Source organism: Ascidia mentula, chromosome 7 (genome assembly GCF_947561715.1).
Source record: "Ascidia mentula chromosome 7, kaAscMent1.1, whole genome shotgun sequence".
Lineage (NCBI taxonomy): Eukaryota > Metazoa > Chordata > Ascidiacea > Phlebobranchia > Ascidiidae > Ascidia > Ascidia mentula.
The window spans coordinates 1-211,608 of NC_138572.1; the positions used below are offsets into that span (position 1 = coordinate 1).

The 211,608-nt window shown below is 38.7% G+C and overlaps 37 protein-coding genes, 2 long non-coding RNA genes and 1 pseudogene across 46 annotated transcripts; 16 read left to right on the forward strand and 24 right to left on the reverse strand.

The window, feature by feature from the left end:
• Positions 1-5,244: 5,244 nt before the first annotated feature.
• Positions 5,245-6,439, reverse strand: LOC145908706 (molybdopterin synthase catalytic subunit-like). Its single transcript, XM_082996029.1, has 3 exons — positions 6,205-6,439; positions 5,883-6,036; positions 5,245-5,765 (listed from the first exon to the last, which is right to left on the reverse strand). The coding sequence occupies exons 1-3, from the start codon at positions 6,305-6,307 to the stop codon at positions 5,567-5,569; spliced, it is 456 nt and encodes a 151-aa protein (XP_082852155.1). The 5' UTR covers positions 6,308-6,439; the 3' UTR covers positions 5,245-5,566.
• An 863-nt stretch (positions 6,440-7,302) lies between these two features.
• On the reverse strand, positions 7,303-8,788 carry LOC145908702 (ribosome assembly protein METTL17, mitochondrial-like). The gene has a single exon (XM_082996026.1). It carries the CDS (start codon positions 8,767-8,769, stop codon positions 7,432-7,434), a length of 1,338 nt encoding a protein of 445 aa, XP_082852152.1. The 5' UTR covers positions 8,770-8,788; the 3' UTR covers positions 7,303-7,431.
• Positions 8,789-8,792: 4 nt separating this feature from the next.
• LOC145908704 (ubiquitin carboxyl-terminal hydrolase 30-like) lies at positions 8,793-10,611 on the reverse strand. Its single transcript, XM_082996027.1, has one exon. The coding sequence runs from the start codon at positions 10,376-10,378 to the stop codon at positions 9,125-9,127; it is 1,254 nt and encodes a 417-aa protein (XP_082852153.1). The 5' UTR covers positions 10,379-10,611; the 3' UTR covers positions 8,793-9,124.
• Positions 10,612-12,426: 1,815 nt separating this feature from the next.
• LOC145908707 (cortexin-3-like) lies at positions 12,427-13,094 on the forward strand. The gene is made up of 3 exons (XM_082996030.1): positions 12,427-12,611; positions 12,732-12,906; positions 13,001-13,094. The coding sequence occupies exons 2-3, from the start codon at positions 12,800-12,802 to the stop codon at positions 13,092-13,094; spliced, it is 201 nt and encodes a 66-aa protein (XP_082852156.1). The 5' UTR covers positions 12,427-12,611; positions 12,732-12,799.
• Positions 13,095-13,143: 49 nt separating this feature from the next.
• Positions 13,144-16,112, reverse strand: LOC145908700 (transmembrane 9 superfamily member 1-like). Its single transcript, XM_082996024.1, has 10 exons — positions 15,603-16,112; positions 15,380-15,528; positions 14,756-14,887; positions 14,546-14,685; positions 14,285-14,470; positions 14,115-14,224; positions 13,875-14,038; positions 13,657-13,818; positions 13,551-13,604; positions 13,144-13,499 (listed from the first exon to the last, which is right to left on the reverse strand). The coding sequence occupies exons 1-10, from the start codon at positions 16,077-16,079 to the stop codon at positions 13,322-13,324; spliced, it is 1,752 nt and encodes a 583-aa protein (XP_082852150.1). The 5' UTR covers positions 16,080-16,112; the 3' UTR covers positions 13,144-13,321.
• Positions 16,113-16,680: 568 nt separating this feature from the next.
• On the forward strand, positions 16,681-18,653 carry LOC145908701 (3-phosphoinositide-dependent protein kinase 1-like). The gene is made up of 5 exons (XM_082996025.1): positions 16,681-16,929; positions 16,981-17,125; positions 17,183-17,874; positions 17,927-18,080; positions 18,159-18,653. The coding sequence occupies exons 1-5, from the start codon at positions 16,720-16,722 to the stop codon at positions 18,425-18,427; spliced, it is 1,470 nt and encodes a 489-aa protein (XP_082852151.1). The 5' UTR covers positions 16,681-16,719; the 3' UTR covers positions 18,428-18,653.
• Positions 18,645-19,683, reverse strand: LOC145908705 (uncharacterized). The gene is made up of 3 exons (XM_082996028.1): positions 19,421-19,683; positions 19,218-19,362; positions 18,645-19,162 (listed from the first exon to the last, which is right to left on the reverse strand). The coding sequence occupies exons 1-3, from the start codon at positions 19,602-19,604 to the stop codon at positions 18,697-18,699; spliced, it is 795 nt and encodes a 264-aa protein (XP_082852154.1). The 5' UTR covers positions 19,605-19,683; the 3' UTR covers positions 18,645-18,696.
• Positions 19,684-21,376: 1,693 nt separating this feature from the next.
• On the reverse strand, positions 21,377-23,027 carry LOC145908578 (transmembrane protein 106B-like). 2 transcript variants are annotated; one of them, XM_082995881.1, is made up of 8 exons: positions 22,836-23,014; positions 22,695-22,781; positions 22,508-22,571; positions 22,292-22,451; positions 22,158-22,235; positions 21,957-22,081; positions 21,807-21,860; positions 21,377-21,754 (listed from the first exon to the last, which is right to left on the reverse strand). In XM_082995881.1, the coding sequence occupies exons 1-8, from the start codon at positions 22,933-22,935 to the stop codon at positions 21,661-21,663; spliced, it is 762 nt and encodes a 253-aa protein (XP_082852007.1). In that variant the 5' UTR covers positions 22,936-23,014; the 3' UTR covers positions 21,377-21,660. The 2 variants fall into 2 exon arrangements, with proteins under 2 accessions (XP_082852007.1, XP_082852005.1); XM_082995879.1 differs by having other exon boundaries at positions 22,695-23,027.
• Positions 23,028-28,130: 5,103 nt separating this feature from the next.
• On the reverse strand, positions 28,131-32,179 carry LOC145908717 (cullin-4B-like). 3 transcript variants are annotated; one of them, XM_082996042.1, is made up of 18 exons: positions 32,091-32,179; positions 31,720-31,894; positions 31,452-31,527; positions 31,304-31,394; positions 31,087-31,206; positions 30,956-31,029; positions 30,738-30,900; positions 30,488-30,660; positions 30,241-30,427; positions 29,890-30,082; positions 29,732-29,836; positions 29,474-29,670; positions 29,251-29,367; positions 29,079-29,189; positions 28,829-28,999; positions 28,661-28,768; positions 28,454-28,606; positions 28,131-28,403 (listed from the first exon to the last, which is right to left on the reverse strand). In XM_082996042.1, the coding sequence occupies exons 2-18, from the start codon at positions 31,859-31,861 to the stop codon at positions 28,308-28,310; spliced, it is 2,277 nt and encodes a 758-aa protein (XP_082852168.1). In that variant the 5' UTR covers positions 31,862-31,894; positions 32,091-32,179; the 3' UTR covers positions 28,131-28,307. The 3 variants fall into 3 exon arrangements, with proteins under 3 accessions (XP_082852168.1, XP_082852169.1, XP_082852166.1); XM_082996043.1 differs by having other exon boundaries at positions 31,720-31,761; positions 31,828-32,164; XM_082996040.1 differs by having other exon boundaries at positions 31,720-32,164.
• Positions 32,180-33,577: 1,398 nt separating this feature from the next.
• On the forward strand, positions 33,578-35,572 carry LOC145908378 (transmembrane protein 8B-like). Its single transcript, XM_082995641.1, has one exon. It carries the CDS (start codon positions 33,593-33,595, stop codon positions 35,411-35,413), a length of 1,821 nt encoding a protein of 606 aa, XP_082851767.1. The 5' UTR covers positions 33,578-33,592; the 3' UTR covers positions 35,414-35,572.
• Positions 35,573-35,639: 67 nt separating this feature from the next.
• LOC145909245 (endothelin-converting enzyme 2-like) lies at positions 35,640-43,958 on the reverse strand. The gene is made up of 21 exons (XM_082996578.1): positions 42,448-43,958; positions 41,286-41,399; positions 40,999-41,170; positions 40,490-40,685; positions 40,147-40,205; positions 39,821-39,945; positions 39,619-39,768; positions 39,384-39,452; positions 39,052-39,240; positions 38,804-38,955; positions 38,638-38,752; positions 37,496-37,606; positions 37,324-37,422; positions 37,196-37,273; positions 37,031-37,137; positions 36,908-36,966; positions 36,737-36,856; positions 36,563-36,687; positions 36,436-36,501; positions 36,134-36,241; positions 35,640-36,079 (listed from the first exon to the last, which is right to left on the reverse strand). Exons 1-21 carry the CDS (start codon positions 42,490-42,492, stop codon positions 35,903-35,905), a joined length of 2,436 nt encoding a protein of 811 aa, XP_082852704.1. The 5' UTR covers positions 42,493-43,958; the 3' UTR covers positions 35,640-35,902.
• Positions 43,959-45,693: 1,735 nt separating this feature from the next.
• LOC145907956 (fatty acid synthase-like) lies at positions 45,694-55,325 on the forward strand. The gene is made up of 33 exons (XM_082995103.1): positions 45,694-46,964; positions 47,027-47,179; positions 47,232-47,405; positions 47,460-47,667; positions 47,727-47,860; positions 47,915-48,012; positions 48,069-48,276; positions 48,336-48,539; positions 48,591-48,770; positions 48,826-49,209; positions 49,269-49,498; positions 49,550-49,768; positions 49,819-50,098; positions 50,153-50,344; positions 50,395-50,631; positions 50,684-50,858; positions 50,919-51,241; positions 51,292-51,666; positions 51,724-51,896; positions 51,949-52,116; positions 52,169-52,281; positions 52,338-52,482; positions 52,560-52,731; positions 52,785-52,935; positions 52,991-53,289; positions 53,384-53,506; positions 53,562-53,718; positions 53,775-53,873; positions 53,924-54,045; positions 54,094-54,334; positions 54,395-54,656; positions 54,776-54,907; positions 54,973-55,325. The coding sequence occupies exons 1-33, from the start codon at positions 46,838-46,840 to the stop codon at positions 55,210-55,212; spliced, it is 6,498 nt and encodes a 2,165-aa protein (XP_082851229.1). The 5' UTR covers positions 45,694-46,837; the 3' UTR covers positions 55,213-55,325.
• On the reverse strand, positions 55,244-57,769 carry LOC145907957 (cytochrome P450 4F6-like). Its single transcript, XM_082995104.1, has 12 exons — positions 57,609-57,769; positions 57,458-57,545; positions 57,249-57,405; positions 57,144-57,197; positions 56,865-56,992; positions 56,654-56,781; positions 56,496-56,603; positions 56,291-56,429; positions 56,044-56,234; positions 55,863-55,993; positions 55,666-55,813; positions 55,244-55,486 (listed from the first exon to the last, which is right to left on the reverse strand). The coding sequence occupies exons 1-12, from the start codon at positions 57,731-57,733 to the stop codon at positions 55,312-55,314; spliced, it is 1,572 nt and encodes a 523-aa protein (XP_082851230.1). The 5' UTR covers positions 57,734-57,769; the 3' UTR covers positions 55,244-55,311.
• Positions 57,770-59,262: 1,493 nt separating this feature from the next.
• On the reverse strand, positions 59,263-65,187 carry LOC145908255 (uncharacterized). The gene is given in 17 exon segments (XM_082995496.1): positions 59,263-59,579; positions 59,650-59,790; positions 59,843-59,975; positions 60,950-61,032; positions 61,133-61,270; positions 61,321-61,454; positions 61,510-62,312; positions 62,376-62,453; positions 62,888-63,028; positions 63,190-63,365; positions 63,426-63,555; positions 63,641-63,770; positions 63,926-64,092; positions 64,220-64,306; positions 64,369-64,497; positions 64,624-64,766; positions 65,173-65,187. Coding segments are annotated over 16 exon segments (2,736 nt in total). The 5' UTR covers positions 64,697-64,766; positions 65,173-65,187; the 3' UTR covers positions 59,263-59,386.
• Positions 65,188-69,921: 4,734 nt separating this feature from the next.
• On the reverse strand, positions 69,922-71,052 carry LOC145908814 (uncharacterized; annotated as a pseudogene).
• A 2,696-nt stretch (positions 71,053-73,748) lies between these two features.
• Positions 73,749-74,814, reverse strand: LOC145908815 (uncharacterized). The gene is made up of 5 exons (XM_082996140.1): positions 74,763-74,814; positions 74,327-74,572; positions 74,121-74,253; positions 73,928-74,068; positions 73,749-73,857 (listed from the first exon to the last, which is right to left on the reverse strand). Exons 1-5 carry the CDS (start codon positions 74,812-74,814, stop codon positions 73,749-73,751), a joined length of 681 nt encoding a protein of 226 aa, XP_082852266.1.
• Positions 74,815-76,726: 1,912 nt separating this feature from the next.
• LOC145909274 (large subunit GTPase 1 homolog) lies at positions 76,727-78,743 on the forward strand. Its single transcript, XM_082996632.1, has 4 exons — positions 76,727-77,029; positions 77,185-77,351; positions 77,442-77,575; positions 77,652-78,743. Exons 1-4 carry the CDS (start codon positions 76,783-76,785, stop codon positions 78,718-78,720), a joined length of 1,617 nt encoding a protein of 538 aa, XP_082852758.1. The 5' UTR covers positions 76,727-76,782; the 3' UTR covers positions 78,721-78,743.
• Positions 78,744-78,864: 121 nt separating this feature from the next.
• LOC145909275 (charged multivesicular body protein 4b-like) lies at positions 78,865-81,449 on the reverse strand. The gene is made up of 6 exons (XM_082996633.1): positions 81,358-81,449; positions 80,572-80,777; positions 79,934-80,111; positions 79,664-79,778; positions 79,350-79,467; positions 78,865-79,245 (listed from the first exon to the last, which is right to left on the reverse strand). The coding sequence occupies exons 2-6, from the start codon at positions 80,747-80,749 to the stop codon at positions 79,187-79,189; spliced, it is 648 nt and encodes a 215-aa protein (XP_082852759.1). The 5' UTR covers positions 80,750-80,777; positions 81,358-81,449; the 3' UTR covers positions 78,865-79,186.
• Positions 81,450-82,001: 552 nt separating this feature from the next.
• On the reverse strand, positions 82,002-85,011 carry LOC145908470 (uncharacterized). The gene is made up of 9 exons (XM_082995761.1): positions 84,552-85,011; positions 84,456-84,474; positions 84,311-84,357; positions 84,084-84,209; positions 83,914-84,020; positions 83,126-83,645; positions 82,745-82,847; positions 82,517-82,642; positions 82,002-82,428 (listed from the first exon to the last, which is right to left on the reverse strand). The coding sequence occupies exons 1-9, from the start codon at positions 84,629-84,631 to the stop codon at positions 82,357-82,359; spliced, it is 1,200 nt and encodes a 399-aa protein (XP_082851887.1). The 5' UTR covers positions 84,632-85,011; the 3' UTR covers positions 82,002-82,356.
• Positions 85,012-85,339: 328 nt separating this feature from the next.
• LOC145909151 (ATP-binding cassette sub-family A member 2-like) lies at positions 85,340-103,783 on the reverse strand. 2 transcript variants are annotated; one of them, XM_082996471.1, is made up of 43 exons: positions 103,626-103,783; positions 99,650-99,743; positions 99,377-99,491; positions 98,872-99,020; positions 98,603-98,724; positions 98,413-98,541; positions 98,262-98,348; positions 98,044-98,124; positions 97,616-97,792; positions 97,320-97,470; positions 96,994-97,162; positions 96,733-96,877; positions 96,495-96,623; positions 95,750-95,911; positions 95,481-95,589; positions 95,219-95,370; positions 94,951-95,075; positions 94,763-94,877; positions 94,404-94,594; positions 94,144-94,294; positions 93,846-93,977; positions 93,664-93,780; positions 93,433-93,612; positions 93,045-93,168; positions 92,730-92,890; positions 92,205-92,334; positions 91,966-92,121; positions 91,798-91,904; positions 91,533-91,594; positions 91,248-91,460; positions 90,439-91,135; positions 89,553-90,371; positions 89,205-89,337; positions 88,556-88,823; positions 88,028-88,340; positions 87,683-87,970; positions 87,507-87,618; positions 87,129-87,294; positions 86,803-86,987; positions 86,479-86,684; positions 86,114-86,410; positions 85,779-85,949; positions 85,340-85,722 (listed from the first exon to the last, which is right to left on the reverse strand). In XM_082996471.1, the coding sequence occupies exons 1-43, from the start codon at positions 103,689-103,691 to the stop codon at positions 85,693-85,695; spliced, it is 7,686 nt and encodes a 2,561-aa protein (XP_082852597.1). In that variant the 5' UTR covers positions 103,692-103,783; the 3' UTR covers positions 85,340-85,692. The 2 variants fall into 2 exon arrangements, with proteins under 2 accessions (XP_082852597.1, XP_082852596.1); XM_082996470.1 differs by lacking the exon at positions 103,626-103,783 and adding an exon at positions 100,217-100,381.
• A 1,461-nt stretch (positions 103,784-105,244) lies between these two features.
• On the reverse strand, positions 105,245-111,728 carry LOC145907905 (H(+)/Cl(-) exchange transporter 6-like). Its single transcript, XM_082995010.1, has 21 exons — positions 111,460-111,728; positions 111,279-111,341; positions 111,105-111,185; positions 110,871-110,937; positions 110,705-110,814; positions 109,831-109,957; positions 109,646-109,772; positions 109,344-109,476; positions 109,076-109,189; positions 108,842-109,008; positions 108,659-108,743; positions 108,306-108,441; positions 107,985-108,138; positions 107,660-107,819; positions 107,336-107,442; positions 106,842-107,040; positions 106,566-106,696; positions 106,309-106,432; positions 106,087-106,194; positions 105,720-105,845; positions 105,245-105,664 (listed from the first exon to the last, which is right to left on the reverse strand). The coding sequence occupies exons 1-21, from the start codon at positions 111,571-111,573 to the stop codon at positions 105,572-105,574; spliced, it is 2,526 nt and encodes an 841-aa protein (XP_082851136.1). The 5' UTR covers positions 111,574-111,728; the 3' UTR covers positions 105,245-105,571.
• A 1,322-nt stretch (positions 111,729-113,050) lies between these two features.
• On the reverse strand, positions 113,051-114,220 carry LOC145908273 (uncharacterized). The gene is made up of 3 exons (XR_014402976.1): positions 114,081-114,220; positions 113,934-114,006; positions 113,051-113,719 (listed from the first exon to the last, which is right to left on the reverse strand). It is a non-coding gene; the product is annotated as an uncharacterized LOC145908273 (long non-coding RNA).
• LOC145908272 (protein NLRC5-like) lies at positions 114,116-118,966 on the forward strand. Its single transcript, XM_082995516.1, has 10 exons — positions 114,116-114,256; positions 114,315-114,359; positions 114,919-115,652; positions 115,717-115,965; positions 116,117-116,450; positions 116,845-116,940; positions 117,081-117,182; positions 117,321-117,577; positions 117,820-118,008; positions 118,118-118,966. The coding sequence occupies exons 1-10, from the start codon at positions 114,208-114,210 to the stop codon at positions 118,169-118,171; spliced, it is 2,109 nt and encodes a 702-aa protein (XP_082851642.1). The 5' UTR covers positions 114,116-114,207; the 3' UTR covers positions 118,172-118,966.
• Positions 118,967-119,529: 563 nt separating this feature from the next.
• On the forward strand, positions 119,530-121,842 carry LOC145909124 (metalloendopeptidase OMA1, mitochondrial-like). The gene is made up of 4 exons (XM_082996438.1): positions 119,530-120,371; positions 120,538-120,801; positions 120,973-121,181; positions 121,344-121,842. The coding sequence occupies exons 1-4, from the start codon at positions 119,613-119,615 to the stop codon at positions 121,672-121,674; spliced, it is 1,563 nt and encodes a 520-aa protein (XP_082852564.1). The 5' UTR covers positions 119,530-119,612; the 3' UTR covers positions 121,675-121,842.
• Positions 121,801-123,255, forward strand: LOC145909126 (sperm-associated antigen 7 homolog). Its single transcript, XM_082996439.1, has 6 exons — positions 121,801-121,989; positions 122,054-122,210; positions 122,373-122,435; positions 122,484-122,595; positions 122,736-122,883; positions 123,025-123,255. The coding sequence occupies exons 1-6, from the start codon at positions 121,908-121,910 to the stop codon at positions 123,123-123,125; spliced, it is 663 nt and encodes a 220-aa protein (XP_082852565.1). The 5' UTR covers positions 121,801-121,907; the 3' UTR covers positions 123,126-123,255.
• Positions 123,256-123,309: 54 nt separating this feature from the next.
• LOC145909123 (ATPase family AAA domain-containing protein 3A-like) lies at positions 123,310-127,223 on the reverse strand. The gene is made up of 14 exons (XM_082996437.1): positions 127,004-127,223; positions 126,823-126,899; positions 126,589-126,690; positions 126,266-126,395; positions 125,876-126,041; positions 125,691-125,760; positions 125,398-125,610; positions 124,969-125,094; positions 124,685-124,809; positions 124,396-124,447; positions 124,230-124,300; positions 123,976-124,143; positions 123,755-123,863; positions 123,310-123,625 (listed from the first exon to the last, which is right to left on the reverse strand). The coding sequence occupies exons 1-14, from the start codon at positions 127,209-127,211 to the stop codon at positions 123,425-123,427; spliced, it is 1,818 nt and encodes a 605-aa protein (XP_082852563.1). The 5' UTR covers positions 127,212-127,223; the 3' UTR covers positions 123,310-123,424.
• A 779-nt stretch (positions 127,224-128,002) lies between these two features.
• Positions 128,003-129,899, reverse strand: LOC145909015 (uncharacterized). The gene is made up of 3 exons (XM_082996336.1): positions 129,324-129,899; positions 128,797-128,936; positions 128,003-128,620 (listed from the first exon to the last, which is right to left on the reverse strand). The coding sequence occupies exons 1-3, from the start codon at positions 129,381-129,383 to the stop codon at positions 128,260-128,262; spliced, it is 561 nt and encodes a 186-aa protein (XP_082852462.1). The 5' UTR covers positions 129,384-129,899; the 3' UTR covers positions 128,003-128,259.
• A 4,604-nt stretch (positions 129,900-134,503) lies between these two features.
• LOC145908422 (collagen alpha-1(XIV) chain-like) lies at positions 134,504-141,575 on the reverse strand. The gene is made up of 15 exons (XM_082995702.1): positions 141,460-141,575; positions 140,662-140,718; positions 140,295-140,418; positions 140,008-140,183; positions 138,326-138,505; positions 138,114-138,214; positions 137,726-137,974; positions 137,196-137,491; positions 136,770-137,011; positions 136,409-136,609; positions 136,088-136,199; positions 135,731-135,889; positions 135,351-135,611; positions 135,019-135,197; positions 134,504-134,963 (listed from the first exon to the last, which is right to left on the reverse strand). The coding sequence occupies exons 1-15, from the start codon at positions 141,512-141,514 to the stop codon at positions 134,746-134,748; spliced, it is 2,610 nt and encodes an 869-aa protein (XP_082851828.1). The 5' UTR covers positions 141,515-141,575; the 3' UTR covers positions 134,504-134,745.
• A 5,739-nt stretch (positions 141,576-147,314) lies between these two features.
• Positions 147,315-158,964, forward strand: LOC145908305 (uncharacterized). Its single transcript, XM_082995556.1, has 25 exons — positions 147,315-147,444; positions 147,943-148,107; positions 148,788-148,904; positions 149,051-149,200; positions 150,409-150,540; positions 151,001-151,108; positions 151,335-151,448; positions 151,755-151,871; positions 152,126-152,239; positions 152,963-153,076; positions 153,244-153,369; positions 153,657-153,746; positions 154,006-154,124; positions 154,258-154,437; positions 154,569-154,660; positions 154,811-154,916; positions 155,237-155,452; positions 155,510-155,629; positions 155,771-155,905; positions 156,120-156,229; positions 156,441-156,648; positions 156,753-156,882; positions 156,955-157,115; positions 157,259-157,429; positions 157,859-158,964. The coding sequence occupies exons 1-25, from the start codon at positions 147,369-147,371 to the stop codon at positions 158,030-158,032; spliced, it is 3,345 nt and encodes a 1,114-aa protein (XP_082851682.1). The 5' UTR covers positions 147,315-147,368; the 3' UTR covers positions 158,033-158,964.
• A 1,476-nt stretch (positions 158,965-160,440) lies between these two features.
• On the forward strand, positions 160,441-164,492 carry LOC145907884 (somatostatin receptor type 4-like). The gene is made up of 13 exons (XM_082994983.1): positions 160,441-160,738; positions 160,804-160,942; positions 161,055-161,217; positions 162,134-162,232; positions 162,323-162,467; positions 162,685-162,704; positions 162,771-162,792; positions 163,092-163,126; positions 163,188-163,327; positions 163,495-163,663; positions 163,727-163,898; positions 163,964-164,115; positions 164,177-164,492. The coding sequence occupies exons 1-13, from the start codon at positions 160,543-160,545 to the stop codon at positions 164,339-164,341; spliced, it is 1,617 nt and encodes a 538-aa protein (XP_082851109.1). The 5' UTR covers positions 160,441-160,542; the 3' UTR covers positions 164,342-164,492.
• Positions 164,493-164,823: 331 nt separating this feature from the next.
• Positions 164,824-171,009, forward strand: LOC145907885 (somatostatin receptor type 4-like). Of its 3 annotated transcripts, none has more exons than XM_082994986.1 (14): positions 164,824-164,961; positions 165,042-165,126; positions 167,882-168,062; positions 168,258-168,420; positions 168,642-168,740; positions 168,897-169,038; positions 169,210-169,256; positions 169,479-169,509; positions 169,576-169,595; positions 169,715-169,854; positions 169,956-170,106; positions 170,165-170,336; positions 170,402-170,538; positions 170,705-171,009. In XM_082994986.1, the coding sequence occupies exons 3-14, from the start codon at positions 167,935-167,937 to the stop codon at positions 170,846-170,848; spliced, it is 1,374 nt and encodes a 457-aa protein (XP_082851112.1). In that variant the 5' UTR covers positions 164,824-164,961; positions 165,042-165,126; positions 167,882-167,934; the 3' UTR covers positions 170,849-171,009. The 3 variants fall into 3 exon arrangements, with proteins under 3 accessions (XP_082851112.1, XP_082851111.1, XP_082851110.1); XM_082994985.1 differs by having other exon boundaries at positions 165,042-165,122; XM_082994984.1 differs by lacking the exons at positions 164,824-164,961; positions 165,042-165,126 and adding an exon at positions 166,004-166,925.
• Positions 171,010-172,404: 1,395 nt separating this feature from the next.
• LOC145908816 (toll-like receptor 2) lies at positions 172,405-177,507 on the forward strand. The gene is made up of 11 exons (XM_082996141.1): positions 172,405-173,255; positions 173,480-173,727; positions 173,786-174,014; positions 174,120-174,360; positions 174,779-174,932; positions 174,995-175,148; positions 175,217-175,364; positions 175,428-175,592; positions 176,364-176,546; positions 176,718-176,948; positions 177,346-177,507. The coding sequence occupies exons 1-11, from the start codon at positions 172,405-172,407 to the stop codon at positions 177,505-177,507; spliced, it is 2,766 nt and encodes a 921-aa protein (XP_082852267.1).
• A 272-nt stretch (positions 177,508-177,779) lies between these two features.
• Positions 177,780-183,444, reverse strand: LOC145909301 (sodium/potassium-transporting ATPase subunit beta-1-like). Of its 2 annotated transcripts, none has more exons than XM_082996691.1 (7): positions 183,159-183,444; positions 179,900-180,028; positions 179,602-179,721; positions 179,252-179,445; positions 178,953-179,099; positions 178,542-178,712; positions 177,780-178,435 (listed from the first exon to the last, which is right to left on the reverse strand). In XM_082996691.1, exons 1-7 carry the CDS (start codon positions 183,310-183,312, stop codon positions 178,331-178,333), a joined length of 1,020 nt encoding a protein of 339 aa, XP_082852817.1. In that variant the 5' UTR covers positions 183,313-183,444; the 3' UTR covers positions 177,780-178,330. The 2 variants fall into 2 exon arrangements, with proteins under 2 accessions (XP_082852817.1, XP_082852818.1); XM_082996692.1 differs by lacking the exon at positions 183,159-183,444 and adding an exon at positions 180,182-180,364.
• On the forward strand, positions 180,502-183,302 carry LOC145909303 (uncharacterized). Its single transcript, XR_014403132.1, has 5 exons — positions 180,502-181,688; positions 182,039-182,321; positions 182,439-182,557; positions 182,760-182,859; positions 183,164-183,302. It is a non-coding gene; the product is annotated as an uncharacterized LOC145909303 (long non-coding RNA).
• Positions 183,445-184,308: 864 nt separating the features above from the next.
• On the reverse strand, positions 184,309-185,736 carry LOC145909302 (uncharacterized). Its single transcript, XM_082996693.1, has 2 exons — positions 185,491-185,736; positions 184,309-184,975 (listed from the first exon to the last, which is right to left on the reverse strand). Exons 1-2 carry the CDS (start codon positions 185,578-185,580, stop codon positions 184,712-184,714), a joined length of 354 nt encoding a protein of 117 aa, XP_082852819.1. The 5' UTR covers positions 185,581-185,736; the 3' UTR covers positions 184,309-184,711.
• A 143-nt stretch (positions 185,737-185,879) lies between these two features.
• Positions 185,880-191,066, reverse strand: LOC145909299 (dual oxidase maturation factor 1-like). The gene is made up of 9 exons (XM_082996690.1): positions 190,868-191,066; positions 189,256-189,313; positions 188,811-188,945; positions 188,053-188,172; positions 187,571-187,724; positions 187,071-187,285; positions 186,550-186,702; positions 186,387-186,445; positions 185,880-186,180 (listed from the first exon to the last, which is right to left on the reverse strand). The coding sequence occupies exons 1-9, from the start codon at positions 191,024-191,026 to the stop codon at positions 185,965-185,967; spliced, it is 1,269 nt and encodes a 422-aa protein (XP_082852816.1). The 5' UTR covers positions 191,027-191,066; the 3' UTR covers positions 185,880-185,964.
• Positions 191,067-194,138: 3,072 nt separating this feature from the next.
• LOC145908817 (peptidyl-prolyl cis-trans isomerase 6-like) lies at positions 194,139-195,928 on the forward strand. Its single transcript, XM_082996142.1, has 4 exons — positions 194,139-194,627; positions 194,838-195,011; positions 195,436-195,658; positions 195,828-195,928. The coding sequence occupies exons 1-4, from the start codon at positions 194,139-194,141 to the stop codon at positions 195,926-195,928; spliced, it is 987 nt and encodes a 328-aa protein (XP_082852268.1).
• A 2,527-nt stretch (positions 195,929-198,455) lies between these two features.
• Positions 198,456-201,145, forward strand: LOC145908631 (very long chain fatty acid elongase 6-like). The gene is made up of 7 exons (XM_082995949.1): positions 198,456-198,777; positions 199,199-199,352; positions 199,661-199,866; positions 200,084-200,194; positions 200,317-200,438; positions 200,496-200,657; positions 200,846-201,145. The coding sequence occupies exons 1-7, from the start codon at positions 198,753-198,755 to the stop codon at positions 200,972-200,974; spliced, it is 909 nt and encodes a 302-aa protein (XP_082852075.1). The 5' UTR covers positions 198,456-198,752; the 3' UTR covers positions 200,975-201,145.
• A 1,481-nt stretch (positions 201,146-202,626) lies between these two features.
• On the forward strand, positions 202,627-205,370 carry LOC145908985 (aquaporin-like). The gene is made up of 6 exons (XM_082996301.1): positions 202,627-202,830; positions 203,212-203,325; positions 203,527-203,653; positions 203,967-204,160; positions 204,527-204,667; positions 204,944-205,370. Exons 1-6 carry the CDS (start codon positions 202,697-202,699, stop codon positions 205,068-205,070), a joined length of 837 nt encoding a protein of 278 aa, XP_082852427.1. The 5' UTR covers positions 202,627-202,696; the 3' UTR covers positions 205,071-205,370.
• A 325-nt stretch (positions 205,371-205,695) lies between these two features.
• LOC145908400 (uncharacterized) lies at positions 205,696-210,736 on the reverse strand. The gene is made up of 9 exons (XM_082995674.1): positions 210,262-210,736; positions 209,473-209,595; positions 209,312-209,412; positions 209,026-209,188; positions 208,533-208,683; positions 207,848-207,929; positions 207,097-207,264; positions 206,401-206,565; positions 205,696-206,333 (listed from the first exon to the last, which is right to left on the reverse strand). The coding sequence occupies exons 1-9, from the start codon at positions 210,667-210,669 to the stop codon at positions 206,300-206,302; spliced, it is 1,395 nt and encodes a 464-aa protein (XP_082851800.1). The 5' UTR covers positions 210,670-210,736; the 3' UTR covers positions 205,696-206,299.
• Between the last annotated feature and the right edge of the window lie 872 nt (positions 210,737-211,608).

A 211,608-nucleotide genomic window follows, 5' to 3' on the forward strand; every position in this document is an offset into this window, starting at 1 on the left:
CTAACCCTTAACCCTAACCCTAACCCTAACCCTAACCCTAACCCTAACCCTAACCCTAACCCTAACCCTAACCCCTAACCCCTAACCCTAACCCTAACCCTAACCCTAACCCTAACCCTAACCCTAACCCTAACCCTAACCCTAACCCTAACCTCTAACCCTAACCCTAACCCTAACCCTAACCCTAACCCTAACCCTAACCCTAACCCTAACCCTAACCCTAACCCTAACCCTAACCCTAACCCTAACCCTAACCCTAACCCTAACCCTAACCCTAACCCTAACCCTAACCCTAACCCTAACCCTAACCCTAACCCTAACCCTAACCCTAACCCTAACCCTAACCCTAACCCTAACCCTAACCCTAACCCTAACCCTAACCCTAACCCTAACCCTAACCCTAACCCTAACCCTAACCCTAACCCTAACCCTAACCCTAACCCTAACCCTAACCCTAACCCTAACCCTAACCCTAACCCTAACCCTAACCCTAACCCTAACCCTAACCCTAACCCTAACCCTAACCCTAACCCTAACCCTAACCCTAACCCTAACCCTAACCCTAACCCTAACCCTAACCCTAACCCTAACCCTAACCCTAACCCTAACCCTAACCCTAACCCTAACCCTAACCCTAACCCTAACCCTAACCCTAACCCTAACCCTAACCCTAACCCTAACCCTAACCCTAACCCTAACCCTAACCCTAACCCTAACCCTAACCCTAACCCTAACCCTAACCCTAACCCTAACCCTAACCCTAACCCTAACCCTAACCCTAACCCTAACCCTAACCCTAACCCTAACCCTAACCCTAACCCTAACCCTAACCCTAACCCTAACCCTAACCCTAACCCTAACCCTAACCCTAACCCTAACCCTAACCCTAACCCTAACCCTAACCCTAACCCTAACCCTAACCCTAACCCTAACCCTAACCCTAACCCTAACCCTAACCCTAACCCTAACCCTAACCCTAACCCTAACCCTAACCCTAACCCTAACCCTAACCCTAACCCTAACCCTAACCCTAACCCTAACCCTAACCCTAACCCTAACCCTAACCCTAACCCTAACCCTAACCCTAACCCTAACCCTAACCCTAACCCTAACCCTAACCCTAACCCTAACCCTAACCCTAACCCTAACCCTAACCCTAACCCTAACCCTAACCCTAACCCTAACCCTAACCCTAACCCTAACCCTAACCCTAACCCTAACCCTAACCCTAACCCTAACCCTAACCCTAACCCTAACCCTAACCCTAACCCTAACCCTAACCCTAACCCTAACCCTAACCCTAACCCTAACCCTAACCCTAACCCTAACCCTAACCCTAACCCTAACCCTAACCCTAACCCTAACCCTAACCCTAACCCTAACCCTAACCCTAACCCTAACCCTAACCCTAACCCTAACCCTAACCCTAACCCTAACCCTAACCCTAACCCTAACCCTAACCCTAACCCTAACCCTAACCCTAACCCTCTAACCCTCTAACCCTCTAACCCTCTAACCCTCTAACCCTCTAACCCTCTAACCCTCTAACCCTCTAACCCTCTAACCCTCTAACCCTCTAACCCTCTAACCCTCTAACCCTCTAACCCTCTAACCCTCTAACCCTCTAACCCTCTAACCCTCTAACCCTCTAACCCTCTAACCCTCTAACCCTCTAACCCTCTAACCCTCTAACCCTCTAACCCTCTAACCCTCTAACCCTCTAACCCTCTAACCCTCTAACCCTCTAACCCTCTAACCCTCTAACCCTCTAACCCTCTAACCCTCTAACCCTCTAACCCTCTAACCCTCTAACCCTCTAACCCTCTAACCCTCTAACCCTCTAACCCTCTAACCCTCTAACCCTCTAACCCTCTAACCCTCTAACCCTCTAACCCTCTAACCCTCTAACCCTCTAACCCTCTAACCCTCTAACCCTCTAACCCTCTAACCCTCTAACCCTCTAACCCTCTAACCCTCTAACCCTCTAACCCTCTAACCCTCTAACCCTCTAACCCTCTAACCCTCTAACCCTCTAACCCTCTAACCCTCTAACCCTCTAACCCTCTAACCCTCTAACCCTCTAACCCTCTAACCCTCTAACCCTCTAACCCTCTAACCCTCTAACCCTCTAACCCTCTAACCCTCTAACCCTCTAACCCTCTAACCCTCTAACCCTCTAACCCTCTAACCCTCTAACCCTCTAACCCTCTAACCCTCTAACCCTCTAACCCTCTAACCCTCTAACCCTCTAACCCTCTAACCCTCTAACCCTCTAACCCTCTAACCCTCTAACCCTCTAACCCTCTAACCCTCTAACCCTCTAACCCTCTAACCCTCTAACCCTCTAACCCTCTAACCCTCTAACCCTCTAACCCTCTAACCCTCTAACCCTCTAACCCTCTAACCCTCTAACCCTCTAACCCTCTAACCCTCTAACCCTCTAACCCTCTAACCCTCTAACCCTCTAACCCTCTAACCCTCTAACCCTCTAACCCTCTAACCCTCTAACCCTCTAACCCTCTAACCCTCTAACCCTCTAACCCTCTAACCCTCTAACCCTCTAACCCTCTAACCCTCTAACCCTCTAACCCTCTAACCCTCTAACCCTCTAACCCTCTAACCCTCTAACCCTCTAACCCTCTAACCCTCTAACCCTCTAACCCTCTAACCCTCTAACCCTCTAACCCTCTAACCCTCTAACCCTCTAACCCTCTAACCCTCTAACCCTCTAACCCTCTAACCCTCTAACCCTCTAACCCTCTAACCCTCTAACCCTCTAACCCTCTAACCCTCTAACCCTCTAACCCTCTAACCCTCTAACCCTCTAACCCTCTAACCCTCTAACCCTCTAACCCTCTAACCCTCTAACCCTCTAACCCTCTAACCCTCTAACCCTCTAACCCTCTAACCCTCTAACCCTCTAACCCTCTAACCCTCTAACCCTCTAACCCTCTAACCCTCTAACCCTCTAACCCTCTAACCCTCTAACCCTCTAACCCTCTAACCCTCTAACCCTCTAACCCTCTAACCCTCTAACCCTCTAACCCTCTAACCCTCTAACCCTCTAACCCTCTAACCCTCTAACCCTCTAACCCTCTAACCCTCTAACCCTCTAACCCTCTAACCCTCTAACCCTCTAACCCTCTAACCCTCTAACCCTCTAACCCTCTAACCCTCTAACCCTCTAACCCTCTAACCCTCTAACCCTCTAACCCTCTAACCCTCTAACCCTCTAACCCTCTAACCCTCTAACCCTCTAACCCTCTAACCCTCTAACCCTCTAACCCTCTAACCCTCTAACCCTCTAACCCTCTAACCCTCTAACCCTCTAACCCTCTAACCCTCTAACCCTCTAACCCTCTAACCCTCTAACCCTCTAACCCTCTAACCCTCTAACCCTCTAACCCTCTAACCCTCTAACCCTCTAACCCTCTAACCCTCTAACCCTCTAACCCTCTAACCCTCTAACCCTCTAACCCTCTAACCCTCTAACCCTCTAACCCTCTAACCCTCTAACCCTCTAACCCTCTAACCCTCTAACCCTCTAACCCTCTAACCCTCTAACCCTCTAACCCTCTAACCCTCTAACCCTCTAACCCTCTAACCCTCTAACCCTCTAACCCTCTAACCCTCTAACCCTCTAACCCTCTAACCCTCTAACCCTCTAACCCTCTAACCCTCTAACCCTCTAACCCTCTAACCCTCTAACCCTCTAACCCTCTAACCCTCTAACCCTCTAACCCTCTAACCCTCTAACCCTCTAACCCTCTAACCCTCTAACCCTCTAACCCTCTAACCCTCTAACCCTCTAACCCTCTAACCCTCTAACCCTCTAACCCTCTAACCCTCTAACCCTCTAACCCTCTAACCCTCTAACCCTCTAACCCTCTAACCCTCTAACCCTCTAACCCTCTAACCCTCTAACCCTCTAACCCTCTAACCCTCTAACCCTCTAACCCTCTAACCCTCTAACCCTCTAACCCTCTAACCCTCTAACCCTCTAACCCTCTAACCCTCTAACCCTCTAACCCTCTAACCCTCTAACCCTCTAACCCTCTAACCCTCTAACCCTCTAACCCTCTAACCCTCTAACCCTCTAACCCTCTAACCCTCTAACCCTCTAACCCTCTAACCCTCTAACCCTCTAACCCTCTAACCCTCTAACCCTCTAACCCTCTAACCCTCTAACCCTCTAACCCTCTAACCCTCTAACCCTCTAACCCTCTAACCCTCTAACCCTCTAACCCTCTAACCCTCTAACCCTCTAACCCTCTAACCCTCTAACCCTCTAACCCTCTAACCCTCTAACCCTCTAACCCTCTAACCCTCTAACCCTCTAACCCTCTAACCCTCTAACCCTCTAACCCTCTAACCCGCTGGAGCCAGGGTTCCAACCAATAAATGTCGTTCATGGTTTTCCCTTTTTTGCCACTACACTGAAACATCCCCCTTACTAGTGAACCTTTTCCAGTGCTTGCAAATTGTTGTTCTGAATTACTGGTATTGCATCCTAAAAGACATTACACTAAGAGCAAACTAACCTCAAATTGCAGTCACTAAACTTCAGCAGTAACAATTATCACTGAAATTTCAAAAATCAAAGTTCACCTCTCAAAACATTGCAATATTTCTCAAAATAAGTTATCAATTCAAAAACTTTGACCTGGCAGAAAAAGAACATGTTGTAGTTTTAGTTTACAAAATATTTCAGTCTGTACGATCATATGTACCAAATCTGGAAATAATACTTTTCATGAAAAACTTATTTCTTGGGCGCAAGACCTAAAAGATATGATTGTTCAACTAATCATACATTATCTGTTTTTGATAAATCAACAAATAAACAAGGAAAGACGCATTTTACAATCCAAAAAAAGTAAAACCTTTTGTTGTTTGGATAGAAGCAACGTATGTTTCTTTATCTGGAATGACGCGGCTCATTGAAGATGAAGCACACAAAAGGTTATGACGAATATTATAAGGTTTGTTGCAACAATTTCTTTTGCAACCAATCTACAGCGACCATGGTAAACTGCCAAAATCAACTAGCTCTAAATACTAGGGATTGCCGGATTTATTCGGCCGAAATTAAGGTTTTCATAATTATTCTTTTTTATTCTTGAAACTTTTTTACTGCATGCAACGCTAATACACAAAGTTTAGTGTAGGTCATTTTTCAAACTGGGTGTTTTATTTGTTTATTGTCACCGAAATGATTAAAATCAACATTAATGCAGCAGTCGAGTGTTTAAAGTGATGCACCGAAACAACATTATTTTTGCCGAATATTCGGTTTCAACGGAATAAAAAAAATGCTTTTTCGGTGCATGGCTACTAAATACCTTCTGGTATTAAACCTTTCAAGAAATCCCTAACAGTTACCACAAAGCAACATTGTAAAGAACAACATTTAATGGATTATGGACACGCAAGACAAGATTTTCATTTGATAAGAAAATGCAAAATCAACATTTGTTTAGCACCATTGCAAATTAAAAGTGGACAACATGTATGGTGACACAAACGCACAAGTCATGTACACAATGCTAAAGGAGGCAACAATACATTAGGTTTCATTTGTCTTTTTCCATGTACATTCCTTGTTCTCCATCCATTCACTTGATCCATCGCCATAAACTTCCTTCTTCCAAATAGGAACAGTTGCTTTCAAAGTGTCGATACAATACTGAGAAGCAGCCAGCGCATCAACTCTGTGCGGGGATGATATTGCGATAACAATGCTTGCCTCTTTCACCGGAACAGTTCTGTTCAATATAAAAATTTACACATTTTTAGTCAACTGCACAAATCTGTGACAAAAATCATAAAAAAAACAAAAAAACATTTGAGTGCAGAGAAGAACCCAGGTTGAAATATTTTACCCCAATCTGTGGTGAATGACGATCCCTTTCACTTCACACCACTTCTCACGAATCTGGGAGCAGATTTTTTTTACTTCTTTTTCTGCCATTTCTTTGTAACATTCATAATCAAGTTGAACAACTTCCCTTCCATTCATTGTATTTCTTGTGGTGCCTGAGAAACAAGTAATATGAAAATGATAAGTGAGCAATAAAAAAAGTCAACAATAATTTATTTTCAAACAAAATTAATTTGATGACAAATACAATTTTAATTACAACTATAATTACAATCATTTCAAAAAATATTAAGATAGTCAGACCTATTTTAACATTTTCTTACCAACAAAAACAGAAATAGCCCCACAAGATTCATCAGTTGCTATGTCAACACAGGATTGTACATTGATATTATCGGATGTAAATAAAATATCTGTAACCTCCATTGTATCTTATCCACCACTTAAAGGGGGAATGACAGCAATTTCTGTGTTGCTTTGAAAGGTAACTGGAAAGTTTGCGGTGTGGTCGATATATTCCTCATTCACTGACAGCGTGAAACAACCTCCCAGTTCTGTGAGTCTGGAAACATGATATAATGCTCGTATGAAAAGTCTGTGTGCATTATACAACGCTCATATGATAAGTCTGGATGCATGAAACAAAGCTCATATGGTACGTCTGGATGCATGATACAACGCTCATGTGATAAGTCTGGATGCATGATACAAAGCTCATATGATAATTGTGGATGCATGATACAACGCTCATATGATAAGTGTGGATGCATGATACAATGGTTATAGATATGTGGAAACAAATATCTTAAAAAGACTTACTCAGCAATCGGTAAAAGTGGTTAAAATCGGTGTGTATACAGGCAGGATATTTTGTTTTACTAATGATTTTGTTGAAAGTTTGTTCAAACAAGGGATCGAAAATTTTGCATGTCATAGTGACAAATATTTTTGGGGGAGTCAACAATCAGATATCTATTTGTAAAATAACTTAAGGTTTTTGCATCCAACAAATACCAGTTGTTACATCATAATTATGTCACTGATAATCTCATGCACTTGTTATGTAATAAACATTATCAAACTTCTCTAGGTCAGGCTAACCTTGGAAAATCCTTGTACAAAAGTTGCAGAAGTTTTTGTGTTGTAACTTCTGTGGGAATTTCAATAGTTGACTGACTTTTTCCAACAAGCTCTCGACTTTTTGCAAAGAAATAAATCGTTACCTGGAATAAAATGCCCTGTTTTCAATTTTTTTTACACAAATTAGAGACATATAGTAATTGGTCAGCAGTCATAGTAGCAACGTTCAAGTCCCAATATTCTTTCTGTTAAACTTATCGTACATAAATTTCATTTACACGTTGTGAATTTTATTTTATTGTAAAATTTGTATATTTACCTTGATTAAATTGTTTTCCATTCTTAAGGGAAAATTAAACTTTTAAAAAGCATTTTATCATGGTTAACTGCATTGCTGAAAAACAGAAAAAATACAACAAGCGTTAACCAAACAATTTCAGGTTAGAATTGCAAATCAACGAAGTCTGCAATTAATCGAAGTTCAAATATTCATCAGAAATTGGAAAACAGTCACCGGGCTTTAAAACTTTCGCCATGTTTCTTAAATTCTTTCCATGCTTTTCCTTTGTAATACCAAAATGTTTAATTTTTCCCTGTGAAGTGCAGAGATGACAATGGAAACATTTGTTTTGTTTTCTTGTTTCCTGGACAACTCTTGGCCATCTAAACATGTCTCCACTCATTTTATCAAACACAACATAGGAAAATTTCTCATTGTTATTACTAATGTTTCTGTATTTCCTTGCATAGTTTGGCAGAATATAAGATTGTGAGAAATTACAGCCTTTTGCTTCCTCCCACTTTGGGCAGATTTCTTCATGTGGGCACGGAGAAAACACTTGAGTTCCACTTTTAAAATTTTTCCAAGTCCTTGACTTTTTTGGATCAACCCCTTCTAGACCATTAAGAAATAAGTTGCGAGCCTCTTGAATGATGTAGTAGCCATAAAAATTTCCATGCTCCACTATCACCAAGAACCTGTTGGTTTTTGTCCACAAAAGTTTAAGGATATTAATTCTGTCTTTCTCTGAAGGCAGTTCACTAAGGGCATAAGAGGATATGACAACATCATAGCTGGTTTGAAATGATATAGGTAAATATTGTCGAATAAATATGCTTGGAAGGTGTTGGTTGGGGTTTCCACCAGTGAAAATAAATAATGCCAACTTGTTCATGTAAGTGGATTGATCAACACAGACATATTGCTTGATATGTTCAGCCCACAATTTATTTGCTGCCCAAACTGATGTCCCTGAACCAGATCCAAAGTCAAGCATAGATTGAGGAACAAAATCTTCATTTCTTCTGCTAATTTCTGTTAATATCCTTAGAATTGCAGCATAAACAGCTGGGGTCCTTCCTATAAGATGAGCTGCCGTATTGTATTCATCATAAACCATTTGCTTCCAAACATAAGACGCACTCTTAACTTTCTTCTCCTGGCTTGAAGCAAACTCTTCACCTAGAAACTTTTTCACCTGGGATTTTTCAAACCAACTTTGGGAAGGGACTTTTGCAAATTTGTCATTAGAGACACAAACGCGACGAGACAGTAAAAAATCTGAGAGTTTTTCATGAACAGTTTTCAATATAACTTTATCCTTATCTTGTAGAAACAACTTAGCTGATTCATCAAATCGACCCGGCAGTTCCACTGAGGGTAAATTGCATTTCCCCAATTTGTAATTCCACATATCCTGTTCTGGTGGATTATCCAACGAATCATTGTCCAAGGTATTCACTGGGTAACTACTATGAAAACATACTCTGTTTCTACTTTGTTTAAATAAACTTGTTAAACACAACATAGGTAAGCAGAAATATATGAAACCTGCAAAACATTACATTGAAATTCACAATCAGTTATGCCAGGAAATTTGATGAATGATAAGAATGGAGAAAATTCTACCTTCGAAGAAAAGACAATTCTTTTGTGAGATAAAGCTTCCCGGAAGATGCTTTAATAATAAACATTAGATTCTGAAACAGCATTCTCAGATAGGCATACACTTATTTTTCAGAAAACATTCTTTTCAATTTAAGCATGAACAAAGTAATTCAAACTGCATAAATTATCAACAGAAAAGTAAATATTTCCAAAAACTATTCCCATTGTTTGTCAACAATACATCATTGAGGTCAGAACAAAACACAACTTTTAAATCAATTTGTTTTAATCCTTTCATAAAATAACATATAAGCAGAGCAGGAAAGGACTTCTTTTAAATTTACTCTTTTAACAAATGTATCTGAAGTGTAAAACCATTTGTAAATTAAATCACCAGTCTGATTTTTACAAGGGAATCTTTTGTATGCAATGTAATGTCCATTAAAACCCCATGAACCAATATGAACAATTACGCCAGTAAGCAAATACGAACAATTGCTTGAAGCACTTCTTTTATTTCGTTGGTGTTTTTTTGCGTACTTGCATAGATCAAGGATGGAAGGAAATTCAACGAACTGATTCTGTTTTATTGGCATTCCATGTTTCCAAACCAACCTTTGCAAATGAATGCAAAGAGATTGGGGGAGTTTTGTAATAAAGCTTTCCCTCCTGAAGGAGCATTTAACATTTAGGTTTGTTTTGTTTTCTTCTTCTCTTGCAAATCTTATCTTTGTATGAAGTTTTGGAAAGTTAAAATTTAAATCTTGGATAAAATTTTCTGTCATCAATATTGTCTGCATGTTTGAAGAAGTGTGATTGTTGTAACATTCATTAAAAAGTTTGTTAGAACAGCTTGGGCAATTCACATTAGAGACTTGCTCTTCTCCAATCAACATCCCCAAACAATCATGTAGTGTCACATTGTTAAATTGCCATGGTAACAAAGAGGGAATTGGGACACTTAGACAATCAAAACCTTCGTGTGTCAAAGGGTTTGAATGTCCACAAGATGTGCATTGCAGTTTGACTGTCATCCAACCACGGTATGAAACCCTCTTAGGTTGCTTCCTGCAACAATACGATTCCAGCACAAAATTAAATAGAGTGGATTCATATTGAAATTTAAGTTCTTCGTCTAAGGTGGTTAGTAATGCATTAAAGAACTCATGGGCATCATGCTCTTCATTTGGAATATGCCAACCTCTGGCAACTAGTTCAAGTAGGAGATCTGATGGATCGTAATATTCATCATCACTTGGAGTACACAACTTCATCAGCAGTTCGCGCAAGGAAACAACAAGCATGTTATCATCATTTGCCTCAATAGATTTCAAGCATTGTCTAAATGTTGTTTGGCTTGCAAGACATTGTAACACAGAATTCATAAAGCAAGTATTGCCCGCATTTAGCAGGCCTGGAACACACTGAGGTGTCTTGACAAAAAATCCTTTTAACCATTTCCGCAAAATAAATCCTACGGCAGTCACAGATACTGATGCTACCAATACTACCCTAACACTACATCTCATTGCGAAACGTGGGCATTAATCTGATCAAGACGCACACAACATCAACAATTTATCTCCAGTAAATATTATTAAAGTAAGCAATTGTTGAGTCACAATCAGTCATTTTAAGAGTACAAATCAGGTTTTTTTGCGGCAATGATGATTCAACCATCCGGAGGACGATACTTAACCACAATAACAACAGTAAAATTTGTTCGAAATAGTTTTCATAAAATGACAAAAATAAACTTTCGAGCCCAAACCATGACAGACAGAAGTTGGAATTGCAAAATCCAACGCTGCAAGGTAACTGTTCACGCTTCAGTAAGTTTTACCACTGAAATTTGGACGTTTTCTATTGAAAAAAAAAATCAGTAGTCGGGCAAAGTCTGACAATACGGCATCAAAAAGACTGTGGTAACCCTGTCGATTCACAAGAAATGTTGGTCAAGGGCAGCGGTGCACAACCTGCGACCGTGCGGCCGAGCACATTAATATCAAAATATATGCATTGGCGGCCGTCGTTGCTTCTGAAACTTGTTTTTAAAGCGGTCTCAAGAGTTAAGCTTTTATTTAAGCCCATTTCCATTTCCGCGTTATACACATTCGTTCTCTATAGCGAGTTGTAACTGCGGTGCAGCTACCGCAACCGAGACAAAGCGCAACAATACGGATGATGACGTCATAAAACATTGATAGCATATCGGTGAATTGCCATGTACGCATGTACAGTTGTCAAAAAGCTAAACAGTGGAATCACTCAGTCATGTCGCTGAAACGCAAAAGGTTGTTACAACAAGAGAAAGGAGCGTTTAATCCCAAATGGGAAGTGGACTATTTTATGATGGAGACGTGAACCTATAGTGTGCAAGAACAAGGCAGCCATTGAATAATTCGACATTTCATTACATTGTAATACACGTAATTTGGCAAATTTAAATAATAAATAGTGCACATTTTTCAGGTATGGAATCATTTCCATTCCTTTCCAATAATGCTCACGTCAACTTGTCAGAATTATCAGGAGTATATCGTTGGAAAAGCAGTATATTCAGTGGCGACCGTTAGCACACAGTGGTGTGTGTGTTGCGGCCGGCAATAGTAAAAATAAGGTTGTGCACCCCTGGTCAAGGGCTACCTTGGACACGATAGCACATTCGCAAAAGTTTCATGTCTCCACCACCCGACAAAGCGTAAATTAAATCATGTCAGCTGAGAAAATTATAATCCAAAGAATCAATTTATCAGTGGAACCACGTTTTTTAATTTGTGTATGTAGGGTTATACATCAGGTAGGCTACAGTTAATCAAAATACAGAAGTCGTTGGTTGATTGGATTTACAACTACGTATTCTTGAAAAGGCCAATAATTATTTTGCCCAACGTTTGGCAAACACGGACAAATTTTTGTAATGTTTATGCCATCAGGTGGTTGGGGGGGCAATATTGTCTTGTGGCAACAGGAGGCTGCTAGACAAAATAATCAATTTTTGGCGAAAAAAATCCCGAAAGTTAAAAAATGATTTGTTTAATTCCTGTGGAAGGATCCAAGCAGCTATAGTGGCCACGCCCCGATTCAAGAAAGCTTGAATGCGTTAATCCCCCAAACTGTTCAAAAAACAAGCTTCAATTCCATCAATTTGTTAGTGTACAATTGCCCTTTCGTATATTTGACTTATTAACGCGGGTTTTAAATCTTAACTACAATGTTAATACGGAGTGTATCTTGGCCACAATATACCCAGTGACACCACTGAACTCCTGTAGATCAGTTGATAAAGCGTTTTTAGGCCTGGTTAGCCCACAGGGTCGAGAGCTCACCGGAAGCTTGATTTCTCAGATCTCGCTCCGCCTTGTCGGGAAAAGTGGTTGATCCAGCTTGGCTGCGAATAAAGCCTGTGAACCTACAATGTTAATACCGTATATTCCGTAGCACATAACAGAAAGCACTAATTGGTATTTATATCCCATTGGCGAAATTTTATAAACAACGCATTGTTGCGCCGGAACACTAACAGACTTGCAACAAATAGAGCACATAACTGTATAGTTAAGGGCTAGAGGGAATGCAGTAATCAAATTAATAGTCGGGTTCGTAATTCTCTAAGGTAATACTGCATCTGTGGGGGGACTGCCTCGATCGGCCGCTGTTTGCATTTAGTTGAAGGAACACAGATCCCTTAGTCAGCTAATTTACGGTTAGTTGTAAAGTTAATTGGACACAGTTTATTTGGTCTGGCAAACACTCACACAGGTATGTTGTCTATCTAACGAGTATTTTGTTGAAACAATATCAGCAACGATTGTGAATCCCAGCAATGCGATTGAACTTTTAAATCAAATTTGAATCGAGCTAAAGTTTTGAACTTTTCAGATTCGCTGGTTCTACACAAGCGTTTCAGTTAAATAGAATGTTGCCTAGTGGGAGATCAGAGCTAAATTATGGAACAACTTTACGACAATTTGTACATCAGTAAGACAGTGGAGCAACCATTAATACTGATACTTCTGTGCTGTTTGATCATTTTCCTGTTCTGTCAAATTTCAAAGTAAGTCTACATATTAATGCTTGTTCGTTGAACGCACATGGTTTTTATTTTCTACGGATAGATGCCTACTGTGTGGTTGTAATGACATTCGCAGGTGCGTTCAAGTTATCCTCGATCCATACGAAACGATGGATCGCGAAACTTGGACTGACAACTTGGAAAAAGGAAACCTTCACAGTTTTATGTAACTTCGTCGACGCCAACAAACTTTTTATCATATATTTTGCGTAATACCACCCCGAAAGTTTATTTAATCGTACGTTACTTACAATCTTGATTATGCAGCTGTAAAAATTTTCGAATAAAAGCATTTGTGTAAGTTTCATACAACAGTGTGCGACTAAAACTCTTCGGCACTATTGTGACGTCACAATCACTTTACAAGCATGTGATTTGCATACCATAACGTTCTACTTCAGTCCATTTTTAGGTTAATGTAGATGTAGCGGATGAACTTAAGCGAGGCAAAAAAGGAAACAGTTCCTAGGGATAGGAAAAAGGCATAGCAGGTTAGGATAGAATATCCAAAAAACTCCATAGACTGAACAATTCCTGACATATTTGACCTCCTTATGTAGAAGAAAATGGAATATCTGGAAAACGTTACATTATCACATTGTGATTTACCTCTTTGCCACACTTACATAAACACGAAAATTCCGGTTGAACCAGCACTGAACACAGACCTCCACCACCATCTATGAGAAGCCCACGATAAAGTTTGCAAAAGATTAAAGTATGAATATTTACCTGTAATCCTCACTGCTCAACTGGAAGTAAGTTAGAGCTACAGATACACAGGAAGAAACCAAGATCTCAATTGCAAATACAAGCATTAGAACTCCGTACAATGTGTAAACCTCCCTACCCCAAACTGTAGCAAATATGTAATACAGCTCCACTGAAACCGCACTAAACAAACAAGTTTTCTAGGTGAATATACAATTTGTTTTTTTGATGAAGATTACCTGAATGGCAAAAAGCCACCAAAGATCATGTGACAAAGTGTACTTCTGTACCAAGGCTGTTGCGGGATTTCACGGGCGATGTTTTTTGTACGACATGGGGCATCAAAATCACCCGTTGTATTTTTACCCATAATGCCTCCAACAACTGTCAGTGGCAGACCAACCTAATAGAACATTTTGGTTTACAACATTTCCCAAAATACATTAATCTAAAATCATAGATTCAATAAACTTTTCTACCATAGCCCAAATGAACATAAGCAGCAATACTGTTGTAAACGGCAGTGCTTGTGTTGAGCCATTCCACCAATGTACAGAGTTAACCACACTCCACACAATACAGCATGGACCTGCATAAATAAGAGGGCGTTAAAGGGTTGAACAGCCTTTTAATAATCTCAGACATCTACCTGTAAATAGTGATGAAGTAAGCATAATATTTGCTACCCAATTGTAACCCTGAAACTTTCTATAATATGAACTTGATACATAACCAGCAATACATGATGTAAGCGCATATAGCAGGATAGCAGCAGTGTTAATTGAACCATGTCTGTGGGTCTTAAACATTCCCATCAATGCCATTAGTATTATTCCTAGAAAATATAAGGCATTAGAAGTCTATAGTTTTTTGGTTGCTGTTACTCAAATACGAGCCTGTTCTAACCAACCTGTTCCAATAGAAAGAAGTTGTGTCCCAACTCCTATAACTGAACAAAACAAAGATTTCAGCTTTGGAAACCGGAAAACATCTGCATGAATTATTTTCCAGCCATTATCTTCGTCCCCAAAATCTTCTTCATCATCTGGTCTGACAAACAACGCATTGTGATTACTTACTGCCACTGCTGTTCAGAAACAAAATAAAAAACAGAGCTTACTTATTGTATCGCGAAAAGTCACTCCTTAATATTCTTGTCAGGATAACAACAACAAATGCCATGAGAAGTGACACAAGTATGACTGAGTTGATGATGGACAACCAATGAATTTCCAAAGATTTTGGGAAAAAGCTTTAAAAAAATCACTTTTTTTCTCATATGAACATACTGAAATTGGACACTAATAAATCAGCTGACTTCAATTTGAAACTTCTGAAAGTTTCACATTATTAACTACTGACAGGAACTTTAGTTTTGCTAAATGGCAAAGTAGTTGTGGAAAAAAGAGTAGTTTTGGATAAAAGAGTATATAAACCCTGAAGAAAAGCGTTGGGTCCAAGATCAGTGTTTGCAGCATCTTTTGTTCTGATGAAAGTCGATTATATAACAGCCAAAACGTCAATCAAATAAATAGTTTTTTTTTTGCCAGAAGGGCTTGTGAGTTTATTAAACATTATGCTAGCAGCATCACCAACAAATTATTTGAAAATACATGATTAGTGCTTGCAGTATCTTGGAATTAATGCAGTGCCCAACAATCATTGCATACAATATATATGTCATGTAAACATAAAGCCAAAATATTACAAGTACTCTTCTAAATTGATTTTAGTAACTACCCACCTGTAATCCTTCAGCAGCTGATTTCTTTTATTGGGATCGGCAGGGGTTGCTTCCCACTTCACATCATACATGAAAGTTACCTCCAGTGGAGGATCCACGTCCAGGGAAATTGGATCATAGGCAGTTGTTGAAACATTTGCTGACACAATCTACAAAGATACTTGCAATTATTATTTCGATATTTTTTTTAATTGAATAAACACCAGGAAGCTGACCCTCTTACCTTATTCCCATTGTATTTGAATTGAAATGTTATATGATTATAAAGGTAAAGTTTGTGGACATGAGGAACTGTCAAAAAACTGCTTTCCTCAAATTGTCCAACAAAACTTCTCATTTGCAATTCATCGGCCACCATTTCAAAGTAGTATAATTCCTCAACAGCTTCACGCATCTTATCCAGTTCGTCTTTAGCCAAACTAACTGTGCAAAGCTTATTGTTCTGCTCATTTACTTGAAACTTAATCTTATAGAGGGAATAGGCCATCCGATCCCCATCAAGAACTTCTCCCAGTGTCAATGACTTGTGCTCAATTTTTTCAGGCCGGCAAACAGGCAAAGAATAATAATGGTAAGTCTCATGAGGGTTAAAATAAGGTCCAACTTTATTGACAAATACTTCAACTTTATCCCCAACCTTGTAGGATTGCATGGCAGCACATGCAATAATGCACAATGAAAGGACTAAACCTTCCTTCATTTTTCCTATCAACTAGGCTATTTGACATAAACAGGTCAACAACGTAGTGCAACAAAGTGTAAAGACTTAAAATCCTAAATTAACCAAAAGCTGCAAACGCAATTATCGTGGAAACAATTACACACAAAAAAAATGTTCGTCACTTATTGTTACAAAACATTTGAAGCGGAACGATCCACGTAAAACAACCTTACGTTAATTTCTTTACGGGAAGTATTCCTAAAGGAACTTATTACCGAATAAATTTCTGAAAGTATTCAACTTCAATTATTTATTTATTTAAAATCAGATTTACTTCAGGAGCACGATTTGCAACATGATACCGACGCAAATAAATTGTTTTGTTTCTATGGTGGCAAGGAAATAAAAAGTTGTTTTGAAGGGAATTTCTTGAGAAAACAAGATGCACGTTACTGGTCTTATTTTATATATTATGAAATAAAGATAATTTGGAAGTTGTTTAGAGCTGGGCCAAATTATCACGAAATGGGAGTAGTCTTGTAGCCCCAAAAATATATTTGGGAAAAGGACCGTTGCAGAATTTCATGCTTTTTGTAATATATATATAGGCCTAATATATATATTGGTGTTAAATAGGTTTAGGTTAAGAGTTGAAATTTGCTGTTCATGGTTTTATGAAATGTCTGAAAATGGGGAAGAAGCTGGTCAAAGTCCTGAAAAAAGATCACAATCAAAAAAGAAACGCAGGGAAGACTTTAGATTTGGTCCAACTTTAGGTGAGGGTTCTTACTCAACTGTTGTTCTTGCTTGTGAAATTGCTACTGGGAGGGAGTTTGCCATTAAGATACTTCAGAAGAGGCACATTATAAAAGAGAAAAAAATACCACAGGTAATAAGTACGTGTTTAAAAAAAAGTAAAAAAATTAACCAATGTTTTTAGGTTGAAAGGGAGAAGAAGGTGTTAAGTCGTCTGGATCATCCTTTCTTTGTCCAACTATATTTTACATTTCAAGATACAGAAAGACTTTACTTTGGTTTAAGTGTTGCACGCAAAGGAGAGCTTAGAGAGAAGATTAAACAACTTGGTTCGATTTCAAATTCAAGTTTTTGTTTTCAAAATTTTACTGGAATTTATTTTGCAGGAAAATTCAATTTAGAATGCGCACAATTTTACTCTGCCCAAATTGTGGATGCTCTTTGCTACCTTCACTCACTTAATATCGTGCACAGGGATTTAAAACCAGAGAATATTCTTTTCAATGACAAACTGCAAATACAAATTACTGATTTTGGAACTGCCAAAGAAATACCTGCTGATGAATCAGCTGACGTTCCTAGAACTTCATCATTTGTTGGGACAGCCCAGTATGTTTCTCCAGAATTGTTAAATGACAAGCAAATTTGTTCTTCATCAGACTTGTGGGCCTTGGGTTGCATAATTTATCAAATGTTAGTTGGGAATTACCCTTTTCAAGCTCCAAATGAGTATTTAACATTTCAACAAATAATAGCCTGCAAGTATAATTTTCCTGATAGTTTTGATGTGGATGCAAAAGACTTGATTGCACGCCTTCTTCAACTGGACCCAATGCAAAGGCTGGGATGTGCTGCTTGTGGGGGGTATGATGCATTAAAAACACACAAATATTTCACTGGGACCAAGTGGGAGAAGCTGGCTGTGATGGACCCACCAACACAAATGCTGTCATTCTCCCAGGACAGTTCCGATGATGATGCTGAGGATATCTCGGGAGTTATTGATGACTTCGAGCAATCATCATTCATTGATGATTTTAAAAGACAAATTTCCGAAAGTGAAACAAAGCAAAAAGGGGTAAGAATATTTAATGCAAGAAAAATTTATAAAATAAAAAAAAAACTTTTAGTCACTTGAAGAACTCCCACAAAGCGACCCTGAGGACATCGGTGGGTTTGGATTGCCGATTAATTTGCCCAACCCAGATAGAGAAAAATGGCTGAAGAAACAACAAATATCAGAATGGGATTACTTTGCAAAAGGAAAACTTATTCTAAAAAGAGGTTGACAAAATGTTTGTTAGTTATGGAACTTGTTGTTGAACATAATCAGTTGTAGGTTCAACTATACTGCTTTCACAGGGCAATTAGAAAAGAAACGTGGGTTTTCTATCAAACTTCGTGAATTCCTTCTGACTGAAGGCCCAAAGCTTATTTACATTGACCCACACACAATGGAAGTGAAAGGGGAAATACCTTGGTCACATGACATGCGAACTGAGCCTAAGTCTTTTCGCGTTTTCCTCATCCGCACTCCAAACAGAACATATCACCTCATCGACAAGAGCAACAACGCAATTAAGTGGTGCAAAAAAATTGAAGAAATTAAGAAGCATTACTTCAAAAGTTGAACAAGTTTGTTTTGCATGTGTAGGTAATTAATTTATCATAAGAGACAAAGTGGCTCCCATGTTGCTACATGGAACAATTTTGTGTATTTATTACAATCAGATGGTGCTTTCAAGCAGATTTCTGATTCTTTAATAATTTATTATTGCTATGATTGTGTGTGTCATCACTTTACTGTGTGTGTCATATGTGCGACTGTTGGTAAATTACAAAATGAGGCAAATCGCGTGTTCGTGTTCATGTTCATGTTGGTCATGGAAAAACGCTAAAATTACTCATCAAGCCATGTACTAAACCACCGTCTACATTTCTCTTTCGCTTCTCTGCTGCAACGCGGTTGCATTGTGACGTCATAATAGTTTGGAGAATGCCGCTCATCAACATTAGTATTTTGTCCTTTCGACCGTCTGTTCGCCCTTAGCTGGGGCCACGTGGTCTCACGTTGTCGAGATGCTTCCAAAATTTGTTTGTGACGTAACTTAAGGGCAAGGTGACCCGAGGCAAGTCCACTGGGCCGTTGCTGACCACGTGGATATCGCGTGGGAATGTCATACCCGGAAGTGGTCTCTGCACTGCGGGAGATCCTCGGGAACACGCAAGGTGGCGCTGTTATTAACTTGTGAGCTTGTCGTGACGTGCTTGTGTCACGTGATAGAGCGAGGCTTGTTGTTTTCAAGCTGTGATCCCAAAAGTGGCGAACAGCCACGTGGTGGTGCCAACGAGCTTCATTTATGTTTCTGAACCGGACGAAAACGTTGAAATTTGTTTATTTTATTGTATGTTGACATTTACCGTTTATCCGAAGATTCCATTGCTTGGGAACATTTAAAAACTGTCCTCTCATCCGGTTCGTTGCAAATATTTCCATAGCGATATTTTGGATCGGAATAGTTTTGAATTCCGCGATTACAGCTGGTCGATACCGATGAACGGCATTCTTTTCAACAAAGAAAATAACAAATAACCAATTATAGAAGAACGAACAAGGTTGTTACCTGGTAACCCGGTTTCTTCTCGTTTGCTCAGCAGTTTCTTTCTTTTCGACCAAACTGTATTACTGCGCCACCTAACCGAATATCTTGACGACAAATCATTTCGCAAGGTGGCGTTATTTTGGTTTCTTGGTTCCACAAGTGGATGGTGTGAATTCGGCGCTGTTCTCATTGAAACGAACGACATGATTATTGCATAAAAACAAATATATTGTGTACTTGTAGAGGTAAGGTTAAAGTATATGATTGATTCGATCCACCTGGAACATGAAAATTTAAAAATAGATTAAGCCACAAATACTAATGTGATGACCAACTCCCCATAGAAACCACTAACAAATAACCTATTCTTGCGTGGTAAGACCGGTAAACTACAAACGATTGCGACAGCGCAGCCACAATGGAGCCCATTGTAAAAACACTACTGTACATGGAATAGTCGGTTTGTTGTTGTATGTGCGGTTAATATTGGGCATGTTGCCATAGACTCGCAGTCACCGAATTCCCAGATAGTTGCGGGGCAGATATTTCCAACAATTATTTTATCTGTATTTTTACGATAATTAGGCTATGCAAAACAATGGAGTAAGCTTCTAAAAAAGGTAAAACTATTTTCCTGACATTCACGAAGAATAATATAAACGAAATAATATATTCTTATTAACGTAACATAAAAAGCTTCAAGTAATATAGATACAATATCTTTTAATGTCACCACATCATATACGACCACGCTACACATGGAAACAAAAATATACTGCGTACTTTTTTTGTTTTTTATACTGTTACGTCACAAGCAAAACAAAGAATAAACGACAGATCTGCTCGCTTGTCAAAGTCTGTATGTAGCATGTACATCTGATCAACGCTTGTGTAACTATACGATTAAAGCACTTAAATCAACATTAAGTGTCATTGTTCTGTGGTAAATATTGCATCAAATATATATGATAGCACTTCAACACTTTGCTATGACGATAAGTTGTCTAAACAACAATAAAGAGCTTCGTAACCGCATCTAAAATCGTTCCTGAATTACACCCTTTATTGTCCAGCACATTTTGTTATTGTTTTGTTGTTTATGAAATGCTTTGCAATTATACAATGACCAAAATTTTGACAATTTTTGTTTCTAACACAAAGCAAGAGTTGCCAGATTCAACCACACAACTAAATCTGTCGTTTAAAATTTACCTCAACTTATTTATCCTGTCCTTGTTAAAAAAACTTGTCCCTTTCAGCACTGGTTTTTAGGAGGTAATTTATGAGGAACGCTTTTCCACAGGGGAGGCTTTTCAATGACCTATTGTTACAGGTAAGCAAACAAAATACCGTCCGTCGTATGACTAAAGGCTCAATATATTGTCCCCGTCACTTTTCTGTTTGCTATCCAGACATCAAATGGCAACTTTCTGTTCACGAAAAATATGTGACCAACCAAATTTGTAATCCTTCTGTTAAACCGGCAGCTTTACCAAAACCCCACAAACGTTATTAGCATTCATTCAGTCGAACGCAGGATATAATGATAGTTTTAGGGCCAATTTAACGAACTTGCGATGCGGAACACCAAGAACCATTGTCACGTCACAAAACTGTAAAAGGTTAAAACAAGTTCAATGATTTCTCAGTTTTACATGCACAAAGCCAACAGGCAATAAAAGTGAAAAAGGTATTTTACTATCTTTATTCAAACAAGCTCCAAACCAGCACAGGTAACTACAAAAGCTTCATCGGCCCTCACTCTGGCAGAGCAGCGACGCAGCAACAAATAGACAGGCTGATAATATGCCTCGTTCGAACGCAAAATCGCCCCTACCTCTGCAGCTATATCCTATTGCGCACTCGCACAATTGAAGGGCTTCGTCGAGTGGACGGCTTCCACCTTCAGCCACTTATAACAGGCAGCTGTAATTCTGCCCTCAAACTTACTTTACCTTGAAAATACAACAAAATATATTGATAATCAATCAAGGTATCATTGACCAATTTGCAAACACCATTGGAAAAAAGAAGAGTTCCTTAAAAAGTGGAATAGTTTAAAGAATCAAGTAATTTTTTTTTCTTCAGGATAATTTTTTTTATTTGATTGCAGTGGAGACCCATTGTATTTTGCACAAGTAAGAGGCAACTTTTACAGTGAAATACACATGTATTTTGTGATAACAGTAATATACAAAACTACGAAACATTGCACAGAGAAAAACAATAACACTGGCATTCGATGGAACGAAGAAAATCAACTAGAGTTTGTTGTTTAATCCGCAGTCAATATATTTGTAAGTCTGCAATGAATCCTGCTCTGAATGTTGTAAGTACGAAGTGGTTTGTGTTGCTCTACAAAATAGTATTGAGAAACAAGTTTACTAAATAGAATGGTGATGCTTACGACAGTCGAATGATGATATCATGAACTTTCCTCTTCGGGTTTGTACAGAGATCCCTAAAACACATGGCATGCATTCAGATACACCCATTGTGATGCAACAAAGGGTCACATGACAGGTATTTACTCAGCAAATAAGTCATAAAAACTTACACAATAAAATCAAGTTGATTTTCTTTGTTAAATTTCAGAACCACTTCAATATCAACTGGAGATTGGACTTGCCTAGCAGATAATGTAAGTGGGGATGACTTAAGATGACCGGTACCAACTGATACCTATGCAAAGTTTGCATAATTTATTCTATGTTGGTCAAAACATAAATAGGTAAAAAACATTCTTTACCACACTTACTCGATCAAAAAAAGCCTCCACATCAATATGGGAAATTTGTACATCAAAAAAATTGGTGTTGGAAACATTAAAACGATTCTGAAAGTGCAAAATTTGTTAATGATTGTTGCAACTTTCCACATAAAAAAGCATACTGTGAGGACAATAATTGCAGATGAAATATTTTTCTGCAAGGAAACATTGTAATCCACAATTTTGTCCTCTGTTATTGTAACTGCACGGGGGAGAAGAAAAAACAAAACAAGTCCACAGAGAAGGAGGCAAATCACAATCGCCAGCAGAACATAAAACTTCCTACAAAAATTTGATTATTATTGCATCCATTTTCTCATGCATTTTTAAAAAATTACGTTCTGGATGGTTTCAATCTTCGGTCATTGTACGGAATTAGTGCCACCAATTCATCCTCTTGTTCTGTTAATAATAATTGTTATATAACAGAGTAAAAAACAACCAAAATGATGCAACTGAGCAATCTTTTGGATCAGGTTTGTAGACAAAAGAAAATTAAAAATAATATGAAAACTTTTTTTAAACCTTTGGCAATTCTTCCCGTCCCATTACAGGTTGGGCAAGTCCTGCCATCTTTTCCACTAAACTCAACATAACTGAAATCTTCAACATCTAAACAAGAAAACTTTACATTTGATTGAAAATGGCGTAAATGCCACCACCAACTTGTTTCATTTGCTTCAGAAATAGTTCCATAATTTCTGTTAGCCCCATTTAGGTCTGCTGTACCATCATTCACCGGCGCTGCTATTTTCTTTTTAAACATGTCAAACTCTTAACAGCAATCCCTACCACAGATAATTTAAGTACCACTTAAAAAATTGCTGCAAAAATTAGTTCTTACATCACAAAAAGTTGAAAAACACAGGCAAGGTCAAGGTTCTACCCTCCACATGTTATAAACTGAAATACTTGGCACTCTCACAACACATGTTTTGTGCAAAGTTTACTTCTAGTATTCCGTGATTAACTATTAAGTGGTCATAAAACGATATCGGTGCCTTGGCTATCAGTAATCCCTAACAAATAGAGAAAAACAATAAAAAAACGACATCCTGAAGCCCAGACTGAGCCTCTGCACTATCCGAAGCAGTCAGGATTTTATGGAATAAGGAATCTAAGGAAATCGACACAAATTTACGGTGCTTCGGAGTGTCCAATTGTAAACAAGGAAGACCATGCATTGGGAAATCTGCTTCGCTCGCAGCTACTGAAAGATCCAAACGTTATTTTTGCTGGAAGAACGGTTAAAAGTTGCTGTACGGGAAAGGAACAAGGCATAGAATGAATGTTGTTTGAAGATGGTGAATTTTGTTTCACAAACATGTCACAAGAGCTACACTCACGTTTTCAAGCAACCTTTTTCGACATGCCTGTGCCCACAATTAATTTATCTTGCATCCACGCAAAGTCATACACAGCGACCACACCTCTACAGCAAATCATTGAGGTCATTAATCCTTTAATTTGAGTCGCAGATATAAACAATTAACGAATACAAAGATTATTTCAGCAGTAAATTTTGTTATAACGCTGATTTAGTTATATAGCGTATCGTCTTGATCGTTAACAGTTGCTTGTAGTAACTGCATTTTGTTTAAAAAAATTTTTTGTTTTTAAAACTGGTAAGAAACAGTGAATAATTTCGTACATATTTTTGCTGCGCCTTTTTTTGGAGTCGGACTGTTTTTATATGAAGAAACGAGTTTTGTCGCTTTACTATATAGCAGTGCTTTTCAACCTGTGGGACCATCCGCACTGGTGCGGATGAGAAAATATATTGTGCGGATGGGTAACATGGTGCGGATGACAATCGTCTAATCAATGTGCTTTTTGGTCTAAGAATTTTCGTATTGGGTTACGTACACTCAGGGTGTCGATTTATGCCTTTTTCACCATTCTAACTGTTCGACACGCGACGCCACTGTTCGACACGGGCGGCGTGAATAAATGTTAAGTTACCGATATACAGTACCACTAACAGACCAACGCTATTATTGTTATCAACCAAAGTCCATCAATTGAATTACTATAATAACTTAATTAAGCCTAACGTATCGGTCACGCCAATCTTGCAACATTCACATCGATCTCACTAGTATTCTTTTATCGAAGATTGGACGCCAACAATTCTCCTATTAATAGTGGTTCAAAGACGTTGGTGCCAGTATAAGTCGTTTAATTTCAAAACGCAAACAGTTATTTGGTGAAAAATGTGTATTTCGGGTCACAATTAAACAACAGCATTTCACTAAACGGTTACGTAGTGTTGAAAACTTAATGGCATCATCGTTTATTAGGAACCCCACCCAAAATAAATTTGTCTCTTCAGATGGCTAAATAAACGCAACCGCAATAAATATTTGGACAAAATCCACACAAAAAACAGCCAACACTTGCTTTAACGTTCAGCGAATTAGCGCTTTAAACTATAACCATTGTTTTAAAACATGGAGCATTGTTATCGAAAACGTGGCATTGTACCAAATATGTTGCATTGTTACGAAACAAGTACCATTTTTCGTTCAATCGGATTTAACGAGACATAGCAGCTCACAACAGGCAAGATTTTTAATGGTGATGTCTTGAAACGTTCAAGAAAGGGCAGTTTATCATGCCGCCTGGTTAGTATAAGTTATGTACATCCTGTTCGCATACATTTTATGCGTTTGTGCGGATGAAACTTTCGTGCCACAGAAAAGTGCGGATAGAATTTAAAAAGGTTGAAAAGCACTGCTATATAGTATTGGAGTTACTCTCCATAGCGCATTAATAATATTAAGGCAATTAATCGACTTTCTGACGCCATCGCTGGTTATCTCACTTGCGTTACGTCTTTCAACTTGCACTACTTCTTCTTAGTCCCCTTTGTCGCGTAATCGCAGCAATTATCTCTTTGTTTCTGCCTCGTCTTTGATGTATCCCTATATATTTTCCCGACTCTTTCCACAAATAAACAGATCATGGTTTTCGATATCACAGATCATAGTTTTCGGTCTAACGGATCATGGCTTTCGGTCTAACGGATCCCAATGTGATCTCTCAGATCATGGCTTTTGGTCTCATTCTGTTCTGACAGGACCTGCAGGCAGCATGCTGTCTCACCGGGACTTTCTGGACAGGTTTGATGTTGGGTTCGCGGTGATGCAATTCCTTCAAAATCTTTCGACAATTCATGTGCGACCCTTCATTTCTGGTGCTGCCCTCTGTGATCTCGAACACAACGCCTTCTGATGCTGGAGTCGGATCAAGTCAAGCGCTATGCTTTCTGATGCCGGAGTCAATGAAATTCAAGTGCAACGCCAAACTGCTGTGATGTTTGTTTTGTAATGTTAAACTACTATATTTTCCTTCTTTTCGTCACAAAATTTCTTAACTTCACCACTTTCCCCTTCCAGGTAATTTTAAGGTATAGGTTTGTTAACGCATGTCGCCGAAATGGTAGTTTTTGATATTTTTTACTGCGTGTTATATTTCCTCACATAATTATATGCCAGGTAAGTCTACATGCCTTAACCAAGCGGACCAAAGTGCCGCGATGGGTATGCTTTTGTAACATACGTCACAGAAATCAGTGCTTATATTTCGCAATGTTTCGTGTACAGCAATGCACAAGTTTTGCAAAATCCCATACTGCGACCCATATGATAAACTCATCGAATGCTCTCGAGTAAAGCGAGTCATTCAATATCTTGTTTACCACATAAAATGTTATCACAAGATACAAACTCTTATATTACACAAACCATTTCAATGCGTCCTAGATAATACAAGCAGGAACAATTTCTTCCGATAGTGAGCACCAGAACGTGTGAACCAGTGATTCCCCAGCACGCTTGAATCATTTATATCCGCTCTCAGAGAAAATTTCGATGTGTACTGTATTTTATGCTCTTGTATTATATTGCTTCTACCGTTTGGTGATATCACGTGACATTATTGACCAATCAGCTGTAATAATGGAGAGCTTGAAAAAGCCCAGTTTTTCCTGTAAATTCAGTCTCAGTCTATTCTATTCGCTTGGATTCTATCGACATTCTATTGAAACGTTGTAATGTACCGTCGTAATGAAGCTGATAACAGATATGAATACAATTATTCGGGAAGATATCCTAGTTCTGATTGCTTAATAGAACGGAGCAGAAGCAGGTTTAACAATCGAAGAGGCTCAATTCGCGCTCAAGCCATCGAGGCTCTGTTAAATATCTCTGAAACTCTTTAGAGTTATTTACACTTTAGAAAGCCTTCCGAACGCGAGAACTGAAACAAAACTCTTCCGGAAAACACTTTGGTGGAAGGGAAGTTCTGCATCTATCACATCATATTTGAGAATAATTCCCAGTATCATAGTACTATTGTTAACAAGCAATTGCTTTGTCCCTACAACAACCGGTTACAATTCATTATTTATGCGGACTGACAAGCGCCTCGTCTACGTCATCAAGACGTTCGACAACAATCTTGTCATCACCTTTAACACCAACGTCATACGTCAACACCAAGTCATTTCTTTCTTTTACCTGAGCTCTCTCTGGCTATATATATTAGGTGCATATTCATCATGGAACCAGAGATGAACGAGAGAACCAGAGAGATAGGGGGGAAGCCAAGCCTAACCAAGCCAAGACTGAACTAAGAGACGATGAGACCATAAGTCAAAAAGTAGATCAAAAATCAATTGTGTTGATTGTCGCCAAGCTATACGAGTTTTATTGTTTTAGAACCGATTGATGCGTGGTTTGTAAGTTGTCGATGGTTTTTGTTTGAGTTTTAACGAATTAAATTGAAGGATCAAGGTCTACAGTCTTTGTTTAAACAGTAACCAGGAGTCAGATATACGGCAGTGTTATATTTTGTGCTACGTTACGCGAACGGTCAGTGCAGCACGACACTAGAGGCATGTCGTTACACGGTGATTGCGGCAAGGCCACCTCTTCACTGCCTGCATTTTTTTTTGCCTCATAGGGATCAAAGTCCTTTTGCTACATTTTTAGTTAGGGGTTGACCAGTTGGCACAGCCAAGGTCAACGGGCTGTAGACGGAAAAAGTTATGCTAAGATATATGTTGAGAAATACGTAGAGATATACATGTTGAAACAGATATATTCAAACATATTCTGTAGACTATTTACTGTACGAATAAACCATCACGGATTTTTATGTTAATTGGTGAGACGCATTGTTTGCTGTGAGAAAGGTTAGACGGTAAATACATTGTCAGGAGAACTACACATATTTAAACTGGTAAGAAACAGAGAATAATTTCGTACATATTTTGTTGCGCTTTATTTGGAGTCAGACTGTTAGTACATGAAGATTCGTTTTTTGTCGCTTTACTGGCATTGGATTTCTTTTCAGTCAGATAGCGCATTAATAATATTAAGGCAAGTAATACAAGGCTTCAAACTATTGTAAAGCAAAGCCACGCCATTGCGCACCACCTGGCAGAGGGCTTTCAAAAAACCTGCTATTGCGTGAAACATGTCAAATGTTTACTGCCCGTTCCCAACAATTCCAGTTCGCGCAACCACTCCATCTGCCAACTTGAACAAAGTCGTAATTTTCCACTGAAGTAAGAAATGAAGTCCGGTTCAATAAGTTCGGCAAACCAGTTCTTGTTACTGAATTGGATCAGCGACATGCGTTCGACGCAACATTCTTATATTAAGTCCAATTCCAGCAGTATTATGTGCTTTCTGGACGGACACCTGCATCCATGCCAATATGAGCAAATCTAGGTCGTCTGAAGCAATCTTTCAGTTAGGAGACGTGGTCACGTGGTACATCAACAAACATGCTTTATAATGGCGGCAAAAGTTAACACGACCCTTAATTACTTCATTTGGCGTCAATACGGCCTTAAAAGTTCATTTCAGTAATTATGTAAATTTAATTCTGCACAAGTTGACTGATCATATGTGTCATAAGTTTGAAAATACGGTTGCAAATCTGGAAAGCAAATTTGGTTCATGTATAATGTTTATTTTTAAACATTTGCGCGTGGTCGAAGCAGAATATTAAAGAAAGCATGCGAATATTGCCGGCGGCCGTAAAGATATTTACACAACCGTTGCAATATCTTGGCACAAAACTTCACCTTCGATTATTCATTAAAACGAACAGAATAAATACAAGGTTTTAAGCGACATAATGGTACTGGTTGGTATTGTCCTTATCCCTCTGCATGTAATCGCGCTCAATTAAACTTTCAATCCGCTTTTTGATGTCCGTTGGCTAAAACATAAAAATTTAAAATCGACCAAAGCGAAAACAAAACATTTTACCTTAATGGGAAATTTGAGTTGTTCATAAAGTTCAGACACAAGGAGTTGATGAGAAAGAGTTTTCCGCATTTTCATCGTCCTGACAACAGCGGCATCGATCTGATATTGACGATCTTGGAAAACCCGTTCATTTGTGTCCGTATTTTCTTCAACCTAATTAATATTCCCATTAAGCAGATACATAAACAGTGATATTTAACTAAATACCGTTTCTTTCATTTGAATTTGGTTTATTTTTATCCTTATTAGTTTATGTTTGAAATCAGAATTAAATTCAAAGTTGTCCCCCTCATTCACGTCTTTTCCTTTGGGAATCTAAAACACATGGAAATAATTAAGCTACAGATTGTTGGAATAAAAATGTTGGCATCCGACCTTTGTTAGAACCCGGGCTTTACCACATGCCAGAGATTGTAAAGTTCTTTTCAATTCAACTTCCTCGATTAACGTTTCATCCTTTATGTGGCCGAATGAAAAAACATTCCCATCATTGAAAAGTAGAAGGATTAAAGTTTGGAAAAGTGAAACCTGCAATTCCTTGTTTCCCTGAACACAAGTTATTGTGACAAAACAAATTTAAAAATGTTTAACACACTAGGTTGAACATAAAAGTTTATTGTCCTACATTCTTAAACTTGCTTTTCAGAACACAATGTCCCAAAGTTGATTGGAACGTTAATTTCCTTCCAGAATGTTTCATGAGATAAAATAATCTAAAGCACTCCTGCAGTTTGCCCTAAAACACAAAGATGTAATGGTTGAAAATATTTTGTCACACACGGATATTGACAACTTACCATTTCAACGGGTAGCCTGACTTCCATAGCTGTGTATGTCGGCCAATATCCCATTGTTAGAATGTTTACGTTAGTATCAATATTAATATCCCTTACATCAGGTTTCGTCGATTGATACTAAAAACGAAATTAAGTCAATTGCATGTCAGGCAACGTAAGTTTGCCATGTGGACATTTGCTTTGCATGACTGATGATGGCAAAGTAGTTCATTGTTGGTTATACCTGTCTGTACTGGCTCATTAGTTCTTTTGAATGGAACATATCTTTAAACATCCCCTCCAACTTGCTGGTAAAGGCACCTCCACATTCTTGTTTAAGCTTCGACAACATTGCTTTTTCTGCATCGACTGATGCACTTTTCCCCACCAGGAGGCGCTTTGCAAGATCTTTTTTGTAAAATGCTTCAAATACGTCCTTTCCTGCCAAAGAAATATTATGTTTGCATAATTGATTAACACACAACTGCCATGGCAATCATACCATGAATGAAACGAAATAAAAGCATGATTTTGTCAAGAGTTCGATCGAGCTCAGATTCACTTGATTCTTTGTTTCCAGAACGCATCCTCTGGTCAACGTACTTTGCTAAAACAATTACTCTTTGATTTTACTTGGACAAGAAAACATAAAGTACAAACCGATCAGTTCTGCTGGCTTGTTTTGTCGTTTGTTTACAGAACTTTCAAAGGCTCTTTGGACACCGTTAACAAACTTTGTGTCTTTGCCAAAACAACACTGAACTATATTGTCCAATTTTTCCTTCAAGTTTAGAAGATCTTGCACCATTGTTTGATCATTATTCATATCCATTACAATGGCACTGGCAACACCCTAGAATAATTGTTTTTATTTTTCAAAAACATATAAAAATACTTGTTTGGTACAATTTACAATTTGATTAAGGCAAAATTGAAATTTACAAGTATTTTGCAAATACTTAAGTTTTTTGAAAAAAGTAAAAAAGGAAAATATTTTTCATGAGTGATTACTTTGACATGATCCGTGAAACATTCACATAATGATTGAGTTCCGTTGTCAATTGTTGATAAGAGGGAGTAGAATCTTAGTAGATCGCTTAAACGATTCTCATTGATTAAATGGCTGAGACCCTTGTTCAAAAGGAAGTGAGTGTGCCGCGCTATAAGTTGACTTTCAACACAACATATCAGAGGTTTTCTGCAATATGTAAAAAATACTAGAATATGGACATTCACTTGGCTCCAATCCCATACATACAATGTTGAATTATCCATGCAAGTTATGCAGATATTTCTTTCTTCAGAAATCCTATTCTCTGTGTGGATCAAATACTCGTAAACTTCTAGTTCACTTTTCTTCTCATCCCCCTCTCTAAGATAATATTCCTCAGTTTCTTTGAGAAAATTTTTCTCAAACAATGAGTGGTAAATCTAAAAACAAAACAACCAAGTTTACTGACAGAATAATCATTCAGTTAAAAGCTTGTCAAAAAGGAAAGGTCACACACCTGAAGGTCGTTCAACATAGAAAGCAAATTCCGCAGCAGGCTTCTGTTTATTGTGTCACCGTTCCTTTCACGTTTCACCAACTCCAACAATCCACGTAAACACCTTTCACGAACATGATCACGTGATAAAACATTTTCACGGAACAAATCCAGCCCGAGGTCCCTATGAAATAATAATAAAGGGACAATTAAAAAATAAGTAAGATCTTGGAACTTACCAGAGGGATGGGAGCATTGAGTTTTGCAAGACATATGTTCGATCCAAAACAAGGAAAATACAACGGATCATTATCTGTAATAATCACATGAAAAATTAAAACAAACATTTAAATAAATAAACACTTCCCACAGTTTGCTGGCAATGATCCTTCCATTCTTGTTCAAGTCTCCTCAGAAAAATTTCACCGTCAATATTTTCATCAAAAACATGGACTTTTTTGCAAATGTGTCGTTCACAAACATCTTTCAGCTTAAAAAGTTGACAATAAAATTTAGCAAAACATTGCTTTATTTCTATTTTAAAGAAAGTTTTTTTTATCAATACCAATGGTAAATTAGTTGCTTACTTGGGAATAAAGATTCTTAGCTATTTTATGCGAACATAAATTTTCTACGGCCTTGTACAATTCTTCAAGGCTAAAGCAAATAAAAGAAGATCTGTAAGAAAAAGAAAATAATGTTAAAAATACACAGTTGTTTAGATATTCAGCGTACCTGTGGATTGCTGACACAGCTTCTTCCAGCTTTTTCCATGTGTCTGCTTCGTAGTTCTCTGGGAGCACTGGCTTTGCTACAAGTACAAAAACACTGAAGGCAGCAGTCTGTGTTGAATGTTTGGGTCAGGTATATATTATTACATCCAATTGATAAAAATAAAAACAGTGTCTTAATAATAAACAATCACAAACAATATAAGGGGCGTAAGAGTTTGCTTGTGATTTCAAAAGAGTGAAGACGGTTAAGAGTAAATGTATTTTCAAACCTTTGAAATTTTTTATTGTAAGCTTTTTCGCATTGCTGTTTTTTGAACCAATCATCATTGAGGAGTTTTTCATATGACGCGAAACCCCATTTTTTGATTGGTTCAAACTTGAAGATGAACTTTGCAATGAATCACCTGACATCAGGAACCTTTATATCACCCGGACAAGTTAGTTCTGCAAATTAAAAGTAAAGCACTGGCCAATATAATGGTATGCCCGAAAACATAAAATGTATTTCATTAGTTTATATTGGTTCAATAATTAGGCTACACTTCTTAACCGACCAAAAATACCATTTTCCACAGAACAATTACTGTTTTGAAAACGTTACAAAGGACAATAGATTTTGTAAAAGAAACTACAACCAAACCTCCACATTCACAAATATTACCACCGCAAAGTTTTTCAACAGGAACAACTTTTATTCAGACTTCACTGTTTTCACAAAACCCTAGAATTAAAAATAACACGAAAATGCTTAATCCGTGACTACAGGGTGCAATTATTAATAAAAATTACTTTGAATTGGACGCTTGAATTAAAGAAATAAAAACATTTGCTGATGTTTTATGAAATTGTTTCAACAGAATCATTGCATAGTATCATGCACCTGTGCATTGTGATAAATTATCAATTTTGTTTGCTTAAAAGCGTCTGAATGTTTTTTGCGCTTATCACTTTTGCAGCAAACTTGTAACCGCTACTTACTTTTTTATATATTCATATATTTGTCAACTTTCACACGTTCAAAAATAAAAGAAAAACGAATTTAATTAATATTTCGCGACCTGAAAATATTTTAGTGGTTGGCATTCGAGCGTGTCGTCAGCAAATACGAATCACGTGAAAGCCCTTATTCTGGCAAAATATTAACTTGTATTGACCATATATTTTAAGGTACCAGGAACATTTATTAACAACACACAAGTTGTGATGTCCAGCTTTAACTTGTCTTTTTGCTGCCCGGATGCCTTAATTAAGCCAACCTTATTCCGTTGGTAAAGGTTTTCGTCTCCGATTATTATTTAAAATCTAAACATTTCAAATATTTCCTTAAATCCAGGATTTATAGTGTGGAGAGATTTTATGTGATTAAATTTATTTGTTTTGAAAGCAGCCAAAAAAATCGTCATTTTGCTGTTCATCTTCCAGAAAAAATGAAATAAAAAAGTTCACAGCGGATGCGGCTCGTTCTGAGCATGCTTACTCTAAACAGTTATGTAGCGACCAAGCCTATCTTTTTCGACATATTGGTGACTTGTTTTTTTTTCTCTGCTGCTGGCGATATTACGTGTCTGTCTCCATAAACTGACAATTCTTGTGTCTGCGCAGTAAAGTCAAATAATATTTACTTATTGCCAGCAATCCAGGTTGTATTTCTGTGAATCTGATAGTAAACCTTAATTGGCTTATGGGGCAAACGATAAATGTTGGAATCGGCTTAGTCCACAGACTGTATAGTGTGGTGGGTGGCACCGTTGGCTTGCGGTCCAATGGACCACGTTAGTGGACACTTTCACTAATGACGCCCACCTTTGGACTGCAGAAAATATTGAAGCCTGGACCCAAAGACAGGTCGGCACATTCGATCCACATATAATGCTGTGTAACATAGAAATCTGTGCGTAACTGCAAATAACAAGTGGTGGCTTTGTAAATATACTTGTTGGCAAATGTTTGCTGTACTTCAAACTTATGGTAAAAACACAAGTTATTATTCTATCAGCAATCAGCATTACATAAGTCACTTGGCAATCTTAATTACAGAAATAATATGTGTTTTTAATATGTCAGATTATAGTTTTGTAAATTTGAAACTTTGTAAGCAAAGTATATTTTAAATTTATTCACAGCTAATTTATAATCTTCCATATGAGTGACCAACAACTTTTTAGCTTCTGTATTACTGTGTGTTTGGTTGGCGGGGTACTTGCTTCCAATAACAGCCAGTTACTTCTGGAGTTTGGTTCCAAGCAATTGTCAAGATTTGAGAACTTTGGTGATCAAGAGGTATTCCATTGGGTGAATCCCCACACACCCAAATATATGTTACAATTTAAAGGAAGTATCGTTCAAACTGGAGGTGGAATTTCTGTTCACTGCGCTGATAGCAAGGTTCATTTGTTAGTGAGAAGAGGTGCTTTGCCTATTCCAAATCCATTACAAACTTATGTTCCAGCGAACACGTTCATACAATCAATTGGATTGGTCGCCAACAACACTTTTATAATATCCCAATCAAAAGAATTAACCTACGAGATTGAAATCAACTCCCAGCAAAATGCTGGACACTATTTTGCTTCGGTATTCCTCCCGGACCAAGAAAATAAGATCGGTGTTTCTGGTTTAACCCAGCAGTGCAAATATTATGGAATTATTTCCCTGTATACATTCCCATGTGACAACAGCAGCTACAACCCAAACCAATCCACAACTATTCAATCAAATGTTACCAAACTAATCCGAAAAGAGAATTCTCTTTTTAATGTTAAATTTGTTGACTTAAGTAATTCCACATCAAACCTTTCATCAGACAATAACAGAATCTTTGAATGGGAAATTCTCCCTGGGAAAGATTCTGGTGGAATACTGAAAATATCAATTCAATCAAAAAGTTCACAACATCTGGTTGAAGCCTGTGTTTATTCACAGACATTCAGTGATGACAATTGCACCAGTGGTGAACTGCTTCAACTAAATGGAACATCGGGATACACTTGGCACTTTCCCTACCCAGTTTCTGGGCGTTGGTACTTGGCCACATTACTTACATGTGTTAACACGAGTACTTGTCTTTCTGAGGTTACAGTCAGTGTGGAACTTGCTTCCTGTATTGATAATTGCCACAGCAGAGATGGTCAAGGTTCGTGCGGCTTTTATCGAAGTGATGACATTTTGTTTGTTTCATGTCGATGTAGGGTAGGGTGGAGAGGCATTGCCTGCACTGACGGTCGTGAAGCTTTAAGTTATGCAGAGCAGTTATTAAGAACCCTTCTTCTGACCTTAAGCAACTTAATGTTTCTTGTTTGTGTAGTTCTTGCAATATACAGAAAATTTTTCACGGAGGCACTTGTTTATTTCTTTGTAGCGTTCATGAGCAGCTTTTATCATGCATGTGACCAACCTGGTGCTGCTGTTTATTGCATCATGAATTATGAAACTCTTCAATTTTCCGACTTCCTATCCTCTGTCACTGCGATATGGTTTACTTTAGTGGCGATTGCTAAACCCCCCCACAGACTGGAGTCATTCCTCCATGTTGTCGGCTGTCTCAGTTTTGCCGTTGGTGTTTCTTATGATCGATTCAGTGCCTGGGTTGTCCTCGTACCAGGAATAATTGGTGTTATCATGGTGATAACAGCTTGGGGTTTAAAATGCCGCTCAAGGCGTGTTTGTTATCCGGGAAAAAGAAAAACTTTGCTTGCGTACATACCCGGCATAATAAGTGCGGGGACAGGACTGGTTCTGTATGCATTTGTTGAAACTGAGGACAACTATTATATTGTCCACAGCTTGTGGCATATTCTTATGGCCACTGCTGTAATATTCTTGCTCCCTCTTGGCCCAAAATGCAAAGCAAATCAATCCTGTGCCACCAACAAAGCAGATAGGCAAGACCAACCTTTAGCATTAGAGCAGTCATCTAATGATTTCACTTATCATTCCTATAACAATGCTGATCTTGAAGCATAAATTCACAACCAGTGTTGTGTTCGATGAAATTCATTTGCAGTTTTTGTTAGTATTTTAATATGTGCACTGTATTTTGGCATACAGGTGCCTGACTCATTAACCTTCGTGTTTTTTATGTGTGTTGTAACTTTGTGTGAATAAATAAATGAACTGATTTTCAATAAAGTATTCTTGCTTCAATAAAGAAGGTTACTAGTTGATCATTAGCAGGCACCAGTAGTTGCATTGCAAGCATTTCACAATTTATATTGAAACCAAGAAATTATGTTCACACGATGAAAGAATGAACCAGATACTGCAAGGTTAACAAGTGCACAATCCAGAATACATGAAAAAATGTAAAACAAAAGGTAATATCATATTTGTGTGTTGTGCATTCATGTGCAACTTGCTTAGTGAATTTGAAATACTCAAGTGTGTAGATATTATTTACAACAACAAACTACACTCACAACATTATATGTTACCATGGACAAAAGCAACAAGATATCACCAGACATTACATTTGGTGGCAGGATTCATTGGGCTTCCAACGGGACAATGGAAAGCTTGTGCAAACTGAGGGGAGTTTGAAATAGTTCCAATCACGCGAAACTTACCAGGGCTGTGGACGTTGGTTAAAATCATTTGTTGTTTGAATTGTGGGGTACTGACTGTGCACCAAAGCTGCAAGTTTCAAAAACCCATCATAAGCAAATCTTAAAAACCTATAGGTTATACCTGAGCAAAAGCAATAAAGAACAGTTGTTCTCTGGTGTAGTTCAGGGCTGGAAGGAGAGGATCTAACTCAGCAACCGAATCATTACTTTCTTTCCATGTTGTGTAAGCCTGCCAAAAAACATTGGGTAAATGTAAAATAATTGCTGAAATCTTCCAACTAAAACATATTTGTCAGGCAAAGTCGTCTGATAGTCACACCAGATGCAGTAATGAGACATTTTAGGTCGAAACAGTGTCCATCTGTCTGCAGCTTACATAAAACATATTTTGTTTTAAATTCACTTTTTTTTATAAATTCTCACATCAAATGCAAGTTTCAATCCTCCATTGTCAGCAATATTTTCCCCAATTGTTAAGTTTCCATTCAACTGAAAGACACAAGTTAACAAACCTAAGAATTTCCACCTCAAATATTAAAACATTGTATACCTTCATCCCAGCTATGTCGAACTGTGAATATTGCTCAACCATGCATGACGCCTTATCTTTAAATCGGGTCAAAGTTTCGTTTTTCCACCAATTTCTTAAATTTCCATTCAAATCATACTGACGTCCTAAAAATCATTTTTTTACATTTAAATTTTTTAAACAACGCAAGCTTACCTTGGTCGTCGAAACCATGAGTTAATTCATGTCCAACCACAATACCAACACCTCCAAAGTTGATTGACAATGGATAGTTTCTGTTGTAAAACGGAGGCTGCAGAATTCCCGCAGGAAACACTAAAAAAGCTTTGGTGAATCACTGCGTTGATAATGCAGATTTTAATTTACCGATGACGTTCTTTGTTGGTGAATAATAGGCATTCACAGTTGGTGGGGTCATCGACCATCTGCACAAACCAAGATTAAATTTTAAAAGTGATCACTTTTTGTTGCAATAAAATTGCATTGTACTCATTTCTCTCCACTGGGTGGCGCAATTCCTTTATTTGCTTTATCGTCAAATATTTGATAAAGCTTTTGCGTTGCTCAAAGTAGGTTTGGTTGGATGTAATGTTTAGCTAAACGTAAACAATATTAGTTGTGTGCATTTGTGCCACGGTAATACAAATTGATTACATCTTCATATTCCATGTTAATATAAGTTTCATTCAATATTTTGTCTGGAAACCCTATCATGTCTTCCACTGCATCAGCCTGAAATGAAAAATCGTCATTTACAAGTTTCAACAATAAAAAAACTTTACTTTTTCCGCAGCTTTTCTTTTGGTGGTTTTGTCCATCCATGGAATATCATTCAACCTTCTATTGAAGGCAGCCTTTATAGCACGAACCATATCTTCTGCCTGACACCATTTCAATTAAAAAAAAAAATTCATATTTTAAAAAATCATTTGAAAATCTTTAATTAATTCTTACAGATTTTTTACTGGTTTCATCAAAGTTTTGTTGAATAAACATTTTGCTTAACGCCAACCCCACAGAAAAATCAACGGCCCCAACACAATCAATCCATCTTTCAAAGCAAGTCTGCACAAAATACATCTGTATTCACAATGTGTACATTATTGTTGTATTCACATAATGTACATTATTGTTGTATTCACAATGTGTATAATATTGTTGTATTCACAATGTGTACATTATTGTTGTATTCACAATGTGTACATTATTGTTGTATTCACAATGTGTACATTATTTTTGTATTCACAATGTGTACATTATTGTTGTATTCACAATGTGTACATTTTTGCTGTGTTCACAATGTGTACATTTTTGCTGTGTTCACAATGTGTACATTTTTGCTGTGTTCACATAATGTACATTATTGCTGTGTTCACAATGTGTACATTTTGTTGTATTCACAATGTGTACATTATTGTTGTATTCACAATGTGTACATTATTGTTGTATTCACAATGTGTATAATATTGTTGTATTCACAATGTGTACATTATTGTTGTATTCACAATGTGTACATTATTGTTGTAATGACCAAGTTGTCACATTTTGTTGTATTCACAATGTGTATAATATTGTTGTATTCACAATGTGTACATTATTGTTGTATTCACAATGTGTACATTATTGTTGTATTCACAATGTGTACATTATTGTTGTATTCACATAATGTACATTATTGTTGTATTCACAATGTGTACATTATTGTTGTATTCACAATGTGTACATTATTGTTGTATTCACAATGTGTACATTATTGTTGTATTCACATAATGTACATTATTGTTGTATTCACAATGTGTACATTATTGTTGTATTCACAATGTGTACATTATTGTTGTATTCACATAATGTACATTATTGTTGTATTCACAATGTGTACATTATTGTTGTATTCACAATGTGTACATTATTGTTGTATTCACAATGTGTACATTATTGTTGTATTCACATAATGTACATTATTGTTGTATTCACAATGTGTACATTATTGTTGTATTCACAATGTGTACATTATTGTTGTATTCACAATGTGTACATTATTGTTGTATTCACAATGCGTACATTTTTTTTTATAATGAAACAATAACTTTCCTCACCAAATCTGATCCAAACTTTGCTTTGTGAAGCTTATTCCAAGCATCGATGAACTTTTGATCCAACGCATTCACAAATAACTGGATGAACTTCCACATTGCATAGCTGCTCAAAACTCTGTGTAAACAAAATTTTAAACATCTGTAGGTTTGTCCACTCAACCCAAACCTTTTTGGTGTCTTGAAAATTATATCAGAAAACTTTGTCATGTAGTTTATGGAGTTTGTAATGATCGGTTCACTTGGGGATATTGTGACATTTGCTTGATCAAGAAATAATTTCTTTAATAAAAGTCCCCAGTTGATGGAAGGGGCTATTTCCTGCACATAAGAAAATTTTGTAGAATCTTTAATAACAAAGTTGTTATAATTTGTAATTTATGTCAAGGAATTTCATGTTTTAGGAGAATTATTTACTTGGAGTTGTTGTAAATTGAGTCTGTTGTAATTTTGTTCCTCGTTTCTTGCCTGTTCCAGTGGAAGACTTATGTCGGCAATTTCTGACTCCAATTCTATCACATTCATCATTAGCTCCCTCGTGTGGTTTTTTTCTCCTCCCAAAAGCATCCCGATTTCCGTCATATATTCAAAGTAGGCTCCCATTATCTAAACCACAAATCACGCGTTATTTAACATCCAGGACGCAGTTTCAAGATATAATTTGTTAAGCCCATAGTGCAATACAAACACTAAAAACGCCACCTGGCATTTGCGCAACAAATTTGACATATGCCCTTTCTTTCACTTACCTTGTTATTTTCCACTGTCTTGTTGATGTAGAAATCTCTTGCGCCTAATCCCAACTCAGATTCACCTATCTGCAAACATACAACTTTCTTTCCTAAAAACCATTAAGTTGAATAGAGCAAAGTATTCCCAGGTGGAATTTTACATCAAAACAACATCCATAAAAGTGGAAGTTTATGAAACAATTTTTTATTTGTTATTCAACTACGACTTTCTACCACGAAATTGCAAACTTACAATAATTATGTTTGAATTTGAATGTTTTGAGTCCGTTCCCACACCGATACTGAAGAAAGGGAAATCGGAGAATGGGGCAAGAAGTAAGAGGGATTGATTAAAATCAAAAGTTGATTCATTCCACGTATCCCACAATGGCCATCCCCCCATCTGTGGGTGATAATAAGTTCAAAATTTGGTCTACATCATACATTCTTCGAACCTGTTCCATCAACTGGACAAGTGGAGCAGATCCAAGCTTGTCTATTTCACCCATGTTTAAACAGGACTTGTAAAATAACTTGGCTTTTCTTTCAGCCAATGAAGTTGACTCAGAATTGTTGCTTTCTACAAAAAACATTTTTTACCAAGGAGCATATCTTTTTTATGTGTGTTCAACAAAAAACATTAAACATTTAAAAAATCTGGATTTTTCTGTTGTCAACAGGGCAAACGATTTGCTGCCATGTGTGAAAATCTTTGCATTCCTCAGTTTAAACTGATCAATAACAATTTATAACGGTTTATGTGAATAATTCATAACCTCACCTAGAACAGATTTGAGAACTGCTTGGTTTCTTTGCCACAATTCATTAAATGTCCCCCACCTAACACAAAACAAATTTATTGTATTCAAAAAATCTATAACATTCAATGAAAGTCAGGTCAGTTGTGGGGGGGTTGCAATGGATAACGATTGTCGGTTGGTGCACGGGAATTACACCTGACACCTACTCAGGGGGGTGATCGATCATTTTAGAAATGTTTACAATTATGCAAAATGTTGAACAAATTAACAATGCACAGCAGATAGCAATAATCTCATGAATGAATGATAGATTTGACCTTGAATGAATGATAGATTTGACCTTAAATGAATGATAGATTTCACCTTGAATGTCCGGGGGGGAGGGGGTTCGTGCTCTCCCACCCTCCACATGAAAACTGGTAAAAATCATGACATGGGTCAACACTTTCATCCAATGAGAGGGATATTCTACTTGAAACTTCGATGCAGGACCGTGTCATGCATGGTTGGTCACCAACCATTTGGCTTAAAACCTGACCATTGCATTGTGGGTCATTTCCTGCAAGAAATACACGATTACCGATTAAAGAAAGTTACTGTTTTGTACCACAGGCATCTCATGTACAAAGGACGTCTGTGGTGTGCGAAGCATCTTCAAATATTCCTCTGTGCAAGGTTTTATGGCAAAACACGTTAATAACCAATTTTGGCATCAGGAAAACTTGTGATTGTTGCATAATTGTGTGCCATTTCTTGTTTTCCCAGTAAGGTTAATATGTTAGCAATATGCTGGATACATTTCACCAAAAACCATATTTCCTATCATGTATTTGTTGAAACTCAGTGAGGCCTTTAAAAACAAAATAACTTGCCTGGAGGTTTAGACTTTTCGTATGCAAACAATACGATGAGGATAGCAGACAAAAAAGCGATCAATAAACACAGAAATTTTTCCCGCTTAGTGAAAGAACGCGCAAACCTTCTGCAGTGAATGCGCTGTGAGTGGCAGCAGTAAGCGGACCGCTTGTAGTTGTGAAAATGAAGCTGAAAACAACATTTTACTCAATTCACATGCACTTTATCGACAAACGAAGTTATTTATTTTGGTTTCAGAGGAGAAACAGCATTCTCATGGTAACTGCTGTAAATAAACAATTACTTCATCATTTTCGATGTCTAGCACGGGTGAATCTTGATCAATATCAGGAATGTCTTCTCCAGTGCTGACTTTAAGATTCCTTCCCCCATGACCACCCTCATGACTTGAAGTTACCTAAAATATTTGAAACACAAAACTTTAAAATTTATTTATTTTTTGACAAACCTTATAGAACTTTAAAAACCAAAACTTTATATATTGATGAACGCAAAAATATTTTTATTCACGAACACAAGGTATGGATCATGCCAATTAACATTTACTACAAAACAACAACAAAAAACTAAACAATAGAAAAAGTACTGAAATGAATTTTGTAATGCAAATTCAACACCAACACAAAATTTGTGAATCTGGATCGACAACAAATACATAAATATCTCACCAGCTGCAATGAACTGTAAGCAGTTTTTTTATCAGAATCCATAGTTAAAAATTTTGACAAAAACCTGCTAGCAAACTTTTTATAAAAAGCAAACAAAATTTATCCAGTCTTAAATGTACCTTTTTAGTTTGCACCCATTTACATAAGATTTTAGTTGTTTAGCAGAAAACAAATCAACAATACTTGTGAGCAACACTGGGGACTGATTGCTTGATGCGCTCACCAACCATTCCAGCTCGACCACAGACTGTGCTAATTAAATCAATTTATTTTTTCTGCAAACACTGTCTATTTATCCATCGTTCTCAAACTATTCCAACAGTTTACCACAGGCACAAATCATGCAGAAAATTATTAAACAACCAAGAATCTAGTCATAAACATATCTGTACGTTCAACTTTAATTAATACTTTGAATAAGTTTCAAGGTCTGTGCAACTGACATGGTTGCATTGCAAGGCTTATAGGCAGGCAACAACAAACACAGTGGGAGTTGGAAATGTGAAGAAGGTTCGCGCATGTTTACATAAATGCTGCAGAGCAAACTTCTTATCTCAAAACTAATCCATCAAAATTAGTGTTTTGCTCAAAACAAATTTACCATGCTCTACACACAAGGCCTCACTGTAAAGCAATACCAGTTTAAAATATTTCTGTTCCCTGTATGGGTTTATTGAGCTTTAGGCTCAAAAATATTTCTATAAAATACACATCCAAATGCACAATTATTAATATTGATTTATGAAATATTATTTCCAACCTTAAGTAAAAACTTACCTCAAACTGTGGAACTTGGGCATATTTCACTGATTGGTTCTTCATTAAAAAAAAAAAAACTGCTGTGCTTAATGGAGGGACATCATTTCCTCAAAACTATTTTCTGCCAACAAATAAATAACTATGTGAACAGGTTCAAAACCTACATTCAACGCACTCCATGATTTGTTCATATACATTGAAATCCTTTGTGCATTTACACCTTAATTCTACCTAACCAACATAAAATTTAAACAAAATTTTGACTGGAGTTGTTAAATTGCATGTGAGATGGAAGTATATTAGTTATGCATGTGAGGAAACACCTGCACCACTTGATGAAGGTGAACCTGCCGTCAAATAAGTCATCAACCAAAAAAAAATAATGTTCACACTTAAATGGTGAAATTTACTGCTTTAAACCAGGGGTCTCCAAAACTTCTTGTTTTGGGGGTGAAGCCAGATAATCTGTAGTTTGTTCTGTGCATGTCATTCTTTCCAGTCACTTCCCTCTTAACTGTTTTACAGTCACATCCCTGCTATAAGTTGTTTTACATAAACCTACAGGTTTAGATAGTTTCTTGCAAATCTAAGATGGATTTGGTTTTCCAACTGTATGTCGCAATGTTTTGGCGTATCAATTTAAATTTCCATGGCATAACAATTTTGTTTGAGAATTGTAAACATTGGAACAATCCATACTTGTAATTTATCATTGGTGCGTCATGAGTATAAAAAACCTTTTCAAAGTGTGTCGTACACAAAAAAGTTCCACTGATTTAATTGGTCTTTGCATGTTAGTTAAGCGAGAGCAAGTTGGAACAGAAAGTACTTGTATTTATCACCATAACACATGCTTGTACAGAATATAAAGTGTGCAACACACTCTAGTATCGACTCAATGTAAAACCATTCAGCGATAATCAAACAACATAATTGTTACTCCAGGCCTGACGCTAAACATTGCTTCAATCACTACAAAATAGGAGGTAAAAATTATCAAACAATTTATCAGTTATAATTTAGAAAGTTTGTTCTTTATGGTTCTGACTTCACGCCATTAATGGGTCTGAAGTCACAATGCTGCAACTGCGGGTAAAGATTGGTGGGAAATACATTGATTTGGATACGGGTTATTCAATAAAAACAAATGTAAACGTGCAGTAAATTAACTTGTGCAAATCTTTTTTGTTTAGGCAAATCAATAATTGTCTAAGAAAATAAAACAAAAATTGACATTTGGCGAAGAAAAGTCTGGAATTAACGGCAACTAGTGTGTCTAGCAGATATATTCTATTAATGTGCACGTTTAGTGTCTCGTTAGTTGGCAAAATCACAACATATGAAACAAAAGACTCTAAATCAGATTATAAACGTGTTCTCCCAATTCTCTAGGTCACTTAAGAACATTTTGCAAAAGATTTTAAAATTTACGAAAATTCCTAACTTAGTTATACGCACTAGCAAAGAAATATAACAAATACGCTTTAGTGTTCGTCTGCTGTCAGTTTCCATGCGATGAAGACTTATTCGCAGCAGTGCAGCAGTAAAAACGCACACAACAGACAAAGTTGCTGCCCGTTACCGGTACCTTTTAACAGGGTTGCCAGAATATATTTTTTGTTTAGAGCCAAACAGCACGCAAAAAACGCCAAAACTAGTTTTAAAGGAACCAGAAAAGAGCCAATCGTTTAAATAATGAATCGTTTAATTTTCTGCTTCCCCTAACATATGTTAAACTATATTTACAGGCAAATTACATTCATGTGGTAGAGCAACATATAATATATTCTTTGTTTATTTATTTTCTTGGATTATTTCCGTCTTTCTGTGTGCAGAGCAGATAGCAGTGCCAGTGCTACGCAAACATTTAACAAACAGTCTTTCAAAACTCAAATTATGACGTCACTATAGAAGTAGTCAAGTTTACGCTACCCAGGCATTGAGTTTGCAACGCTTCTGTACTAGCTTGGGCTGTGATGCGTGACGTTTTTACCGAAAAGAAGCAAGCCGCGAACCTGCTTCGTCACGAACGAGCCCTGGCGGGCATGCATCATGCACGACGCACACGACGGTCACGATGCACATTATGTTCTTTCTTACCGTTAATGCACGAAATTCCTTTAAACAGGGCATGAAATCGAGACAACAATATGGATTGCATGGACATCAGCAATTACTGATACATAAAATTTAACAAACTGTAATATCCCAAAAACTTTTTAATTCTTTCTCCGAAACTGATGTCTGACACGTGTCAGTGAAAATTCGGACGTATGTCAAACATAAATTTCGCCAAAATGTTAAAAAGGCGACAGACCGTCGGTAAAAATATCGTACGTTGGCGTGAAAAACGTACATTGCGTTGATTTCCGGTGATGATTCTAAATATATTTCGACCTGCAGATATTTTCAATAAATTAGAGTGATTGTAACTGACGCAATTCACGTATTTGCGGCGAACATAAAAAATATCCACCCTACTTCAAATTATTCCGTGACATTTATGAATACATTTTCACAACAACAACAGAGATATTTTTAGTGGCCTATTTAACCGTCCGGATGCACGCTTATGACGTGCTGCAATGATGACCTCATTAGAAAGTACTATAAAACTCCGTGCCACCAAGCAACAAAAGTTTGAACTTCTGTAGCAATGTCAACCGATTTTTCGCAGTGGAAAATCCAAGACACACAGTTTCAGCAAATCAGTATAAATGCTGACCGCAATAAGTTGGCAACAGATTGAAATGCATAGAATTTGTTCTCAAGACATGGATCCAGAATAGATATCTTCCAGCAGTCTTGATATTGTTCTTAAAATATGCAAAGATAATTTGTATGGGGGGGGGGGGGGGGGCAATGAAGTTTTGTCCAAAGGTTTACGATAATGGCTGATGGAAAACAATTTAGTTTCAGAAAACGGTGGGTAATGCTCCATTGTCACGCCATAAGCGGAACTATAAACGATTGTCCAAACACAATGAACGTTCCTTGGGAATTTCGGGCATTGTTTCAGTTTAAGGAGGCAATTCATTCACTTGAGATCAACCAGGAAGTCTTGATAAGCGCATTAGTCACACGAAACTGAAAAGCAGAAGTTAAAGGAATATGCCATCGAGTGTTCAAGTTTATTTGTATTCGGGCATCTGTGTAAGAACGGCAAACGTGCAGTTTGTGCATTACCCGAACTATTACCTGTCAAAAATTTATAACGCCGGGCCAGAAACAATAAACTCCTGTATTAGCAGCTTGGGCTTCTGGCAGAATCTTTAATCGTTTCCGTGTCTGCATTCGTGTTGGTACGAAGTAAGTGAAGAATGAACCACCAGAAGCACAGATTGCGAGCAGAAGGCAAGCGCTTGAGTGGGCTTCAAAGAATGTTAAGAGTTTAAAGCATAGGAAGATACGAATACGCACAGACTAATACACGACTGTTTATGAAGTGAGCCGCGGCTCATAAAGTTGTTAAACCTAGTGCGCCTTTAATATCGAGTACATTATTTAACGTCAAGCCGGTATTTTGTCTGCGCTCTGTGTTTTAAGGAAATTCACTTTTACCAATATGTTTTATGGTTGCCAGCGTATCTGACAATTTTAACCGACAGATTTGTTAACAATTATTGCTTTAGGGAAACTAAGTTTGCCTTTAACATTAACGTGCGGCTTACAATCGAGTAAATACGGTAGTTGGAATAGAAATCACCGGACCATTTTTAATAAACCAACTGCCGGATGAAGGGCGAACATAAGAAATATTTGTTGAAATTTTTTTGGGACCTTGCAACGTCGTCCATTGGGAAGTGGAGTCGTTAGTGTACCTAAGTTTTGTTTAATAACAATTTGCAATCTATGTGCAAAAAAGCCATAATAATATTGGTAAGCTGCAATACCAATTTTCAATCTTTCAAATAACCTCTGAAAAACCTCTCGCATTTTGGTAGTGATTGAAACGCTGCAAATTTCGGTAGCGGCGAGCGCACTTGCCAGGAAATGCCTGGTTTAGTTTTGAAGTCGTCCGGAACACCGAAGCCGGAAAAGAAATGCAGACGCGCTACGGTTGACTGCTCAACAAGAGTTTAGGTTTATGCTGACGGACGAGGATAGGTGCTGAAGCGAAACGACAATATTGTAATCATCGCACTGAAGTTAAACAATGTTAACCGGGTCATCCAGACAGCACAATAACGTAACGACAGTTAAACATCAAAATATAACTTATCTGGATAAGTAGGTTAAACCATCAGCAAGCTTTGGTAAATTCTAAAAATCTTTGCACAGCTAAGGGAAATACTGCAAGCGCAGGGCGTTGGTTGAGGCGGTTGTGTGACGTCAGTGCAAATATTAGCATACACAGCAAGGTTTTACCTCCAATGTCTCAAATCTGTTCCACGGTTAGTGATAAAAAATGTCGGAAGTTGTAATTAGTGGCATTTCCGGGAGATTTCCTGAATCAGGTGACGTCACCCAGTTGTGGGAAAATCTCGTAGAAGGCGTCGACATGGTAACCAATGACGAGCGAAGATGGCGTTCAGGTAATGTGACGTCACACAATGTTGTGTTTGTTTGATCCATTGTTACGTCGCTCGCTTTTAAGGGTTGATGGGGTTGCCGCTTCGTAACGGGAAGTTGCTGGAGTTGGACAAATTCGACGCCTCTTTCTTTGAAGTTCATCATAAACAAGCGAACAGCATGGATCCAATGATACGAATCTTACTGGAAGTTACAAACGAGGCAATCATTAACGCAGGTACATAGAGTCAATACAACGAACATTCCAAGTACTAAACTGTGTGTTGAAGGTTTGAATCCGTCCAAACTTGCCGGAACCAGAACAGGGGTATGGATCGGCGCCAGTGGTTCCGAAACCAACGAGGCTATGACATCAGACCCACAAAACATGGAGGGATACGTCATAACCGGATGCTCACTTTCAATGTTCGCGAATAGAATAAGTTTCTTCTACGATTTCAAAGGTGGGAAAATTACGATTGAAATATCCTGTTGGTTGCAACCAATTTATCCCGCAGGCCCGAGCATGACCATCGATACCGCGTGCTCATCCAGTTTAATGGCCCTTCATCTTGCACAACAATCAATAAAAAATGGTGATTGTGACGCAGCAATCGTGGGGGGGGCGCAGCTGGTTTTGAAACCTCAAACCTCGTTACAGTTCAATAAACTTCACATGTTGTCACCAGATGGCGCATGTAAGGCCTTTGACGAAAGTGCCAACGGGTGAGACGGTGAATTGAATCCATGACCTCCGGTCTTTGTACAAGTCAATGAATTTTTAGATATGTCCGATCCGAAGCAGTTGCAGCAATTTACATCTGTAAAAAAGAAGACGCACGACGAGTTTATTGTGACGTCATACATTCCAAAACCTCTTCCGATGGAAAAAAGGATGAGGGTATTACATACCCTGCAGGTAATTGGGGTTTTAATGTAATATTCGCACACGCCTTGTGACATCATAATTCAGGAGCACAACAAAAGAAACTTCTAGAAGAAACTTACAATGAGTGTGGGATAAATCCCTGTGACGTTTTATACGTCGAAGCTCACGGAACAGGAACAGCGGTATTGTGACGTCACTGCTATTGTTTGTTCGCGCTACACAAAAGTCATTCTATTAGGCAGGAGATCCCGAAGAAGTTGGTGCTTTGGATGACGTCATGTGCAAGGAGAGAAGGAAACCACTTTTGATAGGTTCAATTAAATCGAATATGGGACACAGTGAACCTGCAAGTGGTCTTTGTGGCGTCATAAAGTGTTGTTTGGCCGCCACTAAAAGACAAATCCCCGCTAATTTGCATATACGCAATTTAAAGAAGAGTATAAATGGTACGATTGTGACGCATGATTTAATGTCATGACGAAACAATGAAATCATTATTTCTCAGCATTGAAGGAAGGTCGCATTCAACCGGTTGTGAAACTGATGCGTTTGCCGAATGAAAGTTTCATAATGGGAGTGAATTCATTCGGGTTTGGAGGTTCGAACGTTCACGTGATACTGCGAGCCAATCACGAGTTACCTATTCAACCACGTGACGACAATCAAACCATCTGTCTTTTGACTTCAAGGACCGAGTCAGGAATTAAAGGTTACCTGAGGTCACGCTTAAACGACGATTTCCTTATCAATATTTTTGCAGATGAAGTTAAGGACCCTCCGACGTACGCGGCTGCCTTTCTCAACGGCATGAGTGACGTCCCCATATTACGTCATCCATACCGAGGTTACGTCATCGATATGGGCAATGATGGCGCGATGACTGATGAACAGGATTGGAAAAAGGTTAAAATACGCAGAGAAGTGTGGTTCGTTTGCTCAGGTCAGAGTCAAACTTTGTTAATCCCTCACCCCCCTTTAATCCTACTTTCTTGTAGGAATGGGATCACAGTGGATCGGGATGGGGGTGGATTTACTCAAAATCCCGACCTTCTCAAACTCGATCACAAACTGCACGAAAGCTCTACGTGACTACGCTGCTGGTATCGATGTGGCGGAAATGTTAATTCAAGCTGATGAAGAAGCTTACAAGGACATCATCAACGCATTCGTTGCTTTGGTGGCGGTTCAGATTGGCTTGATAGACATTCTGTCGTCACTTGAGGTTCATTGTGACGGAATAATTGGTCATTCCGTGGGTGAGCTGGCCTGTTCTTACGCCGATGGAAGTTTAAACTTGGAGCAAACAATCCAAGCCGCTTACTTAAGGGGAAAATGTGTCAAACAAGCCGATCTACCTCGCGGCAAGATGGCCGCTGTAGGTATGTGTTACGTCATCAAATCCCGTGATGTCATATAGCATGACGTATGGTGTTGGTAGGTCTCACTTGGGAAGAATGCGAGGACCAATGTCCTCCTAATGTTACTCCGGCGTGTCATAATGCTCATGATTCCGTCACAATCACCGGCGATGAAAATGAAGTTGTGGCCTTTGTTGCGTCACTGAAGGAAAGAGAGATATTCGCGCGGGAAGTTGACACGGGGGGGATCGCGTTCCATTCCAAACATATGGAGGGTATTTACCCACAATTCCGCGCTGAACTAGAAAAGGTCAGAGTTTTTACTGAAAACACGAACGTCACTTACATTATTTCGTCACAGATAATTCCAGAACCAAAGCAGCGATCGAACAAATGGCGGTCGACGTCATCACAGCGAAGCATGTTCAAAGCATGCGATGACACATCCAGCTTGATTCTAGAATCATCCGCTGAATATCACGCGAACAATCTTCGAAGCCCCGTTTACTTCTATGACGAAATAAAGGAAGTCAAGGAGGACGCGATCGTCATAGAAATCGCCCCGCACTGCTTGATGGCGGTAAGATGTTTGTTGTTCCGGTTACCATAACAACATGTGCGATTGTTCAGCCCGTTCTTAAACGTTCCTTCAAGTCGGGCGTTGTGATTGGTTTGTGCGAGAAACAGAAGGACGGGTTGAGGACATTGCTGAGCGCGATCGGAAATCTTCATTGTAACGGAGCAAACTTGAAAGTAAACAACCTGTTCGGTCACGCATCGCCACCACTACAGTCATGTGACAAGTTCTTAAGTCACGTGGACTGGGATCATGACCAATCATGGTTCGTCCCGTCGCCATATCAATTCTCAAGTTCTGGCGGGAAACCCACAGACGCTCTTTTCAAAATTGGTGAGAGTTAATTTGTAACAGAGGGGTCCGAATCAATGTGAGAATTACTTCTAGACACGTCACCAAACTCAGATGATCGCTACTTGTGTGATCACGTGATAGACGGCCGTCCGATCCTGCCTGCAACAGTTCTCTTGCGCCTCGCGTGGCAGACTTTTGCCAACTACCTAGAAATTCCACTTGACGATATTTCTCTACAGTTCGATGACGTCACCATACACGACGCAACATTTCTCAGTCAAAAAGGTAATGACATCACAATAAACGTCATCCGTATGTAATATTGTCTCCGACAGAGCTACAGCTGCACGTCCAGTTCAATCCCAGTATCCAAGCTTTCACAGTCGCCCACGAGGAAAGACTTCTGGCCAGCGGAAGAGTAAAGCAAATGGAAGGGGAGATACCCCAAGTAGATAACACCACATGTAAACCTGGAAGGAAACTGAGCAGAAAAGAGATTTACCGGAAGTTGAGATTGTGCGGTTATCAATACGGACCAGAATTCAAACTCCTTTGGGATGCTGGGCAGGATGGTGCGGGTGTTTGTGGCAAATTGTGGTCTAAATTTATTTTTAAGTTATTTAGGCAAGTTTGGTCGCATAAAGTTTAACGGGAACTACACCACGTTTATGGATGCCGTCCTTCAATTCACCTTGATTAAGTCACGTGACAACCAGATTCGTCTCCCGACCCGAATTCGACAAATCAGGTTTCGACCTTTTCAACCTGATCAAGTTGACTTGCCTGTCGACGTCACAAGGTGATAAAACGGCATTTCCGGTTATTTGTAGAATATTTTAATTTACTTTAAACTCGACAGGGAGGGAACCCGGACTTTGGCCGGAGGTCACATGGAGGTCACAGAGTTGCACGTGACACTAACGACCCAACGTAACCTCAGTATTCGACCCAATGTAAAAGTCAAAAAGTTCTTTCCATACTTCTGTCAAATCAATGATAGTGACGTCACTAATTATGCTGACGTCATCTTTTCCTGCGTTAAATCTCATCCGGAGTTTTCCAAGATATCCTCTCTTTCTGTGCCAGAACACTATGTCGTCGGTAATTCCAACAACAAAGAGTCCTCGTTAAAACACAGGACACCAAATCTTATCCAAGTCTTGAATGACGTCACCTCCAATGGTAATATCAGATGACGTATTTTAAAAGTTTTGCAAATTTTTGTTTTGTAGATTCCAAATTTTCTCAACATATCGGAGAAAATTTGTTTACTGAATGGCCGAGTAATTACTGTTTGTGGAACGAAGAGATTATGACGTCGACAATAGGAATTGCTGTTTCAGAACTCATGTTTGACGTAAAACTTGGCGCATATTTTGAAAAACAATCGAACAACGAACGAAGTAAGAAAGAAAATTATGAACAACGAAAGTTTCAAATTCCATTCACAGATTTTATGGAAACTGCCGAAAAATATCTTGGATCTATTCCAAACTGTAAGTATGAATACCAAAATATTTCCCCAACTAAAAAAATAAGTTGGGGTGGGGCGCTACCTAGTGACGGCGACTGCAACCTCATCATTGCAAACGACATTTTTGCCGCAGGTATTTATTGGTTTTCTCGTCAAAGATTTCTTGAATGAAAACAAACTTGTCCACTAGGGGTCGTAAGAGGGCGCTATATTGTTCAAAAGTTTGTGGAAAATCTTTGCGGGGGGGGATCGTTCGTCATGCTACATCACACATGTAAAGGAAATGTTATTCAAGATGTCTGTGACGAAATAATGAAAACATGCGACTCGAATTACGTCACAAGCAGTCTTACTGTTGAACAGGTTATTCCCAAAACGGTAAATACCCGCATTTGTTACCAATCTACAAAAACAGGTGACGTCAGAGTTGAAAAGGAAGAACTTTCGGCTTGTTTCACACAAACAACAAAAAGATTGCGGAAGCAATTTACTTTTGTTTCGTCTTGATCGTGATTATGACGTCACAAAGAGTGTAACAGTTGAAGTGTCATTAGAGAAGTTGGACTGGGTTGATCAACTGAAGGTTTGTGTTGAGTTCTATCGGGCGCCACAATTACAACACTCTTTATGTCTAGGATGCTCTGTTAACAACAGATTATGACGTAATTCTAATTGGGCGGGAAAATTTGAACGGAGTTGATGAATTTGCGTCAAGTTTACGGCGGGAAATCGGTTCCAACAGGGTCAGGTAAAACCACGTGGCTATCTCACTATATGTGACGTCACAATTGACTGTTGTCGCAGATCGGTAAGCAATTGTAGCCTCGACGCAGCCTGCGCCCTTCCCGACGCCTTAAACGAGGTGTTAGAGCGACACCTTGTGGCTAACGTGTACCAGAATGGAAAATGGGGAAGTTTTCAACACGTGACCAGCACGAAGCCAGAACAAGTATTAAGTCCATGAAACTTAAAATTACGTAACAACAACTTTGACCTCTAACAATCACTCGACCTTGAACTTTCTAGGTCGCATCCGATCGAAGTTTCCTGCTTCCCGTAACCATAGGCGACCTGACGTCACTCACCTGGTTTAGCCTCCCACCATCAAGCAAACAAGAATACAAAACCGTCTTTGCCGCTCTTAACTTTCGTGACGTCATGCTTGCGTCAGGACAGCTCCCCCCTCAAGCCATACCAGGTGCGTGACGTCATTATCGTGTGCGATGTTAAGATAATTGGTTGTTGTTAAAGCTCAAGCGGAAAAATACCGAACTCTTCTTGGATTGGAATTCAGTGGATTTGATCACGTGGGAAGAAAAATAATGGGGATCGTTCCGGGTGAGGGATTTTCAACTCACGTGATCCAGGATGTACAATTCACGTGGCAAGTTCCTGACCAATGGTAAGCGAGCTTATCACGTGTAATTATCTGCACAGTTGATAACACTTTCACTCAGGACTTTAGCGGAGGCAGCTACGGTTCCAGTGGTTTACAGCACGGCCTACTACGCCCTGGTTGTCCGAGGTCGACTGAGACCCGGGGAATCCATACTTGTACATTGTGGGGCTGGGGGGGTTGGACAGGCTGCGATCACCCTGGCGCTGGCGAGGGGATGCACCGTTTACACAACTGTTTCCAGTGACGAAAAAAAACAATTTCTTAAACGAAGATTTCCTCAACTCGACGATGAAAGTTTTGCCCAATCACGAGACGCCACGTTTGAGCGGGATATTTTGAACAGGACCAATGGAAAAGGTCAATTTACGCTGAAATACAATTATTTTGCCGTTGGCTTGAATGTAAATTAGTTAAATGCATCGAGTAAGATCTTTATGGCAGTCTGTTCCAGGTGTGGATCTGGTCCTCAACAGTTTATCCGGGGAAAAGCTTTTATCGAGTGTGCGTTGCCTTGCCAACCATGGAAGATTCCTTGAAATCGGAAAGTTCGACTTGGTTAAAAATAACAAGCTTGGTAAATGAACCGCCTCGTCGATAAAACCGCATGATCTAAAACCCAATCATTGCAGGTTTGTCCATTTTCCTTAAAAATATTTCATTTCACGGAATTCTGCTTGATTCATTACTTGGTGACGTCACCGAGCAGTGGCTGCAAGTGAGAGAACTGGTTCAGAAGGGAATAGAAAAAGGGGAAGTCAAACCTCTGTCGCATCGGATATTTCAAAAGTTCGTTAAGTTTAACCGAATAAATGAAGAATACACTTTAAAATTACGTAACATAGAAATGACGTGGAATCAGCATTCCGACTCATGACGCAAGGAATTCACATTGGAAAAGTAATTGTTGACGTCACAAGCAAGGCAGATCACGTGACCAACAGGTTGGTGTTAAGCTTGAATTTGTTCGAATAAATTGCGTGAACTCCCACAGAATATCCTTTGAACCTGACCTGTGTTACGTCATAACCGGAGGTCTCGGCGGTTTTGGAATGGAGCTTTGTGATTGGATTGTAAGAAGAGGCGCGAAAAAAATCATTATTACGTCACGTTCAGGTAAATGCCTTCTGTCTAAACTTTTTGGATTAAAAAGTTGTGTGTTAGGATTGAGAACGGGTTACCAAGAGCATTACGTCACCGGGTGGGAGGGAAAAGGAGTGTCTGTATCCATTAGCAACAGTGACGTCAGCACACCGGAGGGCGCGTCAGCTTTGCTAGATGAGAGGACGGGAGGAGTTTTTCATCTTGCAATGGTCATGGAAGACAGAATGTTCGAAAAGCAGACAAAGGAATCTTTCGAGAAGGTTTTCCGGCCTAAGTGTGACGGAATAATCAACCTCGACAAGTTAACCCAGCAACAATTTTCACTGTGACGTTTTATTAATTTTGTTGTTTTTTTCTTCAGATATTCCAGAATAAAATCCCCCAATCTGAAATATTTTGTTGCGTTTTCGAGTGTGGCAAGCTTCAATGGAACGAAAGGACAATCCAACTACATTTTGGCCAATTCTGTGATGGAACAGTTATGTCGCCGACGTCACAATGACCAACTTCCAGCTGTCGCGATCGAGTGGGGTGCGGTCGGTGACGTAGGTATCGCAGCGGAGAGATTCGGTGATTCCCCCGTTGCGGGAACACTTCCTCAGCCGATATCATCTTGTCTCAAGGTGAGAGGTGGTTGGTTGTCATGACGACCCCCGGTGTTAGCCCCACGTCACTGAATTGTTACACGTATATTATTATTTCGGCTTTAGTTAAGCGGGGTAACTATTAGAAAAATATTTAGAGTCTGGACGAACTCTTGTCATTGGGCCAACCTGTGGTTGCTTGTTACGTCATACATAAAAAAACAACGAAACGCGAACTTCAGAAAAATTCTTCTCCCGTTCCGGCTGTTGCGAGGATCCTGGGAATCCCCGTAAGTTGAATCGAAGCAGAATGTCACAAAACTCTTTTCCGTTTAAAACGAGTTGATGACGACAGGACTTAACGAAAGTGGATGGTGACGTGAAGCTGGGGAGACTCGGCGCGGATTCACTGATGACGTCAGAAGTTAAACAACTACTGGCGCGTGACTACGGAATTGTCAAAGAAACGTACCAAATACGTGACGTCACGTTTGCCGAACTGAAAACCTATAAACTGACGTCACAACAAAAATTCCCTGATGGCAGAAAGTTCCAGCGCTTGCGTTCGTCATCATCGATGGAAGCAAAGAAGTGAATGGGTGTGAATATTTCAACATATTAATCAGTTTCGCTTGATTTGTGTTTAATTATTTTAACAACAAGAATGAACATGAATACTCAGAGACAAAATACATTAAACATAATCTCTTCGTTGTATGTTAAGATATAATCCTCCACGGGCCCTGTAAATTATCTCATGACAATGCACAATCTCTCTGCTGCCATCTGGTGTGAGTTTAAACTTCCTCAAGATTTGAGCAAGAATTATTTTTACTTCATTCATGGCGAAGTGTTGCCCGATGCAATTTCTGCAATGTAAACGAAATGTTTTCCAATCATAGAACTTGGGTACATTTGGACATTTAGATCATTCTATTTCTTTAGTTTAGGAAATCAAAATGTCGAAAATTCCATTTTAATTTTGACAGTTAAAAAATGTAGTTGTATAAATATGACTGGAGATTCTGCAACAACACAAGGTGGATACCTTGGTCCAGATGAAAATGGTATGAAAGCGTGGTGGTTTTGATTTGCTGCTCGTTCAACCGTGAACCTGTCAGGGTTAAATTTCTGAGGATCTTTCCAAAACTGTGGATTTCTATGGAGTCCGATAATTGAAATTTGAACAGTTGTCCCTGTTAAGTAGTTTTTAAATAATGATCAACATGGTGGTGATGTCGCCACCTTTTAATATTTTTCTTCCTTTAAATCTAATATCCTTGTTAAGTTTTCGTAGGATGAGAGGTACGGGTGGAAACAATCTTAAACTTTCTTTAATACATCGAGTCAGATACGGGAAACGAGAAAGATCTGACCTGTGACAAAATGTTGGCCATTCATAATTTTCTTCACATATTTTTTTTACCATCTGATATTTTCGATCTCTCCCAAAACTACGTTGATTTCATTGTAACAAAATTCCTGGTGTTTTGGGTTTTTTGCAAGACAGTAAAGTGTCCATGTGATGGCACTAGCAGTGGTGTCATGACCTTCAAATAGGAAAGTGTCAACCTCAGCCCTAATCTCTTCGCTGGTCAAACCCTTGCCATCAGAATCCTGAGAACAGGTTTATTCACTTCAAAATGAATAAGATTAAAAACTCTCAAATCAACCTTAGCCTGCAACAGGATGTCAAGGAAATCAAGATATTCTTTACTGCCACCCGAAGGACATTGTTTGCGATTAAAAATCATTCCTTCTGAAATTTCATGAACAATGTCACAAGCTTGTTTGAAAGCTTTTCCATCTTTTCTGAAAAATAATTCTGCAGCTTCAATTTTTTCATTTAATTATTTAGGTGTTGTACACGTTGCATACGTGGAGTAATAATAAAACGGAAATCTCATCAACAAGTTTCTGCTTCGTCCACGTGATGTTAACAGCTCAGACAGCTTGTAGATTGAGGATATGTATCTGTCTTCATTTCTAAGCAACAAACTTTATGCAAAACATGCACTTCAACATAGAAACCTTACCCATCCTGGCAATCGGATTTGTAACTCATCAAACACATCAGAATCGTGTCGAGCGTCAGCAAACTTGATTGTTTGAATATTTCTGCATTGTAAACTTTGCCATTTCTTGTCTGTTCCATTAATTTCATCTAACAAAAACATTACTAGACATAGGAAAGAATATTTGAAATATTAAACGTCATCCATAAATATTGGGTTTTTATAATCTCACCACCAAAGTCTTTGAACACTTGTTCATGATCTTAACATAAGGTTTCAATATTTCAAAGTGAAATGCAGACGTCAGTAGTTTTCGATGACGGTACCACTCCCAGTCATTGAGAACCAATAAACCTCTACCTGAAAACAGAGGATTTTTTCAAACCGTTTGTTATGTTTATAAGATAGAGGGCGGTATCTCAAGCCAGTAAATAAAATATACTTCGGAACATTTTGAATAAATATTTAAGGATTGACTTTACTTCAAAACAGAGTTGAAATGATCACCCACCAAGCCAAGGGATAAGAGATTTGTATGAAGATCCAGCTTTTGGTGTCTCCCAAGCTATGAACACAGAAGATTAAATATTACAAAACACAAAACAATGATTTTTACCTGTCGCAGTGAGTACTTGTTTGACGATTGTCGGATCGTAGAGCATAAGAATTGCCCGAAATGGACCAGGGTATATTGTAAAACCACCATCAAACTTTTTCTCTTGTTCAGTAAAATATGATATAAATCTCTTGGGCTCCTTATTTCCTTTGGTGACCTGAATAAGAAACAGTTCACATTTATAAGCAAGGTATATACAAGCAACTGACCATGCCCAGATGACCCCAGAACCAATGACAATCTGGACCCTTCCATTCATCACGAAGATTTTTTCTGATCTTGAAAAACTTTGAAAGTCTGTTTATGAAAAAAAACATGTTATAAGTGAAGAGATTCTCAGGAGCAACAACAATATCAAACCTTCTTAAAACTTTAAGACCAAAGTAAAGCAGAAATACGACGAAAACCGTCCACAAACTAATTGAACAGTAATACACTACACCATCCAACGGACTCTCTTCAGTGATCTTCAATTTTTCATCCATTGTTAACAAACTTTGTAACAAACTGTTTGACCTACAGCAACAGCACAAAAGGCAGTTTCATTGTAAATTGCATGACTCAGCGTTATACTTGACCCAATCATCCAAAATACGGTTATTGTATTTACACCAATTGTTTTTGCTCAACAAATTATGAATTTAAAACAGCCTTCATGTCCAAATTAATCGTTCACTTGTAAGTTTAGAAAATAGTTTTGCCGAATGCTGTAGTCGCCACAGTTTTTTTTGAGCAACACAGGGATTTGAACCCACGATATCCTGGCCACGAATCCCGATCAGGTTTTTTTCTTGGTTTACGGGTCGGGCGCTTGGGTCGTTAATAACGTTGTTCGGAGGTTAAATAAAAATTTACAGGAACAATTGAATTTACACAAAATATAAACCAGTGTGTTTTCGTATACTTGGCGCAGACCGTTTCCTTTTCCACACAATAAACTGGTTAATTTTCTGTTAGTTTTTGGCAGCTTTGTATCTATGTTGAAACATATGTGGGGAATTTTTCCAGAACAAAATACCAAGCAGCCTGTCACGTTTACGTAACTTTGGACATTTACACATATCATGAACATTGGTCACAAATAGCCAAATTACGTCATTAAAGTTCGGGACCTCTCAAATTCGGATTGTACTGCGGTAAATAGGGATGCGCATTTGTTGGTGACCTCATCTCTTAATTTATGGTAGAATTATGTATTTTCCACATCTCTCAAGCCATTCGCACGCAATGTTCGTTGTTTTGTTTGATGGACATGTGGTCATTAACCGACCAGTCTTTGTGCTCGCACGCAATCTCTACGCGAACTGTTCAGTCAATGTTTGCAGAAGTTTCGCTTCTCACGTAATTGTTGTAATGCATCACTTGTTCTGGTTTGGTTTTCAAGTAATTGTTTTGTGAAGAGAATGGGCTGCTGTCCATCAGATAACATAATATAGCTTTTGTCACGGTAATTTTGAACCGACTTTTATCGTAGTATATATATATGTGCATGCTTCCTCGACTAGTTAGTCACAGTCTCTGACTCAGTCCAACTCGGTCTACGTCTAATCAACTATGCTGTGCTTGTAATCAGTTTACTAACCAATATAATCGCGTATCCTTGATCTAAAAAATGTCAAAGTAACTTTATATCAGGTTTGCAATTGAAATCAGGTCAGGAATCACAAAAGGTAGAACTCACGTGTGGCCTTATGTCGAATAGGATTTCTTTTTCTATGGTTAACTAATAGTGTTAATACCCAGCGTTAAGTTAACAGCATTTGGCATACAAGTCACAGTTCCTTAGTAATGTTTCAGTGCAAAATAAATTTTTGGTGGCCACAATAAACTAGAGATGAAAACCAGCAATTGGGGGGTCTCCGACTGGTGCAACAACCCCCTCTAGTGACCCCGGTGCCCTCTCCCTCTTCTCATGTCGTATCACAGAGGTTAGCAGATTAAATCGCAGCCGTGACCAAATGCGATGGAGTTTAATTGTCGATAATTTACGTGAATAAACCAAAACACACAGGGTTGACTAAAAACCACCGCTCTAAAATTAAAATCGTAAAAAAAACAATCCTGTATTTTCAGAAAACCTCCAATAGAATCAACCGCCAAAAACAACTGAAAACTAAGCAACGCAACATTTTCTTATTTCACAAGAAGTTTCCGAGTTGTAAATGTAGAGTTTGTCTTCCTCTGTCCCGGTGCCAACACAAGATGTCGCTCTTCCCATCACCGTTTGCGTCAAAAACAATCATTTGGTCGTTGAGTCCCAGGCAGAAATTGGATGTAAAGTCGTAACCTGAATGATATTGTCCGCTCCTTTGTAGCTTCACACCGATCTTACTGCAACATACGATCATGTTCTGATATGATTGTAATCAATGAACGTCACAATGAAGCATTGTTGCGTCACCTTCCATCTTCGCACAAAACGTCCTCGTAACCATCACCATCAAAATCTGCAGAAACTTTCCTGGACTTTCCGCAATCTTGAGTCGAGGCTTCAAACTCAGAACCAAGAGTTAATCCTTGGTAGGAATTAAATGCAACATTCCTAAAGAAATTTTAAATTGAGAAAATTGGTTCGACGCCGAATTACAACGTACAAGTTTCCACCGTCAGCGGATCCACACATAACGTCAGTAACTGAGTCACCATTGAAATCTCCGAATAGGAAATTGTTTTTTTGTGAAGTTGGACAGATTTCCGGGGCAACCACTTTCGTTTCACTGAAGAAAGCTGAAAACAGGCAGAATTATATCAGAATCTACAAACAATCAGAATTATATCAGAATCTACAAACAAGCAGAATTATATCAGAATCTACAAACAAACAGAATTATATCAGAATCTACAAACAAGCAGAATTATATCAGAATCTACAAACAAGCAGAATTATATCAGAATCTACAAACAAGCAGAATTATATCAGAATCTACAAACAAGCAGAATTATATTAGAATCTACAAACAAGCAGAATTATATCAGAATCTACAAACAAACAGAATTATATCAGAATCTACAAACAAACAGAATTACATCAGAATCTACGAACAAACAGAATTATATCAGAATCTACAAACAAACAGAATTATATTAGAATCTACGAACAAACAGAATTATATTAGAATCTACAAACAAACAGAATTATATCAGAATCTACCAACAAACAGAATTACATCAGAATCTACAAACAAGCAGAATTATATTAGAATCTACAAACAAGCAGAATTACATCAGAATCTACAAACAATCAGAATTATATCAGAATCTACAAACAAGCAGAATTATATCAGAATCTACAAACAAACAGAATTATATCAGAATCTACAAACAATCAGAATTATATCAGAATCTACAAACAAGCAGAATTACATCAGAATCTACAAACAAACAGAATTATATCAGAATCTACAAACAAACAGAATTATATCAGAATCTACAAACAAACAGAATTATATCAGAATCTACAAACAAGCAGAATTATATCAGAATCTACAAACAAGCAGAATTATATCAGAATCTACAAACAAACAGAATTATATCAGAATCTACAAACAAACAGAATTATATCAGAATCTACCCAGGACGCGAATATCTTGACGACCTAAGGAGTAGCCACATGGTGGCGTAACTCCACTAAATTGCGGTCGAGTATATCAAGAAATGTAAAAAGATAGGTGTGACGTAACACAAATATGCAATAAACTAACCCGGGGACTCTGTGACGTCATCAAATGATGCGTCATTTCCGTAACAGTAAGTACATCTCCGAGTATAACGGCTCGAATAAGAACTTCCTTCAAAAAAATCATATTTAACAACACTGCTTCACATTCAAACATCAAAACCTTGCAATAAAAAGCTCAAAATTCAATTCATAATAGAAAAAAAACATTTTGGTAGTTTAGAAAAAAGAAAATTAATTGAAGGAAGAATAAAATCCATCACCTGGGCATGAATTTGATCCACAAACAACAGTTGTGTAAGTTTTTCCTCTTCCACATCGACCATATGATAAACATGTCCGGATTCTTCGTGAAACATTCAGTAAATATTAAATAAAAACACATTGAAGCCGTACTTGAACTGATATCCTCCCCCACAAGTTCGAGAACACCTTCCATGGATAGTCCACTGAGACCAGGATGTTGATGAGGTTGGACAAGGTCTTACTGAAGGACAAGTCTGAGTCTGGGTAGACTGGCCTGGGCAACTCTACACAAAATCACTTTGCTACAGCTCTACACTAACAACTGTTAGCTTCACTAACCCTTCCACCACATGTTCTGTATCTTCTTTTTGTTCCAGCAGAAGATCCACAAGTTTTCCAACATGAACTCCACTGACCCCATGAACCCCAAGTACCAGTTGAAGTATACCGTGACCCCAAGTAGCCTGTAGATCCTGTGTAACCTGTGGTTCCCTTATATCTATAACTGTATGAACCAGTTGACCCTGTGTAACCTGTTGACCCCGTGTAACCTGTTGACCCTGTGTAACCAGTTGACCCTGTGTAACCTGTTGACCCCGTGTAACCAGTTGACCCTGTGTAACCTGTTGACCCTGTGTAACCTGTTGACCCTGTGTAACCAGTTGACCCTGTGTAACCTGTTGACCCAGTGTAACCAGTTGACCCAGTGTAACCAGTTGACCCTGTGTAACCTGTAGTCCCTTTATATCTATAATTGTATGAACCAGTTGACCCAGTGTAACCTGTGGTTCCTTTATTGTATGACCCAGTGTAACCTGTTGTCCCTTTATATCTATAATTGTATGAACCAGTTGACCCAGTGTAACCAGTCGACCCTGTGTAACCTGTGGTTCCTTTATTGTATGACCCAGTGTAACCTGTTGTCCCTTTATTTCTGTAACTGTATGATCCAGTGTAACCTGTTGTCCCTTTATTTCTGTAACTGTATGACCCTGTGGAACCAGTTGACCCCCCTGTGGAACCAGTTAAGCCCCATGTGGAACCAGTTGACCCCCCTGTAGACCCAGTTGACCCCCCTGTAGACCCAGTTGACCCCCCTGTTGACCCAGTAGACCCCCCTGTTGATCCACCACCCCCAGCACCTGCAAAGATATTTGATATCAGATATCAAATGTGTTTAATGTCCATCAATATTTTAATCGCACCTGAACATTTGTACAATTTGTTAAGCTTGGCCAAATCAGAATCTTTAAATCCTTGTCGCTGGGCCCGTGTTGGTTTGTCTGAATGAATATTACCATTAAGTGCAACTGAATTTTCGCAAACAAAAAGAAAATACAATTCATTTTAAGCTGTTTATAACAATATCTGAAAAAGAAATGTAACAAAGAAGAACATAATATTTCTATATGATTTTGTGAAGTTTTAATATCCACATGTAACTTCACAGACTTTAATGAAAGTCAATTGATGGCAAAGTCATACAAGTCCGAAAGATCAAATTATTTTGTATCCTTAAAAGCTATTTTGAACAGTGGTGTAATTAAATAAGAGCAAGTGTTAAGTTCAAATTATAATTTAGATTGAGTAGTAAACACTAATTGTCAATATTTAACTCTTGAAATTATCAATGTTTATGTAGAACATATTTGTATTGCTAGTTTTGCAACATACAATATACCGAGCACAAACTGCATAAGTTTGTCGAACTACGTACTTGTAATCTTATCGCTGATAGTTGGTTGGCGATTTGATGAAAATGAATAACCTCCATAGTGTAGCACAGACTGCATATTGTATTGAACACCAAGATCAACAGCTTTTCCCTGGCCTATCTTTTTGAAATTGTGCTCTTTGCCTACAAAACTTGATTGCTTTAAACATATTCTAATATCAGAATACTTAATACTGTCTGAGGAAACAATTTATTTTGTTCCTTAAAAAATAAAAAAAAAGTTTTGTTGCAAAATAATATCATTGGCGGTATCAACAAGTAAACAGTAACAAACAGGTAAATACCTTTTTTAACATTTTGAAAGTTAATGGTCACATAGTCATCTCTATTTGGGCTGGTATGTTCATGTTTAAACCCTGACAAATGGAGGAACTCATGAATAACGACACCTTTATTTTTGCACAAAGGGCTTAGCCAGACTGATTGAGGTGTTTCAAAATCGGCGAATCCAACGAATGATCTGACAACAATACAATATGATGTTAACAGTCCTTTCATAGCAAAATTGCCTTAAACTTACGCGCAGCCTCGTGTACGATCAATTTTGATATAATGACCACTTCCCCCTCCAGTACGCTCAACAAAATCAAAACAAGATTTTGAAGCAAAATCTGCTGCTGCTTGTTTAATAGCAGATTTTATTTCAGAACCTGAAAATAGGTGTAAACCAAATGAATAAATTAATCCAAAAAAGTTTTCCTAGAACAAAAATGTCACTACATATACAATACTTACTTGCAGTCGATGGGTCATATTCAATTTTAACTCTTCCATTTGATCCCTTGGGCCACAGCTGCGTCCCCTGTGCAGTGTTGCTTGAAAACAGTGAAAACTGGTTGTCTGGTTCATCTACCAATTCATACTCCTTAATACAAAGTGTTTATGTTCAACTTCATGTTTAAACTGTAACTGTCATTGAATTTAAATCCCAAAAGTTGTCTAGAAAGATAAATAAAGGACATGTAGCACGGTTCAGCATTAAATAATAATTATATTGAAGGGGCAACTAGTTGGACATACTACTAGCATCAAAGGTATAGAATCCTCGCTAAATTGAACATCTCCCTCGAATTGACCATTCTGTGCACAATCACAACTTTGTGGGCAGAAACCATCATCGCCAGTGCTGTATCCAAATGGACATGGGAGTGGACACAGACCAATGTCAAAAGTGCATTCGAACTTCTCTGAATCAACAATGAACTCAACATTATTAAAGTCAATCATTACTAGTACATGATGTTATGACAAAAACACACCAGTGTTTCATGTAAGGGATAACAAAGACTACGCAAACCAAAAAAGACTTTTTACCTCGACAAAAATTGGCCTCAAATGATGTTAAATTGTCGTAATTTCCTTTGGAATACTCTTCGCATTCATCAAACCCTTCAACATCACCTAAAATAAAAAATTTTTGGTTATTATTTTGTTCTACACAAACAAAACCACACACAACCAACCTGTGCTCCCGGTAGAAACCAGTAGAAATACAGCAGTGGCTCCTCCAGCAACTAAACATATTCCAACAATTGCTGCAACTATTTTTGGAAGATTCGAACGTTTCTTGGGAGGTTTTCGCCGGTTATGGTCTAACAAACAAGTATAAGACCAATAATTCAAAGCTAAATAGCCTAATAAATTTGCAAATCCTAGTTACACCAGGAATTGCAACACTGATAATTTGTTTTTAAGTAAATTTATAATTTAAACCTTACGTGGTGATGTTCCACGACCAGACAAATCCTTTTTTCTTTGGTGCTGCTTTTGTCTTTGAACTCGTTTATCCATTTCAATTTAATCCAAATATTCGCCTCAAACCACAGATTAATCCACAGGCAAGCAATCGACGTCTTTGGCACTAAAAATTTTTTTCTCCAACAGCAAAAAACTTTTGGCAGGACGACATTTTCGCGCCAAATCATCACCCGATGTAAAATAAAAACTTCATTTAATCAGGGCCAGCATTTATACATTCATTGCAGATGCATTAAAAAACAACCAAAACCGGTTTATTGTCAAAGACGTTGCAAATGTCTAACAATAACGAGTGTAGTGAACACAGCGAATATTAATATGAAATAGGCTATGTAACATTGGAATTGTTTATATTCGTAACCTATTTCCTACGTACATAAGGACAACACACGATTATATTCGTAAAAGCACTTGTCAAAATAGCATTAAGATGTTAGATTTTCTTTTACCGAATAAAATTTACGAAATAACGATGTTAGCGACCTTTGAGATTTCCTTAGATTTCCTACCTTCCCAAACTTCGCCGAAATCATCCATGGTTTAGGGTTTTTTTAGCAAAAATAAAAAAAGAATATATTTATTGTTTTATTTTCAACACAAAATAAACTTTTGCAACGTATATTTATTTCACAAGAAGTTTCCGAGTTGTAAATGTAGAGTTTGTCTTCCCCTGTCCCGATGCCAACACAAGATGTCGCTCTTCCCGTCACCGTTTGCGTCAAAACAAACATTTGGTCGTTCCCATGTCATTATAGGCGGAGATTTTAACTTAGTATTGAACGACAATCTCGACAACTCGGGTACCGATAACATGCTAACCGGAATGCGAAGAAAAAGTTAGAGCAATATACAACTCTAGGATACTTCCAAGATATATTTCGACAAAAAAATCCGAATCTACAGAAATACTCGAGATTTCAGAAAAATCCATACGCCGCCTCACGATTTCTTTTTGTTAAACAAACAACTCACTTCAAATGTTACAAATGCCGATATCGACCCGGGAATATTGTCAGACCATTGTATATGATAACGCTACAATTTAATACCAACCCTCCGTCCCGCGGAAGAGGATACTGGAAGCTTAATGTATCCCTGCTCGATGATACCAACTATAGAGAGAAAATAGTTCAAGTAGTCACCAACTTCGAAAGCGAAAATCCACCAAATGATACAAATCCACATACAAGGTGGGACACACTAAAAGCCGTGATTAGGGGGGAAACAATTCGTCACGCCTCAAACGCTAAAAGAAACAGATTAGCAACCCTACATGAATTCGAAAACCGGATTAAAAGAACGCAAGATACTTTGGCTGAAAAGGGGGAAGACGAACGTTTACTAACCGAGTTAGCGCAACTTTAAGACAAATTAAACGAATTTCTTGTTCGCCAAACTAAAAGCGCAATCGTCAGAAGCAGAGCACGTTGGGCCGAAGACGGGGAAAAAATACTAAACTTAGAGAAACGGCACAACCAAAAGAAAACCATCGATAAATTAAGGTCGGACAATGGGATCATAACAGACCAGAAGCTTATCTTGTCTGATCTTGTTAATTTTTACGAAGAGCTGTACAAGCAAAACGCGAACAATCTGGATATTAATGCCACCGCTCGTAAATTAGCAAACCTTCATCTACCAAAATTAACAAATGAACAAGCCATCGAATTAGATGCAGAAATTACGGAAAAAAAAAGTTTTACACGGAGCTTATGCAAATGGCAAAAAATAAATCTCCCGGATTAGATGGTTTTCCTGCAGAATTTTATTTAACCTTGTCGCGTCTGACCCTAGACTGTTTTTCTTGGGCGACGCTGTCGGGTTAGTTTAATTGGCGTGTTTTGAAACTGGCTTTACTGCTGCAGAATAAGCTGTTGACAGTCTGCTCACTTTTTTAATAATGATGATTCCGTTACCACTGTACAGTATCTCACACATCACAATCAACTATGACGTCACAATACAACGTAACTTGATGTGTAACCACGTAATTTGTGACATCACCCCCTATTTAAGAGAAAACATCGTTTTTCGAGAACCAACACAAAACAAATTACGAAACACAAAGAAACACCACACAGCGATTTATGTACAGAAGCCGTACAACTTTTACCAACGTTGTTGTTACGACCTACTAAGAAAATCGGCACCAACATTCTCCGAACCCTTAATATACTCAAAGCGAATGCGATAACTCTGCAAATACATCGTCCAGCGCATCACACGGTCATTGTCATATTTTGCTGAGGATAAATACTTCAGGGAATGGTGATCCGTTTGCAACACGAACTCGCACCCGTAAAGGTAAATCCTGTACCTTTTAACTGCCCATATGATTGCAAGGCACTCCTTCTCAATAGTCGAATATGCCGCCTCCGCGGGAGACAACTTCCTACTTGCGTAGCTCACGGGGTAAAGTCTTCCGTCATGTTGTTGCAGTAGAACACATCCTATTCCGGTTTGGGACGCATTCGCAGAACAAACTCTCTGTGAACATCAGGCAAGCGCAATATCGGCTGACTTGTCAACATGCACTTTAAGGTTCCAAACGCACGTTCCTGTGCATCACCCCAAACAACTTCGTTCGGCTGTCCTTTCTTCGTTAAGTCCGTTAACGGTGACGCAATAGCCGCGTAGTTGGGGATAAAATCTCTGTAGTAACCTGTAAGACCAATAAATGAGCGAACTTCCTTCTTCGTCCCCGGCCGTTTTGCTCCTTTGATTTTCTCAACATTTCGGTCGTTTAATCCAAGACTGCCATCACACACACTGTGCCCCAAGAACTCGACAGTATGAGTCCCCACTACACACTTTGACGGCTTAATGGTGACACCTTTTTGTTTTAAGCGGCCGAACAGTGCTTTTAGCGAGACAAGGTGATCCTCCCACGTTTCCGTGTGTAGCAGTATATCATCGATGTAACAATCAACGTAGTCAAGGCCCCGAAGCAACATCCGCATTGCTCTCATGAACGTTGCCCCCGAGTTTACCATACCGAACGGCATTTTAAGAAACTCGTACGTACCTCCGCTGGTGACAAACGCCGTTTTGGGGACGTCTTCGGCTGCTACTGGCACCTGCCAGTATCCTTTGGAAAGGTCAATCTTCGTAAAATATTTACTTCTAGAAAGCTTCTGAAAAATCTCTTCCGCCGTGGGCATCGGCTGTGGATCGAATATCGACAGCTTGCTTAACTTGCGATAATCGATACAAATTCTGTTGGTCCCATCCCTTTTCTTCACGATGACCACCGGCGAAGCATAAGCGGAACGCGAACAGTCGCATCATTTCCTCAATGTCCTTTTCGAGCTCCTGTCGCATGTGGTAAGGCACGGGATAAGCCTTAGAGCGCACAGGATGGTCGTCAGTCAACTCAATTCGATGCTCAATGAACTCCACACTTCCTGGATCGTCGCTAAACACAGATCCGTTCTGTCGGACGAGTTGTTCCGCTTGCTTGCATTGCGCCTCGTCAAGTTGTTCTCCATAGGTCACCTGGTCCGAACCACTTGCAACGAGAGCGGTCGCACATGAATGGGAATCCTGTCCGCACCTTTCTTCCTCAGCTGGGCCTTCCTTACCCGAGACATGTCTCTGTACTGTTTTAACAAATTTATGTGGAACTTCTTTGTCTTTCCATTAATGTCAAGCACGTAGTCGTTGGTACCAAATCTTTCGAGAACGGTAAATGGACCTTTCCAGTGCATTAACAGTTTGTTGTGGTCGGTTGGGAGCAATAGAAGAACTTTATCGCCTTCTTTAAATCTCCGCGGTTTGGTTTTCCTGTCAAAGTACTGTTTGTACCGACTGTGTGATTTTGACAGTTCTTCTTTGGCTAACTGCAAGGTGTTTGCGATCCGATTCCTTAAGTCGACCACGTACTGATAGCTCGACTTAATATCGGACGGCGTGTCGGGGTTTGTCCATATCTCCCTCATGATTGCCATTGGACCCCGAACCGTTCTTCCATAGAGTAACTCGAATGGGGAAAACCCCGTCGCCTCCTGTGGTACTTCGCGGTAGGCGAAAAGCAGTGGATTAATGTAACGGTTCCACTGTTTTGGCTGATCGCAACAAAGCCTTTTCAACATCCGTTTCAAGGTACCATTGAATTTTTCAACCAGACCATTACACATTGGGTGGTATGGGGTCGTAGCCAAGTGTTTGACCATGAGGAGTCGTTCTACCTCTTTCATGCTCTCAGATACAAACTGTGTACCGAGGTCGCTAAGAACCTCATCAGGTATGCCAAGACGACTATACATGTCTACAAGTGCTTCGGCGACGGACTCCGTTGTAATTGATTTCAACGCTACGGCTTCGGGATATCTGGTCGCATAATCCACTAACGTGAGTATGTATCGATGTCCATCGTCGCTTACTGGGTGAATTGGACCAATAATATCCACCGCGACTCTCCTGAAGGGCGTGTCTATCAATGGCGTCGCTTGCAGGGGTGCTTTCATGGCACTCCCCTTGTTCACAGTTCTCTGACAAATGTCACATGACTTACAATACCTCCTTACGTCACCGGCAATTCCAGGCCAATAAAAGTTAGTAGTGATCTTATTATACGCATCCATGAACCCGAGCTGGGGGCTCGTCCGGGATCACTTATTTTTTTGGCGTTAGTTTATCGAACTGAAGTCTTTGTGCAAATGCGAAATGGACAGGCTGGCGGAGTTGGGAAAGCAAATGGGGCTTATTGCCGGTGACGTAAGGAGGTATTGTAAGTCATGTGACATTTGTCAGAGAACTGTAAACAAGGGGAGTGACACACAGTTTCCACCTGCTTCTTGCAAAAAACGCACATGTTGCTATCTATTTTCCCAAAAGAATGTAATAGCTTGTTGGTTGTAACGGCATTGAGATTTAATTTAATTTGGAAGCTTCTTAATTTGGTTTCTATGGTTGATTTGTAGACATGCTTATAAACAAGGGGCCATGGGGTATCTTCCCCTAACCTTTTGTCCCAGATATCTTGTGCTTTTGGTTTATGAGAGGCTTTATGTTTCAGAAGGGAATATATGTCTTTTGTTTAGTTCCGGGCATGCAACGTCTGAATTATGGTATTGACATGGGAATTGTGCGGTGGGACACACTCCATATCCCACTCTGGGGGAAATTTCAAGACATGCTTAATAAATTCCACGAAATCCTGATTATTTGGCGTTAAGCCGTAATTTTTTGCAATCGTATTATATGCAAGATTCTCTCCATTTGTGTTAAGTATGTCTATTTGAAATAAAATTCCCGCTTTAATACATGCATCCATGAACCCTGGTTTTGCGTGGTGCAAGCGTAACAGATCCTTGCCTTTCGACGATATCCTTGGGGTCGACAAACCTTTTATTTACCAGCACACCGGTGCATCCAGTGTCACGCAAAACCATAACAGGGTGCTTTCCCACAAAATCTTTTGTGATTGGCAGAGACGCTGCTTTCGCCTCCATAGCCAAAGACCCTAAAACATTTGTTGGCCGCGAAGTACAGTTCTTAGCAAAGTGACCTGTCTTGTCACATATGAAACACCGTCTAGGCGTTCTGCTATCAACTTGCTTACGCGGACAGTCCTTTACCGTGTGACCTTGGCGTTTGCAATGCGTGCAGAAATCACGCATGTCTCGATCGCCCTCTCGCATAAAGTTTTTGTCATCATTGGACATTTCTTTTCCGTGTGCAGACAAAAAGTGCTCCGCTAAGGCCGTTAAATCATCCAGGGACTTGGGCGCCTGCTCTTTAAGATAAGTCGCTGTTTCCTTGGAACAAGCTTTAAGAAACTGTTCTTTGACAAACAACTGCCTGGCACTTTCCCATTCAGTTGTATGGTTTTAACTTTTCACCCACTTGTCAAGGTAGCCTCCAAGACGAACGACAAACTGTACAGGGCTTTCTCCAGACTCTGGTTTTGACTCGCGAAACTTGACCCGATAACCCTCCTCGGTTAGATCGTAACGAAGCAAAAGTGCCCGTTTAAGTTGATCGTAATCCACGGCGTCTTGATCGGACAATCTCGAGTATACCTCCAGCGCCCTTCCGGTTAGCAACGCACTCAGCGAGGTCGCCCACTCTGATTTGTCCCACTTGCTGTTAGCCGCAAACCGTTCAAAGCGCAATAAATAACTATCGAGCTCGTCTTTTCCATCAACAAACAAAGGCAACTTTGGTGTTTTCGTCCGACTTGCAGCAACGTCCAGACCACCGTTTCTGGTTTGGGCAAGTTGCAATTCAAGTCGTTTTAATTCCAGTTCAGCCTCTATTCGACGTTGTTCTTCTTCACGCGCCAGACGTCGTTCTTCACGCTCAAGCGCTTGCTGTTCGTTGATAAACTTGATTAACGTCTCTCCAGTAAGCCCCATTTGCTTTCCCAACTCCGCCAGCCTGTCCATTTTGCATTTGCACAAAGACTTCAGTTCGATAAACTAACGCCAAAAAAATAAGTGATCCCGGACGAGCCCCCAGATGTCGCGTCTGACCCTAGACTGTTTTTCTTGGGCGACGCTGTCGGGTTAGTTTAATTGGCGTGTTTTTGAAACTGGCTTTACTGCTGCAGAATAAGCTGTTGACAGTCTGCTCACTTTTTTAATAATGATTCCGTTACCACTGTACAGTATCTCACACATCACAATCAACTATGACGTCACAATACAACGTAACTTGATGTGTAACCACGTAATTTGTGACAAACCTTTTGGAGTAACTTAAAAAACATGTTTATGGCAGCTTGGAAATATACAACGGCAACTGGAGCGCTCTCTAACACGCAAGCGCAGGGGGTGGTAACATTAATACCAAAACCTGGAAAAGACTCTCTCCTACCGGCAAGTTACAGGCCGATAACACTACTGAACGTAGATTATAAAATTGCCTCCAAAGTCACAAACACGCGATTAAAATCGGTTTTGAACCAACTAATTTCTCCCTGTCAAAACGGTTTTATACCCGGTAGAAATATAGGTACGTACATTCGCCTTTTGTTCAACGTAATCGATTTCGCAGATTTTCGTAATATCCCTGGTGCGATACGGTCCTTGGACATATACAAGGCATTTGATGCCATAAGCTGGGACTTCATCTACGAAGTGCTTAAAATATTTGGGTTTGGCAATAAAATTTTATCCTGGATCAAATGCCTTCACAGGAAACCGACCGGTATTTTAGTAAACAACAACCACTTGTCGCCGGAGTTCGCAATTAAACGTGGAGTAGGAGATTCACTTTCTCTTTTTGTTTTATGCATAGAATGTCTTGCGAGCGCACTTAAAAACGCCAACTTTCAAGGCATTCCAATTAATCAACACGAATTTAAAGTCTCAATGTTTGCAGATGATACGATCGTTTTTTTAAAGGGAGATGAGGACGACTTTCATAAGGTATTTAAAGTAATAGAAGAGTTTGGAGAATTGTCAGGGTGCAAATTAAACATGAATAAGTCCGTCGCCTTTTTCATAGGTTCAAAAAGAAATGAACGTTTTTAAACCTATGGCAAATGAAGGTTTGTCATGACCCGATCGAGAATGCAATAAAATATCTTGGGGTAGAAATACCAATCAAAACAAATGACAACAATGTTATGGTAAACAGGAACTTTAATCCCACTCTTAAACAAATCCAAGTGGTTTTAAATCTCTGGTCGTCAAGAGGCTTGGACACTACTCGGAAAGACAATAATTATTAAATCTCTGGTAATTCCAATTTTAACGAATAAATTCAGCGTATTACCGATAATCTTAACCAACGACCTTATTTCAAAAATCAAGCGACCAATATTTAAATTTGTTTGGGGGTCGAAGTGGGAAAGAGTTAAAAGAGAGACAATATGTTTGGATGTAACGAAGGCGGACTCAGCGTGATTGTTATTGAAAACTACCTCCTTGCGCTAAACTGAAAATGGTTTAGAAAACTCCACGATGACAAGGTTAATGAAACTTGGAAGGTGATAGAAAAGCCGTTTTGCAACGAAAATTGGTTGGAGGTAATTTTAAATGGAAATGCAAAAGTTGAGTCTTCACGGTTAAAGCGAATTTTACCCTTACGATCCCTACGAGCCACCGTAGGAGCTTGCAAAAACCTTTTTAAAATGCTAGGCTTACAATCGAACAATCGTCCATTATGGTTCAATGCCCAAGTAAAATACCATGCAAAACCAGGGTTCATGGATGCATGTATTAAAGCGGGAATTTTATTTCAAATAGACATACTTAACACAAATGGAGAGTATCTTGCATATGATACGATTGCAAAAAATTACGGCTTAACGCCCAATAATCAGGATTTCGTGCAATTTATTAAGCTTGTCTCGAAATTCCCCCCGAGTGGGATATGGAGTGTGTCCCACCGCACAATTCCCATGTCAAAACTTTAATTCAGACGTTGCATGCCTTGAACAAAACAAAAGTCATATATTCCCTTCTGAAACATAAAGCCTCTCATAAACCAAAAGCACAAGATATCTGGGACAAAAGGTTAGGGGAAGATACCCCATGGCCCCTTGTTTATAAGCATGTCTACAAATCGACCATAGAAACCAAATTAAAAAATTAAATGAAATCTCAATGCCGTTACAACCAACAAGCTATTACATTCTTTTGGGAAAATAGATAGTAACATGTGCGTTTTTTGCAAGAAGCAGGTGGAAACTGTGTGTCATCTTTTTTGTTCGTGCCCCATTGTCATTGTATACTGGGAAGATGTTATTTTATGTTTAAGCGCTAGAATACGACAAAATCTAAATTTAACAGATGCGGAAAAACTTTTTGGAATGCATTCTGATTTGCCAAGTAAACTTTTTTTAAATTGTGCGTTGTTATGTGCCAGATATGTGATTTACAGTGGCAAATACGCGGAAACGAACCCGACCTTAACGAAATTTGTGCTTTTCTTGAACAATCTACGTGACTGTGAATTTTACGTAGCAAAAAAAAGAAATACTTTATATTTGCATAAAATTAAATGGTCGCATACTGTCTGAAGTACTCAACGTAATTTGTCATGTTTTTTTTTAACTTTTCGCTCTGCTCCCTTTCGCTCTACTTCTTATGTGTGAATTGTGGTAGCGTATTTGTGTAAAATAAAAGAAATGTTATTAAAAAAAAACAAAAAACATTTGGTCGTTGAGTCCCAGGCAGAAATTGGATGTAAAGTCGTAACCTGAATGATATTGTCCGCTCCTTTGTAGCTTCACACCCATCTTACTGCAACATACGATCATGTTCTGATATGTTTGTAATCAATGAACGTCACAATGAAGCATTGTTGCGTCACCTTCCATCTTCGCACAAAACGTCCTCGTAACCATCACCATCAAAATCTGCAGAAACTTTCCTGGACTTTCCGCAATCTTGAGTCGAGGCTTCAAACTCAGAACCAAGAGTTAATCCTTGGTAGGAATTAAAGGCAACATTTCTGGAGAAATTTTAAATTGAGAAAATTGATTTGACGCCGAATTACAACGTACAAGTTTCCACCGTCAGCGGATCCACACATAACGTCAGTAACTGAGTCACCATTGAAATCTCCGAATAGGAAATCGTTTTTTTGTGAAGTTGGACAGATTTCCGGGGCAACCAGTTTCGTTTCACTAAAGAAAGCTGAAAATCAATTAGTTAAAAAACACCATCAAGATATAAACAAATTCTTCTATTGTGACGTCATATCTCTTACATATAGGTCGAGGATGTGTGACGTCAGTGGCAGAGGGTTCCGGGTCGGATGTAAAGCAAAAAATACTTTCATAACCATATGTGTGGAACACATAACCTCGTTCCACACATAACCTCGTTCCACACATAACCTCGTTCCACACATAACCTCGTTCCACACATAACCTCGTTCCACACATAACCTCGATCCACACATAACCTCGATCCACACATAACCTCGTTTCCGTACACTGGATAAGTTCGAATCCTGCTCACAAAACAACAACGTGAGACCGTCTGATAAGTGAAAGAAACGCTGTGGGTGAGAAAGGAGTGACGTCACAGCGATGGGAAGGTAACAACGCAACACACTGGTTTTGCTTGAAGGGGACCGGGTGGATTGGTTCTTCGGGTTGGTCTAAGTGTGTAAAGCCACTGCACTGCGTCAAGGTGCCAACCCACCCTGCAATGGATTTCATCTAATCCAGTAGAGAAACCCGTGCCCCCCATGCAGGGCAGGGAAAACAGGCTGTTCCCTTTCACTCTTACGTCACACGATAAATCGTCCTATTACTGACACGTAAACGAGGTAATAACGTATGTAAGTATTCGTCATTATAATTTCGTTTAACAACTTATCGTGTCAGGGGTCCATGTTGGTTGCGAGTGAGGCGGGTGTTCCAATGTCACGTCATAATCGGCATTTAACAATAATTCGTAATAGAATAATTACAACATAAAATCACGAGTCCACCATTTTGTTTTGGTTATTGGTTTAACTCCAGCTGGATTTAACGCTTGCAACCCTTTGCCTTCACGCCGCCCCTCAACATAAAAAGTTAAAATTTGTAAACTCAGACCATGAAACATTTTGTAAACGACAATTACGTAAAAGAGCAAAAACCACTTTTCCTGTTTCCCCTTTCGGTCGCGTCTTCTTCTGCATGACTTTTAAACATGAATAATTAAACGTGAGATATGATAAACGACAATTTTGATTAAAACAACCTTAATTCCTAGGTGACGTATGGTTGTCGATAACTCCTGGAGGTCAATTTCATCGAATTTCCGGATTTCTGTAACATTGTTGCCAACAACCATGTAAAAAAATACCACTTTATTCTTTTCCTGTTTTTCCTATTTGCGAATACAGCGTAATAACGAGATCCGATGTTGAGTTTTTGCCGACCCGAACATACATACGTTACACAACCCACCAGCTTTTGTTCCTGGTATGTTTATTTTAATCGTCAGTGATTGGTCGCTTGAAATATTTGTAAAGCAAAATATTTGGGTTCCATGATTCACTGCAGATAAAAAGAAACAACCCCCACATTTTTATCCATCCACGCTGCGAACGTCACAACTACGTCATTTCTCCACCAATTCATATCTCGTCACGCTCCAGTGAAACTAAACTTCATTTTGACGGAACCGACAACAAATTTTCGAAACCGCGCTAAACAAAAAAACGCAAAGTAAACAAAGGCCCTTCAACATAAAAATGCCGGAAAACAAAAGAGAGCAAGAAACAAAATGTCAGGGAAAATAATCCTGACTAAATTGAAGAAAAAAAACCTGCTCGACAACAAATGTTGCCATTCTTCCTTCGCCCAAACTACTTATACCAAAACTTGTTCACTGACAGTGGGACGTTTGTGTGACGTATAGTTGTGTTGCAGTCAATAATCGTGATAGTAGAAAGATAACATACAGTTTCCTCGTCAATCCAATATCCTATGGAAATAAAGAACAAATAAAATTCACGCACACACAATAAAAGCCAGTGCAACAATGCTGGTCGCACCTCCACGCCAGTCCAGACATCAATTTTCAATTTAAACTTGACCGATTCGTAATATGAGAAATCTTCCTTAATGACCTGCCTTTGCCCTTGAATTTTTCCATTCCAGCTTGTATATAAGGTCGCCAAAAACGCGCCCCTAATCAACAACACAGAAACAATAAAATTATTTTTAGGTTTTTGTTATCAGCGGGAGAAAAAAATGCATTTGATTCAAACATACCTTATTGTTACGTATACGTAAACATGGACAATGGACATTTACGCATATCATGAACATAGGTCGCAACACAACAGGACCAAAAGGAAAATAGTTTAGTTTTTTTCCACCTTATAATTGCAATTATTATTATATCAGAAAAAAAAACGAATACGAACTTCAAAACTTTTTGCCAGAGGTGGAGTTTTTAGTCCTTCAACCTGATTTGTATTTGAGCAATTTTCAATTAGTTTTTTGAAAACGAGTTATACCAGCGTTCGACAAAAAATGAAAATTATCCTTTATTCAATGATTTTAAAAGTTTAAATTAAAAACGATTTCGTCGCTCCTTAGAAAAATCAAATTTCCTTGATTTAATTTTTTTCTGCACACCGTCATGCATCAGTGCATACGCCTTCATCACCTGGTGGAAACATGTTTTTCCTCTGAAAAGTTTGTTTCGAAATAAAATAAAATGCCTAGAAAAAAACACCAAGCTCCAGGTTTGGGCAAAGCTATAATCAAAGACAGGTTTGGGAAAAAATCAACGACGAATCACTTGCACGTTGCTGAGTTGGCGGCTGAAAATGCTGAGGTTGATAATTTACAATCTGTCACAGAACTTAATTCACTGGACGACTTTTTGGCAACCGCCCAACTTGCTGGAACGGAATTCACTGCAGAACGTTTGAATGTCCGCTTTGTCGATTCTAATCAGAAAGGTTTGCAAAAAATTTATATACCACTTTGATCTTTTCCTGAATATAAAATTCATTGACTGTAAAACCAGAGGTAATATTGCACCAAGATGAAATTCGACAAGTGACAAACAACGTCAATGTTGTGCGTTTGTAAAAAAATCTCATCTGGTCTTCAGGAATTTTAAGCAAAGCTGAAGAAAATAAAATCCAGGCATCCCAGGATGAATTTAAACATCTTCTCCAAATTCCACGAAGGCCAGAATGGAATCAACAAATGACCAAAGATGAACTGGACAAAAATGAACGTGAATCTTTCCTCACTTGGAGAAGGAAATTGGCTGGGGTTTGTGTGATTTTAAATCTACTTTCATATATAAAGTTTGGAACCTACCATTTTTATGCTTTTTTTTAAATGGAGTTAATCTGTTTTTAGCTTCAAGAGGGTGAAGATCTTTTAATTACGCCGTATGAGAAAAATCTGGACTTCTGGCGTCAACTTTGGCGAGTGATCGAACGCAGTGATGTGGTCGCGCAAATTGTCGATGCAAGGGACCCTCTCCTATTCAGGTTAACATCTTCAGAGAATATTTTGTCGATCAAATTATGCTTGGTGAAAGCAAAATAATCTGCCTGTATTGTTTAGATGTACAGATCTTGAAACTTACGTGAAAGAAGTTGATCCGAAAAAGCAAAATGTGATTCTTGTCAACAAGGCTGACCTCTTATCACCACGACAACGACAAGCTTGGAAGGAGTATTTTGAAAATTTAAAAGTTACTGCAGTTTTCTGGTCAGCTGTATTGGAGAATGAAAAGCTTGATAATAACGATCAAGAACCGATGGAGGTTGGAGACGACGAACACTTGCTAACAAGGGGACAACTCATTGACTACTTTAAGGGTTTAGTTTCAAAGGAGAAAAAAGTGATTGGAATGGTCGGATACCCAAATGTTGGTAAAAGTTCATCAGTTAATACATTGATGGGAACAAAGCGTACAGCAGTATCAGCCACTCCAGGAAGAACCAAACACTTCCAGACCCTGCATATTGATGAGGAGCTTTGTCTCTGTGATTGTCCTGGTCTTGTTTTTCCAAGTTTTGTGTCAAGCAAGGAGGAAATGGTTCTGAGTGGGATTCTACCCATCGACCAAATGAGGGATCATATCTCACCCATGAATTTGCTGAGTTGTAGAATTCCCCGCAAAGTAATCGAGGTCACTTACGGTGTAAATATACAAAAACCACGTGAGGGGGAAAACCCAAACAGACCTCCAACTTCAGCTGAGATTCTTAATGCACATGCATTGTTACGAGGCTTCATGACATCACATGGACAGCCAGACAATGCCCGTTCATCCAGGATTATTCTCAAAGATTATGTCAATGGAAAGTTACTGTGTAGTAAGGCGCCACCCGGTGTTGATGAGAACATGTATAGAGATTGGACCGTGTCTAAAGTTGACATTGTGTTAAAGAAACTTGCTGACGACGTCTCGGTGTCTAATGAAATGGAGTCGGTTGTAGCAAGAATCAACAGACTCAATAAACACGTTGAGAAAGAAGTGAAAGGAATTGAGGCAGAATTCTTCAAACCAGAACAAGTAAAAACTTTTTCAAAAGGCAGAGATAAAGAGGAAAATACAAAAAGTAGCAAAAAACATTTCAACAAGAAGAAAGAAAAAATGCGAAGGGTTAGGAGTGTCCAATATTAAATCATGTAAAAAAATTAATCTTGTCAATAAAAGGTGATACTGGGAATTTGTATGCGTTGAGGCAGACAAAAGGAAATTTAAAATAATGTTATAACTTACTAACATCCGTCTTAAGTATTTGCAACTGACATACAGGCAGCCATGTTTGATGTAAAGAATTTACTGGAATCGCTCTATGTACATAAAAAGTGCATTTTACAATGCTTATGGTACGCTTGGACAAAACACACAGAGTACCAAAAGTGACACAAATGTCAACATTGGTCGACGAAAAAAAACAGTTTGTAAAGAATAAAAACTCCATGCTATGATTTCTACCATGCATTATTTAAAGTGTTCAGAAATTAATTCCGAAATCATGTGTTTTTGTCGTTTTGAAATATTCAACAAATTTCCAAATATTGTTTAGTGAAATGTGGAGCTAAATGTTCAGTGAACAAGTGGTAAATAGTGGATTTTAGTGGTATTATGAAGCCCACATTTGTAGTTCCGCAAGTTCATCATCTTCCTCTTGTTGTTTTTTGGCTGCAAAGAAAACAAAAACATTTATATCTCAGGCAAAATATTAAGTGGGAAAACATAAATTCAGACCAGGATGGATATAAAAAAGTTTTTTGAATGCAGTTTACCTGGTTTAGAAGGTAGTGCAGTGGTTGGTACATCTGGTAATTCATCGGTTGGTATTTTAAGAATGTCTTCATCGAATTCCTCTTGCTCCAACTCTTCAAGCTCAGCCATCAGCTCATCCTGAACACATTTTGACTCAACATTATGTTTTACTTTCAAACATTTTGGTTCAATATTTTAATGGGGTACTTATTAAATACTAGTGTAGACCATATCATGTCATTGGGATGACTGATATTACAAAGTCTTTACTAACACAGTTTTTTCATCTCGTATACGAATGCCAGAGAATACAATTAGTATCCAGATGAATTACCTCATCAATGTCCTCATTCTGTCCGAGTCCAGTTGCAAGTGCGTTTGTGATTTCATCCGAAACTTCTTGTTGATCCTGAATATCGTCCATCAGATCATGGACATCATCAGGAGATCTTAACAAAAAGATTTCATCATAAAGGTTTAGAATTAGGCAGAAAACTTGCCAAAATTTACTGACACCATATATTAAGAGCATCATGGATTTATGAACTATTTTGGAATTAAAACTAATCTATTCTAAGCAATAAAAATGAAAACTACTGCTTACAGATTTCCATGAGCTTTCTTCAAAGCTTGTGCTCCAGTCTTCATTGTATCAAGGACTTGTTTGTTGGATTGTGCGTTTTGTAAAGCTTCAAGTTGAAACTCGACAGTTGATAAAGTTCCGTCAATATTTTGGAGTTGTTTCTCGTATCGCTTCTTCCTCTTGAGGGCGCTGATCGCCACTAAATATACATTTTGTTGAATATTTTGTGTTGAGTTACATAAATTATCATTAGCATGTGAAATTATCTGTGGACTTGAAATTAAACCAATCAATAATTTGAATGCGGCATTACACGCCACGAAAGGTCAGTTAATCTATGTTAAAATCCCTGAGAAGTTTTCCTTGCACCCAGATTAAAGCTAACACATCCAGTGTTGCTTTAATCTGGGTGCAGTCCAGTGTAGAAGCAACTAACATATGGTGCACAAAATACCTTCACTAATCTCCCTTGTACACAATGCAAGTTAAAAGCTTGTTGCACTAATCCTTTATAGGAGTGGTAACAGTTGTGACCATGGGGCCCATGAGTATAAAGAGAGAGGCTAAGTATTCCAGAATTTCCCAAAATATCAAGAAAACATGTATTTTTTTTAAACCTAGGTGCACATTACATTGTCACATAACAATTCTTTTCTCACTTCTTTTGTTTTTTGTTCCATAATTTTTTGCTGCTTTTACTTCGTTCTCAATTTTCTTTTCTAAAAAATCCGATTTCTTTTGCAACATTTCTGTTGTCTCGCGAAGTTTCTGAATTGCTTCCTGAGAATTTGGGGCTTTTTCTTTTGTGCCACCAAACAATTTCATGAAACCAGACATTTTGCTGCTTTGAGTTTAAAGTTCTATGCTGTCAAATAAAAGATGTCAAAAACAAAAATACAATTGAAAATAACTATGATTTATAAATAAGATTTATGTTTTTTGGTTAGTTCCCAAATAATTGTGATTCTTAACCTTTTCTCTGTCTATGTCCCTACAAATGACCACAAACTACTTTAGGCACCCCTTTCTGATATAGATGTAATGAATTATTTAAATATTCAAACCAAATGTTCACATTCCTTAGGGTAAAACCTAAGTGTCAACACAGCTCCTTACATGAAATGTTAAATGTTTTTTTTTGCAGTAACTTATTGAGATTAACCTAAAATCCTATAAAATAATATAAAATGAACTTTTCAGTTTTAAACAATTATTTTGTATGTTTGTCAGTTTTACTCTGTACAGCTAAGACGTGTTTAGTAGTTTTAATCCAAACTATTAGCTACAAAAAAACGATTTTTTTGTAAATTTAATAAAACGTTTGATAACGCTTTGTTTAAATAAAATTTATGCGAACTTAACAACAACGTAGTGTTTATAATTTATATATCTCAAAGAAATCAAATAACGATTTAGATTCAAATAAATTTAATGAAACAAAATACCTGAAAATTGCCGATTCAGGAGCTACTCCTAACAAACTTGTGTAAATGCCAAACCCTCCCTTCCAACAGAACAACTTCTTCACAAATGGAAGGGAAACATTTACCATGACGTCACGCATGAAACGGAGTGAAAAAAAAACTATAGCAGTAAAAACAAGTAATTCAAGAGTAAATTTCTTGTTGAACAAAAATGTTAAAAGTTTATGATAGACTAAAAAGTTAGTTTAAGACGATTTCGGTCTTCAAATAAATTTTATAAAAACCATAATAAAATAACGGGGCTTTCCCTTGTAAATGTTTCGCATGTGACTCATGACGCATCAACACGAGATCGCGTGCATTATGACGTATGAAAGTTCCATTGTCTGCTATTAATAGCAAAGTTCTTTAGATTCATCAGTTGATTTTATGTTGGTTTAAAATCAACTATAAGAATTCACGTTGATAACCAACGTGTGAAGTTTGCAGGTTAAGGGTTCGATTCCCAGTTCAAGCGCGCCATGCAAACTCAACGATTTCTAATTCTGATTAATATCAGGTTATTTATAGCTGGAACCGGGCTTTCTGAGAGTGTAGTAGTATGGGAAAAGACCAGAGACTGACACGACGCATTGAAGAAATTAAATTATGTTTGACTTTTTTATGAAATTGTACAAAATATATTTCTTTATTACTTAGGTTTAGGAACAATGAAAAATAGGAGACAAAATTAGAGATCGCAAATATATACGATGGCACAACAGAGTTGAATAAAACAAATAATTTCATGAAAAATAATTTCATTTTTATGAATTCTTTGTTCACGAAATAGTGGCACAGAATGTGAAGCAGAAACTTGTCTTGATAATTGTTGTGTAAATAATATTACTACATAGATTGTTATTTTGGATTGATGCCCATGCAGCATAGAAATAGTAAACAATCAGAAAGTATCATAGAATAGAGCAGCTATTTCCTGCATTAAAACCTTATTAAATATAATTGTATATTCAGATAATTTCAGCCTGTCTCGAGAATGTCAACAATTATTCTTTCCAAGCTGGTCTTTTCATGTTGTCGGGTTTCTTCCATCTAAAAAATCAACAATTAAAACCACACGATTTGAGTGCACATAATGGAATCTATCACATCACAAAATCCACAAAAAAGTCCCACAAACCTGGTTATCTTCAAATGAATAGTTGAGGCGTTCCTGTATGGCATCCTGGATTATCATCAAACTTTCTGTGTCCAACTCAGAAACAAGAGATAATGTGGCAGAAAGCAAATTATTCCTTGTCGATTCCTGCAATATATGTTGGTTTATACCCAGTTGGATAAACTCCCCGTTTCAAAGTCACTTTGCCAGAGTTAAGTTTATCTATGTATGACAAAAGCCATTCTAAACCTTTATCCTTCTGGATTTTTTCGCAACAATTTTCTTCGGAGAAGTGGAAGTCTCGTATTTTGCAACAGAAAGTGGTTTCAAGCCAAGTTGGATTCGAAGTTTACTGAAAAATTAAATATTTGAACAGATGCAAACTTTATGTTAAAAAGGATTGAAGTTGAAAACTTCGTAGTTGGTAAAAGATCTAAAAATAAATTTGAAATTCCTGTTGCTGCCAGGCATAGTGCGATTAAAAATGTACTGATCTTCTGGCATAAACATACTGTATTCTTACGACGTTTCGTCTGCCATGCGGCCAGACTTGATGAAGTTTTTTTTTTTTATTTTTTTTTAATAATTAAAAATAAATTATCAATAAAAGTTTTTCTGAAAATAACCTACTTGGTTTCATCCAATGACATTTGGATTGCTGAGTTGTATGTTTTGTCTTTAGTCATTTTCATGAGATCGTCTTCACTCTGCGATGATGTTAGTTGAGTGAAACTTGATGATTCTTGTAGAGTTTTATCAGAAGCTGAACTTGATGATGGCGGATCATCGGGGATTGAACATTGGGGGGGGGGGTTGCTTTCTTCATTTATTTCTGATGTTTCAGATTCACATGGGACCTTTTCACTGTTTGAAGGATTTAGCAAGGAATGTTTTTCATCATTGTTTAACTCTATATTGTCTTCGGCAACTCCAGTGGTTTCAACTATGTTTGTGGGCTCTTCAACACCATCTTGTGGTGTACTGACTTGTTTGTTATCTGGTTTGTTGCCTTCTCCTACATTCTGTTCAACCTCACAATTATCATCAGTATTATTTTCATCTTCAAGAGGAGCAACTTCTCCATCTCCACCACCTCCTCTTTCCTCAATCGTTATCTCCAAAGCTTTCAAAAGTTCATCTTCTGTAACAACTACACCAAACATTTACCTTATATGGTCAGTGATTATTATTAGAAACTAGTGGAATTGTGCAGACGCATGTTTGACAAAATGTGCAGACGCATGTTTGACAAAATGTGCAGACGCATGTTTGACAAAATGTGCAGAGCGCCGTTAGCATAAAATCACAACTGTTTACCAAATGTATTATTGAAAGGTTTAAAATACTCAAAAAATGTTAATATTATTTCTGTGTAATGCATATTACATAACTTGACACATAAATACAGGAATCCTTACGTTTGTCATCTAGTTTCTGTAGATTTGGAAGAAGCTTTAAAACTGAAAGCCTGTAGATTTCATCTGGAATGTTTTCACAGAAAGGATTTCCAGCCAACCAGAGCAACCTGGAGGAGAGCAGAAAAATAACTTCCTTACTTCTTATACATTGCATCAAAAGTGAGACATACTTTAAATTTTTAAGTTCTTTTAAATGAATCACTTCTTCGACAGATTGGAGTTTGTTTCTTCTTAGGTACAGCTCCCTCAAGTGGACACAACATGAAAACGGAGATAAATTTTCGATTGAATTCGCACTGAAAAAGTACAATGAACACATAAGCTGACATCATATAAAGTTGCACAAAAAAGATGCATTTAACTTTGCTCCTGAAAGAATTTGGAAAAAAGTGTTTACCTGAAATTGATCACTTCAACATTTGGAATCTTTTCGAGAACATTAATCTGCAAAACACACAATTATAATCCACTGCAATTTAGCATTTAAAAATTACATTTAAATTTATTTTTGATAAATACATAGAAACAATTATAACACCAACCTCTGATACGTTAGCTCCCCTGAAAAACAAATATTGGAAATCAGTATTGAGACGTTTTGGTAAAACACTACACAACCGCCCAACGCAATAACTTACCAACAATTAAGGTTTTTTACTCCGGATAAATCCTTGGCTCTAGATTTGGCCAACACTAACTTTTCACTTAAAATCACCATCACACAAATATTACTTCCTAATTCAAAGAAAAGTTTTGGTCGAATTCGACTTGAAAACAACGTTCGTGTCACCCGGGTTGTCTACGTAAGTGTGTTAAACGAAAACAATCAGTCGCCATTTTTGCTGGATGAGAGAAAAGATTTGCCTATCGAATTTAGCCACTAATTAACAACTAACTTTACTAAACAAACTTAAGTAAAACAGGTTTTTCTCCTTATCTTTTTACTGATTAATTTGTTTGTTGTGTATTATTTATATGTAACTTTTCGTTTTTGTACATGTAGAGCTCATCTTAGATAAAGATGTAGATTGTGTTACCTTTAAATGAAGCGGTTTCCACTATCAGTCGCGAAACTTAAAAATTTTTTTTTGAGTAATTCGACTTTGTTTTGTGCAATCATGTTAATTTACAAACCACAAATAATTAACCAAATTTGGCAAACCAGATAACGGTTTAAAGGCAACTTCGATGGGATTCGAACCCTTGACCTTCGCTTCTTTGCCCATAAAAGTCTTTTGGCCAGTTGAAAATTGTAACATGGATATGTATTACTGTTATTACACTTAATCAGTGTTACGCCTTGCAAACAGCTTGTCTGACTTACAACTATATAAACGCATTCATTTTACTTATCCACTAATCTCCTACAATACTGAAATTGAATAAAAATAGTCGAAACTTGGAGCAAGCATCCCCACAGAGCAAGGCCTTTCGGCGGTCCGTTTATTTGCACAGGAACAACAGTGAACACAATATTGCAGACGAATATAATTTTGCTTACTTTGTAAAAGCAAGTAGCACACACATAAGTAAAATCACTTGCAACGAAGTAAAAATATTTGCATGGGTTCTTGATTGTTGTTTAAAAGTTCTATAAAGTGTGTATTATAAGAGTAGTGATGTTTATAACCTACAAAAATGTGCAAAATGATTGTGACGTCACCATTGTGTTTGCATTATTGGACACACAATGTTTTTGGCAACATTAGATACTAGCACGGCTTGGGACATAGAAAAGCAAACAAGCAACTCTTGAGCAAGTAAATGCGGGAAATCCCCTCAACAAGTTGAATCAATAAAGGAAAGTGACTGAAAATTAAAATCCGATGTTGAATTTAGAAGAACTGACATCTGTAGAAACTTACCATCGTTTGGTCGAACGAATAAAGCGGTTGGGCGTCTTCCACCTCATCAACATTGTCCTCTAGTAACCTTGAACTTTCAGGGGAGCCACGCAAATAGAGGTTACTTTGTGTCGATGAACTTCTTTGACCTTCTGGAACTGGTTGCGCAATTTTTGATGACATTCTTTTCCTCTGTGACGTAATTAAACATGAATTGTAAATGTTACTAAAACAACTTTGTGTCCATGCTTCTAGTTTTAGAATACATGTTTCGCTTTTTATTAAAGCATCTTCAGTTCTTATTCAAATAGAATTTATTCAATTTTCTGTCGCTTTTAATCTCCTCAATATCTTACCACGTAATCAATCAAGCGTGTCCAAGCCGATCTCGGGGAATCCCCTTCAACGTTCCTCTGTTTTTTCGCAAAATTCACGAATACGTCATCGAGTGTTGTCTGACTCACGGAGTAATCTTCGATGTTCAGCGAACTTCCATTCTCATCCAAGAATCTGAACACTTGCGCCAGCGAGTGGCCATCCTCATTGCACTGGAGCTGTAGCGCCACCTTGTGGTAGTGGTGTTCTTTCACTACCGCTTTAGGGAAAGTCCCCACGAACCGTTCAATGACTTTCTTGGGTTGATTCGATCGAAGCTGGGGAAGTCCCCAATTGGGTAAAAATTATTAAATTGTACTCGAAAGTAGTACGTTTTAACCCCTACCGTCAGCATATATCCGTCCCCGAATTTATTCTTGAGGTGTTGAGTTGATCCCATGCACTCAAACCTCCCGTTAACCATTATTGCCAACTTCGTACAAAGCGCTTCACACTCTTCCATGCTGTGTGACGTCAGAACCACAGCTCGACCAGATTTGGTGACGTCAAGGATGAGGTCCCATAGAAATCTACGAGCTGCAGGATCCATTCCTGTCATGTGCAGTTGTGGATAAGAGGAAGGATTATTCACTCATTACGTACGAAAATGGATGAGAGGAAGTTAGAATGGATGAGACTATCTACAATTTCTCAATTACCCACAATTCACCTGTTGTCGGTTCATCGAGAAGGACAAGGGATGGATTCCCGACCAACGCGATTGCGACAGACAACTTCCTCTTATTTCCCCCACTTAAATCACATGCTGGCTTGTCACGATGACGTTCCAAGTCAAGTTTACGAATAGCCCAATCAGCAACCGCCACCTCATCACACCGGGGAATACCTCGCAACCTGAAAACATTGTTAGTTTGATCTTTAGAATCTTCAGAATTTCCTCCCACGAAGTTTGGAATAAAGCACTTCCAGGTGTAGTTAAAGCATTACAAATCAGCTTAATTAAACCTGGGAGTTCCCCCGTCCCCCCGTGCTTACCTCGCATAAAGCAGCAAATGCTCCATCGGTGTTAGTTCGTTGAAGAGTGCGTCGAACTGTGGGCAGTAACCGGTCGTTTGTTGCGCTAGGAGGCGCTCTTGAGCGTTCCCTGCTGACACCAAGTGGCCGTTTATCTTGATCTCTCCGCAACTAACTTCCGTGTCCCCTGAATATCGTGTCAAGGTCAACAGAGAAACCCACTAACGTCATTACCACAAACTTTTAACCGAAACCGACGCAAAATCCGATAAACTTTGAATATTTACAAGGGTGGCAATCGCGCTTACGGGGAAAACCCCGCCTGGGGGGCCTTCCTTTAAATCGTCGGAATTCTCGAAATAAATTCAGGAAATATTTTGTTATTCAAAGAATAAAAACCTGTTATCATGGAAAATGTTGTGGTTTTTCCAGCTCCGTTGACCCCCAATAACCCGAAACATTCACCGCGACCAACCCCGAATGAAAGTTGCTCAGCAGCCAAGACTTGACCCTGCAAATATGCAAATTATCTAGTTTGCATTTAATAAATAAAAAGTATGCAGATGTGAACTTGCCTGCTTCTTGTTGTAAACTTTTGAAACTTTCTTCACGGAAATCAAATCATCGTGATATTCCTCCGCCACTCGATGGCGCTCGTTAGCAACATCCACATCCTCGGGGGATGCAGGGGTTCTCCTTGGGACACAACTGATGTCCGTGATCCCTTTCCTCTTCAGGAAGAAGTTGACTTGGAAGAGGACGGTGATGATGATCCCGGCAACCCCTTCGATCGCCATGGCAACCAGTTGCCTAGTGATAAGATCCCATTCGAACGGAGAGCGGACCTTATCGGTTTCGCCGATCTGTTGACAACAATAATAATGATGACCACCGACCGACACACACGACCTTGAACTGACCTTGTTGTAATAATCGTTCATGAATTCGTTGTAAGTCAACGTCATTAACCCACGGCCCAAGTTAAAGTTGGGAAAAATAATAAAAATAGATTCCAATTTCCTCCCTAGCGCCATCATGTGGTCGTCGTTACGGAACAGTGACATCATAAAGGTGGTGACGACGGTCGTTATGCCAACGAAGAGGTTTAGAACGATCATGCACACGTAAGCAGTGGAAGGGACTTCGAAGTAGAACGATGCTGGGTACATGATGGGTGTCATTGACCAACCGTACAACAGAAATAATGCAACAACTGCTGCCGCGTTCGGTCCCCTGGTGACGTAATAAACATACGATTATGACGATTACAATCATACGCGTCCCAACTTACAATATTTTATTAGTTTAAAGTGGCAATGTTGATAGCTTATCTGGCGACAAGTTATTGTAATTTATGTGGCAACTTTTAACACAAAATATTATCGCCCCGGGTGGGGTTTGAACCCACGACCTCTGACACAACTAGAAATCACCGATAAGATTCTCACCTTGTGTAAGCGGGAAGGTCGAATATTTGTAGGATTGAGATACAAACGAGTGCTGGGAATAAGTAGTTGAGCATATCCCACATATAGTTGGACAACCAGTAAGTTACTGGACCAGTTCCACTGATAAACTGAAGGTGTTTAGCTCTGGAGGATTTCTCGGCAACCAGAAATACAAGGAAACTCGCTGGAACGAATGACATCGCGACGATGATGAATATAGCGATGATGACGTCAGTACCAGAGAACAGAAAGTCCAATGAAAAAGCACCTGAGAATCAACCGAACATTAAAATCCTGCGTAAAAGGAAATGTCACTAATAGAAATCATGGTGGGCTTGAACAGAAATGTGCTTTTATTTGTGATTTAAAAATTATTTAAAAGGTTCCTGATAAAGTCTTGCTGTGTGACAGACGAAACTTCATAAAAATAAAGTTGGTTAATTTATTCCAGGAGAGCAGACCTATGGGACTTCAAATGTATTAAAACTGTAAGCATTCCTGGCAGAAAACGTAGAATAATATTTTATTTGCAAGTTGAATAGTTACCGTCATAACATAAACAGATTTAACAACAATATTTCCAATCAACCCAATTTAAATTTAATTGTGAAATATTTAGGGTTTCACCGAAAATAAAGATGTGACAAACCGGCAGTTTTGTTCATGGGGTGGTTGATGGCGGTGATTCCGTAAGCCGCCGGGTTTCCCATCTCTTTGGGAAGGTTTGCCCGGAAGATGGCGTTGTTGAGCACGTTTAGATATATTGGCATGGAGTGGTAACCCTGCGTTTAACAGTGATAACCCTGCGTTTAACAGTGATAACCCTGCGTTTAACAGTGATAACCCTGCGTTTAACGTCGTCAAGATAAAAAGTGAAATATTCCAATAAAGAAGGTCATTGACAAATTTGGAATGTAAGACAAGTTTGTCTTGGAATATGATGTTATAGCGACACCCACTCAGTATGAACTGCACATATATACGTTACACAAGCCACCTTATGGTTGTAGAAGATCTGAGCAGAATCTCTGACTGCAAGTTTCCTCAATGGGGAAGGCCAGCCGGGAAATGATTGGTTGACATTTGAACGGAATTCACCCAATGAGATTGCTCCGTACCGGTGGAGTCGGTAACCCATTGTCGTGTACATCAGGTATCTCAGGATGGGGTATTTACCCGTGACGTCAAGGAGCCAGTCACCCGTGACGACTTTGTGACCGGGTTTGACGTCAATATTTTCGCGACAAATGTAAGTTTTTCCGTCCTTGGAGCACGAACAAATCTCTCCAGGCTTCGTCGGGTCCGATTGTGACGTCACGTTGGTGTAGGGGTTGAAACTCGGGTTGGGGGGGAGGAACTGGGACATGGGGATTCCCCAGGTGAAGGATGATTGGCAGTAGGGGTCGAAATATTTCGAAATGAGTTTCAGGTTCTCGTCTGCATTCGTCGTCTGGTTGATGACGTCAAGCTCCAGGTTGAATGACGAATTAAACGGGTGTTTGAGTACGCAAGTGGCCCCGACCCCCGATGCGAGGTTAAAGGTCAACTTAATATCGGAGGGGGGCGCGTCCTTCCGGTCAGATTTCGTCACTGGGTACAAAAATCTCTGATCCGTGACGGGGATGAAGTTTCCCTTGGGTTCGGTGACGTTGTGATATTGTGAGGGGGAAAGGATAAGGGGGGGAGGGTCGCGGGCGGTCGGCATCGACAACGCAACTGTCATCGCTATTATGACGAACAATGCAGGGAGCATAATTTGGTAAAAAACAGCTTTTCTGTTTCGTTTCGCGTAATGGAAACGTTTCGTCAGCAAACCCTAAACAAAAGGTTTTACATCATCACATGGTGACGTCATGTTACATCAAATGACGTCATATTGTTACCTGGATAATCCTGATGTTTCTAACACAAGGTGTCAGTTGGTAGCTCCCCCCACCTTCGTTATATTCACTGAGGTTCAGTAACTCTACGTCATCATCTTCAACAGTGATGGGATTTGTTTCCTCACCCACGGTGGCGAATGAGGAATTCCCGAAAACAACATCCAGCAACTGATCCTCATCCTCAACACGATGTGACGTAACATCGACACTAGCGGCGCTGTTCAGCCACACCAGAGCTTCCTCGGTTTCTGATGTTCCGAGGCCAGAAGGTTGTGGGTTCAAATCCCGACCGGGGTGAGTTGTTTGTGGGTTTGGAAAAGGTTTAAAGTTTTCATGATATGATGAAGTCGAGGGTTTTTGTGAATGATCTATCACAGATTCATCATGAACAATATCATCATTCCTCACGGAATGAGGTTCATGATTTCTTCCTTCATGTGAAATAGTGATCATGTTTCTTTCGTTTGTACCGTGAATTTTGGGATCATGTGAAAGGTTAATCATGGCAACATCATCATGACCATGATACATATGATCGTGATCAGGTGACAAATCAATCATCGGTTCATCATCCTCATCTATCACGTGACTCGACGGACCAATGAAAGGCGAGCTTGTATTGGATGAGGGACCAGATCGGTCATCCGACCTTAGTTTTTTTGGGCGATAATTTTCAGAACTTCCTTCACTTTCCCACCTAATCACGTGATATTACGTCAGTGGCAAAATAATGACGTTATCGCCGTCAGTAAATCACAAGTTAAAATAAACATCCGGGTTATTGTAAAACGAAAATACTTAATCCGGACCTGGACAGGTCGTCTATTTTAAGGAAAACTTCCTCCAATGTTGTGTCACTCAATCCATATCCCATGACATCTAGGTCGCTCATCCGATCTGGGAGTTTCTCAAACAATCTTTGAAAACTTCCTTTCTTCGCAGATTCGAACGGAAAGTTGAAAGATATTTGCGAAGTTGATTGTGACGTAACAATGGCGGATGGAATTTGTTCTTTCACAAACCTGAAAGTTTTAATTGTCAGCAGATTATTTCCACAAATAAATCGATTTCAAGAAGTATTTGAGTGATTTTACTTCGTAACTCTGTTCTCTTCTTCTTGTGATGACGTCACCTCCGTGCAGCTCTGTGGAAATTTCTGTAAAAAAAACATTCAGGTTTGTTTAAATACAAAACATTAGCAAAGTGAGTCGAAATAGAACAAGGTCCCGCTGAGATTTGAACCCACGACCCTCGTTATTTCGAACCCATGTTTTGCAAGGGGTTGGGGGATCAAGTTTAAAACTTCGTTTTTAAAGTTTAATTTGAAACGTTTTGACTTCACGCATGAATAAGTCTGACCTTCTTTATCAGTGTGAGGAGATACCCGTCGCCATAGTTACTTTTAAGAAATAATGAACTTCCGATACATCGAAGCTTTCCGTTGGAAAGTATCGCGATCCGATCACCTGAACAACAAAACCAGGTTTCAATAAATATCGCTCAACTAAGTAAAATTGAAATATGGACCAAGTAGATCGGCTTCATCCATGTGATGAGTTGAGAGCAAGATTGTTCTTCCCCGCTTGTACTTGATGATCAAATCCCAGATGGCCCGACGAGCGTAAGGATCAACTCCCGCCGTCGGCTCATCCAGTATAACTGTACGCGACCCCCCCACAAACGCTGGAAATAAAATTTCAGTTACCATGACGACCAAGGCGTTGCAAATACTTCTTTATTCGAACTCAAACGTCAGAATTGGTTACCAATAGCAACGGACAATTTCCTCTTCATTCCCCCAGAGAGAGTTTGAACTTTGCATGACCTTTTGACCTCTAACCCGATATCTTTAAGAAATTGATCCATTTCATCAGCAATCATGTTGGCTGGAACTCCCTGGGGGAAAAATAATTAAACACCTTCAAGTTTGCAACAAATCCGGACCCACTGGGTGTAGAAAATGACTTTGTTGCCCTTGATTTATACACATGTGCAGATGGATTCTTATTATTACGTCACAAGCTTGAACACAGCCGCTTTGTCTGACGTAGCGCATTACCACCGTGGAGGGGAACCACCTTCTATGAGACGATCCGAATCTCAACTTCCGGCGTAAATTTTTCATTCAAATCTCGGTCACAAAAGTTCAACGAACTCTTGACAGTGTTTTGGCGATGACCAGACAAACTACCTCATTACAAGGTCACAGTAGAGGTCAAACCCGAGCACATATTCATGCTTGTTATTTCAATTTTGTGTTAAATTTCAAACTATCGATAGAGGGGAAGTACCTTGAGACGGGCATAGAACCACAGATGTTCTTCAACAGTTAAGACGTCGAACAGGACGTTATGCTGGGGGCACATTCCCAAGCTTTTGCGAATATCCAACATTTCAGATCGGATATCGTGTCCATATATGAGGGCTGTGCCAGAGGTTGGTGGAATCAAACCTAAAAAAAAAATTTATTTTTTGCATGTTTTGAAAACAAATAAAAGCAATGAAATGACTCTGGATTTGAAAATCTTTCTGGCTTTTCAGCAGACAAAGCAATATTTTTGGAGCAAAAAGAAACAGCAATTTTTCAAAATGTTTACAAACTTAACCAGTCAACATGGACATTGTTGTTGTTTTTCCTGCTCCATTATGACCGAGGAATGAAGTTATTTGATTCTCGTACAAACTCAGAGATAATTTATCGACCGCTTTCCTCTTTCCTCTCTTGTATTTCTAATGTCAATAAAATATTTTGATTTTTCTTATATTTAGTTGGTAACAATACGTATTTGAGATGGGTTTTGTGCCAATAACAGGGGTTTTCAACCACTAGTTGATCAAGATTGACCAAGAAGGGTCAGGAATATTCGACACATGATATCCTTAACAAATTTTTTTGTATGAACCAGATTCTTTGACACCAAAGTAACTAAAATCCTTTCAACCAACAAACTTACAACAATTGGTTGAAATTATTTTATTCAACAAACTTCAAACCTTGGTAAGTTTTTGGATTTTTACTCCAACTCTTAAGTTGTCGGGAGGAACCTCAACGAGAGACTCATCGTCAGAGTCCAGAGGAACATAATCATCAACGTTGCCATGACGATTCAACCACCATCGCCATGGTTTCCAACAACAATCACTGTCTGTAGCACCATGTCCGAGCCAGTATGACTACGATACAACTTCAAGTTAAAATTCAACAATTCCCACCCACAAGTTTACCTCGGTAAAGGGGAAGTACCACGGTCGAGGTAAGCCGTATTGTCCAGGGAACACAGCATCGATGTACCACGTCAAAATAACATACACAAATATATCAGCCAGTAACATGTACATTGCCTGTTACATATAGAAAACAAACAGGTGACAAGAGAACAATTTGTTTTGTAATATGAAATTCTTACTTGAAACAAACTAAACGTGTCCCCTTCAACTGGGGTCAGAGCAAGATTGTTCCATTGAATTCCATAACCAGATAATTCGTACATCGCAAAATATTTTGCTCCAAGCCCAAAAGCTGTTGTTGATAAAAGTGACTGAAACAAATGAGACGATAACAGAATAAATCAAAATATTATGATCTGGAATTTAAAGAATAACATTTATGCCAAATTGAGGAAAAACACAAGGTTTATAAAATTATCAGGTTTAAGTTTTTGATATCTTAATAATTCCACTTAATACAGGAGAGTTAAAACCCACTCCACATATCTTGGCTGACACAGGGATCGTCTCGTGAAGTAGGAATTCTTGTATTGTCATGTAAGCAAATGGGAGGTATGTCATGAAGTAGATAATCCCGCTACACGCTGACGCTACTTTTGCTTTCGAGAAGAAAACGCTCAGGAGGAAACTGAAAAAATTTAATCACAAACTTTCAAGGTTTTATGAAGTCTTTAATATTTTTACATTTTGAAAAATTGATCAAATAAATTTTTTCAATATCATGAAATGGAACTTACCAGAACATGATTGTGGCAGCGGCGTAAAGTGAAAAAAACAACCAAATTATGAAAAGATTACTGTTCCCCAGCACATTCCCATACTTCAGTGTGAGAGCTATAACTGTTACAGAAACTTGAAGTTGTAGAAATGATGAAATGAACCAAGCTAGAAGATGGACTCCATTTGATAAACCCATTATTTTCATCACCTTGGATTAAAACAATGTATGTGAATTTTGTGGAAGGTAAAAATGTCGTACTTTGTGATTTATAGGAAGACGCATGCTGGTGGAATGTAACAAAGAGATAAAAAATAGTTCAAAGTCAGTAACTTAATCAGATCAACTCTTTGTTGTAATGAAATACAAGTAAATCACCTCCTTCAGCCTTCTTTCCTTCTCATAAACGATATGTTGGACCAACATGGCGACGGTATAAACCCATGATAATATCATCGCTAGAGGCATAATGTGTTCCAAGTCCATAGAAAACCTTCAACAACAAATCATTGAAATCATGAAGGACTGTTCAAGTTTGCAAGTTGAAATTTAAATAATTGACATACACATCAAATATATAACATGGATATGGCATCTCGTGGACGTATGCTCCTGGACTGACGACATCGTGTCCGATGAACTCCCACATAATTGAACGTTCCACGATATCTTGCAGCCAAACAAATCCAAACTGTAAAAACAAACTTTTTAAAACTGCTTTTTTTGATAAATGTCATCATGTCTTGTAAAAACAATAGGTGTCAGATATAATAACCAAACTTGTAGTTACAAGCAAATATGTTGGGAGTAAATAAATAATGACAACATATTTACGTCGTAATATTTAAAATCCCAGTTATAAGGATCCGGCCGCCAGTAGGAAAGTCGTATCTGTGAAGTATCTTGGGTAAAACTTGCGTTCTGTCGGATCTTGTAAACCACGTGGGGTTTCAGTTTCCCTCTGGTGTCGACGTCAAACACAAGTGCTTCAAAATAAAACAAAATTTCAAAAATTCTTTTCCAAGTGAAACTGAACAATTCTGAACAACAATTTACCCAATTGAGGTTTGAGGAAATTTTCAGACTAAAATCTTACTTGCAAACACTGAAGCGTTATCGTGATACGCTTGAGTAGTCGCATACTCCACAGCTTCGTCCTCTGTTCGAAATCCTTTAAACCAATCGATGCTGATCCCAGAAACAAACTAAAATATTTGATTTTTACACAAACAAGTTTGTGTAAAACATTGAGTTGACAAATTAGTTGAGGATCAAATTTAAATAATTGTCTTTAGTCTTAACAAAAACTGTTTCTTTAAAAAATCACAAAATTAACAAATCTTAAACACATATGATTTTAACTACCTTCCTCCAACTGCATGCTGCATCGTCGATATTATCAAGTTGGTTTATTATGTGGGTTTTGTTTGGTAAAGTCTGATTGCTTTCAAAGTATTTCTGTAGTTGTGGATATCCAGTAGTTAGGTTTGATACAAGTTCAGGATTTGTTGAATAAGACTCCTTTGTCTGGAATAATGACAATAATCATAAGTTATAAAAAAAATTTAAATAAAATTCCAAATACACAAAATAAAATAACCAGTGGCGGATCTAGAAAAAATATGAGGGGGGGGTTTGGTTCCGGTATCTGATTAATAATACCGTTGGATGCGGTTTAAATATTTCGGACATTTACTGCATGCAAATTTAGCCTTAAAATTAAGTGAGGCATTACAGTAATTCACGTGAAAGACTTTTTAGTTGTCATTGTACATGTGCGCAAAAACAAACCCTATACTGCGAAACAATGCGATTGTATCTGTATCTTAGTATTGCAGTGGGATAGTTTTTGAACTTTGATGATATGAAAACAAATCAGCAGTAGTCAAGGACGTGGTCTTGCACCACTAAATAAACATGGATGTTTCAGCGGCAGGAGATAAATATTATTGAAATATATTAAAAACAGACGATAATCAAATTACTCGTTAAGCAATATATATTTTGGTAGAATCTTGTCAAACAAATATCACTCTTACAGTGTGCAGCCTCTGTATAGAAATTGTAGCAGGAATGAATAAACTAACTTATAATATCCTGTTTTACTTACTTTTCGTAACCAATTCAACGTTTCTCCAACACTTGGATCATTCAGAGTTTTACGGATTTGTTTTGAGACATTTTTCCACTGGAGGGCAGCATCAGTAATGTTTCCAATTATGGCAAAACTTGTGTTTGCCTAAAAATAAATTAAATTCTTTTTAACAAATCAATAAATCCAATGGAGTCAATTTTGGCAAACAGAAAAATTTACACCAATTTTCCCGAAGCAGAAATTCATGACAAACCTTCATGATGACATCATCAACTTGGGTATTGTTTGGGGCGTATAAAATTTTAGGGTTGCTAGTTAGAACATGAATCAGAACGCCAAGGTTGTACTTCTGTGTGTTAGTAAGATGAAAGTTGGTCAAGTTGTGATGCAAAGACGGCCTGAAAAATTCATTTTATTTCTATTATTAATTTGGTTTTGAAGTAACAGCTTTAAATTTGTATCATGAACATTTTACACAAATGTGTACAAAGATATTGAAGAACCCAAATCATACTTTTTGTCACCGCACAATATAGGTTGCATGGCGGCCCACAATGCAATGTAACTCTCCTTCTTAATTTGTTGGGGGGATTTTATTTGTGGTTTCACTGTTGTTGTTTTTGGAATCGGTGGAAGTGTTGTGTTGAATATTGGGGGGAGGGCAGTTGAATCATTCCATGAAACTAAAATATTTTATCAGACAAGTTCTGAATAAACCTGTTTGGAATTTGCAATGCAGGATAATAAAAATCTACTTGATAGATATTTTGGTTTAAGTTTTAAAATCCACAGAAAATTTGAAACAGAAAATGTGGCAAACATCAAAGTGTGGTTTCTTACACATGAAATATTGGTTGGTATTGTTGTTTGAAAAAGAGGGGATGGGTTGATCCATAATCGGTTGATCCTCTACACATTCTGATATTGGGAGGATTTGGACGATCATGGACAGGGAGTGGATGTAAGATGAAATCAGTTGTAATTCATCAAGCTACCAAATACAAAAAAATTAAATATTCAATACCAAACTTGGTTTGGCCGCAACAACCATTACAAATTATGAAAATATAAAAGTGTTTAAGTTGAAACCACATTCATTCCAGTAAAGTCGTTTAAACTTGTTGTGGTTTTCTTACTTCACGAAGCACGACATCAAGATTTTCTCGGAAATCTGACGATGTCTCTTGTTTTTGAGTTCCCATGGAAACATCTTGTAACAATGCAGACATGTTAAGTTGATGTTTCAGCTCGGTGGAGAGCGAATCGAATTTTGTCGAGTTTTTGTTGTTGCAAATTTCCTTAACTCTAGAGTTCTGGAAATGATACAAAAAAACTTTTATACAAACCAGATTGACTGGATGCAAAATATTTGGAGCAAATTACTTTAAAAGATTATTTGCAAACCCAAGATATTTCTGGCCAGCATTATAATTAAGCACATGTTTCAAACATAGCTGTGTTCATTATTAGTGTGAAAATAGATAGACAATCTCTCATTAAATACAGTTTGGAATCTTTACAAAGCTTGATGGAATTTTGAAGTCAAAGCTTGTGAGAAACTTACAGTGGAACTTGTGTTGGGATTTTGGAAGAAAGAAGTTCCACAAACGAGGTTATGTAAGTTGGACGGAGAAAGCAAGATAGTCTGAAAATATTTGCAATGTTTTACAAAATTGTTTTCAAACAACAATCAACAATTGTTATGTCATAAAGTTGAAGTTTTTGGATGAAGTTAAAAGAAACAAATTTAACATAATGGCATTTTACAAATTGAGGCGATACCTTTAATGCTTCAGTTCTTTTGTCAGATGAAAGATTTGCGGATATGAATTGTTGCATCACAATCGGTCGGAACAAGTTGAATACTTCCTGAAAATTACAGAACAAAAACATTTAATTTTAACATAAATGTTTCGGTGTAAATGTTGCTTACAAGAGAATTGCCAGAAGAAAAATGATTTTTTCCCACAAACGTGTGAAAATATTTCCACGGGAATCCTGCTTTGCTTTCAATGCTTCGTTTATTTCGATGGAAGTTTTTAATTTGGTTTGTCAACAACATCTGAGTAAAACAAACGATTGTTACATCACAACAGATTTACAGACCAGGTTTAAACACAAACCTTGCCGATGTCAACATGGGATTCAACAATTTCATTTGATTCTTCTTCACTCAAAGAAAAATTACGAATGAGAAAATCTTTAAATTCTGTCGTGTTCTTTAATAAAGTCTTTATTTGGACGCCTGTAATAAAAAGTTCAAAATTCTGCTCAATTTAATGAATAAAAAGTTGTTTGTGCCAAATATTAGTCAAAACAAATGGATCAACTAATAAATTAGGCAACCAAATAACAAAATCTTCGCTGTGCTTTTAGTTGATTTCAGACTTGCCTTTTCCACTTTTTGCATGCGTTTGGAGGTTATTGTATTCTTGAAAACTTTTGTTGAAGTTTTGGAATGATGACGAAATGTTGTGACCACGACTCAAAACGCTTTGATTGGCCCAAACATGATGCATGTGATCAAGAAACGGACCAATCCTGAAGTGAATAGATATGGTTTGTTTACATAAGTGAGATTGATGGTAGATCTCTAAATATAGAATGTGCTGAAGGCCCGGGGCATAGAAAAGTGGCGCAACTCTATCTCTAGTATAATATAATGGAACTACATTTCACGCTACCAACGACATGATATTTACGGGGTTTCTTTGTTTCCTGACAATTTTTAAGAGAAAATATTTAAAGCCAATTTTTCTATTGATTCTACATTATAGTTTGTCAACTTTTTACTGGTTCTTTTATCAAAAGTTTGGACGAAGTTTAGGTCTTAAATGCAGTTATATACACACAGTCTTTTAATCATGTTTATGCAACTTCCAGAAGGTAAACATTACATTGCTTTCTTGTGCAAGGGATAACCGTAAACATCATGACCATCAGTGGAGGGACAGAATTCCTGCAGCACGGCAACCATTCCTGCACTGGGAAGCGGTCGGGGTTCGAAGTAAGCTGTGGAGGAAGTCGTCTTTACTCAAGTTGTTAGTTGCAAAATTTACACAAGCGACACGTGATATTTACAATCAACAACCTTTCAAGCTCTTGTTTTCACATTTGTTACCAAGTGAATGAACGCAACAGTTTGGCAACTGAATGATTTCAAAACTTACTTGCGCCAGATTTGCTCACAGGTTCACGAATACGGAGACCAACAAGAAGAAAGAACAAAACCAGTGGAGTCGCAAGTTCGAAAGCCGTCACCCACTGAAATATAAAACAACATATTTTTTTATAAACTAGTTTTTTTCTGTCAAAATGCGTTGATGAAATCATCGTTGCAAGCAATGTGATTATTGTGACGTCACAACAACAATCGAACCCGTATTATTGCGTAAATCGTCGCTTGAAACTAATGGGCCGATACTTAATATTGTTGAAATTTGGTGACAGTTTAAATCACGCCGCTATTTTTAATTCATTGTGACGTCACAACACAACAATCGAACACGTGTTTTTGGTTCGATTTGTTTTCTTTTGTGTTCGCGCCATATTTGGTGAAACAATTATAAATTAAAACAGTGAAGTTTTAAATAGAATTGCGCGTGAATCAGTTCAGTTTGGAAAAGTGGTTTTCTTTCAAACATAGTTTCGATCCAGCCCTGCGACCACTTATCCCCATGGATCAGACGTAAGGTAGAGGCACCGTCACCAGTCGACGTCATCACGTTGTCACTTACCGGCGAGTTTCGTTTCAGGAGAAAGTTCTTCCACAGAAGTGCGACCAGGGGGTGTCCCCATATTTTTGACCTCAAACTCGCCATGCAAATGTTGGTGGGAAAAAAGTTAATTACACTCATAAAGTGAGCATGATGCTGTGAAACAAACGAGTAATTGTGTCACAAATGCAGAATTAGAACAGACAAATCATTATTTGGCTGTTTATCCATGACGTCACAAACAACCGACTTTGTTCAGATATTCTGCACCGTCATTCGATAAATATGGTGGCAAGTTTCAACAAAAGTAATAAGTTCGTCACGGTTGGGCACGTTTGATTGGACCATTATAACGCAGAAAGCAGCGGTTGACTTGTTAAGTATTTATTATGCTTTACACAGGAAAATCCCTGTATCTAAATGTTGTATCATGGAAAAGTTCTACGCATTCCTGGCAATATATTTCATATCAACCTCAACTCACTGATCGCCTCAATTGGACCTCTGTTAAAATTATCCGCAATCGTTGTCGCCACTTTAATGACGTCACGAAACGCGAAGAGCAAAAAAAAATCATCCCCAATAACAGATGTTTGAATATTCGATTATCACAATCACTTCTACTTTATTCTTTACACAAATTTCAGGATCGAGAAAAAAAACACAATATTCACACAAACACAATAAAATTATTCAGTTCACCTATTTTGATTGTTTTAGGCAATTATGACTAAACTGTCGACAGAAAGTTCTATTATTATAGAAAGAATAAATATTAGTTTGATTGTTTTTATCGATTTTGCGTAATTATTGCGCAGTATTAAATTACAACGGCGGCATGAATATTTTCGCTATGGTGTGTCCACTTTCCCATCGGGAAAGTGATAGACAAGTTTCTGGGGTGGTGGAAGTTTTATCGGATGTGGATGTCTGAGTTAAGCCAGATAAAGTCTGGGTTCCATTTGAATAAACAAGAATCGAACAAAAGCTGGTTTCAAATAGCTCACGAGAGACCTGGTTGAAACAACAGCGGGTTTTAACAAAAGCTGCGAATTATTCTTCCTGTTTTAATTGAAACGTCACAAAAGGAAGACTTTACAGAATTCCCACCAACACAAAGTTCAGAAAGTAATGACAAATTTGGTAATATTTAAAACAGAACATTTCTACGTCAAAAAAATTACTTGTTCCTTAATCTTGTAGAACTAATTACTCACTGCTAGACAAAGGTTTTATGACATCACTAATGAGTAGTTCATTTGTCACAGTAGAATTAAGGTAACAAAAATCACAAGGCGGTGACCTATTACCACGATCACAATGAAATGACCAGAGAATGTTTTCGAGACACACCGGAAGCACATGGCGATATCTCACTAACAAATCTGCATGTAAACCTTCCAACTGCACAACTGCTTTTCTGGCTAAGTGTTGAATGCAGAATTACAGATAGAGTGTTGCATGCATGTCTTGCAACAACGCACGGTTTGCACAAATAAACTGTTGCTTTTAATTAAATATCCCAGCTTTCTAGTAAACGCTTTTCGTGAAACTGTCCCTTGAAACCGTGCCCCATACGAAAAGGAAACGATGAAATATCCGGTTAGGATGTAAGCAGCATTACAATAAAAGCATTGGAGGTAAGCTTGTATATTCTGCTGGACGAAAACCAAAACTTACATCATGCAATATCGAAACTGAGCTGGTGTACCACATGAATACCACGAAAATACAAGTGTTGCATTCATAAAGTTCATGTTACACGACTTCAACCCTCCAACTTGTACGTAACCTTTCCTTCACCGCAAGCTCGTTTACATTAAACCGACGGCTTGTTTGTTAATTGCACGAGTGGCAGATGGCAGATGGCAGATGGATTAACGAAGACCACTTTCCAAACTTTCGAGCTGCTTAAACGATTAGCAGGAAATATCTGCGGTGTCTCACAAATAACTTAATTCAAAACTGTTGCACTGCAAACTATGCTCTCTTCACCAATAGTTCGAAAACTTTATTGTGAACTTTGCTGATGTTCTTAACATGTCAACATTACAGCTTTCATCACTTTGTCCGGGGGACAAATAACTCAGAAATAACGGTCAATACTTCACGAATGAAGAACTGTGTTAATGACACAAGCACAATAGTTGACTTCCAACTGCCTTCAACACCAACCTATCAGCGGGAATTCGGAATCTGACCACCAGTCGTAGGTGAATACGAGGAATAACGCCGACCAAGCAATCTCTAACACAAAGAAAGCGTGCAAGTCACAACAAAGAACTCCCCAGATGGCAAAACAACGCACGACCGACCGGTACACGCGTCAAGCTCCACTAAGCCTGTATAGAAGATAACCGAGATCTTCTTTGCATTGAAACTTCTTCTACAGATCAGCTGATGGCCCGAGGTTACTTAGCCAACGGACAACCTGTGCAAACCTCAACTGAAATAAGTTGTTTCTGGAGCTTCACAATTTTGTCACGGTGTTGAAAGACTCAGTCCTATGTTTGAATTTGTTGTAAGTTCAATTAATTAGTCTGAAAATTAATTTTATGAAACAATTTAGGCCATAGGCCGTATTTTGGCAACGAAAACAGGTTTTAATTTACTGAGGTTTTAAAATCTACCATCTGTAACAACTTTTATGACATATTTTTGTTGAACTTATTCGAAATTTTGACGGTGGTCAAATTTTTGAAAAACATTAAAGGTGGTTGCCAATGGAAGAAAAGTTGGTTTTGCTGAATAATTAAATATTTCACAAACTTTAAACAACAAAAACCAATGTGTTGCAGACAGGTATACAAACTGTATCAACCTATCAAGCCTACATAGCTTGCAAATATAATAATTACATTGTGAGAAGTTGACAAATGCCATGGTTTGTGAATAATCACCACATACATATTTTTATGCAATGTTTTCCTGGGGGTGACGCTAAAAAATTTAATATTTTTGTACACACTTGACTGAAATATAAACCTTGTTGTCATAATGCTGACTACACATAATATAGTGGCTCGTTCAATTGCAATTTACTTCTGTGCTATAACGAAGCAAATATATTAACAATAAATAATGATGATGAGATATTTCCTTTAATAACTGCAAACTTATTGGCAAGATTTTCCACTAACTGTTTGTTGTTTGACCGTAAGTATCAACTTATTCAACTAGCTTGCGTCAGTGACTGTTTTAACATTTTGGCCGACTGTGAGTGAATAATAAAATCTTTTTATGGCTTCATTTGAAAGCCTATAGATAAGACACATAAAACAGTATAATGAGTTAAAATAACATATATATAGTACATAAATAAAAACAATTTCTGCTAGATTCTGCAAACTCATCGCAATTGTTGAAAATGTGATCAAATAAGTTAAACGAAACAACCACTATATTATCAAACGAGTAGAAATGAACTTACTGGATGTCTCAGCTTCAACTTCCAATTCTTCCAAAGCAAAACTCCAAGTTGCAGAAAGAACCCCATTTCCTTCAAACTACCATCAGACAAACATCACAATATTTCATATTTCCATCGTTTCCACCCAACAGTTTTCTGTCAACACAACTTTGCATTATTACAAGTTATACTTAGCAATGGCGTCATTTGTTTTCCGTCACCGGCAATTCTATTGTTGTCAATGCTTTACAACAGCGCCCACTTGTTGTTGTAAAATTATCACCAAAAATCACATAGTGGCGCTGTTTAATATAGTGTGAAAAGTGACCGCTGTTCATTCTTTTACCACTCGTGCACTGGGTTCGAATGCAATAATTCCAATGTCAACAAAAAACAACATACACCGGGAATCAAACCCACACCCTTTCGGGCAAAGATTCTTTTTAAACAGAACGACCAAGCCAGATGTTATTACAGCGGGAATCGAACCCACGCCCTTTCGCTTGGCGGGTGAGGATTCTTTGAAAACAGAACGACCAATGCAGATTGCAGATGTTCCTACAGCGGGAATCGAACCCACGCTCTTTCGCTTGGCAGGCGAGTATTTTTTGAAAACAGAACAAACAATGCAGATGTTCCTCCAGCGGGAATCAAACCCACACCCTTTCGCTTGGCAGGCGAGTATTTTTTGAAAACAGAACGACCAATGCAGATGTTCCTACAGTGGGAATCGAACCCATGCCCTTTTGCTTGGCAGGCGAGGATTCTTTGAAAACAGAACAAACAATGCAGATGTTCCTCCAGCGGGAATCAAACCCACACCCTTTCGCTTGGCAGGCGAGTATTTTTTGAAAACAGAACGACCAATGCAGATGTTCCTACAGCGGGAATCGAACCCACGCCCTTTCGCTTGGCAGGCAAGTATTCTTTGAAAACAGAACGACCAATGCAGATGTTCCTACAGCGGGAATCGAACCCTCGCCCTCCGCTTGGCAGGCGAGGATTCTTTGATAACAGAACGACCCAATGCAGATGTTCCTACAGCGGGAATCGAACCCACGCCCTTTCGCTTGGCAGGCGAGGATTCTTTAAAAACAGACCGACCAATGCAGATGTTCCTACAGCGGGAATCAAACCCACGCCCTTTCGCTTGGCAGGCGAGGATTCTTTAAAAACAGACCGACCAATGCAGATGTTCCTCCAGCGGGAATCGAACCCACGCCCTCCGCTTGGCAGGCGAGGATTCTTTGAAAACAGAACGATCAATGCAGATGTTCCTACAGCGGGAATCGAACCCACGCCCTCCGCTTGGCAGGCGAGTATTCTTTGAAAACAGAACGACCAATGCAGATGTTCCTGCAGCAGGAATCGAACCCACGCCCTTTCGCTTGGCAGGCGAGGATTCTTTAAAAACAGACCGACCAATGCAAATGTTCCTCCAGCGGGAATCCAACCCACGCCCTCCGCTTGGCAGGCGAGGATTCTTTGAAAACAGGCCGACCAATGCAGATGTTCCTACAGCGGGAATCCAACCCACGCCCTTCCGCTTGGCAGACAACTACAACCAATGCGGCCTTCGAAAAGAAAAATAATTCCGCACAATTCATGTAAAATTAATGAAATTATTTTTTATTGCACTTGGACCAAACACGACAGAAGCTACAGAAAAAAATCAAAAAAGGTAAATTGCAGTCAATGATTGAAAAATATTTCAAGTGGGTATTCAAGTATATTACAGCAAAATGTAAGCAAATATACAATGCATTTACAGGTTGTCGAATACAGGAAAAATCATCATTGACTTATTTGAAGCAAAACATAAAAGTTGCAAAACTCCAGTGGTATGAAAATACTTTGTGAGTTTGAAACAGAAAGACAATTGCAAGCATCCATTAGTTTGGCATCCCAGAACAATATGGTGAGATATAAAGTGTGGATGACGCGAGGTTTGGATTGAGTTTTTCACTTTATGAAACCGTTCTTCTTCCTATTTTGATTTTCTTGTTAATTTCTTCGATGTAATGATGAGTGAGATTATGACGAGTTATCAATCCGAGCACCTGGGGGTCAACAAACAAGTTTGTGAACATAAAAACAACACTAACCAAGCCATACCTCTCCTGTTGTATTCACCACCGGTAGATGGCGCAATCCCATCGTGCGAAACAAGTTGAACACTTGAGGCACTGGAGAGTTAGGATGTACGGTGTATGGACAAGGATGCATGTACGGAGTCACATCCTGAACAACGTCACAAAAAAAGTTAACAATTTGTAGTTTAACTATGTGGAGTTTGTAAATGTCGACCACTCCACACGACCCACAAAACATTCAGACCTAACCCCAAACCAGAGGGTTACGACCTTGAGTTTACCATGACCCTAGATGAGAAACGTGCACAGCATGACATTCACAACACTACTAACAACTACTGCTACTATGCAACTTCCAACCGTTATGTTTGGATTCAAAGGAAACTGACCATGATATGATCTTGATCTGTTCCTTCCCAATCCAAGTCGTGCACATTTGAAAATCGTGGGTAGTCCTTGTTCATGAAGTTGTAACTCAGTTTATGCTGGATTTGAGCCTGTGGAAAGTGTGTTCAAAGCTTAATATTGTGGATTTACCTGAAATTCATTTTATGTGTGAATTGCATCTTCGCAGTTACACAAAACTTCATTTCTATTTTAATACAACTCACTCCATCATGTTGGTTGTAATCCACGTGGTTTTTCAGTAAAGTTGTCAGTTGTGTTCGGAGAATCATTCCATGAAAGGTTAAAGAATGTAAATTGTCATGCATTGTTGACCACATCTCTCCAGAACTGACAAACAAATACTTCTGTACAAATTCTCACTTTACCCAAAATAAATTTTAAACAATTATTTTGAACAGATTTTTTACTTTTAGAAAATATTCCTGCTCGATTATTTGTTTCAAAAAAACTTGTTGTCTACCTTGTTAAACTGGCTCCATTGGTTGAGTCATCATTTATTGATTGTTCAACAGATACAAGTTCTGTGGCATTGTGACTCAGCGTTCTTGCTCGGTTCCGTTCAACTTGGAGGCGGGTGAGAACGCTGGACGACTACGACAACAAATTCTTCATAAGCACTCAACCGGAACCATTTGTTTAGGTCTTAATTTTACTGCTTTCTCTTCTTCAACCGATTAAAACTTTTAAACCAATTGTTTCAACTATTAAAAGTTTTGACAACAAAACTTTCCCCTACCCGATATCTTTGGTTGGCATGACGAGGTGATGAACTTGTACTCGACGAAACATTCATCAATTCAGCTTGCTTGGGTGCTATGGTAACCACGGGAAAAGAGTTGTGTGCAGTGGTGCGTAGCAGGTTGATTATAGAGCGCACTCGAGTGTGGGGAAACACAAACTTTAATCGAGTGTTCATGATGTCGGATGCATTCAAACTAAAACGATAAAATATTAAATTTACTGAATGGTTTTTATTCCAGTAGGTTGCAGCCTATCTGGATCAGCCACGTCTTCCTGGTTTTAATTCATTGAAGCATATGACTTAATTCACTTAAAAAACACGTAGGAAAATTCTTGATTATTTTATCACAAGTTGCACAATTCAAGGCCAAGAGTTTCTGGAAGAAAACAGTTGGGAATTCTAATTCACAAATTTTCCTGGGAAATTGCCTTTAAAGCATGACCATAACACATAGGGGAAAGTCCCTGCTTATCTCTTCAGTTTCTTACTCTGCAGCGTTGCTAGGTGATTCCCATTCCAACAATGGAACAGATTTAAGATGAATGTGTATGTCATAAAGTCCCTCGTTGACGATATCCCCAGCCCACTTCGCCACCTATTAACAGTTGGAGTTTAAATACTTCAAATGGGAAAGACAAAAACAACATCTCTTGCTGCAAGCCAAGAAAAATTACAAAGTTAATCAATTTCCAGAGAAAATTCAATTAAAATAAATTGCAAAAGTGATACAAAATCTTTTACCAAAGAATTTTATTCGTTATTGTATGGGAATAAATTATAAATGTTAAAAGTTGATATTTTTCCTCTCGCACCATCAGAGTGACCATGATTGGAAGGGAAAGCGTGATTTCGTTCGTGCATTCGATCAGGATTACGGTCAAACTAATCGTCATTCGAACGACTCCACCAAGGAAAGCAGCAGCTCCAATTAACGAAAACGTTCCCAAGTAAATGTGATCCATCCCAAAGTAACTGAAATATCAGTTGATCACAATTTATTGGTGAATGTTTAAACATCCAAGCTTTGCATAGCATGAAGTTTGGGGCCCAGAAAAACATTAAACTGAGATTTTAGTGAAGAACAAGAAATCAACATAGAAATAACTGAGGTTACAACCGGCATTGGGAGATTTTTACCTTGACAACAAAGTTGCCACAAATCTTCCGTAGGCGGCCCCGCACAGAATACACGGAACAAACAATCCACTGGGGACGCTACACCCGTACGTCCAACACGATAAGATGAAGAACAATACGAAGAATATCCCCAGCGTTAAGAGGGAAAATTCACCTGAAAGTAAATATAACACATCTGTCATCCACTGACGGTTCTGTCATCCAGTAATGATACCTAATCCATCATCGAAAAAGCAACCAAATTTTGAAAATCAAAGACCTGTAACTTATATTGAACAAACTTATAATGATAAAACCTATAACATACAAAAACATACGAACCAGTTTCGTGAAACAATTGCTTGATCGCCATTTCCTGTGGATTATAAAACAGCGTGGCCATGTCGTTATATGAGGTATTGGAACATAGAAATCTCTGAACTTCCTCGACAGTGGAAGAATTTGAGGAACCTGGAGACTGAAGAAAATTAAATGTGAGAATCAGGATTAAGTTTTTTAGTTTAATATTTGTGAAATGTTTAATAATTTTTCAACCAAATCTTAAAGCAGCAAATTTGAAATTCTGAAATATCACATTTGTTAATATTGACTAAACATAAATAAAGAAATGGAACCAATAAAATTTATGGGACAATATACAAATAATATACAATAAAAGAATTAAAATTTCTCACGATTTTTTTGCAAGTTCCAACGAAAAGAGGAATCAAGTAAGCAACCAAGGTCGTTGCCATGCCAACTAAAAGAGCTTCAAACAATCTAAAATATACAAAATAAAATTTAATTATTTTATATTTTAGACAAATCAGGTTTGTGGGATATCCGGCCACTTGATGTTTACGAGTTCGAAAGCTTACCTGACAATTTTATGTTTCTTTGCGAGGTAGTGAAGACGAAATATTGTAATTTTTTTGTTGATGGAATTAAATATGAGGCCGAAGATCCCTCCCCCAAAACCCATGACGATAAAAAGCAAAAGATCTTTCGCGGTCCAGAGATGACATTTCGTGTTGTCCGATGGACACTGAAATAAAGTGATGTTACTGTAGAAATTCACAAAAACATTTAAATTTGTTTTAACCCCAACAAACCTGGAAAACCCCAAAGGTGAGGAGTCCATTTTGATAAAAGGAACCCCATGCATTGTACTGAGTCCCAGATAAGAAGAAGTTCAAAGTAAATGTTGACGTCATCGTGCAGAATAACTGAAATAAAATGTTGTCTAATAATAAATATATCAATGCAGTTAGGTGCATAATACTTATTTAGCGTATAATTAATAAATATTCATAAAAAATTGATATTTTTGGAGACTTATTACATATTTTTACAAGTTATCAGGAAACATCTTAAACTTACAGTTTTCCAGGTAAGACTTTGATTCCAGAAAGAACTTCCCTCCTCCAGACTGAAGAGCACACCCCCGATGGGAGCACCAAAAGCTGCAGCAACACCAGCAGCTGCCCCCGCACTCACAAAATCCCGTTTGTCCCTGGAAGGTTTGGAAAAATGTAGAAATGCTAAACATGAAATTCTTAAAATTTTTTACTAAATTAATCATGACCAAAAAAATTGAATTATGAGAACAAAAGTAAAGGGATTGATAAAAAATTCTGATATTTAAAATTCTCCCTCAGGATTTTGTGAAAATCATCCGTTACCTGTCCGATCTGAAGAAAGGAATCTTCAGCCTCAAACCCCTGAACGCGAAACTTTCAAACTGGGGAATCCCCGCTCCTATTACTCCTCCACTATGAATCATTGGCCCTTCTTTTCCAACGAGCAAACCTTAAATGTAATTGTGACAAACTCCCTCTAGTGAGGAAAATATAATGTTTCAACCTACCACCAGAGACACTAAAGAGCACGCCGACTGCTTTGCAAACAAGGGTTCGGAATCTTGTAACATTTCTAACTTTAACTCCATTCAAGTAACATTTAATTTCCGGGATCCCAGACCCAGCTGCCAGTGGCTGTGAAAAGAAAAAAATCAACTCATAATCCCGTGTAAGGCTTTAGCAACAAATTTAGCAGTTTAACGTGACAATTTGGACCCAAAATATTTAAAAATAAACCTCTTTCAGCAAAACATGAAAAACTAATTTTTATCAGGTTCGAATTTGTTCACAACCATGCATTTTTAGACACTGACCATAAATGTACGGCTTTATTGAAATTCAAAGATACAACAACTAAAGTTACTTTGAAGCAAATTCTTACTGTAACAGCGAAAAGTTGCCCCCTAACATTTATTTAATATTTTTTGCCAATAGAAATCTTGCACGTGTTAGCACGACATTTAAACGATCCGTTTGGCCCCTCGTATGTGTCAAACTAGTAACAATTTGTATCTGTTTCAAGTAGCAACAATTCTTATTATTTTCTATTTGAATTAAAGGAATTAGGAGTTAAATTAACCGAACAATTTATAACACGCGGTGAAGTTTCTTAAAGTCACAAGTATTCGGTGAGTGTTTGCAATGACGTCTCATTACTTCAGTGTGTTTTTGTTATAAACTCTTTTTCTGTTTCTTACAGAAAACGCATGTACGCATTTGCATGTACACATGTATCTGTGCTCTCAAGTCGATCAATATATCCTTGATGATAGTACATGTTGTTTGAGATACTTATAGTTGATTAGTTTTCGCCGCCAAGACAGTGAATATACTGTTAAACACAGTGACTGTTTTAGACAAAAATACGGCAGTCACACTTACCTCTCCGTAAACGACAAGAAATGCAGCGATCGCAACAAATAAAAGATTGATAGCGAGAAGAACGAATAGAGCTGATGGGACACATGACCAGTCAGGGCAGTGAACCATGACTAAAACACAAAAATGTTTATTAATAAACTCACAAGTGATGAATGAGTCGACTTACATTTATTCACTGTCGACAATTTAAGATGGGTCAAAATTTTTATGATGCTGTCGATAAAAAAAGCAACCTGAAATTGAAAAACACATGTTTCTTATTGATTTTATACTAAACTAGCATCATTTGTGGTATAATCATACAGAAGGTGAAAATTGTCAGAACAATTGCAAAAGAATTGTAAATGATTCCCAGAATCACTTACTAAGCATCACCTGCATATTTTATATCAGAACTTACCAATGCAGTCAGGACTCCGATAACAAAAATTGAAATCCAACTCAGAATTTCTTTTTTTATTTCATATTGACTTCCATGCTCCTGTAAATTACCATTGTGATGTAACAAGCCAGCTTAAAGTTTGCATACACAACATACGAATAACTATATTATGTTTGTGCATACAATCATCACCTTGTTTATTTGTTGTACAAGTTCTCTGTATGGCTGGTTGTAACATTTGTCATAATCCAAACTCTACAGAAAGTTGACAATACACAGTTAAACTACTACCTTCAAATATGTTCAAACAACACTACAATGGTTGCAATACAGACAAAAGCTGACAATTTTTTGACCTTTAATCACTTTTTACCTCATAATCCTTGCAGTGTTCAACGTGGTGTGATGATATAAGCGAATCTGCATCTTCATCTTGATCTTCGTTTGAATTGGGAGCACAGCAGCAACTCAGAGGACAACTAGGCATCGTCTACGCAACTTTTATGCAGTTTGAAATCTTCCAGAACTTTTTCCAAACAAAAAAGTATGCTTAAAATCCAAACTTGTTGTCATACAGATGAGCTTTCAGCACCAAGTTCGTCACAATATATAAAACTTTATACTTTTATGACCTCATACTGTGACATCATAATGGCAAAAAGTAAACATCAATGCATGATCGGTCAACCGTATCACCGGGAGTAACAATGCGTGACGGTGGTATCTTGGAAATGTTCTGCAAACAAAATTAAAATCCGTTCTAAAATCACATGTTTTTTGTTTTTCCGAACTCGCCTAAACCCAGCCTTTTATTGACCAAAATGCCAAATCCCAAATTAAGCACATTTTTCGCAAAAAATGCTCAAATATTTCTTTTGATGATTACGTCACATTTAAATATCAAACCGCTCTTGTTTTCAAATTACCCATTTTCTATTCAAGCAACATTTACGTATTTAAGTGGGAAGGTATGCAAAGTATAGGTATCACACGTGATAACAATGCCCATTGTGACAAATATGCATCCGATTATGCGTCAACAAAACGTCAAATACAAAGCTATGGAAATAGTTTTGCATATTCTCAAAATAAATCACTTTTATTTTTCGCGCAAGTTCACATAAACAATAAAATTCCACCGATCAAACCTCATGGGTTGTCGAGTCAGATGCCTGGTTATATATAGAGAAGAATTTCTAAAACTAGATCCATTATTGATGACCTTGCAAGTGTAAAGTTGTTACCCAAGGTCATGTTGGTGTTTTTGTGTGGGGGATGTTATCATGGCAACAAGTTGAAGCAGGAAGTGGGAGCCGACATTAGCTGGGTTCTGAGGAATAAATAAGCAAACCCACGTGTTTAGTCAACAAACATGTGATGGAATATTACAGGGAAATATTGACCTCACGGAATATATAGTGACTCACACAGTATGTATGGATTTGTAGGGGGTCAAATTCAGATTGTAAAATTTATAGACAAGCACACAATGGCGGCGCTCCCGTAGCATTTTAACAAAACGTCAGCAAAATACTTCCGCGATCGCACAAGCGAAAAACCGCCGTAACCATGGTAACTTCCGAATATCGTTGTTGCTTCAAGTTCTGCACGAGGTTTAGTTTATTTAGGGTTAAGGACAGACAAGGAAGGAAAATACATTCATTGTGGTAAATTCTCGTTTCATTCTTTCTGACAATCGCAGGAAAAACGCTGGCGCCGCTTGCTTTATTACGTCACAAGTACTTCCTTAATAAAGCGTTGACGATCAGTTCCCTCTTAGAGTGTATAGGACATAGTGTAGTTGTGTTACAACACTTAAACTATGTTTGTATCAGGAAACTGCATGGGATGGATTCGGTCAACCGGGGTTAGTTAAATTCATTGAGATTGAAATATTTATATGAAGGTGTTTATATTCAAATTGTTGCAACGATGCAGGTGAACTGAAGGCAATCATACGGAGTAACATCATTACTTAAACGAGTAGACATAATAACGCAGTAGTTGGGGCAGCAACCCTCACATGGTTTAACTTTTGTTTATAAATAATAATTAACAGCTCTCGAAACTTTACTCTCGCCGGACGCACTGGGCTGTCCTCTGTTACGTCACAATGCATTGACACGCGCGTATATTAACCAGCGGGGTGTGCGATGTATTCATAGCTGTGGATAGGTTGCAACAATATTACTTTCCATAAAGTTTGGGGGGGGGGGGAATTTTAAAATTATCGTTCACAAAATACAATGTTGCGGAAAGTTTTTCGTTTACACGGATAAAATCCCCCAAATTTATGCAAGAAAACGTGAATTTTGTTCACTTGGCAAACATTTTATGACATCACAATCTATTGCAACAATGAGTAATGTGGCGCAATACTGGAAACTTGCAGGACGAAATATTTGTGAAGAAAACTTGAGGAAATATAGCAACAAATAATTACGTCATCAAGAACGCGGTTTTTGTTCGATGTTGAAACACATTTGTTTCAGTACAATGTGATGTCACAATATACATCGCTGGTAGCTATGGCAACGTGGATACGCGACAATGGGGTCAGAACATCTTCCCTGTTTGTCGTTTATTCGTTGACAAACGCAGAGTTGCCATAGCAACGGTGTGTAAAGTCCAACCTGAAAAATAAAGCTCGGGGAATTCCATAACAAACATCTTTGTTTGAATTGTGTGGCGTAACAATCGCGACAGATGGGCGTTTGTTTGGTTTTCAAACCCATTCTACATTGTGATGTAACAATAGTCGATACGCACTCGCTTTTTAACACCAATCGAATGTTTCCAACGTGGATTGAGCGTAGAGACAGAATCACTTGATTTAAACATACTTACACTGTTGATTATTATCAGCTCTTCTTACGTTTCTGTCAGGTTTGATCAAATTCTACCGGAGGGTGGGATTTTCCTGTAGCAAATTTCCATCATGAGATCCAGTGGAAAACTATTAGGCAGAAATATACAAGTTGTTTGTAAACTTACGCCGATTTAAACCTTATTTCTCGTCAGCAGGATGACGTGTAGGTAAATGTGACGTAGGAAATGGTGACGTAACCCAAATGATCAGATCCGTAGCAGCGTGGTTTTCTTATCCGCATCTTCACAGTTGATGAACATGGCACAAGAAAACAGAGAAATTCACGCCAACAACATTTTCTGTATGTAAAAATATTTATAGAGAAATTAAAATTGTTACAAAATTGTTGAATGTTGCAGTTGCTGATGTTGTGAATCTCCACCAGGATAATGGCGGTGTTCAAGGTCAGTACAGGTTTATATACGAACGTATTTATTAAATGCTGACGCGAGCGGTATCGGTGGGATTCGAACCAACAACCTCCGGTTTCTGAGAGTTTGTCACAAACCGAGCTCCGATGGTGATTTTGAGTCGGATTTCACAAATCCGTGTACAATATGTTGCATGGAGACATTTAAATTCATGAATAAGTGTGAATAGGTTTGCAGGCTTGACAGCTCAGGCATCGCAGCCTAGCTGGATCAACCATTTTTTCCTGGCAATTCAGAGCAAGATTTGAAAAATTAAGCTCCCGGTGAGGTTTGAACTCACGACCCTGGGCGAACCAGGCCCAACGCTCTACCACCTGAGCTACAGGAGCTCAGTGGTTTCACGGGTAGGGCGCAGTGGGGTGATCCTGCTAATCATGACATTGCATGAAATATTACTAAGTGTGAATAGTTCACATAATGAATTTAAAGCATTAAAATACCCGACTTTGACCCACGAACACTGGAAGCAGTTCAAGTCTGAAGTTGTTGATTCCAAGTGGTCAGCAATAAAATATACACCTACAACTTACAGCAAACGTCAGAAGTGATGACGACATCCGGATGGATCTACGTAGGTTGGTTGAGAGCAAACGCCAGGAATCCCTACAACTGAACGTCCCTGGAGTTCGCAGGGATAACGTCCCCGTTCGTAACCCGGTCATGAATCAAATCCTCTTCTACGCGGGGGGTGCTGGGCCTGCGAGTGATGATTACAACCCAAGGGCCGGGCCCGCCCTCGCAAGTTTGGGGCCCCTGGAATCCCACGAGCTCTTCAGTGAGGTAGGAGGGGAAATCCCCCGGTTTGTGGCGGTCCTGGGGGAGGCCGGGGCGGGAAAATCTACGATCAGCAGAAGGCTTTGTGACGCAACAGACAAGATTACCCTGCACGCCAACTTCATGAATATGGATTACACCGATGACGTCACCCTGGCCGACGTGCTGTTACGTAATCGCTATGGTTGCAGTGAAGAAGACACGCGGGTGTATTTTGATTGGATGAGACGCAACCAATCAGAATGCAGGGTCATATTCGACGGGTACGACCAGTGGAGTCGGCAGATAACGACACAACCTCACGATATCAACCCGGATGACCCCTACCCCATCGACGTCATAATAGGAAACCTATTCAAGCGTGGCGGACTTCTTTGTCAAGTCGAACTTCTTGTGACGTCACGTCCGTACGCGATGCTTCCACTTCCGGAGGATTTGAGACCGCAACGAGTACTGATGTTGAACGGGTTCACCCCCCTGCATTCGAAGGAGGTAAAAAGAGTGATGCCCCCCCCCCAACCAAAATTTACTGAGATAATTCGTTGAAATGTTTCAGTTATTTGTCCACTTTGTGGGGATGGAAGGTGAAGCAAGGTGGAGGAGGTTGGAATCAAATGCTCCACAAATCCCATTTATGTGCGGCAACCCTGCTATGCTTGTGTACATATCAGCCGCCTGCTGCACCGAACAAGAGGGTGATGACGTCACCAGCATTACGTCAGTGTTGCGGATTGTATTGCGGGGAGTGATGCACTTGCATGGGAGGAGCACAGTTCCAGTTGATGAACTGATGACCAAAGTAGAGGTCAGAAATAAACACTAGCTTTCATTTGATAATTTCCTTGTATTTGAATTTATTATTGGTGGATAAAAAACTGGCACAGGAAAACATTGTATGTGGTCCTAACATGTTTGTTTTCATATCAGCAACTGTGACAAGATCTTCCACCCAACAGGTGGTCGCTTACAATGCAACCAGGGCTGGTACCGTCCTCATCACAAAGCACAACCTCAATGACCAAGATTTAAACATTGAAGATGTCCAGGATCTCACCATTGTCCTACCAGCTGCCTTCTCAGGAATCGTCGCGATGTTGTTCGATGGAGAGGTAAAATTGTACTTCAACCATCAAACACTCCAGGAATACTTTTCAGCAAAGCATGCAGTAAGTCACAAGATGGCGCTCTCCGACTTCAAACAGTTTGTGAGGCAAAACCTGTTTGATTTCCATTGGACAATGGTTAGAAGATTTACTGCAGCACTTCTCATCAACCACGCCTTTAACCCAGGTAAGATTACATTCTGCTACAATCCATGATATACCATCCTTACAAAGTGCCCTTATTTCCAAACATTTTGATTATTTGTGAACATTTTTAAGCTGCTTTAACCACAGGCTTCCTTATTTGTAATAACTTGGCTCAAACAATGTTTACTTATGGAATTAGCGTTTTTTTGTCAAAAAAAAATTGTTTAAATTTTTATATCATGACTAACAAAGTTGTTCATGTTGAAATATCAGTGAAATACAGAATCGTTTTAGGTAAATTTCCACATCAATAAAACCCCTGCCTTACTTCATTTATTATGTGTCTGCTAAGTTGTGGTGAAGTAACAAATTTAGTTGGTCAAAGATTTCATACAGCAGAGTGACGCACACACATAATGTTCACATACCTCCAGGTAGCAACGCAGTTCAACAAGTCCTACGTCCACCCTTTGCTCGTCAAACAAGTGTCCGCAGGGTATTGGATGCCCTACACATCAATCCCATGAGTGGTAATCTGAATGACATCATAATCTTGTACTAAAAATGTGTAGAAACAAAAAATAATTGTTCATAAAATGTAACAAGCAACTATAAGTTGACCAAGAAGCAACTTTATTTGCACAGATTAATGTCTTGTTTATTTTGTCAGATGAATTTGAAAAAAGGAATTGTTTCCTCACAAAACTGCTGAAAACTTTTGAGCAAGCAGCTGAAACCATGAATGTGGGAAGCACTCAAGATCGAAAGCAAAGTTAGTGAAATATTTTATCAATCTACATAAAACTGTAACAAACCAACATCATATATTGAATAATTTACAATAATATCACCACTGTTAATGGGTTTGAGCACAAAATTATAAATATTATTTATTACCTTTGACTCAAAGGTCGGCAACGATTCCTTGATATACTCCTTGATGTCCGAGAGTGCAACCACACGGATGTGACAAGAGCTGTTGCCAAGCGATTTCCACGTCAGGTCATCTTGGAGCAGATGCCGTTTACTGCAAGCGAAGCTCATGCGTTTGCCTTTGTCTTCCGACATGTGACCAAAGACATCGACTACTTGGATCTGAGATATTGCAATTTGACGACACAACAGTTTAATCTCATCTGTGAGGGAATTCTGGAGAGCAGAGTGAAGGTTGGAAAGTACAGAACATTTGTTATTTTCCTGTTAACTAGGATTAAGTGGACAATATTAACATGGCGAAAGGGTGTGGTGGTGTTTAAAAATAAACAAGCATTCTGTTTCACAAACACTTAATTGAAAGATATACAGTTCGCTGGATTCACCACTTCAGCTAAATTGTCAACATCCCACTAAAAGTAATGTGGCAGTGACATCACAATGTTAGTTGTGTCATAACCATTGTTACACGACAGGTGATTGATGTCAACTTCCACAACAACTCATTGGACACGGAAGGTGCCGGTGTCGTTGGTAGGGTTTTACCAAAGATTGGGAAGTTTTTTCGGATGGGAGACGCATTTCTTGAGGAGCACGGAAGGAGGAATGTTACAGAGGATGAGAGGGAGGTTATCCAACGAGCTCTTGACGCGCATCAAGATCCAGTAAGTTCTGCCCAAACAAACTATTTATTTTATATTCTTTCAGTCAAATTAGGAAAATAAAGTATCTGGAAAATGTGAACATCAAATTTTCCGATATTTATTTTTGCAGAATCTTGCTGTTTGTGTTGGAGGACCGCGCGATGTAATGAGAGCTCACGTATAAGTTCACAATATATGTATAAAGCTTGCCATGATATTTGTGTAATATATCTTGTAGTTCCATTGCCTAAAACATTTTGTTTTCAATCACGTACTTGCCAGAATATCTTGCACATTATATAGATTATTCACCACAAGAATCCTGGTTATATTGGTAACTTGCCCTGGAAGCTTTATATCTTTCTCTGATATATTCTCTTCACCCCCTGTTTGCATGAATGTTTTTTTATTACATTTTGAGAATCATTGTGTCTGCTACCTAGATTGGAAAGTTTGTAATTTGTGCAAAGGATTTTTTTGGGGCAAATGTTTTTTGAGTGTTTATGTTTATTAGCAAATTGCGGATGAAATTGTAAAAATTTGCGTTGAGGATAAATTCTCCATGCACGCCATTTTTTTCCAATCCTGGTTTGTTGAACTTTGTGAAAACCACAAGTTGTTGCAATATTGCGAAAATTACTTCATTTATATTCTTCACCAATAATATCAGTTCTTGCCTACATGTTATTGTTAATATTGCCACCACTTTTATAGTGTTTTCCTTACACTAATATCATTATATGATTTCTATATACACAACACAACATTTTAATACTTCCTTGTGGTAAAACCATGTTTAAGTTCCTTAGCTGTGACTAATGAAATGTAATTTTTTTATATGTATGTGCAGTAAGACTGCCTAAAAAATGATAAAAACGTACTTTCTTAGCAAAATTCGCTTGTTGTTTGTGAAGGTGACCAACTAATTTTGTACAAAATCACTGTTAAATGCGGGTGTTTTTTCACTTAATAAACTTGCTGTATAACATTTCTATTGTGATTCAACTGATAGGATTAGTTAAGGATTTCAATACAAAATTACAACGAGATGAATTGACTTTATCCCGAACTTACATTCACAAGCAGTCTTAAATTTCCCTGTTTTGATACGCACATATTTAGGCTGCTTTGATTGGTTTAGACTATCACGTGATGCATTGCATAGGATCAATGATTTCTTTAAAAAAAGTCACTAAACAAAACATTTTGCATCAACCCAATGAAACATTTTAAAGCAAGTTTAAAACCACAAGTTTTCTTCTGTCTTTTAAGCATGTATTAATGGTTGGCCATCATGCGTTCACCTTCCTTCTTCGGATGGTTTTGGTATAGTCACCACAAAGTGAAAGTTTTAATTACGGTTATTCCACTATTTACTTTATTTCCAATATATTTAAATACACTCCTTTTTTCCAATTGTACGTTTTAATTTTTCTTGTTGTAAGGCGGAAAAAATAAATTTACATTTTGCCACAAGTGGGCGTTTTGCTTCCGGTTAATGTCAGGGTAATCCCCTACCTGCGAAATACAGTTGGAAGTTTATCAATATTAAGAAATTGTATTTTGGGCGCGTGAGCTTGTTTAGAGTTTTCATTTAGTTTTGCATACAGTAGTTTAGAAAAGAAATGCCGCGATTGTTTCTGACGTCATTAACAACACTTTATCGACCCTCGCTCGTTTATCGTGCAAAGCTGCCGTTTGCGGGGGAAAATGTTCCAAGGGTCATCTACAGAGTAAATGTTTCTCCTGTAGCGAAAATCCACCCGAGTCCCAGAAGACCAATCCACACGAGTCCCAGAAGACCAATCCACCCAATCTTTGCTTTGTTGCTAAAAACAAAAGGAATTAAGGTTTTGAAAGGCGTGTCTATAATATTTGGTCGCACTTTTAGAAAGTTCCACGACCGACTTCCCAAAAAGATTCAAGAACAACTTTCAAGACATAGAATTGCTTGGAGTTTTGTATCTTTTACGTTGATGTACGTTGTTTATTATTCTTATGTGCATTATGACACAAGCCCAATCACGGGAAGAAAAAGATGGATTTCTTTCACAAGAGATCAAATCCTTGCCTTGGCTGAAATGAATTACGATCACCTCCAAAAACAATATGGAAACAAACTAATGGACAACGACTCAGAACTGTTTGTAAAGTGTCAGAATATCGTTGACGCGTTAGTGAAATGTAATTCAGATATGCATCTCGTTGGTGACATCAAGTGGAATTTGAATGTGGTCGACGATGCTGAAGTTAACAATGCATTTGTTTTGCCAAACGGTCAGATTTTTGTGTTTACTGGAATTCTTCAGTTGCTCGACAGTTGGCAGGAAGTTGCCGTCATCATCGGTCATGAAATGTCACATGCAATGCTTGGACATGTTCAGGTGATTATACAAGCTGTATATTACAACTTATTCATGCCACTGAATTACATAAATTTGACCCTATGGGTCTTGGCAATTGTCTAGAAAATGCTTTTGTAAAATTCATTAGTTTTCATACCCTGGAAATGCTTTCCTGGTGAAATAATGATTCAACTTTAATTTTTAGGAGCAACAAAGTTTTCTTGCTTTCGGGGAACTCCTAATGGTTCCTCTTCTTTCCTTCATTTGGTTTCTGTTTGAGGATTTTGCAGCTTTTATCGTTTATTCGGCTGAGCAGCTTATCTACCCCCTCCTGTTCGAGGTTGGGTTTAATCTCCCATTCAGTCGTAAGCTGGAGATGGAGGCCGACCAGGTCGGTTTGACGCTTGTCGCTAAAGCTTGCTTTGATCCAAGATGGAGCGTTTTGCTGTGGGATAAAATGGCTTTAAAGGCAAGCATGTTTGTATTGTAGCTTGTACGATATCAAGTAGTGTTAAATTATCATCAATAATACCATTAATTTTATTACCAATACAATTGCTAGGCATGAGTTGATCTCAAGGTAAATCAATGTACCTGTGATGGTTTATTGAAAGTTGTCAAGATTATGATGTTTATGTAGGAGGCGTGTGATGAGTTCGATGGTGAGAATGTTGGTGATCTGGAATACATCTCGACCCACCCTAGCCATGAGAGAAGAGCTTTCCTTCTTGAGAATCAGCTTCCTGATGCTGCGATCATTCGAATCAAGTGCAATTGTCCCGGTCTTCCAGTCGATGAGAATCCGCTCGTGAAAGCTCATCACCTGAGGAAACTCACGGAAAATATCAGGTTCAAAAAAATTTAAATTATTATAATTAATAACTGACATTTGCATAAATGTTGGAAAATAGAAATCTATAAAATTTATAAAATAATAATCTCATTTCACCCCTAGTGGATAATTCTTAATAAATATTGAACGTGATTTATTGGAAATCGTTTGTTTCCCAGGAGCCAGACGATGATTCGCACTAAACTCTCATCCTTAAATGAGAAATTATCACAGCACTCATCCACCGAAGATCAGCAAATTCTTGAAAATCTTCAAACAAAACTCCGGGATTTGGAAGAAGAGTTTAAAGAGATGGCAGCCCCAAAATCTGGAACAAAAGTCCTTGAAAAACAAAAGATTTTGTTGTCTTGGGCAAAAAAGTTTCAGGGATTTTTTAAATCCAGTTCATTTGCTTCACTGGGAATTGGAAAAAGTGGAGAAGAACCAACATCGATCATGGGGACGCCAACGTTTCGCGATCCAAAAATCAAAACTGAACTGAAAAGTTGAGCGAAGTGCCTTGACAAACTTTTTTGTTTAGTGTAAACACTGTTACCCAAGATTTATGCAAAATTTATGTTGATTGTTGTTTTATTTACCAGAAGACCTTCTTTGCGCAAATTTAATTTAGAATTTTGTTAAGTCAGCAACAACCTCTTGGATTGGTGTTTTTTTGAAATAACTTTCAATTTAGTTTATTATTGTTTGCTAACAATGTAGAATTAGGCAATTGTTAGGAAACAATGGCTGACCTTCTTGGTTCCATTCTTGGTTCAATGCAGAAACCTCCAACAATTTCTGAAGAGGAAAGAAAAAAAGCTAAAGGTGGAAAAACTTAGAACAGTCGACATCATAAATGCTTTCAGTTCCTTTCAAACATATTTTTTAGCTGAACAAGAGAAACAGAAAAAACTTCAGAAAATTGAACGCGAGCAAAAAGAGAAATTTCGTGAAGAAGCTGAAAAAACGATCTCTGATTTTGCGAAAGAAGGATTGAAAACTCGACACAGATGCAAACCGATGAACAAACTACAAAGAACAATTGTGTAAGTTTTACGATGTTTGTGTTTTAGTTAAATGTGGGCATTCCTCTCACTCCATGCAAAAATTCATATTTTTCACATAAAAATTCCAATTTCTCAGGAATTGACTCCAAGGTCAGTTCGTTTATCAGCAACAGAAGTAACCACAATAATATTTTGCCACAGACACGAAATTGCTGAAGTTGCCGGAATCACATCCCAAGCATTTGGAATTGAGGACGGAGACAGGTAGACTGTAACAACATGTTGCGTGGATGTAATTAATGTCTCTTCCAGGTATGTGATGTTGTTCAAGAAAGAGGACCCACCGACAGAAGACGAACTCTCAGCTTACAAACACGGCGAGAAATGGGACAAAGAGATACAGGAAAAAATTAAGAAACAGAAAGTAGGGAAACTATTCAAGTTAATTTCACACCTATTGAAAGGAGATTTTATTACCCATAATACATTCATGCTGTTGTTAAGTGCAGTCACGTTCAAAGTAAATGCATGTGACTTACAACATGCTTGTTGTTATGACAACAGAAAGCACATAACCAGCAAACACAAAGTGAGACATCAAGTGTTGAAACTCCATCGTCGAACTACAAGGACAAATACAACCATCTGATCGGAACAACAGCAGCAAAGGAAGCAGCCAGAAAGACACAAGCCAACAAAACGTTTGGAATGGGTAAAATCACTCGTTATAAGTAAAGATGGTGTTTTTGTATCTTGAAAACTTGCGAGCAAGCGCTTACACATGTTTGTTTCACTTCCAAATTAATTGTTCTTCTATTCTTGTGACATCATAATTGTTCTTATTACTTTTTAGTCCCGAGCACAAACAAGCGGGACCAGCGTTCAATTGAGGAAACCCTCAACCAAATCAGAGCAAAGAAGAAACAGAAAGTGAACGAAGAAACAAATTCATGACATTAAAGACTTTTCCACTTTGAGATTATTTCAACAAAAACCATAAACTTGAAATTTAGACTTTTTCTGTGTGAAATTGCACTTTTTAGAAAAAAGTCCAACTTGAAGTTTTTTTAAATAAAAACTTAAAAATTCTGTTTCATATTTTTTTTCTGATTCAGAATCCGAGCGAACTTGGCAGAATTATTGGGAAAACAAATAATTGAAACATATTTATGAAGAGCAAAACGATGTTTATTAATAAACGATATCACAAGTTAGCTACAATTCAATTAGCAGCCTGAAAAGTCATGATTTCATTATGTTTTATTTTGGGTCATAGTACTGGAGGCATAATCGCTACTTTTAGGCGACAAACTGTCCATTGCACCACCAGGTGTCTCTGGCGAGTGCGTTTTCATCCAATCAACTTTAAGCTTGTGTTGTTTCACGGCGTCGTTGATTCTTTCATCAATCATTTCTTCAGTTAAAGTTCCGTCCGATGAAGCGTAACCCATCGCCTGCAAACAAACGCAACATCACAATCTATCTTCCCTTCCAACAATGGATGCACAAATTATGACATAACAAAGTTGGAAAGTGTCAACTTTTTCGACGAGTATGTCAACAACACAATGCTGGATTCTGACCTGCCACGCAACAGCAAGCTTAGAAATTTCCCTTCCAGACATTCCTTCAGTTTTTGTGGAAATTTCTGAACATTTTGGCCCAAAGTCAAAATCTCCCAACTTCAGTCGTCTGAAAACAAAATGAAAAATTCAGTTTTTTTTCAACAGTTCTCCATTGCACAAATAAACACATGTTTTTTACGAAGTTTCAGACTGATTTTATTGGTGTAGAAAACACTTACTGTTTTGTGTCAAGGGCGGGCTCAAGGACATATTTGTCGAAATATAATCGGACAAGTCGTTCACGTTCATCATTTCCTGGTAAATCAAATTCAACTATTTCATCGATTCGATCATTAATTGCCCAATCAAGTTGTTCAGGTTGATTGCTCGCCAATACCATCATAAATCTAAAAAATGATTTTTGAAACAGTTTTAATGTTTTTTTGTAATAAAAGTGTTTCCAAAACAAAAGCAACCACTAAATGAAACTGACTTGCTGGATTGGTCCCCAGTTCTGTACAGGAAGGCATTCAAGGTCGCTCGTAAATCCTCACTAATTTTCTCCTGAGAAATTATGACAACATTAGTGACAAGAATAAATTTATAATTTTTTAATGTTGCACTGCCTGAAAATTTAGAACAACAAAAACTTTTTTTACCGTTGCTCGTTTTCGTAAAAATGCGTCCGCTTCATCAACGAACAACAACAACCTAAAAAAAAAGAAATCAATTAAAGTTTGGGAAGATTGAAATAAAGTTTACATAAAAACATTCAGGCCTTGTTGTTCTGAACATTTTTAGTTCAGTGGAAATCCAACTTAACAAATTTGAAAGAATCTATTTTAAAAAGTTGTCGAATATTGGAGTTTGGGTCAGGTTGTAACAATCAACATTTTTATTTGTAAAGATAAAAACCATTCATGTGATAGAAATATGTACAACAATTACCCCCTCCTACTGCTGTTGGCCCAATCAAACATTTTGTGGGTGGCCGTGACCCCTTCACGGCCCATCGGAGCCACATCGCCACCTGTCATTATCGCAAAGTCCATTCCGGAATGCATAGCTAGTTTCTGCAAAGTGTCACAATTACAAATTCAATTTTCCTGGATTTGAGTTGTTTCTAAGGTGATGAAAAAGTATTTCATGGAAAAAAAGGTTTCATTATTTTAGTCAGCAATGTGTTTAATTCTGGTTTGCACAAAATATTGCAAACATTTTTTCAATCTCACTTTTGAAAATAAAGTCTTTCCCGTTCCCGGAGGTCCGTGAAGAAGAATGTTTCTGTAAACTCCTTTGTTACGCTTTGTGTTTCTGGTTGCTATGGCGATATCTCGGACACGTTCTTCAAGAGTCGGCTGAAAAATGTTTGTTGCAAAATTACTGCTTGCATTTAAACATGGAAAATTTATTAACACAGGAACTTCATAAATCCTGCAAGTAGTTTCAACCTTTTTGACTTGGGGTCAAATGTCAAAGTTTCAGTTCAGTGATGAAAGAACAGATCAACAAATAAGAGCATTTAATAAAAACATTCTCATTTCGCACTAAAAGAAACCAACCTAATGTGAAAAGAATATTAAACAAACAAATTAACGTGAACCGAAGAAACACTTTCCTGCACAAAGTTGTATCATTCCACCAACACTAAAGCAACCAACCTTCAACACAACTCCCTTCAGTGCATCCTCGGGTTTGCTCAGATACCTCCTAGTGGTCGCGATCGGATGTTTCAGAGTTTCCATCATCGTGAATCGACTTGTTTCACGAACCAACGACGGTTTACCCAACCTTGCCTCAATATATCGCGCTGCAACTCCAATCGAGTTCTTTGATGTGTACACTCCCGCTGCCACTAGAGTGAGCCCAAGAGCCTAACACAAACTACTTTTACATTGGGTAGGTGTAGATGTGATTGGTTCAGACATTCATATGCAAGAAAGTTTAAACTTACAGCTGCAGTGATTTTGTCCCAATCTGTAAGAAAAGCTTTTGCTCCTTCCCCCAAAACACTTCCAGCAGTTCTAAGTATTCAAATACATTCAAAATTAGCAACAAATCAATATTTTTTTATTTTTTGTATAGTTTTACTGCTTTCACATATAGAAGCATTACTAAGCCTTAAAATAATCAACTCACTTTATGGATTCAAGCACAGTTTGCCTTCTTTCCTTTGCTTCAAGTTTAATTTCTTCTCGCCGTAAATCACGATTTTCTCTGTCCGCTTTTGCCCGAGCAAACGCTTCGGCTTCAGCTCTTGCCATTTCGTTTTCACGCCTCAGTTTCATCTCGTGTTCCAATGTTGCTGTAATTATGATGTCACAAAGGTAATCAAAATCATTTCTTTCTGTGTTGGGACCGAACAATGTAAGCAAACGATTATGTGATGACTGGGGGGTGGAAAGAAACCTGAATCATGTGACTTCGACCAAATTAGACATTTCGGGTTAGGTTAGCATCCGCAACACAGACATCATATATTATCCACAACAAGTTCTGTTATTCTGGGTGAGCTCTGCGTAATTTTACCTCTTCTCATTGCTTCCTGCTTCTGAACGGATTCTTCCTGTCGTTTAAGATTATCCTCGTTCATCGCTGATTGTTGCTTTAACTGGTCGTCATAGCGACGGCGAGCAAGTATATCTTGGTACTCAGCTTGCTGTGGAAACAGAAAATCAGGTAAAATACAAATACATTGACCAAATGTTGCAGATTATTATGAGGTTTTAATACAGGATGAAGTTATAACCTGTAAGCATAGTAAATAATACACATGGGAAATGTGAAGATCCACTTTACAAATATCCTATAGACCAAAAACAGGAAAACATCGGTTGGTTTGGAGTCTATACCTCCTTTTTAATTTTCGCATCTTGTTGTAACGTTTTTCTTCGTTCTTCTCCCTGCTGTTTAACTTGTTCAACTTTCATCTGTTCCAAGCTTATTTCATATTCCTGTGCAATAAACAGTAACCTCTTGTGGTCCATTGGAGAGTGGTACAATCACACAAAGTGCATTCACTCAACAAAATTTTGCAATCTTGTTTAAAATTTGTGTGACAACATTCTACATTTCTTAAAACGTACCTTGACCTTCCCCTGGAATTCAATTTGTTTTGTTTCTTCTTGCAGTCTCGCTAAATCAAGCGCTTCTTTGGCATTACCTGAAAACAAAGATCATCCGTTAGATCAACTCAGCTTCACAATATCCATGTAAAATTAGTAACAGAGTTCAGTACGTTTGCATTCCGACTCATTCTACACTTACTTGATCTGTCCAGATCTTTTGCAGCAGCTGCAGCCCTTTCAAGACCAGTTGGATCAAAGTTGGACCATTTGTCCCTGGGAGATTTTTTCTTGTCTTTGTTCGTGTCTGGAGGGGTCGGGGGAGGGGGGATGCTGTCCGGGTCCAATGTAATGTTTGGGATGTCGGCCCCTTTACCACCGAAAAAACGTCCCAATATTGAATTATCCATTTATTTTAAAACACACTGCTATGATAAATAGAAAAAATATGAAGTTAATTTTAACACAGGGGTCGGACATGCAGTCTCTTTACAAACTCTAGTAACCACATTCACATGGACTGCAGAGAGCTACTGTTAAGTATATTCAAAATTACGAAATCCTGCCGACCCCTGTTTTTGCAGAACAGCAACTAAGCTGCAATATTTTTCCTAAAACTATTCGTAAATGTAACTTTTAAATTAACATTTCCAAATATTTCGTCATTCGTATTTTTTGAAGTTGAAATCACGGGCTGACGGACAAGAAATTACAGCACCACTACAGACATTTGTTCGATGTAAAAACCTACATTAACAACATAAGTGAGACGATTTTTATTTGTAAATTAAACTGCCCCGAAAGTATAAACTATACCTAATCATTATCCCAAAATATTCCCAGCATTAAAAATAAATAAAATATTTTCTTCACGCAAGGGTTTTCGCCTACCCTGTAAATATCGTTCACGTGCGTTGCCATTTATTTTCACAATGATTGATTTACTTACGTCATATTTACATTCAGCTGGCTAAAGTTTATTTACTTCGTTGCTGTCCGGAAATGCATGGATTCAAATCCGAAGTTGGTTAAACTGATTTTCACCAAACAACAAAAATACGAATTTTTACCTGTATAGCCCCTAAAGCCAATTAATTCCCCCATAATTTACCAACTACAATTAAAAGCAAGTCGTATTTACTAAAACGAGAATTAAATGCAATAAAAATATTTTATTTTAAATCAAGAAATAAAACCATAGCAAGAGATGGGGAAGTAGTTGTAAAAATGAAATATGTTTGTGTATAAAGTGGACAGGGGAAGACAAAAATGTGAAAGATGTTTTATCTATTGTTCTTCAGTTGAAATAGCATTGACTGGTAAAATATTTCAAGCAATTAATGACGAGAGGGTGTATTGGGTAAATAAGGTTGTTCGACAATAAGATAGCCATTTAAAGAATTATTTTGAGTTCAGTAAGTTTAAAATAGTAAAAAGTGCACAACGTCAGGTCGGATTTCATCCACCGCCTCTTTCAACATCACCATTTGGTATTTCACCAGGATTTACAAGAGGGTCATTCTCAAGAGGGTTAATACCAGGATCATTTTGGGCTCCACGTAGAGCTGCAAGGGGAACATTAGTATCATTTGGTTGAGGCTTGAAGCAGAATTGTTTTTTCATTTTGCAAAATTTGACCACGACCAAGATCACGACCAAGATCACGACAAAACCACCAACGACACAGACTATGATAACAACATTGACAGAAGGGCCAGGATCTGAAGAACTTGAATTTGGTGGAGCAGTGGATGAAGATGCAATTGGTGGTTGGGTTGATGATGGTGAAGGGATTGGTATAAGATCCAGGGTGTGATTCCTGCACAGTCAAAACAATAAAACTTTATCTTAGGAAACCTTTTAATGAATTCGTCTCTCTAATGTGTTTGGACCTCTTGTAGTTCCATACGATGGATTTATGTCAATTTACAAATTATTCACATTTTATCTAAAAATGTTGCATCTAATAGTATGACATCAATCATAACCACTTACGGATAAGAACAATGGCTTTGCTTGCATCCTGGATTTACTAAACCTTCATGGCATTCTTTGATAATTGTGTCCTGAATGAATTGATCATCGAGACAGAGTTGACACCGTCCGTCCTTCCAGCCATTAGGTTTCTCACAGTTCTGCAAGAACAACAAGTTGAAAATCATTGGTCATATTTTTAAAAATAGTAAGACCTAAAAAATGAACACACAAATAAAAAGATGAACATTATTCACTGCAAGGTGGAAAATGTTTTATTTTTACTGTTCTTCTGTTGTTATGCATACATGGGGATTAGTAACAAAGCATAGACCGGTAAAATATTTTGCAATTTATGACAAAAGAGTTTAATGGGTAAATAAGGTTGTTAGACAATGAAAAAGCCACTTAATGGGTGGTTTTGAGTTCGGTAAATTTAAAATAGTAAAAAGTGTATAATGTTAGATTGGATTCCATCCTCCACCTTTTCCAGCATACAGTTAAACATATTTTTAACATATAAAAAGAAAAGGAAATCTGATTCTCACCGCATCACATGCAGAGAACAACATCAAAAAGAAAATAAACGAAACAAAATTCTTCTCCATGCTTCAACTCAAAACAAAATATGTGGAAAAACAAAACTTTACTTTCACTGCAAACACGAAGTTCAGCAAAAAAATCAAGTTAGGAAAAACCATTTTAAACAACAACAAGGATATCCTCCCAAAGTTTTTTGCCAACATCTGGGCAGTTTTTTGTCCTCGTCTGATTCATGGCCCTGACTTCATACTAAGGGCATGATGTCACAATGATTACTGCACAAAATTTGTACAATCTGGCAGATGCGACACTAAAGTTTATCTGTTTTGTTGCTACTGCGTAACACCAAGTTGGGGAAACTTCGTAAACATTAACATCTTTAGCAGGACTTTCTAAACTGACTCGAACGCGCACACACAAAGCCAAGTTGCAGTTTATAAAATGTTCCCCGAAATATAATTTACCGACGTTGCGTTTTATTGAATAACTCCCATCTAAACCAATCCATTGTGATATCAAAACATGACGCTCAGCTCGCAGGTCGCAGGTTAGCCGCTATCAGCATCAAACTAAATACTACATCATATTGTAAACAAAAAGTATTGTTAGTATTTTGCGTGGAACTATATAAAAACTAGATTAAACCCATTGCTAAACCACAACTCACCCAAGACACTCTCAGCTTTCTGGAGAGATCCGTGGGCACAACGTGAATTTGTATTTATTAAAATCAGCTGAGTGCACTCAAGCGCAACATAATGGAAAGAAGTTTAAAACCTGCTATATGTTATATTTCTTGGACGTTCGTAATATTCACAACCCTAGATTTCACAATCTACAAACACATCTCTGTCCCTTCGCACTATCAAGAGATAATAATTTATTCACGTCCGTACATCATTTGTAAACTTTGCCGGCGTCTGCGTTTCGTAATCTTCTTCAACTCCTCCCAGCCCAAATAAAATCGGAGAACCAAACAATATTAAAGTATTCCTTGCCTTTGGGCTCGCTACTGTGTTTGTTTAATTCTCGAAGGAAGCCCAGTCGTTCGTACAGGAGAAACGTCAGAAAAAAACAATGTTTTTTAACAAAAGTTGTTATTTGTTGTTTTTCCACCGGAAGAACGAACAGTTTAGTATTCATCAAAATACCTGCATGGTCAAAACCTGTTTACAGTTTCCTGCATTGAGATTTTCATGTTTTTTTGCTGGTAAATTTCGACCAGAGGGATGTTAGTTGACAAAAAAAAATCGCCAGTTAACAAAAGTTTGAACGCGCGTTACTCGGCAACCTTACGAGGTAGCGCCATGATTTTTTCACACGATACAGATCATAGGCTGATCTTTCCAACGATACCAAAATTATTAAAAAAAAATATATTCATATTTGGTTATTAATATCATATGCGTATTATGACATAAGTCGCGAAAACAAGATTCGCTTCGCTAAATTTTAAAGCATAACATTCTACGCGCTAAACCCTTTCAAACGATATCAAAACTTTTGAAAAATTCGCTGGGGCTTGTACAGAAAAATGAATTTATATTTTTGAAACATGAAAAAATATCGATTTTTCCTTAATAACTTTTTTTATCGTTATGGCCCAAGTTTCAATTTACAACCATACAAAAGCTCAAAAATCAAGCTTTCCAAAAATATTAAACATGTCTAAAAACACATTGAGCTGCCGCTGTACGAGCCGAATACACTTCAACCCTACACCCCCCACTGTAAACACGGTTTAGGGGTGCTCTGGTGCATACTTTCGCCGATAAATGTTGCTACAAAGCGAGTCGCAAGCTTTTCTTTTGCACAAACCACCTTATACCATCCCACTATCGAATGAAATCAAAGTTGAATCAATTCAGTCAGAGATGCTATGCTAAATCCAACGATTACTTACTCAAACCCGACCGTCGCCCGCCGCTTTTTTAAACCGCCAAGCCATATGTATGGGCGTCACGTACTTTCGCCGATAAATGTTGCTACAAAGCGAGTCGCAAGCTTTTCTTTTGCACAAACCACCTTATACCATCCCACTATCGAATGAAATCAAAGTTGAATCAATTCAGTCAGAGATGCTATGCTAAATCCAACGATTACTTACTCAAACCAGACCGATTAGTATGAAAACTAACATTATTACATGTTCATATTATAAAATTATGTTTGCAACATTTGTTTTTATAGTTCATTACTACAAAGAATCTTACTATCAGTTGTTTTCGCAACATTATTTTTGCGTTGGACCCCATTAGGCGGGAAGTATCTGATAAGTCGGTGAGCCGAGTGATCGGAATCAGCGAGGCTCAAGGCCGCGCGGCGGGCAGAGAGATCGGGGGCTACGAGGCTCAAGATCGGGCGGCGTGTTTTCTGATCGGCACAAATCGGGTAATTATAGATTCTTCAATATAAGCAAACACAAACAGAAAGTCATTCATTCTCATTGAGAAACCAATTGCAAACGGCGAAGCTACGACATACATTGTTACGAAACAAGCTATGGAGAAGTCGATCATTGAAAACTGGTTGAATGTTTGTACCCAGCCAAAGGTAAGAACTCTTTTTCGAGCATTGTTTATTGTTAATGTGTATAAATTTAACTTCGTTTACTTTTTTTGCAGCCATCAAGAGTGGAGAAGTACGGCCTTGGGATATCTGGGAAGCAGACAATGTGGCGGGTTCCCGTCAAAAGCAGCCGGAAACGGTTGCTGTATATTTCCGACAGCAATGCTCGGAAATACGTTTTGCCTTATGAGGTGAAACCATCTAATTCTTTTTCTTTTGATTTTGCAGCTTTAAGCATGCGTGGTGGTATCATCTGGCATGCAATACAGGAACTATCTTCATCTCCAATCGTGGAAGACGTCGAAGTTGTTGTCATAGGGTTTGGCACCAATGATGTTCTCGCAATGAAAGGTGACAACCCTATGAATGGTGGCATTAGCGGAATTGTTGGCCGCATGAAAGCTCTTGTCCGATTGGTAAGGACACTTTACCCATTCGTCAAGGTATGTAGAAATACTATACATTACTTTGTGTCATTTAAACAATATACGTTCTAAGTATTTATACCCTATTTCGCGTTGCAGATTTTTCACACTGGAATATTGCCTTCGACAAAAAAGCCACGTTTGGTTACATCCCTTAACAAAGAGTTGAGGAAGTCAGCAGAAGAAGTGGAACTTCGGTTTATTGAGGGTGGCATCCCATCGCAGTTACTTAGTAACGATGGGATCCATCTTTCAGATGAAGGGCTACAACTTCTGCTGACACACGTGGAAAGGACTGTCCAATCACAGGAGGTGGTGGTCAAGGCTTCTATCCAAGATTTCCCCGAATTAAATGCGGGAACAGCGATAACGCCGGGTCCACTGTTGGTGAGTACACATGTGTTTACAACAAAACTATAACAATAACGACATTATGTTACACTAGGAGTCCATGGAGCAGATGGAACCGGTGAAAACAAGGCCAACATTTCTCGATATTGTTCAGGAAAAGACGCAGCAGGTAAATTATTACATAATATATCACAACCCACTGTATCGTAGTATAACTTGCAGTTAAACAAACTACATTTGTATTTGCTAGGTTGACAAACCGTCATATGTACGGTTAGCTCCAGTACAGCGATCGGCTCCAGAGTACGATTGGCTCCAGAGGCCTTCCCAAATATGGGGAGGAGGAGTACTGGATTCCAACCTGCGGTCTTCCACCAAACTGCACACCAGACGACAACGGAATGTGGCGCAAGCATCGGAGTCCGGATGGATGGTTGTAACAAGGCGAGGAGGAAGAACGTCGGGGTACTCGAGCAGCGAGGAGTTCCAGCCCAACCCATCACCAGAGGACATCGAGATGACCAGCCCAACACCAGAGGACACCGAGATGACCAACACCCCACTGAATAAGTGTATGAAGAGAAAGAAGAAGAAGAAGAGTCCTAACGCCAAGAAGGCCGCGTCACCGCAGATGAAGTGTGCTCGAAGGGAAATTCCCGACAACAAGAACATCGCGTCACCACCGATGAAGTGTGCTCGAAGGGAAATTCCCGAGACCGTCTCGCCAACGTCTTGTAAGGAAAAGAAGAAACAAGGTAATTTAACAATTGATATATTTGTGAGAGCAATAACTACGTTCTCAACATTTGACCCTCACGCCCTCTCGTCGTGGCATGCTTTGGTTAGTTTTTTTTCTAAAAGAAGAATGTCAAACGCAGAACGTCGCAAAAAAGTTCGTAAACTTCAAAGATTTTGGGAACGCAATAGAATTGACATAACAACGTCTCTTCGCGAATCATCATGTAGTTGTAATATTGTTGGAAATGATAACGGCGAAGAACCTGTTTGCGCTGCTAGTCCATCCAATGTCGAATTTAAAGAACTACAAAATTTGGCGGTTTAAAAAAGCGGCGGGCGACGGTCGGGTTTGAGTAAGTAATCGTTGGATTTAGCATAGCATCTCTGACTGAATTGATTCAACTTTGATTTCATTCGATAGTGGGATGGTATAAGGTGGTTTGTGCAAAAGAAAAGCTTGCGACTCGCTTTGTAGCAACATTTATCGGCGAAAGTATGCACCAGAGCACCCCTAAACCGTGTTTACAGTGGGGGGTGTAGGGTTGAAGTGTATTCGGCTCGTACAGCGGCAGCTCAATGTGTTTTTAGACATGTTTAATATTTTTGGAAAGCTTGATTTTTGAGCTTTTGTATGGTTGTAAATTGAAACTTGGGCCATAACGATAAAAAAAGTTATCAAGGAAAAATCGATATTTTTTCATGTTTCAAAAAAATAAATTCATTTTTCTGTACAAGCCCCAGCGAATTTTTCAAAAGTTTTGATATCGTTTGAAAGGGTTTAGCGCGTAGAATGTTATGCTTTAAAATTTAGCGAAGCGAATCTTGTTTTCGCGACTTATGTCATAATACGCATATGATATTAATAACCAAATATGAATATATTTTTTTTTAATAATTTTGGTATCGTTGGAAAGATTAGCCTATGATCTGTATCGTGTGAAAAAATCATGGCGCTACCTCGTAAGGTTGCCGAGTAACGCGCGTTCAAACTTTTGTTAACTGGCGACTTTTTTTTTGTCAACTAACATCCCTCTGGTTAAATTTCGGTCAAGTGAACGTTATTCATGCGGAACACGCGCTTACTGAAGCATACGTTGATGCGACGGTGGTTTTATTCACACAGGGTTACGACAAAGAATGACGGAACATTTCAGCCAACATTACCTTCATGTTATTTACAAGATAAATATTCCAGAGAAGATCGTCAAAAACTATCAAAACATTTTTTTTAAAAAGTCACAACAAAATCACATTTCTCATAAACAGGAATATTTTTTGTGAAACTCCATGACGACATCGTGCGGGTGAAGTTATGACGCATATTTCGACTGTAGGTGGCGCCAGTTTAGTTCTGTGCACTAGCGAGGTTACATATTATTGACATTATTCTTCCAACTTGTTGGTTCAACTCGTCGTAACTAGGGGCAACCACTATGTTATCAGGTGATGACGCAATCTGGTCGAGTTCATTCTTTGATGACGTCCCTTCAATTCCAACAGCGATAACGTTAGTGGCTTCACGTAACTTCTTGGCATTCGCGACGACGTTGTCTCTGGATGGGCCTGCAACGATCAAATGTTGGTTTCCATGGAAACAATGCAAGGTTTTGCATCTCACCTCCAACAAATACGATGACGACGGGTAATCCCCCATTTCTAGGTGTCCACCCCTCTCCTTTCGGGGTTCCGTCAAAGAAATCGTTGAAAACCGTTCCTAAGGAAACCCCCCTCCTAACTGGACGACCGGCGTACCTAATAAACTTCACCGCCCCAATCACGTTCGGTGACTTTTGAAATCTGCGATGTTTCATAGAAAAACTTTTTAGTTGTTCAAAATCATAAGAGCCGGCATGTTTAAGGAAAGGTCATGAATAAAAAATTGAATTTTACGAATTCAGTACAAAACTTTATTGTAGTAGCGTTGCCATGGTGATTCCGCGACAAACCTACCTCAAAAAGTTGAAAATTGTTGTAGCTCGATAAAAATATTTCACTGCAGCGATTCTGGTCCCGCTCTGAAGTTCAACCGGGGGGACAGCCTTAGCAACCTCAGCAAAAAATTCTCTCTCCTCCTCTAAGGCGTTGAACCCGACAGCACTGGAAATATCAACGACGAACACAAGATCAAGTCTGGATAAACTGCATTGTGTCGTCACAGTAATTTGGACAAACGCGCTTCGGTGAATGATCCCTTCTCGCGTCGACACAGATCTGTGAACAAAGTTTTTGTATCATTTGTCTTGGAGTTTAGTAATTGCTACGTCACAAAGCGACTACGTCATACAGATACGTCATACAGCAACTGAAACCACGCAAGATTTTCCACTAACCTGACTTGCACAATATACGATTTCCCTCCAGCAAGTTGGGTGAAAGTTACTCTGTTGGTTAAAACATCCACATTCTGTTCAACTTTCCCGGTTTCTTCATTGATTAAAACGACATTAAAGGAATCGGCGGATGTGGTCCTGTCCCAACGTACCGTGGCACTGAATATTAAAAAACATGGTTTGATTTGTTCAGCGAGAAAACGGGCTGTGGGCAGGAATTATTCAAATTTTTAATTAAGGATTTAAATATTGGTTGTAAAATATTTGCAACTTGACAATCTTTTCTAATTCTCTTTTGTATTTCAACAATTTATATCAACATTTGCGTACACATCTGCCTGCAGTACATAATTGTACCTGTTTCCATCCACAAAAGTAACTTTCAAGTTTTGTGGAATGTCAACAAATAGAGTTGTGAATGTTGCAGTTGAAGATTCGCTTGTCCACCCTTGTATGCTTACAGACATCACTGGAACACAATATCATGATCACATTCAAACTACACTGAACACTAATGTAGTAAGATTAACAAATTTAAGCCCAAAAGAATAATTTTTCAACTGGCTTTGAAGCAACATAGGAATATATTCCCGAAACAATTGCAGATAAAACCATACCGGTGAAAATTAAATTTTTTTAGCTGCAATTTGCATAAAATTTAATGTCAGAGAGATTTACCTTGGACTGAATATTCAGTCCCTGGACTCAGTTGGAGAATCGCTGTCGTATCTTCGATGACTGTTTGTATAAATTCCACATCACTTGTTATGGCAATTATGTAACCAAACGCATCTTGGTGGCCAGTCCAACTCAATGTCGCTGTTGTTGCTTTCATATTCGTTGCTTGAACATTACTTGGTGAATTCACAAAGTCCCCATCTTGCAAGCAAAAATTTATTTTATTATGATGCCAGAAACTGAACAACACATAACAATTTTGCTATCAGATAAATTATTATTTTGAATATTTTCTGTCTAGAGCAACATTCTATCACAAAGGCCATGTGTTACTACCCCTAAATCATTACCATAGACTTACAATTGTCGCAATCCAGGGGGATCTGACCAACACCGGATACTCCGACTGCATAATCACTCCCAAACTTCTTCCTTCCAGTATTTGCATCAATACAATGACAAACTACTGATGAATTTCCTGTTGGTTTTGGACACTTGGTTGTTTTGTAAAGTCCATCTGCAGTGCATGATGGATACGACGGGCCATCACCGCTGGGGTTTCGCTCATAGAAACCCGCAACAAATGCATACTCTATTTGGCAGCTAAAAATTTAATAAAAACAAAAACAAATTAATTATTATGTCAGATTTGGTTGCATATTTTTGATAAAACAATGTTCTGCATTAAAATAAGAAGAACAGTTAAACCACACTTTGATGAGATATATCAGTTATTTCAATTGGCATAACCCATCAGTTCTGTTTCATTTTAATCACGAACACCCACCTAGTAAGAGGAAGTGGTGTTGTTGTCGGGGCTTCAGTGGTCGTTTCCATGCCAACACCCATCGCGCTGATTGAAGCACCGAGATAATCCATCTCTGGGTCTTTTGTTCCGCTCGTGTGGACACCTTTCAATGGACTAAGTTCTCCAAGTTTGCCCTGGTAACCTGCAGCTGATGCGGCAACATAGTATGTGGTGTCTGGGGCCAGATCAACAAGCTGCACTGTTCCCCTCGGAATGTGGGAGTTGGAGTAGATCACCGTTGTTTTGTCTTCAAGATAAACCACAAGTGCATATCTCTGTGGAAGCAAAAGTATCATCTTTACTGCATGTGGATATATTTTTATTACTTGTATAAAACACTAAAATTACACAATTTTTAAGCTTTTCGTGAAAAGGGGAACTGTGACTTCATATTTATTTTTTACCGCTCTGAGAGCAGTTTATAAAAGGAGACTTAAAATGCCTTTTATGTCATCCACAATCATCGGTTAATAAACATCAAAACAAAATTGCAGACAGTTAACACCTACCCTAGCATTGGGGTTTAAACTCCACGTAACAAGGAAGCCATCATGGGCTATGTTAGAGATGGTGACACCATCAGGTGCGGGGAACGATCTGGCAGTAGGTGTTCTTGGTACTTCCACGATGGGTTTTGACATAATGGCACTCACGATAAACGAGTATACCTCCCCAGAAGTAAGACCGGATATGTGAGCACTTGTGGCTTCGGTGTTGATTTCTTGCACAATCACCCTGCGGTTCGAACTCAGTCGCACCTGTAAAAAATACGGGTAAAATAAGTTTTATGAAAAAAATTTGTTTGAAGGTAAACAAAGCAAAGCATTTGGTTTGGGCAAAATATGTTTTTAAACAACTCTGTTTATTTAATTAAAAAAACAAGAAACTAATCCTCACTTTGACATTGTAGCTCACTGCCCCATCCACCTGATCCCAACTCAAAACTAACGAGTTCCCTAATGGAGTGATCCGCAAATTCTTCGGCTTTCTCACAGTTTCTGGATAAAAAAGGTTTGCAAAATATTTTATGTTAATTTTTCACAGAAAAATCAATTTTAGATAATAGAGTTTGTTTCAAAACTTGTGTAAGGTAAAAAACAAAGCTGTACCTCTCTTAGCAGGGCAGAGCAGTGGTGGGACGCATTGCCCAGCATGCCAGATGTAAAATGGAGCGGGACAATTACATCCTGGAGTACAGATCCTTGAACATATTGGGTCTGGTATGTCACAGCTAGCAACACAATCTCCTGTGCACTGCGTTAACACCTGACCACCGCGACATAACATATCTGAAAACATTGACTGTATTTAGGAACTAAAAAAATATCTTCCCAACTTTGAAATGATTTTATGCAGCAAACATATTTATTGTCTGTATGAGCTAGGTATATGCAGCAAACATATTTATTGTCTACAACTGTATGAGCTAGGTATATGCAGCAAACATATTTATTGTCTGTATGAGCTAGGTATATGCAGCAAACATATTTATTGTCTACAACTGTATGAGCTAGGTATATGCAGCAAACATATTTATTGTCTGTATGAGCTAGGTATATGCAGCAAAATATTTATTGTCTGTATGAGCTAGGTATATGCAACAAACATATTTATTGTCTGTATGAGCTAGGTATATGCAACAAACATATTTATTGTCTGTATGAGCTAGGTATATGCAACAAACATATTTATTGTCTGTATGAGCTAGGTATATGCAACAAACATATTTATTGTCTGTATGAGCTAGGTATATGCAGCAAACATATTTATTGTCTGTATGAGCTAGGTATATGCAGCAAAATATTTATTGTCTGTATGAGCTAGGTATATGCAACAAACATATTTATTGTCTGTATGAGCTAGGTATATGCAGCAAAATATTTATTGTCTGTATGAGCTAGGTATATGCAACAAACATATTTATTGTCTACAACTGTATGAGCTAGGTATATGCAGCAAACATATTTATTGTCTGTATGAGCTAGGTATATGCAACAAACATATTTATTGTCTACAACTGTATGAGCTAGGTATATGCAGCAAACATATTTATTGTCTGTATGAGCTAGGTATATGCAGCAAAATATTTATTGTCTGTATGAGCTAGGTATATGCAGCAAAATATTTATTGTCTGTATGAGCTAGGTATATGCAACAAACATATTTATTGTCTGTATGAGCTAGGTATATGCAGCAAAATATTTATTGTCTGTATGAGCTAGGTATATGCAGCAAAATATTTATTGTCTGTATGAGCTAGGTATATGCAACAAACATATTTATTGTCTGTATGAGCTAGGTATATGCAACAAACATATTTATTGTCTGTATGAGCTAGGTATATGCAGCAAACATATTTATTGTCTGTATGAGCTAGGTATATGCAGCAAAATATTTATTGTCTGTATGAGCTAGGTATATGCAGCAAAATATTTATTGTCTGTATGAGCTAGGTATATGCAGCAAACATATTTATTGTCTGTATGAGCTAGGTATATGCAGCAAAATATTTATTGTCTGTATGAGCTAGGTATATGCAGCAAACATATTTATTGTCTGTATGAGCTAGGTATATGCAACAAACATATTTGTGTAATGTTGCCACAAAGCTAAGAATCATTTGCTTGTATTTGAGTGGAAATCTTAGACCTTAACATTACTGACAGCAGTTTTTCACCAACATTAGGTTATAAAATTTCACAAACACGGCGGTGTAAAATTTCATGGTTCATGGAGTTCATTTCATTGCCCCTTTCTCCCAGGATAGTAATAAAAAAAAAAAAAAACTTACGAGTTTCAAAAATTGTAGGGTCTGAGTCACAGGAGTTAAGTTTCAAAACAGAATCCGGGAACGAGTAACCGGCAGCAACTGTTGCCCGATAAAAAGTTGAAGGTTTTAATCCTGTCACATTGTAAAAGGTATCAAAGATGTTGCCAATCTCCAAGCTTAGGACATCATCAAGCATTCTGCAAATGTTAAACATTGATGTTAGCATAAAACTTGGCTTTCATAGAGAACAGAAAAACTAACAAAAATTTTGCTTTAAAAAAGGTGGCAGCAATTTTCCTAACATTTACCTGTAAATCCTGACGTAATATTGAGCTGCTCTTGGTACTTCGGTCCATGTTAAAGCAACATGTGTTGCACCAACACCATTAATAAATACTGTTTCGAGATCTGTTGGCCTGTTTAAATTGGGATCTGTCAAAAAAAACTGTTAAAGTGATTTTCAAACATGTTTGGGAGACATCTATTGAAGCATTTAAACCGAAACTAAGTAAGAAATAGCAGTTCCTGACCACAAATCCCTGTTAACCATAGTTGTTCATTATTTTTTTGTGTTGTTTTGTTTTTACATATTTTCTGTAAGCAATGAGAATAGCTTGGTTTGAAATTTTGTGGAAGCAATTCACATCCATCGTGTATCCATGGATTGAAACTTACCACATTTCCGTATATTTCTTTCATCTACCAAACCTTGCGCTACAACGTCACGAAAAACTGAAAATATACAAATATTTTTGAAAAGCGATTATTGGAATGCCAGGGAGGCAAAGTTACTCAAGTTCATGCAGTGACAGAGCACGAAAAAACGCGGAATAATTACGTCACAATATTTACTTTTTTCCTGGAAAAACTTCACCACAAAATAATCGATAAAAAATTACATCGGAAAAAAAAGGTTTCCGCATTCACGATTATACGAAATAAAATACCCTTTTTCTTGCAATATAAAAATGGAAAAAAAAATTCAGAATACAGCAGTTCCAGTGACGTCGCTACATATCGTTACTGTTCCACAAACAATCCACACATTATTTCTCACATTGACGTACAAATAATCACGAATTTCCGCTGAGGGGTTTAAAATCTCCATTATGACGTGAATATGAAATTGAAAGTGGCGTTTAATTGTTACGTAATAAAACTTGATTAGACTGGACACGAGCCAAAATACGTCAATTACAGGTTAAGTGAAACAATTCCCAAACAGTGTCGGGGGATTTGAAGTAGTTAACACTGGCCCCAATTCACCAATTGCGACGAAATTTGACATGAGATGGGATTTTAAAAGAAAACCTTCATCATTTAATTGCGGAAAAGTTGCTTATTAACAAACTACAAACGACACCAAATCTGTAACAGAATTGTGTCCCATAACAAATGATACGTCACTGCAACTGTGAAAGTGAATACTGTATGAAATAGAACATAACTTACAAACAAAACAAATACACTTACTTGTAATTAAAAATATAATTGCAAAGCTTGTCTGTGCTCTCCGAAAATCGACCATGGTTATACTTTTTTACAAATCCGCTCGGCTCAAGTTTAAAAACAGCTATATCTGTTCAAAAGACAGAATGTTAGTAATGGGATTTTTTGTGCTTGAAGCAGGCAGTGCTTATGTCAGCGTTGTATTGCCCTCAAGCAAAGTGTACGACTCATAATTGGTATTCAGTTCCTACAATTCCGACGAAACAAGTTATATTTAAACCCATGAGTTTACTCTCAAACACACTTCATACGCACGAAATGGACATAATTTTGACCTTGTAAGTCAGTGAAGGTCACTTTGAAGCAAAGTAAAAAACGAACACCCTTCAAAATTTTGTTTTACAAAAACAAACATTACAATAATTAAAAGGTTATACAGAGCTGAACTTGGTTTTGTTTCACTTGATTGTCACAAACCCCATTGTTATTCAACAATCGCATTGGATCTTCGTCAAACGCCAAATAAAAGGAAAATTTTAAGTTTAAACAAATGAAACCCATTTAGGTAAAAGACTGGATCTTCGACATAAACGATTATAAATTAAATATGAGAGGGTAATACATATATTACAGTGATATAATAATACATATTATCAATGTAAGTTTGTCGAAATGAATTTGTATGTAACCAAACGTGCGTTTTGAATGAGTACTGAAAACAGAAGTGTAACATGATGGCCTGAAACAGGTCGTGAAACAAAATATTTAATAAAAATGAAAATATATCATATTTTCAAACTCCACACTAACAACATTTGCCAACAATTTTCAACAAAACCTGATATTTTTAACGTTTCGCTTCGACATCCAAAGTAAAATTGACCCAAACTTAAAATTAAGCTTCCTGACAACAACAAGACATAGCAAATTTTAACTTCTGTTTCTTGCAGTTATTCAACCGCTTCATGCTGAACATTTGCAGGAATTAATTTCATATCCACAAACAGCAGACTTTATAATTTCCCAGCCCTGCACGAAAAATCTGCATTACCAGAAATGTCACGAATCGTGCGCGCCAAAAAACGCACTGTGACGTCACATACAAACACGCCTTCCCCTCTCGCCGAATTGCAAATAAAGTCATCCGCGGTCGCTCGCGCTAAACTAGGCTAGTCGCAACTTTTTTCCAGGTGTCTCCTTGTGACGTCATGAGCGTCGTCGGCCATGTGACGTCACATTGATGATACACTGGGGAGTGGCGGCGCAAGGATCTCTTGCGTGAAAGTAATTTGCCTGGGGCAAAATCCGATGAGCTGTACGACCTCGGCTGCCACAAATCGAATGTAGGTTGGACCCAACTCGTTATTCCGGTTTCGCGGAGCCCAACAACCACGCGACACGAATATTTGTGGACAGACCATGGAATCTGTTCCAACCAGTATGAAAATAAGAATCCTATACTTGAATATTTAGAGAACAAATCAGCAAAAATGCAACGAAATAAAAACGAAATTTAATGCGTGGAAAAAAATTGTTTCGTCATTATCACGTGATAATGGATCGACCCAGGAAACTTTTCTGTTTTCGTCTCAAACGTTTTGTTTTCGCAACTTCCGACACCGGACAACGTCGAAGTTTAACAAATATCGTCGAAACTTTCTATTGACTTTTGTGACGTAATAATACACCACCGGATATTTCCTTTTCTAGAATTATTTCATTCACATTTCCACGCACGTAATAAATACATTATCGGATTTTTAAAGCGAAAACTTTAATTAAAACCCAACAAGTCGAATTAGAACGCGCGCTTTTATTCCATATTCGAGAATTGTTGCCCAATTAACGTTTTCCGGAATTTATTTTTAACCTCATCCGATCTCCCGGCGGGATTATTGCCCAGCTTAAACGGGAAGTCCCCTTATAAGGGAAGTAGCCTAGGCTAAGCATGCGTTAAGCCTATTAATGCTTAATACGGGTTCCCACACGATAGACAAAACACTGCGGATGGATATTAGGATTCCAGAACCACATTTCGACATCCAAGTTCCAAACCGAGCCACAAAAGGAATCTTCACATAATACAGGGCATGACATGAAAATTCTACAACACGAAGTCGCGCGTTGTTCTGACGTCATATCCGGCAAAGTCAATATCATGTTATGATGTCACAATGCTGTATACGGTTGACTGAAACGCAACAATTAACGCAGAATGTTGGAGAAAACTCGAAACAATTTCGACCAACTTTCCTGTTTCGTTCCCGCGTTTTCACTGTGACGTAACAATGGGTGATATAAATAAATTTCGGCGAATTTTGTCTGACCTATGGTGGTTCTGTCAAAATCTTCCGTTTGAGAAAGTTGATTTGATCAAACTTGGTTTCAAAATCTTTATTACAACATTGTTCTGTAATAGAATTACATCATTGTGACGTAATATACGCGTCAGTGAGGAGGTTATTTCAAATCAATAATTTGCAACTTTAGGCAAATTAGTAGTTAATAATCGAACGGGCAACAGAAATATTTTTATAAACTGCGGAGTCCGGGATTCGACCCAACAACCTCCCGACTTTAACCGCCAGAAGCAACTTGAGCCAAGATGTAACGTCACCTTTTAATTAGGATGAGAATTTGGTTATAATCGGGCAATTCCACGTTTGATGAGGTTTACATTATGACGTTACAATTGGCTAGTGTTGCGTGGTTTAACTCGTTGGAACAACAGGACGTGATCTGCGCATGCGTGGTCTGACACAAGGAGAATTCTGTCGGCAAAATTTTTGCAGAAATTTTTAGTTTCCAAACAAACAGCAGAACCTGTTCATATCAAACAAACATTCGAGAACTTTCTGGATATAAGAGCGGTCATAATTAATAATGAAAGGTGAGTAAACGAAGGTCCATGCGAAAATCCACCGGAAAATAACTTGTGTGTTTCACAAAATATTTTCATCCCAATGTCAACAAACTGTTTCCAACTCCTCTAGAAGTGTGTGTGTGTGTGTGTGTGTGTGTGTGTGTGTGTGTGTGTGTGTGTGTGTGTGTGTGTGTGTGTGTGTGTGTGTGTGTGTGTGTGTGTGTGTGTGTGTGTGTGTGTGTGTGTGTGTGTGTTGTGTGTGTGTGGGGGGGGGATGTTTGCGGGGAAATTGCGTCGCATCGATAACGAATGTAATCAACCAACTCAGACGTTCTTTGAATTCAAGTCTTTCACTTATTACGTCACAATCCGACGCTTAAAAGTATTTCGTGCGTCATCGACAACGTTGACCTCGTAACAACCTTGTCATTCGTCAACTGATCTGTGTGAAAATAACGCAACAACCCTCACTTTACAATGGGTAACCCACATTGCAATGGGTAACACCTCAATAAACTTCACCAACTATCGGACAAATTCAAAACAAAAATCCAATTTGTGTTTAAAAACAAAAAGTCAACATATGAACGTTCCCACGTAACGATGACTGGCCACATACTCGCCAAAATACCGATTTAAAAACTTCACAAACATTTGCAGTTCAGAATAAGTTTTGTCATGGCTATTGTGGAAAGCGGAATCGAATTCAAGCGATTGTTGCTAAATTTAATTACCTGATACCAGAATCGTGCAAACATTTCCTTGAAAGTCGCATTCTCGAAGTGTTTTGGCGGTTTCGCTCTTCTGCTTCGTTTCATCAATGCTGCTTGTGACGCAACAGAAGGCGTTACGGATGATCGCCCGAGGCGAAATATGATTATGCGGAAAGATATTTCTTATCAACGTCACCGATTTGCAAGCAACAAATTGTTAAAAATATCGATTTATTTTTGGAAACACTTTTGCGCATCTGACAATCCGATGCATGTTCGCTTTCAGATTAAAGATCGCGAATCCCCCCGAAGATAAATGTGGAGCAGGAATGCATTCTGACCGATTTTCCCTTAACGTTTTAAACCTCCAGTACATTTTCACCGGCACATGCAGTGCTGAGCACAAGAATGTCGCGGTTTCAGAGACTTTATTATTTACCTGCGAGTATATTAAAATAAATATGCGCTTTGACGTTGTTTTGTGTCAAAAACCCATTCTTACTGGAAATCAGACAATCAAAATTTCTACTCAAGAAAATTTAACCCGGGGGTTGGACCCCAATCCATTAAGGCGGTGAAATCACGATTCCATTCCGAAATAATCAAACTTTTAATAAACTAAAATTCATCCAATGCCATTCTGTAGTTAACAAATCGATAGTGCCACCTTGCGGCGCTTAATCGCAAAGTTTAAATCTGCTATGTGGCGGTAAACTTGCAACATATCTTTCCATAAACGCTGTTTTTTCTACCAGCAAGTTAGGACAGGAAAACAAAATCTGCATTACGAAAAATGTAGTGTTTCAATGTTTATGAACCGAAAGTGCGTTGTATTCGCGAACTTCGTTCTCTGGTCTCTTTTTGTCGTTGTGATAAAAAAAAAAAAAATATTTTGTCGACTTGGGTTCGGAGTGCACACACTTACGTCAAACCCGGTGGATTCTTTATTTGTTTTTATCTATGCTGATACGTCATCCCCATAAAAAAAAAACCAAGATTGCGTCGGATGCCAACTCTGTGTGTGTGGACTTGACCTTACGTAAAGTGTTTGGGTTGGGGAATACCCTGGAATGATATTTTATGAACATCTGCGGATTTTCGTGTGTTTTTTGTGCAGCCACGAATTCCTGAATTTATGCCGAATCTTGCCCGGAAATTTCTTCAGTTGACAAACTCAACCAATGTGAAGATTATTTGATATGTAAGAACCCGGAACCAGCAGATTATTTGATATGTAAGAACCCGGAACCAGCAGATTATTTGATATTTTAGAACCCGGGACCAGCAGTTGCAACCACTAACTTCCGTCAATATATTTAATGATCCGACAGAAGACAACTACTGTAAGAATTATTGATTGTCATACGTCACAATGCATGAACTGGAACTGAAAATAGCAAAGCAGACACATTGCACGCGTGAGCTTTATAATGAATTACAAGGGAACTTCCTTTGACATAAAGACGATGGTTAATTTCGCAAGCTGTCATACAGCAGCTTGTTCTTCTACCAACCATGGTGACGGTCGTGGTGATTTGTGTGGTTGCCATGTAAACCGCTCTTTCAACAAATCCCATAAACTCGGAATACCTGTTTTTTAAATTAAACTCTCTCCACTTCTAACATTTGGCGGGAATCGATTTGTGACCTTGATTGAAGTTCAAGGTCAAATCCTTGGCGTCAAATACATTCTAAAACCACTCAAGAGAGAAATCCGTTTGTCAACTGAACGAAGAACTTGATCTATTTTAACAATGGGTTGGAGATAATGAACTTTCTGATTATGCCCCCCCACGTAGTGAAAAGTTTATCAGTTTTCCCGGTATTTCATTCAAAACATTGAAGTTATCGAGAAATTAAACTAATTACTTCATTGGGGGGGTTGCCCTCCTCGGGTATGTGGGGGGGTGGAGGTCAACTGGATAAACTGTGTGTTGAAAGTTTCAGTCCCCTACCCCTTTTAGACGCCACCAATTTCTCGGTCTTCCTCCACCGTCACTTCCTAGTTACCTTAGCAACCACAGTTAAACGTCATCAAGTCGATCCGCGTTTTTCGGATTCTTGAGGCGGAAGCGCTCGTTTATTACCTCACAATAGGTCGACTGATCGGGTCTTTAACTAAGCTTGCTCCAACGTTCTGGTTTTATTGTTGCATTTTCTGTCGCGCGATGCAGTCGGGGAAGTGATAAAATGACAACAGCATTAACAATGATGTGAACAAGCGGTGTTGTGATTAACAAAGGGCATTGTTGTATCGAACATCACTTTGTTTGAGTAATTGTTTTGATTATTTACGTTGACAAGCGTGTGATTGTTGAAGGTTTGTTTATAATGTAACGAACGTGAAACTTAAAAAAATGAATTGGAAAACTTCCTTTCTGTTGATGACTTGGACTTTCCTCGGTTTGTTGAGGTTTTCAACACAGAATATCAGTAAGCAATAAATTATTGTTCTTTCTCGCTGAATAAATCGCTTTTGGAAATATGAGATGCATGTTGGGGCAAAGTAACGGGTCGTGACGTCACGTAAAAGGTTACCCAGCTTTCAAAGCAGTGACCGCGTGTGTGTAAACAGTTGTTTAGGACATAGTTTCAGTTGCACGCAGATACCCTGCATGTAAACCCGTGTCCGCGTGGATAGATGGTGGCCGACTTCCTACGTTTGAACTTTTCTAAATTAATTGAAGGAAGTTTTCTGTAAAGTCACGTGACACGATTGAGTTTGGGGCAAAAACGTCGCAAATTTACGGTCAACTAAAACACCGCGAATTGTTTTCGGTTTCTATTGTGTCTGTGACGTCATACACGAATGTTACATATGTATTTCGCGTCATGCAGTTAAATTTAAACTATAAAGGGTGACAATTAATCGTGGTTAGATTTAACTTCGCTGCCTCGCATTTGAGTGATGATGTGTTCCTCCCCACACAGGTGTCTGTCAATCCTGTACCGCCCAACTATCCTCACTCAACCACTCTGTGAACGTCGTTCAATGCCCGGCTAACTGCTGGTCCCAGGCCGCAGGAGTTTGTGGAAGCGGGCCCTACACATCAGGATCAATTTGCCGAGCTGCCATGCACGCTGGGGTTGTCTCAAGTAAGTCTCAAGTGTATTGCGTCACCACTTCTTACGTCATTGGTTATTACATCATTTATCAATCAAAGTGAATCCCTTTTAAGCACAACTAACTTTCCCACAAGTTCTTTTAATGATTCTTGCTGTTCAAGTATTTCAGTTTGTGACGTCATAGTGGCATGGGTGGTTTAGACAATGCATCATTTTCGTTTTAGAATGACATGTAAAAAAATCCATTAATTTCCGTGAAACGCGATGGATGTTAAATTCACTGAAATTATCCACAATGTTTAACAAATTTTAAAAGGAATTTTTGTGCTGTTCTGCTCTGTCCGGTGCAGGATTTACAAATCCGTTCGGTTTTCTCGAAAATACATTTCAAATTATTTTTGTGTCTGGAATTACCAGAGGTCACAATAGCTCATGGGTCGTGTTTAAATCATAATCCACTCGTCCTATCGCCGCGTATCCCACGTTACACATTCTGTGAAAGCAAACATTCATATTTATTGTTTTTACGAATAACAAAAAGTAATATGGGGAAAATATTTTTCATACAAAGTCCAGAAGGGACCACAATTTTATTCTAATGAGAAAATCTCCACCAACATTTCTGTTCATCTCACAATGAAATAACTCGAAAGCGGAATATCTTCATCCGGTCTGAAATTTTTTAAATAATTCCCTTTTTCCACCATCAGACTCTGGTGGAATTGTGACTGTTTATAAAACCGGTTTGGCGAACGCGACAGGAAATTTTTCGTACGGAATCAATTCATCTACTTGCCCTGGGGAAGCTGAAGGTTACAATTTCCAAGGTGTGGAATCTTAAAGAAAACCTCTAAGCTTAAATGTTAAATTTTTTTGTTGAGAAATGTGAAAAAAATTTTCTTTAAATTTCTTCCAAGTTTTGTCAATCTTTTAAACAATCTTCAAAGCTCCAATAAATATTTCTGTGACGTAGCAACATGCGAAACTACGGGAGATCCCCAGTATGGAGTGACATCACTGCGCTGCCCTGCCAACTGCGCGGGCCAGGCAGTCTGTGGCTCCGGACCCTACGCCAGCTCATCCTCTATCTGTGTGGCCGCCATTCACGCTGGCGTCATCACAAGTACGTTTGTGACGTAATAATTATATTTATAATATATTATATTGTGACGAAAGACATCTGTCTGTTCGAATCCCAAGTACATCATTTGAATCAAAATAAAAACTTAGAAAATATTAATTTTCAATTTCACGCCCCTGTTTAAAAATCACGACTGGATTGTCTTTAGTTCCGGAATAATTCGCGTCGTGATTGACGCTACCGCTCTAATACCGCATGCGCTGACTTATCGTCCTCAAACTGCACCTTGCAGTTCTTCAAAATTTCCTTTAAAATTTTCACGAAACCGGGCCAGGAAAAATAGATTGGTTCTGGTAAACGCTCCAGTAAGTTTCGTTAAAGCAAAGTGGGTCCATTATATTTGTATATCAACAAGGTTTCATTGAACAGGTAAAACCTAGTCATTGTGTGTTTTTGGATGGGAATGTTTCTGGACTTAAACCCAAAGCCAGTGCATCCAATTTTCAAAGCTCCGATCACACAAACCTAGTGTTGATAATCCCTGACCTATAATGACCTTGGAATATGCTAAAGGTTTTAGGGCGCCTCAGTGATGACCTTGCTCCGATGAGCTTTCCGGGTATACTCCGTTATGGAGCCTCGCAATTCGCCAAGATCAAAGGTTTCAAATAGGGATCCACCGAAACTAAGGTTTTGATAATTGTTCGGTTTCGGCCGAGTAAAAACATTGCTGTTTTGGTGCATCCCCTACTTCCAACCCTGAACTATGTTGCAATCATAAAATGTCACCAAATATATTTCGCGATAGAAATAAACTGTAGTTGTTACGCTGAAAAAAAAAAACAGAATAATACCGAGGCGGACAAATAAGCAGACCTTATTCGGAACAATGGCATCCAGTGACGAAACAATAGCAATTACATGAACAATGGCATTAGCCTTTCAAACTTTACAATGAATGAATCACGAAAATTCTCGGTTTCGCAAAAAACAAAAAACTTAACTTGGAATTTTTGAATGCTTCGTGTGTCCGAAAGAAAAGCCGTCTAGGGGCCGCGTGTTTGAGATTTAATTTAATCCACGACATCCAAGCACTTTTCTACCGTATTTACCCGACGCGCGCTCAAAACTAAAATCACAGACAGATCTAAAACAAACCCAAAACGTCACAAACCTATGTAATTTGGGGAAGGATTCTGCGGGATTGCAGGAATCCGAGGAATAATTGAGGTACTAACCATGTTTTCCAGACGCAGGCGGGAATGTTCGGATCATCAGAAGACCGGGTCTATCTTCTTATGCGGTTTCTACACAGAACGGTGTAACATCTCAAACCTGCGCTACGTCATCAACTTCGTTCATCTTCAACAATTCCCTACCGAGTATGACGTCATTAAATATTACGTTGATAATCGGTGATAACCATGGCAACGTTAACAAAACAAACTTTATCTAAGCCAAGCAGTGCCCGCTTCAACCCAACCCAACATAAACTATAAAATTAACGAGCGCAACCTATAGCAGAATAATCAATCGTGGACAATCCGAGCATTCTATCATCTCATTGCCCTTGTGACATCACAGAGGACGCGTTTCCGGCGAGGCTCATGAGCGATTAGCTTTACTTATTATCCCCCCCCCCCCAAATCAATATTTTGCAAAAACGTTTCATTTTTTCAACAGTTTTATAGAATCTGACTTTTAAGATAATAAAACGTCAACCAATTCGATCCACACAAAAACACATCTAACCACAGTAAACACATATTCCTTATGCATGAATTGTCCGGGCGTCACGTGATGTTACGTCATACTATTCACCCATTCCCGTGTAATTTCCAGCTGATGAATGCCAGACGGCCACTTGCGGGGCGGGAAGCTGTACACAAGCAATCAACGCTTATTACTGCAGTTGTGACTCAGGCTACACTGGAACGAACTGCGAGACAGGTAAACATTAAATATTTATAATGAAACGGATGACGTCAGCTAAAGATGACGAAACGTTAAAACGTCCCGAAAACATTTTTAACAGTAATAATGATTTTGGTAAATTAAGCATTTTGTGATGAAGATTTTTTGTTGTAAAAGTTTTTGAAACACATCAGATGCTCAAAGGATTTCCCCCAAAGAATTCTCAGTTATTTTTCCAAACAAAACTTTTGTTCCATTGCAGACATCGTGGATTGCGTCCCAAATCTGTGCCAGAATGGAGGGAACTGTACAGATTTGGTGAACGATTATAAGTGCTCCTGTAGTTTCGGTTACGATGGGAAGAATTGCTCAAATTGTAAGAAGAAATAATGTTTTAAAAAAATTTGAGGCTTTTTTTGTATTTTAACGGCGACGTCACGTGTTTCGGGTTAGCCAATCAGAGCGATTGTTTTTGATGAAGAAGTAACAATAATTTGAATTGTGTAAGCAGCAGACAGATGGCCACTGTTTCGACCTAAACATAACAATAAGTTCGACTTAAATCTTGTTGTCAAAGAAATGTTGGTGATGCAACCTTATGTTGAAGCAATAACCTTACGTGAGAGTTACCTTATGGCGATGCGTGTGAGCCCAGGGTGACGACTCTTGTCTTCGTCCCCAGATATCGGAAAATGTTTCATAAAACCTTGTCAGTTTGGAGGAACCTGCGTTAACGGAACTGACACAAATTACACGTGCATCTGCATGCCTGGATACGATGGAATCAACTGCGAAAATGGTAAAAAACTGGTTCCCTGTTTGTATCCACGTGGGGGGATAAACACGTGATCTTATGATACGAGTTGTCATCGAGTTGTGGCTTCTTCATTGTTTTACCAAACAGCAACGAAGTCCAGTGCAATACACGATAGCACATAACAATGTCTTGGGACTCACAACAATGTATTTAACCACAATCATGCAAGTTGTTACCAAACCTGAGGGTCGAAGGTTCGAACCCCGGGCAGGGATAACATGATGTTTGATGTTCAGATATCAACGAGTGCGATCCCAACCCCTGTGTGTCCGGTGGAACTTGCGACGATCACGTGAATTCCTACACCTGCACTTGTCCGAAAGGGTATAGTGGACCGACTTGCGCCAACAGTAAGTAATGTCAAGCGAGTTTCTCCATCGCTGAACCTGAATGCCTCGGCTATATATAAAGTTGTATAAAACACACATATAAATAATTTATGATGAATAGTGACGTCAACAAATTGCGCCTTCCGCGGTTTTGTGAAACGAACCCGATATTTGCGCAAATTTGTCGCGTGACGTCGTCTCAGTCATCCCATTGTTGTCGACGTCATATTTATTGACTTCAGAATACTTTTCAGTTAATATTCCGATTGCGACGTTGGTGTCGTTGCCTTTATTCGCCCAGATCATCAAACCTGAACAATCACAAATTCCGAACGCGCCGGCAAGAAGTTATTTTATCTGCAGTTGTCGTGGCAACAAAAAATAAATTCAAAAAGAACAAAGCAGTAAAATACAAAACAATCGTTTGCAGAGACACGAGACGCTCGTCTACGCTCTCATATTAATTGTTTGTTTTTAATATAAAACTGTATAAAGCATAGGCTTGTTTCTTATACATTATCTTATACAGAGATTCCAAAATATTGGTTTAGATGTTGTTGGATGATGGCAAGATTGCTTTTAGCGAATTTTAATAACAAACTGCGTGGACTTCAACCAGTTGGAGAAATAAAACGAGTTATCACGAACGACAATTCATCTCCAACTAAACGACCAACGCCATAAATATCTTCATTAAATATTTTCAGGTTTTCGTGATAACATTTTCAATATTATTTAATACAGCGGATAACGAGTGCGCATCGTTTCCGTGCCTCAATGGGGGTACCTGTCAAGATCTTGTGCTCGCGTTCAACTGCACGTGTTTGCGCGGTTACAATGGAACTACATGTGAGATTGGTAAGAAATGCTGACTCATCACAATTTTTTCGCCACTTTTAGGGTTTTTGTTTAAAGTGTTTTAATTTGAGACAAAAGGTAGAAACAAGCGTTGTACAAATATCCAAATATCCTGTGTATGGAAAACTTCCAGTTGCTTTCAGTAAGTTCAACATTTTCATCAACAGCTTTAGGAAAATGCCACGGGGTAACGTGTTTACCTAACGGAGTGTGCGATTCCGAAACTGGAAGTTGTAAATGCAAACCGGGTTACTCTGCTACGCCACCTACCGGAATTCCAACTTCATGTGATTGTGAGTCGATGATCACGAGTTGTTTTTCACAAACTGTTCGAGCGCATTTTCACTCTATTTAAACAATTTTAGTGAACAGGAAAAAACGCACTTCTGTAAAATAAACGCTATTGCGTACAGAGGTGGTAATGTTCAACATATAAAAGTGGTGACAACAAACGAATTTACTCAAACATTAACCAATTATTGACAAACTAAGCGACAAAATTTAAAAACAAAAACAATAGTTTAATTATTGAACTTCTTACTCATAATAAAGCAAATAACAATGTGTTGTTACGTCACAGTGAGATGTGCTGCGTTCAAAGAAGCAAATTTAACTTTCCCAGAAACTTCAATCGGGTCGAACGTGTTTTCGATCGAAAAGTGCCGAGACGGTATGATTATCACGTCATAATTAGCTATTTTTCTTAATCGCTTTGCAATTATGCCCAATTTATCAATCTAAGTTTAATTTTAGATTTTTAGTTCACCTGAAGGTTCTTTTAATGCCAACTTGACAAAAATAAAGTTCAGTCCCTATAATAGCTACTACACCTATAAACCCCGACTTTCAATCAATCCCGAACCTATTCTATCTGTTCTGCTGCGCTGCGTCGTCTAGCGGTAGTAGTAAATGCGGTTAAATGTTGGCAGGTCGGGCGGAGGCTTCCGCCTCGTGTGCTATTGGGAAGGATACTGGGAAACCAACTGCAAATTTCACCAACATTGTATCGGTCCCTTGCACCAGCACCACCGCTGACGTCATATCCAGTGTAAGTGATGCTCATTAGTGCCACCTAGCGGTTTAAATGCGCTTTGCAACGAAACCATTTGTTTGGATTCAACATCAAAAGTTGAGAACCTTATCGGGGGATTTTTCGTTATATGACCTTGTAACCACGGCAGATAAACGTCACTGACCCGGCAACCGTGACAACCAAGGTCGTCGAAACGTCATTAACACAATTGGCGATTGTGGCGACATCAGCACAGAACACGTCATCAGCTCCAATCTCGGCCAGCGACACCCAGAAGGCGATCGATATCCTGCTGGTTTTCAACAACACGGACGCTTCAGCGGTGGCGGTAAGACGAGTAACCATGGTGATGTAACGACGTCACAACTTATGACGTCATGTTAATTTTCCACGATAAGTGTTGTTATCAATCATTACAAGTGCTTGTGCGGGATTCGAACTCTCAACCTTTTGTTTCAGATCACAGCAAACGCTTTGTACGACAGCATAGCAGTTGTGAGCGTCCTGGCTGTTTCCGTTGTTGCAACTGGAAATCAAACACAACAAGCAAAGTAAGTAACCCGGACCACTTAAATATCAACATTCATGTCAGAAGAAACAAATACAGCAGCAGATCATAATCCCGCATAACATTTCACCTGTTAACCAACCCACTCGCTCGGGGATTCGAACCCATAACCCTTGTACTTTATTTTATGAAGGCAATCAAACCAACTGGTGTCCGTGCTCCAGGATTTCAGTCGACGAGTTGTGATTCCTCCAAGCGAAAATACGGTGACTCTCTCAACCACCGACATTTCCTTGCAGGTAAAAATTTATTGGTGGAAAACCACAGAGTATTTCCGCATATCTTGTGGGAGGTCAAATTGTTTTGTTAAATACAAACAGAATGCCATGGCAACAACATGAAAATTGTGTGACGTAGGACGATTTGTCGATAGGCAAGATGATGTGTTGTCATGGAAATGCCTGTGTTGTCATGGAAATAGAAAGGTTTTTACAATTTCAACTTCTGTCAATGTTGAAAGATCCATCACAAATGCTTAACCAACAATCTTAGACTTTTTCCAATGTCCATCAAAAACAAGTTACTTTAACATAACATTTATGCGCTTAACTATCCCAAGGTGACCTTGCCAGTGAAGAACTCGTTGAATCAAACCAACAACGTCACTCTAACGCCATCCGGAAACAAAACCCTCCCCATCGGTGCGGTCGTTCCGGGTTCATTAATCGATTCTCTGGCGACGACCTATCAGAACGTGCCACGTGTCACCTTTATCGTCTTCCTTAATGACACTCTCTTCAAACAAAACCAACCGAGCAAGAAAAAACCGACCACTGTGAGTTGGTTCTGCCACAATGATGTCGTCACAATTAACACTTATTACGTCATACAGATAATTACCATCGAAATCGGTACGATAACCGATCTTCCACCAGGGAGCTCAATTGTTCTGACTTACAAACAAAACCTGACATATGGAGAAGGGAAGAAAGACAAGAACAACCCAACAAAGGTCATCACTATAGCAACCTAGTCACGTGTATAGAATTAAATTTAACCAGGTTTTTGTGCTCTGGATTTATTGACGTATCAAGTCGTCTTGTGGCGTAACAATAATATATTTGAATGAAATGGAACCCATGGTTTCTTACAGGCAGTTTATACGGATTATGAATGTGGAGGTTGGGACCAGATTACCCGAACTTTCACCAAACTCTGCACCTTCCACAATGGAACGACTGAGAAGAAATGTTTGTGCAACAAAGTCGGTAGTTTGTCCCTCCTCTTCGTAAGTACTAGTGGATAGTTGTGCTGTTTGAAAACGAGATGGCATCAGTAAATTAACGTAGGAGTTCGCGGACTTTGTAAATAAGGCCAGTGACGTCAGAAAGATTGGTTGCATGATTTTAACCCACAATAATAATTGTCGAACGTTTTCCCGGTGTAACTCGACCACGTGACATCAGTTTGCTTTGAATATTGACAACAAATTTCGTCCCCAGCAATCGGAAATTCTCCCGTCCAGTTTCATCCAGGAATGGTTCAGCACAATCGGTTTGTCCGTCTCCAGCCTCGGTCTATTTCTGACAATCATCATTTATTCGGCGATTCCGTGAGTTATTACATCATAATTATACAAACCTTTGACCTTGAATGACCTCACTTTATAATATTTACGCATGAAACGCTCACTGTATCTGTGCCTATGAAACAGTAGCTTTAATGTAAAATGTCACAGCTGGTGGAGAACGGAGCGGGTAATCACGTGACCAAGTGCAGACCTGCCCACAACAACAGAAATCACATAAAATTTCCTCCCCCAGAGAACTCCGGATCCGTCAACCTTCCATCTTCCTCATCAACATCTGCATCTGTCTCCTAGCAACCAACCTCATATTCCTACTCGGTCTCTCGAACGTGAAACGCGACGCCGAGTGTTACGCCACAACCGTTCTGCTTCACTACTTTCTCCTCGCCGCTTGGTGCTGGATGACGTCAAATGGTTACAACATGTACAGAGCACTGGTTCAGGTTAGGGGATTTCCGAAATGGCGTTGTTTGCGATCAAAGTTCGTTGGTGACGTGACAAACAAACGATTGTTGTAATTGGTTTGACACAAGATTTCTATGTTCAGGTTATGTCCGCCAAGTCCAAGAACACGTGGAAATTCGCTGCCTTGTTTTCGTATGTACTGCCTCTAGTGGTGGTCGGTGTGACAGCAGGGGTTACCTTGATCCACTTAGATCCTCTACAACCTAACATAGGTAATTATATAACAGTTCCCATTCAATTGACAGGGATGAATGCCCATTATTACGTCACACACGTATTCGCAGGACAACCTCTTTTCCAATCCACGTACAGAGCTCGCAACATGTGTTGGCTTCAGACTCTTTCCCTCAGATATTCCTTCATAATCCCTGTAGGGATAATGGCTATAGCGAACTTGCTCTTCTGCTCATCCATCATAGTCCACCTCACCTGCAAGCGGGGAGCGGTAAGATCACGTGACAGCGTTGCTATAGTGACACCGAACCTTTTCTTTCGAAATGGTGGTTTAACTTTTTGTGCAATAAGCGAAGAAAAAAAAATACAAATACACATTACGTCACCACCAATGACGTCATATTATGAATGCAGATCCAGTCTTCTGCCGCCGAACGCACAACGTCTCATGACATGATTGTTGCCGTGACACTCGTTGTCATGCTTGGAGTCACGTGGTTGTTTGGGTTCCTCATGTTGGTGGCTGACAATAAGATTTACCTGGAAATCACCTCGTGGATCTTCTGCATCTTTAATGTCTTCCAGGTGATTCCCCTAATTAGGTGTGGGCACATTCCAGGCCTCAAAGTAGGGACTTTCCCAACAAGTTTATTTAACAAGGGGAACGAAGAGGCTGAAATTTATGATAAATAAGAGTTTAAACCATGTATTAAGCATTAAGTATACAGATATTGGGGAAAAAAATATTGAGTATAAAGATATTGAGTATAAAGATATTGAGTATAAAGATATTGAGTATAAAGATATTGAGTATAAAGATATTGGGGAAAAATTATTGAGTATAAAAATATTGAGTATAAAGATATTAAGTATAAAGATATTGAGTATAAAGATATTGAGTATAAAAATATTGAGCATAAAGATATTGAGTATAAAAATATTGAGTATAAAAATATTGAGTATAAAAATTTTGAGTATAAAGATATTGATCCGTTGTAATCACTTTCCCACCAGGGTTTTTTGATTTTCATCCTAAACTGTGTGAGACAAGACAACGTCAGAGCTCTCTGGCTCCACCCAATGATGAGATGCTTGACGTGCGGAAATTATTACGCACCCAAACCAACAACATCAACAAAATCAACCTCTTCGCCCTACACATCTCAAGTCAACTCGTCGAAGATTTAAATCAGAAACATTTTCCGAACCCCATGACATTTATCCATGGAAATAACTTACGACCAACCAGGGTTCAATGCCTGTATTTGTGTTTTGCATTTCCAGCCAATCTAATAGTGAAGTCTTTGTAGTCAACCTTCGTGCCCCATTAGCGGGGTGCAAACCCCACTTGAGAAACACTGACTTAGCAACTCAATCGCGCTATCTCGCGGTCATTTTTTTTGGTAAACATCAAGCCTTTTAGCATAGCAATGCCCGTTATTTAAAACATTCTTTGCAGAAATTAATATTTTTTTAATTTGATTGTAATCAGATTGTATCAGCTTAGGTGTTTAAAACAACTAAGTTTGTTGAAAAAGATTCAGTCTTGATTGATATCTTGTACATAGGAACTGATTTTTGATGAAATTTTGGTGTGAATTACGAGATATTTTATTGTGTTGTGTTTGGGGAGGAAAATACTACTACACCGGGTCACAAAGTTTTTTCCAAACTTGATCCACATATAAGTCTGTGTAAAACAGAAATCTGTGTGAATTTCAATGATTAGGCGTGAACAGGGCAACCACCTGTTATTTTTGTTTATACATTTAAGTTGAAATACTGCACGAATATCGTAGCCTTAATATTCGCACAGATTTCTATGTTACATAGATTTACATGTGGATCAAGTTTGGGAAAACTTTGTGACCCGGTGTAGTAGTATTTTCTGTTTGGGGATCCTAATTGTGGCGATTCAACTTTTGATTTTTGGAGAACTTCCCATTGTTCACATGTAAATATTTCATCATTGTGTTTCTGACAAGTCGCAATTTTATTCTGGATAAGTTTAGACTAAAAGAAACTTCATAACTTCGCACAATTTAACCGCAGTAGATGTTTGTTTTCACTGCACTTCATGCGCACCAATAATTACTGTAAATAAAACAAGTGATCCATCATGATTTCGTCATCTTTAAATAAAGCGGGAACGTTGGCCTACGGTGTGAACTCTGTTGGCCCTCATTCACCCGTTACAATTTAGAAGAGATTTATTTGGGGATGTCTCTAAATGAACTTCATTACTAAAAGTTTAAGGGTTTGGAAAGTCCCGTGGAAACCCCCTCGATACGTCACTGTGAGCCCCCAGATAGGATACGGTGTCGTTAGGGTCCCCAGACCTCCAGTTAAGAAATCTTGTTCAATTTCAAGTTCCACTTTTGCCGTCAACCCGTTGTGAACTTGACTGGAACAAGCACCATAATGACCTTGAAGTCTCAACGGGTACAAATGATGACCTTGAAGTCCATTTGTTTTCGCGCCGAAATCTGCTTCGCACAAACAAATTTGCAAAATACGTGATTGCAACATCCCGACCAATGGATACGTAACAATACACCGTTGTGACGTCGTGAGGTGAAACAATGGGGTTTTGAAAGCGGAGCGGATGAGGTTTGACGTTAATTGCCTTCTTACAGGAAACGAAACTTATTGAAGAAACAAAAATAGAATTGATTCGATCTGCAGAGAACCTGAAACCGTGGAAAGCATCGGCATTCTTAGTCCGGACCATCAGAGGTTTGTCCCGACTTTTATTGTTTAAAATCGGATTTCAATTTTGCATCAATCAGAAACTTCTACTGATATTCAATGACAAGAATGTTCAAGGAATGTTTGCAACGTCAGGAAACAGGGGTAAGAAAATATGTTTGAGGAAAATCACTGCAGACCTGAAACATTATCTGAAAATATTTCATAATCCACGGTTATCTTAAATCCTCCGCAGTAGAGGAAAGATAAGATTCTATCGGTCAGGATTCTATCGGACTTCAAGTTCAGTGCGAATTTACTTTCGCAGAAAAAGGTTGTCGGCATTTTGCGTTTCAAGAATATTCATTTGTAGAGAAATATAAAGAAAAGCTGTTTTCGTGGAAACGTTTATTTAATCCCGACGCAAACGTTCGAATGAAAACTTCCTTAAGGTTTAAAATGAGTTGGGTTGTTTTGATGGAAGTTCCACCCGCGTTTAGTGGAAGGATATTTAACTCCCACGGTTTCCTCACACACGAACCAACCAATCAGAAGGGAGAATATCACTAGAGTGTTTACCAATGCGTACTGGACCTTTTTAAGCTAAACAATTTTAAGAAGTGGCGCGATGTTGAGTCAGATATATTCAAGATCAAATGGGATTTTTTAGTTTACAGAAAGCAGTTGTTCACAATCTTGAACTGTCTTTGAATTGAACCGAAGTTTTAGTTCTTTGGCAATTTTTTCTCGTCAGATCCCAGTGCAACTATTTGCTGGGGTAAATTCTAAAGCATTGTTTTTATCACTGCTACCGTGTCTGTCTCACTTATCCAAGGTTGAGTGACGTAATAAATGACGTAACAACCAAGAACGAAACTTAAATTAAAATATTTTCCTTTTCAAAGAACTTAGCACTGCTTAGGTAGCTTTACGTTTGAAGTAATTTATTGATCAACGTTCGGACGTATTGCTTCCTGTCATCCGATCCTCGGGGATATTAAGACGCTCTGATGATGTTCGGGACAACTTCTAACCCGTTCGGTTACGAAGATATTCGCAACCTAACCAACAACAATTACACTGACAACTACAACAACAATTACACTAACAACTACAACTACAACAACAACAACACTAACAACAACACTGACAACTACAACGCAAACGTCGATTACTATGACGACGGTGGCAAGCAGAACAACTCGAGTAAGTTTTCAATTCAATCCACATTGGAATTTTCACCAGGGTTTACTTAATGTTTTTACTGCAAGGTTTTTGTGGTGAAACAAACGTTCCAACGTGGATTCCCGCGGTTGCATCAGCCATCTCACTTGCTGGCCTCCTCTGCAACGCCATCGCCATTTTCGTCATCATTGTACTGAAAGACTTCAAGAAAAGCATCTCGCACTGGTGACGTATTTATGTCGTCGTCTTACGTATTTTGAGTGATGACGTATTTCTCACCACGATGAGTTATAATATCATCACGTGATCTAGATAATCTTCTTCTTCTTTCCACCAGGTACGTCCTCCAACTTGCGATCGCTGATTCCATCTTCCTCGCTCTCCTCCCGCTCCGGATCCTCCAGGACATAAGAGGAGAATGGAATCTTCCTGAGATCTTCTGCAAGATGTACCAGGGAATCTTCATGCTCAACTATTACTCCGGGATCTTCTTTCTCACCGTAAGTTCCCAATGATTAATTTAACCCGAAGGTTGTGGGTTCGAACCCAGCACAGGTAACTTCCTTACTGTAAGTTCTCAATGATTAATTTAACCCGAAGGTTGCGGGTTCGAACCCAGCACAGGTAACTTCCTTACTGTAAGTTCTCAATGATTAATTTAACCCGAAGGTTGCGGGTTCGAACCCAGCACAGGTAACTTCCTTACTGTAAGTTCTCAATGATTAATTTAACCCGAAGGTTGCGGGTTCGAACCCAGCACAGGTAACTTCCTTACTGTAAGTTCTCAATGATTAATTTAACCCGAAGGTTGCGGGTTCGAACCCAGCACAGGTAACTTCCTTACTGTAAGTTCTCAATGATTAATTTAACCCGAAGGTTGCGGGTTCGAACCCAGCACAGGTAACTTCCTTTCTGTAAGTTCTCAATGATTAATTTAACCCGAAGGTTGCGGGTTCGAACCCAGCACAGGTAACTTCCTTACTGTAAGTTCTCAATGATTAATTTAACCCGAAGGTTGCGGGTTCGAACCCAGCACAGGTAACTTCCTTACTGTAAGTTCTCAATGATTAATTTAACCCGAAGGTTGCGGGTTCGAACCCAGCACAGGTAACTTTCTCACTGTAAGTTCTCAATGATTAATTTAACCCGAAGGTTGCGGGTTCGAACCCAGCACAGAGAACTTACGAACAATCCTAAACATCCTAAACGTCCGACAATCGGCGGGTTAACTAATGAAGTTTTGAGCGGGGATTTAAGCCGAGCTTAAAGTTAAGCGGGGTTTCTGCATATACCACCCTTAGAATCTTACACAACTACACGTCAATTTACATAAGGAATACTTCTTAAACCTTTTTGATTCTGTTATCCAAAGAACTGAAGAATTTTCGCCCAGGTTTTCACATTCGCTTGTTTCAGGTGATGAGTTTTGACCGCTATGTGGCGATAGTGCACCCCATGTCCGCCGCTTGGAGGCGCTTTCGTACCCATAGCAACGCAGTCCTCGTCACAATCGGGGTCAGTACGTAATTGTGACGCCACATTCCACAATTACGCTTTTAAAATTTCTGGTTGCTTGATATCATTTCACTTTTTGATGCCCTGCAGGTTTGGATAATATCGGCAATAATTTCCCTGCCGCTGTGGATTTTCTCGAAGAAAAACGGATGTGTTTGTGAATACGACTTCCCTGTAACTGATGAGGAGTTCGCGCAACACCACGGGATCCCCATGGAAGAGTGGGAAAAATTAAGTAAGATTGTGATCCGAAACAACATGATGAAAACCTTTGTTGGTTTCTTGACAAAATGTTTGTGGCGGAGTTCTGTATATTTATGTTGATCACGTGACACTTCTTGGGCCCGTCTTTGTCTTACATAATACAGAATCATGCGTATAGACAATCCCACCCAATATCGTGAAAAACTAACCTCAACAAATTGTCGCCTAATTTGTATTTTATTTTTCAGGCTCTTATGACGTGGATGACGTAAGTATTCGATGACGTCAGTAAAATAGAGTTGATGTTGATTTAAACCTGACCTGTTTTTTTCAGTTACTTTACATGATGGAGTACGGTGAGTGTTAAAACATGTCATTTTAAACAAACGTATCAAGGCAAAAATTTTATAAACAAATTCAACGTTGGAACATAACTGACGGTTTTTATATCTTGAATACAAACAAGATAACAAATACAATTGTTGAGAACTTCATACTACAGACGTTTCAATTGTTTTCTACATTTTACACTGAAAATGATTGAAGAAAACAATTGAAAATCTTGTTCGTATTAAATTTAATATTTGTTCGCTACGGTTGGGCGACCACGGACATTGTGTGTGTTTCGACTGACAGAATATTAATATTATTATAGAAGAAGAGGGGATGGGTGCTGAGCAAGGAAATGAGGTGGATATACGTGATGTGGGTTCCTAAACATTATATAGAAACATACGTTGATTGATTGCAGGCATCTTGTCGCCACAAACCTTACCTATCGTTCAAGATATGGGTTTACACCAACTTCATCATAGCTTTCCTGTTACCAGTGTTAGTGATGACAGTTTGTTATAGCCTCATATTATGGAGGGTTCTACATCCAGCTGTGAGGTGAACTAATCAACCAACCGTATCGCTTCGCCATTGCTTTGTTGCCGGTTTAACGAGTATATATGACGTCACAACCAATGAACCTTGCCATAATGACAGAAATTTGTTTACACAGAGTATTCAATCATAAAAACGTTACTAAAAGACGAATGTTTTTGTCATGTTAGGTCGGCAAACAGAACCGCTGGGCGGCGCAAGAGCGCAGGAGAGTCGCCACCTCGTGGAAAATTAAGATATCTTCTTGGTTCTCTTCGATCTGCAACATCCTCTTCATCCGGACCTACAGGGAAGGAACCAAAGAAACTTTCTCAAAAGCAGAAAGTCACCACGATTGTAGTAAGTTTTACAACCGCTAGACGGTGCGCGAGAGCACTGTCTGTTGAGATTTTTAATACCCAGATTTCGTTGGTGATAATCTTCATCATATGCTGGCTGCCATTCCAAATCAATATGATTGCAAAGTTTAACGGAATCAATCTTAATGCAAGGGAATGCGTCATCATTACTGACGTCACATCTTTGTTGGCGTTCGCCAATTCGATGCTCAACCCGATTTTCTACACGTTTCTCGGTAGGTGATGGACTTCTACTTCTGACCTCTACGTTTGACCTTGATATTCCACGTGTCCTTCGCAGGGTCGAGGTTTTACCGGCGCCTTAGTGCCGCCACGTGGTCGTTTTTTCGTGGACGCGGCAAGTCGTCACGCTTCACCGGTTTCTCCTACAGTCGCGCGAGTCGCGCCAGAGCGCCGAGTGGTGGCCGAAGTGGAACTGGAAACGGAACAAGGGTGAGTGACGTCAACATTTCCTGACATCACAACCTAGTGACGTAACAAAGTTTGGTTTTAGATATCAGATGCTTCAAATGCCCACCACAGCGTTCATTCAACCTTGACGAGTGTAAAAATGTTCCATCCAAAAGACTTACGCCACCCAGTGAGCGAAGATCATGACACATGTGACAGCCAGAGGGCGCACGAAAGCGTAATAGAAATGAAGAGACTAACTTTCTGATTCCGCATGAAAGTTATGATATTCGTATTGTACACGTATTATTCGGATATATGACGTAATTACATTGTTGAACGTAACTATGACGTATGCACAGTGATTGTTATATGATGTAAAATATGCAGAACTTCTTGGAAAACGTACCGTGAATAAACAGGAGTAAGTTTCACATGAATTTGCATCAGATATGATTTTCAAAATATCACTGGTAAAACTTCAGTGGCCTTTATTGTTATCCACAGATGTAATAAGAGAACGCACTGATTGGTGGGTTATTGTTACGTCAACAAACCACACACAATGGTCAGACGTTGAATGAGGAAAGGGTTGGCAGTGATTGAAATATAAATTATAACCGTGAGAATAGTGGAAACCAAATCAAAGTTTTCCACACTTATGAGCAACAATATACGGGAAGGAAGCCACCCACCTTCCAATGCTTGGAGGAGACCCACGAACAACTCTCGATGCCTCAAGCTTTCTAACGTTCTGTTTGTTGAATCGCGTTTTAGTCTCAAGCAGTGGAAACAGATGAAACTGTATAAGATCCACATCGTGACGTAATTAAACGTATGTGTGTACGTCACACACGTGATTACGTCACATGTTGATTAATGTGTGAGGTGATAATTTGTTTTAGTTACTTTCATACGTCACTGTGACGTCATGCCGCTGGTTCTTATGTATGATCTGTTACTTAAAGGCAGCTTCGCGATTAAAGTCAAGTTTGGGTTCCGATAAAGATTGTTGGAAGATCAACAAATAAACTGGTGAAGGCCATAACGTAAGTAAGTGGGATGACTGCTACTTACAGTAGCTGATGTTGTGTTTACAATATTTCAAACCAGCTTACTGTAGTAATGGTCGGGGAACGCCAAACCCCTCCTCACCACAGAGTAGGAAATTCGCTCGATCAAATTTGCATTATGACTGAGTTTTATCGCTCGTATAGTGACGTCATAGGGGTATGTGGATTGTAAACAATGGGTGCGTTCAACCATTCGCTCCAGCGCAAGTCAAACTAAACTAGGTTTGTACAAGGAAGAAGTTGTTTTCAGAGGTTGCATTAAGCAGGAGGCTCCAACCGGAAGTGACATCACAGTGGTCAATTGAAACGACAAACAGACGGAACAATATCTTGAGGGGGGGGTTGTAAATTTTGATTGAAAATATCGCGCAGTATTTTTTGACATATTGTGCCCTGGAATGTTAAATAACATTTGTCAAAACGATCTTGGCTCAACTTAATAATTAACACCTTTCCAAAAATCCATTTAAGTGCTTTTCTCATAACTAAGTAATAAGTTTCAAGTAATGAGATTTCTATGGAGGTTAAAGCATGAAACAAACCTCCAATATCCGATGAGGTGTAAGTATGGTGAAGGTGAGACTGTTCCACACAAAACCTTCACTGACGTCACCGCTCAATTCCTGTTACAAAATATAATGTAAAAGGAGACGCTGCTCACACGTGATCATATTGTTCAATCAGAATATACTGGGCTTTGGTTGACCTTGCAAAGGTCAGCGGATCACGTGATCACTATCAGAATTAATACGGCCTTGCAGCGACGACGCGCGCGCGTGAAAAATTCTGCAAATGTTAAAACAACAAAATATTCTTAAACTAGTTACAGCGGGAGAAGCGCAGAAGGTGGTAGGAATTTAAACGTACCTAAGTTGTGTCACCGTGTTTGCGGGGAATCGGAATTACAGCATGTTTTGATTGATGGCCGGAAACTGACGACCAATGATTGGAATAATCGCGTCTGTGTTCTGTGTGCCCATCCGCGCTTCTCGCGAAAACAAGCACAGCTTTCCTATCAATTGTTGTCGGTTCGACAACCGTTTGTTATTCACGCGTTTCAACGCGATTTGCAGAAAGTCAATTCCAGTGCAAGCGAGATGCCGATAACCGAGATACGTCGCTTTTGTCACTCAACGATTTTGTGGCAATTAAATAATTGTAGAAGATATTAATGGTGCTCGAAATATTTTGTTCGTTAGACGCGAAAGCTTGTGAGTAAGAAGTGTAAAGATGCAAGCATCGTTACGTAACAAACAGGTTTGGTGTTTGAGAGAATGAGGAATTTCTACAAACTTGCAGAAGTTTCTATTAAATGTTGTCGCGGCAATAATTTGTTTGAAAATGTTTAAGGGCAAAGATTCTTGTGGACATGAGTAATATTGTTACTATTTTCAGTTCAATTTTAAGCCGGTGATGGAAATGTAAATACGATAACTTTAATATCTTTTAAGTTGCGATTTTGCAAAAAACAATGGTGTTTTGATTTGACGTCATAAATCGTTGCAAGGATTACAGAAGAAAATATTGTTCATGCGTAATTTGAATCACGTTTATAGGAAACGGTTTTTGTTGTGTTGCTTAAACGAGTTCGCAGCATTAGCATAGACAGCTGTCAATCACCCGCGTGCAAGCCCCGCCCTTTTATTCCATTGTTTCAAACAGGAAAAGTTGCAGAATTGTCGCAAAACTTTGTGGAAATGGATGGATATGAAATGACTGGCGCTACTCCTAATGCATACATCGGCCATGAAGATGATTATTGGCCAGCTTACTTCGCCAGTGCGTTACCGACATAAGCATGAATAATCCAACGCACCGGATTGGGCAGATGTACCCCACGTGACAGGGGTTACCTCGGTTCAACGATATTATATTTCAATAAAAACCCTCAAACTTAAACTCGACCAAAATATAAAACAATCTTGAATCTGATTGGACGAGGCAATCACGTGACACAAGTTTGATCCAAAAGTTTCCACAATACAGCATATTGTCCAATTGTTTAAACAATCCAGCAGTATGACGAAGCAGCCATTAATTATATCGCCTCAATGCTCCAAAACCCAAACTGCACTCCCAGCTTTTGTTTTTGTTAAAAGTAAAAATAAATGACGTCACAGTTGATGTCGTCATAATATCCTAGATTTTGCGAAAATATAATTTGGTTCAAATACAAAATATTCAGTTCGTCATTAAGGTCCTGGGTTTGACCGAAGAAGTTTTAAAACACGCGAGTCAGGTAGAACTGGGGATTAAAATTAACCGCAAGAAAACGTAAAGGTGTTGAAATGAATTGGTCCTTTGTCCCCGAATCAAACAGGAAAGTAATTTGATCGCTCTAATTTAACCTGCGGTTAGGTTGAAGCCGGAGGAGTTGAATAAGGCCGGCTACGTGTTTGTGTCACCACGGGTTAAACCACATATTTTTTGCTTTGCTTGAATTTCGGAATGGTCGTCATTGTCTACCCAGGTTCTTGCGAGCCGATCATTTCCTTAATGCGAAGCCATGACCTCGTCAAGTGGGGGGGGGGGAGCATTGTTTTAATCACTGAAATCAATGTAAACAAATACATCGACATTTGGACAAATCAACCGACCTCAAAATGGACAAATATTAAAATTAAGAACGTTTTTCTTCAAACAACAGCACAATTTTAGACATCAAAACACGCATGACGTAACAATGAATCGATTCTAATATTATTGTTTACGTAATGAAAGAAAATATTTCACAGACGAATCTGACGAATACGGGATCGAACTCCTCGGTAACTGCAGTGATCACGTGATGAATCATCACCCGACGTGGGTTCCTGCGATTACTGCTGTTATAGCGGTCACCGGTCTCCTGTTTAACGGGTTGGCTTTATTCGTCATAATCGCTCTTAAGGACTTCAGGAAAAGCATCTCGCATTGGTAACTGAATACAATCTTACTTTCTATGCAACGGTTTCAACCAAATATCTTAAACTTTCACCAAAATATAAAAAGGAACAGAGAAGGAAAATTTAATTTGTTCCTCCACCAGAAGCGGAAGTGGAGGATTCACTCCCGGACTCTGATGATGAAAGAATCACGTGATCTAGATAATCTTCTTCTTCTTTCCACCAGGTACGTCCTCCAACTTGCGATCGCTGATTCCATCTTCCTCGCTCTCCTCCCGCTCCGGATCCTCCAGGACATAAGAGGAGAATGGAATCTTCCTGAGATCTTCTGCAAGATGTACCAGGGAATCTTCATGCTCAACTATTACTCCGGGATCTTCTTTCTCACTGTAAGTTCTCAATGATTAATTTAACCCGAAGGTTGCTGGTTCGAACCCAGCACAGGTAACTTCCTCACTGTAAGTTCTCAATGATTAATTTAACCCGAAGGTTGCGGGTTCGAACCCAGCACAGGTAACTTCCTTACTGTAAGTTCTCAATGAAACCCGAAAGTTCTTGTTCCGCACGATGCGGCTGTTTCCATGGCAACCACTTCAATCGTGTTTTGCAGGTGATGAGTTTTGACCGCTACGTGGCGATAGTGCACCCAGTTTCGGCCGCTTGGAGGCGCTTTCGTACCCATAGCAACGCGGTCACCATCTCAATCGTTGTGAGAACTTTAACGATTTTACTCGATTGTTTTTTTTTGAATTTTTGTTAAATATTTTCAAGTCGTAGAAATCCAATGTAAATTTTTGCTTAGATTTGAATCAACTTCTGCGCAACCCCAAAGTCGGTTTGTTGACTTGTGATATTTCCTGTGCAGGTCTGGATACTTTCAATTACAGTGTCCCTGCCGCTGTGGATATTTGCCGAAGCGAAGTGCGTTTGTTCTTACAACTTTCCCAGAACCTTCACAGAGATAAGCATTGAGCACAACGCCAGCATCGCCACGGTGCAAGCTATCGGTAAGTTACCATGGCAGCATTCAGACGTGTTTTCTTATATGCAAATGATGTCATTACTTGGGTGGTAAGCTGACAAGATTGTTCGAAACCACTAAAGCTGCACGGCTATGACCTCATAGTGGCCATCTGTCTTTAACTCATCACATTCATGAAATCCAATATTTTCCGCAGCAAACGAAGGCCACAGCATTATGAGGAATGCTTCTTACTACGCACACGTGAGTGACAACTCTCAAATCAAAATCTTGGTGGCAATTATCACCAACAAACTGACTTAAATTCGTTTCAATGCATTTAGAACTAATTTAGTTTCGTACAAACACTTTTTCCACATTGCTAAAATATCTGAGGGTGAGAATATCACTTAATTTCATTATCACTTAATACAACTGAGTGCTTCTTTACATTATCACTTAATACAACTGAGTGCTTCATTTCAGTTCGACTACGACTACGAACCTCTGGATATGAGTGAGTGAATTCTTGACTTCTCAATATTTTCAAACAAATTTTAATTAATGTGATTTTTTGTTTCAGGCGAACCGCACGGGAATTACGTGAGTAAATTGTTCATTTCAACCACGAAGTGATAAAAACATTCTTTCCACAATACCCTTTATTACGTCACAGCGCTACGTGATTTGGTGCCTCAATAGTAATTGTTGATTGATTGCAGGCATCTTGTCGCCACAAACCTTACCTGTCGTTCAAGATATGGGTTTACACCAACTTCATCATAGCTTTCCTGTTACCAGTGTTAGTGATGACAGTTTGTTACAGCCTCATATTATGGAGGGTTCTACATCCAGCTGTGAGGTGAACTAATCAACCAACCGTAACGCTTCGCCATGGCTTTGTTGCCGTTTGAGTATATATTTCTTTAAATATGACGTCACAATCAAAAACATTCTAAACAGGTCTGTCGAGAGGAATGCCGGAGATCGAAACCGCGATTCAAAAAAAAACTTCTTGCTGTCGTCAGCAAGGTCATCTGTGTCGTCATCAAGGTCATCCACCATGCGGAAAAAGAAGGGACTCACACAAAAGCAGAGAGTTACAACTATCGTGGTAAGCTCACCCACGCCGTCTAGCGGTTGTTTTATTTCACTTGCCTCCACTCCTCCAGGTTTCTCTGGTGATAATTTTCATCCTGTGCTGGCTTCCTTTCCAAGTCAACCTCCTCGCAAAATTTGACGGATACAAACTCTCACACTACGATTGCGTCACCATCAATGACGTCACATCCCTGCTGGCATTTGCTAACTCGATGTTTAACCCGATTTTCTACACATTCCTCGGTTTGTTATGCAAAAATAGCGACTATGACGACATAACGGCATTTTTATTTTTACGACACTTTTAGGTTCAAAGTTCCAACGTCGACTCTCGGCTGCCATCATTTCGCTGTTTAGGGGTCGCCCCCCGGCACGCATCAATGCACATTCCTCGACAAGAAGCAGCCGCACGAGGGCGCAATGGAGCGGGAGAAATGCCACAAAGGTGAATTGTAAAACACGGTTTTTTGGCAGACATTTCAGTATCTAACAATACTTACTGTGACATCACAGACCGTTAAAAAAGTTTGCCAACTTGTTTAAAGAACTTTGATTTAGTAATTTGTTTAACGAAACGGGGGAATAACCTTCTTCCGCGTGACGTAATACAGATGTCTACTTTGACGCACCACTCTGTTCACTCAACCATGACCACCACAAAACCTTGGCAGGCAGCTCGACAACCCCACCTATCGGCCGGTGACAGCGATGTAAGCGAACACCAAGTGGGGCAAGAGATTGCGACAGGAGTTTAGAAGAGATTGTGAAGTTGGAAGGTTGAGGGTTCGAGTCCCAGCCAGGGAACAAACATTTTACACATATTTATATTATTCGGATCGCCTAATATTTGCTGCCTCCATTTCAGTGTATTATGTTTGACTCGTTGTGTACATAAGCGGCAAAATAAACATTTGCATAAAACCTCCCTTGTGAGTCCTTGTGTGAGTTTGGGACACAAAAATATTCGAATTTCTGTTCAAACACAATCAGACAATCCGAAACTGACGTTACAACAATAGTCACGATTCGACTGTGACGAAACTAACGCAGTCACACAACAATCACGTTTTATGACGTCATGATAGTAAGAAACGAGGCGCGCGCCGCCATAAATATACCTCGGCCATTTTCAGAAAAATTTTTAATAATCCTTCGTTAAGTTTTGCCTCCTAAGTATTCCGTGTTTCACGTTTTTGTGGTTTGTCAGTCAGAGGCAGGGTCTACAGCAGTGGTTCTAAACACGAGGTTGTTTATTATGGGTTCGACGACTGTGGCTTGACGGCAGTAGTTTACAAACAGCCAGTAAATAAAAATACTTCAGTATTGCGAATGTAAACAAAAAATAACCAGAGCAAAACAGACAACAATTTGACGCGGATAATTCTGCCGTTTTACGAGGTAGCCACATAATTATTGAATTGTTTGCACAACATTTGTGTCGGAGGAATTTGTGGAGATTAAAAACCAATCGTTTGAACAAACTTTGTGACGTTTATTGTGGCTTGCTGACAGGTTTCTAATTTACATCAGTAAAAGTTTTTTGGCACAATTTAAACGAGTTTCAGAATAATTTTATTGATTGTTTCCAAAAACTTTCGCTTGACCAGGTTTCAGTTACGATGATTGGAAATAATTTTGTTGTTTTTTTCATCTACTTGTGTTTGTTTTGTTCCGCTTTGTCGGTTTTGGCCAAACGAAAAAACATCTGTCCAGACGCAACGGGATGCAAGTAAGCAATTCATCATAATTCGGTCGCTTAAATTGGACACGGAAAGAATTAATTAATTAAAAAAATTAGTTATAGTGGAATTAGTCATGCATGAGTGAGCGGGATAAACATTATGATTTTTATGTTTTAGATGCGTCGAATTTCCTCTGAACTCAACCAGGGGGAATTTATTAGTGACGTGCAGTGGGGATAACCCCAAAGTGGAACTCGTGCCTCTAACAGACGTTGAAACATTCACGTTTCAAGGTTTGCTCAGAGTTCGCTGCCGGTTGAGGCCGAGACGTTTTCAATTGGCTACATTTAAACATATTTAAACTATTTTACAAAATATTGGCTCTGTTTTAAAAAATAACTGTAGTTTCACGGATTCTTGTTGGTTTTATTTCCTTATGTTGGGTCCAATTGTGATTCGACAAAAATACAACAAAACATTTCAATTTTTGTTGACGTTAGTTTGCAAATATTTTCTTTTTGAGCAGAATTCAATTACAGCAACCCCCGACAACTGACTGTACTTCGAAAAGCGAAGTATTTGAAACGAGTCTCCTTTTTCAAACCGGGTTTTTCGGATTTTTATTGGGAATGGTTTCCAGGTCAGTGGAAAACTTCTTCATGAAAACCAAAATTCTCATGTTAAATATTTTCAAAGCTTTCTGCAAAACCGTGCACGTGACCTACCCCAGGGTCGAAATCAGGTTCGTTGGCCAATCAGAAAACGCCACGTGTACGTTTCCAGAAAACCTAAACGTCAGTTTTCTGCATATGTCGGCGAAAGACGGAACATCGACAACCCCGTCCTGTTACCCACAATCCATCACTATATTATCGTTCCGGGTATTCCCCTTTTTCAATTTTGCTGCCATGGCAACACCAGGTAGTAACACGTCATCAACGACGCACATTACCTGGCCGAAATACTTGCGCGCGCTTCAAATCAAAGAAGCAGCTTTTCCCGTAATCGGTGATCACGTGTTTCGTCACGCACCATTAACCCTCAGAACATTATTGATTGCTAACTGCAAAGTTCCCATTAGGGGGCTTCCCCTTATTTGGCCGGAAAACCTCGAACTTCTACAACTTACAAAATGCGACATAAACCACACCAAGGTCATGACCTTTGACCTTCTCAAGCACGTGAAACACCTCATGATCCAACGCAACCACTTAGTGTCGGTTCCGGGGAATCTACCGCCGTCGCTAGAGGTCATGATTCTTAGTAACAACGACATCAGACTTATTAGCGACACCGCGTGGTCGGGTGTTCCCAATTTGAGGAAGTTGTGGGTGTCCCGGAACAAGTTGGAATCGATTCCGCTGAACCTTCCCTCTGGAATGATCGAACTCACTCTTTCCTACAACCAGATCGAATATTTTAACTCAAGAGCCTTCAAGCATTTGACGAAACTCCGACAACTCGATTTGTCGCGAAACAGGTGCGAACTTTCACGTATTCAAAAATCGCGTGACGTCACATGTCGCTCGTGCATGACGTCAGCTCTTCTGAAGCGAGAAAAAAGTTTCACGGAGGAATATAGAATCCAACCTTAAACCACGTGATTAATCCTATAAACCCACATTGTGACGTCATACTTGCCATAACTGAGTCAAACTTTTTTACGACGCGGAATCTCGTGACTGAAATTCGATTTTTCCTCAGGTTGTTGAATATGCCGGTTAACCTCCCCAGTACGATGACGAGTCTCAATATCGGCTTCAATCGTATCGCGTTCGTTCACTCCTCAGAAAACTACGAATTCTGTGTCAATTGTTCTTTGTTCCACGTGACCGGGAATCCTTGGGTTTGTGACGAAAACTTCATCACAATGTTGATCTGGATCGAACGGCATCCGGTCATCGTTAGATCTGTGTACAAACTTAAAGGGAGGTGTGCCGCAATACAACAAGGTCGGTTGGTTTTCCTTTAACTTCGGCGTTTTCTTTAACTTTTCTTCTTTGGGTTCAGGATTTTCTTTGCAAGATGTTTTTCTGGTGAAAGAATATCACAAAGATCTAACGCGAATCTCGAACAACACTTGTCAATTTAATGTCACAAACCTTTATTGCGTCAACAATGGATTATACGAATTCCCGCCAAATCCCCCGCTTAAAGTTATTCGAATCGAGATTCGACAAAATCAGAATCTCACAAAAGTCCCGGATGGAATTTACGTCACGCAGACCGAGATGACAGAGTAAGTTTACCGTGACTCAACAGATAATTGCTATTACCAAACCGAAACAACTTCAAACAGACAGATGACTTGGGACTATTTATCATATTTTATATTTTTGCGTAGGTTGAATTTGAACCAGAACTCTCTGACGTCATTCCCACATGACCTGCCTCCGTCACTGGAGCGTCTTTCATTACGTAACAATCGTATCAGAGCCATCACAAGTGAAGACCAACCCACGATAAACAGACTGACCCGACTCAAACAACTTTACCTCGATGATAATGACATCACAATCGTTTACGATTATCAACTCACGCCCATGACGTCAATACGGTGGATCGGTCTCCATGGAAACCCGTTGGTGCGTCATGACAACTATAGGATAATTTACAAACCAAGGCATACAATTGAAGTTGTTTCTCTCATCCGTGTCTAGCGTTGTGACTGCTCGATGCAATCCCTGATGAAGTATTTGGATGAGAAGATAGGACTCGACCGTTCGTTGCTCGGCGTCGTCCACACAACACCAAGATGTGCTTCCCCACCGATATCCGCTGGACGATCAATTATTCATCTTACAGGAATTTTTACGTAAGTGTGACGTCGGGCGGAGATGACGTCATAAACGATGTTTTTCTACGCAGCTACCACTTCCGGTGTTTACCTGCAAGATGCAACTGGGAGAATACGTCACTAAACTGCTCGCGAGCGACACAAGTGGTAGAAGATCAACCAAGTGACGTGTAAAACACGTGACCTGATGATTGTTTGTTTCCCAGGCGATAAACACGCGGATCCCCTCCACCCCCGGGGAACTACCTTATTTACCCCACAACACATACTGGCAAAGTTTGGACCTCAGTGGTTTGGATTTAACGGAAAGTGTCGTAGATTTGAGGAATTTGAGCAGATTATCGGAATTAAATTTGCACGGTGAAAAATGTTTTCTAACAGAATTTGACGATGAACTTTCCAATAAAAATTTTTCCCTACAGATAATCGGATGACGTCACTCCCACCTAAACTTCCACTCAGCTTACGTCATCTCGACGTTTCGCGCAACAATATCACGTCACTGTTTACGTCGTCGAATACGTCAGAGAACTTGAAAGGTTTAAAAACACTGGACTTGAGTTGGAACAAGATGAGGTTCTACACCAACTGTGACGTAATAAAGGCTCTTCCATTGTTACGTCACAAATTATGTATTTCTACAGTACATTCTCGAAGGAAGAAATTTCGTTTTTCGTCGGTTTGGATCGCGTGGAATTAGCGGGGAATCCCCTACATTGCGATTGCGATTCAAGTTCGTTTGTGATTTGGATGAAATCGAACGAGAATTTAACGAAATTTTTAAACTTAAAGGTAGAATTCAACTCCTTGCGAACCAATATCAAAACGTCACAACTTGAAATATATCATTTTTAGAATCTTACTTGCACGGGGTCGGATGGTAGCGTGTATGACGTCATCAAAATTACGGAAGATCAGTACTGCCCTCCAGTGGACAGTTGGAAAATGAAAGTGGCATCAATTTGTGCAGTTGTAGCACTTTTGTTGTTTGTTGTAATTCTCAGCATTTACCTGCATAAGGTAAGAAGAAAAACATTGAAATATTGGGGGAATTTACATTTTAATACACACGGTCACGGTCAAGGTCAAGGTCAAAGTATGGAACGGGGGCTAAGGTTGTCGTGACGTCACCTTAAATTAGATAACCTCGCGAAAGAAATTTTGGGTAAAAAACTGTTTATAATCGTAAGGAAGGTTGGTTGGGTGGCAACCGAAACATTTGGTTATCGTGGTGCTTCTGACAGTTGGATAGATGTATGTTGTGTTTCTAACGGCTGATCAAATATATTCCTTTGCTTTCATTCAATACATAAACAAAGCTAACAAACTTCCAGCAGCAAAATCATAATAATCCTAAAATACATGAAAAGACCGGGAAAAACTTTACAAAATCCCAAACGATAAACAGTTAATTTGAACCAACGTCTCGAGTCGTAACATTCGACATTGTTGTTAAGATTGTTCACAAATCTCAGTTCACAAAGAAAATCGCGGCGCGCATGAATCACCCGCTTCCAAATTAACCAAGCGGAACGCGGAAACAAATTTGCCTCTGGGAAATTCCAACCATTTGTTCTCGAGAGATTCGATTACTCTGAATTTTCTTCCATTCCGCGATCACGTAATGTCGCTTGAATGACGTAATAAGATTTAGACAAATTCTGGGACTCAGTTTCGCGGAATGTGACGTCACAATGTAGTTTCTTCTTTTATGACCAAATAAAGCCACAGAATAATTTTTCATAAGTACAAAAGAAATTGGAAATAATTTGTCACAAATATTTCCCTCAGCGACGAAAGAACAAAGGTCGTGACGTCATAGTAGACGGATTCCAGAATCTTCTCTGGCGGGAAACACAAGCTGCAGAAGAATTGTATGCTGCTAACAAAGGGTATCCCCCTGTTGCATTCCTGTATGACGCGTTTGTTTCATTTGATTCGGCGGACGAAGAATTCGTTTTTCAACTCGTGGAGGTAAAAGTTTATTCGAAAATACAAGATTTGTTCCAGAAATATTTTAAATTTAAAAGAACTTTTGTGACTTTTCTTATTTATCTGAGATTTTTACACAAAACTATTTAGAGATTATTTGAAACCAAGTCGATAATTTTTGTTCATAACAAACATATTTGTTCTCTAACAAAGGAATTGGAATCACGCCGCGGTCGTAAGGTTTGTTTCCACATGCGAGATTTTATCGCGGGTCGAAGAATCGCAGACAATATCGTGCAAATGATGTCACAATCGCGTCACGTGGTCATGATTCTATCAAGTAAATTCCTGAGCAGTGATTGGTGCAAATACGAAGCGACCGTCGCGATGCAGAGGTTACACGTCACAATGGACAGGAAACTCGTTGTTCCCATAATGATTGAGGTAGGTCACGATATTCAGAAGGTTAGAAGTGATTTTGTTTCTCAATTTTGTGGAATTTTGAAACGAAGTTGGATTATCAATTCTGCGGAACCCAACTACCGTATTAACTCGATTGTAAGCCGCACGTAAATGTTAAAGGCAAACTTAGTTGCCCTAAAACAATAATTGTCAACAAATCTGTCGTTTAAAATTGACAGATACGCAGACAATCTTGGGCATAAAACATATTGGTAAAAGTGAATTTCCTTGAAACACAGAGCGCAGACAAAATACCGGCTTGACGTTAAATAATGTACTCGATTATAAACCGCACAAGGTTAAACAACTTTATAAACCTCGGCTTACGATCGAGTGAACACGGAATATTCTACAAGCTCCGAATTTATTTCTCTGAAAGGATTTCCCGAAAACTGACGAATTGAGTCGGAATCTTCAAACTCTCATCTCGGTTAACCCGCCAATATATCTACCGCATGGTGGCGCTGCCGAGTGGAAAAAGTTTTGGGGAAAACTTGACAGCGCCGTTGGTGGCGGAAAGTTGCAACCGCAAGACAAGTGAGGAAAACCCGACATTGAATGAAATGACCCAGAATGTTGAATCAATCACTACACAATGAACCTCTGCAACCTGATTGTGACATCACACGTTCAATAAATCGATTATGGCGTCCCTGGGACACTGCAGTGGCAGATGGTTTTACAATTGATTTTTGTTCATCACGTTTGTTCGTCTGTCACGTAACTATCGCAAATCGCAATTATTACGTCAAAATAATTTTCGTGTGAGCGAGTAAGTTCTGCTTGTTTGTATTCGAATTAAACAAACTCAAATTCATCCTGTATTTTATTTTGAATCCAGAAACTTCGAAACATTTTGCAACAAAACAAAAAAATAACTTCAAAATATGAATAAATTTACTGATAAAAAAACATGTTAAATGACGTAACAACACCGGCAAACAATGACCTTTGTGTCGTTAAGAATGAAACAATTCAAGCATTCTACATTAGGACAAAGCAATTAGAAATCTTTTGTGACGTCACAGAGGGCATTGTTGGTCGGGGCGGCGGCGGATCTTGTTGTAATTAATCTGGGGATCGGAGACTGCCGGGAGATTAGAGCGCTGTCGTTGCCTGGCAACCCGTGAAAGGATTTGGGTCAGTTAATTATTAACAATCGATTATTGGAGGTCGATTTGCTGATGGGCAAAAACTGCACGCAGGGGGTTTGAATGTTCTGAAATTTTGACATTTTTTAACGCTACTTGCTTCAAACGAAGGTTTTTTTTGTAAAATAATACAAGCAGGAAAATGTTGTAAAAGCCTTAAAACACAAATTACATCGAATTGAGATAAGTCAGGGATTGTGTGGAGTTCTGGAATTAATCGATTCTCATGACAAAGGAATAATATCCAACTCGCATTCTCATGTCGTCCAAGATGTTCTTCGCATAAACTTTGCAGTTCACGTTGATATCTTGACCCGTCTGTGATGGATAACATGATTTAAAAATAGTAATTATTTTAATTATTGGCAACAATTCTTAGAAAACCAAAATATAATATACATTTACACCCAGAAAGCAAACTTACAGTAACGTTGTTGAACTGAACGGCCACCACTGGAGATCTGTAGTTAGGGTCCAAATTGTTTCCGTAATATGGATAATATTTGAACTCAATACCGCCATCTGCTGGGTAATATGATGTTTGTGAGCTTACTTGGTTGCTGTCGCCGTTCAAGTTCACATAATCTGCTGGTTTCTGTAAGTTGACAAACATTTTAATTGAAATCAACAACAATTTTGTCAGCTGAAAAGCCAAGCAAGACTTCCACTTTGTGGTGACTATACATCCACCACTAACCATTGGACATCAAACTAGGTGTAACCCACCGGAAACAATATATCAAGGAATTTTACAAACAAGGTTGTGTAACTATTCTAAAGCTTGTTGCTTTTTTTGTTAAACTTCTGATAATAAGTTAGATATAAATGAACTTACTCTTCCATAGCACGCTGCATATATCAGTAGAGGGTTGTAGGCCTTCTGACGGACTTGTAGGACCTCACTTAAAGGGGGGGCTTTTGATTCAGCGGTCCCAGTGACCTTGGAAATATCTGTGTAACCAACAGGAAACCAGTTGATGATCTGCAACAAGAAATATGTTTAAAATATCGAGGATGAAAAAATAGAGTGAAAACCCACACATGTAAAAAAATCTTCTGTATTTGATCAGTTTCATAAAATAGTTACGTTTTGTAACTAATCAGATCAAAGGTAAAGAAAAATCACAAATTCACCTTATTAACTTTGACGAGGATACACGGTTTCCCCACATCATAACCATAAGGAGATTGGGCACAAGGTCCCAGTTGGTTTTTGTCGAACGCACATGGAACGTTTATTTCATTATCAGCAAATTTCTGGAAGTTCCCGACTTTTTGGTTGGTGCAGTTTCTGAATGCTGGCGCACTCTGGTTTACATTCGAGTAAGCTGGAACAACATTTTATTTCATTAAAATCACATAAACAACTGTATATTGTAGCATTTTTCTTTAAATTGTTAACTTATACTTTTTGCACACTTTATACCTGGACATATACGAGGATAAATTACTTATTTTAAGGCAAATAAATAAAGTTTTCGAACCATAGAGGAAAGTAGTCATTTGGTCGACCAGAGGTTTGTACGTTTTTTCATCTCCGACTGTGAATTTGATGTCTGAGTTCAAAGCTTGGCGGGAGTTTAGTCTGGGTTGGATCGACATTCCTAACAAAATAGTAAGAAAATCTCATGAGCATTTGTGAACACAGAATATTTGTAAAAGCAAAATTCCTAAATGTAAAAATATTGTAGAATTTTTTTAAGTTGAGCGATTTTTTTTAAGTTGAGCGATTGTTGCTCAAAAAGATTGAAAAAAATATCTTACAATTTACCGAATTATTACCTGGGGTTTGGAGCCTGGTTTGAAATCTTGGTACATTCTTGTCAAGGGTGCTCAGAACAATGCTGATGGATGCAGCGAACAATGCAGCCAGGAAAGAGTAGTAGAATAGGTAGAACACAAGGATTCTTCCTATAAAAAAATAATAATATTAAAAAATATCAACTTATAAATTTAAAACTAATGTGTCAAAAACAATAACATTGTATTTTTTTTATAAATATTTGAAAGACTTGTTATGTTTGGATGTAGATTTCGTGCAGTTTGTGATCAAATATTTTTTACCCCAGCTGTTGGCATCTCTGCCCAACACAGTTTTTTCCTCGGTATTAACCAAAAACTTCCGGAAATCGTAAAAAGTTCGAGCAGCGACCACATTCCATGGTTCCTTCTTCTTTTCACCCATGTTCGAGATAATTAAAATATTTTAAACTCTATCCGATTAAATCTGGAAACCCCATAAGCAAAATTAATATATAGGAACACAAAGAATCCTCAATCACAAATATCAAACAAATCTTGGTTTAATCGTGAATAACTGATAACTATAGACTGGAAAGACAATCAAATAATTTACAAAATTACTTTCCTATCAGCATACAAACTATTTGTCTAAAATATCCCCAATTTACAATCATCTGGCTCCCATTACTCCCAGCAAATATAAAACAGTCGAAAATCTGTTAAATTTCAACGGTCTAAAAAAACCCGAATTCTGCAGTGGTTTGACCTGGAAAATTTCAACAGAATATTCAGCTTTAAAACAAGCCAACACATTTATAGCAAAGACACAGCTGAGCAACCAAGCATTTAACTGTAGTCTGGTTCGTTTCTTGGTAAAAATTTCCACCACATCAGCACCCGGCAGCCAGCATAGCAGATTCCTGCCACGCATCGAAACTCAACACGAATTTCCGCGGTGTAACCCAACATAAATAAAACAATTACTTCTTCAACACCGTCCCACAGTCCGAGTTTGCTCGTGTGTTTTACTGTGGAGCAAGGTCGGTTTATATACAGTGGCCGGCGTGGAAACGACAGATGCACAATTTTCATAAAATACAGATTAAAAGATTACGAGTCGTTTTATGTTGAAGCGGATTTAATGCTGAACGTTTTAATTTCTCCCAGAGAAACCGTGGCGTCGCTCAACGTTTGCATCGCACTCTGTTTATGCGGTTTCGTTTTCAGATTGTTGTAGAAAGTTAGTTGTTAAGTTTGTTAAGTCAGAAAAAATACTACAAGGTGGCAGAAAAAATGCTAGGCGAATCTACTACGTCATATTTTCATTGAAGTTCACCAAAAACTCAAAAACATTCGCGTAAAATTAACACTGCGTCATCTACCTCAATCAGCTTGATACAAATCAGAAGCAGTAATAATCTGGACGTTTCAGAAAATATTTTAAACCCGTCACCACCTGACAGCATGGTGGACTGGTTGAATAGTTAAATGAGGAGGAAGCGTGGATTTCTTTACAAAGTGGAGGTGGCCGCGTTTCTGCCTCGGGCAATTCAGTGAAAGTCAGATAAAAAAGCTCAACGTTGAAAGAAGAGAGGTGTTAGCGGGAATACGAGAATAAAAAGCTTTACAATTTACTTTGTTTAACTCCCGTTGTGTAAAGAATCGTTAGAAAGCCACACAAAAGAACAATAAAGTGAGATAGACTCCAGTAAAAAGCCTGAAGCAATGTTACGAATCCTAGTTAACAACGGTATTGATCAGGTGGAGAAGTTATGAGGAGACAACACAAAATATTCATCATCAGAATTCATCATCAACATTTTTAAAGGTGGGTGTGGTCACGTGAGAGTTTGTGTGTTGTGATTGGTGGAGGCCAGGTGCGGAAGTTGCGTAATATGTGACGTTGCTACGAGTTTAGTGTGTTAGGAGTGAATCAACCTTGCTACCTTGTGTTGACTAAATAGTTGATTGTGGCATTGTTTTACTTGCTGCATTGTGAAAAGTAAAAATATATATATTTAACGTTTTACAAATGTTTGTATTAAAAATATTTTATCACCAAAGTTTGGGAAGTTTTTGTCCTTTTTCCAACAATTCGTTTGTGGCAAGATAACCGTAACCTTATCGCATCTGTTTAATCTCGAAGCGCGGTTAAATAACGCGACCTTCGTCCTACAGAGCAAGGTGATCGCGAACATTCCAAACCGGCATGGGCGGATCACGTGATCATGCGCGCGCACGACCGGCGAGTATCGGAAAACTACAGGAGTTGTTCGGTTGCATATTTGAACGAACACAGCCCGCCATCTTAACCTCCCATGACTGCTTTCACCAAGATGTTTTCCTACTTCAGGTCGACGTAATTGGAAGTACTCAACAAGTTACCATGACATTAACTCGCGACGAAACACAATTTTGACACAAAACACCTTTTGATTTTTAAACAGCAGTGAAATGTTTGGTAAGACACTTTGAAAGTTGACCCCTTGATTTTTGCATCCAAATAAAACTTAGCAATTGTATTTAATTTTATTTAATCTTGCTTAGTTTGAAATGTCATTTTCTTGTTCTGTTGAAGGTGTTTCCTTTCAACCAGAAGTGTGATATTGCACAACAGAAATAACGACTTGATTCACAACCGGTAAACACCACTGTGTTATGTTTGGTGACAAGTGATTCAAAACAAGAGACAATGAGGTATAATACTAAACAACACAATCATTGCAACAAATACCTGCATAACATTGTTATGTTGAACCACACATTATATCCAACATTATGAAAATTAAATGAAGTTTGAGCATTTTATGGCCATTATTGTTTTGTAGATTGTTATGAAAATTTATTTTATTTTGTTGCCAAACAGCTTGTGAATTCAGAAACAAACTTTTACATTTAGAATGCCATACAAGTACAGAATGCCATACAAGTAGAGAATGACTTCGTGGCAAGTTTTGCGATCCAGCAACTTTTACTGCTCAAGCAAATATTTGCCAAACGTGAGTCAAGTCAACTTGATTTACAACTAGTTCAACTTTATGAGAAGGTTATAATATGCTTGGTTTGATTTATTCCCATTATTTAACTTCATGTCAAATGTAAATATATTTGTTTTTGTGCAAATGTGTTACTTGATATTCTTTACATATATTTTTGTGCTTATTTTGGTTTCTATTTTAAGTTGTGTTAATTTCTTCTTCGTTAAAAACAAAACATTTTAATCTATATAAAAACATTCAAATTTGTATCACTTAAATCATACAAAATACATAATTATAACAAGATTGTTGTATCTTACCCCAGCTTTTTCCACCCCTTCCGAGGACAGTCTTGTTGGTTGGATCCCACAAAAACTTTGTGAAATCCGTCCACTTCTCTCCAGCACTTCGAAAGAATCCGGCAACACAGCCAATGTCCTCACCCTCGTCGCTACTATTGGTGCTTCTTGGCATTTTCGTTTAATTTTTTTCTACAAATTGAAAACTTAAACTTCCTGTTAAGCACAAAAACTTTAATATTTAATTGAGCTATGCGGATCCTAACAACGTTTAACCCAGTTGCAGCCAAACGGCAAAACTTGAACATTTAACAAAATGTAAATTATTAAGCCCTCATGCAAACTATTGCATTGGGAAACTATTTTTCTATTTTTTTTTAAACTATTATTTGCTAATGAAATTCGCTCCACACTTTCACAGTAACCACGCCCAACCTTGGTTCAGTTCCAGTAAGTTTGGAATATAGCAGTAACACACAACCACACAAGCTGCTTCATAAATAAATCAGGCCGACAACTGTCAAGAGAAAAAAGCGCCCTAGTTAAAACAGCTGCATGGCGACTGACCTCGAAAACCCTTTCACTGTTTACGATTCGCAATGTATGTAAAGCTCATTATGCAAACTATTTGATGACAATTTGCTCCGAAATTATTTCAAGTCTATCGAAAAGAATTGAAAAAATAAAGTTTTTTTTGAAGCAATTCACAGTTACAGCATCAACATAATAGTTGGAGGATGCCGAAATATTTTCCCTTCGTTTGGTCGCAGTAAAACCAGCACTAACTCAACCACGCTTTACAACAAACATTATTAAGTTTGCCGTCATTTTCTTGGGTGTCAGTAATTTATTAACATTCCATCTCCCCCCATGATTTTGGAAAAAAAATAGAATCGATGGCGCCCTCCCACGGGAAATTAAAACGCGGTCGCCATCAACATCACAATCAACTTCTTCCAATATATTGATTTGTTCTGACACAAAAACTAATCTTAAATTCAATTGCAGTGTGGCCATTTTCTTTTTTTATTTGATACGGTCATTATGCTGTACAAAATCTTTGTATCTGTATGTGTTTATTTGTCTTTCGTGCCCAACTACAATGCAAAACCCCTTTCTTGTTTTTTTGTCTGACTCTTTTCTTTTGAAAAAAAATACATAGATGCGATTACATGGTATATTACTGGGTACATGAAAGCAATTTACAAAAGCTTAAGTGCTCCGGTGCATTTAACCCACAATTTACAAAGTCTATTGGTAAGAAGATACTCACCAGTAAACCAACGTCGAAGCCAGAGCTAACTGATAACGGTAATAAGTTCAAACGATTAACAATTTCAAGGTCAAGCAAGTTGAGCAATATTGACATTATTTGACCACAAGAGGTGCCAAAACCAACACCTCGTCAGCCAGATGTGTTAATTCCTTTAAAACGGGAGTGCAAATCTTACAAACGGCAATGACGACACGATTAAGCAACAGTTTCTAAACATACAACAGCTGAAAACAAGCAATTCTTTTACCATTACAATTCCTTATGACGTCATACAGACAAACTGTGACTTAACAAACGACTAAACCCTGTTTTCCTCCTGGACTCGATAATCGGGTGAATAAGGAGACACATTGGCTCCTATTCCGTTGACGCCGACGTTACCATCTTCCTCCTCAACCTCCTCGAATGCGTCATTCTCATAGATGACGTCAGCTGGTGGGTATTCCCCCACAGATTTAGTTGGGGATACATCAGCCACCGACTTTCTGTGGTTCAACAGCTTTCTTGTGGCTGGTCTTGGCTTCCGACGAGCTGTTTTCTGGAACCGATGAGATTTCCGAATCTGTGGCGACATTTTGGAGTTAGATTGTTAGAGCTGTGTAGCAATTTCTACAGGCGTGCCCTTAACATTTGCTGTGAATTTTAGAATCTTAACATATTTCAGTTGTTTCACTTTGGAAGCAATCTTTGTAGGTAATTTTGCAACATGGATTTTATTTTAACTTGTAGTTTTAAATATTGTGTTAGCCGTGCCAAGCTTAAACACAGCGGGCGTTTGCGAAAGCTACAAATTAAACCACACACACACACACATGCTAGGAGTGACAACAACAACAACAATTTGGAGAGGATAGTTGGTCACAACAAAAACAAGAAAAAGTTAAAATTATTCAAACTGAAAGGCATTAGCAGCAAGCCACACAACGGTGAAAAACATGCAGTTGATCATCAGAAAAAGAATAAAATTAAGTTCGAAAAACTTTGACTCGAGCAAGTTGGAAAACTTGAAACCACTTAACAGCCAACGAGAAATCAACACGTCATGCCTACGTCACAACATTTCCCAAGCGTTCAAACCTTAGGCCTGTCCATATACAGTGACGTCACAGTCGTCTTGATGTCGTCATAAAAGAACTTATGGTATTGTCTGCTTGTGTTTGAAGACATTTGTTTTTGTTTGAAGAAGAGATTTAATATTTACAGAAAAGTGCGTTTGTGTTTTGAAGAAAATTTGTGTCAAATAATAACGGAATCTATTTACAACACTGCATAGCTGTAAGTATAACATTTTATGTGTTTTTGTGAATTGTGTATAGGTTTACGACTTGATGCACCAATAAAATAAAATACATTAATTTCAGCAAGTTTGCTGGCTACGTTTAATAGCGCAAATTAAGTTGAACTCGTAATACATATAAGGGTCTGTGTATATGTTGTTGTTGTGATGTGTTTGTGTGTATGTTGTGTTGTTTGTGTGTTGTGTGTATGTTGTGTTGTTTGTGTGTTGTGTGTATGTTGTGTTGTGTGTATGTTGTGTTGTTTGTGTGTGATTTACAGTCGCGTGTCAGTGGCCGAAACTCCCTCCCCAGAATCGCAATCAATCCCCCCTTTATCCTCGAGCACCAGATCGGACGGGGTTTCCCCGACGTCGACGTCATCAGCCACAAATCCAGGATTTTCGGTTCCGTTCGTGTCGGTGGATTTGGCCCGCAAGGAACTGCGGTCCTTTCGGCGCCGAGAGGCCGAAGCCAGACGCCTTAAACGCGACTGCGACAACATGCGGTAAAACAAAATTAAAATCCCACCGCTAGGTGGGGTGCATCACTGGTGATAAATCTTTGCTGACATCACTGGAACAAATTATTGAAACAAAATAATTGCGTTTTAATGAAAACAAAGGAATGAATTGGACACACGGGGTGACAAAATCGTGTTTAGTGAATTTGATTTTTTGGAACAGAATGTGAGCTGACCTTTGATTGAACTCCGCCGCGACGATGAGCTGATCCGGGCACAACGGCAGTTTCTGGGTCTGGAAAGTTGGAATGGTTTGGTTTAAACCCGAAACTAACAACAACCAGTATATTCTTGTTACTAAAACTATTTGATTTTTTTCTTAACCTTGAACAAACCGACCTTTCATCACATTGTCTTCATCAGACTCGTCGTCCTGGTGATAATATTGTTCTGTATCTTGGAGAACGTCATTCCCGAAGAAGTCGGCTATCAACTGCGGGCTCCACAAATCCATCGCCACAATGATGGCCCCACACAGAAATGATACTATTCCTATATAAAAGTACGTCATCAGTGATGACGTGATCGTTTGCATCGTTTGCAGTTTCGGGAATAACGATGACGTTGCAACTTCCCAGGTGAATGAAAATTATAATCGCCACTACAGTGACGTCATCAATAAACAGCCAACTTTCAATAACACCCGTAATAAGTGTATGACGTCAGCAAGTTACTACACTTTACGGTGGCCACCTAGCGGCAGAAGATATAATTCTCCGTGAGGAAATCACCATAAACATGGGCGTCTGACTCGATCCATAGTGAGTTATGTTTTTATCGGTGTAAATATATTTTATTCCTTGGTGTTCACCCGCATAGTTGTTTAGCGCAAAATGCAAATGGTTTCAACTTAAACCAACCTCCGACCAACACAAGCCAGAAACTGGGCCCATAGTGAGTGTAGAGAGTGGCGTCCTCGAATGGAATGAGTAGAGGTTGAGTTCCCCACTTAATAGTCGACCATATGATGATGCTAACCAACATACAAGTTCCTGTAAGGATGAACATCCAACCGGCGTAGAACAGGACAACCACGGATAAAATGTTGGCGATTAACCAGAGAGGGAAGGCTGTCCTACGTTGTAAGAGGCTGGGGTTTAATATCTGAGTGTTTAGATCATCACTTAAGGTCTGGTACAATATGTTTTATAAAATGCAAATTTACTTTTCCTAAAATATCACAATCATCCCCATATGCATTTTCCAAGAAATATTCGATCATTTTTTACTTTGAAATTTAAGATCGGTTTTGGACATTTTATTAAAATCAGTCGGTCGCCAAAGACGATTCCGAGGTAAACATACAAACACACGAACATGCAACAAAAATAAGACAACTAGTGTATATTGAGTAGCTTACCACAAGACTTGGTATGAGAACCAACCAGCTGTCCTGTACGACCTCCCCCATCTGATAAGTTCGCCATCCAATGTGAAATATTCGGCAACCCACAATATAGGGAGGGGAAGTCCCCTGTATTGAGCTGCCCTGAACTCCCGACTAATTCGACCAGCTGAATATATATTTGTTTGTTAATTAACCGTAGGAAGCTACGTTGGATGCGGTTACTCGGCGTGGGGGACACATAAGGCTTGATTACTGTAAACGTATTGGTCTCATTTGAAGCAAGTTTACACCCGCCGCTAGATGCCGCCACTGGTCACCACAACACCATATTTACAAAGGTAGTTTTTTTTCTTCGTTCGCGTTATTTTGGTGATTATAAAGCCAGCAGTATTTTAACAGAAGTTTGGTAATTTCAATTGTTTTGATTTAAAGAACTGAAAACAGCTGACACGTGATTGGTTGGAATTGTGGTTTGAAAACTTTCACATATTCACCTTGGGGCCCGAACCCAAACCTTCCCTGTCTCCAAGCCCAGTTGAATCTCTCATTATAATCGATGTGCTCGGAGAAGTTGAGTGAATCTGTGTGGTCGACAACTTGGTCTACTGGTTCACCTGCAACATGCACTGTACGGTTACGAGTCTGCTTGTGTTGTGATCGCACTTTCACGAAACCACGTGATCATATGACGTACGTTCAGTGTAACAATATCCGTTGGAATAACTTTTAACAAGAAAACGTAACAGTATTAGAATTACGGGGAAACAGCTGAATAATGTGTAAGTATTGAGATCTACAGACAGGTGTGGTCATTGTTACGACCTGTAAGGTCTCATCAGCGCAGCTGTTGACTGTGACACTCGGCCAGCTTTAATGCAAAAGTAATTTCTGAAACAATCTATCATGCATTCCACGCATCTTCGACAAACGGACAAACTGATCAAGTCCGACCGACACGGTGAACTGTATATGAGCAAAGTTAAGTTGATATTTTCCTTGTTAAAATGCCAGATTGCAACCCATGTATGCGCTTTACCCAGGAAACCCAGTCAAGCATGTAAATCGGTGTAAAACCCAATCAATCTAAATACAGACAGTCACGGATGAATGGTTTTGTATTGTTACGTGACAAACACCACGCCGCAGACGTCGTGTCACGTGGCAAACAGTTTCGTTCCACTCGTCACATTTTGCGAGGTTTACAACAACAACTTAGACAGGGGTTCGAACCCACAACCTCTCCGGTACTCACCTTTGAGAGTAATATTAACCGAACCAAGTCCAATCTTCATTCCAACCTTAGCGTGGATCTCGGTCTTAGTGAATGCCTTATAAGGAGTTTTCGTTGATATTTCGGCACTTTCCCATTCTTGCCCCAAGACTCCAACTAAAAGTGGGAAATGTTGACGTTGAATATTTTCAACGACATAAAGAAATGACTTGGCTTTGTTGATAATTTGTCGCGCTTTTTTCAATTATGTTAAAAGTGGGTGACGTCATCACTTCATACAAATGTTAAAAACATTCTCCGACACAAATGCACCACAGATTGACGATATGTTAGGAAAGTAAAAAAAAAAAAAATCGAATTTCGCCAAATCCGAGTATTTAATGACGTGATTTTTTGACATGTTTGCGATAAAATCGTGATGTTCGGATCTGGTTCGACGCCCTGCTACACTTCATGTGTTACTTACGCAAGATGGCCGATCCGATGAACAAACTGAACACAACTCGAATGACGAAGAAAACTCTCTGTAAATAATTTGTGGGGTTTAAAATTTCGAAACCTCGATACAAACTCTGGGTGAGGTCATGTTGCAAGTATTAGTGGGAATCACGTCATGCCAGTAACTGTTACACCCACAATTTACACATGCTGCGCTGCAACCACTGCAGCATTGGTCAAGCTCCCCTATCGTATACCATGAAGAAAACCTGATCGGGATTCGTGGCCAGGACATCCTGGGTTCAAATCCCTGTGTAGCTCAAAAAAATAAATAAATTAAAAAAAAATGAATAAAGCAACTCCACTAATCCCAACTTCCCGTTGTTCAAATGTTGACTGCGGAGTTAGTTTGAAGTCAAAGTGAAAGTGGTTGGAAGTTTGTTCGAATCACAACTTTCACTTTCTTACGTAACAATGCCCCTCTATTGGTGGGTTAAACATTGCTTAAAACCATGAAGTTGATTATGAAGTCACAATGCTATCTCTACAACATCAAGTTATCTTTATCCAAACATTTCGACAAACTGACAAACAACAGACGTGGGGATTCCCCGTACCTCGATAAAACCCCTTTTCATCCGATCCGGTTACGGAAAAACCCCGGACCAAAGTAGATGAGGGTAAAGTTATTTGTACGACTGTGTGGGCTCAGGAACACGAAGGGAAGTTTCGGTGGTCTCCTTAGTTTCGACATTTCAATTCGGACGAAACTGTTTTACAGTGGGTTGTGTGACGTCACAGGCGATGTACTTTGTGACGAGATACAGGTGTTTGTTCGGCAGGGATAAGCGGAACAACACTTACCCCCAAAATGCACAGCAGGACAAAATAAATGTCGCTTTTTTAAGATTGACTTTTCAACACATTTTTACAGATGCAACGATTATTCGCTCCAGCGAATTGGTTAGTTGGGGGTTTAGAGTTCTTTTGTAGTTGCCATGGTTACAAATACCCCCCTCTTAGTCAAATGTCGAGCGATTTAAAAATTCTTTACCGCAACAAAGTATTTACCAACATATAGCTCTACTTTTAGATTGGTTGTGACGCAACTAAGGAGCATTGTCTGGATGACAAACATAGAAATATATTTCGGCTCATTGTTGGGTTTACGTCACTGTTATTCTTCTACAGAGAGCAAGATTTTATTCTGGTTTCACAATGTGACTTATTTCCATGGTTATGTCAGCAACCAATCAGCTGTTGTTCCGCCAAGTTTACTTGAATGTTTGCGAAAGTTGTAGAATGACGTCACAATATTTACCAAGTTTACTTATGAGTTGAACTCTTATTCTTAACAACGTTTACTTGGTCGGGTAGTGATGGACGTACGTGAAGTATTTGTTTACCACCCTCCGGCTAAAGTATGTAAAAGATCACGGATTCGTCGCTTCACGAGGTTTGTTACCAGTACTGAACGTATTAAGTATTTGGATGCCATGGAAACGAGGGGTTTAAGTATATTTTGTTGAGACAGTTTGGGCGAAATATCAACGGTTTGTTACAAGATTCAACTTCTTTGTGGATCGGGAATGCCGACCTGTCTGCAAGGTGGTGTTTTAGCATCTACCATTTAAACTTACCGACCATCCTCTGTATCCTGGGACGATCAGAGCGAACGAGAACCCGAGAATCGCGAATGCAAATATGAATCCAATTTCTAAAACATCTGCTGTTACAGCGGTTGGGGTCGGGGCATGTTGGGTCGGACCTCCGTTCACTCTCCACGCTTCGAACACCATTATGACGTCAACAATTGAGATTGTTTATCAAACTACAAGGAATTCTGTAAGAAATTACACAAAAGTAACAGAAATACGTTTATTGGCAACTTTTCTTGCATTCAAACAGTTTGTTTGTCTTAAATTTTTTATGAAACAAGGATGAGGTGGCAGCAATAATTTCGAACGCCTTCCACAAGTTTATTATTAACAAAATTCCGTCGAACTGAATAAGAATTCCAAAGAGTTCTTTCGAATTATGTGTTTGCACTATTACGTCACAATCGAAAAAGCGAGGTTTTTGTTTAAACATTGCAACAATCGTTTTCGTTGTCAAACAATGGAAGTTAAGAATGACTTTTTAACATTATTACGACATGGTTGGATAAAATTTGTACAAGAATCTTCGCAAAACCCCAAAATATGAAGTTTGGTCACGAAACAGTATTGGAAAGTCGACTTTGTTACATCCAGGGATCGCCAACCCATGTTACGCAATTCAAGGTCAACACAAGGTCATTTATATTCCAATACTATTTCGTGTTTAAACTTCAAATACACGAAATGTTGCTTCGCGAAGTCATCATAATAATCACATGATTGATAAACTTGCACTCTGCGCTCAAAATGTTGTCGCCCCTGCATTTAAGACGTTCAATCCCACCCCAGTTTCCCAGGGAAATATGTGCAGGAAAACGTACAACAACCTGGAACCACATGGAGACTAAATTCAACAAAACTAAGAAGTTAGAAACCGGTCGTCGGCAAATAAAACCTTTCCTGATTTCTCCCATATGATCTGATGTAACTCAAGTAACATTTGTAAGACCTACACAAGCCTGAGACGCATCTGAACAAAGCGGACTCCAGAAACCTCCTGTCTCGGGCGTTACGCAAACCAGTGAGAGACCGGTCACGCTTGGGTAATCACACCTAAAACTTCTTCACATACTGACAACTCAATTCTGCTGGAATTTCCCAAAATCCACCTTAACAGAGCGTGTGCAGCGGCACGGAACGCTTCACAAGGTAACTCGACCGTTAAGAAGGATTGTTTGGTAACAAAGGACGACTTTGCGACACAATGGTGAACGCTAAATCACAGTTGATCTGGTATTTTGAAATGCCGAATGCCGCTTGTTCATGTTTATTTTTGTTAAACGCGGAATGTGTTCAGGTCTGGTGAATTTTGTTTCGAAAATTGCCACAAAAGATTGTTGGGCGTTTTACAAATTGTAGAATGTGACCGTTCCGCTTGGATGCACATGACACGATAAACCTCGTCAGAATCAGAATTTATCGGACCTAAACACATTTCGTGTTTAAGAAAGAAAAAAATTAATCTAAGAAACATCGCGAAGCCGTTTCCGTGTTGGCAACAGAACTACTGGTTGTGGATTTTAAGATTCGTCATGGTTGAGTGATTTGTTGGAACTTTAACGAGGTTTAAGGTTGAATAATTAACGTAACCCCTACAGTTCGAGGTAATTTGAGTGAAAACACGAACATCCAACGTTAGCTTGCAACAACACCAAGCTTCCTGGCGTTGTGTTTATTGCCTGGCATTGAAATAATAAACGAGTGGTTGTGAATTATTCAAACTTCCCAACAAAAGTTTTTACATAAAACGTAGATATTTGATTGCAAACTTCCACCAAACCAGCGACCAGGTTGAATTTATCGAAACACAAACACTTGATTCTACTCGTCGATAAACCAACAAACATTTGATTGTGATCGAACAATCACTATTGTTTGACAATCAAACATTGAATATTGTTTGGCGAAAACCAGAATGTTTGCGTGAATGTAAATAATAAAGCTTTGAGTAAATAAATATTTAACAATCATTTATTCGCCTTCACTTCGCAGCCAACGTTTGTTTCTAAACCAACCAGAATTCACGAGTGAAAAAAAATAAAAAAAATCGAATTTCTTCACAAAAATTCAAGGTTTTTAACTTTTCTTTCAAATCTCATTTCAAGTTTTTTCGTAACCAAAGACTTTTGACAAAATTTCGACCAACGCAAAACTCCCCAAACCAAACTTAACTGAAAGAAAATGTTTTCGCAAAAAAAATCAACAACTGAGAGCTTCCTCCCGTCACGAAACTTTGCACGATAATAAAAATATAATCCCGAACACAAAAGCGCAACATCACTCCGATCGCGTTTTTGTTATTATGACGCAACAATCGCTGCAGCGGTGGAAGCGGGAGGAAGTTTTGTAGAACGCTCGTTATGAGTAATTGGTCGGTCGCGCAGCGCGAACAGAACGTATGGTTGCAGAACCAATGATTCATATCATTTGTTAAACCGGGCCCAAATTATTATCGGGTTGAAATATGTTTTATAAACACAGTTAGATCACGAACTTTTTGTATTCTAATTCCGGATCCGCTTCTCATTTAAATTTTACTCGAATGAAAATAAATGTTGGCAAATCAACTTGCTGTGTTTGTGAAGTTTGGTTCACTGAGATTAAGGAGTTTAACCAAACACCACACAGGCGTTCATATTTTGCAATTTTCCTTACGATGAACTCACAACATAATCCGGATGTAGTTTGAGGGGTGAGTAAGTTTTGAACTAAAAAAATGTTCAATCCTTTTGATGGAATTTGCTTTGTTTTTATTCAGAAAGAACCCAGACACCACAGGTTGTGGAAATGAACATATGCATTTATAGTAACTCGTGAGCGTCACATCGCGGCAATAAGTTGCCCGAAAACACGATCGTTACGTTACAATTCCCATGTGACATCACAACAAGGATCTGATTACAACCAAACATCGCTCCAATGTCCGAACGCATGGACGAGAATCGTCATGCATGAGCGCACACACTTACGTGAGCTTATCGTAACAATCGGCATTCAAAGTTATCACAAGCGTAGCGGTGGGGCTCGCTGATTGGTTGTTTGCGACCACGTGACTCATACGCGTGTCGATGATTTGGAAATGCATGGATAGTGAAAAGCTGTAGTTGAGATCAGCGAACTGATGTCAAGCATTACTTGGAAATGTTATTAATCCTTTAGTTAAGGCAATTTAATAACGTGCCCTGGGCTTAACCGAAAAAGTTTGTTTAACAACAAATCTTGACTTTCCAGCATCAAGTTCATATTTTTCAAAATGGGCAAAAAAAAGACAACAAAATCGAATCAAACCGCTTCCACAGAAGAAGTGAAAGGCCAAGAAAAAGTCGAGAAAAAAGAAATTAAAAAAGAGGAAGAAAAATTAAACCCTAAAGTCGAGGAAAAATCTGCCCCTAAGGATCCGGAAAAATCTGTTTCACCAAAACCGAAAACTCCGTCGTCACCGGGAAAGACGAAATGGAATCCGAAAGACGAGAAACGACAGAAAATTTCCAAGCAAATGAAACAGAAGGAACAGAAGAAAGAAAGACGACAGGAAAGGGTTAAGGGAAAGAAGGTTAAGAAAGAAGAGTCGCCGTTAAGACAACTATGGTTATATCATCTTCGCCCGTGGTGTCGACGTCACTACATCCTAGTGACGTCATCCGTATCGACGGTGGTTCTTCTGGTGGCTTTGTTCCTGGCCAAGGACACGATGGAACAACAGGAGCAGAGAAGGCATAATCTTCCGGAAGTAACAGATCAGGTGAAGCTTATTTATACGGAGATTTATAACTTTGCAGAAAATGAAAACAGTTTTTATTTTTGATATTAAATGTTGGCAGATAAATTCACAGATGTCAAAAAATAAAAAAAAAATACTTGAGAAAAGTTCGTAAAATCTGATGCAATTAAATTGTTTTAAAATTTATTTCAACTCGCCGCCTCAATATCAACGTTGTTTATAATTTCCAAGGTAACTTTCAACATAAACGTGAACAACGAAACGAGAGGGGATCTTATGCTTGGACTGTACGGTAAAGACTGCCCTCTAACGGTGAAAAACTTTGTGGCACTTTCGACGCATGAGCCAGGATTCGGTTACATTGGCACAAAGTTCCATACAATATTCACCGGGCATATGATTATGGTATGACCGGATTTCAATACCGGGTTTGTTTAACGCCAGTGAAAGGCAGCCTATTGTCGGTACAACTTACAATCTACGGCTACTCACATTTTGTCGGTGGTGATGGTTTTAATTCCAGTGTTTCCCAAACATTTTGTGGTCGCGTGCCACAAGGTTACCCAAACACTAACTTTCATTCCCACAATACCTTAATCGACAGATTTGGGAGATATTTCGAAACTACGGCCTCTTCTGCGCCTGTTTGATCATTTCGTTGCTGTTATACCTGAAGAATATACAGCAATCACGTAACCAAGCGCATGAAGTAACCAAAATTTTATGCGGAATATAAATGTTTAAACACACGGACTAAACCATGCTCGCGTGGCCCTGGAATTTTCCCATGGATTTTCACGTTGGAAGTGAGTGTGTTGTTCTGCCACAGGGTGGCGATGTGGTGTTCAACAACGGCACTGGAGGGCGTAGTGCGATCCTGGAGCAATTCGAAACGGAGAATTTGAAGTTACGTCATACGGTGCCGGGTACACTGGGAATGGTTGGGTTACAGAACAACACGGACAGCCGGAGGTCGTCACAATTCTACATCACATTCCAACCCACACCTGGATTCGACGGCATCGCGGTTGTGTTCGGAAGAGTCATAAAGGGTATGTATGACGTCATACGTTATAAAGTAAGATTTTTATGTTAAACCTGTTGACGTCACAAACTTTATTCGGTTGTGTAACACCGCCACTTGCGGGAAAAGATTACATTACTTTGGTGGGATTCGAACCCGCAAGCTTCAGACTTCTCAACCCTTCAAATTATTTCCAGGTCACGACTTTCTCAAACAATTGAACCGAGTTCCGGTTGGAAAAGATTTACGACCAGAAAAACTAGTCGTGATTGAGGATGCCGCACACCAAAAACTATAGTGACGTCATGTCGTTTACGTACGTGTGGTGACGTAGTTGTTTTTAAATGTTTTCTAGGTGGAATGTTTTTGCGGTGCGAAATAAATTATTCAATCGATTGTTTGGAAACAATTGCGAGACATTACTGCATTGAAAGCGACAGATGCAGCATTTATGACGTAACAATCAGTGAAAACCAGTTTAAACGACATCAAACGGGGTCGTTCAAATTATTGATTGTAGAAGCTGGACGCGCGGTTAGTAGGTCACATGACATCATACATAGTCAACGGAGCCGATCGCGCATCTTTTATTTCGTCACAAACGCTTCCATTGTTGCGTAAGAAGGTTTGGGGCGAAGTAGTCGAGAGAAACTCAGCTAAAAAACGAGAATAGAAAGGTTTTAAAAATGGAATGAAAAAGTTTACGACCGTTTTGAGCGTCACGTGATACTTGTCAGGAATTCGGCGTTCACAGAGTTAGTGTTGACGCATAATAGAAACCCTAGACCTATCCTTATTGTTCGTCGGGAAAAAGTTTTTTGGAATCTCGACCATGCTTGGAAAAGTGGGCGTTGTCCCCCCACTCGTATAAAACGGGCGTTGAGTGGTGAGATCACAATCCACCTTTGTGACGTGATAAGTGATGTTTGTTTGTTAGTAGAAGTGGAAAGTTTTGTGGTGGATTTGAGCTGTGGTTTTGTTGGGGTTGAGAACATTTCGGTAAAGCAAGGAAATATATTATAACATCACAATGTAAAAACAAACATTACATGACAATGAATTGAGAATATGTTGAATGCAAGCAAGGCAATGACGGATATGTGTAGTTTCTATCAACGTGTTGTCAATGGCGACAACCAATTGTTGAGTAAGTTGGTATGAGCAATGGTTGATGAAGAACCACCTTAGTTGGTTGTGAGTGATTCATGCTTGTTACACGTGACGGGTTTGTTCAATGCAGTGGTCACCTTATCATGTTGTACACCATGTTTAATAATCCCTGGGCCCAAGCCATGAATATTCGGTAAAAATATAAAACGTCAACAGGACGCTTGTGTAATTGAATCCGAGCAATAAATTCCCCATCAACATTTGTGTCGTTTGCACAGGAAATTTTCGGTTTTGTGATAAGAAAAAAAACAATAAACATAAGGAGTCCCCAAATAACCGGAAATCTATTTTTATTATGTTAACATAAATGGTTTGTGTTGTGGTAGATACAGCGCGTGGGAGGTTGTCTCACGTTCCAGAACACAATAGTTCGCGTGCAAGAAGCGAAGACACAACTTTATTGTTATTTGGAAACCAGTCGTGCGCGATGGGAGCTGAACTTAAACAACACAAGTTACAGTGACGTGACCTCGGTTAAGGCTATTTCAAGCTTTAGTTAAAGTTGGTTTAGATTAGATTCGGTTTAAGTTACAAACTTAGTGGTTATTGGAACAAATTGATCGAGCATGTGATTGCTACTGGTAGAGGTATAACGTGGCGATCAGTCAGAACTGGTTCTACTACAGACAACAAGGTGATTACGTTTAACCCGTACATTGCAAAATCTCCACCTTGCGCTTTTCTTGTTTGAGAAACATGGTGTAAACTTACGAGCTATAAAGCAGAACTGTCGCGAGGAAGGGCCAACATTTGAAACTTAAACCGCTCCTTCTCAAACCGCGGTGATAACAATGTTTGCTCAACGAACCTCTGTTAAGCGCGACGCTATGACTTGTGACGTCACTATGTAAATAGTGAAGAAGGAAGTCAATAAAGAAGGCAGGAAACGGTTATGTCGTCACAATTTCTCCGAACTTCGTAGTGTAAAAGACCACCCCTCGCATGACGTATGTTTGACGTGGTGTAATGACGTGATTTCGGTTTAAGTTGTTTGTAGAAACAATGTTGTTTTTGTTGTGGAATAAGTCAACTTAAGCACAAGGTTTACTGAAGGTCAAGGTTTACTGAAGGTCAAGGTTGACTGAGGGTCAAGGTTTACTGAGGGTCAAGGTTTACTGAAGGTTAATGTTTACTAAGGTTCAAGGCAAGATATTTGCATTGTTTGGTTGACGGCCAGATTGCAGAGGTTGGCGGAGTAAAACTAGCTTCTTCACCCAAAACATACAATACAGTATAGTGTTCCGAACGTTCCATGTGTCACCGCTGTGACGTAACAATATGCACGACAAACTTTGTGGCGTCACTGTTTGTTCGTAACAATCAGTAATTGTGAGAAAAATGTTCTTTCAAGTCGCAACCTTTCATCACAGCAAATTGATGACGTTTTTTTAATATAGAAATTCGTGAATCGCGTTGACAGCGAAAACGTAAACAATGGGCCATTGTGAGGCAAGAAACGGACGTACGGGCGTATTTAGACATTCTGCAAGGGTTGTTTCTTTTTATAATGAAGGTTATATATAGGTTGTAAAGTTCAACAGTTGATACAGAGGTATGGTTTCCATGGAAACATTAGATGTATGTGCAAACGTTTATTCCAATTTCGACAGGTTGTCAGCTACAAGCCAACAATATTCTGGTTCATAATGATGGCTTGGTGCGTTTAAACTTAGGGGGTCATAATTGCTCCATAAAGTTGATTTTAACCTTTCATGAATAAGTGGATGCTGCAACATTTCATCAATTTCGAGCGTTCCAGTTAAAAGTTTCTTGATACAACAAACGCTATTGTTGTCATTAAGTTGGTTCCAGCAGTTTTAGTGACAAGTTTGCAATCGAAACTTTGATAACTTGCGTTAAGCCGGTTTACGGTGGCAAAAACTTCAACTTTTGTATTTTCGTTTTCCAGAGACAACAGTTAGTCAGAAGTATTTAAGCTACCCGATAAAAATATGACGGAAGCAAAGTTAACTTCAGGTAAGAATAATCTTTGTTACGTCATAATCAATTTGGAATACTTCATGAGGTAATAGTAAGCATTTGCCCAACAAGCGTTTCCTAACAGTTGCTAAGTAAACACACCGTATAACATGTTGCTTGGTAACGGACCAGATTAAAGCGAGGTACTGGGTTATGTAACACAACCACCATGTAGGTTTGATACAAACTGTGCCTTGCCTTCCCACATATACAGTATACATAGGAGGTTATGAACGGAAACTATTGAGATTCATTCGCAAGAACTTTGAAACCACCACACTAAGTTCGTGTCCAATCGATTGTGCAGCGAGCCTTGCTAAGCAACCAGTGACGTAGTTATTACGAAACAGAAATCTTTGATCGGAGTTTTTACTTTTACTGGTGTGGTAAAAAACGTCACTTCCTCAATTGCTTACAGGAAGTGACGCGGAATTTGCGTTTGAGGGATGGTTCCGCTTGGGTGACCACGTGTTGGTGCAGCTTACGAATGGTTGGAATTCTGCATTCATTCTCTCCCTTGCTTACGTCATCATCGTGTTCGGGGGTCAAAAGTTCATGGAGAAACGAAACAAGTGAGAGTGGGTGTTTAGCGGGGTTCAATTGTGTCATTTTGTTTTTCGGAAGTCAGAAACAATTAAAGTTTGTTTCAAATTGACTGCAGCCACGTCCTCACATTTAAAACCACGTGTGGAGGAAATCTTTAAAACCGAAAAATATCCAACTATGGGGTAGAAGGTGTCTTACTTAAGCTTTCTACCCACAATTTTTCAAATAAAACTGTGGATACTTTTATTATTGCACTCCACCTGTATTAACACAGCCATTAATTAGGCGCAGTGACACACAGTAACCTTTTTAACCCAGCTAATGACCTTTTCAGGTTTGACCTGAGGTCACCCCTAATTCTGTGGTCAACGTTCCTGGCGTTATTCAGTTTAATGGGAACAGCGAGAGTGTGGAAAGTGGGATTGCAAATGTATTATGACGGAGGAGTTACGAGATTGTTATGTGACAATGCCTTTTATGACGCACCAATCGTCCAGTTCTGGTCGATTTTGTTTGTTTACAGCAAGTTTCTGGAATATGGTGAGTTCTTGTCTAAAAACACAGGCGCTTTATGTTTTTTTTTGTTTTTGCTTTTAACTAGAATGTTATCAACACTTGGGAAAACCTTTAATTCTGTTGGACAAAATATTTGTTGTCATTGTGATTTTCATCTTCAAAGTTCACGTTTACAATTTTCAATTAAAATGTTTTCTTACCAACAAAAACTTCAAGCTCTGTTACCTTTATTTTATTTCAGTTGACACTGTTTTCATCATTTTACGAAAACAGAAATTAATTTTTCTCCACTGGTATCATCACCTCACGGTGGCGCTGTTCTGCTGGCTCACATTCCGAGGAAAGTACGCAGGTGAGGAGGAAGAAAGGGAATGTTAGGAAGATTAGCGGGACATGTAAAACAAGGATTAATATCATGCTCACATAGAAATCTTAACCCGACATAAAATCATATGATTTCTATTTTATGAACAGGTGGTTTTATATTCATGGCTCTTAACTACGCAGTCCATGCGATCATGTACACTTACTATGCAATAAGAGCTGCAGGATTTAGAATTCCACGACAATATGCAAAGATTATTACTGCGTCACAGGTAACAACTGTTACGTCACTTTACATAATCCATTGATAAAATTTTATATATGAACAGATATTGCAAATGGTGATCGGTTGCGTAACAATCGTTGCCATAGCGATGTATGACAACCAGACGAAATGCTGGTCATCTACCGAATACGTCATCAGCGGTTGCGTCATGTACGCGTCATATTTGGCTTTGTTCGTTCACTTTTTCTATCAAACTTACATACAGGTACGGAACAGAAACTTTAACAAATTGAAAATATTCTGCAACTTTTAGTTTATTGTGGTCGTGTGTGGAGTTATTCTGTGATTATCCATGGGTGGAATTCAACTTTACTTGTATTCTAGTCGTCAGAGCATTTTCCCAGAACAATTTCAAGTAGAAATTTTCGATGTTTAATCCAAATTTTCTTTCAGAAACGTCCAATAAATGAGAAACACTCGAAAACTAACAACAGGTCCACTGTGACGTCACAAGAGAAGACAAATGGCCATTATGCAACTCACCAGATGAACTTAAGAGAAAGAAAAGTCCACAATCAATAAAGTTTCTGCGACTTTTCCTCCAGCTTTATGCCTCATCCTGTGTAGGAGCATTTTACAATATTTCCTATTTACTTTAATCGAGTGCTTATGATTTCTATGAGTGGAATTGTCACTGTAGTGATTCCAACTGCTTTGTGAATGCCGAAACCAACGTAGTTTTCAATAAAATATCCTCAAATTCCAAAAAATAACCTGGTGACAATCTTACAAAGATCACCACTGAATAGCAATAGAGAGCAGAAACACAGATACAAGAGGTTCGACCTTGCAACGACCCCTGGGGCAATTAACACAACAATATATGTGTTTTAATGCTGAATGCAAGCGCAAGAAAAAGGTTTAAATGCCAAGTTGAAGATGCTTGTGTTCCTCCTTTTACGTCACAAACCAGTTTATCGCGTAATTAAATTGCAACAGGTTTAATTGCTTATTCTTGTGTCTCTACATAACGTCAACAGGGCTGATTGTGTAAGACAATGGGAATTATTACAGCAGAATAACGAAACAATGGGGTTTGTTACAATGCGAGTTTAAGATTGCACTTCAAACGTCCACAAGCACCGTCCAGTGGTCAGTGGTTTGAGTTACTTGAGTAAATTATCTACATTCAACAGAGTGTGGAAAGCACTTGTTTTGCCGGCTGACCGTATACAGACACTCATACATACTGTGTGCGTACATAGATGACGTATGTATTGTGGGCAGGTGGAATAATAACCGCGGAAGTGTGACAAAGGTTACTACAGGTCATTTATAATCGACACTGCCTTGGGCATTGTGAAGTCATAAATAGTTTGCAAATTCTTTGCAACCGAATTGAATGAGAATTCCGAATACAAAAGCCCAGGTGAATTTGTTTGATGGTCAGCTGGTACATTTTTATAATTAACTAAAGATTTCGTCAATTATTGGTGATGAAACTTTAAACTGAACTGGAGAATGCATGCAGCGAAGTTAGAATGTTGCGTCACTATCACCCATTGTAAGAGATGATGACGACATAATGCACGAGTTAGAATGTACAGTGTAGTTTCCTCATACATGTTCACCAACAGCCTGGATTTGAAACCGTTTTTAGTTTTTATTCGTCTTGAAGTAGAAAGGTTGGTTCGCATTTGTGTGCAAGCGCTATGGAAGGGTTTAAAATCCAGTACAAATAAAAGAGCGTTATTTTTTGCAAATATATCCAGTAAGATGAAACTTATTTAAAGAATATTACCTGGTAAGGTTAAATGAGCTCATATGGTGTGGTTTACCAGCATATTATCTACAGACAATAGAGTGGACTCGAACACCGGCCTTAAACCGTCTGAAGTTACCTGAGGTTACCACATATGTTTGTTGTTGAGCCGCAAGTCTCTGTGAGCAAAGCCGTCCTCGGTATCACTCTGTACCCGCGCCCAATATCTTATCACCGCTATCGTGTTTACCATGGCAACAGTTTATGACGTATGTGGGTTGGAAACTGTTCAAGATTGTGAGGATTATGATCCAAACCGACTTAACCGAGTGCTGCGGAAATTCAAGCTTAGAATTGTATCAGTTGTTGTTTTCGGTTTGTAAGCAACCAAGTTTATAATGTCACCGTATTGATAGTTTGGTGCGAGGAACAGAAACGGATGCTTTTGATTTTGTTCTGGAACAGATATTTAGATGCACGTTTAATCCTAAAAAATTGTGTCTAGTTTTTGCTGAACAGCTGATGTTTGCATAATTTAAAAAATGACAAAACAAACAGGTGTTTTCCTCACTTACGTCGTTCCATTGTTGACGGAATTTACGTCACAATTCATGGTAACTTTCTGGGGAAGTATGGCGATGAAACCGCACGGGAACGGATCTGGGAATAAAACGGAGTAAGTTTAAACATTTGAAAAAATATGAAAACTTGGGATTGAACCGGATGTTTTTTGCGGTTTATAAATTTGCCCAGAGTCCAGATGCTTACTGTATGTGAATAGTGAAGTGTTCGATTAATATTATTAATGCGCTATCTGACTCGAGTAACCCCAATACTAGTAAAGCGACAAAAACGAAACACAATACATGCAACGGGGATTGGCGACAATGTGGCGACAGTCTGAAGGTTTAAATAAATTGGCGGTGACTTCAAACAAAATGCGGTTACGACAAGCAATTATTAACGACCAACACGAGACGCTACAGTGCATCGTCAGCTTGTTTTTACCCAATTCATCAAGTTTTTGTAAAACTTACTAACGTGATTTCTTCTTCAGAACAAAGGGTGGATTTTGTGAGACAGACGATGAATATCTTCTCAAGGTTTTCATGCCTGCTTTCCAAACGGGACTCTCTGTATGGATGATGATTACTGTATTCTGGAAGATCAGGTGGTCAATGGTTCGAACCCCACCAATGGTGGTTCCACTGTAACTCGTTAAACATCGTGTTTTGTGTAATTGCTTTCGTTATTCCAAGGTGTCAAACGAACCTACATTGTTACATTCGACAGCAAATACGTGAATGCGAGTCGATAGATTTTTCTGTTGTAAGTAAATATATCGGTTGTAATTGTGGAAATATTCGTACAGTGGAGCTCATTTCAACCCGGCCGTCTCGATGGGATTTGTGGTGGCGGGAATTCTTAAACCGGTTATGTTTGTACCCTACGTGATATTTCAATGTATCGGATCCGTCGTGGCAGCCGCAGTCGCCAAGGTCAGTTCAATGTCAACGTGTTGTTGCATATATTTCGCACAAAACTACGTCACCAATTCATGTCTGAATGAATAAAATTATTAACTTTAAGCCGTTTCCTTATAATGTGACGTAAGTACAGCAATAACTGATAACTGTGTTTAGCGGGAAAGTTAATGAAGCGATTTAAATAAATTAAACCGGACAAACTTTCTGACACAGACAGACACAGACAGACACACAGACAGACACACAGACAGACACAGACAGAATCTAAAACTATATCACATTTTGAGACTTCGAGATTCCTGAATAATTTGATCGATTATTTCAGACGATACTGGGCTCGAATCCGGGTATAATCGCGATACCAGACCACGTGAACACCAGTACCGTATTCCTCAACGAGTTCATCATGACCGGCTTGCTTGTGTTTTGTGTTCTGGCAACTTGTTCAAACCCAGAGTACTCACAACAAACTGGAATCCTTACAATTGGAATGTCTGTCTTCCAGGGGATTTTGTCCGTGTAAGTGGAATATAAGAAAAGTTTATTTGTGGGAGCAACTTCAACTTGTTCATGACCACGAGACCGTGTAACTCTATACACAACAATACAAATATGTTCTGTAAAGTTCGGTGGCGTAGAACTGCCGGTTGTATCCGACATGTTGTTATTTCGGCTAAAACTTTTCCAGTGGATGTGTTGCCCAGGGGCGACACCTTGTGCCTGACCTGATGTCAAAAAGGGAATTACAAATTATGATTTCCATGTTAAAGGCAAAAAAAAAATTCTTTAAAACTAAAAAAACTTGCAACTCGTAAATAATTAACTATTTGGAATTTTTAGGAAAAAAACTGGTTTGAAGACGAATGTTAAAGTGAATATTTACAGGAAATGGGTCGGTGTGGTTGGGATCAGTCCATCTAGGATCATTGGGCCGGCGGTTGTGGTCGGTGGGCCCGCATGGAAACGCCACTGGTTGTTCTGGGTCGCTGACATCGGTGGTGGGGCTTTTGCTGGAATATATTACATGTTAGTAAATATTTGTTCAGGCTGATTGGATATTTGTTCGGGCTGATTGGATATTTGTTCGGGCTGATTGGATAAAACTCATCTTTTTCATTTGATTTTTCCAATATCAACTGTTCATGCCATGTGACCTTGTGATAAGCAGAGGTCAAATTACGTAAACGACTGCATAAAAGAAATGTATCACAGTCTACTCAAAACTCTAAACTTTTTATGTTTTAACTCAAAAATTCGCCTGAAAGCTTTTTGGTCACGTGATATCAAATTCTGGAATTCCAGGTTGCTCTTTGCTCCCCCGAAGCAATGCTGGCTGAACAGATTCAAGCTGAAAAAAAGTGGCGGGAACACAAAATCAGCCAACCATGAAATGGGGTCCATGATTGAAGAGGAAGACCAGAAAGACTGATGACGTCAGTGTATCGAGGGGGTTCCCCGGTCGCCTTGTTTAGTTGTGGATTTGTTTGTTGTATTTTTATATTCGAGTAAATTCTCGCAATTTGATCCAAAATTTAAAACGAACAAACTCTGAAGGAGTTTAAGGTGACGTGGATTTAATCTCAAAGCACGTTGGTTAAAACCATTGTGGTCCAATTTTGGCCCGCGATTTAGTTTTCGTTGGCCCGCGAATTGTAACCTTACGTGGAAACACAACTTTGTACGACTGTCTTCGCACGACTAAAATTCCTGTGGTTGCGACCGTTTTCTTTAAAGAAGCATTTCGACCACAAATGTTTCAATAAATAAAGACAAAGTTGTGTTATTCGTGTAACAGCAGTTTCGTTCCGTAATTCCGTTTCCATATATACGTGTAGTCAAGATATTTTGTAGCCGAGTAACACTGGCGCGCGGGATAAACTAATGGTTTATTGAGGCCTGCGACAAACTTTAGTTGGAGGACATTGGTTTAAACCAAGTTCAACATTTCCATGCATCTCACTCAAGAGTCCCAGGAGCCTTGTAAGTGAAACCTCCTGCATGCCAGTGATCGTTAACTCCTGGTTTGGTTGAAACCTTTTTGACTTCTGTTTGAACATAAGAAAAGCTAACGTTTTATTGCAACAAACTTTCGGGTGAAAAAATGCTCCGCTAGCAGCAAAATGACAAAAAAATGGGCAGGTTTTAAACACGCCAGGAATTAAAAAAGGGAATTTCAAATAAAAATATTCTTTTAGTTCAATACAAAGGTTTCCAATCAATGAAATACGGAAGACGCGGGAATTTTTTTGCTTGGAAAATAATTTGTGAAAACAGTAAAAAGAAAGTTGCATAGCGGGTCCGCTTGAAACCGAAGAATACCAATAACGTGAATGCACTGATGTATTTTCTCAGATGTCAAAAAGCAATTCACATTTTAGCAAAAATGACACGATCAGTTGATTTATGGCTTCTGACGTGTACTATGACGTCATGTTGCACAAAATAAAATATAAATTTAAATCAAAGACAAAGAAAAAAGCGGGAAAGTCGATTTTACGGACGGAGTTCAATGAAGAAAGCGCAACAAACACATTCCACTCTCAGCAATAAACATATATAACAGTGACGTCATAATGCTTGAAGGAACACCATTTGCCTCCGGAGATTCGCCGCCGATTGAAATTCGGGGCTTTCCCGAAATAGAGAATTTCGTCTGTCTTATCCGCTAGGTGGCGCTGACGCATTGTATTCACTTGAAAAAATATCGGAGTTAATTTCAAAACCAGCACGGGATTCCATAAAACCGAACCCTTTCCAACCTGATTAATCGCTCCGTCATGTTACACGTCACAATCCACTCTGTGACGTCACGAATACGGTCATCACCCCACAGTGCGTGTCTTGCAACAGCACCATATGTTGTGTTCAGCACCGCGAGTTCCTTAATCGGTCGTTCCTTCTTTCCATCGTAAGATTTCATGAATCTGAGAAACAAGAACAGCTGACGTTCCAGAACCTTCGGACGCGGTTGCTGTATTGTTGTAATCGCGATACTTGTATTGTTATAATCGCGATACTTGTATTGTTATAATCGCGATACTTGTATTGTTATAATCGCGATACTTGTATTGTTATAATCGCGATACTTGTATTGTTATAATCGCGATACTTGTATTGTTATAATCGCGATACTTGTATTGTTATAATCGCGATACTTGTATTGTTATAATCGCGATACTTGTATTGTTATAATCGTGATACTTTGAAATCGGGTGTTTATTACCTCAGTTGAACTCGCAAAAACCTTGGCGGTAAATTTCGTTTCAGAAATTTAAAACCGGACAAATTTCTGCGAATGGAATATAATCTGATTTTTTCTGTTCAATGGTGACTTTATGCGATGCGGAAAACATTTATTTTCTAAACACACAAAAAACTGGATTCTCAATTCTTGTAACCACTAAAGTGTCATGAAATCCTCTGATATTCTTGGTAATGTTGGCAGTGCAACTTACCTTGAATATAAATGCATGATGTAATGATTTTTCCAATCGATCAACTCGTGGAAAAGAAGATTTAATTCTTTCCAGTTCGGACGGCAAATTTTTTGCTTCACCACAAAAATTTTATCTGGAAATAATTTCCACAAACCCCAGGGAGCGATGACAGAACTCTCACCCCAACTAGTGGACAAAATATAATTTATATTATACATCTAAACAACACGAAACAAAACGTGAAAAATATTCAGCCCAAAAATCAATGTAGAACGGAATTATGTGACGTAAGAATTGATTAAATTCGCCTAGATCACGCGCATACACAATAAACAAGCACATGTTTATCACAAAACTATACGGCCAACTTATCCAAGAAACAAATTTGAATACATTCCAGAAGCATTCAAGCGTATCTAATGGCAGTCGTATTGACCGCGTTACATTTTTTGCCATTTAAATAGAAGATTTGTGTTGCGAGGTTCAGGGTTTTGCCTCATTTAAGTTTTCGTTTTTTTCACTTATGTTCTCTTTAATACATTTCAGCTTGGATTTTGTTAATCTTTGTAATAGTTGTTTTCAAAGTTTACTGCGAGGACAAAATGGTTGAGAACCACTTGTTTTAATCAGACAAAACTATTTTGTTGTCACGCGAGTACAACAACCTTTTCTATAAGAGGAAACCCACGCTGTTTTCCTGTGGGATTTCCGGTATTAGAAAACCCACGTATGCAGAAGGAAACCATACGCTGATAAAAAATCCACTTACTTGCTATCCTGGAAATATCTGTACTCCCAGAACCAGCGTTTAAGAAACCACGCGTCTCGCTTCGCCAAAATCACCCCGTTAGCTGAAAGAATATTCCAAAATAGTTTTAAACTTCACTATTATTATGTCGCAGGATTAATGAAACCACGTGGTCTGGAGACAGTTCCACAGTTGCGTCCAAACTATGGGTGAAAATGAGACGAACATTTTGATTTAACAGATCCTGGTGGCACAGAACCAGCAACAGCTAAAGTGGGTTCATCTAACGTGGGTGCCATGCTGCGGAAATCAGCTTCCCAGTGGGCGTCGAAGATGATAATTAAATGCGGAGCTCTAATAACCATTTTGTACTAAAACAACACCACAACACGGCCCAACACCGTTGGTTTCTAAGAGGTTGTTTGACCATAGTTCGTATTTTGTACGTGGTTTGGCGCCTGACTTATGAACGTGGAGTATAAAGCTACCTCAAAGTGGAATAATATTTTCGAGATATTTAGCCGGCAAAGTCGGAGCAACGAGACCTTATTGGTTGAAAAATACATTTTCTGTTTTCAAAATAGCCGGGAAAAACTTCAGCAGAAAATATTAAAGATTAACATTTTGACGCATTGTAAAAATTCATCAATATTCAAACATTTAAAACGGCACCGTACGAAATGTTTAAATATTCATAAAAACTCACCAAGATCCATTTCGCTTTCCTCGCCAAGCACGAGGTCGTGATCCATGAGTTCATCAAGCGATGTGAGAATAACGCTATCGGTGTCAAGGTAAATCCCCCCAATCTCGAGCAAAATCTCCAACCTGGCAACATCCGCTTTGTGTTCTACAACCTTTCAAACATGGGTTGTTACGTCACAATGAGTTTACTTTTTCTCCATTCATGTGCAAGTGGGTTTTAATGAATTCAACCTGCATGACCGAATGGTCCACGTTTAACAACGTTTTGGTTTAAATTACCGCAAGTAGAAGAAGTGCCATGGGGTCAGAAAGAGGGGGAAGGTTTTGTTCGAAACAAGTTTAACAAAGTTATTTAAAAATCGATTCCGCGTTCGTAAACACCATCAACTGTGTTAAAAGAAATTGTAGCCAGGTTAGCAAGGTTAGCAAGGTTAGCGAGGTTAGCCACAAAATTATCCACGTAAAAAAATCTGAACATTTCGGTTGAAAGTCACCTTCACACTTCTTCCCCACACCGATTCAGGAGGTGATCTCGCTACAACGAGAAGTTTCTTTCCAGCAATTTGTTTGAAAGCTTTCCAGTATTCGCCTTGAGGTTCACAATTTGTATGGAATAAAATCAACTCTGGTTTTTGAAATCTCAAAGCTCCGATAAACCTGGATGTCATTACATGATTTGTGTTAAATCAAGAAATCCACGCGAAAAAAAAATGAAAAAAATCGATTCGTCGGTTGCATCGCGTGTTGTTCGTATATGAACATTGTGACGTAACAACTCACGTTATGTATTCGAACACCCGAACTTTTAAACAACCGAAATAAATGAAGTGGATGATGTTCGGGACTCTGCCGGTCGACAATTCTTTCGTCACTTCCGGTATCTAACAAAAACAAATCGAGTTTCTGTCTGGTTTCCATGGCAACATGCACAGTCGACGTACAGTGGTAAGATTTCTATCCCCAAGGTTGATTCTTCGTTTTTTCTCTCCTTCAAGTTGTTTCCTAATCTCATCGGCGTCTATCGACTCGCTCGGGTTCTTGATGGTATTCTGTGTGCGCGTGTCCTACAGGATAACATACACGAAAATAAAATAAAAATGAATTAAGAAATCAAGCATTTAGGCTTAAGGTGGCTGAACATAACGTCCGAAACTTGCGTTAAGGCAAGGCCATCCGACGAACGTATACGCATGCGATTTTGCTGCTGATATAAACATCGCCAAGTGCGTATTTGTTTAGAGTAAGTGGTTTGGATAACTAAGTTCCAAAATTTGAAACACACTTGAAAAGTGTTCAAGTAAAAAACAATGAGGATTTTTGGTCACATACTGGCGCGAATTAATTTAACATTAAAACATGCATTGGAAATAACAATGAAATGGGTGATAAAATATGGTTAGAAAGGGTTTGGCTTGTGGTGAGGCATTTTAGGCAGAGAGTTATCATGACCTTTGTCAGAAAATCACCATATCGCTTTCTGTGCAGAGCATTTTCAGGTATGTTTTAGCACAAACAATTACTTAATCTGCCGGACATTAACAGAATACGCATTCCGTGTGCAACCATCTTAATGATTATTGAGAATACCTCGATCAATAAAAGAATAAAAACAAATTTAGCCAAGAGAATATTTTATCAGTGACGTCAAGCACATAAGATGACGTCATAAACGGTGTTCGACAGTAAGTTCAAGGTTTATCACAAGTTAAATTTCCATGTAGCCATCTTACCCTAAACATCGGTAACTTAGGTGGGGGGGAGGACTTTTTGAACGGATTCGCGAATTCTTTAGTGAATTCCTTCGCTTTTTGCTTCTTGTATTCCAGAAAACTAAGTTGATTGTCTTTCATTGTTATCGAACAATTGTTCGGAAGTTTAAGACGCAAATCACAAAGTCCCGAAAGTTCTTTCATCAAATCGTTTTCTTCCAACGTGCAATTGTCCTTAATTATGACATCACCGGAGTTACTATGACCGTTTGTGACGTTATGCCGTATAACGCAGAGCATCTTGTATTTTGGACGCGAGAATTGAAAGAAAATCGCGCGATGTAGGTTCGTGAATCGATTCATCCAGAAATACAACAACAAAGTCGAAGATAGGAGTGAAAATCCAACAATAAATCGAATCTTCATCATTGTTTAAAACAGAATGAATGCTGCAACATAAATTAAAAACAATAATAACGATGTGTTCTGAAATATTGCATAAATGGAACAGACGACTTCTTCGTGTTTCAAATAACCGATTCTTGTGTAAAATTCCTGACAAATAATTCCTAATTCTTAAGCTTTTGGTGTAAATTTGTCCCTTTAGTTATCACGTGACTGCTTCCCAGTTTAAACTGAGAGGACAATGGAGGCATCCCAGGAAACCGAGACCAACTCCAAAACCACAATTGTGTTCCCGCCACGACAGCCAGCAAGAATATTCCAATATGAAGGTGCGGTTTACATTGCAAATATTTGAAATGCTTTGTTGTTGATGCTATCACCGCTGTAGAGAAAGTGAAATTACAGCCTCAACACCGATATGAACAAACACCAACTATCGTCTTTCTAATCATTCTCGAACTTTTAATCAGCGGAACCTTGGGGAATTCATGGCTCGCAGCCTTTTAGTTGCACTGTGGTCTTGGTGGTGTTTGAGGTGCGTTATTCAGACAAAACGACGCCCATATTTCAACACAAGGACTTTATACTGGATGAACTTCTAAAAGTTACGAAATTTCATCAGATTCCAAACTGAAAATGAATTGATGACAAAATATTTTTGTCAACGAAACTTTTTTTAAATGTAAAAGGGCAAAGTTCAGAACTAGGAAACGCAAACATGGGTCACATTGTGTGATGCAAACCATGGGTTCACTGATTCTCACCACAATCTTATCCTCCAAACTAAGTCTTTCAATAGCTCCACGTTTTCATAAAATCCAAAGGCTCTAAGCGTTCGAATCCATTGTTAAAAGAGTTAAATGCTTCTGTCAGCGAGAACGACGTTTCCATTTGTTTTAAGTTCTAATATTGTTTGCAGAAATGCAAATGCTGGGATTGTTTTTTTAATCACAATTCAAGCTT

What these genes read in the sequence shown, in the direction of transcription:
- LOC145908706 (XM_082996029.1), bottom strand. Translation starts at nt 6,307, where the DNA reads ATGGAGGTTACAGATATTTTATTTACATCCGATAATATCAATGTACAA. An exon ending in GGCTATTTCTGTTTTTGTTG is followed by an intron (nt 6,037 to 6,204) that starts GTAAGAAAATGT and finishes CTTGTTTCTCAG; the next exon opens with GCACCACAAGAAATACAATG. An exon ending in GTCATTCACCACAGATTGGG is followed by an intron (nt 5,766 to 5,882) that starts GTAAAATATTTC and finishes TATATTGAACAG; the next exon opens with AACTGTTCCGGTGAAAGAGG.
- LOC145908702 (XM_082996026.1), bottom strand. Translation starts at nt 8,769, where the DNA reads ATGTTGTGTTTAACAAGTTTATTTAAACAAAGTAGAAACAGAGTATGT.
- LOC145908704 (XM_082996027.1), bottom strand. Translation starts at nt 10,378, where the DNA reads ATGAGATGTAGTGTTAGGGTAGTATTGGTAGCATCAGTATCTGTGACT.
- LOC145908707 (XM_082996030.1), top strand. Translation starts at nt 12,800, where the DNA reads ATGGAACAACTTTACGACAATTTGTACATCAGTAAGACAGTGGAGCAA. An exon ending in CTGTTCTGTCAAATTTCAAA is followed by an intron (nt 12,907 to 13,000) that starts GTAAGTCTACAT and finishes TGACATTCGCAG; the next exon opens with GTGCGTTCAAGTTATCCTCG.
- LOC145908700 (XM_082996024.1), bottom strand. Translation starts at nt 16,079, where the DNA reads ATGAAGGAAGGTTTAGTCCTTTCATTGTGCATTATTGCATGTGCTGCC. An exon ending in ACTTCTTTCTATTGGAACAG is followed by an intron (nt 14,471 to 14,545) that starts GTTGGTTAGAAC and finishes TATATTTTCTAG; the next exon opens with GAATAATACTAATGGCATTG. An exon ending in ACCGGAATTTTCGTGTTTAT is followed by an intron (nt 13,500 to 13,550) that starts GTAAGTGTGGCA and finishes AACGTTTTCCAG; the next exon opens with ATATTCCATTTTCTTCTACA.
- LOC145908701 (XM_082996025.1), top strand. Translation starts at nt 16,720, where the DNA reads ATGTCTGAAAATGGGGAAGAAGCTGGTCAAAGTCCTGAAAAAAGATCA. An exon ending in AAGAGAAAAAAATACCACAG is followed by an intron (nt 16,930 to 16,980) that starts GTAATAAGTACG and finishes CAATGTTTTTAG; the next exon opens with GTTGAAAGGGAGAAGAAGGT. An exon ending in AAAACTTATTCTAAAAAGAG is followed by an intron (nt 18,081 to 18,158) that starts GTTGACAAAATG and finishes CTGCTTTCACAG; the next exon opens with GGCAATTAGAAAAGAAACGT.
- LOC145908705 (XM_082996028.1), bottom strand. Translation starts at nt 19,604, where the DNA reads ATGTCGTTCGTTTCAATGAGAACAGCGCCGAATTCACACCATCCACTT. An exon ending in AGAAGAAACCGGGTTACCAG is followed by an intron (nt 19,363 to 19,420) that starts GTAACAACCTTG and finishes TTTGTTGAAAAG; the next exon opens with AATGCCGTTCATCGGTATCG. An exon ending in ATGGAATCTTCGGATAAACG is followed by an intron (nt 19,163 to 19,217) that starts GTAAATGTCAAC and finishes CGTCCGGTTCAG; the next exon opens with AAACATAAATGAAGCTCGTT.
- LOC145908578 (XM_082995879.1), bottom strand. Translation starts at nt 22,935, where the DNA reads ATGTTTAAAAAGAAAATAGCAGCGCCGGTGAATGATGGTACAGCAGAC. An exon ending in CTGCAATTATTGTCCTCACA is followed by an intron (nt 22,236 to 22,291) that starts GTATGCTTTTTT and finishes TTGCACTTTCAG; the next exon opens with AATCGTTTTAATGTTTCCAA. An exon ending in TGGAGGCTTTTTTTGATCGA is followed by an intron (nt 22,082 to 22,157) that starts GTAAGTGTGGTA and finishes AACTTTGCATAG; the next exon opens with GTATCAGTTGGTACCGGTCA.
- LOC145908717 (XM_082996042.1), bottom strand. Translation starts at nt 31,861, where the DNA reads ATGTCAGGTGATTCATTGCAAAGTTCATCTTCAAGTTTGAACCAATCA. An exon ending in CTATGTTGAACGACCTTCAG is followed by an intron (nt 30,661 to 30,737) that starts GTGTGTGACCTT and finishes TTTTGTTTTTAG; the next exon opens with ATTTACCACTCATTGTTTGA. An exon ending in TTTATTTCGTTTCATTCATG is followed by an intron (nt 29,671 to 29,731) that starts GTATGATTGCCA and finishes TTTCTTTGGCAG; the next exon opens with GAAAGGACGTATTTGAAGCA.
- LOC145908378 (XM_082995641.1), top strand. Translation starts at nt 33,593, where the DNA reads ATGAGTGACCAACAACTTTTTAGCTTCTGTATTACTGTGTGTTTGGTT.
- LOC145909245 (XM_082996578.1), bottom strand. Translation starts at nt 42,492, where the DNA reads ATGAAGAACCAATCAGTGAAATATGCCCAAGTTCCACAGTTTGAG. An exon ending in TCAATTTACAACAACTCCAA is followed by an intron (nt 38,956 to 39,051) that starts GTAAATAATTCT and finishes TCTTATGTGCAG; the next exon opens with GAAATAGCCCCTTCCATCAA. An exon ending in CAAAGTTTGGATCAGATTTG is followed by an intron (nt 37,607 to 38,637) that starts GTGAGGAAAGTT and finishes TATTTTGTGCAG; the next exon opens with ACTTGCTTTGAAAGATGGAT.
- LOC145907956 (XM_082995103.1), top strand. Translation starts at nt 46,838, where the DNA reads ATGTCGGAAGTTGTAATTAGTGGCATTTCCGGGAGATTTCCTGAATCA. An exon ending in AGTGTGGTTCGTTTGCTCAG is followed by an intron (nt 48,771 to 48,825) that starts GTCAGAGTCAAA and finishes ACTTTCTTGTAG; the next exon opens with GAATGGGATCACAGTGGATC. An exon ending in TTGGGATGCTGGGCAGGATG is followed by an intron (nt 50,632 to 50,683) that starts GTGCGGGTGTTT and finishes TAAGTTATTTAG; the next exon opens with GCAAGTTTGGTCGCATAAAG.
- LOC145907957 (XM_082995104.1), bottom strand. Translation starts at nt 57,733, where the DNA reads ATGGATGAAAAATTGAAGATCACTGAAGAGAGTCCGTTGGATGGTGTA. An exon ending in GGTCTTAAAGTTTTAAGAAG is followed by an intron (nt 57,546 to 57,608) that starts GTTTGATATTGT and finishes TTTCATAAACAG; the next exon opens with ACTTTCAAAGTTTTTCAAGA. An exon ending in ACAAGTACTCACTGCGACAG is followed by an intron (nt 57,198 to 57,248) that starts GTAAAAATCATT and finishes CTGTGTTCATAG; the next exon opens with CTTGGGAGACACCAAAAGCT.
- LOC145908815 (XM_082996140.1), bottom strand. Translation starts at nt 74,814, where the DNA reads ATGGGGGGCACGGGTTTCTCTACTGGATTAGATGAAATCCATTGCAGG. An exon ending in TCCGCTGACGGTGGAAACTT is followed by an intron (nt 74,069 to 74,120) that starts GTACGTTGTAAT and finishes AAATTTCTCCAG; the next exon opens with AAATGTTGCCTTTAATTCCT. An exon ending in GTTTTGTGCGAAGATGGAAG is followed by an intron (nt 73,858 to 73,927) that starts GTGACGCAACAA and finishes CGTATGTTGCAG; the next exon opens with TAAGATGGGTGTGAAGCTAC.
- LOC145909274 (XM_082996632.1), top strand. Translation starts at nt 76,783, where the DNA reads ATGCCTAGAAAAAAACACCAAGCTCCAGGTTTGGGCAAAGCTATAATC. An exon ending in TGTCGATTCTAATCAGAAAG is followed by an intron (nt 77,030 to 77,184) that starts GTTTGCAAAAAA and finishes TCTGGTCTTCAG; the next exon opens with GAATTTTAAGCAAAGCTGAA. An exon ending in AGGGACCCTCTCCTATTCAG is followed by an intron (nt 77,576 to 77,651) that starts GTTAACATCTTC and finishes TGTATTGTTTAG; the next exon opens with ATGTACAGATCTTGAAACTT.
- LOC145909275 (XM_082996633.1), bottom strand. Translation starts at nt 80,749, where the DNA reads ATGTCTGGTTTCATGAAATTGTTTGGTGGCACAAAAGAAAAAGCCCCA. An exon ending in TGGAACAAAAAACAAAAGAA is followed by an intron (nt 80,112 to 80,571) that starts GTGAGAAAAGAA and finishes ATGTATATTTAG; the next exon opens with TGGCGATCAGCGCCCTCAAG. An exon ending in AAGAAAGCTCATGGAAATCT is followed by an intron (nt 79,779 to 79,933) that starts GTAAGCAGTAGT and finishes CTTTTTGTTAAG; the next exon opens with ATCTCCTGATGATGTCCATG.
- LOC145908470 (XM_082995761.1), bottom strand. Translation starts at nt 84,631, where the DNA reads ATGGTGATTTTAAGTGAAAAGTTAGTGTTGGCCAAATCTAGAGCCAAG. An exon ending in ATGTCATTGGATGAAACCAA is followed by an intron (nt 82,848 to 83,125) that starts GTAGGTTATTTT and finishes TTAATTTTTCAG; the next exon opens with TAAACTTCGAATCCAACTTG. An exon ending in ATTCATTTGAAGATAACCAG is followed by an intron (nt 82,429 to 82,516) that starts GTTTGTGGGACT and finishes TTGATTTTTTAG; the next exon opens with ATGGAAGAAACCCGACAACA.
- LOC145909151 (XM_082996470.1), bottom strand. Translation starts at nt 100,336, where the DNA reads ATGAGTGTAATTAACTTTTTTCCCACCAACATTTGCATGGCGAGTTTG. An exon ending in CCCTTGCACAAGAAAGCAAT is followed by an intron (nt 99,021 to 99,376) that starts GTAATGTTTACC and finishes TATTCACTTCAG; the next exon opens with GATTGGTCCGTTTCTTGATC. An exon ending in AGGAAAGAAGGCTGAAGGAG is followed by an intron (nt 94,595 to 94,762) that starts GTGATTTACTTG and finishes TTTTAATCCAAG; the next exon opens with GTGATGAAAATAATGGGTTT.
- LOC145907905 (XM_082995010.1), bottom strand. Translation starts at nt 111,573, where the DNA reads ATGCCTAGTTGTCCTCTGAGTTGCTGCTGTGCTCCCAATTCAAACGAA. An exon ending in GCTCTTTAGTGTCTCTGGTG is followed by an intron (nt 109,773 to 109,830) that starts GTAGGTTGAAAC and finishes ATTACATTTAAG; the next exon opens with GTTTGCTCGTTGGAAAAGAA. An exon ending in AATGGAGCCAGTTTAACAAG is followed by an intron (nt 106,433 to 106,565) that starts GTAGACAACAAG and finishes TTTGTTTGTCAG; the next exon opens with TTCTGGAGAGATGTGGTCAA.
- LOC145908272 (XM_082995516.1), top strand. Translation starts at nt 114,208, where the DNA reads ATGAACATGGCACAAGAAAACAGAGAAATTCACGCCAACAACATTTTC. An exon ending in CCCCCCTGCATTCGAAGGAG is followed by an intron (nt 115,653 to 115,716) that starts GTAAAAAGAGTG and finishes GAAATGTTTCAG; the next exon opens with TTATTTGTCCACTTTGTGGG. An exon ending in AACTGATGACCAAAGTAGAG is followed by an intron (nt 115,966 to 116,116) that starts GTCAGAAATAAA and finishes TCCACCCAACAG; the next exon opens with GTGGTCGCTTACAATGCAAC.
- LOC145909124 (XM_082996438.1), top strand. Translation starts at nt 119,613, where the DNA reads ATGCCGCGATTGTTTCTGACGTCATTAACAACACTTTATCGACCCTCG. An exon ending in CAATGCTTGGACATGTTCAG is followed by an intron (nt 120,372 to 120,537) that starts GTGATTATACAA and finishes TTTAATTTTTAG; the next exon opens with GAGCAACAAAGTTTTCTTGC. An exon ending in AAACTCACGGAAAATATCAG is followed by an intron (nt 121,182 to 121,343) that starts GTTCAAAAAAAT and finishes TTTGTTTCCCAG; the next exon opens with GAGCCAGACGATGATTCGCA.
- LOC145909126 (XM_082996439.1), top strand. Translation starts at nt 121,908, where the DNA reads ATGGCTGACCTTCTTGGTTCCATTCTTGGTTCAATGCAGAAACCTCCA. An exon ending in GGAAAGAAAAAAAGCTAAAG is followed by an intron (nt 121,990 to 122,053) that starts GTGGAAAAACTT and finishes CATATTTTTTAG; the next exon opens with CTGAACAAGAGAAACAGAAA. An exon ending in AAAAAATTAAGAAACAGAAA is followed by an intron (nt 122,596 to 122,735) that starts GTAGGGAAACTA and finishes TTATGACAACAG; the next exon opens with AAAGCACATAACCAGCAAAC.
- LOC145909123 (XM_082996437.1), bottom strand. Translation starts at nt 127,211, where the DNA reads ATGGATAATTCAATATTGGGACGTTTTTTCGGTGGTAAAGGGGCCGAC. An exon ending in ATGCGAAAATTAAAAAGGAG is followed by an intron (nt 126,396 to 126,588) that starts GTATAGACTCCA and finishes CTGTTTCCACAG; the next exon opens with CAAGCTGAGTACCAAGATAT. An exon ending in GAAAGACTTTATTTTCAAAA is followed by an intron (nt 124,810 to 124,968) that starts GTGAGATTGAAA and finishes GACACTTTGCAG; the next exon opens with AAACTAGCTATGCATTCCGG.
- LOC145909015 (XM_082996336.1), bottom strand. Translation starts at nt 129,383, where the DNA reads ATGGAGAAGAATTTTGTTTCGTTTATTTTCTTTTTGATGTTGTTCTCT. An exon ending in TGTTCTCTGCATGTGATGCG is followed by an intron (nt 128,937 to 129,323) that starts GTGAGAATCAGA and finishes TTGTTCTTGCAG; the next exon opens with AACTGTGAGAAACCTAATGG. An exon ending in CAAAGCCATTGTTCTTATCC is followed by an intron (nt 128,621 to 128,796) that starts GTAAGTGGTTAT and finishes TTGACTGTGCAG; the next exon opens with GAATCACACCCTGGATCTTA.
- LOC145908422 (XM_082995702.1), bottom strand. Translation starts at nt 141,514, where the DNA reads ATGGTCGATTTTCGGAGAGCACAGACAAGCTTTGCAATTATATTTTTA. An exon ending in CAGTGAGCTACAATGTCAAA is followed by an intron (nt 137,975 to 138,113) that starts GTGAGGATTAGT and finishes TATTTTTTACAG; the next exon opens with GTGCGACTGAGTTCGAACCG. An exon ending in TCGTATATTGTGCAAGTCAG is followed by an intron (nt 135,612 to 135,730) that starts GTTAGTGGAAAA and finishes CTTTGTTCACAG; the next exon opens with ATCTGTGTCGACGCGAGAAG.
- LOC145908305 (XM_082995556.1), top strand. Translation starts at nt 147,369, where the DNA reads ATGAATTGGAAAACTTCCTTTCTGTTGATGACTTGGACTTTCCTCGGT. An exon ending in TGGAATCAACTGCGAAAATG is followed by an intron (nt 151,872 to 152,125) that starts GTAAAAAACTGG and finishes TTTGATGTTCAG; the next exon opens with ATATCAACGAGTGCGATCCC. An exon ending in GCAAGAAAAAACCGACCACT is followed by an intron (nt 155,453 to 155,509) that starts GTGAGTTGGTTC and finishes TACGTCATACAG; the next exon opens with ATAATTACCATCGAAATCGG.
- LOC145907884 (XM_082994983.1), top strand. Translation starts at nt 160,543, where the DNA reads ATGATGTTCGGGACAACTTCTAACCCGTTCGGTTACGAAGATATTCGC. An exon ending in CAGTCCTCGTCACAATCGGG is followed by an intron (nt 162,233 to 162,322) that starts GTCAGTACGTAA and finishes GATGCCCTGCAG; the next exon opens with GTTTGGATAATATCGGCAAT. An exon ending in ACTTTACATGATGGAGTACG is followed by an intron (nt 162,793 to 163,091) that starts GTGAGTGTTAAA and finishes ATATTATTATAG; the next exon opens with AAGAAGAGGGGATGGGTGCT.
- LOC145907885 (XM_082994984.1), top strand. Translation starts at nt 166,844, where the DNA reads ATGGATGGATATGAAATGACTGGCGCTACTCCTAATGCATACATCGGC. An exon ending in TTGGCCAGCTTACTTCGCCA is followed by an intron (nt 166,926 to 167,881) that starts GTGCGTTACCGA and finishes AATATTTCACAG; the next exon opens with ACGAATCTGACGAATACGGG. An exon ending in GATTTTCTACACATTCCTCG is followed by an intron (nt 170,337 to 170,401) that starts GTTTGTTATGCA and finishes CGACACTTTTAG; the next exon opens with GTTCAAAGTTCCAACGTCGA.
- LOC145908816 (XM_082996141.1), top strand. Translation starts at nt 172,405, where the DNA reads ATGGTTTCCAGGTCAGTGGAAAACTTCTTCATGAAAACCAAAATTCTC. An exon ending in GTGTGCCGCAATACAACAAG is followed by an intron (nt 173,728 to 173,785) that starts GTCGGTTGGTTT and finishes CTTTGGGTTCAG; the next exon opens with GATTTTCTTTGCAAGATGTT. An exon ending in ACGCAGACCGAGATGACAGA is followed by an intron (nt 174,015 to 174,119) that starts GTAAGTTTACCG and finishes ATTTTTGCGTAG; the next exon opens with GTTGAATTTGAACCAGAACT.
- LOC145909301 (XM_082996691.1), bottom strand. Translation starts at nt 183,312, where the DNA reads ATGCCAAGAAGCACCAATAGTAGCGACGAGGGTGAGGACATTGGCTGT. An exon ending in TCCTCGTCAAAGTTAATAAG is followed by an intron (nt 179,100 to 179,251) that starts GTGAATTTGTGA and finishes TTCTTGTTGCAG; the next exon opens with ATCATCAACTGGTTTCCTGT. An exon ending in ATGCAGCGTGCTATGGAAGA is followed by an intron (nt 178,713 to 178,952) that starts GTAAGTTCATTT and finishes GTCAACTTACAG; the next exon opens with AAACCAGCAGATTATGTGAA.
- LOC145909302 (XM_082996693.1), bottom strand. Translation starts at nt 185,580, where the DNA reads ATGTCTTCAAACACAAGCAGACAATACCATAAGTTCTTTTATGACGAC. An exon ending in TGTATATGGACAGGCCTAAG is followed by an intron (nt 184,976 to 185,490) that starts GTTTGAACGCTT and finishes ATGTCGCCACAG; the next exon opens with ATTCGGAAATCTCATCGGTT.
- LOC145909299 (XM_082996690.1), bottom strand. Translation starts at nt 191,026, where the DNA reads ATGGTGTTCGAAGCGTGGAGAGTGAACGGAGGTCCGACCCAACATGCC. An exon ending in CTGGCTTGTGTTGGTCGGAG is followed by an intron (nt 186,703 to 187,070) that starts GTTGGTTTAAGT and finishes ACTTTTATATAG; the next exon opens with GAATAGTATCATTTCTGTGT. An exon ending in GCGGCGGAGTTCAATCAAAG is followed by an intron (nt 186,181 to 186,386) that starts GTCAGCTCACAT and finishes ATGTTGTCGCAG; the next exon opens with TCGCGTTTAAGGCGTCTGGC.
- LOC145908817 (XM_082996142.1), top strand. Translation starts at nt 194,139, where the DNA reads ATGGGCAAAAAAAAGACAACAAAATCGAATCAAACCGCTTCCACAGAA. An exon ending in TCACCGGGCATATGATTATG is followed by an intron (nt 195,012 to 195,435) that starts GTATGACCGGAT and finishes GTTCTGCCACAG; the next exon opens with GGTGGCGATGTGGTGTTCAA. An exon ending in GTTCGGAAGAGTCATAAAGG is followed by an intron (nt 195,659 to 195,827) that starts GTATGTATGACG and finishes AATTATTTCCAG; the next exon opens with GTCACGACTTTCTCAAACAA.
- LOC145908631 (XM_082995949.1), top strand. Translation starts at nt 198,753, where the DNA reads ATGACGGAAGCAAAGTTAACTTCAG. An exon ending in TTCATGGAGAAACGAAACAA is followed by an intron (nt 199,353 to 199,660) that starts GTGAGAGTGGGT and finishes TGACCTTTTCAG; the next exon opens with GTTTGACCTGAGGTCACCCC. An exon ending in ATTCCGAGGAAAGTACGCAG is followed by an intron (nt 200,195 to 200,316) that starts GTGAGGAGGAAG and finishes TTTTATGAACAG; the next exon opens with GTGGTTTTATATTCATGGCT.
- LOC145908985 (XM_082996301.1), top strand. Translation starts at nt 202,697, where the DNA reads ATGACAAAACAAACAGGTGTTTTCCTCACTTACGTCGTTCCATTGTTG. An exon ending in TGGCAGCCGCAGTCGCCAAG is followed by an intron (nt 203,654 to 203,966) that starts GTCAGTTCAATG and finishes CGATTATTTCAG; the next exon opens with ACGATACTGGGCTCGAATCC. An exon ending in TTCCAGGGGATTTTGTCCGT is followed by an intron (nt 204,161 to 204,526) that starts GTAAGTGGAATA and finishes GAATATTTACAG; the next exon opens with GAAATGGGTCGGTGTGGTTG.
- LOC145908400 (XM_082995674.1), bottom strand. Translation starts at nt 210,669, where the DNA reads ATGATGAAGATTCGATTTATTGTTGGATTTTCACTCCTATCTTCGACT. An exon ending in CTAAGTTACCGATGTTTAGG is followed by an intron (nt 209,596 to 210,261) that starts GTAAGATGGCTA and finishes GTTATCCTGTAG; the next exon opens with GACACGCGCACACAGAATAC. An exon ending in ATGACGGAGCGATTAATCAG is followed by an intron (nt 206,334 to 206,400) that starts GTTGGAAAGGGT and finishes TATTTTTTCAAG; the next exon opens with TGAATACAATGCGTCAGCGC.